Here is a 224,493-nt window from a genome sequence, read left to right on the forward strand (position 1 = left end):
TGCATCGGGCTGAGTGGCGGGAAGCGCACTCTGGGGGGGGGGACAGCATCGGGCCGAGTGGCGAGAAGCGCACTCTCGGGGGGGGGGGAACAGCATCGGGCCGAGTGGCGGGAAGCGCACTCTGGGGGGGGGAACAGCATCAGGCCGAGTAGCAGGAAGCGCACTCTCCCGGGGGGGGACAGCATCGGGCCGAGTGGCGGGAAGCGCACTCTGGGGGGGGGGGACAGCATCGGGTCCGAGTGGCGAGAAGCGCACTCTTTTGGGGGGGACAGCATCGGCCGAGTGGCGGGAAGCGCACTCTGCGGGGGGAACAGCATCAGGCCGAGTTGCAGGAAGCGCACTCTGGGGGGGGGAACAGCATCGGGCCGAGTGGCGGGAAGCGCACTCTGGGGGGGGGAACAGCATCAGGCCGAGTAGCAGGAAGCGCACTCTCCCGGGGGGGGACAGCATCGGGCCGAATGGTGGGTAATGCACGCACCGGGGGATGGGGTGGGGGGACACACAGCATCGGGCCGAGTGGCGGGAAGCGCACTCTCCAGCTGCACTTTCACACGATGCTCCCTCCAACATCAATCTGCTTTGCTTTTCGCCCATAATAAGGGGGAGGGGGGGGAATGCTGGAGTCCAGCAGAGTTGACAATAAAATGTCATGAAGGAATAGCAGAAACTGCTAATCATACTTGTATCCTTTCCAGAATTGATGTTGAAGAAGGTTAGTTCTGAATTTGCTGCATGTGTGTTGTGCAAGCTATGCTAACCAGCGACGAACCATTATTAGTCTGTAATAGTTGCAGGAAGAATGGAGCATGTGAGTTATACAATCAGAAGCATTAGGTTAGGGTCTGTGTATTCCTCTTCCATTAGCCCTGCCATAACTGCGAAAAACCTTTTCCCATCAATGATCTCTCTATTGATGTCAACGGTGATTGCCAATTTATAGGATTATACACATGACGGACATTTATTTCAGAAAATAGATTATGGTCTGAGGCATGAGTCTTTGCATCCCATGGTTATGAGGTCATGACTTTCAGATCTGCCACTGATCCTCCGTGCAATCAATCCAATGGGGGATGTTCCTAACCAATTTGGTGAATAAATAAAGAGGACAAGTGCTTCATTAGAAACACCATGACCTGAGACCTTTCCAATTTCACTATTTCAGCCCCTGAGACTTTATCGGATGAGGAAGCTTTAGAGAGGGTGCAGAGGAGATTTACTAGGATGTTGCCTGGATTGGAGAACGTGTCTTATGAGACCATAACACCATAAGATGTAGGAGCTGAAACAGACCGCTCGGCCTAAGGGGTGCTTCACTTTGGAACAAAGAAGGATGAGAGGTGACAATAGAGATCTATAAGATTACGAGGCATTGCAATGAAGTGGACACCAAGCACTTTTTATTCCAGGGCAAGAGTAGCAACACCAAGGATATCTGTACAAGGTGAGGGGAGTTTCAGGGAGACATCAGGGGTATTTTTTTTACACAGAGAGTAGTTGTGGTGGGGCTGGTACCATGTGGACATTTAAAACACTCTCCGGCTGGCACATGGATACAAGAAAAATAGAGGGGTATGGGTGTAAAATAGGGAAGGTTAAGTGGGTTTCTATTGTACAGCACAACATCATAGGTCAAAAGGGCCTGTACTATGCTGTACTGTTCTGTTCTATGAATGCCACTGAAATGTAGATCATACTTCAAAAGCAGAACAATTATCCCATATAGGAAATGTCCTACTGAATTCACTGTGAGTGGGGACTTATCAGATGAAATGATAATGACAACAGTCCTCTATTTCTTATTGCAGCCATTTCTTCCAGTCAACCAATCAAAATCTCTCTAACATCAGCAATGGAAAGGTAAGGATCTGTTTACAATGCAGTGGTTAACTTCAACAGGATGTCCAGCTTCAATGAGTACACATGTGTCCAAAGTACAAACAGTGGTGCAGTGCTAATCTTGCAGGACAAAAACGAGGACAAGGACAAGGAGGTGCCAGAGCTGCCTCCTGAGGTGCTGGAGCAACTCTCCTGTGAGCTCCCTGAGACAAATAAGAAATGCTTCAACTTCCATAGGATTTGTATTCATCAATTGAAGGTCCTATGGGCCACTTTAGCTCTACCTTGAGAATCTGTAAGTTGAGTTTTTACTTCCTGGGAGGCCTATCCAAGCATTCTAGCTCATTGCATAAGCATATTCATGCCACGGGCAGCCATGAGTGCAATTAAAAAAAGAAATGAATTTTAACATAACATATTTTTTCTTATGCCAAACCATATTTTCATTGAACTTTTACATTCACCTGCCTTTGCCTCTCTCACGATATTGAAAACTAATTGTCAGAACTTTTCCCACGATTAAATGCTTCTCCACATTTAAACGAGTTTTCATTATGCTGTTGCCATTTAGATTGAAAATGATGGTGGCTCTGGAGCATCAAGAAATATAACATTGAAATAGGATCAAACTATTCTGCTGTTGAAAGGACAGTTTCAACTTTAAGATTGCCAAGCCATATTTCTGGACCTCATTCAATTTATGAGTTTCTTTTCAAAGTTTAAAAATATTCAATCATCATACATTTTCAAATGCTTCCAGTTTTCTTGTTAATCTTGATTAGTCTAATCATCTATGAACAAATTGCTTAACATTGAACTCCAAGATATTTCAATGCCATTTTCTTGCATAGTTGTTGAGTTTCCTAAGTGTGTGAATTCAGACTTTGGTTATGATGCATCTTTTTATAAAGGCAAATTTTTATTGATGCTGGAAATCTGAAGTAAAAGTGAAAATGATGGAAATGCATAGAGTCAAGGTTGAAAAATCTTCGATAGAACAGATGCTGAGTATTCACATCATGTTTGATCCATCATTATGCTTCTTGCATACCTTACCCATTAAAATTTTCCAAGGTTCCAAGGAGTCAGGGGCTTTGAGTGATATGGATCATGTTTAGCACCAGAGATTTATTTAAATTTGGGCATCATGTTCGGTGCTGTAAACATGGGCAAAGACTTCCATTAATGTAATTTGTTTTCTGAAATATACCATTATCCAAAAAAAAGTTTCAGAGCCGAACAGACATCACTTCCAGGTCCAAATTTGGATAACTGTGGATTTCAGATAATAGGAGATTGACCAAAAATGTGAACTGTAAAAAATGTAGAGGTGGATCATAAAGGAATGACTCACCCAAATGTTTCACAAATAGAAGCTCTAAATTGTAGGGCTAATATTTCCCCTGTGCTTATCAATTATATACCGGGCTAGGAATGAAAGAATCCAAATAATTTAATGAATGACAACAGGATAGAATTTATTTTTCCAAGATGATATATTTTTACTTGACTTGGGAGATTACTGTAATATAATAATTGCCATGTGTATAGTCGTCTCTCCCTCTTCCCACGTTTGGAGATTAACCTCAGATTTTCACTGCCAATCCACTGACAGATAAAGTGACACACAACTTTTTATATTTGATCAGGCCGTCCTTCTCATTAAAAGCTGTCCTATACTAGTCAACTCATCCAACACGTATTGGTGATTGACCAGCTTATTCCTTGACAATCACAGTATATTTGAGAAACTTTATTTTAAGGTAAAACTTTCCTAGTGATTAACATTCATCTCCCTATGCCACCCTTTGATCTCCAACTAGATTTCCTCTACGCTCTTCTCTTGGCTTTTAATATTCAGCTATTCAGCTCAAACTTACATTTACCCCATACAGCTTCAAAAGATTAAAGATCCACAACTGAGTTACGGATCAAGTGGAAAAACACATTAGGTGATTTGAATGCCAATTTTATTGACACTGATTATGCCATTTTCTTGCATAGTTGTTGAGTTGTTGGAAGCAGTGGCCATCTCTACTTTGTTTGCTTCACAAAGTCTTAGAAACAGGCCCTTAAGCCCAACTTGTCTGTGATCAGAATCAGAATTTATTGTCATGAAGTAAAAACACAATGCTGGAGAAACTCAGCAGGTCAAACAATGGCCTTTATGTATAAAGCAAAGATAAAAATACATACTGACATTTTGGCTTAAACATGCTCTAATCATCAGTTATGCATTTTTATGTTTGACCTGATGAGTTTCTCCAACATTGAGTTTTTACTTCAACCACAGGGTCTGCTGACTTGTATGGTTTACTTTAATGTCATGAACATGTGTCACAAAATTTGTTGTTTTGTGGCAACACCACGGGTGCAAAAATTGCTAGAATTTACGTTGTTAAAAATTAATAAATTAGTGCAAAAGAAGAGAAAAAGTGAGGTAATGTCTGTGGTTCATTATCCATTCAGAAATCTAATGGTGGAGGGAGATCTAATGCTGGAATATCTTTGGGTGTTTGTCTTCCGGCTCATGTATCTCCTTCCTGATGGTAGCAGTGAGAAGAGGGCATGGCCTGGGGTGGTGAGGGTCCTCAGAGGCTGCTTCTTCCTCTTGTAGATATCCTTAATGGAGTGAAGACTAATAACTACAATGGGGCTGGCTGAGTTCACAACTCTCTGTAGCCTCTCCCTATCCTGTGCAATGGCACCTCCATACCAGATAGTGATACAACCAGTCAGAACCCTCTCCAAGGTATACAGGTAGAAATTTTCAAGTGACTTTGGTCACATGTCAAATGTCTTCAAACTTCTAACAAAGTATAGCTGTTGGCAAATCTTTTTTTTTTGTGATTGCTTCGACATGAATGCCCAGGATAGATCTTCAGAGATGTTTACATCCAGAAATTTGAAGATTTTTATATTTTCCACTTCTGAATCCTCGATGAGGACAGGTTCAAGTTCTCCTTGATTCCCCTTCCTGAAGCCCACAATCTGTTCCTTAGTTTTGGTAACATTGAATGCAAGGTTGTTGTTGTGACACCACTCAACTAGCTGATCTATCTCACTCCTATACGCTTCCTCATTGCCATTTGTGGTTCTGCTGACGGCCGTGGTGTCATTAGCAAATTTGTAGATGGAATTTGAATTGTCTCTAGCCACACAGTCATGGGTGTAGAGAGAGAAGAGCAGTGAGTAAGCACACAAATAAGGTGCGTCTGTTTTGATTGTCAGTGGGGAGAAGACGTTGATACCAATTTGCATTGACTGTGGTATTCCAATGAGGAAGTTAAAGATCCAGTTGCAGGAGTTACAGAGGCCTAGGTTCTGGAGCTTGCTGACCCATACTGAGGGGATGGTGGTGTTGAAAACTGAGCAGTTATCGATAAGAAGCAGCCTGATATATGTCTTTCTGTTGTCTAGGAGATCCAAAGCTGAGTGGCGAGCCAGTGAGATTGCATCTGCCATGAAGCGATTGTGGCAGTGGGCGAATTGCAGTGATCCAGATCTTTACTTGGGTACAAGTTAGTTCTGGACATGACCAACCTCTCAAAGCATTTCATCACAGTAGATGTGAGTGCTACTGGGCGACAGTCATTAAGGTAGCTCACTTTGCTCTTCTGGGGCACCAGGATGATTGATGCCCTTTTGAAGCAGGTGGAAATGGGTGCTCACCAAGCTAGTCCCTTACTGTCCATATCTTTCTAAATTTTTCCTATCCATACACTAGTCTTTTGAACATTTCTGCCTCTTCATCTTCCTCTGACAGATCATTCCATAAACTTGGGGTGGCCAAACTGTGGCTCACGAGCCATATGCAGCTCTTTGACATGTAATGTGGAGCTCATGAAAATATGTTGGCTGGTGGAGATACCAGTGCTCCCAAAGCTGCCTCAGGATACTCTGAATCCCTGCAGCCAGACTGTGGAGTCTTGGAATGGTCACAGACTGACCTGCATGACAAGGAGAGGGAAGAGGGAGTGGGCACTGGGGGAATAGCCCACTGGGGGAACAGAAGAGCGGAGCGAGGATTTCACGCCAGAGTCAAATTCTTCTCTTTTGGGCTGGGCAACACCACAGAAGAGTGCCACTAACATGGGGTGTGCAGTTCGAGGGTCGGACAAAGCTAAGAGTTAGGGTTAGTGCAGGGAAGAGCCGTAGAGGTCAGGAGCTGGGCTTTCACAGAAGAGCTCTGATGAGGCATGGCTTGTCCCAGAAAGTCTGTCCAAGGAAGGCACTCTTGCAGAGGGGTCCAAGGTGATGGAGATGGGGAGGAAATACTTGAGGGGGGGGCCCAATGAAGACATCATCCAGGTGCCAAACCACGACAGAGCTGGAAGCAGTGGCCATGGGGAAGCCCTTGCTACACCAGATGGAGAGTCAACACCTGGCTGCGCAGAGGTCAGACCACTCCATATCTCAGTTTCAGCTCACGGGTAGCTGGTTCTCTCCATCCCACTGGTGACTGGGAAGAGGGGAGTGGTTTGTGGGACATGGAGGAGCAGAGCTGTGAGTCCCCTGGCCTCACTCTGTGGCAGGAGTCAGCTTTGAAGTGGTTGCTCTTATGACATGACAAAAATTGCTTAAGTATAAATATGCCTTCGAGCACACATGTCAAACTCAGGCCCGCGGGCCAAATTTGGCCCGTAATATAATTATATTTGGCCCACAAGATCATATCAAATATGTATTAGAGCTGGCTCACCGGCCGCCGCGCCAGTATAGCGCATGCACAGCTAATACTACAAATCCCAGAATGCTTTGCAAATGCATTGGCGCCGGCCCGTCAGCCCGCTAATCGCCCCCACCTCCTCTCTTTACTTTCATTAGCATCTGTGACCTGTCGCCCAACTCACATGTAATAAACCCCTTACGAAAAATGGCCAAACGAAAGACAGAAAACAGGACCTTTCAAGACAGGTGGGAGGCAAACTCTGACCCCAGAGTTTGATGAACTTGCATCTAAGAAGAGATGCCAAGTATCTGGTTTAGACCCAGGTGCATCAGAGTAAATCACAGTGTAGCAAGCTAAGCTTGGATTCATATTTTCTTTGGTTAACATTGGACTGTTCATAATTGAAAGATTGGATTTTCATTGAAGCAAGTTGTTATTTTTTTGACTTGTTGGCTTGTGAAAAAAATACATTAAAAAGGAGCTTAAAGGCTATAGAGAAATATTATTTATTGAATATTTTAGTTCTCATTTGTTAATGCTTCTTCTGGAAAGAGTTTAACCAAAACTATTATTAAACATTTATTTTAATAAGAAAAAGTTTAACATTACATATGTTGAAAGAAGAGAAAACATGCAGATGTTGTTGAAATTTTTCAATAAATATTTAGTTTGGCCCACGATTTAGTCCAAGTTTTTAATTTTGGCCCTCTGTGAATTTGAGTTTGACACCCCTGCCTTAGAGGAACAAGAGGAAGAGCAGGAGGACCAGTTAAGGAGGGAAGAGGAGGATCAGCTAAGTAGGAAAAAAGGAGGCAGCTAAGGAGGGAGAAAAGAGCAGCTGGAGCTGGATGCAAACATTGCTGCTAATATGGGCAAGGCGAGGGTGCCAGGAGCCTCAAAGGGATCCGGCATTTGAAGTAACTTAGCTGAAGTGACTCATGGTTCAGAATCATATTTTGAGAAAGGACAACAGGAAAAGAAAACATTTAATGTTAAGGCAGATCCTTTTGTACCACAGTTACAAGATACACATACACATGGACAAATCTTCCCAAAGCATGGTGTAACCAATCCACAAACACCAATTATAGACAGAGCTGTAGCTCAATTCCAATCTTTCACCACAGCTCCCTTGACGACCCTCCAGTCAATCAGAAATCCAGGTGAACATGCACATGTGGCATCTTCAGCTACATTACCTGCTACAAGCAACAGTGAACAGTGCAACTAATTCTCAGTCATGGAAAGGCAAAATGAAATCTCTGCATTATTTATCCAGCTCCATGACGAAGAAGAAGATTCAAGTTTCTGATGGTGACCTATTTCAGAACCAAGTGTTCATTAATCCTTTGAAAGTAAGAACAAAAACCCCAAAGATTGTCTCTATTATCTGGAACAGTACACAAAGGAACAGCAAAGGGAACTTGTAAGGCATTGCTGACATATGGACTTGCACAGAGATCCAGGAGAGCTAGTCTTCATTACAGGAGCATTTGGGCAATGAGGATAACATTTCTACAGCTTGTATGGAGAAGGCTCTTTCATGATCATCAATAAAACCGAAGGACATAAAAGCTCTACAAGCATACACCCTCTTCCTAGGAAGATCTTGTATTGCCATGGAAAATATGAGCTTGACATGCCTGCTAATATGAATTAGGGAGTTACCCTACCGGCTAAAGGATTTCCTGTGATTTCCAGGAAAAACACAATTTCCATGAAAGGCAAGTGAGGATTGCAACAGATCCAATATTTGGAGATAGCAAAGAGACTCCCAACAGTGAGCATTGAATTATCTTTGCCACTACTGTGTGACAGTGCAGATGAGGAAAATGATAAAGGAACTAAGGAAAAGGAGAATTTGACTGCTCTGAAGAGCTATTTGTTCTGTGGAGGTGGACATGCTTTGGAGAAAATGGAGAATGCCTTGGCACATCAGCAAAAACTTCAGAAAGTGGCTCAGCTGCAACATATGTGGTTTAAAGCATTCCAGAATGCTGCATAGCCACCAAAAGAGAAGGAAGTGGAAAAGGAGCAAGCAGAAATAAAGGAAGCAGCTGAAAACAGTGCTATAGCCTCTGTTCTGACAAATGGTCTTACTGGGGCCGGGGAAGGTAACTACAGCCTCTTAATAGTGCCTGGATGTCACGGCCACGAAAGGGAATGCAACAGTGCAAACTTGTGCATTTCTTGACCCAGGGAGCACTGCATCATTTTGCACAATGAGGCTAATGAATAAGCTTAATCTTCAGGGAAGAGGGTCAAGGATTCTATTGAGAACTTTGGTTAAAGGAAGTTCATTGAAACCAGCAATTTTTCAGGCTGAGGGACTAGACAGCAGCGATTTTTGTGAACTCCCAGGCATATACACCTGGAAGACTATGCCTGTTCATAAAGGAAACATGCCACATCAAAATGACCGGTGGACTCATCTAAGGAATGTTCATCTACCTGAAACTGGCTCTGAGATAGAGTTGTCCGATTGGCTCAGATGTACTAACGGCTCTGGAGCCAATAGATGTAATACAGAGTATGGGAAACGGATCTTACGCTGTCAAGACCGTGCTTGGTTGGACGATTAATGAAGCATCAGGAGTAAAAAGATAATAATGCTCAGGAGCTGACAGCGACAGGCGTCAAGATATCAGTTGTGAAACAATGAGCTGTGGGAACAGCAGTTCAGGACTGACTTTCTTGAGTGCCTCAGTGAAGACAAGCAGTTCTTGGATTTAGTCTCAAAATCTGCCAAGCTAGTGGATGCCCATGATTTCATTCGATTACATTTAAAGGAAAGTCCTATGAAGGTGTTGGTTAATCCCTTGGATGCAAAGTCTGATCTGGAAGTTCTAATAACTAGGAGTATTATGGATCTTGAAGCTGGATCTGTTCTTCCGCACCCTAATCATGAAATGGTGGACGTGGCTTCTTTAATCCCTGATGCGCAATCTATTCTCCTTGATCCAATAGTCGGTTTTGCATCTACTGTTCCTGCTGAAGGTGCTGTTGTTGAAGTTTTAAAATACAATGTGAGCTGTAAAACAAGAGTTTGCAGTCCAGGAAGCTGTCACTTTGGAATGGAAACAGAAGAAAACAAAAACCTTGCATAAAGTGCAGAGATGAAATGAATTGTTGATATATATACTAAAATTGGTTTTCAAATGATGGAGGCCTATGACAAAAGGAATGAAGAGACCGAGGCAGAGCTGGAGATAGTAACAAACATAAAAGGCAAGTGGTAAAGGAGATGAAACATCATTTTCTGAGTTGTTCAAACGATTTGAGAAACAAAAAGAAGTACAAGAATGGATGTGTTGGATTCAGGATCTTCATAAACTGGAAGACTTTAAGGTTGGCGGATGCTTCAAACCCACAAAGCTAGGAATGGTGACATTCTGCTCAACTGAATCATTTTGCTAATGCGTATGAGGATGATTATGGAACTGTTGATCACCGGTTACTGCATAATAACCATGGTCAGAAAATAAGCAAACATAAGAACAATTACCTTGATCCAATTCATATTGTTAACACCTATGGTGCAGGTGCATTGAAGCTGTTCTTTATTAATTCCCCTGTTGTAAGAGCAGAACATTTATTGTTTAAAGAAGCAGGAGTGAGAGATGTTCTCAAAGATGTCTTCCTACCTTGGTACAATGCATAGAGATTCCTTACTCAAAATGTTCAGAGATTGCAGAAGAAAGAAGGTTTTCAATTTCTTTTCAATGAAAATTCATTTGAGGACGGTGACAACATTGTGGATAAATGGATACAACTCCTAATCCAATTTTTCAAAGCAGAAATACAAGCATCCAGACTCTACATTCTGGTGCCCAGACAAGTCAAATGTGTGGACATGCTCACGGTCTGGTACGTGCAAATGCAGCAGAGAAGGTTAAAGAGTAAAAATGATACTGAGAATTGTGAAAGTTTGTTTGCTGTTTTATTCAACACATGCTGGCTGATGGCACCCTTTACACCATTTATCATTGAACTCATGTACCAGAACATAAGGCACTTGGTTGATCCATCCTCTGGAGAAAGTAAGGATACACAAACCATTCACTACCTCACGGTCCCACAAGTAAGGGAACCTGTTATTGATAAATGTCGCCCAAATGCAGCCAGTTATTGAGCTTGGAAGAGTGATATGAAACAGAAAGCTGCTTCCAGTTAAGCACTCTTTGAAATAAGTCATGGTTATTTTACTAGGATTCAGAAGCACAGAAAGGCAGTTGGATTACAGAGGACTTGGAATTAGTGTTCTGGAAATGAGCCATAGATCAGCAGACTTCACCAAAATCATCAACACTGCAGAAAATGACCTGCAAGAACTACCACAAATTCCTGAAAAACTACAAAGTGTTCTTTCTCCAGGGAGCTGGAACTGGGCAGATCAGTGCTGTACCTTTAAATCTTATTAGATTAAAAGAAGAGAGGAGTGCAGATTATGTTTACTATTGTGCCAGTGAGACTGTTCATGGTGTGGAATTCTCCTTTATCCCAGATATATAGGGAATTATGAGATGTTCTCAAGTTTTCTCTCAAAGTTAGTGGATGTAACCAGGGGAGTTGGAGTTCAACATATAACACTCCAGCAACCTACATTACTTACATTATGGGATAGGTCTAGCAATGGATCAAAAATTCTGGGGGAGCTGAAGCAATGGGCCAGAACAGCACTGTGAAATCAAAGCTGATTTATGATTTAATTGATGGATCAAATGGATTCTAAGTGTGTCTGGCTGCATCAACCTTCAGAAGCGCAATACACATTGGGATCCAAATGGAGACAGTGTTCTCAAAACAGAGTTTCTTGACAAAGCTACTAAAAATAACAGGATATTGTTAAAGCATCATGGGGTCTGTCTGTGGAATTCGAATTTCCTTATATAATGCTGTGACAATGGAAGAAACCCAAAAAACGACATTATTTTGTTGTTTTTGGACTTTGTCCCTTGCCCACTACACAGACTACAGACTTTACTGCTCAAGAGTGGTGGTAAAGATCACTCTTTTCAAAACTATGTGCTTGTACCCTCTGGTAGAAAGAAGATCTACATGATATTGGAATCTACTGTATTTGATTGTTATTTATAATTGTGTAATAATTATTTGAAACCTAATAATTAGAGGCCAATTAAGAGCCTAAGACTCATTGCTTACCATTGTCAATTTGGCTGTAGGTGTCGGCAGCGTCTTGGGTCCAGAAGCTGTGCACATTTGGTATCTTCCAGGGCTCATGCAATATGAATTTAGGGTTGGCGCATGTGTGGGGGTTTGGCGGGCTTGGAGAATCGTTAACCTGCATTGACTGTATTGGTGGAATAGAATGTGGGTGAGTGAGGCTCCAATAATTTTTGTTGACCGTTACGGAGGAGACTGAATGTTATTTTACCACAGACTCATGGTCATTAGACATTGACTGTTTTTGTAGCCAAGATTAGGAATGTTACCATGGACGTTATGAGTCTTTTGGCTTAATTAATAAACCATTATTATTATTATTATTATCACAGAACCCTCTGGTTCTTGAAGATCTGCTGGGATATATTGTTTGATTAAATGTGGGCCACAGATCTGGAATTTTGGACTTTTTCACATGGATACAGTTAATTGTGCAGTTACTGTAGGGATGGCTCTCTGTAAAGGAACTCCAAAATTCTCCCAAGGTTTGAGGTAAATTGCCAAATGATTTCATGAGTTACAGGAACTATGGCAGAGGAAAATTATATTTTTAACTTCAATGGAAAATACAACTATTTGGGTTGTAAAATCACTGGCCAGGCCAAATTATTCAGTTTGCAGGATCTGAATAATCAGTTTGATTGTGGCCACTGGAATCGCAGTGGATACGATGAAATAACCACACAAGGCATTTCTTCAGTGAATCAAACGGATTTACTGTTACTGTGCAACCTTTAAAAAGCCCAAATCACTTGCCCGACATACATGTTGACATCATCATGCACTGATGTCACGTAGCCGGTTTGATGCCTTCTGGGAGTTGTAGTGCCGCCATGGAGCCACTACACGATCAAAATTTTCATTGGAGACTTTAGGATGGTGGTCCCTTTGGGAGGTCTTGTAACAGCAACAAGGCAAAGCTGGGGCTGGAAATAAAATAAGGGATGCAGGAGAACAGAACTAAGAGTAGCAGATGTGTACATTTTATTTGGGAACTGTGAAGCTACCAAATAATGATGTAAAGCTATGAACAATGCTTTTGGTGGTTGTACAACTGACCCAGCAATTCCATAAGTGATGTGGTCAGAAGTGTGTTTGAATTGACTTTTTCATGTCCAATTTATACTGATTAAAGGGACTTTTTGGAATCTAATGGGTAGAACATCACTACAGAAATAAGCTGTTCTGTTAAAATTGCAAATCACCTGTAAGAGAAGTCAATGGGCTTGAAATTATTTTGTATGAACTCCAAATAAGAAACCGTGGTTTCATCCAAGATAAGGCATCTTGTGCACATTTCTTTGTGTCTCTACATCAGTCAGGAAATTAGATTCCTGACATTCCTAAGCATTATTTCCCATCTCCTGTCTCACCATCATTCATGTCAAAAGTTGCGCAACAGTCACAATTCACCTCCAACCTGATTTTCTATCTCACAGGGTCTGAGAATTAGGAATTCCAGAAATACGTAGACTTTGCTGGAAATACTCATCAAGGTATTCTGCCAAGTATTTGTAATATTTTTTTTTTCAGATTTTCATCACCTGGAGAGTTTTGATTTTGACCTATTCTTTACCATTTTTCACCTTTGACCTTGGTATTTAAAAGGTAAAAACCTATTTGAGATTTTGAGACCCTTTCCCCCCCCCCCCACCCCCCCACCCCCCCCCCCCCCCCCGCAATCCCCAATACAATCAGGCATGAATGCCTTGAACTCCTTTGTTCCTGGAACTTGAGGTAATAGCCACTTTAAGTTTCCTAGCCTCAGGATTCATCAAGGCTGAAGATGACCCTTGTCACATTTTGCTGCATCCTACTGCATTGGGATGTCATTTAAAATTCCATACTGAAAGTAGCAAGCAGTGTGGGCACGAACATGCTTTCGCCAAATTATGACTCTCACATCACAGTCTATTAAACATTACAAAATCATTCTTGGTAGTTCCTTGTCAGCCTATAACCAGTAAGTGTGCCAGCTACATCCATGTACAATTAATATGAGCTTCATAAAGGCTGTCCTCACCATTCCATTCAATTTACTCTCACACCCTGGGGATCACTCTGTCACCCTCTTCCATTCATTGAAACAGTTCCTCATTCAGTAATAATACACTGCTGTAGCTGGTAGGATGTTATTTTATTACGGTATATATTTTTAAGTGCTGGGTGCAGTGAGGGGAGGTGAACTGGACTAGGTCAATACAGTGTTTTACAAGGAATTTCCATGGACAGCATTAGTGTGACACGCTGTTTTAACATAATTAAAATGTGGTATTTTTGAGCTAAATCATATAAACGCCATCTAAGCCAACTTCGTGGGACCTAAACTCTATCCCCACTACTTAAAAGTTAAGTTTTTTTTAGCTTAAGTTATTAGCAAAGATAACAAGATGGGAAAATTCCTATTTTAGTTTTCATGGAAAATCTCAAGAGCATCAAATTAGGCATTTGATTTTCTCACATTCCTGGGAAATGTATTTTCTACTTTGGAACATCATTCATGCCTTCTGTTCTACACTTCAATTATACACTTGCTCATTATCAAAGCCTCATGCATGACTTCACTCTTGATCTTAATCTAAAAGGTGCTTTCTTTGAAGTATCTCTCTGGGCCCCAATGGATAAAATACATTTTTTTAAATCTTACTGAGCAAGACATAAAAAGCTTTATCAATAAGTTTCTGTTTTGCCACAATTTACTTTTTCAAAATCTATACAAAGACTTCCAGCACTATCTGGCTTGGATTGATCCCAATTGCTGATCATATTGGGCACTGCAGTTGTACTCTTATTGGTGCTGCCTTTAAAATGTGAACTTGATGAAGTGGGTGCAGGTGAATCATGTATTGTAATCTCAGTGCACACTTTCAAACACTATCTATTTTCTTGCCCTTTCTGTCTCTTTTATCCTCGTTTCTATCCATGTATAGATTGTCTTTCACCTTTTTTCTGTGCTTTCCTTTCTATTACAACATTTTCACTTACCATTGCTGACGTTCCTGGCTGAAACTCGTGAAAGTTGGAATCGGACATTTTGGCAAACGCAGTTTGGCGCCAGATATTTTGACGAAGAAAACAAGACCTTTGTAGCTCTTCTGACATTTTGGCATCCACCATTTTATGCTGGATATTTTGGCACTCGCATTTGGCATTTAATTTATTATATTTTAAAATCAATATAACAAATATAAAATTATTAATTTATTATAATTTAAATTAGGGTGAGGGTTAATTCTAACTTCCCTCTCCCTGTGGTAACATCTACACACTCCCATCTCCTCGCAGTGACATCTTCGTACTCCCCTCTCCCACAGGTGACATCTCCACATTCCTCTCTTCCTGCGGTAACATCTCTACACTCCTGTCTCCCCACGGTGAAATCCACCTAACTGTTAGCACCAAAATATCCAATGCCAAACTATGGAGGCCAAAATGTCTGGTTCAAAATGTTGGCACAAAAATGTCCCAGACCCCATGAAAATATATATACAGGCACTTCTGTGATTCATGAAACTAACTCATCTATGCTGTTATCTTTCTCATGTTTTTCATTTAATCTTTTTTTCAGATGTAATAATTAGTGGCAAGACATTTTATACCACAGCCATAGGGATTTTTAGGTGATGGCAATAGGCCTTTATCTAGGTGCTGAAGCATTTTAAATACTGAAGCATACAACTGAATGGTTAGTTGAATAGAGTTAACTCTATTGTTGTGGTCTTATACGCCTTTGGAAGACTACACAAAAGAGTCTGGAAAAACAACCAACTGAAAAACCTCACAAAGATAAGCGTATACAGAGCCGTTGTCATACCCATACTCCTGTTCGGCTCCGAATCATGGGTCCTCTACCGGCACCACCTACGGCTCCTAGAACGCTTCCACCAGCGTTGTCTCCGCTCCATCCTCAACATCCATTGGAGCGCTTACACCCCTAACGTCGAAGTACTCGAGATGGCAGAGGTCGACAGCATCGAGTCCACGCTGCTGAAGATCCAGCTGCGCTGGATGGGTCACGTCTCCAGAATGGAGGACCATCGCCTTCCCAAGATCGTATTATATGGTGAGCTCTCCACTGGCCACCGTGACAGAGGTGCACCAAAGAAAAGGTACAAGGACTGCCTAAAGAAATCTCTTGGTGCCTGCCACATTGACCACCGCCAGTGGGCTGATAACGCCTCAAACCGTGCATCTTGGCGCCTCACAGTTTGGCGGGCAGCAACCTCCTTTGAAGAAGACCGCAGAGCCCACCTCACTGACAAAAGGCAAAGGAGGAAAAACCCAACACCCAACCCCAACCAACCAATTTTCCCTTGCAACCGCTGCAATCGTGTCTGCCTGTCCCGCATCGGACTTGTCAGCCACAAACGAGCCTGCAGCTGACGTGGACTTTTTACCCCCTCCATAAATCTTCGTCCGCGAAGCCAAGCCAAAGATTGTTGTGGTACTGATGATTCATGTAGGCTGGGGTAGATGAAGATAAGGTTTCCACCTCCAGGCTATTTCATTCATCATAAAGTTGTTGGACTCACACCTGCTTCATCCTATCATTAGCCCCCTTTTCCACTGGAATCCCAGTTAATTGACTGTACAGTGTCTTGGGACAGGAAGCACTTTGTGCTGTTTCCACTGGGACACTAATTTCTTTTCCATTGAATACAACTCATCCCCAGGGATCAGAGAATTCAACCTTCAACTGGAAATGGTGACTTCTTGCTGTCCCTTTTCCACTGGTTTGATCAGCACGCTGGTATCAGCAAACGCCGAGGATACGAGTAGGGGTAGAAGTGGTTAATCCCTGGTGTGAAATGCCGTCATTTGATGCCGGCATTCGGACAGCGTTCCTTTTCCATTAGACCCTGTCCCAGTAAATTTCCAATTAATTCTTGGGACAGGGTGCCAGTGGAAAAGGGACTATTGACAAAGCATTCTTCCTTGCTTTTGCAATCATTAAACTTTGCTATCCCAATGCAGTTTTAGAATGCATCCTTCATTCTATTCCCTATAAACTTGAGACTTGAGACAAACATCTGCTGATCATTCTTTAATATACATCAAATTTCCATTCACCCACCACTATTGTAATCATTTGATAAATGACACTGGTTTGCATTTAGGGAATGACTCAATTTTAAAACTCCCACATTTAGTTTTAAATGCTTTCATTGTACCACCCTTTGCTATTTTTGCAATCTCTACTTGTCCTCTATCTGATACAGTTATCTGTACACATTCAAATTAGGCAGCTTGATTATTCTGCAATTTAATAGTTACACTGTTGCCTTCAGTGGGCCTTCAGCTCCAACCTTGAAGCCTGGAATTCTGTCACTCAAGTCTTTAGTTCCTGCACCATCAGATGTTTTGCAATTACAATGATGAATGAAAGTAAAATTTGTGTGTTATATCATTTACAAATGGATATTGGTTAGAACAATCTGACAATATTACAATCACTGTTATTGAATTTTGCACTTTGTTGTAAAATTGCCTTTAAATTCTCCAGCTGCCACAGTGAGGTTTAAAATTAAAATTTTAATTTCAAATTAAGGATAATACAGACATGCCCCTGGTGTCAGTATGAAGGCAAATGTTCTTTGTAATATTTAGTAATGATCTAGTCTAAAATACAATGGGGAAGGTTTTTTCACTGTTCCAAAATCACTGCTGGTCCCAAGGCCAAGTACTTCTTCCAGTTTGATCTCATACTGTGTCCTAATATCACCCCTTTAACATGTAAAGATTTCTTTAGCATTCACACACACTTGGGACCTGTCAACATTAAAATTGAAGTTACAAAAAGTAAAAATTATATTCTGTTTTACATTTCAAGCACACACACACACACACACACACACACACACACACACACACACACACACACACACACACACACACACACACACACACACAAGTATGAACAATTAAATAACTATAAAAGCTTTACTTATTTTATTCTGGAGAGCTGTTAACTCCCATTCATTGAATGGGATGGCTATACCTGAGAGCAGAGGAAGCTAGTAGTATAGAAGATTATGGTGACCTATTAGACTTCATGAGGAACCCACCAGTGCAATCCTGGCAACTGCTGGTTTAGGCCTATGCCATAACTAGAAACCGCAGAGAAACACAGATGTCTCTTTACATGAGCACTCATGTGGGTATCGAAAATTTAGCTACATTCAAACAAAGTGGTGCAACTTTAAAAGTATGCAAGCATTTGAAGACAGGGAGGTTAGGGTAGTATAGAATATGTGGGGCCTAATGAGGAGGCAGGATTGTGTCAAAAAAATCTTTGAAGGCAGAAAAATTAGAACAACTCTTTAAAATTCATAATGTATCCTTGACTTTATAAACGCATGCTTAGAATGCAAAAGCAATAAATTTGAAATTTTTTTGTAAATCATTGATTAGGCTCCATTTAGTGTCTTTTTTCAGGACTACACAGTCAAACATGAAGAAGCTGCAGCAGAAATTTACTAGAATTGTTCTGAGGGATTTTGGTTATTACAGATAGATCATTCACATCAGAACTATTAAAGGTTAAAATTAAGGACATTTTAAAGGAATTGAACGTGGGAAATTTGATAGAATAAAGAAATACTAACTTTCTTCTGGAAGGCAGGTTATCATCCAAAGTACAGGTGTTAGGTACTTGGAAAATGAAGAAGAGTAGGCAGGGGTCAAGGAGAACATTATTTATACAATGACTTGCAACGATCCAGAATATACTTCTTGAATATGAGCTGAAAGCAGACATAATGTTATTATTTTTTAAAAAAGAACAAAATGGCATGGAATGGGATTAATTTTGTTTCGCTCTCCTCTACGATGGAAATCCTTGAATTACTAGTCTAATGCTTTGGAGCGCGAGTGCAGCAAATATTATTATCACATTATTGCATTGTGCCCTGTAGTTAGCATTTGCCCTACCTTCTCTGCAACTTAAAACCAATTTATTTTTGTAATTCCAATAAAGGGTTTTCAAAATGAAAGGTTAACTATTTGACTTTCCACTCGTGCTGTCTGATTTTTTTTTATTCTTTCATGCTTCTATCATCCCAATAATTTGACAAAGTATTTTTTAAAAGTGGTATTTTTTACAAGCCTAATTATAGAAATAATGTTTAACATTTTAATGCAATGTGTGGGTAGCGCCTACTCTATCGCAATAGCCCATGTGAATTCCAACTCTGAATCCAGGGGTGAGTGGTTCACAGTGAATCAATCATATTAAGGCCCTTCCTCCATGTTATCTTTAATCCCAGCAGAGTGTGGAGGAGGACACGTTACCTGCAGCCAGAGGATTACCGTACTTCTATAAAGTGCAAGCTTCTCCTGGAATAACTTTTAAAGTAGTATTCACAGTGACCTTATTTACTTACCTCTTTTCTCATGTTGCTGGTTTCAAATGGATGTATCATCACCAAATACAACTTTGTTTCTGAAAGCAGATTTTAAACTTCAGCAGATAGTCTGTTTCCAAAATAAAGACTGTGAGTCTTCAATGGAAAAAAGTCATTTGGACAGTAATATTTTCCATATATTTTATTAATAGCTGTGTTTAAGTGGTAAAGGTAAGTACCGGTTTGATTCAGAGCTGTCTATTGTATTCTAAACTATATTATCCCAAAAACTAGATATCAATTTTCAGCATTGTTTAGGAGAACACCATTAGCATTTGTCGATACTTACGAGTCGATCCTTCTTGATATGATCGATGCGCAGTCCCAGATCTGGTTTACATTTTACATCTTACTTTTACTATAATTTCACTGCATCTGTAGCACATTTATGGTATTAATACTACATGTCTTATTCAATGTAAAAAATACTACACCTATTGATTCTAAGTGAGATAGGTCCTGCAATTATAATCTGTATGGATATTTTATTTCTGTTTTGCAAGAATACTTAAGATGCTTTTCCTTTCTCCCTTAAAGACCTGGAGGAAGTCCAGAGTTTAGATATGGAACACATCTACACAAGATTGTTTTTGGAAGGAAGACCTCTATCAATCTTCTAACTTTCTGCTTCTTGAAAGAACAGACCCATTATACCATTAGTTCCAGTAACTTCATTTTGATTAAGTTCTTTATTGGTAGGGGCTTTTAATGAGACCAAGTGAATCAGAAGCTTAAACAAAGGGTTCATTTTGACCCTTCCTTTCAAATGTTTTTTTTAGTCTAATCTGTGACCAATTTGATATTTGTGTCAGCAAGAGTTGTATCACATTACACATCACACAATTTAATTTCACAGATTTATTTTCCATAAAAAGATCAGAAAATTACTTGGAGGTGATGTCAATGGGTCATTTCAGAATGGTTACCAAGGAAGGAAAGAATACTGTGCCCAAGATTTCCTCTGTGAAGCTCAGGATTTGTGTCCCTGTTTCTGCAATAACCTATATTTACATTAGAAGACCATTTTTATCTGCAGAACAACGGTAGACATTGTTTAACTCTATTCTCCATTAAAATATAGTCATACAACCATAGAACATTTCAGCACAGAAAACAGGCCTTTCAGCCCTTCTAGTCTGTTGAACTGCCTATCCCACTGTCTTGCACCCAGTCCATATTCTTCTATATCCCTCGCATCCATGTTCTGCCCAAATTTTTCCTAAATGTTAAAATTGAGCCCACATTCACCACTTCAGCTGGCAGATCTTAGCCCCCTGGTCTACTCACATTACAACTATTACTGTGTGCCTCAGTATGACAATAACACCATCTACACATTTGCCAACAATACCACAGTTGTGGGTTGTATAAAAAAAAGACAATGAGTCAGCAGACAGGAGGGAGATTGAAGACTTGGCTGAATGGTGCACCAACAACAACATTGCACTCAGTGCCATAAAACCACGGAGCTGATTGTTGACTTCAGGAAGGGAAAACCAGAGGTATATGATCCTGTGATTATTGGGGATCTGAGGTGGTGAGGGTGTGCAAATTTAAGTTCTTGGGAGTCACTATTTCGGAGGATCTTTCCCTGGACCCAACACACAAATGGCGTCATGAAGAAAGCACATCATTGCATCTACTTCCTCAGGAATTTGTGGATGTTAGGGTATGACAAGCCCTGGCAAATTTCTACAGATGTGTGGTGGACAGTGCACTAACCACTGCATCACGGGGCCACCAATGCCCTGAGCATAAAGCCCTCCAAAAGGTAGTGGACGCAGCCTAGGATATCACAGGCGAAACCCTCCCCACTGTCGAGAATATCTACAGAAAACGATGCCAACAGAGAGCAGCAGGAATTATCAAGAAACCACACTACCCAGATCACATTCAGCTCTTTCTGCTACCATCAAGAAGGATGTATAGGTGCCACAAGACTCACAGCACCAGAATAGCTGTTACCAGAATAGCTGCTACCCCTCCTGCACTTTATTAATTGCACAGATGATTTGTTTACATTTTTAAAATCTGTTTGCATTTCTTTATTTGTTTCCATGTGTATTATGGATTGCCAATAAGTGGTAATTCTGTCTTGCACACAAGAAAAAGAATCTCAGGGTTGTATGTGATGTCATGTATGTACTCTGACAATAAATCTGAAAACTAAAATCTGAGATTATTCCACACTCCTACCATTCTCTGTTTGCAGAAATTCCCCTTAATGTTCTCCCTAAACTTTTCCTGTTTCATCCTTAATCCATGTACTCTGGTTTGTAACTCACCTAACCTCACTGGAAAAAGCCTACTTGCATTTACTCCATCTATGCCCATTATAATTTTATATACCTCTATCAAATCTCCCCTCATTCTACTATGCTCCAGGGAATAAATTTAGTGTTTAACCTTTCCATGTAAGTCAATTCCTCAAGTCCTAGCAACATCCTAGTAAATCTCTGCAGTCTTTCTTGCAGGTAGATGATCAAATTTGTACACCATACACCAAATATGGTCTCACCAAAGTCATATACAACTTTACCATAACATCTCAACTCCTATGCACAATGCCTTGATTTATGAAGGCCAAAGTGCTAAATACTCTCTTCCTTCAATCCTCATGAATATTACCAACAACAACTTTATGCCTTTAATGTATTAAACTATCCCAAGACATTTCCCAGGAGAGTTTTCAAGTTAGATTTGGTTCTGATGCACAGAAGGACAGGTTGGGATACATATTGGCACGAGTCCTAAATTGAGTATAAGGTGGAGATGTAAGGGACTCAGGTTTTTATAATAACTGTCAGCATTTTGTTTTCTAGTTTTTTTTTTGCTTGAGCATTAATCTAGAATCTCTAATGCTGCAGATGTTCACATTAAAACAAGGTAAAAACACACAGAAATTCTGGAGGAACTCAGCTCGTCAGAATCAGGATTTATTATCATAAACAGGTCATGAAATTTGGTGTTTTGCAGTGCAAACATACATATTATAACCATCTTATGACAGTAGCATAAAAAATAAAATAATAATAACAATAATATTGCACGAAAAGTAAGGCCGTGTCTTTGGTTTATTGATTATTCAGAAATCTGATGGCAGCAGGGAAGAAGCTGTCCTTGTGCCATTGAGTGGTAGTCTTAAGGCGCCTGTACCTTTTTCCCAGTGGTAGCAGGGTGAAGAGGGGGTCTTTGAGGATAGAGGCTGCTTTTTTTAAGACACCACCTCTTGTAGATGCCCTCCAAAGGCAGCTACGAAGGTTTGTTTATGGAAATCCCCACCTCAGGATTGTTCAATGTATCACATTTAAGAAGCAACCAGTGGCAAGACATCCTCAATAAGGTGATGATGAGATCACTGACATGACTGAAATCCTTACTTGCTCCAGCCAAACAGATAAAGAAAAACTATGATAATAAACTAATTGAATTAAATTAAAAGAGACAATACCAGTAAATAGAAGGATAACAAATAATCACAGTAAAACTACAGACAGCACTTTTATGATGTTGGAGCAGTCTGTGATTAGTGTTCCAAGAAGACGTTCAAGAGACTGATAGATCTTGGAAAGATACTGTTCTTGAGCCTCAAAGTGTTGGTTTATAGGCCCAAAGGTCAAATTTAGAGGAGTTTGTGTCCAATCTTCAGGCAATGCCTCATATGGATGTTTGCAATGGATAGGAGGTCAGAACCTGTGATGTAAAGGTAAAGGGTAAAGGCTTAGAAACAATGAATGATTGCTGACCCCACGAGAACACGTATGGGTTTCTTTGGATGCTGGACCCTGCATGATAGAGTCTGTATCACCATCAATTAGAATTGCTCATGTCATTACTGTGCTGACAAGTTCTCTCCTATTTCCTCTCTTCGTATATGCCAGAAGATTGGACAAATAAGTCAGATGACAGCAAAGTTTAATCATCCTCATTCTTTCAAATACAGTCCTTGAGTGTATCAATGTCTCTAAAATATATGGCACCTTTATGTTCCCTCTTCCATTCCTCATGAAACCAGACCTCTGATACAGTACTAGATTTTAAAAAACCCATTCCTGAAATAGAACATGGAGCATTACAGCACAGTACAGGCCCTTTGGCCCACAATTTTGTGCTGACCTATACATATACATGTTATGTCTGCATTCACAAGTAGCTTAGAAGTACATTTTCATGGTTGCACAATAACTACAACAATGTGAAAGTGAGTAGGAGCTGGGGTGAGGGGCACCTATTGTGATGGAAGTTTAAAACATTTGCTGTTAGGATAGTATTAAGAACCTTCAGCTCATTGTGAGGCACTGGACGTTTTTTTAAAACCCCATGATGATACAACCACTACTACAAGTCATTAAGTGATTTCCTGCTCCTATTTGTTTACCTGCCAACCCTTGACTGTTGTGAACTTGAAGCTCATTCATGATGTAAGAATTGTGTGAAATCCATGAACCCAATTTCAGCATTTATGTCCTCAAACAGGTCCTGAATACTAAGGCCAGACTCTAAAATTGGAAGAGTGTTTGATAAATGTACACAAATTAGTACAATTTTCACGTGCATTTAGGAATCACAAACAATGATCAATTTCTTCAGTTTTGAAATTCTTCAAGAAAATTGTGCAGTACTTTTTGCACAATTGATGAAGTCGAAGAAATGTAACTAAAACTTAAGAAACAGTTAAGGTAACTTACATGCTAAATATAGGTCCATGTTAGTTAAGGCAAAGACTGCCACCTAGCTAACACTGTGAATAGGATTTAATTTGGATCTTTATAGAAATTCAACAAAATATGCACGTGGGCAAGGCAAGAGGTTGATGAAACTGATCCAGACAGGAATTGTGCACAACACAGAAAAAACAAACAAGGTGACCTTGAGGTACTTCTGCTTGTTAGAGTTATAATGTCAATTCTATGGGATTCCATCATGTTTCAAGAGAAGACTCTACCATCAGCATTGATAAGACCCTGCAGATAGCCTTTCAAATTTGAATGGTACTGAAACAATTCCCACAGTTCATTTTCATGTGAATTGTAGTAACAGGCCCAAAACTGTCTTAAAGAGAAAGCCTGCACAAATTCTGGTACCTTGGAAGATGAGAAAGGGAGATTGACATTGAGTAATGAAGAAATGGCCGAGGCATTAAACAAATATTTTGTGTCAGTCTTCACTGTGGAAGACACGTCTAGTATGCCAAAGGGATGTGAAGGGAGGTGAGGGCCTTGATAAAATAATTGTTACAAAAGAGATAGTGATGATCAAACTAATGGGATTGAAAGCAGACAAATCCCCTGGTCCTGATGGGATGCATCCCAGGGTACTGAAAGAAATGGCGGGAGTTATAGTTGATGCGTTGGTAGTCATTTACCAGAATTCTCTGGATCCTGGGCAGGCCCAAGCAGATTGGAAGACAGGAAATGTCATGCCATATTTTAAAAAGGGATGAAGGCAGAAGATGGGTAACTATCAGCCAGTTAGCTTAACGTCTGAAGTTGGGAAAATGCTTGAAGCTGTCATTAAGGATGAAATAGCGAGACATTTAGAATGAAGGGGTTCCATCAGGCAGATGCAGCATGGATTCAGAAAGGATATTTCTTGTTTCTCCAACTTGCTGGAGGTCCTTGAGGATATAATGGATGTGGTTGATAGTGGGGAACAAATTGATGTTGTGTATTTGGATTTCCAGAAGGCGTTTGATAAGGTGCCACACAAGAGACTTATCAAAAAGATACAGATGAATGGAATCAGGGGAAGTATATTGGCATGGTTAACTGACAGAAGGCAGCGAGTCGGATAAATGGGTGTTTTTCTGATTGGCAGACAGTGGTAAGTGGGTGCCGCAGGGGTCTGTGCTGAGCCCGCAGCTGTTCACCATTTACACTGATGACTTGGAAGAGGGGACAGAGTGTAGTGTAGCCAAGTTTGTGGATGATACTAAACTGAGTAGAACAGCAAATTGTACAGAGAGTGTGGAGAAGCTGCAGAAGGATGTAGTTAAGTTAGGTGAGTGGGCAAAGGTCTGGCAGATAGAGTGCAACATTAGTAAATGCGAGGTCATCCACTTTGGTAAGAAAAATAAAAGAGCAGATGATTATTTAAATGGTGACAAAATGCACTATGCTGTAGTGCATAAGGCCTTGGGAGTGCTTGTGCATGAATCACAAAAAGTTGGGTTGCAGGTACAACTGGTTATTAAGTAGGCAAATGGAATGTTGGCCTTCATCGCTAGAGGAATTGAATTCAAGAGCAGGGAGGTCATGATGTAACTATACAAGATACTGGTGAGATGCATCTGGAATACTGTGTGCAGTTCTGGTCTCCATACTTGAGGAAGGATATACTGGCCTTGGAGACAGTCCAGAGGAGGTTCACAAGGTTAATTCCGGAGATGAGGGGGTTGACCTACAAGGAGAGACTAAATTAGAACCAGAACTAGGCGATACAGCCTCAAGATTCAAGGGAGTAGATTTAAGATGGAGAAGAGAAAAAACTGTTTTTCCCATAGAGCAGTGAACCTGTGGAATTCTCTACCCAGGGAAGCTGTTGAGGCTACTTCATTAAACATAATTCAGGTTGAAGTAGGTAGATTTTTATATAAAAATGGATATGGGCAAAAGGCAGGTAGGTGGAGTTGAGTCAATGATAAGGTCACCCATGATCTTATTGAATGGCGGAATAGGCTCGACAAGCCGGATGGCCAACTCCTGCTCCTGTTTCTTTTGTTCTTATGTACCTTTTGAAAGAAGCAACATCGTAGAATTCCATCCTCTTTTTCCTGTCCTTTGCACCTCAGTAAAGGGGATCAAGATTCACGTTTCCTTTATTGTCATGTAATAACAACAGTGCAATATTACACGGAATTTGCTTTTGTCTGGTGTAAGGCAGACAGATTTGCCATTGGCAGAAATTGCCTGAAACGCCTCTTAAAGTCAAAGAAAGAGAAGCAAAAGAGAGTTCCCCCCAGAGTCTCTGAGTGTTTGTAGATTTGCCTCCAGCATCATGGACAATAAAAAAACAGGGGTCCAAGATATTCTATCATTCAGTCCTTTTACATTTTAAGAAGTTGCAAGCATAGCTTAACAGATAAATAAGTAATTAAAGTAAAAATATGCACTTTTAAAAACTATTAGTTAAATTTTATTTTACAAAGAGAGTGATTGATATCTGAAAAGCAGGAGAGAGGGTGGAATCAGACACAGCTACTGCATTTAAGAGACACTTAGGCCCTTAAATGAGCATGGGATTGAGGAAATTTCTCCCCATGCAGGAAAAGGGGATTAGTTCAGGAGTGTAAAAATGAGGCATGGATGATGTGGGCTGAATAACTTATTTCTGCATTGAACATCTCCATGACTCAGAGATCTAAAATGTGGGATATTCATGACATCCCTCAGTAACACTAATTTTACATAACTTTGAAGGTGTGGCAATGAGATTGCCAATGGGCTGCAGGGAGATTATTTACCATCACCAGCAGAACTCGGATAAAGAGAGACAGAAGCGTGAGCCACTGCAGCTGCAGAATTGCCTGTCTGGCCTCAGTTTTACTATCAACAGAACTGCTGTAAATACTGCACTGTTTTATTCTCTTGACTTTTTATTATGACACAAATAGAAAAGGCTGTGTAGTATTTACCATAACTGAGCCGTTGAAGAATTATCTGCCCAAAATATTTCACTAATGATCAAAATTCGGTGTGAGTTTTCTCTGAATTAAGACATTTGTGGCAAGTGCAATGTGGAACAGGAACATGCCCTCGGCCTCCCTTTAGGAATCATTAACATATGGGCGTCTGCTCATGTTTTTCCCTGATAATATTAAAAGTTTGCACTGGGTGCACCTAAACAAGGCATATTTAAATTCATTTAATGAATATTGTCTTGGAAATTGGAAATAATAATGCAGCATTCAAAATATATATTCGTGAGCTAATTTATTTAGCCAATACAAATTATAACAAAAATGTCTTAGGGTCATTAATTCAAAATATTGATCTCTGGTTTCCTCCCAATAGATCCAGCATTTTCTGTTTTCGGTTATAATAAAGGTCGAATTAACAGGGTAAGGAGGGGTTTTTGGATGTATGGATGCTGGGTTTGTCATTGTGACAAGAAAAAGATTGAAAGTTTTTTATTATAGTCAGAAAAGTGTATAAATCCTTTCCTCTAAATGTGTGGCTCACCGCCTGTGAGACTACATAAGATGTTTTTGGGGGGAAGGGATATGTACATCTCATCTGTACATCTCAAAGAGAAATGATGAGCAGGTTTCACTTGTTGAAGCTTTCACAAAAATGCTAGAGACATCAAGTCACGCAGCATTCTTTATATAAAGATTCATAACCAATGATCGGGCTGAGCCCCTCATCAAGGTATGAGCAATAAGCAGGCAGGCACCTGAATAAAATAGTGGGAGGGGGCAGGGGGAGGAACAATAGGTGGATATGGGAGGAAGGGCATGAGAAAAAATATGATGTGATGAGGGAGGGGATAGATCTCTGAATGGAGAGGGAAGGGGATGGAGAGATGGAGGAATGGAGACAGGGATGGGGAAGAGAGGGAGACAGGAGAGTGAAGAGTGGAGAAACTGGAGATGTCGATGTTAATGTTAATGCCCACATGTAATACTGAGTGTAACTCCTCCAATTTATGGGTACCCTCTGCATGGCAGAGCATGAAACCATGGGAGTTGGTGCAGAATTGAAGTGGGAGTCCTTTGCCATTGCTGTGGACAGAGCTCAACGAAATGATATCCCACTCTGCGTCCAGTCTCTCTGATGTAGAGAGGGCCACAAAGGGAGCAACAGATGCATTAATTAACCCGCAGATTCATGTTTGGGATTCCAAATGGTAGTGAGGGAGGAGGTGTGGGCGCAAGTGTAACACTTCCTGCAATCACAGGAATAGGTACCAAGGTTGCAATTTCAACATCTAATTACAACACCTAATATTCCGCCTGGCCACTGGATGGCATTAATATCGGCTTCTCTAGTTTCCATTAGGCCCCTCATTCAGAGAGCTATCCCCTTTCCCCTATCACCTCAGCTTTTTCTCTACTGCTCTCCCAGCCATGTCCACCTATGACCTCTTGTCTGTGGGCCTGTGCTCCTGTCATTGCCCCTTCCTCCACCATTTTAATCAGGCACCATGGTAAACCACTGTTGTGTATAATTGTCTGGCCAGGCACATCTATTGGCTGATTGTACCTGTGGCCCCTCCCCACAGGCTCCTGTATAAATGTGGCTGCTCCACAGCTCCTTCCTCAGTGCAGGACAGTCAAGCAGTATGGATGTGCTGTTGTTCTTAAGTGAATAAAAGCCTATTGATATCTCAACAACAGTCTTTCGAGTAATTGATGATGCATCAGGCATCTACCTGATTTTTGCTAATACCTTGATGAAGGACTCAGGCCCAAAATGTAGGCTATGCATCTTTATCTTTGCGGCATAAAGAATGCTGCCTGATTTGGTGAGTTTGTCCAGCATTTTGTGCAAACTACAATCACAGCATTTGCAGAATTACTTGTTTAACTTCTTTTGCTGAAATATTCTTTACTGAACTGTTGGAAGAAGATCTAGATACAAGCAAGTACTGAAGCCCTTCTCATTATCCATTATGCCCCTCACTGTCCTGAAGGTACTTTTCCAAAGTGTTGCTTTGCTCATCGAAAAGAAGTTGCTAAAAGCATTCAGGCATGAAAACCGCTGCCAGGATATTTAATCTGTCAGGGTTCTGGTGGCAGTATGGAGATGATTGAAGCATAGTAGCAAATGTAACATATGCTATGGGCCCTGCATTTTAAAGGGCCCCTACCTTTATGACTACTATAAATTATGAACTTAAACACTTTTGTTCTGATCTTTGTGCACATAGATAAAGTTAGCAATTTTAGCCTGTTATCACCTTTATTCAGGGTTATGAACACAGACTGTGGGTGTGTTGTATCTCACAGCCGCTGCAAGCTGCACAGTTTGCAAATAATCCTCATCTCAGGCCCTCAGTCAATTGGCTGGTTTCGTTCATTTACATGTTGGCGGAGCTGAGTGCTGCAGATAGCAATGAGATATTGGATGTAATTATACTTCTGGAAGTGCAAAACATAAAAAGAAAAAGAAAGAAGAGACCAACTAGCGATATCAAAAGCATGTAAGTTGATAGAATATCTTGATGTTCATGGTGATGGTGCTGCAATGACTGAAGCTGGAAATATAGGAACAACTAGTACCAGTGCAGCAGAAGGCATACAGCAACAGCCTGCATCCATTGAATGTGAAAGAACAAATTCTCTAATGAGAATGGTGGCTGGCCAAATAATGTAGGTGATTGTGATCGTAAATATTGGATCGCCACGGGAAGAGATGAATGTCAACAGGCTAATAGTGACTTCTTTTCATCAATGTAATTGTATGACAATGAAAAGAAACCTTGGCACTGCCTGCAGATTCATTTCACACATGTTCATATACTTCCTGTTATTTTTCCTAGCAATGGAATTGCAACTAAACATCGCAGAATAATGACAAAATCAGAAGTCTCTTCAGCTTTCACAGTGTCCAAAATGTTGACAACCACAAGTCAATAAGGCCTTTGACATACAGCCCAGTATTTTGTCTGAGAGTTAAGGACCTCCTTAACGTTACTGATAATATCTTCTTCCCAATTTAGACTGTACCATATGACTGTGGTTCTTTAGGATATGGAAAACAGCAAAGTTCCCTATAATATTTGAGGGTTTTATTTGTTGAGCTTTCCTTTCATGACCTAAGCTCTTATCATTTAAGTTGGACAGTTTGTAAGTTTTCCTCAAACACGTTGATCTCAATAATATCTAATTTTAATTTCAAAAGCTGTAATAAAACTGGAGAACAATTTTTTTCCTGAAAATAAAATTGGGGATTATTCAAGCTAAATACAAAGATGATTTCAGATTTGCTGTTTCATGTAAAAATCTGGAGAAACATTAAATTAACTTTTATTGAATTGAGCATGTTTAATCACATAATTATGGCATTAGTTCAACTGACCTAAAAATGTTTTACTACTGATTTTTGTTTGTACTCAGCATCTGATGCCTCTCATGTCAGTGTCTTTACAGCAATAGTTGGCTAATATTGATGGATTCCAGTTGCCCTGATACCTCTTTTCCATGGTCACAATGCTCTGGTGAAACCTTTCACCATGTTCATCACTGACTGCACCAAGGTCAGCAGGGAAGAAGTCCAAGTGCAAATGCAGAAAATATTGCTCTTCATGGTTCATAATCACAAAAATAGGTTATATCTAAAAAACGGTACCTGTAGGAAATTTTTAAGGTGATTTTTGTGATCAGCAGCCCAAAATCCATAAAAATAGAACCAAAAGTGTTCAAGAAGCAAGATGTTTGCTGTCCAGTATAATCATTCAAATTAATCATGGGATTCAAAGAAGCAATGTCGATCTGACCACATTGCAGGTGTTTTTGATGCACTTCCATATGTGGTGGTATGGGCTTTCAATAGCCTTAAAAATGAACAGCTTATCCTGAGGGTTACATAAATATTTTTTCCTTTTGATTCATAAAATGTCTGATGCTATATTTTGTTCTTTTCATGCATCCCTTTGCAGATTTTATGGCTGAGATTCCTCTCCACTGGGATTTAGGATTTCAGCTGTTTCACCATTTACATCCGAAGCCTTGTTTATCAGTGGACATGTTTTTAGAGGTAGCTATCTCCCACATATTGTGTCTCACTCAAAGCATTGATGTCAATGTGTAAGTATCTGTTTGCGCAGCTGATAGCAAAGCAAGTGCAGAGGTCAATGGAGCAGGTAAATGTTGCAGCAATTTACTTCAGGTAATCACATACAAATGCATGTTCACACACACACACACACACACACACACACACACACACAGAGAGAAAAATAATGCTTGAAGATTAAGACGTTGACACCAATGCAAAGACCATGGTCTTCAAGCAGCAATGATCAATGCCCTCCAAAATGCTTCTGTGACATTCGGGACTTCAAACCTCTGGGGAAATTCCACTAATGTTGTCTCTGTAAAATCCTCAAAATTCTTTGGAAGTATAAGTGGGAAAAAATCAGTGCCCTCTTCTAGACCAAAACCCAACTCCAGAAATCCCAATTACACTCAGTTAACTCTGGTTGATGGACCATGGTAATAGACTACATCATTTGCATAGGTGGCAACAAGCTCCAAAACCTGATGTTCAAAGACTCTTTAAAAAGATGCACCGTCTCCACTGATTTGTGGGAATCCCTGGCCCTTGACTGCTCAGAATGGAGCAGACTCTTTACAATGGCACATTCATCAGAGGAAGCCAATATAAAAAGTGGAAAGAGTGCACTACCTTCCAAACCTCGCATGCGACCCTGTATCTCCTGCTTCTCCTGGGCAGAATCCCTCACTGGCCTTATCAGCTTGCTCAAAACTCATGGAACTACAGTGCAAGCAAGTCATCCTCCACTCCGAGGCTCTGCCTAAGAATGAGGGAGAAATAAATATGGTAAAATACAAAAGTCTGTAGACGCTGTGATTTTAGTAAAAACACAACAATTACATGAAGAAGGGTTTAGGCCCAAAACGTTCATTATACATCTTTACTGCCTATGCACACTGCAGGAGCTGCTGAGTTCCTCCAGCATTTTTGTGTTTTTATAAGAAATACTGTAGACGTTAAACCTATATGCAAGGCATACAGGTGGAAAGTTGTTTCTTGAATAACTTTGATTATTTGTTGTTGATGCACCATCAATTACTCAAAAAACTATGGTAGAGAAACCAATGGGCTTTTATTCACTTAAGAACACAAGCACATCCATACTGTTCGACTGTCCTACACTGAGCTGCAGGGGCTGTAGAACATTCACCTTCATATAGGAGTCTTTAGGGAGGGGCCACAAGTACAACCGGCCAATAGCTATGCCTGACCAGACAATTATACATAACAATGGTTTACCACATTCACCCTTTATTTTTAAAAATAGTCCAGCGGGGTGAAGTGGAACTTGCAAGGTTACAATTCAAAGTCACAAATTCAGCATTTCAGATGGTCTGGTCATTTGCTGGGACTGTCGTAGCACCAGTTGTGGCTGCAGTGCTGTGGCAAGGTCCTGGATGGTTTCAGATGCCTGTACATAACCATCAGTGTTCTGCTGGTGGGTAGGCACCAATGAGTCCGGAGTAATCTCTCTTGGGACAGAGGCAGGATTCTAGGGGTCAGATGCATTGTGTGTGTTCCACATGAGTGGAGTGTGGGGGGAACAGCTGTGGTCTCCAGGGCCCCAGAGGGAGTCGTCCCTGACAGAGATGGTGTCTTTGTGCTCATCAGGGTATGCCACGTAGGCATATTGAGGGTTGGCATGGAAGAGATGGACCTTTTCGACCAGAGGATCAGACATACGGATCCTCACAGGCTTCCCGAGTAGGATAGGCCCTGGGTAGTGTGGTTCCAGTCACAGATTTTCTGGGTAAGAAAATCATATGTTCATGAGGTGTGGCATTTGTGGCCATACATAGCAGGGACATGATAGAGTGGAGTGCCTCTGCCTCTTGCCAGATTGGGAGATTGGAAGGCCCTTAGACTGCAAGGCTAGGAGGAGGGCCTTCCAAACTGCAGTGTTCTCCCTCTCCACTTGCCCATTACCCCAAGGATTTAACTCGTGGTCCTGCTTCTGGCAATGCCTCTGGCCAAGAGGTACTGGCGCAGCTCATCACTCATAAAAGATGGCCCCCCAGTCACTGTGGATACAACTGAGAGGCCAAACCGAGTGAAAGGCTGTGCAGGGCCTTGATGACTGTGGCAGCAGTCATGTCAAAGCAGGGGATGGCAAATGGAAAACCGGAGTATTCATTGATGATGTTCAGAAAATAGAATTTGTGGTTAATGGAGGGCAGGGGTCCTTTAAAATCAGTACATCCAAACTGTTCAGTTGTCCTGCACTGAGCTGCAGGGGGCTGTGAAACAGTCACCTTTATACCTTTGTTGGTTGGGGAGGCCACAGGTACAGCCAGTCAATAGGTGTGCTTGACAAATGTGGTGATATGTTTCCTCCATTGTAGATAGTTATCATTGTCGGTTGTGTATATGGAGCTGGCCCATCCACAGATGACTCATACCCTATGACTCCTCCCCAGTGGTCCTGGGCCATAAAGGTCGAGCCATCTTTCCTATCCTGGGATTTGGACCAGCAAGGTTCTTCTGTGTATTAAAGCCTATCGTTTCTTTAGCTTGTCTCTGTGGTTATTGGTAGTGTCGTACAACAAGACAATCATATATAACAATGATTTTCCACAGTTGAACAGTATTTCTAACCTCTGTCTCCAATGCAAGAACCAGCTCTATTCTCCCAACTAAAAGATAGCAGAATGTAAAAGGGCCAGAGGATAAATGGAGTAGATATATATACATATATAGGAATTTTACTCTCATTTACATTGCAATGGGTTTCTGAGACTGATCATCTTCAGTTATGTGTTTAATAAAGACATCACTTTCAAGAATGCAGGAGCAATTGAAGTATTAGCCAAATTAAATTATGTTTCTGGAATCATCTCAGACTCACCTCTGAGACCAAGAATAAGCTCATGAAATAATCTGTCAGGGTAGCCATTTCAGATGCACTACATAGGATGGAATTAAACAAGAAAGTCTGTAGACGTGTGATTGTAGTTTAAACAAAAATGCTGCAGAAACTCAGCCAGTCATGGAGTGTTCTTTATGTGGCAAAAATAAAGTAAGGCGGAATGTTGTTTCAGAAATTAGACTGTGGTTATTCTCAATGTGTATAACACATGTCGGACAGAAGCAGGAGCGAGCAGTAAGTTGTCATCTGTCAAATTCACAATGTCTCTGATCTTCCTCTGTCATTGATTTTTTATTTGCAATTTACATCACGTTCTGATTTCTAACCCCATTTATCTTGAAGTGGATGTTGCAAAACCTCCTCTCACTATCTCCTTATTGGAACAACGTTATGAAAGGTGCTGGAACTTATTAAATCTCTTAGATGTCTGAAAAGTGATCTTTGTAGTGAAAAAATCCAATACTGAGTTATTTTCTGATTGAGGATTGGTTCTGTATAATTAACATTAATATTCTCCATACACTCTGTCTTGGCTCCTTCCTACTCCTCAGGACCTGCTCTACAATATCTTTACAACACAACTTTACATGATACTGTGATCAAATGAGGTTGGACCTTTTGTGTTGAATCTAGGGGCTTAAAATGGAAAGTGCTTCTCTCAAGGTGAACAAGAAATAAATAACCATATATAAGTATATTTACATTTGATCGTTTTTAGAAAATATATTTGACTTAATATGCTTCCAAACTATAACAATTTAAAAGAAGTTTAGTATTTAAATCAAAGGAACAGCTAGTTTCAGGTAAACAGAAAAATACAATCTTTATTCCATGTTAAAAGTACATCAGATATTTGATACGAAGCCAAATCTAATCACAAACATTCCTGGTTTTATTACTCTATTATACCATATGAGATCAGCATATCATTTGCTCACAACAGTTAAGATTGATTACACACCATTAAACATGAATGTAATTAAAACATGCACATTAATGACCAACAATGAGCAGAAAACAGATTTTATTAAGTGCTGGCATCTTTCTAACAATGTGAAAGATTATCCAAGCATTGCCATCACAAAAGAGCATTAAATAATATCTGGACAACATTATTCTAGGAACCTCAACCATTTCAATTTTCAGGCTTATTTGATCTCTGTTAATTTATGGACTACCTTAAAACTCTCACACTAAGCCAAATATATTCCCCAAAGAGTTTAGACTGGACATTCTTAATATGCTGAGAGTAGTAAAGCTTAAAGTAGGCAGGAACTTAAAATGGTAAAGCAATGGAGACAGACCCACTGATAAACAATTGCTTCTGAATTTAACCCTATCAATTTGAAAGAATTAGGATGGTCATTTAAATATGTTAAACACACAGCTAGAATGACTAACTGATGGTTTTGAATGTGACTCCTGGCATACATGTTTCTTGAATTTTTTAAAATTCTCTGGTGAAACCATAGTGGAAACAGAGGTATATGAGATGAGGCTTTGCAATGAGCAGATTAATTTCTTTACATTGTAAAAGTTCTTTTTTTTTTCTTTATAAGACCGGAGAATATTTTAATCATATAGCCTTGTACTGTATAATTTCAGCATGTGTGAATTTGAACAGTATTTACTGCAATTAGCAAGCAATTGCAAAAACTTCAAAATGGCTGCACCTCATGCTGGAATGCTGTAAAGATGAAAAAAAACATGTACAATAACAGGAGGCTCATGGACAGCAGCAAGTTGCTTATTACATCCAAGAGAAAGGCTCATTGCAGAGGTTCCGCTTGATAGGATATACCCAGTGTTACGAGCCCAGAGGAACCCAAAACCGAGCAGCAATAGGTATTCGCCAAGACAAATGGTTACTTAAACAAAAGTTGCTTTTAATTATCTTTAAACATGAAACAGAATCACACTTTAACTTATCATTATTGGCTTAACTAACCTAACTTAACCCCCTTCTAGTTCAAAAAAGTTATTTGGATCACAGTCCAATCTCACTTCTCATTCTTCCAAGTTCACTGGTTGCAGTCAATTCTTATACTGTGCACAGAATTTAACATTTATAAAATTCACCAGGCTTTGGTGCTTGAAAGGTAAATGGTTACCACTCAGGAAAGTTCTTGTCAGTTTTCAGAGAGAGATTTGTTGTTCCAGGACACCCACAACTGATTTACTTCCATCAGCCACTTCAGTGTCTTGCTGATGAAACTTGCCCCTCAGGGTTCTCCAGATGATAACCTCTTTCTTTCAGGTCACCACAGAGTGCCTTTCAGTTTCTCTTATTCCAAGTGAAATATTAGACAGCTCGTCCTCTCCTCTTACATGAACCACAAGGGCTTTGACCAGTCTGAACTGGCACTCACAACCTTTCTTCCAAATGGGGTTTTCCACAAGCTTGCCAGCTTGTCCTGCTCCAGTCCCAGTTCCTGCTGCTGACTGTAAAACTATAGAACTGATCTCTATCTCTGTCTCTCTCTCTCTCTCTCTGTGAGTCAAAGCCTGTTTGACTCTCTCTGCTTGCAAAACAACATGACCCTCCTAGAACAAGTTCCACTCCAGACAAACTGTGGCTCCAACAAGTTCTTTCATCTTTTGCCTTTTTGTAAACAACAATCAATTAGTGAAGTCTCTTGGGCACTCTCCAATGCTTCTGCAAAGGTTCTGGGGCTAACATGTCTAGCATTAGCAGAGCTCCAGTATTTTATAGAAGATCTGTTTGAAAGTGTTTGTATGTGACCTACACTAACAAACCTGCCCCAATTTATCTCCCAAAAACACATCTATATTCTGTCACACCAGCACACAGAGTATGCAGGGAGTGGCTCAGCTTTAGGACATGTTGGGATATCAGAAGGATTAGGCTATCACAGCAGGTGCTGGCAGAGCTTTGTAGCGTCCTTGATGAAGACCCATTGTGCATTAGACCTGGTGGCCAGGTTCTGATAACGACAATTAAACCTTCACGATGCTGGGATTATTCCAGGGCTCTACCAGAAACAAGTGGAAAATTTTGTAGTCAACCATTCAGGAATCTACCTGGCTTATTGGCTGGAAAATGGAAGATTATAAACCGCACAGATGCAACAACACACGGTTTTTATACTAGCCTGGACTATTCTGTTATTCAGAGAACATTAGATTCCATTAAATTTCATCTCACTCGTAACCACAGTAAGATTTAGGAGACTCCAGACCAATGATCCATAGCAGTACCATAACCAGTTCCACCAGAAATAGAGTCAAAGAATCATGTAGCGTAGAAACAGGCTCATAAGCCCATCTTGTTCATTCTGATCATTAAATAGGTTAAATAGCTATCTATAGGTGAACAAACAAACTACCAGAAAGCAGAAAAAAACATGTTTCATAGAGTGTAAACACTCTTGGAAAGCATTGCAGTGTGCATTATCTTGTGCTGGTCAATAGTGCACATCATTATGCTGGAACACACAAGCTGGGAAGCAGGAAGAGGATTTTGTGAGAGCCTCAGCATCCTGCAATATTACCGATTTGTCGAATCCAGGAACATGAACCTCCACCAGTGGGATATATCTTCTGCTAAGTTGCCATCAGCCCAATATAGTATGAAACTGGATGGAGATGGGTGGAAAGGTATAAGGTTCAGGTAGCCTTTGGCAATATGTCCAGATGAAATTTATTTGTATCCTCCTTTGCCACAAACCAATCTTACATCCCTTATCCAATGTCCCTGCAAGGAGTTAGTTTACAGTTCCAAACATCTTTCAAAAAGCAGAACTACTTCAGACCAGATAGAAATGTCTTTTGTTAAAGAATATAAACAATGGAAATCTGAAACTCCTCCATTGTCTAAAGTACCTATGTTAACAAAGTTGTCCAAATACAAAACTTTCCCCTTCCTTTAACTCCACTGCTCTTCATGCTCTTCATTTTGGAGTGCACACCCCACATATTAAAGTCCACTCTATCTTAACTGTGGCGGGGATAACTTGTCCCTTGGGACATTGGACAACATAAAGAGTTCTGACTGAGAAATGGGTTAGGAATCAAGATGCATTGATCATGTCCCCATCTCCATCCATGTAAACACTTCCACATTTCACTTCCAACAATGAGTGCTGAATACTTTATTGCAAGACAGTATGACAATGGGCATTGAAGACTAGGATATCCTAAACAAAAAAGGCTACATAATATTCCAGCCCATGTTGAATATCTCTGGAAAGTCAGATGTAAACAATCCAGTGATCATTGGGGGATCAGAGGTGGAGAGGGTGAACAAATTTAAGTTCCTGGGAGTCACTATCTCGGAGGATTTTTCCTGGACACAACACATTAATAGCATCGTGAAGAAAGCACATCAGTGCTACTATTCTCTCAGAAGTTTGCAGAGGTTTGGTATGACACCAGAAATCCTGGTAAATTCTACAGATGTATGGTGGAAAGTGTGCTAACCAGCTGCACGGTTGGGTATGGGGACACCAATTTCCCTAAGTGTAAATCTCTCCAAAATGTGGTGGAAATGGCCCCGGACAACACAGGCAAAACCGTCCCCACCAATGAAAACATCTACAGGGAGCACTGCTGTCGGAAAGCAGCAACAATCATCAAAGATCCACACCACCCAGCACACACAGCTCTGTATTCACTGCTGCCATTAGGAAAGAGATATTGGTGTCACAAGACTCGCACCACCAGGTTCAGGCACAGCTGCTACCCCTCCACCATCAGAATCCTCAACAACAAACTCAATCAGAGACTCATTTAAGGACTCTTACCTGTGCACTTTATTTTACAAAGAATTCTCTCTGCATTGCACAGTTAGTTTGTTTATATTCGTTATATGTTTACAGTTCTTCGTTTACATGCATATGTTGAGTACAATTTTTTTTGCACTACCAATAAGTGGTATTAGTGATTCTTCCTCGCCCACAGGAAAAAGCATCTCAGGGTGTATGTAATGTCATATGTGTACTCTGACAATAAATCTGAAATCTGAATATCAGTCCATAATTACTTAACTCTTGCAAATGGTCCATATAGGTAAGTAGTTTTTTTTTTAATTGGGGAAAGGCATTATGTCAAACTTCTTTTTTTCTTTGGCTTGGCTTCGCGGACGAAGATTTATGGAGGGGGTAAAAAGTCCACGTCAGCTGCAGGCTCGTTTGTGGCTGACAAGTCCGATGCGGGACAGGCAGACACGATTGCAGCGGTTGCAAGGGAAAATTGGTTGGTTGGGGTTGGGTGTTGGGTTTTTCCTCCTTTGTCTTTTGTCAGTGAGGTGGGCTCTGCGGTCTTCTTCAAAGGAGGTTGCTGCCCGCCAAACTGTGAGGCGCCAAGATGCACGGTTTGAGGCGTTATCAGCCCACTGGCGGTGGTCAATGTGGCAGGCACCAAGAGATTTCTTTAGGCAGTCCTTGTACCTTTTCTTTGGTGCACCTCTGTCACGGTGGCCAGTGGAGAGCTCGCCATATAACACGATCTTGGGAAGGCGATGGTCCTCCATTCTGGAGACGTGACCCATCCAGCGCAGCTGGATCTTCAGCAGCGTGGACTCGATGCTGTCGACCTCTGCCATCTCGAGTACTTCGACGTTAGGGGTGTAAGCGCTCCAATGGATGTTGAGGATGGAGCGGAGACAACGCTGGTGGAAGCGTTCTAGGAGCCGTAGGTGGTGCCGGTAGAGGACCCATGATTCGGAGCCGAACAGGAGTGTGGGTATGACAACGGCTCTGTATACGCTTATCTTTGTGAGGTTTTTCAGTTGGTTGTTTTTCCAGACTCTTTTGTGTAGTCTTCCAAAGGCGCTATTTGCCTTGGCGAGTCTGTTGTCTATCTCATTGTCGATCCTTGCATCTGATGAAATGGTGCAGCCGAGATAGGTAAACTGGTTGACCGTTTTGAGTTTTGTGTGCCCGATGGAGATGTGGGGGGGCTGGTAGTCATGGTGGGGAGCTGGCTGATGGAGGACCTCAGTTTTCTTCAGGCTGACTTCCAGGCCAAACATTTTGGCAGTTTCCGCAAAGCAGGACGTCAAGCGCTGATGAGGTGGCTCTGAATGGGCAACTAAAGCGGCATCATCTGCAAAGAGTAGTTCACGGACAAGTTTCTCTTGTTTCTTGGTGTGAGCTTGCAGGCGCCTCAGATTGAAGAGACTGCCATCCGTGCGGTACCGGATGTAAACAGCGTCTTCATTGTTGGGGTCTTTCATGGCTTGGTTCAGCATCATGCTGAAGAAGATTGAAAAGAGGGTTGGTGCGAGAACACAGCCTTGCTTCACGCCATTGTTAATGGAGAAGGGTTCAGAGAGCTCATTGCTGTATCTGACCCGACCTTGTTGGTTTTCGTGCAGTTGGATAATCATGTTGAGGAACTTTGGGGGACATCCGATGCGCTCTAGTATTTGCCAAAGCCCTTTCCTGCTCACGGTGTCCCCCAAAGTTCCTCAACATGATTATCCAACTGCACGAAAACCAACAAGGTTGGGTCAGATACAGCAATGAGCTCTCTGAACCCTTCTCTATGCCCACCATTTTCTCCTACCCAATTGTGATGTGTGTGTGGTGCTACCACTGTGTATATATATGTATGTATGTACTTTATGGGCTGGCCTGCCCCCTGGACCTGTGACTCCTCCCTCCCAGATATCCCCAGAAAGGTTGTTGCACTCTAACCCCTCCCTCAGTACCTGCCTTTGATCTGGGTCAGCAACATGCAAGCTGTGCTGACACTTTTAAGGTGATTAAAGCTGATTAATCACAATTCAATTCCCTGACTGATTATGGTTGATTGGTACAGTGTGATTCACAGAGTGCAAACTACCTGTTAACGGACACCATCAAAGTGCATATTTCGGAGCTACTGAAAGATAGGCTGGAGTCCTATGACACAGTGCACTCAGGGTGATTGGCCTCCTCTGTAGTCAAAAAACAGTCTCCTCCTGCTGAACATCTTGTGCAATGGGTGAAGGATCTAATTATACCCTTACTCTCCAACTGGAGACTATTTACTCAGAATTGACTCAAATTTCTCAGGACAGTCTTCCAGATTCAGGATTCATGATTATTTTATTGTCATGTAATAAAACAGAAAATATGATATTATACAAATTTCCTTTGGTCTACCTTAAGGCAAACAAATATTTGCTATCAGCAGAAATTCCTCAGCGTTCATTACAATCAGATAAAGAGAAGCAAAAGAGAGTCCCGCCAGAGTCATTGAGTGTCCTTGGATTAACTTCCAGCACTCCTGCAGCCTCCGTAGCACCTAGACTTAAGTCTAACCATCAGCAGCCCGACCTCTGAAATGATCAGGAAGCCTCCAGCACTCTCAACATCCTCTCTTGTCCTGGTTCCAATACCTGGTACCCTTTCAGTCCATCTCCAACAGTCTGTAACCTGGTGTGAGTCCCTTGACTGCAGTCACCTGTAGTCCATACTCTTCAAGTCACCAGTACCTCAAGCCACCTGTGTGTTGTTCAGCCCCTTGCTGGTCCGCTGCTGCGATCACCACCCCGAAGGTCATCTCTGCTTCTCCTTTTCAAACTGGGCGGGGGTGGGGTGGTGGTGGTGGGGGTCTCCCTGTTTTCTGGTGCCCTGTGCCAGTCCTCTGCTTCCCTGGAATCTACAACCCCTTGTAGCTGGATTATAGGGGCTGCAATCTCGGGCCCAGACACCGTGTTTGCAGGATTTAAAAATAAACACCATCGGCTCCTTTAATGGGCCGCTTAATACCTGTACAGAGCCAACAGCAGTCAGACTGGGTGGTTAGACCCCATCAGGGGAACACCGTGTCTCTACCACCCACCCCCCCCCCCGGCCCCGCTCTCCATGTGTTTGCACCAGAGGCAGCGCAGCTCTGGCAATGCTGCCATTTTTTTTCCATTGCCTGTTTTTCTCTTTTTCTTAATAGACAACTTCAGAAACCATTCAACAGCTTGACAATGTCCCTTTAAAACCAAAGGCTAAGTGAGTCCTGCATATTCTTATCAGAGATAATTGGTCATGAAATAAGTCTATTATGTGATAGGGCTGAGGTAAAACCAGCCCCAATAAATGTGATGCTGAAAAATATCAGCTCATCTCTGTTGACCCAGTTTATTCCAAGAGCATCAGTAGGTGAAAATTCAGTCCTTTGTATCAGTTAAAATATGAATAAAAGAGCAGAGGCAATTTGATATTTGATTATCAATCACAGGTCATCTGCAATAAAAATAGAACTTCTCTAAAATACAATTCTCTACAATACCAGTTCAAAGGCAAACAATGAATGACAGATTTAAATAGATGCATTCAGACAGTAATGCAACATGTGGATTTTAGTAAGTGTTTTCAAACAAGAAACTGGTGTTAAAAAGGAGAGGCCCCCCCAATCTCAGTCCCTGTCCCTTCTTTCATGGACTTAATTTTGGAATTTAAATTTGGACACAAGTTCTGAATTTCCACATTTCTTCTCTTGGAGTGCAAGAAGTGTTGCTGCAGTAATGTTGCCCTTTGAGTTCAAAAGCAATCCCTGATAGTAAATACCTGTCTAATGAAATATTATTTTAAAAGAGCATTTACATTTCTCAGGGTTTAAATGGAAATCATTATTGGCAATTTTAAACACACTTGCAAACATCCTTTTTCTCTCTCATTCTAACAAAGCTATTTAAAGAAAGCTATTGTCATTTGAATGAGTAAAAAGAATTTTAAATGGCTATGTTCATCTATGTTGGTTTACAGTAATAACACCTATATGCTGTCATTTGAAATGTATTGCATATTGCAGGTAACAGAAATGAGAAAGAGCTATTTGGGCTAATTTGTAATGATCCATTGAAGAAAATGAACTCTAAAAGGTCGTAGACTCAGATGAATCTCTCATACTTATGATTTTTGCTAGATTTTTTCGAATTGCATCCCAACCTAGATGATGTGAATATTTCTGTGCATCCAGTGCAGGGACTTGTACCTTTGTCCCAACAGTCTCGCTCAGAATTTCTTCAACTCTGCAATAAAAAAAATAGATAACATTTACATTTGAAATTGAAAATGATCAAGTTAAATGCTGTAGTAGATTTTTGGATTACCCAATATACCACTTGTCATCGTCAAAGCCCAGTGATCTTCCAGGAACTCCAGAACGGATTTTTAGAAATACTGGCACTCTTCGCTCAAGAAGTAGTATTGTAGCTGCAATCTAAAAGAAGTGAATTAGCTATTTAAAATTTGATTCATGGGATGTTTTATTCTATAGCAATTGAAGAAATTATCCATGCTAAATCTGCCAAGCAAATTCTGACATGATTTTTCACAATCATTCATTGTAATGTTCTTTAAGAAAAAAAATAGTGGAAATAATCGTGACTTTATTGCAGCTTTCACTGTTATTAAATTTCACTAATGGTAATTTTAATTCAGGTTCTGTTGTGCATCCATGCACAAATAAACCAGTAAGTTACTGTCCAAAATGTCCAGCTTCCACAAAAGTTGAAGTAACATGTTTCATCATGTTTAAAGTGTATTTTGTGGTCTATTAAGTTATGTTACTTACCCACTCTATATCTACAAAAGTTAAGATTTGTCCATTTCCTTATAATTGGATTGTTAATTAAGTAATGAATCTTAACTACTACCAAATAACATGACTGGCCCCTAAAATTAAACTGCAGGTCCAAAATTTCAGAGATTAATTGGAATTGGAATCTATAAGAAAGAAAAATATTTAGTTTTCTTCCCTCTTTCACTTTCTGGGCAAAATTTTGAATTGAAATGTATATTCCCACTTACTTTTACTTGTTTAGTCTCTATGGTCTGAACTTTTAAATTCCAATGTACTGGGGTAAGAGGGAAGGATGCACTGAATCAGATGACAACATTGCACAACTCTCAGTGACGACTTAACCCTACCACTGCATTACCACATCATCTCCCAAGTGATTGGCATTAGAAAAGCATGGATGCACAACAGAACCTGAGTTTAATTATAATCATTTGTTTGGGAAAAGTTGGGAATAGCGGTGGAAGCATAAAGTTTTGGTTCAATAATGTCTCTCTGGTTGACTGCAGCAATGTGAGGAAGAAGTCAAATGGAAAGACTGTGAAAGACATGGTCAGAGTTAGCTAAGAAAGTCAGCAGGCAGTATTGTGCTGCAGCTCTCCTGTATGTGATTAAGGAAGTGGCTCATTGGGCTAAGATAAGAAGGGAAGGCAAGTCCTGTGATAAATCCAACAGCACTTAATGTATAATCACATTCACAGTCTCATGATTAGTGTAAATTATCCTATTGAATTAGGTCACTTCCCTTGTGGGTCTCTATTCTACTTCTTCAATAATTGTTTTATACAGTTCATCAGCTGAATTTTAAAAAGCTTACTTGTACTTTCCACAGTTCCTCTCTTTCATATGCAATTCTCCAGTATGTGTCATCCATCATTGCGATCAACAGATTTAACAGCAGAAGATACACAAAGATCATGTATAAGACATAGCCAACATATATAATGCTGGGAGTTGGCTTGTCATATGGAACTGGAAGATCAATCAAGCCCATCATTAGCTCAACTGTGGTGTACATGGTCATTGAAAAGTCCCTGAAATACGGATAATTTCTTAAATCCAGAGTCTGAAACATAACATAAAATGCTGCAAAATAAAAGAGGAAAAGAGCCATGAGAGATTTGAGTGTTAGTTGTAAATACTACTGCGTTTTCCACGAGTGAAGAAAATGGTCAAAGTTATTGAAATTGGAAGGTGAGGTGTATCTTCATAAATGGAAATGTCGACTTAAATATGCAATTTAGAGTTATCTACATCATTGACTTCTAAAAATAGAAACAATTCAATAGCCTGGAATTTGCTGTTGTAAAGAAAGAAATCCCATTAGTTCTCTTGGCTATTGCTCTCTGAAACTCCAGTAATTTCAGTTCATTTCCTCTTCTCCATGTGTTTATCACCCTCTCGCCCCTCTGACTATATCCCTCACCCCACTGTTCCCATCTCGCCATTCTCTTCCTGCTCCTGAATCTCTCTGCCCTTCCCCTTTGGCTGCTTCTCTCTATCAATCCTTCCTCCATTCCCTCATCTGGTTCAACCATTCTTTACCCCCTCCTCAGTCCATTGATCTCCTCATGACCACTCCCTCTCTATCTGCATTCCGTCTCGTTTCTCAGACATGAAGTGAAGCCTTGGCCAGAAATGTCAACTGTCCATTTCCCTCCATGGATGCGAACTGAACCAAAGAGTTCCTTCAAGGTTTGTTTTTTGCTCTAAATAAACAGAATCAGCTATCTGATCTTCAAGAATTTATACACAATATTCAATGTAAAATGCTGCTGGAATCGAGATGAAAATGATTTTTTTTTTACATTACATTCACACATAATAACTGTGACCATTGTCCTGGCCCCTAATAATTGTACTGTATGTGTAGATGTTCACGTTTGTTTATTATTATCATGCAACTAGACAAAATGGCATTCTTTGGTCCTTGGTGTAAAAACATTTAAACACAAATAAAGATATTGCACCCATATTTACAAGAAATTTATATGCAGTGCATATATAAAAATAAATAAAAATTGTTAAATAATAGTATATTCTCGGAGGGATTGTATGAGCAGTTCATCAGTCATTCACCAGTCTCACTGTCTGTGAGATGAAGTTGTTTCTCAGCCTGGTGTTATCTGGCTCAGGTACTTCTGTATATCTTTCCCGACAGAGCAGTTGAAAGATGCTGTGTGTGGGATGGGTAGGGGTCCTTAAAGATTTTTGAGCCCTCCAGACCACGTTCTGGTAGATCACATCAATGGAGGCGAGACAGACCCCAATGATCCTCTCTGCTGTTCTTATGATTCTATGGATTAACCTTTGATCCAAAGCTCTACAGCAACTGTACCACACAGTGATGTAGCCAGCCTGGTCGCTCTTGATAGAGCTCCTATAGAAAGTAGACAGGATGGTGGCCGATAGCCCTACCTGCCTCAGTCTTCTCAGGAAGTGTGGTTGCTGTTGAGCCTTCCTGACAAATGAGGAAATGCTGTTTGTTCAGGATAGGTCATTACTTAAGTGGGATCCAAGGAACTTGGTGCTCTTTACTCTCTCCACTACAGGATTATTGATGTGTAGTGGAATGTCGCCATCCATAGTCTTCCTGAAATCATCTCCTTTGTCTTATCCACCTTGAGACTCAGGTTGTTATTCTCTCACCATAAAACAAGATTTTCCACCCCTTCTCTCTAGTACAACTCATTGTTATCGCTGATGAGGCCAACTATTGTTGTATCATCTGCAAACTTGATGACTCTGTTGGAGATGGATCTGGCGTTGCAGTCGTGGGTGAGTAGTGTGAACAGGAGTAGGCTGAACGCACAATCCTGAGGTGCGCCAGCGCTCAGTGTGATGGTGCTTGACATTCTGCAACCTATGTTATGTATAGATCTAAAAATAAAAGTTCAAACATTTTGCTTATTCCAATTTGCTTATGAGATTTCAGTTTTTGCTTTATTTCCATATTTGCTTTCTGACAAGTATTTAAAGTGTTTTTCTTTCATTATATGACCCCCCAGATCTCTGTGGAAACTACTAGCTAAAGGTTTAAATTAAGCAAACTTATAGAAGGTTGATGTGTGACAGGCAGACATCAGGTTTTTCTCCGCACCTCATATTAATGTGGCATTTCAAAAGTTTCCAACGTTTATCATCAACATGTACAAACTAATCCTTGCACTTGATTTGCCAACGTGAAACACATACCAGAGGTAAATCCAGTGATACAGATAAGCACCAAGCAGCACCACTGCATAAAATCTCCAAAAATGATCTGTAAAAACATAACAAATCACCAATATAAAAGTTGGAAATAATATTACTAGTTATTCTGCTGTAATTCATAAATAATTAATCTAACATTTTTAAGCAAAACATTTTGAAAAATATATTAATTGAATTAAATTACATTTATTTCTTTGGAATATTTCCAGGATGCTTATTTTGCTATGCCCCAAATCTATATCCTTTGCCACTGGATGACAGGGCCTACAAACTTCATTGCACATGAGCATGGGAACTGAGAGGGAGGGTGATCTAAATGCTTCATTTTATGTGGTTCTACACATCATGTTAAGTTTATGCTTGGGTTCATGCTCTTCACCATTTGTTTAATGCAGGCACAGTACCCCATATCCGAAACGCTTGGGATATTCATTATTCATTTTTTTGCATTTTCTCGGTTTTTGGAATAAAACCAGAAAACCTAAAAACAGTCCAGTAGCATCAGCAACAAACAACGACATGATGCCACAAGTGTAAAATTCACATGAAATAATGTTTCGTACCTACCAGTGTCATCTGCCTCATTAACAATGGTTTCCGTCTTTTGCCGCCGCCTACAGTTCCCATTCCTGCCCAGGAGCCCGATGGCTCCGCGTCCAGTGTTGAGAATAGAGTCTCTGTCTGTGACTCCGGCTGCAGCTGATGCTGAAGACTTGGATCCAGATCTGTTTGGCATCTTCCGGGCCAGAAGCAAAGTTTTTTTTTACTGTTATTGTAAGCAAACTGGCGCCAACAGAGAGTCAGAGCCCCATATGGGTAAGTCAGGTGTTGAACTTTTTCCACTTGTGACATCATGTCAGTGTTAAAATAGAGTTCCATTTTTGGATATTTTTGGTTTTAGGAACTTTGGATATGGGGTACATGACCTGTACTGTAGCTTGAATAAGCACATACTCTATTTGTTTATTCTGCTTCAGAAAAATACACAATAATTTGAGATGTGGTTATCTATAGAAAAATTAAAATCTACCTTAATATTATTTCCTTCAATGAAGCAATGTCTTGTCATTATGGTTGTGAGAGAAACAATGACCTGGTAAGTGCAATACTAAAGGAAGCGAAGAGTAGGGCTTCACTACACATTTTTCACTTCTGAACTCTGTCCCACCTCTATCGGCATAACAAACAGTAAATTATTACACTTTTTCATCTTTCTTTTTCAGTTTCATACTAAAGCCTTGAATCTCTCACTTCATGTGGTGAAATTGTAGAACTACTTCCGACACTCAGAAGCAGCTGATCCGACAAATACTGTGTCAGATTACCACATGTAATCTGGAGTCTAGGTGAAGGGATGGGTATGAGGAGCACAGCTAGGGATGGGTTGTATTGAATGTCATCTTGCCAGCAGTGGGGATTGACAAGGGTGCAGAGCTAATTATTTGGGTGCTGGAGCTCACCAAAGACAGCAACAAGGAGGTGCGGAGCTGCCCCATGAGGTGCCTGGAGTGGCCCCATGAGGTGCCGGGGCAGTGCTCCAGTGAGCTCCGGCAGCACTGCACCCCTGGGGATTGATCATTTTCTGCACAAAACCCAAATCCAGTCTTCATTAGGCTACCAAAGAGGCAGACCATTGCAAATGATCTGTTCACTGTCTATCCTGCTAGGCAACGACTGGGTTCTCAGGGAAAATAAATTCCAGTTTTGAGTGAGCATTTATATGGATCATTTTGTGCCACATGTGCCCAGCAGTTTTCTCAATAAACATAATAGTTGGAACCACCGTGATGAAATTATGCTGTCAACTATGGCATGATTAACTTTGACCCACTCTGTTCCTCATCTACAGTTTGCAACCCAGAGACATTATCTAGAGATGGTCACAGTCCCTTTCAGCTCTATTTCACCATTCCCTCTTTGTTTCCAACACTGTTCTTTCAATTTCCTGTCTTTCTACCATCGCTAAACTTACTTCAGCTGCCCTTGATTTTTTAAAAATCTGATCATTCTTGGAATCACCACATTTTTGTTCTGTTAAACAGTGGGAACATATAATCATTGCTGCCTGACACCTTGAAGCCAATTCCAAAAATGGTGTTTCCACATCACTTCCATCTTTCATCCTGGTTATATATTTCCACGAATGCAAACTGAGCTTTTGCTCCATATACAATCCACTACACAGAAAAGCAACTGTATCTCTGAGATACTATTAAATTTTAGCCTATTTCTTGATCCTCATCCACGCCATTGTCAACTCCCTCAAATACACCAAAAGGTCTCAGACTGACATATCTGTTCTCCATAAACTTAATTTCATGCAAAATATAAGAACCTTCACAAAGTTTGTTACAATTGTGCTCTATGATCTATGGTTTACATTAGGTTATTTTCTACATGAATGGGCCATTAAAATATGACACTATGTCTAAAGCCTTTTTAAAAATCCCTTGATACTAGCCTTCTCTTTCTAGTCACATAATGCCAAATTTAGCTGAGTAGCTAGCAACATTTCTGAATTTGTTAATTAATGCTATGAGAGAAGGTGGAAAGTGATTTGGGAATAAAGTTTACAGGGAGAGCCAGCAATTGAAACTCACAAATGAAAAGACAGCAAATTGGAAACAAAAAAACCCCCAACAATTTTCAATATATTCCAATTTTCCATTATTTTGCACAATTATTTAATTTGGTTTCATACCTTTTGAATCATAATGGAAAATTGCCCAAGCATTTTAAATCCTCGGGCAAAATAGATGGTGTTGCACCAGCCTATGATCAGAGCCAAAGAAATGGGAACTGCTTCTTCAACATTCCCAAGGATTCTCATAATTACTGCCACAGCAATCAAAAGGGAGTAACAGACCCTAGAACAATAGGAAAACCCATCATGGTCTATAAGAGAAAGTGAATTACCGTATGTAAGTATTTTACAGAAACGTTTATTTATTTCAATATAATAATAGTTGAGCAACACATACTTTCAGGGACCTAAATAACTTAAACCTTGATTTGTTTCTGTTTCTGTCTCATTTAAAAGGTAGCATCACTTTCATTTGTGCAGAACTGAGAGCTGTTTAAAGTGTCTTCCATTGTCTTTTCTCTTTTGTATTTTACTGAGGATTTTCTTTGCTTTTTTTTCCAGTTATTTATGTTACATTCTGTGCTGAGGGAAATGAAATATGTTTGAAATGTAAAACAATGACATTTTATTTTGATTGAAGGCTTTTCTTGAACAACTGTTCTAGAAATTGAGTTTGTAATCTGAAACTCAATTTCAATGAAAAGCTGCAATTGTGCTCTAGTGACTGGTCTGAAAACAATTTAATTTAAAAAAAGATCTGAACTTTCCTGATCAAAACACTAAGGCGTTATTTAAACCATCAACCAGAATAAAATTTATGAAAGGGTCTGGGTGTGGGCATGCAGAAAGATGTGCAGGATTATCAATGCATTTTACAACACAAGGTGTAAATTAATTGCAGGATGACGATTTATTCATTTGTTCCATGTCAAATCTGAGGCCACACAAAAAACAATTTTGTTCAAACTGAATTCTTGTGTGAACTGAACTCTTAAGACCAGATGGTCCTCAGAGCTGATAAGCAAGATTTGTAGCTTATGCCTAAGAGGAGTAGTGTGAACTTTAACTGGAAGATCACATCACTGGCATTGAGGGACAAAAATATTGGGGAGATTACTGACAATGCACAGCAGATCTTGGCCTTAAAAGAGCGATTGTTTAGTCCATCAGCTTTGGAATCAGGATGATCAGATCAGTCACCAGAAGACGTTCTTCATCAGACTGAAAGTATATTGACTACAAGTTGGTAGTGAAAATTTGGAGTTAACTTCATTAACATGAGAGAGACAATATCAGAGATTGTACTGTTAACCATGATGCTTTTATTGTAATATCTCAACCCAAGAGAGATTGACAGAGAATGAGAAATTCTGGTATATAATCAGAAATCAAGTCCCAGGATCAAATTTGTGTGTTGTTGGTGATACTCAAAGCCTGTCTGTGTAAATATAGTTGGCTAAGAGGAGATAAAAAGTCTATTTGCTTAATATGTATATAAAACCTGAATAACAACAGAAAAGCATGAATAAATATGACAATAAACCTGCTCAATAATAATTTAGTGTGATTTTTACTTGTGATTTCTAATCTGCAGCTTCCGACACAATCATTTTGAATTGGATTGTAATTTAATTCCTGGACTCACTTAGAACATAAAATGGTAAAATAATACATGAGACTTACAAGAGTAATGGAAAAGGCCCTCCTATTGAAGTATTTCCTAGGTAATTTCTTGGTCCAATCCTGTACAGATAAGGGATCTGCAAATAAAATAAAAGTTGAAGAACTTATTTCTTTAAAAAAGAAACAAGAACTATTAAAAAATCTTTTCAAACCATCAATAGGACCTTTGGCTTTTAATTATACTACTTTAAATCCATCTTTTTTAAAAAACCTGGAAATTACCTATATTTTCTCTCCTCTTTAAAGAGATTTGTAGCAGTAAGACTCGTGACATAGCGCATTGATAGTAAATTTATTGCTTCACAGCGTCAGAACCTGGGCTTAATCCAAACCTTGGAATGTTGCCTGAGTTACTAGGCTTTCCCTGTGACAGAGTGGGTTCCCTCCTGATGCTCTAGTTTCATCCCAGATCTACAAAATACACAGGAAGGTAGGCTAATAGGCCACAATAAATTCCCCCATAAACTCCCCCAATCCACCTTCAAAGTTTTCAACGCTGGATAAAACCCAGCTTTCAAGCACTGTGTAAAAGGGACTTCTGACTCCATGGCTCTGTATATGCCTCAAAATAGTTGGCACTAAAGTAGATGACACCATTTTCTTGTTTATTTTCATTGTGTGATGTCATTGTTTAACGGGTTTAATGTATTGTATATGTTGAATGTTTAGTGGGTGGGGGGGGGAGGAGGGAGGGAAGGGAGGGTGGAAAAGGGGAGAAAATTACACTGTGTATATTCAAGAGGGAAATGTTTGTGTGTATTTTGGTTAATATGGTTCATAGTGTGAAAAATAAAATTAAAAAAAAAATAGTTTGGCACGACTGTCTAAACCTCGAAGGTGCTTATTTAATTACTCACCAGTTGTCAAGTATTGTATGAAACCGAGCAGGCTTATCTGAATATTGCACACAAAGGCCTATTGTCCACTTGTGAAGCAAACAGAGGAATTCAAGTAGGATCCAGGGAGTAGATCAATTGTTGTGGGTGGGGTGGAGCGGCAAAAGTAAAAGATCCAGTATGGGAGAGCTGGAGATCAAGCAGAGGAAAAATAAGGTGGGTGTGGGTAGAACATCGCCATTTAGGTATTGAGGGAGAGATGTTGCATGAGACCAGGTGATGGGTAGCTGATAGGTTGCGATCGAGTGGGCGTTATTCTGACATTTTATACATGCACGAGGTTTTCATGTGCTGCAAGATGTACAAAGTAGTCTGATCGACTAAAGGCAGTGCAAAGGTATGGGTTTAGTGTCAAAGAACATGAGGATATGGCGTTATCTTTAAATAAATCTAACATGAAAACTCCTGAGAAAGCAATCATTCACTTCGATGAGATGGCATGGCCTGTCAGAATTGAGCTGAACAGGCAGAGTGTGAAACCTTTTGCTGTTAAAATGAGGGAGAGGTCACAAACTGCCAGCAATGATTCATTGGACTTTGGAGAATGCTTGGTTGTTCATAAAGATGACCACATCCAGGTTGCCCATCAGTACATAACCTTGTGCATGTGAGTGAAATAGCTTGTTGACTAATCATGGATATGATGCCTGTGCTGAGTTCATCAGTTATTAGAACATAGCAGAATGCAGCACTATACAGGCCCTTTGGCCCTCGATTTTGTGTCGACCTTCCTTCCAAAAAAAATTTCTAAATCCTCCCTACCCATAACTCTCTATTTTCCTTTTATCCATGTGTCTAAGAGTCTCTTAAATTCCCTTAATGTTTCAGCCTCCCACCACCATCCCCGGCAAGGCGTTCCAGGTCCCCACAACTCTGTGTGTAAAAAAACTTACCCCTGATATCTCCCCTAAACTTCCCTCCATTAACTTTGTATATCTATGTATTGCTGATCCTGCCTCGGGAAATAAGCGCTGCTCTCCACACTATCTATAATCTTGTAGACCCCTCTCAAGTCTCCTCTTATCCTTCTATGCTCCAAGGTGAAAAGTTCCAGCTCTGTGTAGCGTGAATAAAAGCTCTCATGACTGGAGGGAGAACATATGCTTTAATTAGCTCATAACTAAGGGTAGGGTCTTACAGTGGTCTTCAGAGGGGCTCAGGGTTTAGGCGGGAAATCAGGGTTATATATGGGTAGATGGGGGCGGAGCCAGCCATCAGTATAACACACCACCAGTGAATCTTAGTTCACTACATTCACCCTTTCTGCAGAATTTAGGGTCTGTGGATGAAGGCAGAGAACATTGATTCAGAATTTAAAAAAAAATTACAGTTATTTACAAATTTAAGCAGTCTGGGGGTCTGGAGATCCTAGTGGAGCACCTAAGCATGGGATGGCCTTGGACTTCTTGGGTCTCCTGGTCCCCTTGTGGGGGAGGAGTGTCTCCAGCTCTACGGTGGAGGGGGGATGCACTTTCCTCCTGAACCGGATTCCCTGAGGCCCTGATTGTGGGTGGTGTGATTGAGCTCCATGGCTCAAAGGGCACTTGAGGCAATGGACCCTCTGTTCTGGCGGGTGCCAGGTCCCTGATGGAGATACTGTCCTCCCTGCCATCCGGGTACTCCACATAGGTGTACATGGGATTTGTGTGGAGTAGTTTCATCCTTTCCACCAGGGGGTCAGTCTTGTTTCTCCTCACATGCTTCCTGAGAAGGACTGGACCAGGAGTGATGAGCCAGATTGGGAGTGTAGTTCCCGATGCTGACCTTCTCTTGAAATTGAATAGGAGCTGTGAGGAGTAGCGATGGTTGCAGTACATAGTAGTGACCAGATGGAATGGACTGCCATAGGAAGGACTTCCTGCCAGCATGAGTCTGGAAGGCCTTTAGACTTCAGGGCCAGTTTGATAACCTTCCAGACTGTGGCATTTTCCTTTTCAACCTGCTCGTTCCCCGGGGGTTGTAGCTAGTAGTCCTGCTGGATGCGATGCCCCTTGCCAGCAGGTACTGATGTAGCTCGTCACTCATAAAGGATGAGCCCCGGTCGGTATGAATATAGCTGGGATACCCGATCAGGGCAAAAGTGAAATCTAAGGCCTTTATGACTGATGAAGTGGATGTGTCTGGTCATGGAATGGGGAATGGGAAGTGGGAGTACTCATCAGTGATAGAGAGGAAGAAAAAGTTCCCGTTTGTGGAGGGGAGGAGTCCCTTAGAATCAACACTGAGCCGTTCAAAGAGCTTGGATGACTTGATCATGTGAGCCTTTGTGGGGTGGTAGAAATGCGTCTTGCACTCTGCAGACCTGGCAAGACCTGGTCATTTCTCTGACAGCTTCCAAGGAGTAGGGCAGATTGCACATCTTGACAAAATGAGCCATGCGGGTAACCCCTGGATGGAAGAGCTCATTATGCAGAGACCGCGGTTGGCCGGTGTGTGCAGAGGCACAGCTTCCTCTGGATAAGGCATCTGGGGGCGGAGGTCACTAAGGGCTCCTAGCCGATAGGCAACGTCATAATTCTAGGTGCAGCGACAAGATGGCCCCCCTCCTCCCTCCTCTGACAATGATGTTACTGAGTTTGAATTTGAGTTGCGGCAAGATGGCCATCGAGCCTTTTCGCCTGTTTCCTCACGGCCACTGCCACCCTCCATCAACGTGTAGTGTAACAAGTGGGTTCAGGTGAATTTGGTGCAGACGGCTTGGGGCTGGAATTGGATCTGGGAGCGGTGCAGGCCGTGAACTTCCCCAGACTTCCCCTTGCATGGCAAATCTTCGCCCAATGACCTTTCTTGCCGCAGCTGGAATACACTGAGTGTTATGCCGAGCAACAAGATCGGGAATGCTGGTTCTTGCTGCAGAAAAAGCACTCCCTAGTGCAGGAGTGCTCCCTAGCAGGGAAAGTGGCAGCCGTTAGGGCTGGGGTAGTGGAATCAGCCAGTCCTTGGAAGGGGTCAACTGGGTGAGCGAACTCGCTGGCTTCGAGGTCATCATTCTCGAGCTTGGCCTGTTCCAACAATTTGGCCAGTTAAATGTGGCTAGCCAGGTGCTTCTTACCCGACTCGAGCAGTCACTGCTTCATGTAACTCGAGTGGACCCCCATAAGTAGAGTGTTCCAAATCTGTTCTTCACAAACATGGACCATAGCTGCTTCATACCTGCACTTCTTGGCAAGTGTCCACAGATGCAGCAGGTAGTCATTGATGGTCTCTCCTGGCCGGTGGCAACGTAGAGCGAGTCGGTGGCTCACTAAGACCTCATTTTGAGACTTCAGGTATTAAGCCTTCAAAGCCTCGATGTCAGCATCATGTGTAGAGCAATCCCTGATGACTGCATACCCTTTCGTTCCTACCCTCGAAATGAGACGTGGACCTCCTGAGTTCATCAGTATGGAAGTCATTTCTGGTTGCATTCAGGTAGGCCTGGAAGTAGTCTAGCCATTACATGAACTCCTCCGCTGTGTCAGGGAACGGAGGGTCTATCAGCAACATACCTGGCTTGAGTAGCACTTCCATCATTTAGGGAATAAGCTAATAAAATTGTAGCATGAATAAAAGCTCTCACAACTGGAGGGAGAATATACGCTTTTATTAGCTTATAACTGAGGGTAGGATCTAATAGTGGTCTTCAGAGGGGCTCAGGGTTTAGGCAGGAAACCAGGGTTACATATGGGTAGATGGAGGTGGAGTATAACACACCTCCAGTGAATCTCAGTTCACTGCACTCTGCTAATCTTGCCTCAAAAGACTTGTTTCCCAATCCAGACAGCATCCTAGTAAATCTCTGCACCCTCTCCAACCCTTCCACATCCTTCCTATAACGAGGTGACCAGAGCTGAACACCAATATTCTAAATGTGGCCTTACCAAAGATTTGTAGATGTTAATGGTAAGAATATAGAACACAATTGTGACTTTTGCAGGCACTGAGAAAGAGGCATCTGAGCAGGGCATTAAAACAGCGTATTCTTCATTGGATTTTTTAAAATCAAGCACAATCTTTGCAAGTTTTGTTATTGGGGATTCTGAGTCACTAGGCAGAGAAGGTTCATGAGAATGTTGACAGGATTTCAGGGTCTGAGTTACAGGGAAAGGTTGTGCAGACTGGGGCTTTTTTCTCTGGAGCATAGAAGATTGAGAGGGGACTTGATAGAGGTGTTTAAGATTTTAAAAGGGACAGACAGAGTAAATGTGGATAGGCTTTTTCAATTAAGAAAGGGGGAGATTCAAACTAGAGGACATGGTTTAAGATTGAAGGGGGAAAATTATAAGGGGAACATGAGGGGAAATTTCTTTACGCAGAGGGTGGTGGGGATGTGGAATGAGCTTCTGGCAGACGTGGTCGAGGCGGGATCATTGGTTACATTTAAGGAAAGACTGGATCGTTACATGGATAGGAGGGGACTAGAGGGGTATGGACCGGGTGCTGGTCAGTGGGACTAGGAGGGTGGGGATTTGCTACGGCATGGACTAGTAGGGCTGAACTGGCCTGTTCTGTGCTGTAAGTGGTTATATGGTTATAGGCTGTGTATCCTAATCTTTTGCACCCTAATTCATAATTGTGACCCTGCGTCCTTCCATTATAACACCATATGAATATGGTCAGTCAAGTAAAATGAACTTTTAAACTATCTTTGCTGCCTTTTGCAGCATTTTGGATGAATGGACTCGAGCGACAGTATTGGATTTTAGTTCTTGTGTAGGATCTGTCATTCTCATAGTATTGATCAATGACTGCTGAGCCTCCTCTGTGTGTCTCTTTCTAAGAGCTGGCGTAACGGAGCAATTCAAGAATGTTTCTCCCCGACGCCTGTCTGCATGCCATAAACCAGCAAGTATATTATTTGAACATGTTATTCCACATCATAAATGACTGTGACTCACCTCACTGATGAGTATCACCAATGCTCCAACGATAGTAATTAATTCACCGACAAGTCTCAGGTAGTCTTCCTTTGTTTGATAGGATTCCTAAAATTAATTTTAAAAACCTCAGTGTCATTATAAAAGAAACCAGTTAATGAATATAAAGATTAAAATTAATTCCCTACCATGCTTAGTAGTATAATATGATGTCGAATTTAGAATTGCACCTGGAATGTCAACCAAGGTTTGCCGTATGTGGTTATTTATTTTTTAATTAAAAGCAATAATTTGAACCTGTCCTTTTTTCCTTATTGTTATGTCAAGTTTAAATGTAGTCAGTAATGCAAAGCTAATGAACGACATCTCCAGAAAAATTCAAAATGGGTGGTTATCCATCACTTTAAAAATCATGGTAATGTTCCACAGCAACAAGGATTGTGCTTGGATCAAGACCCTGATGCAATATTTGGCGCAAACAAATCACTATCCAGATAGCACGTCAAAGTTTATTCAAACTCCCCAAAGGGATCAAAGAAAAATGCCTTCCAATAGTACAGCGTATTTCACGATATCTTGATGGCCATCAACTCTACAGTTAACTAACTCTTCCAGATGTGTAACCTCATTAGTGACATAGAAAATACAGAAACCAATTTCTACACTCCAGGGAATAAAGCCTAAACTGTTTAACCTTTCCCTGCAACTCAGTTCCTGAAGACCAGGCAATATCCTAGTAAATCTGCTCTGCACTTTTTCTATCTTATTGATATCTTTCCTGTAGTTGGGTGACCAAAACTGCACACAATGCTCCAAAATTGGCCTCACCATTGTCTTATATAACTTTACCATAACATCCCAGCTCTTATACTCAATACTTTGATCTATGAAGTCCAATATGCCAAAAGCTTTCTTTATACCTTTGATGCCACTTTCAGGGAATGATGTATCTGTATTCCCACATCCCTATGTTCTGCCAAACTCCTCAGTGCCCCACCATTTACTGTGTATGTCCTTTCAAAATGCAACACCTCACACTTGTCTGTATTAAATTCCATCTGCCATTTTTCTTCCCATTTTTCCAGTTAGACCAGATCCTTCTGCAAGCTTTGAAAACCTTCTTCGCTGTCCACAGCGCCTCCAATCTTAGTGTCATCTGCAAACTTGCTGATCCAATTTACTACATTATCATTCAGATCATTGATATAGATGACAAACAACAATGGTCCCAGCACCAATCCCTGAGACAAACCACTAGCCACAGGCCTCCAATCTGAGAAGCAATCATCCACCTCCATTCTCTGGATTCTTCCGCCCGGCGTTCACTACTTCACTATGAATACCTAGCGTCTGAACCTTCCTGACTAACCTCCCATGTGGGACCCTGTCAAAGGCCTTACTAAAGTCCCATGTAGATAACATCCACAGCCTTTCCTTTGTCAACCTTCCTGGTAATATCCTCAAAAAACTCTATAAGGTTGGTTAAACATGATCTACCACACACAAAGCCATGTTGACTAAACCTTATCAGTTTTTGGCTATCCAAATAATTGTATATCCAATCTCTTAGAACACCTTTCAATAATTTACCTCCTACTGATGTCAAACTTACCGACCTATAATTTCCAGGGTTAATTTTGGAGCCTTTTATAAATAATGGAAAAATATGAGCTACCCTCCAATCCTCCAGCACCATACCCGAGGCTGAGGAAATTTTAAATATTTCTGCCAGAGCCCCTGCAATTTCTACACCTGCCTCCCTCAAAGTGCAAGGGAATATCTCTTCAGGCCCTGGGGATTTATCCACCCTTATTTACTTTAAGACAGCAAGCACTTCCTCCTCTTTAATCTGTGTAGGTTCCATGACCTCATTACTTGTTTTCCTTACTTCCCATGACTCTATGCCCATTTTCTGAGTGAATACCGATGAAAAAAAAACAATTAAAATCTAAAATAGCAGAATCAAAATTTACTCTCCCTTTTCCACACAAATGCTGCTTGACCCACTGAGCTTTGCTTTTACTCCAGATTTCAATATCAGCAGACTCTTACATCTCCAAATAACAGGATATATCTGTATTACAAGATGTTTTTACTTACTGCCAAAGTCTTTTGTGTCCTAATGGTGAGGTTGTCAGATAAACCTGGTGGAATTGGCTTCAAAGGTCGATATAAGCTCGAGACTGTGAATATAATGATGTACATAATATAGGAGAACATCCATATGAGAAAATATTTGTAGCCAAACGAATTCCACTTTTGATGTAATAGCTCTTTCACTGGTTTAGCATCAACAAGCTTGCGCACCTATGAAAACAGGCTTAATTAATGTCTACTAGTTTTTTCATCTGTATGTTTTTCCTTTTTGAAAATCTAATCTGCTATGTCAGCTGAGGTGAGCTGAAACACACATTATAATTTCAAGTTTGTCACTGCCTTTATCAATTCTTGGGTATAAAGATATTCATAATGAAGTGAAACGAGAAATGCAGTACATGAAAATCTAACTTTAAAAACAGTTATGATCCCCTCTTCTTGCTGCATCTTTGATAGCCAATGAATTTAGAATTCATGTTAAGATTGTCGCCGTCACGTACTTACCTTTGTCGGGAACGGTGCCAATCTCGGCTGATAATGCAAGCAATGCGATGCGTCGGAGTAATAGCGTCAGTGTATAGGTGGTGAATCTCAAATGCAGGAGAAGGAGAGTGAGAGAGTCAGGATCACCTGTATGGCCATGAGCCAATGAGAAGGTCAAAGGTGTTTAGCTGGGTGGAGTTTGGGGAGTTGAAGAATGCAAAGTTGTGTCGAGTGAATAATAAAAGAAAGTTGACTTCATGGTGTGGTGAAAGAAATGAGTGAGTGTATTCCCTATTTGTTTGTAAGCTGTGGTAATTTAGTGCCATTACAGGATGCATAACCAACAAAAAAAAAATGCATGCACGAAAGCTGTAAATATATATTGTAAAATGGAGACCTTGAGGACAACACGTAAAAGATGTCAATTATGAATGGCATAATCGACCAATGCAACAAACTCCTGACTGGTTGGATCTTCTGCTTACCTCACTATTCCTGCTTGTTGTTATTATGTCCAAAACTGATTTTTGATCACCCCATGTATCAATATTGGTAAGGTCATAAACACAGTAAGAAATTGTTCCCATTGTCCAGTATATTTTCTTTTGCTTTTGTACCAAATAGTTGAACATCTACAGAAGAAAATGGCCTTAAATAATTGCACTAAATATTAAAAGTTTATTTTGATTCAGATTTACTGCAATCATGTTAAAGATGAGAATGTATTGTCATACACATGTGCAATGTGCAGATAGACTGAAATTCTTGCTTGTTGCATACATTTGTATGCCACCTACATGAACAATGACAGAAGCAACAGATAATAAATATAAATGTATTGATAAAAGGTGTGTATGTGTGAGTGTCTGCGTGCCTCTGTGTGTGACTATGTGTTTTGTTCTTAAATTTACATGAAATAGTCCTCATGTTCCTCTTGATCTGAATTAAAAACAAAGTTTGCACAGGTGGGATGTTTCTGTCCCAGACTTACCTAAAATTGGACAATTGCATTTGAAAATATTTAACTTCATCCTGGGGTAGCAAAATAAACATGTTTACTCCGAGCACTGCATCTAACAAAACTCACTAAAGCTCAAAGTAGCAGAATATTTGCAGGGAAGAAGTGGAGAAGTTGTTTACATACCACAAAGTCCCCCTCAGCTGCAGCAAGCTTCAGTGGTGTGTAGCCATCATTGTTCACAATGTTCTCAACAAACTGATGATGCTTCTCAGACACAAGTGATGTGATGAGATCATACATGGAATATGCCTGCTCTTTCTCTGGTTGTAGGACTAATACATGAAGCACTGTATTACCTGTACAAAAGGAATCTCGTTTCTAGTCATAATCATGAGTATTTTCCCCTCACATCCAGATAAAGCATGTAAACACTAATATGTGTGTAGCTCCTGGTGTGTCAGAGCCTCCCACTTACAACATTAGAAAGTACACATTGCGAGGATTTTGTAAAGTTAACCTAAATAAAAATGAGCATATCCACTAGCTGCTGTGAAATTTCAGAACTAATGACTAATTCACCATGTTCAGTTATTCTATTTATTTCATTTATGTATGTTCATAAGTTTGCATTAAAAGAATGTGTTGTGATAGCTTTTATTAGCTGTTTATGGAAAATGAATCTATGCCAAAGGTTACATCACAAAGAGTTCTCATCTAGAATAAGAGGAAGCAGGAGCCACATTGCTTGAAATTTCATGGTTGTATTTTGGCTAACAGGAATTGATGTGGACCAGACAATTCCCATTGAATTGGGTCATGTAAAGTAAGGGTCAAGCTGTCACCTCCTCAGCATTTCTCATAGCTGCTATCCACACTTTGGCTCTGTGGTGGTACACCACTGGCCTACTGCAGGGGGCATCACCTGTACCTGCAGGAGTGTAAGGGGACAGGACAACACCTGGCCGGCTGTCAATCACCCTCCTGGATATAAGCTTGAGCCGGCCTCCCAAGGCCTCACTCAGAGTTACTGCAGCCACAGCCAGCCTGGCTCTGTGGCAGTCTTTGTGGATTAAAGCCTGTTGTACAGTCTTTACCTTGTGTGTCTTTGATTCTGGCTCGCAGCACACTACAGGCTCCATAAGATTAATTTCTACAAGCTCTTCCTTGCAATTGCTCATCTCTTTTAAGTTCCTCCTGGGAACAGAAATTCCTTCTGGTTTGACAGAAATGTAAATAGTTTGGAAGTTTGGTGATGGATATAAAAACTGCTGGAGTAACAGATAGTGAAGAAATTTGTTGAAGGGTATGGAGAGACAGCTGGACAATTGGTTGGAGTGGTGGAAGATAGAACTGAACCTAGGCAAGTGTGAAGTGACACATTTTGGAATCAAATACTGAAATAACATGTGTAGTAAACAGCAGGAACCATAGAAGTATTGATTTGCAGAGAGACTTTGGGGTGAAAGTTCACAGTTCACTGAAAGTAGTGAAGAAGGTATTTGACATAGGCTGAGGCATTAAGTATGATGTGGCCTGGAATGGAGGGTCTATGATGTGGCCTGGAATGGAGGGTCTGTCTATGATGTGGCCTGGAATGGAGGGTCTATGATGTGGCCTGGAATGGAGGGTCTATGATGTGGCCTGGAATGGAGGGTCTATGATGTGACCTGGAATGAAGGGTCTATGATGTGGCCTGGAATGGAGGGTCTATGATGTGGCCTGGAATGGAGGGTCTATGATGTGACGTGGAATGGAGGGTCTATGATGTGGCCTGGAATGGAGGGTCTATGATGTGACCTGGAATGAAAGGTCTATGATGTGGCCTGGAATGGAGGGTCTATGATGTGGCCTGGAATGGAGGGTCTATGATGTGACCTGGAATGGAGGGTCTATGATGTGGCCTGGAATGGAGGGTCTATGATGTGACCTGGAATGAAGGGTCTATGATGTGGCCTGGAATGGAGGGTCTATGAGGTGGCCTGGAATGGAGGGTCTATGATGTGACCTGGAATGGAGGGTTTAGGTACAACGAGAGATTAGTCAGGCTGGGTTTACTTTCAGTGGCGCATGGGAGGCTCACTGATGACTTCACAGTGGTTAATGAGAGTGTGAATGTGAAGAGAATAGGGAGGGTAGATGGAGTTTTTTTTCCCCCTCAGGAAGGAAGTCATAATTAAAGGACAAAATATTAAGATGAGATTAAGAAATTTGAAGTGTTTTTCACAGAGGGCTGTGGTTATGCCAAACAATCTGCCAGAGTATGTGGTCAAGACAGATGTAATTACAGACATTTGAGCAGAAAAGGAACAGAGCCTGATGAGCCCTAATGCAGACAATATCATAGTCAGCATTTTGAGTTGGGCCAAGGTCTCGGTTTCTATGCTAATACATCTTTATTACTCTATGACCCCTAAATAGTTGAAATTCATCTTTATTTTTGTCACTCACATTCTTGCTGAATTGTTAGGTCCTTGCCGCTAATGAACTAAACACTACATCGCCAACCAAACTTTTTACCCTCTGCAGTGCCTTGGGAGGCCGGCTCAAGCTTATATCCAGGAGGGTGATTGACAGCCGGCCAGGTGTTGTCCTGTCCCCTTACACTCCTGCAGGTACAGGTGATGCCACCACAGAGCCAAAGTTTGGATAGCAGCTATGAGAAATGCTGAGGAGGTGACATCATTATCTTCCCCTCTTAAATACCACAATCAATCTTAAAGCAAGATAGAATCAATCTCTTCAGTCTAGCTTTAGCTCACATCTCCTGGCTCTGTGGCAATATCTTTATTCCTTTTATTTATATTTTTATCTAAAGTGCCTTAAATGTTCCACATTGAATATCCTCCATGATGTTAATTACATATGATGAAGGCTGCAATGTTCTGCACATTATCCCGCAATTATAATAGAAATAATCAGGATTATTCTAGGCTTTGCAAATGCGAAGAGTAGATCTTGTTTGTCTTCTTCACTCTGCACATCATTGCTTCTCATGAGGACTCCAGATCTTTAGGGTTAGTGTCCAGTTTATCCGCCCAGATTACCTTGTCCATGGCGCAAAAATTTAAGGTGATTAAATTGTAGCGCTATTGATATTAGATATGTTGCTGGTCCAGTTCCAAGCCAGGTACTGAGGGAGGAGTTTGGCCTAACAGCTTTTATAGGGATTTCCAGGAGGGAGAAGTCACAAGTTCAGGGGGCAGGCCAGCTCATACAATACAAACAATGCAGTGATTGTGCCACAGTATCACAGTAGAATTGGGGTAGGAGCAATGGAGAATTCATGGTAATACAGGAATAAAAAATGTGATTTGTGGACTGAAGGGCGTGAGTCTATACTGTTTAATTGTATAATAAAATTTTACCAGTACAAATACTTTGGAAGCTAAGAATGTTTTTAATTTTAAAAATAAGGCACAAATTGTTTGGTGTACAAGGCAACTTCTAAAATAATACAAAATTCTCACCTAAGGTGTCCTGTGCCTCCAGTGGAGCACAGTGTTTCATAAGAGTTCGAACAATTTCCTCATTGCCAATGCATGCAGCAAACGACAATAAATATTCACCTGCAAGTCACAAAATAGGACGAAAAAGTGACAGAAATATAAAAGTGAATCAAGAACTGGTCTTTTGAATGTTACAGAACCTTCATGAAGCAAATCTCTCAATTAATTCAAACATTATGTACCTGCAAATAAATTGTTCTGAAAGAATTTCAATAATCCATGCAGAAATCTCAGTACTATTGAAATCTATAATAGGGATTATTCTACATTAGTCATTAGTTGTTAAGTGTCTTTATCTGTCTGTGGTTTTTTTGTGCTTTAAAACCTTTCAGGCTTGGTTATGTTCAGAATTTCAAAGGTAGCTATGAAACAGAAGGAACAGTAATGAGGATCTTATTTCAATTAATACAGCCTGAATGTTCATTTCTGGAATTTTTCAAGAATAACATTGTTCAGCAATATCAAAATACTGTATAGATTAGATTTCAGATTTATTGTCAGAGTACATACATGACATCTTTTTGCTGCAGGTGAGGCAGAATCACCACTCATTGGTGGTGCATAAAATTGTACATGTAAACAAATAAAAACTTGTAAATAGAAGTAAATGGTAAACAAACTGACTCTGCAATAGAGAGGGAATTTAAAAAAATCAATAAAGTGCGCATGCAAGAGTCTTTAAATGAGTCCCTAATTGAGTTTGTGGTTGATGAGTCTGATAGTGGAGGGGTAGCAGGTATTCCTGAACCTGGAGGTGCAAATCTTATGGCACCTCTACCTCTTTCCTGTTGGCAGCAGCAAGAACAGAACTGGGTGATGTGGATCTTTGATCATTGCTTCTACTCTCTAGCGGCAGTGTTTCCTGAGCTGTGTCCACTACCTTTTGGAAGGATTTACACTCAGGAGTATTGGTGTCCCCATACCCGTCTGTGATGCAGCTGGTCATCACATTTTCCATTAAACATCTGTAGAAATTTCCCAGTATTTCTGTTGTCATAACAAGTCTCCACAAACTCCTGAGGAAGTAAAAGTGCTGACATGCTTTCTTCACGATGTTATTAGTGTGATGGGAAAGATTCTCTGAGATAGTGACTCCTAAGAGCTTAAATTTGCTCTCCCTCTCCACCTCTGATCCCCCAATGATCACTGGATTGTATATATCTGGCTTTCCCTTCCTGAAGTCAACAATCAATTTCTTAGTTTTGGTGACAATGAGTCCAAGTTTGAAGTTGGTGTGCCATTCAGCCAAGTTTTCACTCTTCTTCCTGTATGGTGACTCATCACCTTTCTTTAAACAACCATTACCATGGTGTAATTGGCAAATTTGTAAATGGTATTATTGTTGTACCGAGCCACACAGTCATAGGTGTAAAGTGAGCAGAGCAGGGCACTAAGAACACAGCCCTATGGTGATCCAGTACTGATGGAGTTTGTGAAGGAGATGTTCTTATCACTCCTCACTGATTGTGGTCTGGAGGTGAGGAAATCCATGATCCAATTACACAGGGAGGTGTTGAGTCCTAGGTCTTGGTGTTTTCTGATCAGTTTTGAGGGGATGATGGTGTAAATGCCAAACTGTAGTCAATAAAGAACATCCTGATGATTTCATCTTTACTGTCCAGTTGTTCCAGGGCTTTCTGTAGAGCCAGTGAGTGGGATCCACTGTAGACTTGTTACTATGATAGGCAAACTGGAACATATCCATGTCACAGCTCAGACAGGAGCTGATCTGCTTCAGCACCAGCCTTTCAAAACACTTCATCACTGTTGATGCAAGTGCTACTGGTCAAGTCATTTAGGCAGGTTACTCCACTCTTCTTGGGCACTGGTATGATTGACACCTGTTTGAAACAGGTGGGTACCATGCCGTGTTGGAGTGAGATATTGATATCCGTGAATACATTGGTAAGTTGGTCAGCACAGATTTTTAATACTGGCCAGATACTCGATCCGGGCTGAATGCTTTCCTCGGATTCACTTTCCTCAAGGCAGTCTGCACAATGTCCTCGAATACCGAAGGGACGGGATCATCATGGGATGTAGGGGTGTGGAGGGGTGGTTCTTTGCTGTTAATGTTGTCAAATCATGTGTAGAAGGCAGTGAAGTTTTGGGAGTGAAGCTTTGCCATCTGCTACTTCACTGGATTTGGTTTTGAAGTGGATTATGACAGTTAGGCCCTGCCACAGTTGTCGGGTGTCCCTTGTTGTTTCCATTTTCATCTGAAATTTCCACTTTGCCCAGGAGATAACTTTTTGCAGTTCATATCTATTTTAATTTCATATCGGCAGCCCCAGAAAAAAAAACCCTAAATATTTAGGAGCTAATTTTCTCAAAATTTATCAATCTCTTGTGTCAACTTTGGAGAAAGAGTTAAAATTCACAAATTACCTCTCATGTATTTTTTCTGTGCTTCATGGCATTGTGAAGTGTAGTTGATGGTATAATGTAGAAAACAACACAGGCAATTTTCACCACTAATAATCAAACTCAGGGAAATGGGACTCTCTTTCTTTCTTTGCAATTGGACACTTGACTTTCATGTCACCAAAGGTCAGCAATTGTGTCAATGCAACATCATCGGTTCCACACTGAAGTGTCCAGTCTGGATTTTTTTTAAAATTTAGATGTTCTCAAACACACATCCCTTTAAATATGATAATTCAGCAATGTCACCAATGAAGCCACAACTGCTAATGTTAACATCAACACCGCTGACAGGGTTTTCATCAAGATTTTGAACCCCTTCTATCATAATAGAGTAAATGAATGTGAAGTTTTTGTCAGAAATAACCTTCATAGTGAATGCAGTTTCCCAATTAATTCCATAGCCTCTTGTATCTCAAGCACACTCCATTTATTCTGTTACGTAGTTTTAGAGCTTCTTTTATATCTTTTCCAAACTTAATGGCATGCAGCTGACTTGTGCTCCCTGGCAATTAATTATCCAGTTGAACACCACAATTGTAAAATACTAATACTTTGCACGTCAAATGAACAGCACAAAAATCTCAAGGAGAAAAATAGATGGATCTTTCAAAGCAATTCTCAGAGTGGAATCAATTAAAAAACACTGTTTGGCTACTTTATGCTCTCACTGCCTTATTCTCCGATATCTAATTGATTCCAGAATCGATTTTTCAGGGATAGTTTGTTCTGACAAAGGCTCATTGACTTGAAACCTCGACTCTGTTTCTCTTATTGTTGCCTCATCTGTTGAATCCTTCAAGTATTTTCTGGTTTTTTGGATTTCCAACATCTACGGTTTTTTGCTCCAATCGACTTTACATCTGATGGTTGACTTTACCAATGAAATTCATGCCAAGAATTTATACCCATTAAAGCTAGCATGACCAATCAACAATATTATACCAGAACACCATATGTGGTTAGTTCCTATTCAAAACATAGATGTAATGGAAACATTCCCTATCTTAATTCAAAGATATTAGGTCTTACCATAGTAACACTGGCATTCTTCTCCTGGAACAAAGCAGGAACCAGTTGCACGTGCATTCATCACATCAGCACCTCGTTTCAACAGCTCCTTGACCATTTCCACATCTTGTTTCAGAACAGCTATGTGCATAGGTGTTTCCCCTGCAGATTGAGAAAAGGGTTGGAAAGTACAGGTATCTCTTCCCTGTAAAGACCTGAAATTACCTTGAAAATGGTTCACTGTTTAGAAACTTTTCCTGGTACTTTTTAAACTTTGCAAGGTTTATTGAAGCATATTCATGATTGATAATAAATTGGCTGCCTTGAAAGTGAAAGGTTTTCAGTGCTAACATCCCTTATCTCAGGGCCAGATTAACGAAGTACGAAAGTAGCATATGCTACTGGCCCCAGATTTTCAAGAGCCTCTGCGTTTATGTTCTGTGAATTATGAGAAACATTTTTGTTTTCATCTTTGTGCAGTGGCTATGAGATACCACATGGATAGTCTGTTAATAACCCCAATTAAAGGTGATAATTAGCTAAAATTGCTGACCTAAAGGCAGCCGCCACTGCTGTAAGTTTTGCTTTAACAAGATGTGCAAGTTTTTACAGGAGAGGGGCACAATTTTAGTGTAAGTGTCATTTCAGTATGTTTAATTGCAAAATGTGTAAATAAGTTTTAACAGAGGGGAGGGGGCGCAATTTCAGTGCTTGCCATAGGCACTATGTTCCTTAGATACACCACTGGTAATCACTGAATATACAGTGATCTGAGAAAGCTAGCATCATTTTGTTAAGAATAATTAAGACTATTTCAAACTTACCAAAATGGACATGCAGGATCAGTGTCATAAACTATCTCAGGTTGGGGTGGGGGGGGGTGCGCTTCAATCCCATTTCCCTCTCATTGCGCATGCGCCATCTGGCACAGCTTAGGGCCCCTTTAAAATAAATGCTACAGGCCTTACAATACTTTAATATGGCACTGCCTTATCTAGTTGAGAATAAAAACAAAGTTTGTTTCTAAGCTTCTGTGTGTCATGAATACAGAATAGGAATGGAAAGAGTTCAAAAAACTTAGCAATTTATTGTCAGCACTGTTTCTTCAGCATTGTAAAACCCATCCTGGTCCAAATATCCAAGGCATACCCTCCTGAGAGCGAGGAACATGGACCAACTTAGCAGGAGCAAAGAGATAGTCAATGTTTGGTGAAAGCATGACCTCCTTGGCTAGAAATCAGAGGGCACCCTGGATGTGAACACATTTGACTCCGTCTTACAGCAGCATATAAGACATGATATTAACTGATGGGTCTGCCATAGAACCATACCAGCATAAGGCCAGTGTCATACAAGGCTGGATCATTGTCTGACACTATTCTCAATTCCTTTTTCCACAATTTTGCACCTCATTTTCCACAAATTCAATAAACCTCATACTCAGATCAAATGAGAAACTGTTCAGCAAAAACTGTGGTGATATGTAATTACACCACTAGGTCACCAGGGGTCAACCCGGTGACCTTGTATATAAAGCAGTCCAGTGCTACAGTCTAGCCTTCCAGGTTCATCTTGCAGAGAGACAAGACCTCTTAGTGTACATATTAGTTTATTAAATTGTACTGACAATTACCACACCAGCAGTGCAAGTATAAGACAGCTTTAATAAACTTATATGTACACTAAGAGGTCTTGTCTCTCTGCAAGATGAACCTGGAAGGCTAGACTGTAGCTCTGGACTGCTTTATATACAAGGTCACCGGGTTGACCCCTGGTGACCTAGTGGTGTAATTACATATCACCACAAAAACCATCCACACTCTAAGGTTCCCCAAACCTCAGTAATTCAGCTGCACCTACCAGATAACACTTGAGTTTGCAAGTGCTCAGAGGATTGCATCCAAGCCACCGTCAGTGCTACCACTGAACAAATGTAAAGAATGTGCTTACACTCAATATCCATAAGATAAAGGTCAAGTATTTTCCAATGTACAAGACTCCCCTGAAGCAATAAAAGTTCACAGCATCATGCTGGAAAATGTAGATCAAATCTTGGGAGCTAATTCTGGTAAAGGTGAACATAGGTGATGAAACTTACCACCACTTACCATGCCCCAGCCCAGCATTTGGTTCACTGAGGAAAAGAGTATCGAGAACTCTAACAGCACCAAGCTCATAGTCTCTGAGGCAGCAGTGAACCCTGCTCTCCTATGTACTTCTTAAACCTAAAACATTCACTTCAAAACTGCAAAAAAAATCACCCATGCACTCTCCATGAGGTCCTCCAAATTTGCCAGATATAAGTAAACCAAAGTCAGTATCTTCTCCCAAAGCAATATCAACACTATTGAGGCCCTTGTTATATTTCACTCAGCCACATTGAGCAGGCCACATCATTCACATGTCCCTCACCAGACTCCAGAAACTAACACTCTATTCCAAACTCTGCTGAAGTAAGAGATTATCAGGTAGATGGAGAAGATTCATAGATGTGCTTAAAGCTTCCTTGAAGAAATGCAATATTCCCGCAAACTTCTGGCCTATGATGGGTCAAAGTGAATAAAGAACATTCAGGATGGTCTATGTGTCAGGAGCGTGCAGATGTCCTGCAGCAAGAACTCCCCGCATTCCTGAACAAACTGCACCATCTGTTGAGGAATCCACATTTCCCACTTTGGCCTCATTAGCCACACCAGAACCCATGAAACTGGAGTAGAAGGTCAACCTCGATTCAGAGTGTAATGCGCATCGAAAGAACCAAAGACTTGTTGATCCAAACCAAGGCTTTTATTGACTAAAAGACTGGAGCATATCACAAGTAGGTCAACCAGTCCAGAATGACCTGGTCTGGCTAGGAGCAATCCTTTAAGACCTGCCAGTAGGTGTGGCTACACTCTCAGCCAATCACAGTCATCCTACACTACCATCTCTACATAGACACATTGGTGATAGAATCTAGGTGTGGCTACACTCTCAGCCAATCACAGTCATCCTACACTACCATCTGTACATAGACATATTGGTGATAGAATCTAGGTGTGGCTACACTCTCAGCCAATCACAGTCATCCTACACTACCATCTGTACATAGACACATTGGTGATAGAATCTAGGTGTGGCTACACTCTCAGCCAATCACAGTCATCCTACACTACCATCTGTACATAGACATATTGGTGATAGAATCTAGGTGTGGCTACACTCTCAGCCAATCACAGTCATCCTACACTACCATCTGTACATAGACACATTGGTGATAGAATCTAGGTGTGGCTACACTCTCAGCCAATCACAGTCATCCTACACTACCATCTGTACATATGTACATATACACACTGGTGATAGAATCTGTACTATCACACAGAGGAACTGCCCAAGAAGTCCCTCTGGCCGTCCAAGCTGAAGGAATTACACCTCATCTTCCATCTGGACATATTGCAGCCTTCAGGAGTATCAAATGTAACAGTCACATTTCCTTATTTTTTTCTTTCTATAGTTGCTGTGGGTTTCTGGAGACTGGCTAGTGAGAACCAGGTATTGGAACCTGGATTTAAGAGGGTGCTGAGGGCAAGAAAGGCTCCCAAAGGGCCCTGGGCACTGAAGACTTCCTCATAGCGTCGGAGGTTTCAATCTGGGCTCAGCTTGCCAATGGTTTGCGCTGAATTGGAGTCTTGTGTAGCTGTAGGGGTTGCGGGAGCGCTGGAGGAAAACTCATGGACACACAGAGGGGGCCTCTCCTTTGCTTCACTTTGACTGAAAGAGGCACCAGGCAATCTTTGCCTGTTTTATGGCAGATGAAAGGCAATTTCATGTAATATCACATTTCTGTTTTATTATATGACAATAAATAGTATCGGATCTGACCTGATCTTCCAAGTGTTTTGAGTATTTTCTGTTTTAATTGCATTTATATGGTAGGCAACATGTCTTTTTCAAGATGCCTACAGCACTTTACAACCAATAAAATATTTTTAAAATGTGGTAACACTAATACATGTTAAAATATCTTTAAATGTGGTGAATGACAGTAATACATGTTAAAATATCTTTAAATGTGGTGAGTGACAGTAATACATGTTTAAATATCTTTAAATATTTAATTCATGTTTGCTTAGTTAAGTACTTCTAAAGTAGGATTTGAATTTCTAAATGAGAAGCAATTCTGGAATGATAATACCAATTACATTTGTGGAGAGGCTGCAATGTAGTCATAACCATATAAAAAATGAGAATATAAATTTTAAATTATTACCTCGGTACATGTCAGATGTCATTGGCTCATTAATCAGAGATGGCATCATATCCAGAATAAATTCTGCAATTTCTTTATTGCCATTTAACAATGCAGTGTGTAGTATTGTTTCTTCTAAATTCCCTTAAAATGATATTGTTTATTTATTTCAATTTCAGGATAAATGCACAACTGAGCATCAAATACTTTGGAATATTATTTGGAAATATTCACAGTCATTCAAAGCAAATAATTGTTATTAAAACATTAGTAACGTAAGGTTAGATATTATGATATAACTAGGCAATACAGCATATTTTTGTGGCATAAACTGATGTGTGAACCAACATTTATTTCCTGATTGTTCAATAGTGTCTAGTATTACATTAACTGGGAATATAAATTGTTGCCTCTTTTCCTTTGCTTCACAAGAGCTTGATCCCTGTGTGGAAGACAAAATATGAAAGGAAGACTGCTTTTTGTAATCTTGGTCCAGCCCAAATATATTTGGTGCATTAAACATGTGGGTGTAGCGGTAGCTACAACAACTGAAACACACCACAGGTCAGTACAGGTTTCAGTTGAGCTGCTTTATTTGAATCTTCGTTTACGCCCTTTAAGGGCCGGTGTGAGCTCCGCCCTGTGCTGGCGGTGACGTCACCCTGCTGCTTAGAGGCGCTGTTGAACCCCCGACGGCCCCATCTTCACGCAGCTGCTCCGCTAGCGTGGCGTTACACGCGGAGCTGGTTCACCAATGTTCAATGCCACACGGGTAATATTTATTATCTACATAACTCACGGATGATTTTTGCATACTTTAGTTTCACAAAGTGTATCTCCAATCCTATTCGAGGTCTCAGCCTTGAATGATACTGATGATGAGTTTAGAGAAACACACAAGTCTGCGATTGTAGCGAAAACACTGAAATACTGGAGGAACTCAGCAAGCCTTGCAGTGTCCATAGGAAGTAAAGAGATATAACTGACATTTACCATGAGTAAAAAGCAGGAAGGTGCATGAATTAAGTGGCTGGGGAGAAGGAAAGAAAGGTCAGGGGGAGGAGCCCTCACCAACAGACAAAAGTTAATAATTGGACATTGTCCTATCTGTCATCTTTTGTCTGTCAGTCTTTGCTTCACCCCTAACCTTTCTTTCCATCTCCCCAGCCGTTTAATTCAGGCACCTGGTGGCTTTTTACTCACACCTTGAAGAAGCGCTCAGGCCAAAAAAATGTCACATATATCTTTACCTCTTATGGATGCGGTGAGACGTCCTGAGTTCCCCCAATATTTCTGTATTTTCACCTTCATGATGATGTTTATTGTATTTACAATAAGGTCCCCGTAATTGAAGGAAGTTAAAGAGCAAGTTGTTTCTAAAGGAGAATTATGAATTTTATTGAGATAGCATGCTGAAGTATATACTTCCAATTTTCAATATATAAAGTGCCCTTCTATCAGCTAATATCTGAAGGAAAGTTTCAAATCAGATTAATTCAAACTATTGCTTGCCTTCTATTAGCAAGTAAATATAGTTTCTCTGCTTGATTTGTACACAGCATAAGTTTTATAGCTAATAATAGAGTATAAAGTGGGGAGAAGAAAACTGAACTGCAGAAAGTGGCTAAAATGGTGACCGAAGACAAAAGAGAGTGCTGCCACTGAGCTCTAGAACTGAAAGTAGATCTCAGCAAGTCAACCTGCATATGTGGAGGCAAAATGTGCAAGTTAAGGGTTTGGAGCAAGACCCTGCAATTTACTCAGATACAAGTTACCCACCTCGAATCGCAGGATCAAAATCTTTACTTGTTAATAAAGACTTCATACTGACAGTGTCATTTATGTGAGCTGCTTTAAAAAACTCACTTCCATGTCTGTAAAATAGAAAATTCTTCACTAATTCGAACAAAGGATCATTTGAGTTTTTCCAAATTTCCTGTTGATGAAAACTATTCTTTTTTTAAATAAATGACCAAGGATCAATTCCAAATATTTCATTTGAAGCATTTGTATATATATTAATCAAAATGAGGATTGAGAAGACTTTCACAATATTTTACACCATGTTCGAATTTAATTAGTGAGAGAATTTTTTTAACCTTTCTCTATTTATTGGGTTAATTCCATCTTCCTGTTTCTCCTACCCCAATCCCAACACACCCAAAACCAACAAGGGATTCTCCAAACTTTAGTCCAGTTGTTCTTGTGTTCTGATCTGATCTATGTTGTTCTTTCCATCGTTTACATACCTCTTTTCAAATATTTGGTGACCTCAATTTTTTTGGCATCCAGATAAAACAATCAAAAATATATTCATAATTTAAGATATCATTTTGCTTATTTTAAGTTTCTTTGCAGTTGTCAACTAAATTCAAATATTTCAAAAGAATAAGAAAGAGAAGCAGGAGAAGACCATTCAACCCTCTTGCTTGTTCTGCTTTTTAAAAAAGTCGTGACAGATTTTCTAGCTCAATGCCACTATATATTATGTTTCCCCTTCATTTCAAAATATTTAATAATCTCTGCCCTGATTTACAGTGACCAATCATCCACAGATTTTTTGGGTAAAGAATTCTAAAGATTCATATTTTTCTTGACTTTGGTCTGACTGATCCTGATTTTAACTTATTCCTTAGTGTCCAGACTGTGGCAACATCATCCCTGCATGTACCTGATATGAATAAATAATATCACCCCTTATTCTTCTTAATGCAATCAGAATTTATTGTCGTGAATGAGTCATGAAATTCATTAATCCCTCATCATAGTGTTTACCTTTGTAATTGTTTGCTGGAATTGCTAACATTCCATGATATGTTTAGGAGGCCATCAGCTACCTCCGAGCAACAACATCTTTCATTCTCTCACCAATTAAACATTACTTTGTATTTTAAAAAATGATAACCTCACATTTTTTAAGCATGATATTCCATCTATAACTTCCATCTTTTTTCACTTAGCCAGTCCATAGAATTTTGAAATCTCTCTGCATTTTCATTACAGATCATCAGGGTGGATCAGCAAACTTTAAGATATTACAGTTGATCCTCTCGTTCAAATCACTAATATAGATTGTGAACAGTTATGGTCACAACACCAATCCCTCTTCTAATCCATTCATCACAGCCTCCCATCCTAAAAATGACTGACTTTTTCCTATTATTTTTTGTCTGCCCATTCACAAATCCACGAACACTATCGGTATGTAATCCCTAATGCCATGCGCTCAAATAAATAATCTTTCATGGCTTATCAAAGATCTTCTGAAAGTCCAAATATGCCACATCGACTGGTTCCTCCTTTGCTATTCTACTCATTACAACTCAAAGGCATGAATAGATTTGACAAACATTTTTATAAAATCTCGTTGACTCTGGCCAATTATATTCTTTTTTTTATAAATGCTAGCTTCTACTCTACAATCGGTTTGAACATTTTCCCTACTACTAGATTCAGGCTTATTGATCTGTGGATCCCTGCTTTCTTAAATAATGGGGTTATATTTACTACCCCTTACAAAACTTTCTACAAAATTTAAGATATTGTCACTACATATTGTTCTACTTTTATTCTTAATTTTTTTAAGTGGCTACCTTGCTGTATCGTTCATGTTCACCGTGATATACATATGGATTTTTTAATACTTTGAGCAACTTTGGCCCTGGTTGATTCCTTTAAAAAAAAGAGAGAAAAAAATATCTTACAAAAGTTGCTTTTAGAATGGAAACATATTACAACTATTCTCTTGACATACACTCTTTGCATCAGACTGAATATATTTGTAGTAATTATTGGATGACTCAGATATGTCCTTGCAAATTAAAAAAACTGAAATGAAAGAGGTATCCTCAACATTATCTATTAATGTTGACGTGAGGGTTACAGGGCATTGTGTCACACATTTTAACAAGAAAAATATCCTACCTATTTAGCATGCTATAAAATTACTTTAACACTTTTCTAAGCAATATTAGTGAAAAAAAGACTTCAATTTTCACTGGATAACATCTTAATTAATCCTATTAGAATATAATCAGAAAAATTGTAATTTAACATTAATTTTGAAATCCTTTTTGAGGTCTGGAATATAATTCATTAGACAAATGAAAAATAGAAAATTGCTTTTAACATTTGCATCAATTAGATTTCATCATTCAGAATTATTTTTAATATTCTTGATTAAAATTAATCTGATGGTACTTTATTTGAAAATTAATATGCAAATATCTTGTAATAGCATAATTTTCAAATATGAATTGTCATCACCACACACTGTGGATTACTGATTTTGTTAAAATGAATACTAATGTTTGCATTTCTTTGATCAACTGAAGGCACAAATACTAAGTCATCTCTGCTTTACTGTTTTGATTAATCACTTGTTCCTTAATTAAGAAATTAAATACTCTTGTGGAGAGTGACAGGATTTTTTTTATTGTGCAAAGAAGTGGTGTGAAAAATGGTTCCTTACATGAGAAATAAATGCAATATTAAGTGTCAGCTTATGAATATGAATTTGATGTCACTGAGTGAGGTAACACAAAAGTATATCTTGAATTATTGCAGCATCAGTAATGAAATAGCGAATAAAGTTCAAAATATCCTGCTTTACGATGGCCATTTTTATTTCCTATTCACTATGCATTTCAATATCCGAATTGTATTTCTAGGCAGCTTGTTGATATTTAGACCCAATTAATCACTTTTTTGTCAATTTAACAAAAAAAGTTTCTAAATTTTCAATTGAATGCACATTCAGAACTTGCATCTTGTCTGCTCAGAAATTTTTACAGAAGCCATTAATAAGAATTCATATTTTGTTTCTTAGATGTAGTACACAACATCAAATTCAAAGTTTTGTTTTATTGATAATGGTGCTTATTAAATTTTAGTAGGTTATCTTGGTTTATAAAGTAAAGTTTCAAGTTCTTACCTTAGGGACAATGCTTGATCATGCTTCTATAAAATCTTTCAGTCTAATGTGATATTGACTACAGAAACAATCCTTGAAGGAGGGATTTTATCTCCCTAATTGTTTTGAAAACAATCAGGTCAACTACTTGACATGTTTTAATTGTATTGTGGAAGCTTATTTGTGTTGAAGTAACTAACAGTAAACAGGAGGAATGACTTGTAGAAAGGATGTTTAAATAGATTTAACATTATTGCTCACTTGAGCTGCAATAATCATCTTCATTAAAAACACGTTTCAGGAAAACGTTGCAAAAATTGGAGACAGACATTGGGTGTGCAGCACCCTCATTACAAGTATTTTTCAACCATTATTAAGAAATTTGATCAATTATTAACCTGGACCTGGAATAGATTAACTCCATAATAATACCAGGTGAAATGATGCCATTGTGATATGGACCAGATACTTCTGTGTTATTCAGATCAGCCTATTTGACAAATTTCTGGCATTAGATGTCCACCAAGCTCAAGTCAAATCACCTTTATTTATCGTTCATGCCATGCTTGCGTGGTAAAGATGAGATAGCCTTTGCGCAATACCCACTTAAATTAGACAATGAAGCATGATCTAAAAACATCATACAACTGTCATTGCACAATTAGGAGGGCAACACTGACTTTTAACTCTTCTGACATCAAGATATCTCTCTGAGCAACTTACTGCTCAAAGATGCAGTACATCACATTTTTTTTCTACAAGTCACAATGAGTGGTTCCGCTAAGCAATTAGCAGCTAACATCCATTCACTGGGAGTCTCGGTTATGACATTTTTAGCAGCAATACAAAACTTAATGTCTTGCAATGGCAACAACTGACCATTCAAAATAATCAGAAAACAGGAGGCAAAAAAAAAATCCTTTGGGCTTTCTTATTGAGGTCAAGGCCATGCTGCCGTTCAACTTCCTTGTCAGAGAATCTTTTCAAGTAGCTGCAGCAGATTTCAGCAAACCCTCACGATCACCCAGGCATAATGTTCACAAGGATATTTCTTCTGCTTTGAGATCAGTGAAGGAACGGATGGTTTCTTCTGCCAGAGGTTTTTAAAGCCTTGCAAGCTTCCCATGCACATTGGACGCATTTATCTGCACTTGTGCATGATGTTAATTCACAACGAATACTGTACAGCTCGGATCTAAAGCTGCAAGCACCTACATAATGGAAGGATATCACTTGGCGTAATGTGAGCAGTCAAGAACAAGCTTAAAAAATCTGAATACATAATTAAGTGTCTAAAAATGTTTAAAATCATTAAAAGTATGAAAAATAAAAAATATAAAATATAGAAGATAGAACATTACAGCACAGCGCATGATGTTGTACCGACGTCTGGAGACCTACTCCACAACCATTTCATTTTTGCCTAGCTCACACCAATAAAGCTTTTTTTTTAACCTCCATGTGACTATTGTACTAACTTCCACCATCATCTCCAGCAATGCATTCCAGGCACCCACCACTCTCTTACCTCTGACAGCTCCCCTGATGTTCTCTGGTATTTTCTATTGTCGCCAAAGGTGCTAACTGTTCACCCCAGAATAAAGTCCCTCAATCTGATATACCTCTATTAAGTTGCCTCTCTTCCTTCATCACTCCAAAGAGAAAGTCCCTATCTCTTTCAACTTTCTGTCGTATAACATGTTCTCCAAGCCATGCAACATTTTGATAAATCTTCTCTGTAAACATGAAAAAACATTTCTATTTTGATCGTACAATGAAAACAAGGTAATTAATGCAGCAAATGAATAGGAATTTTGCCTGGCATACTGACCCGAGGAACTCATGCAGTGATGTCCTGAGCCCAAGTTGATTGACTTTTGACAACTACAACTTCTTTTCCAAAAGATATGGTTTGCTTGAATTTTTATTTGATGTCCATTGGCATCAGTTTATCAGAGAATTTTCTTGCTCCCATTTGGCCAAATTCTACCATGATGTCAGAGCCTTCACTCTCAACTTAGCATAGGAATTCAGCCCTTTGCTTCATGTTTGAACCAAGGCTGTGATGAGGTCTGGAGCTGCATTTTCCTAGCAGAACACGTGTGAACATTTTTGGTGAATAACTGGTTCTTGATGGTGACAACATCTTTCATCGGTTTGCTGGTGATTTTGCAGCAAGGGTGGATTTGTCTTGAGTTTTGTGAACAGGGCATTCCTGGATAGTTTCTACATTATCAGGTAGATGACAATGTAGTTAATATACTGGAACTGCTTGACTAAGTTCTGAAGATCAGGTCTTCCATGAGACAGCTGAGATATTGTCTGGTCCCACAGCCTTCTAGCTTTCCTAGCTGCTCTAATATCAATGGAATGAGTCAAATTGTCTGAAAATTAGTTTCTCAGTTAGTGAGAATGTCAGGAGGAAGTTGAGACAAATTACTTATTTTCATTTTTGGACTGATTAAAAGTTATTCCACAAATTAGTCTTTATGGGGAAGCTTCTGTAGAATCTGTTTGCCACTTTATCTTTTGAGAAGAAGAGACTTCAGTTCATGCTGATCCTGAGTTTCACTCTTCTTGTAAATTGACAGATGAAAAGATTGTTACACAGTTACCTGGAACACATGTAATTATTTTTTTGAGAGTGCAACAGGTTTTGGTCTTGGCATAGTGTAGAGCTCGTCGAAAGAACCAAAGACTTGTTGATCCAAACCAAGGCTTTTATTAGCAAAAGACCGGAGCTCTTCACAGGTGGCCGACCAGTCCGGAATGATCCGACCTGGCTAGGGACACAACCCTTTAAGGCCCAAACAATAGGTGTGGCTTAGCTCTCAGCCAATCGCTGTAAGCACAGTCTAGATACAGTAACTATATACACTATGTACATTGGTGATAGATCTGTACTATCACACATAGTATCACAGAAATATTTGTTAATCTTGAGTTACACTCATGTAGGATTTCTGCATAAATAAAGGTTCTGTTTAAACCAAAGCTCTCCTTCTTTGTATGGTGCTAAGAAGTAATGATTTCCCACGTTATCAGTTTTAGTAACCACCACCAACTGACAAGCAATCCAATCTGCATCTGAACATCCATCTCATGTGTCTGTCACTTTAGCTTTAGGGAGTTACCAGGTAACAGACCAGGTTGCTCTCTCGCTTTATCTTCCCATGGACAATTTAAATTCATTACACCAGATGCTGATGCTCAGGCAGTTGAGAAACCAACTATAACAGTGTCACAATATGTCAGAAAGGTAAGAACTTTAAGAAAGTATTAGTTTGATAAAAGGCAATATCATATTTGTAAAGACATCTTGATGAGCAGCTGTCAAACATAACTACTGCAACCTTTTCATTTGATGATTAAAATAAAACAACAAACATGAATATATATAGAAATACTAACTGATGCAGAAATAATGATTTATTTTGTAAGAGGTTTTTTTGTATTGTGTTTCACATCTGTGAGTTTGGTTCTGGTTAAATAAACATGTTACCTTCATGATTCAATTACACCTGCTGATGTATCCAGTTTCTATGGTTACTTCATGCAGAGAACTTTAATCATGGGGATTAATTGCAACCTGATCATAGCAATCATTCATAACTTTCCCCTCAAAACCAAATCAAACAGGATGTACAAACCTTTGGATTTTCTTCATACTTTCCCAGTTTCAGAGGGTAAAGTGCATCTCATTTGGGTACGGAAAGTCATGAATATTTCAATTAATACATTTTTGAGTAGGTTCCATCATGCCTTTGAACCACATCATTGGGTTTACACTCATGTTCACAGTTCACCTTTCTGACAATTCTTGACTAATGTAAGTTTCTGCAGTTCTGAAGTCTACTGTAATGTTTATATGAGAATTATCTCCAAATCTCATTAATGCCAGGCAAAAGACAAGGGGTAAGTTGCAGAATGACAGTAGATCAACATTAAGACGAGACTTCTAAACTAAGAGCCAAGAAGAAATAATATGTGAAAATACACTTGAAACTCAGTTACTGAGACCAAACTAACAAATCTCCCATCACCCTCACCCAACATATTACTATTAAAACATAAAGATGGCAGTAAAATGTTGTTATTCATCACTTGTTCTTGAGTAAGACCATGACATCTAATTTCTACTGTTGTGATGTGAATGGGAGTGGCTGGTTAGGTTAATCTGAAGGCACAGGGATGTTGCAGTATCAGTGGATCTTAATTTTTGACATTCTCTTTTTCTTTTTGCTTTCTCCATTCTCACATCCTCATATGAAAGTGCAACACATTAGTTAACCAAAAAGGATGACCCCATATTTCTGATTCCCAGAAGCGTGTCTCAACATGGAAACTCTTCAGGGATGTTTTAAGAGAGTTTTTGAATTTCTCATTCTGTTCACCACATGACTGTTTGCTCTGTCAGTTCTCCATCAAGTAGATGCTTATGTTCTCCACCATTAGACGTTCGAACACAGAACACAGGAACTCACCCTTCCCCCCACGATGTATGAACTGAACACGATTGCAAATTAAACAGAGTTTCTTCATCCTGTACATGATACATACCTTTTCATTTCCTGATGATTGTTTGCCTATCTAATCAATGTGTCTGCCTCTGCTATCTGCTTCCTGTTCCAGGCAGCAACCACTGTCTGTGTAAAGATTTGTCTTGCACATATTCTTGAAATGTCCCCCCTCCCACCTTAGATGCGTGCACTTCTTCTAACATGTTCTGCCCGTCTGATCTTTGATTCTTTCAACCACATTTAAATGGAGTGGACGTTTGCCTGGGATAGAATTTGATGGTCTGGAATCTTGTCTTCCCACTTGTATTCTGTACAGGCAGGTCTTGGGGAAGTGGTTAAACTGTCTGGCATGTCTGCTGTACCCTGTATATGACTTGCAAACATAGAATAAGGTAGATTTGACAACAGCAGAAAACTTCCTCTGATTTGTCTTTTGGCTGATTCTCCTTCCTTCTCACACCTTATTTCTATCATGCAAAACAGAGCTGGATTTTACTATCCTTTTGTTGACTTTAATATCATTGTTGCCTAATCTTGAGGGATTTCTGCCAATATACTGAAATTCTCTGACCATTCAAGGGGGTGCTTGATTCTGTGTGGTTCAGGTTGGTACATAATTTCTGTTTTTTTCATGCTATTTTTGGGGCCAAGGTTTCCTGCATATCAGTTTTTGAGCATGCATTGAATGCAGTTATCAGCAAAAAGGAAGTCCCTTCAGGTAGTTTCTCATACTTTTGTTTTGTTTAAGTCCTGCTGTTAAAGTTGATTCGATCTTCTATATCAGGGTAGGTATCACTCAGCCCTGCAAAGAACATAATAACTAAAAAAGCAGGGGCAAGCTCACAGCTTTGTATTGACAGGATTGGTCACTGGAAATGGGTCTGAGGACTCTGTCATCCATTATTCTGTCCAAGATAACATCATGGAGTTGTCAGACAATTGTGAGAAACTTACTGGAGCAGCCATACTTTGTTGTGGTCTTCAATAGACCTTCACCACAAACAGTGCTGAAAGTGCTAGTGGAAAAGCTGCAGTCTTATAATAGGCACCAACATATAATATTCTTGATTGGTTCAGGCTAGGTCACTGGAGAGTGAGGTAAAATCAATGCTAAAAAATGAAGGCAAAAGCTAAAAATTTTCTGGAATTTAGTTGGAATATTTTGAAGTTTATTCAGAAAGGAGTATTGTGCAATAAATATGACAATGCGTGAACAATAGATGAGACAAAATAGTGAAAAAGTAAAGCAGTATGCCTTTGTGTACTTGTAGTACCAATGCTATGTCTCCAATTATGCCACTGAGGGACAGGATATTGTTCGGAAACAAGAGAATAATGTGATGAATCCTGTCAAAGGCTACAAATGTGTCAAAAGCGCCAAGGAAAGATAGGCATCATATCAAACTTAGAGAGTAACATTTGTGACATTGAGTATAGAAGTGTAAGAGCATGGCATGTAAAGAAACCTGATAGGAGAAGTTTGAGTATAAAGATGAAGGAAGACTAGGCATGTTGTCTGGAACTAATTACATGCTGAGAGAAATTGGAGAAGAAGTAGAGATTGGAAAGTGCTTTACAAGAGCGGTAGAGGGGTAGCTTGGGATGTTAACAAGGACAGAATCAAAACAGAAATGCTGTAAGAACTCTGCCAATCACACTGCATCTGTGGAGAGAGAAACCTCTCAATGCCCTGAGTCAGGGACCATTTCTCAGAACCCTGCTTTATCATTCCAAAGATGCTGTTTGACTGACAAGAGTTATTCCAGCATTTCCTTGTTAGTTCTACATTTATTTGTTTTCCACAAGATAACTGAAGTTTTACTTCAGTAAGAGAATGGCAAACGCAGTTAGGAATAAAGGTTATCAGTTAGTTGGGAACCTTGAACCTTGGGCAAATCAGTTCCAAAAAAAATGGTGTCAAAAAGCTAGAGAAAGGTAAAGCACAAGGATATGGCAGAAAAAATCTTTTGGGAAGGGAGGGGTTGCTTTGTAGAGAGGGAAATTAATAACAGGAAGTTGAAGGGATTGTCCCAGTCTTGCTTTCAAAAAATGTTAATGAACTTTTGTAGAGCACAGTGGACATCAGGGAAAGAAGTATTAGAATGACTGGCAAATGGACAACTGGCAAATGGACAGAGTACAAGTGGAATTAGATAAATCAAAAGCTGTGAAAGAGGTGCTGCAAAGTGGATCAGAATAGGAAACCAGATGTCCATAAAATACTCTTTGCTAAGTTATCCTGGGTTTTGTTTTTTGAGCTTACAGCATAAGGTATGAACAGTGATAAATAACACTTATTTCACTTTAGGTACTTAGATATTTTTTGTGAAATTTCAAAGGAATTATGTTGAATCATTACATAATTGAATCCTCTGTAAAAGTTGTATTTGGATATTGGACTCATAAATTACATTGATTCAAATCCACCCAAATTTTTGAAAAACATATAGTGCTTTAAAAAAAATTCTGTTACATTGTAGTTCTTCAGGGGTCAACACGAACTGTGGTACCATCCCTAAAGCACAACCTTCGCCGTGGTCTAACCTCAGTGCTAGCAGTGTTTCATGGTCAGAACCCTGCAGACGGAAAGAGACATTGCAGCAGAGCTGTGATTCTGGAATATTGTCACCTGTAAGTACTACAAGGTTGTCCTTTTTCAATAAATAAGCAGATGGCAGGAACAATCAAAGAGAATAGAACCAAAAAAAGTCTAATCTTTTGAATGTTTTGCAGAGAATTGTTCACCACTACATATTTATCTTTCTACATAAAAGATCAAATGTTTTCTGGAGCATTGAATGTAAAAATAAGCTGATGTTTCTGTTTGCCCAAGATGCTGTTGGACATTTGTTGGATTGCTGTATTCGCTTCTGGGTATTGTGTCACAGGAAATATAGAGAAAAAAAACTTGGATGGAGGAAATTCAAGGTGGCTCCAAAATGTACAGCCCATGAAATAGGTTTAAAGTTGTAATGTAGAAAAGTTGTTATGTAGAAAATAATCCATGCCAATTTCTCATTAATAAAAATAGGTAATTTGATAATTCAGTGTAAATTTGGTCAGAATTCACAAAGAACTTCTTTAATTTTCTTTGATGTCAGATAATGATTTACCTTTTCTTACTTCATCTCTTCCAGGCACCTTTTTGCTTATCTCATCATCATTTCCTTTCGCCTTACACCTTCATCCTCTTGGTCTATTAACCCCTCCGGATTTTCATCCTAACACAAATCTTCCCGCTGGATATTTTTTCTCTCTATATCAGCATCTTAAAACTTGGAATATTTAATTGACCTGAACTGCCAGACCAGTTGAACATTTGAAGTACTTTACTTAACACAAAAAAAACCATTTTGAGTATTTAACTAAGTGTTTTATACTTCATTGGTCAAGGCAAAGATTGTTGAATGGTGAAATATTTCAGCACAAATTTGTTACAGTGCAGTAATGAATTCATATTCATGTAATAACATCAAAAACAGGAAGGAATGTAATCAAACCTGAACAATTTTAATGAGAAATTTCAAAAGCTATCCCTTCTTTCATGTTCCCATAGATAAACCTTTCCAATCCATAATCCTTCATTTATTTCTCAACCATTACCATTCACCAGTAACTTCAAAACTTCCTGTAATACTAACATTTATTTTTGGGACAAAGTAATTATGATAAAAAATATGTGATAAAGAATAAAGAAACAGTAGAATATTTTAATTAAGACAGGTAGAAAGATTTCAATATAAGGATTTCTGAACACCCAACCATTCTGGTTAATATTGAGTCACAACAATTTATTTTTTGCAATAGAATTAACAAGGAAATAGTATTGATATTGAGCAGAATAATATTATTGACATTGATACATGACTCTTCTGCTTTGGATGTTAAAATCTGCTTCAGTATTCTCATTATTATCATTATTAACCAATACAACAGTTCCATCAATGCATGACACAGAGTCACAACTTACATAGCCAATCCCAAACCAAGATGTGCACAAATGCATATAATTTTTCTTTGCATTTGAAATGTTCTAACGGCTCATTCTGTTAATGCACCAGTTGAGAAATACACTCTTTTAATAGATGCAACCAACTATATCGCAGTTTGTCAAAAGTAACCAATGAAAATTAAGAAATTAGTCATTAAAGTTGATTCAAGATAGAAGAAACATTTATTTCTAATCATAACTTCACTTACAGACAAGTTCATGAACTATATTCTATCAGAATATAGGAATGAGGAGTGACTAGAGATGGCCAAAAACGTAAAGATGAATCAGTTTACTGAACCAAGGAAGCTAATACATGACTAAATGATTTTTTTGTCTGTGATTTTTCCTGTGTTGTTTTGTTTTATTAAAAGCAATTAAGAAGAACCAATAGATGTGTGGAAATGAGCAAATAATGAATGAAGGTCAGCAACTGAGCAAAATAATTTTTATAATAGAACCCCGTGTTTAGAATAATAATCTTGAGAGAACAACAGAATAAACCGAGGTTCAAACTACAAAAAATAATCTTAAAAGGAGAGGTTTAATTTACTATCCATTCCTCTCTGACTCATTTTTAAGAGATGAGGCTTCCTTTGGAAGAAACACTAATACAAACAGGAGAGGTATTGGAGGAGTGCTGAAATAAGAATTAACACTGAACATTTTGAATATTATGATAAGTTGCAGTTCTGAGAAATAAAGTGAGGTAGAGTTAGGTTAATGTTTTATTATGTAGAAGGGAGGTCATGGATCATTTGAAGTGTACAGTTATTTCACTTTTTTAGGATATATATGATGGAGGAAATGAATAAATTAAAACAACATTTATTCTTCTGATGGATTGCCTATTAGAGATGACAGCTGTTCTGACAACTTAAAAACCAACACATAAAATAACTGCTTTCTATAAAAAGACCTCAACATTAGCATATTTCAAAGATTCCTTGGTTTACAAATTAGAAAAACAAATGCTGGTAAACAATTTGTATTCATGTCTAGTTTGAATTTAGTATTGATCATTCTGAACTTAGTGTGATGACAAAGAATAATCCTGATTGATTCAATAAACAAGTTACCAGAAGTGGTATAATAATGAATTTTCAGATCATAGAATGGTTTCTTCTATTGCTTTACAAAATGTGAGCTTACGTCATTGACTGCCCATCCCGAATGAACTCGAGAAAGCTAGCCACCTTAAACTACTGCACAGTCCTTCTGATGAAGTCATTCCCACAAGAGGAAGGGAGTTGAGGAATTTTATCTCAATGACAGAGAGGAAGGTAAAACATATTTCGAGGTCATAGAGGGAAACTTGCTGTCGATGGTGATTCATGTTCCCTTTGCTCTACCAAACAGTAAAGGTTATGGATTAGAGAGGTTAAAGAACGTAAGTCAGGTGACTGGTTCTGACAAAGATTAAATTTAGCCTTGTGCTACAAGAATCTGGCAGGAGTGGGAGCATTGTACTCAATCTACGCAGCACAGCCTCATTGTGTTGGCCACAAACTCTTCCTTACAACCAAAGAAAACTAAACAACATGTGACTAGGTCTAAATCCCACTTTGTTTTTACTCCTGTTAATCGAATAAAATAACCTGAAATAATCCAGCAGTAAATTATGCAATTTGAAATGTCCAATTTAAGGACTTTGAATAGATAGTTCAATTTGGGGAACAGCATGTGTTCAAGATAAATACTGCATTGCTTTGTAAACACAGCAATCATCCCATGGTGTTTTGATGTAATATTTGTAGGAGCACTTGCTTTTAGTATCCTGATGATTATGTATCAAGGAACCCCCCCCCCCCCCCACCCCACACACACTTTATTTCTTTTCTAAGAATCCACTGTTAGTTTACCGCAGTCTCATCATCTGTTTAGATCTGTTAAAATAGTTTATCTAATCTAATTGCATATGAATCATGATCCATGATTCGAATGGAAACGAGAGTACACCAATTTTAAATGCTAGCCTCCAAGTCATTATTGAAAACTGAGTCTGAAAACTACAGATCCATAGAACACTAGCACAGAAATGACCCCTTGGCCCATCTAGCCTGTGCCAAAGTATTTTTCTGCCTAGTCCTATTGACCTGCACCCAGACTATAACTTTCCCTTCTATGTACCTAAACAAATAACATTTTGATATAAATTTATCGAGTGAATTATATTGCTAAACCACATTTTACTGTATGGTTTTTAAAAAAATGTTAGACTGGTGCAATTTGTCAAATTTGTATTTATTGCTGTTTCATGCAGCAATAACCCTAACCCTAACCTTAACCCTAAATATGACAAGCCTTTATTATCATATTGTGTCCCCTGAAGTCAACACTGGTATGTATACTGCATCTCATCACTGTCTGTATGACAAGCCACCAATGCAAAAAGCCTAATCCCAACATTCCTTTTTTCATTTTTTTTCCAAAACAAAAAGCAATTTGTTAATTGGCTTGAATCTTTTCCAGTTATAGACTGAGATAGGAACATAAACATATATTATCATTATTTTTTCAACAGTCTTTAAATCTCCAGAGTCCATAAAACAAAACTAATAATTTCACTGTTTAGATGTTATTATTGTTCCTTTAGGTGTTCAACGTCTTACAGTGAATTTCCATTGATAAATGTAATTTCTCAGTACTTTACAAAATCTTTATATCTGGCCGACCTCTCATCACCACATCTTTGAGTATGGTAATGTTTCATCTCTTTCAATCAATTTTTCATTTGCTGAAGTCTCTTGTCAGTCGGCTTGAGCATCGAAGCTGGGTTCATTTCCTCAATTTCTCTCATCGATTTGCTGTGCTGGCTCATGGTGAAGATCTCACAATCTGTGCCATCTTCAGTGCAGGAGCTGACCTCGAGAAGGTGTCTGCTATGTACATGAGCTTTCCTTGCTTCTACTTCACATCCAAGTTGCACTTCTGTAACTTTAGCAAAATCCTTTGCAGGCATTTGGGTGGTGATGCTGGAGGTTTCATAAAGACGGTCTGTTTCCACAGTGATCTTCTCTTTGCCAAACAGGTACAGTTAAAGTGTTCACATGCAAGTACAATTGCCAGACATTCCTTTTCTATCCGGGCATGGTTTCTCTTTGTGGCTGTTAATGCCCTTGATGCAAATGCAACTGGTTGAGAACGTTGCATAAGAGTTGCTCTGCGGCCATTTTCAATGGCATCGCTCTGTAGCATCGCTTCATCGAGTACAACATAGTACTTCAGCACTGGTGCAGAGGTGTTCAGATGCTTGATGCGGTTGTAGGCTAATTCTTGTTCTGTGTCCCAAAACCATTTCACGTCCTTCTCAGTCAGCTTTCTCAGTGGTTCACACTCTGATGACAAGTTGGGCAACAACTTTGCAAGATAGTTCCCAAAGCCTATGAAGCGCTGAATGGCCTTGACATCTGAGGGTCGTTGCATCTCTAGTACACCTCGGAACTTCTCAGGATCTAGACAAAGTACTTCAGTTGTAAGTACATGGCCTATGTACTTACCTTCAGTCTTCTTGAGCTACATCTTGTTCTTGTTCAGTTTCAGATTCACCTGACATGCTCTCTCTAGCAGTCCGATGAGGTTCTTGTCATAATCAGCAATGGCTTCATCCATTGCATCTTCACATTCATACACCAAGAGGTCATCAACTATAGCCTCAACACCTGGCAGTTCCTGGACTACTTCATGCTGTCTCCATTGTTACTCGTCAAGAAGAGTGGAGATGCCAAATGACATGTACAACCATTTGTAGTGTCTAAATAGTGTCCAAAAAGACATCAAGTAGCTACTGCTCTCATCCAACCTTATCTGCCAGTACCTGTCCTTAGCTTCAAGGATTGTGAACACCTTCACTTTGGTGAGCTGGGGTAGAATTTCTTCCATAGTTGGCATTGGGTAGAGAGTCCTTCTGAGTGACTAATTAAGGTTTTTAGGGTCTAGGCATCCTTTATTGTTCCAGGTTTCCTCACAGCAACCATACAGTAGGACTAGTGACTTTCTGTATCACTCCCTTGTCCTCCAGCTCTTTGATTTTCTCTTTCAGGCTGGTCTTGAGAGTTGCTGGCACTCTTCGAGGAAGGTGCTGAACAGGCTTGACACTTGTCCACCTCCAAATGGTATTCACCAGGGAGACACCCAAGTCCGGTGAATACATACTTGTAATCTCATAGGATTTCATCTCTAGTGAGCGGACATTTCTGCACCTGTTACATCGACCTGTTGTGACTAGTCCAAGACTTTCACTTGCTTGTGCAGATAGCAAAGTAGGGTGACCGGAATCCACCACCTGGAATCTCATCTTGCATTGTGTGCCATTGCAATGTACGTACAAATCCTGCTGCCCTCTAGGTTGTAACAGTTCTCCACCAAATGGCCTCAGCTTGACCTTGGATGACCTTGGATCTTCATTTTGCAACACCTCACACGTCTGCAAAATTCATACACTGCAAGCGGCTCCAATGTCTATCTGACATTTTATTGGTCGATAGTGAGATTTGTCTGCTGTCACATCCGGTTGAACAATCCACGTCTGGCCTTGTGTGCTTTCACTGCGCACAAGCTCCACAGTTTATAACGATTCATCAGTGTCATTGTTGATTTGCTCTTCTGGCACCACAAACTTCACCACTTCTGACTTCTTAGACACTTTCTGGTAAAATTATTGTTCCTTTTTACATTTTGCATCCTGTTTACCCCATGCTGAGCAGGCTTTGCTCTTTTTCTGATGATGTCCACCACAGTATTTATATTCTGACCTGTCTTTTGTGTCCTTCCTCCAACAAGCGAGCTTTGCTCTGCTGTCTTCCACTATACTTCATCATCTTCTTCTGTTCTCCATAATTATTCACTGCATGAACTCTCTCTGCCTTGCTCACTGAGCCCTCTATGCTCTTCAGTTGCTCTTTCGTGACTTCTGCACTCCTGGACATGTCGATTGCTTTCCGCTGTGTAAGCTTATCCTCCCTCAACAAGCGGGACCACCCAGCTGGACCTTTTGTACCGAGCACAATCCTGTCTCTCATTAAATTTTCTTTCAGCGTTCCAAACTCACACGGCTCAGCCAGTTTCTTCAGCACTGTTACATATTGATCTCTGGTTTCATATTCATGCTGATTGTAAGTGGTGAATGTGTACTGCTCATATATGACATTCATAGCAGGTTCCTTTAATTTCTTGAGAATTTCTGTACTTTTCCTTTGTTCTTCACTTGTTATGTCTAATGTAGTGTAAACCCCATAGCACTCTTTCTCCTTGAGAGATAACAAAGTAGCTACTCTAATGTTTTCTGGCTTCTTGTCCAGCTCTGTTGCTATTTCATAGTTCTCATACTGGAACTAGAAAAAAAAACAATTCCCCCTCAAATCTCCTTTCATTTCCATGGGTGTTGGTATCAATCAGACTCCTTTCTCTATGGAAATCTGCAACTATCATCCGTGGGAGCACAGCCTTACCAGGTCACTTTTGTCATCAAAATACACAATTTCAATCTTACAAAACTCTGTCCTTCCACTGAGCAATTGTTCCTCATGTCCTTATCTCCAGCAGAGTCCCAATAACACTTTCAAAACATGGCAACCACCCACTCTTTTGCTCAGCTTTCACTTCTGACACCACGTTTCATGCGGAGTAACCATGACAGGCCTTTATGATCATGAGGTCAATACTGGTATGATGCAACTCATTACAGTGTCTGAATGGCAAGCCACTGGTGCAAAAAGCCTAATCCCAATAATTGCATGGATTATGTTAATGTTATATGAGCATCATGTATATTGATTTGGATTTTGCACATTCTTTGTAGCTGAGAAGACAGATGATAACTTTTAAGACTTAACCCAACATCACTCTGAAACTCACAGAGAAAAGATGACCCTTCAACGTTATCTCCATCCCATTCATCATGGATAGAATGTGGAGAAGAGATACTCACTCTAGTTTTCATGATTTATGAAATGGTTCAAATGTTTTGACCAGTTATTATCTTGAATCTATCCTAGCTTGTAGGATTTAAGCCTGTTTACCTGCACCATAGTTGTATTTCATTTACAATACTGCACAAAGGTTTTAACAATGGTGGATCCTGCAAAATGTGGACATATTCAACTGGAATTTATTATGTTTAATGGCTAAACTGCTGAATAAAAACAAGTCCACTAATCTTCAGTATGATCAGCAGAATTGCTGCTCCTTCCCTTAAATGATATATTGGTACCCAATGAATTAAGTTTAGAGAAGCTGATTATAAATTAGGCCTATGGCCTGGAAAAATCCAAGAAATATGGAAAAAAGAGTTGAAACAGAAACAACTGTTAACATAAAATGGAAAGAACTGTATGGGAATTAATTTTATTTTAACAGCTTCATTTTTTGATCAGACAGTAAAATATAATTCAACCTATTTTTACCAACTCATATTTGATGTATTGTCAAACGTGTATCTAAAGAGTAACGTAAAATAAATATGGCAAGGAAGAAACTTTGAAACATATGTTTGAGTTCCTTGCTCAATCAATGTGAAACATTAAATGACAGTTGGGAATTTATTTTATTGTGATTTCAGGTCTGCATTTGCTCTTTTCATCAGCGGTCAATAATTAATTGAATACTTAAACACAGTTATGATTGTAATCCTATGTATGGGAATGACATTTTCCACTTTAGAGTTGAGCCTTTATTTTGGAAACAGACTATGCGCTTAGATTTCAAAATCTGCTTGTGGAAACAAGGTTGTATTTGATAATAAATTATCACGTGACTGTAACAAGAAGAATTATATAAAAAAAAGGTCACTGAATAATTTAAAATTTTAAATTCAGACATACAGCACGGTAACAAGCCATTTCAGCCTATGAATCCGTGATGCCCAATTTAGGCCCAATTAACCTACACCTCTGGACTCCCAGCACATTTCAAACAGTGGGAGGAAACTGCAGCCCCAGGGGAAAATCCATATAGACACAGAAAAAATGTATAAACTCCTTACAGATGGTTCAGGATTCGAACCCTGCTTCCGATCACTAACACTGTAAAGGCATCGCACTAACTGGTACACCAATGCTTCAATGAATTAGATTAAATGTAAGAGGTAATGGCTGATAATAAGAATGTTTTTGGAAAAGCCTACGTCAACCGATCCACCTAGAGTGGAACAGAAGTGGTGGCTGTGGAGTTTGCCTCCTGCAGAGCCCAGTAAGTACAATGACTAGACAGTGGATGCCACTACTAGATTCCAGTCATTCAGGCAAAATTTGATTTTCTTCTGTTTTCTCTGTACTGCACAGTTTGTTTACATTCATTATCTGTTTACAGCTCTATACACTCTGTGTACAGTTTTTTTTTGCACTACCAATTATTGGTAATTCTGCCGTGCCCACAGGAAAAAGGAATCTCAGGTTTGTCAGTGTGTCAATCAGTCTGACAATAAATCTGATGCAACAAATCTGAAATTACCTTTGTGTTCATCTTGAAGTTGTCGACCATTATCCCCAATTTTATTTCAGGAAGCAAACATTTTGAAAAAAATTTGTTGTCTAGTGTCATTTGGGCTATGAAATAATGAAGAAAGCTGTAACAGTTTGCTAGCCATAACTTTTGGTTTAGCCAGTTGTCTAATAAGTGATTCTGATTAACATTAGATTCAATGACATTGATAAATAGTTGAAAAATCAAATTATGAAGATAGTACTAACTTAATTAAAAGTAATAAAATTGAAAATGATTTAGGTTTTTTAATGTTTTAAAATATTAAAGATTATTATTTTATATTTTTTATTAAATATAAATGTTAAAACAATTAAAATATTTTTAAAATGAACTCTTCATGAAAATATGATCCAAGATGCTCGAGGAGTCCTTTGTTCCTATGCCACCCAATAATGTACAGAGTCAACAGCTTCATGCCCCAAACAAGGTACCAGGCAAACACACCTCACTCATGCTCTGCTGCTGAATTCACTGAGGAGTGCAATGAAGGCATTGAAAGCACTGAATGATCAACAACTCAATGCCTTCTTCACTAAATTTGACCACCATAGTAAGGAAGAACCACTGCACACCACCATGTCCCATAATGACTCTCTACTGTCAGTATCCGAAGATGATGTGCAGGTTGCCTACAAGAGAGTGTGACAGATTATAGATATGCTTTAAAGGAGATAAATTGTGGCAGTTTTTTTTTAGTGTAGGTCACATACAAATACTTCAAAACACATCTCATTTAAAATACAGTGGCTCTGCTCAAGCCAGACAGGCTGGCTCCGAGTGCCTTTGCAAAAGCTTTGGGGAGTGCCTAAGGAGATTTCACAAATGGATTATTGTTTTGGAAAGCAACAGATGAATGAACTCAGAGGATTATGGCAGAGCTGCAGGCTGTCTGAGTGCAGGCTGCTGTTCTAAGAGTGTTGTGTGGTTTTGCAAGCAGAGAGAGGAAAACAGGCTTTTCTCAGAGAGAGAATTCAGTTCTATACTAGGAGCTGTGACTGGAACAGGACAAGCTGGAAAGCTTGTGGAAACCCCCATTTTGTAGATGGGTTATGAGTTCTTAGTTCAGCCTGGTCCATACAAGAGGAGAGATAAGAAATAAGAGAAACAGAAAGGAACTCTGTAATGAAAGAAAGAGGTTATTATTTGGAAAATCCTGATTGGGCAAGTTTCTTTGGCAAGACACTGATGTGGTTGATTAGAATGAATTGGTTTTGGTCCAGTGAACAACAAATCTCTCACTGAAAACTGACAACTACCTTCCTGAGTGGAAACCATTTACCCTTCAAGCACCAAAGCCTGGTGAAATTCTAAATGTTAAATTCTGTGCACAATATAAGAATCTCTTGCAACCAGTGAACTTGGAGGAGTGAGAAGTGAGATTGGATTGTGAATTAAATAACTTTTTTGAACTTATATACACATTACATACATGTGCGCTTAGAATTAGAAGGGTGTTATGTTAGGTTAAGTTAAGTTAATAGTAATAAGATAGAGTTTGATCCTGTTTTCATGTTTAAAGATAATTAAAAGTAACTTTTATTTAAGTAATCATTTGTCTTGGTGAATATCTATTGCTGTGGGGTTTTGGGGACTTCTGGGCTCATAACAAGAGTGAATCCAAGGAAAGCATTTGGTTCAGACAGAGTACCCAGCTGAGTACTGAAAACCTGTGCTATTCAACTGGCCAATGTATTCACGGATATCTTTATCAGCTCACTCTGACAAGGCATAGTACCCATCTGTTTCAAACAACCTTAATAGTACTGATGCCCAAGAAGAATTCAGTAACGTGCCTAATTGACTACTGACCAGAGGCACTTACATCCACAGTAATGAAGTGTTTGGAGAGGCTGATGTTGAAGTGTATCAGCTCCAGTCTAGGCAGTGACATGGATCCATTCCAATATGCCTACCAGACCAACAGGTCACCTTACTGGCTCTACACAAAGACCTGGTACACCTAGACAGCAAAGATGCATACATCAGGATACACTTTATCAACTATAGTTCGACATTCATCGCCATCATCTCCTCAAAACTGATCAGCAAACTCCAATACCTGAGCTTCAATACACAAGTGTGTAATCGGATCCTAGATTCCTTCACCTCCAAACACCAATCAGTGCACATTGGCAAGAACATCTCCTTTACAATCTCCATCAGCATAAGGGCTGCGTACTTAGATCCCTGCTCTACTAGCTTTGCACCTATGACTGTGGCTCCATACAACAATAACACCATCTACAAATCTGCTGACAATTCCACAGTTGTGGGTTGTATAAAAGGTGGCACTGAGTCAGCATACAGGAGGGAGATTGAAAACCTGGCTGAATGCTGCACTGACAACATTCAATGTCACCAAAACCAAGGAGATGATTGTGGTCTTTCGGAGGGAAAAGCCAGAAGTGTATGATCCAGTGATTATTGGGGCTTCAAAGCTGGAGAGGTGGGCAAATTTAAATTCCTGTAAGTCACTATCTAGGAGGAACATTCCAAGACCTTATATATGGATGTCATTATGAAAAAAGCATATTAACGCCTCTCCTTCCTCAGGAGTTTACAGAGGTGCGGTATGACATTGGAAACCTTGGCAAACTTATACACATATGTAGTGGAAAATGTGCTGACCAGCTGTATCACAGCCCGGTATGAGTGCACCAGAATGGAAGCCCTGCAATTGGTGGTGGACACAGCCCAGTACATCACAGGCATAACTCACCCCACCATCAAGAAAATATACATGGAACGCTGCCGTTGGAGAGAAATCAAGCATCCACATCACTCAGGACATGTTCTGTTCTCACTAACGCCATCAGGAAAGAGGTATAGGTGCTCCACCTTATACCACCAGTTTCAGGAACAGTTGCTACCCCTCCACCATCAGACTTCTCAACAACAAACTGAGTCAAGGACTCATTTAAGGATTCATACTTCGCACATTATTTATTACTGAATTTTTTTCTGTATTGCAGTTTGTTAACATTTCTTTTATCGTTTACATTTCTCTCTTCTTCCATCTCATTCTTTGCCTTCTTCCTCCACCCCCAAGTTAATTCCGACTAGATCACCCATGGCTGCAAACAATGAAAATCTGCCCCTCAGCACTTGGAATAAATTTTCAGAATAAGAAATGCAATCATTTGAAATTATATATCAAAGCCTAAAATTATTGCATGATTCCAGACTTTAAAATCATATGTGTTTATCATGACACAAAATCTTTACAAGTAGCAATAAATTAAAATACACGATTTAATCTTTTCTATAACATATGTACAACCTGGGCACCAACAAAGAAGCCAATCCAATGTGGAATGCTGTTCTGGCTTGCAATATGCCTGTCATTGGATACCTGCATGATTGTTTAACACCAGAAACACAATGAGATTCATCTGATTTTTCGTCCATGAACTCATACTAATTAGCTGTGGTATCTGCATAAGACAAATGCACAGATGATGGATTAATGTGTTATACATTGGCTATAAATTCACATGTTTCCCAAAGAGCAAAAACAAATAAACAATGAAAAATTAAACACACAAATTAAAGCCCAGCCGGAGCTAAAGAGTTGCTAAAAAGTGAATCATAGGTTGTTTATCCTACCAATTTTCCACCAATTTAGTATAAAAAGTCTGGTTTTCTTATTGCTCATCTTCTTTAATCTATTGGACAAATACAGAAGAATCTGAGAAGGGAAAGAATTTCAAGGGTAATAGTTTTTCCATTCTGCAAATTTATGAAAAACTGAAAAAGAAAATGTTGAAAATACAGAGCGGTCAGGAAACATTCTCGGAGAAGGAAACATATCAAGTTCATTGTAATTGAGAACAGATATGCCAAGAAAACCAGTTGCTTACTGACATGTTTTGTGCACCATATAGTCCACAATTTAATGTAAAATTAGTTGTAATTGAAATTCAAAGATATTATGCAGGCTGTGTAGCAGTTGTCATTTTCTTTTCATATCCTTTATTCATCTGATCTCCTTATGTACACAGGGTCCTAGACATACACAATAGCATCTAATCACATGCAGTGGACATGTGAAGGCTGCTTCTTTGAATTTTAATTAGTGCTACATTGATGCCTTGGAAGAAGAAGTAGGCTTTCTCAGTGCTTGTGGGGCCTGCCTTAGTATAACTTCAGGTGGAGATGGCCAGAAGATCCCAGAATGACTCTGAGATTCTGATTCAATCAGGACTCCTTTAAGCTGGTATTTATGTTGCTCTCCTTTGGAACACCCCTCCCTCTCCACCACCATTACCTACCCTTTCTCTCTCTGCTTAAAAACTGGACCTTTGCAAAGCACTCATTAACATACCCCTTGAATTCAATTGAGCCCACCCAATTCTGATAGCCTACTGATGAAATCAACCTTCATTCTTTCTTGCAATATGGTTATTGTTGGAAAGTTTTTGATTTACTGCTCATATTAATTGGCCTGCTAACTTGAGAAGGTAGTGATAAGGCTTTTGAAAGCGCAGTTCTCGTCAAAATATCGTGACGAAAAATTTGGAATTTTGATGCAGGGTCCATAAGTCACGGTGATCAATGCACACAAAAATAAGGAATATTTGTGTTGTTATTTTCCTGCTACACTTGTCCTTCTGGATGGTGAATATTATGGCTGTTACAGTTGTTTTTGCAGTGCAGTACTTTCATGGCCAAATGTGTAAATCAGAGGTGAAGTATTTATTGCATTGCTCCCAATCTCAGAGAGTACTAAATCTTTCAAGTAATATTGCAGCTCCAGTGATCCAAGCAAGTGGAAACTCTTGGGCCACATTCCTGATAATGATAATAGAGCGGCTTTGGGGAACCTGGTGTTTCATCATTCATAGCAATGGTCTAAGCACTTTACACACCATTTCCAATCTCAGTTCTAATGGTTCTTTGAAATATATCATGACATATCAATGATTGTAAATCTAGTTAGAAAAGTTTTGCTCAAAGATAAAAATAATTCATATCTCCAAATGATATAGCAGGAAAAAGATTGTTATTTTTCTGTATTGATTTAGACATTAATATCGGATAATTTGATGCACTTTAAAACATCTCAGGGCTAGATCACAGAAATGTTTTTTGATTAACAGCAAAATGCTACCTAATAAAAGCTTTTGTTTTTCTTCATTAATTTTTCTAAGTTACCATCTGATAAATTCAAGTTTAAAGTCTGGCATGAAGTTGAAGGAAATGACATCAAAGGCACTCGGCTTCATTCTCCAAGAGTCAGAAAAGGTACATCAATATTAACAAAAAAATGAAAATTATAAAATGATAAGTTGAACATGTTTATTGGTAGCATTTAAATCCATTAAATGTCATTTTCTTAATTTTGTAAGGCGACACTTTGGTAAGATGAATATTGCATGATAATGCATGTTTTTCAGGCACAACATGAACACATAATATCTTCAAATAGCATGTTGGAAATAGGTAAGGATTGACAAGAGTCGCCCTTCCAATATGCCACTACATTGGCTTGGTTCAAGGTAAACCACAATTAATAAACATTTGGCTATCAATGGTGTTTCTGATCTTAAAATCCAGCATCCCACTTAATAATCCTAACAGCAAGAAGAATCACCTTACTGCTCTCACCTCCCTCGCTATTCCTCCAAACTCACCTATCACCCCTCTTTTCTCTACCAGGTCCACCTAATACCCCTTTGCTTTCAAAATGGCTCTGACATTTTAAACGGCACAATCCCACATTGAACACCTCCGTCAAACACTCTACACATTTGGTTAATTCCACACTGCTGCATAAATGTCATGAATTCAAAGGTTTTCTACGAGGGGGAACATTAAACTACCCCATTAATATAGAGAAATAAAGCTCTGCTGACTGCTCAAAAATGGTTTTATAATAATCACATCAATAGATAATGAAAATATTGGTTTATTTTACAGATGGAATGTTGTATCTTTAATAATGAACACTTTGCTTCAATACAAAAATAGCTGTCTATGCAAAAATTAAACAGAAGATGAAATTGCTCTGCAGTGGAACAAAAAATGGGTTAAAAGTTACTGGCAACTTGTCTTGCACCTTGTCTGATTTTCTTTTTCATTGAAGTTTATTTCCAAAGGCTATCAGTCTCCCCTTGCTATATTGATCACAAAGAGGCCCGTCTGCAATAATGTAATGCTATTGTTTTCTTACACAATGGTAACTAAATATCTATTACAGTAAAACTCATGGTATTCGGCACCTATGGGGATTGGTAGATGCTGGATAAGTGAATGTTCCGGATGCTTGAGATGGCATGTTGTGTGACTGGCAGAATGATGGCAAAGTGCGCCACTTTTAAACTAGTATTTTTTACCTAGTTATTATCCACAATTTCTTTGCCAGTTATTTGAATTCTGGATAAAAGGGGTCTTACTGTATTTTCTCCTTTTAATTTAATGTATACTATAGTGTTGTTTTTTAAAAACGAAGTGCCCGTTTGGATGCAGCCAGTAGGGTATTGTACAATAAACTCATTATCACCTGATCACTGGACAGAAATAAAACCAACCACTGATCCATCACTATCACCAAACTCCAATGTTAACTACAGATATTTTATATCTGGTTCATTGTTCAAGGGCCTTAAAATCTGCATCTCAACAATTACATTTTGGTCTTCAAATATTAGAATAAATTAAAGAGGATTATACTATTTTTAAAATAGGACTTCATGAGCCTACACTAAAGTGGATATTTCAAAACTTTCCCTCATGAACTGATGACCAGTGGAGACAAAACACACCAATTATTCTAAAACACATAGTGAATAAAGACATAAGAATCCAAAAACTCGTCTTCAAAGTTTATTAGTATACATTGTAATTCAATAAAATCTCTATAATAGGTCCTCCTACCGAGGAGGTGTTTTTCAAAGATGGAGGAAGTGTTTCACCTACGAATAAGGAAAGACAGAATGAAGATGCATTGAAACGAAGAGCACTCGAAAACTGGGAGAATTGTAGGGTGAGATCTAGCAATAAAACAATTCACTTTATGCATTCAAATGCCATATGACATCAAAGTAGTCACAATGGTGGAGATTCCACTTGAAGTATTTCTCACCATGGGTCAAAGGTGCATTGGAATCCCTTTAGTTAGTAACCCTCATACAGCCACTGTGTGACCTGATGAGTCTCTCCTGCACATTTGTGCATTGTGCTACAATCACAGCATCTCCAGGCTTTTCTATTTAACTCCTGGTTGTGTTTCTGAGAGGTGCCATTAACCAGATTGCCCTGGCTATCCCTCATTGCCTGGCAGCTGAACCTCAATATATGCTACAATAAACTCATATTACATAAATGCCAGAAGTTGCTTCAGCAAAAGTTACGGATGAATGCAAAAGTTAATGGTTTAAAGTTGGTTTACAAATGTAATGACAAATTGGTGTTAATTACTTGATCTGCTGAAAAGCTCACAATCATCCACATTAAAAGCAGGACCAGTCTGTGTAATTATTTCTTTACAAGATCAACAATCCATAACCCAAATGTACATTTTATGAAGTTTCTGAATAAATGATCTTATTACATTACACACAGAACAACAAGTAGTTATAATCAAAATGCCAAAACCTTAGATTGAATGTTCGTATCAATATTAAGTAACAAGATAGGTCTATAAAATATATATTCTGTTGGCTCTTACCTTTTTTGTAAGAATAAGGGAGATACATGCCTCATTAAATAATAAAGGAAGCTTCTCTTCTTTAAACGAGTCATCCAATACCAAGCTTAAGGGGGTACAAGCTGTTTGGAGAAAGATTTATAAAATTCTACAGGAAAACCATCAGATCCTGGAGATTTACCAACTGTAATGAGGAAATAGCCATAGATATATCCTCCTGCAAAATAGGTTTCTCCAAACCTCCATGCCAGGCTTGGGGAAATCAGGTAAATTCAACCAATCTAGGAATTAATGGCATTGAAGAATAATCATTATTAAATTCAGAGATATAAATGTTTGAGTAAAATTCTCTAAAGGTCACATTTATTTTAAAATAATCTGTTGTTATATTACCATCACTGATATGAATCTTTTTTATTTGTTTTTTTTATAAATCAAAAATATCTTTTAACTGTCCGTCTAGTAACTTACTAGATTTTGCCCCATGACCATTAAAAAAGACTTCTATTTCTTAACAGTTGCTGTTCAATTGGATAAGTAGAGAGAAGATCAAATTTAGTTTTAAGTTCTACTCTTCTCTTATATAATTCTGGACTTTTATTTTGAGCAAATTGTAAATCAATTAGCTTAATGTGATTAATTAAATCTGACTATTCCTTGGTACTCAATTTGATTTGATCAAGGAAATTAATTGATTGTCAATTAAAAAATAATCAATCCTCATATAAGAATGATGCATATTAGATAGAAAAGCGTATTTTCTACTAGTAGGATTTAAAATGCACAAAACATCCATAATAACAAAATTACACCTGCAGATTTTGAAAGGGATTCAACTCTAGAAGGTGTATGGTCTAGAACTGTATCCAAACAACAGTTAAAATCACCTGCCAAAATCAATGAATATTGATTTACATCTAGTAAAACTGAAAAGAATTTTCCAAAAAAAATGCTGGTTCATCTTTTTGTGGGCAAAATCATTTGGCTAAAACTACCAGTCTATTATATAATTTGCCTGCTAAAATAATGAAATGTTTATCTAAAATACTGTTATGAAGAACAAATAGAATACTTTAATTTATTAATATTGAGATTCCTCTAATTTTAGCCTCAGATCAAGAATGAAAATATTGCCCTTTCCATCTGAACATCCTTATCAGAGTTCCCTATATGAGTTTCTTGAAAAAAGATAATATCTGCTTTTAACTGTCTAAGATGTGCCATTACTCTGTGCCACGTAATTGATTTGTTCAATCTTTTTACATTATATGAAACTAAGTTAACTGGAGTCATCTTCTGATTAATAAATTAATTTATATAAAAGAGCAAATGTTCTGGCCATCCCGACCAGCTCTGGGGGCCACCACTAACAATGAATAGTTATAGACTCAGTCCAAACTGCTTTTATTAAAAATTATTATTTTTACTATAATATACATTGATTAACTCATATTTTAATATCTACCCTCCACTCCATCGACAAAATGCATTTTCTCATTAGATGCTGAAAATGCGTTTGATCGGGTGGAATTGGAGTATCCATTTGCTATATTTTGGTCCAGTTTTTAAGTGGATTAAATTATTGTATTTATGGTTTATGGCATCAATTTGCTGCAACATGCAGCAATCAAAAAGGTTTAGTCTTAATAGAGGAATACGGCAGGTTTGCTTTTTGATATAGTACTGGAAACATTAGCTGTTGCTTTCTGACTGTGTAGAGAATTTAAAGGTATAATTAGAAGAGATACTGAACATAAAGTATCACTTTATGCAGATGACTTACTGCTTTTTATTTCAAATCCTGAAGATTCTATACCAAAAATATTAATTTTGTTTGATCAATTTAGCCAGTTTTCAGGTTATAAATTAATTTTTACAGTAGCATAATCAGATTTTACAATTGAATGATTTTTCTTCCAATTAGCAAAACAAGTAACTTCATTTTTTGAAATAAAATTATTGTGGTGCGATAGCTCTGACATTGATTCGCTCAATTACTTGACAGAAAATTAGTATTTTGTACTGGGCTGTGCGTAATCATCAAATGTCATATGAAAATGTTCCATATTGAGCAGGATTGAATTAAAATATTGCAGCTTTTATTTCATTACGGAACATCTTCCAACCTTTTACATCTTTGGTGATAAAACATGCTTTATTTTTGGAAAAAAAATTTGCTCTGTGATGAATCTTTCATTTTCATCAAATAGGAAGTAAACCTGTCTTCTCAAGGTCTTGGTGATCCCTATCAATGGGAAAACTTTCATAAGCTTCTCCGCAGATTGATTCGAGTGGAAAAGCTTCAACTGGTGGACAATTTTCTGACAGACCTCAGTTCAGTCAGGCTGCCAAGGTAAAGAGCAACATTCTTCACAACTAATATGCGACTCCATAGATGCAGTTTGCATGTTTATTAGGTTGAGCATTTTGCAGAAATATGTATTGTAAAATGGTGGCTACAAGCTACACATTTCTCATACATGAAGGGAGTGCTCCTAAATTTCTCCACAGGTTTGCCTCTACATTTTACTCTCACTGCCCAGAACGAGATCTTCAGATGAACTCATGAGAGCTTCAGTTCCTGGTGAAAGAATGAAATCTACCATCACCAACCCCATTCCAACTACATTTTCTGATTATAATTTTGGCCATGGAATATCATCATATCTGGATTATTTTAAGTTTATCACAACTGCTCAACACAGTCATCCATTTTTTCAGATATGGAAGATTTGTACTTATCCTTGGGTTTGGCCTCAATTAATCTGTATTTGCTTCCCACTTTAACCACTCTGACAGAATCTCAAAAATATCTATATGATTGCAGCTAACTGCTCTGTTATGGTGTACTATCCATAAATGACACATGGACAACTAATTAGCTTTAGTAATGATTTTTGAATATGTCCAATTGCCCAGTCTACCTTCTTCACAAGCACATTTATTTCTCTTCTGAATCACTGGTAATCTGTGCCTGAAGTTGCTGAGTGTAAAATCAGCTATTCTTGTTTCAATAAAGAGTTCTTGTCTTAATTATTAATATTTAATTCCCTTTCTTCAGGTACCTGATTTTATTCCCTTACTATTGAGAATTTTGTGCAAATACTGCTTTATTTTAATGAATTGACATAAAATTTAGCTGTCTTAACACATTCTAACTTTTACTTGCAGATGTAAAGAACTGAACCTTAACAAAAATCATTTGACATCCTTTAAACAACTGCCGAAAATTCCCCAAATTGAGCATTTATTACTCAATGAAAACAATATAAAGAATTTAGGAGGACTTCATGAACTTGGATCATCTCCAATAGAATCACTTGCATTAAGATGGAATCCTTGTGAATTCCAGGATAAGTATAGACACAAGTAAGTGCACATCAACTGTGCTGAGAAAATCTAAATTATATGGGGAGAAGGGGTAATTTAAATGCTTAAGTGTGAATCCTACTTCATAATTGTTTGTGGATTGACCATTATTGGTGATTGAAGACAATTAAAGACAATATATAACTATTAGGGAAAATCCTTTCTTCTTAAATGTAATAATTCTGCACATGACATGAAGCAAATAAAAATAACCATGTCCTAAAAGCTTCTTTCCATAGTATGATATTTAGGAGCTCAGAAAAGCCATACAAAATTTATGGGTTAGAATTGAAGCCATTCAGAATTAAAGTCCAAAACAGTGCGTGACTCCAGGATCTGGAATTAGAAATGTGTGATTGTACTGTGATTACGTCCCAGGGCCTTTCAGTAGAAACAAACAGAAGTCAAATGGAGGACAGAAATAAAACTGTAATTTTGACATCATCGCTTGGAATGACATGACCATATAAAAACAGAATGGCTGCAATATTCTTATGGAGCAAGGTGTAAAGCGTGTATTCCTCCTGTTTTCTCTGCATAGATGTCTCTGGATATATGCACAGTTCATCGTTTCTTCCTTTTCAAAAGGGATAGATTACTGGAAAATGCTTTGTTAAGTAAACTTTCATAACTGAAAAGGCTGGGAAAAAAATGTGTGGTGGGTATTTTGATTCAGTGCATTCCACTGAGTACAGACTGGCATGGTATTTGTTGCAAAAATTCAAAGACACATGTTCCAATCTGTAAATTTTTTCATTTTATTTACAAGAAGGAAGAAGTAGATTCAGGCCATTTAAACTCATGACACTCAAATCAACCTAATCCCATATATCTTGGAGGCTGAGAGGAGACCAGGGAAAACCCTTGCAGACACAGGGAGAACATAAAAACTCCTTACAGACAGCATGATTCAAACTTGGGTCACTGGTGCTGTAATGTATCATGATAACTGCTATGCTATCGATGCTGTTACATAAATACAAAAATGGGCATTATAGCAGAAAAAAGTCAAATCTTCATAAGCCAGTTTATTGAAAAGGGCAGGTCAGGTAACCAGAGGCACAGAGTGCAAGATCAATACAGTCATGATGAACCTTTATAAAATATTGATAAGATTTGTTTTTCGGCCTCATCTAGCTTCTTATGTTCAATTCTAGGTGTGAAACTTCAGAAATTACACAGAAGAGATTTACTAAATTGGTTGTAGAGAAGAGGGACATTAATTCTATGGATAAATCAAAGAAAGTGTGATGTTCACCTGAGACATGAGAAGGATATGAGGGAACTTAGCAAATATACTTAAAATCATAAAGAGTAAGGAAAGAGAGAAACCATTCCCATCAGCAGAAGTTGTTCCAGGGGACACATGAAGATAGTACTGCAATCCAGGTACAGCAGCTGCAGGGGAGGAAGGAATAGGTGATGATTCAGGTCAAGTGCGGAAAGTTTTAAAAGGGACTGGAGGGGTAAATCAGAGTAGTGGGTATGTGGAACAAGATGCCCAAGGAAGTACCATACAATTACTACATTTAAAAGACATTTAAACAGGTTCATAGATAGGAAAGATTTGGATGACCAGCAGCATGCAAGAAGCAAAAACTGAAATTGACCGCTCCTGCCTTGAATCATTCCTTTCCATTCTGATCTACTCCTTTGTCCCAATTTAACTTGAGCCTCGTGTTTGCTGAGATTCATCACTGTCAGGAACACTGCTCTCAAGAGAGCTGGAGAGCTCCCAGATTTCTGGTCATGTCCTGTGGGTACTGGAGGAAAATTTTTGGTTGAACTTGCCTCATTTAAACTTGGGGTACAAACTCTTTTGTGCTTTTTGTTCTCTTTTTATAAGCAAACAATTGGTAATCACATCCTGCAAGTTTCAAAGATAAGAAAATGCTAGCCATTAGAGCATTAGGGAGCTGGTTTCGGAGTGGTTGGTTAAAATGCTGTGGAGTTACACTGAACAAAAAAAAAACCTGAAAGTTTATCTTTTTAAATTGCATGTTTCTTTATTTTTAGAGTTTTCTCTTCTTTGCCAAACCTGAAGACCTTAGATGGTATTCCTAAATTGCCATCTGATTATGGACCAGCAAAAATTCCTCTGAACTCCAAAATGTGCACAATTTCATGATGACATGAACATTGGTGAAGAGCTACCTTTATTGATCCCTTAACTGTTTTAATTGCAAGGCAATGTAAAATGTTTTAATACTCACATGGAGAAATAAAGAGTTTTGAATATTTTTGCATTACTTTATTATGCATTTTTAATAAACTACTTTTAACCCAGAAATACACTATATTTACATTACTCACATGTGCCTACAAAATAAAATTAAATATCCAACACTTAAGTCATGCTCCTCTCCAGTTAGGCCCTAAACTCCCTTCATTTCAGCGGCAAATTGGTTCTTAAGGCGCAGCCAAAATTTGCTCCAACTGTGGTGATCTTGCTCTCACCATCAGATTTGGTCAAGATTCCATGAGCTATGGCCACAGCATTCAATTACATTTTCTTCCCATTCAATGTACTGTTCTGTGCACACATTTTAGCAGTTTATTGCCTTTACTGTTTGCAATGGTGCCCGTTGAGCATCATTGCAAGGACTATATGGTGTTACAGTTACGTTTCCGGACCAGCAATTCAAGGTTGATTATTCACTTATTTAGAAGTCCAGTAATGTTTCAAATCCCATTTGAGAACTCAAATTCTATTTTAAAGATATCAGAAAATGAAACTAAGTATAACTATTTAAAGCCTCAAACTATTAATAAAGAAACACAACTGTTCCAATCTTATAACTAAAATTGTTGACTTTCAGCTACCTTTAAATTAATTCAAACCCTTTTCTGCAGTTCATGAGGAAACACACTATTTCCTTCAAGCACCTACTGATACACAATAAATTGACAATATATTGAGATTCAATTCTTCAAAAGCATTGACTCCAAAATGTTTTTCCTGATGGATCTTAATCTAATGGAGTAGTTCACCTCATTTTTTACAGTATTGTAAAAATACATTTTATCTATTATTTTTCTGCCTGAATGCTTATGTTGTAATTTTTGAGTTTGGATTTAATTACTACAAAATACTGTAGTATCAACAGAAGCACAGAACTTTGCTGTTTAATGCAAAATTGGTATAAGTATTCATTATTTCAAGCACAATTTTTGTCAACTTTGTATGACAAAAGCTGGTACCTAAATATAAACAAAAAGTTTCAAGTGGTTCCTCTGTTTTCATACTTCTAAGAAAATGTGCAGGTGGAATCAATCATTTGACTTTATGCAGTCCGCCTGAAAGATTGCATTTCATGTGACCTGTAGTGAACAACCTTGAACAGAGGCGAATAACAAAAGTCAATTGTTCATTACAGGTCACTGGGATGCAAATTGCACTAAAATTGATTTTTAAAAATCCCTGAAGTTCCAACTGAGTCTAGGAAATGCAGTGTAGAACTTGGCAATCAGCATAGATAGAATAAAGTATTTGTGAAGAGTATTGGCCGTAAATTGCACATCTTGCATAATTTTCCTTTCTATTAAGAGGCATCTGGCCAGTTCTGCCATTATCATAGCTCCAAAACCACCTTGGCAGAAACCTGCTTGCACAGATTCATGTGATGATCTGAGGAATTTACATTTGAAAAGAGACTTCAGGTAGGCAAGCCCAATAGGTAGGAAGAAGCGTGAAAAGAAGATGTTAACCTCTAGAACCATAGAGCACTACAACACAGAAACAGGCCCCTTTTGCCCTTCTAGTCTGTGCAAAATCAATTTTTTTGCCTCGTCCCACTGACCTGCTCTCAGTCCATAGCCCTCCATACCATTTCCTTCTGTGTACCTGTCCAAATTCTTCTTAAATGTTAAAAATGAGCCCGCATTCATCACCTCAGCTGGCAGCTCATTCCACTTTCCTACCACTCTCTGTGTGAAGAAGTTCCCCCTAAACTTTTCCCCTTTCCTTGTGTCTACTTAATCATTTAGCAACTGCAGTATAGAATTATACATTTTACAATGTTACACAGATAAAATTGTTCTCATCTTTGTCTTTGATCTTTTATATTGAGACCATGTCCAAGGGTCTATGACCCCTTTTGGCCACCATTTGGATTTTGTGTTTCAATTAATCATAAGAACATAAGAAATAAGAGCAGAAATAGGCAACCCATCCTGTCAATGAGATCATGGCTGATCTGATGATGGGCTCATCTCCACCTACCTGCCTTTTCCCCTGTTCCATTAATTCCCTTACTTTGTAGAAATCTATTCATCCTTGTCTTAAATATATTTACTCCTCTGCTTCAATGATCAGCAAATTCCACAGATTCACCACCCTCTGGGAAAAGCAGTCACTCCTCATCTCCGTCCTAAATCTTGAGGCCATGTCCCCTTGTTCTGGTCTCCTCCACCAATGGAAACAATATACCTACCTTATTCTTATCTATGCCTTTCATAATTTTGTTTCTATAAGATCCCCTCTCATTCTTCTAAAATTCCAGCATGTACAGTCCCAGACGATTCAATCTCTCCTCATCGGCCAACCCCTTCATCTCTGGAACCAACCTGCTGAACTTCCTTTGCACTGAGTCCAAAGCCAGTACGTCCTTCCTTAAGTAAGGAAACCAGAGCTGCATAGAGTACTCCAGATGTGGTCTTACTAATATTTTGTACAGTCGCAAAGTATCTTCCCTGCTCTTAAATTCCATCCCTCAAGCAATGAAGGCCAACATTTGCCTTCTTGATAGCCTGCAAACCAACCTTTTGCGATTCATGCACAAGCACTCCCAAGTCCTTCTGCATGTCAGCATGCTGCAGTCACTTTCCATTTAAATAATAATGTGATCTTCCATTTTCCCTTCCAAAATGGATAACCTCACACTTGCCAACATTGTATTCCATCTGCTAGACCCTTGCCCACTCACTTAACTAATCTATATCTCTCTGCAGATTCTGCCCAATTTGTTTTTCCACTCAATTTAGTGTCATCAGCAAATTTAGATACACTACACTTTGTCGACTCTGTGAACAATCAATGCTTATTTTTCTATATATCAGATAGAATAGACACATTTTGACCCTTATTTTCCAAATAAAGCAACTCCATTATCACAAGAATTAATCCAGTATAATTGACAAATTCAATAGGATTGATGCAAAGAAAGACTTGGAAGAGGTTATACTGAGATATTGAAACTTCAATTTAATCTCGGCAAACATTATTAACAAATCATTTACATACATATATTTTCAGAAATATTTTTGTTCATTGTTCTACAGTTCCTTCTCTACAAAGATTAAATATATAAAATAGCCAAAAATAAATCATAAAAGCACATAAGTGTGAAGAAACTGCATCCACATTTAGTATTAAATTTCACTGAAACAAAGAAAAGTTTGTTTTCTGAATATTTTAAATTCATTTTAACATATAAATGATTCTAGATTTTGCTGTTGATTGATCCCTGAAATTGGCTCAAGTGGCTGAAATGTTCAATGATTTATTCTATGTATGCTATTCTACTTTAATCAATTATGAATGGAATTCCAGTTTAAATAAACAATTGTACCAAAGTTTACACTGCAACATTAAAAGCAGCTAATATTTTGATTGCTGGTTGCAAGAACAATGCAGGATTTGTAATAATTTCAAATAGAAAGTATGACCTTCACTGTAGATTGGAGTTCAGATATCGTTTAATTTCTCTATGGATAACTGGTGGCTTATCAGCTGAAGTAGTGACAATTGTAGAATCAAAGTAGTTGTAGAAAATACTTTCCTAACTTTACTGTTTCCCTACTACTGACCAGTTGCTGTTGTGTAGGGGTACTTTATATCAAAAGGACAAACAATGGTTAATTGCTATTTTCAGCTTGAGATCAGGTATCAGAGAGAATTAAAAAACAAAAAGTTCCAACATAAAGATTTGGGAGATTGATAATCTTAACAAATTAAGGAATTTCCACTATTTTATTATGAAAAGCAAACTTTCAGAGTAACCCTGTAGGTTAAGAAGCATCTGTGGAGACAAAGAGACGATCAACCTTCTGGGTTGAGGCCCTGCTTCAGGACTGCCAAAATATCAACCATCACTTTGCCTTCTTAGGTGCTTCTTAGGCATTCTGTTCTTCCAGCAGTTTGCTTTATTACTCCAGATTTCTGCATTTGCACACTTCTGTCACCACAAATTTTTAAATGGTCCAACTAAGATAATGCAAGAACACAAGAAATAGGAGCAGGAGTCAAATTTGCTCCATTATTCAATAGGATCATAGCTGATCTGACCTTGGACTCAGCTCCACCTACCTGCCATTTCTTCAAAACCCTTAATTCCCATCCTTTGCAAAAATCTACCTAAATATGTATTTAATGAAATAGCATTTACTGGTTCCTTAGAGAATTCCACAGATTCATTACTGTCTGGAAAAAGTAGTTAATTCTTAACTCTGTCATAAATCTACACCTCCAAATGTTGAGGCTGTCCTGTAAGTCTAGTCCCATGTACCAGTGGAAACAACTTCCCTGCCTCTACTTTATCCATTCCTTTTAATGCTTTGTATGTTTCTGGCAATGTGTAGTGCTAGGTGACTCAATCTCTCCCATTCTTTGTGTTTAAGGAACGATACAATATTTTCAGGTGATTTTTTTAAGTGTTTTTTAAATCTCTTATGATCTTTGAAAATAACAAAAAAAATTGTAATTTTAAAGATAGAGCATAGTTCAAGAGTTGCAAAGTATTCAACATTGATGATACTCATAATCTGGTGGATTCATCAGAATTTTTCATGTTTATGATTTTGCCAAGATTTTTTCTAACTTTTTCCCACTTTATACTTTTTGGTTTTGCTTGAGTGTTCGTGGTTTGTTCTTCTGTCTCAGGAAGCATCTCTTCAACCCTGCATTAAAAATGTTTAGATGAAAGATATACACTTAAAACTCATTAAGAATTTTTAAAATATTGAAATGTAATTTTCTGAATACCCAATATACCACTTGTCGTCATCAAAGCCCAATGACGATCCTGGAACTCCAGAACGAACTTTCAGAAATGCTGGGATTCGCTGCTCGAGAAGCAGTATGACGGCTGCAAACTGATGATGATAAATAATTAATTTAACAATTGGTCCTCATATGCATATTAAATTCTTCACCTTGGAGATTCTCTACCAACCTTGACATCAGTAGTTGGAAAAATAATAAAGGTTGTGATGTCAGGACTTAAAAATTAATATGATTGTGCAGTCAATAAGAATTTATGGAGGAAATCATCGTTCACTAACCAATTGGTTTCCTTTAGTTTTCATCCTGTAGCATACACTCTGGTTGGGAAGCATTTGATTTTCAGTGGGCTTTTGAAAAGGTGCCACATAGGAGTGAAAATAAATAATTTTGAACATATTGACTTGGGGGACATATATTAATGTAGATTCAGAGTTGGTCAATTAAAAGAGAACAAAGAGATGGAATAAATGTGTCCTTTTTAGTTTAGATTATCCTGGACCCACAACACCTGCTCATGAATCAAGAAGGTAAGGCTACTAGTCCCCATCTTGACAAGTTTTATAAGAGCACAGTGGAGAGTGTGTTGTCTAGTTGCATAATTGTATTGTATGGTAACTGCAAAGCATTGGATCGGGGGTAAATACAGAGGGTCATCAAAATGACCGAGAAGATTACTGGGGTCTAACATTTCCTCTATTGACAACATTTCTTCTCCGAGGCTATGAGATTGATGAACAGTATCTTATAATCATCCCAAAGTACAGTATCCAGGATTGGTAGATTTAAGGTAAGTGAATTTTCCAGTTGCTAACCAGTGTGGTGTGGGACTGGTGAACTAATGGTGTGGCATGCCAATTTTAAACTTCCATATTTTTTACCTATTTATTTTCTGCAATTTTTTTCTTTGGTTGCTTGAATTCCAGATAACAGGAGTTTTACTGTACTTAGATACATTTAAGATATGCATTACATCTTTACATATATATGTTTATGTACTGTGAATGTATGTGTGCACACTGTGGTCTGGAGAAACATTGTATCATCGGGTTGTCATGTACAGTCAGGTGATAATAACCCTGAACTTGGTAGGCTGTAACTAGTAAGGTGTCACAGGGATCCTTGCTTGGATTCCTACTATTGGGACCTCATCAAATTAATTAAGGGGATGGAGTAGAAATGTGATGGATATATCCAGAGATGCGAGTGAGTGTGCAAGAACATGACAGGTGGAGTGAAATGTACATGTGTAAGCATTCCAAAAGTAAAACATTGTGTTTATTTTGGTCTTTTTTATTTTTACTATTTCATGGGATAAGGAGGTTTCTGGAAATGTATTATCCAACCCTAATTCTTTTATTTGTTATCCATCCCAATTTGGAGAGTCACTTAAAGGTCAACCACTTTAGTGGATCAGGACTCATAAAAAGATCAGCCCTGACAAGCGTGGAATGTTTCTTCAAATGTGGTATGTTAATGAACCAAATGGGTGTCTACATCAATATCACCATGCTTTCATGATTACCGTTGTTGAGAATTGCTGTCCTTTTAATTCTAGATTTAGTTAATCGCTTGAATTTAAATTCCTTAGTGACCATTCACTCAGCTGCATGAAATGTTGGCTAGGCCACACTTTGGAGTATTATGTGGAGTTCTGATCACAATATGGAAAAGATGTGGAGGGTTTGGGAAGGGCGCAAGTTCACCAGGATTTGCCTGGATTGGAGCATCATGAATTACAAGAGAGAGGGTGGACAAACTTCAATTTTTTCCCCCCTCTGGTCTGTTGCTGAGTGGTAACCTGATAGAGGTATATACAATAATGAGAGGCATAGATAGGGTAGACAGAGTGTATTACCCCAGGTTGGAAATGTTAAGTATTGAGCACATATATTTAAAGTGAAAGGGGAACATTTAAAGGAGATTTGCAAGGACATGTATTTAAAAACACAGAGAATGGTCAGTGCCAGCAAGGTGGTAGAGGCAGATAAAATAGCAACTTTTAAGAGACATTTAGTCAGATACATAAACCAGTAGAAATAGAGGGATAAGGCAGAAATCATGGTTGCCATAGCCATAATGGACCAATGGGTCAATTCCCATGCAGTGGGATCTAAATTCAAGTTAGTGGTCATGTCTGCTATTTTCTACTGACTGCTAGTCCAGTAATGTTTGTGTTAGCCTGTTCATGAATATTTCTTTCTACAGGTAAATACAAGATTGGCACCAGAATGTTCAGCAGTGGGGGGGGGGGTTGCTAACAGGGACATACCTGTAAACCGAGGGGGGGGGAGGGTGCTGGCAGGGAACAACCTGTTGACCATGGAGGGAGGGGGGGGGTTTCCTACCTGTCATTAAAGCCATCAACCCCTCCAATATGTGGGATACGAGGATGCTCTCTTTATTGCATCTTTATTGCATTCATATTCATGAACAGGCTAACACAAACATTACTGGACTAGCAGTCAGTAGAAAATAGCAGACATGACCACTGACTTGAATTTAGATCCCACTGCATGGGAATTGACCCATTTGTCCATTATGGCTATGGCAACCATGATTTCTGCCTTATCCCTCTATTTCTACTGGCAGCTCGTCTCACACCCCCACCACTCTCTGAGTGAAGAAGCTCCCCTAAATGTTCCCCCTAAACCTTTCCCCTTTCACCCTAAAGCCATGTCCTCTCACATTTATCTCTCCTAATTTAAGTGGAAAAAAGCCTACTCAATTTACTCTGTACCCCTCATCATTTTAGTTTAATCTTTCCCTGTAACTCAAATCTTGAAGACCTGGCAACATTCTAGAAAATCTTCTCTGCACTTTTTCAATCTTACTGATACCTTCCTGAAGTTAGGTGACCAGAACTGCACACAATTCTCCAAATTTGCCTCACCAATGTCTTATACAACCTTACCATTATATCCCAACTCCTGTACACAACACATGGATTTATGAAGGCCAAGATGCCAGAAACTTTCTTTACAACCCTCTCTACCTGTGACGTCACTTTCAGGGAATTATGTATCTGCATTCCCAGATTCCTTTGTTCCTCCATACCCTCAGTTACTGTGTATGTCCTACCTTGGTTTGTCCTTCCAAAATACAATACCTCACACTTGTCTACATTAAATTCCACCTGCCATATTCTGGCCAATTTTTCCAGTTGGTCCAGATCCCTCTGCAAACTTTGAAAGCCTTCTTTACTGTCCACCACTCCTCTAATCTTGGTGTCACCACCAAACTTACTGATCCAATTGACAACATTATCATCCAGATCACTGAAACAGATGAGAAACAACAATGGTCCCAGGACCGATCCCTGAGCCACACCATTAATCACAGGCCTCCAGTCTGCGAAGCAATCATCCACTACGACTCTTTGTCTTCTCCCATTCAATCAATTTCAAATCCAGTTTACAACCTCACCATGGATACCTAGTGTCTGAATCTTCTAAATTAACCTCCCATCTCGTGAACCTCCATGCATAGATGAACACTCTGATCTTCTAGGGAATCAATTATGTCCCTTACTCTTTTTTTTTCTTTTAACAGGCATGTAGAAATCCTTTAGCTTTACCTTCACATTATCTGTCAAAGCAATGTCATGACTTTTTGCCTTCCTGATTTTTTTCTTCTAAAGTATTTTCTAACATTTTCTACACTCTTCTCATACATCATTTGCTCCTTGTTGCCTTTATCTGCTAAACACCTCTCTCTTCTTCTTAACCAGATTGCTAATATCCCTTGAAAACCAAGGTTCCCTACACCTGGTAACTTCGCCTTTAATCCTGACGAGAACATGCAAACTCTGCCCTCTCAAAATTTCACTTTTGAAGGCCTTCCACTTACTAGACACATCCTTGCCAGACAACAACTTATCTAAACCCACTCTTTCTGGATCCTTTCTCATTTCCACAAAATTGGAAATCTCACCTCGAGGACCAGACCTATCCTTATCCATAATTAACTTGAAACTAATGACATTATGGTCACTGGACCCAAAATATTCACCTACACATACATATGTTACCTGATCTGCCCGGTTCCCTAATAGGAGATCAAATGTTGAATCCTCTCTCATTGGTACCTCCAAATATTGATTTAGAAAACTTTCCTGAACACATTTCACAAATTCCAAGCCATCCAGTGCTTTTACAATATGAGAGTCATTAATCTTGGTGTCATTAATAATGGAAAATTAAAATCTCTTACCATTACAACTTTCTCTTTTTTAGAATCTCACCTCAAGGACCAGACCTATCTTTATCCATAATTAACTTGAAACTAATGACATTATGGTCACTGGACCCAAAATATTCACCTACACATACAAATGTTACCTGATCTGCCTGGTTCCCTAATAGGAGATCAAATGTTGAATCCTCTCTCATTGGTACCTCCAAATATTGATTTAGAAAACTTTCCTGAACACATTTCACAAATTCCAAGCCATCCAGTGCTTTTACAATATGAGAGTCATTAATCTTGGTGTCATTAATAATGGAAAATTAAAATCTCTTACCATTACAACTTTCTGTTTCTTACATCGATCTGTTATCTCTCTACAGATTTGCTCCTCCAATTCTCTCCGACTATTGGTCAGTCTAATATTACAACCCTATCAGTGTAGTCACACCTTTTCCATTCCTCAGCTCCTCCCATATGGTCTCTGTAGATGAGCCCTTTGGCTTGTCCTGTTTAAGCATAGCTGTGATATTTTCTCTGACTAGCAATGCCATTCCTCCCCCTTTCATCCCTCTCCCTCTATCACTTATGAAACAACAGAACCCCGAAACATTGAGCTGCTAGTCCTGCCCCTCCTGCAACCAAGTCTCACTAATAGCAATAATGTCATAATTCCACAGTCCAATCTTAAGATAGTCTGTATTTCCAAAAATACTCCTTGTATTGGAATAAATGCACCTGAGGACATTTCCATCACGTACAAATCTTTGATTTCTGTCTATTCGTGCAGTCCTCGCATGACCTTTATCCTCTTCCACCTCACCATCCAGTCTGACACTCTGGTTCCCGTCGCCCTACCAATCTAGTTTAAAACCCTCCGGAGCAGCACTAGCAAACCTACACACAAGCATGTTAGTCCCCCTCCAGTTCAGGTGGGGGACTACCATCGGAACAGGACCCACCTTCCCCGGAACAGAGCCCAATTGTCCAGAAGCATGAAGCCCTCCCTCCTGCACCATCTCTTTATTTAACTGCATTAACTTCCTATTTCTATCCTCATTGGCACATGGCATGGGTAGCACTTCTGAGATCGCAACCCTGAAGGACCTGTCCTTCAACTCTGCACCTTACTCCCTAAACTTTCTTTGCAGGACCTCCTCACCCTTCCTACCCACGTCATTGGTTCCTACATGGACCACAACATCTGACTGTTCACTCCTGAGAATTCAATCTGGGATATCGTGGACCCTGGCACCAGGGAGGCAACAGGCCATTTGGGATTCTCGATCTCTCCCACAGAACTCTTATCTGTTCCAATAACTATCAAATCCCCTATCCCTACTGCTCTCTTTTTTTCCCTCCTTCTTTTCTGAACAGAGAGTCCAGTCTCAGTGCCAGAAAGTTGACCACTACAACTTGTCCCTGGTAGGTCATCCCCACCAACCATGTCCAAAACGGAATATTGTTAAACTGCCAAATCCTACAGAGACAAGTGGTGTTAGGTCTCGTTATGTATTACTTAACTGCTCTGATTAATTAACTCTTGCCAACTGCTCTATTTTATTAGCTGGGTCTCAGAAACAACAAAAAAAAAATTACCTGCACTTTCCACAGCAGTTCTGTTTCTGGTACTACTCTCCAATATGTATCGTCCATCATGGCAATCAGTAAATTTAACAGCAGAAGATATACAAAGAGCATATACATTGCATAAGCGATGTATATATTGGTTGGTGTTGGTTTACGATAAGGAAGTGGAATATCCAACAATCCCATCATCAGTTCAAATGTGGTGCGCAATGTCATTGAAAAAGATTTAAAATATGGATAATCTGTCAAATCCAGAGTATGAAACAGAATATAAAAAGCTGTAAGAAAGAATGAAAGCATACGTTTTAATTTGATAAAATATAGAGATTTAAATTACAATATACATTCTTACGTCCTGGCTGACTAGTTTACTTTTAACTCTCAGCTTAATTTATTGATAAAAATGTTTACAGATGATGAACACAAAGTTGAAGTTTATAAATCTTCTATGCTACACATCACATGAGAAATAAAGCTGAGTCCAGCAGTATTTGGGGAGCACGGTTAGCAAAGAGGTTAGTGCAATGCTGTTACAGCGCCAGCGATCAGGACCAGGGTTCAAATCCCAGCCAGTCATTCTCCCCATATCCACATGGATTTTCCCTGGGGCCTCCGGTTTCCTCCCACCATTCAAAACATACCGGGGTTTGTAGGTCAATTGGGTGTAATTGGACGGCACAGGCTCATGGCCCAAAAGGGCCTGTTACTGTGCTTTATATCTAAATTTAAATTTTAAAATGAAATTTGTTAATAAATACTATACAGGTAGACCAGAAAATAAAATACATTTCAAAGTTCCTAAAGCACTGACAATAATAATTAATATCACATTCTATATACTGTAATGTTTTGAGAATCATATGACAGATTCTAAAAAATTAGTCCAAATATAAAAAAGAATATATTAAATTATAAAACTGAATTTATAAATAATGTCATGTAGTGAAATAGAAATATGAAAACATATTAATTTCACCTGCCATTCTGGCACTTACAGTGGCTGTACAGAGAAAATACCTATGAATTCCTGAAATCAGAGCCATTTTTCAAAGCATTTTAAAGAACAGAAGATTGACGAGGGAATAATTTCACATCTATCCTACTCTAAAGTTTCTAGATTTACTCTAGCAACAGGATAATCTTGCAAGGCGCAATTTTATCACAATTATTTCAAAACTAGCTACTTGTCTATTCAATGAACTACATACCAAAGGTAAATCCAATGATGCAGATAAATACCAAGCAGCACCAATGCATAAAATCTCCAAATATTAGCTGTGAGGAAATGAAAATCCATAAATGTGATGCTCAGGTATAATTATACAATGGTACAAATATAATTTTATGCTTCTCTCAGTATTTAAGATGATGTAATAGATAATGATAAAGGGTGAGTACGTTAACTGACTTTCAAGTACTTTATCCAAATTTCATAATTTTGTTTTACAACAGAATAAAACACTCAAAATTCCAAGTTCAAATTTAATTGCCAATGGTAACAACAAGTGAAACAGTCAGCCCTATCTTACATCTGATTTTCTGAGTAGCACGTCAACAGCCATTGTGTGATCATCATATTTTAAATCAAAAGGACACTTTAAGATGTGTCATCTCCCTAGAAAAATTAAACTTCATTTTGATTTGGAATTTTCAGTCTCTCCAACATAAAAGCAGCAGTGGGAATAGCAGCAGTGGGAATAGCCAACGGTTGCAGATACACTATTGGATTTTATTTCTTTTAATGTTAATCCTATTTTATGCAAAGAAGCAAATTAAAATTGTACCACAATAGGTCTGAAAAAATAGGTGATAGACTGTTTATTTTACTGTGATAGTTTCTCCCACTGGGGATCAATGAAATATTAGGTAAATTAATTATATTACCATACATTAAAAGGATTAATAGAACATTCCAAATTGATCTCATACGTTTTGGATTGGAAACTTAGTGTTTCAACAATAAATACATTAATTGAACATTTGGATGCTTTCTTGCAGAGAAATGTTACATCTGATTACTACTCAAGTTTGTGATATTTCAAAATTCTTCTGGCATTTAAGTTTATTTTTAGTGATAAAGGAAAGCATTGTTCTATGCCAGATGATTGCTTGAGCAAACTATGATCTTGCCTTGCTTTCATGTTTGACAGATGTTCTTAGACACCATAATTGTCCATGCTTGACAACTGATGGGATAATAAGACATTCTCACTTGTGTAAATTTTTAGATCTAACGTTGAAACAAGATTTTGCATTTCTTGCTAGGTAAATATAAATGACCCTGAGGCATTTTAAAATGAGCAAGTTCTCATAATGAATAGATACCTTCATAACTAATAGTATTGGCATATAGATCATCTTGTTAATAATTTTCTGTATGTGAAATAAAATTAATGTTTTATTTGTCATGAACAACAGTGACTGTGGTTGAGATTTATTTGATAGTTATAAAATGCTTTTGGCTATCCAGCTCTGCATTCAATCAAATCCACCTACTCCCAAGATCTACAAATCCCCAGTACTCTATTGATCTCCACATTGAATATACTCACAGCTAAATATTTGTGGTCCTTTAGGGTAGAGAATTCTAAAGATTTGTAGCACTTGCCAGAGAAGTACTTTCCCTTTGTCTCAGATTTCAATGGCCAATCCCTTGTTCTAATACCATGAAGCCTTCCATTTATGCATTCAAGACAAGGAGAATGCCGACCTTTCTACTAAACGTGATCTGTTCTCCTCTTCCTTGAGATCACACTTGTTGCATTTGCTTCAAAGGAAGCTTATTCTAAACCTTGCAAAAAAAAAGGCTAACAAACTAATTGCTTTCCAAATTGCTTTATCTGTTTATACGTTAGCTTTCATTTCATTATAAAATTTCACAAATCATGATCACTTTTCGTGCAAGGCACAAGAGACCAGGTCTAATTGCATTTGGAAAGGGAAGGGATGATTAGGGATAGTCAGGATAGCTTTGTGCATGGGAAATCTTGTCTGATGAATTTGAATGTTTGAAGGGGTGACTTAGAGGATTGACAAGGATAGGGCATCACATGCAAGACTTTTCACCAGGTGGATTGATCTTGAAGTTAAGACCTCATGAGATCATGGTGAGCTAACTAACTGGATAGAAATTGGCTTGGTGGAAGTCAGATGGTGGGAGTGGAGAGTTGTTTATAGATTGGAGGACTGTAACCAGTGGTGTGCTACAGAGATCTGTGTTGGGTCCAATATACTGACAAATTTGGATAAATACAAGTTCCCCTGCAACTTTCCAGTAATAAGGGATGCACAGTGCTGCTGCTGGTAAATCTGTTGCCTCAATGCACCAGACATCAGGTTCAATCCTGACTTCAGTTGATGTCTGAGTGGAGTTTGCGCAGTCTCCCCAGGACTTTGTGGGTTTTCTCCAATGCTCTGCTTTCCTCCCATACCCCAGGGAGGTTAATTGTCCCATTTAAATTGTCCCAGCATGTATATGAGTGGTAAATTCTGAGAGGAGTTGATGAGAATGTGGGAAGAATTTAAAAAAATGGGATTAATGTAAGATTTATACAAATGGGAGGCAGAAAATCTGCAGAAGCTCAGTGAGCCAAAAGGCCCAACACCACTCTATATGTCCCCATGATTCTATGAGTAAATCACAATGAATGAGAATCCACAGCCAGTTAATTTTCAATTGCAGAAGAGTGAATTGGCACTGTTGTCATTCTCCTGGACTTAATGAGAAAGCAGACCCACGAGAAAAATGTGAAAGCCTGCAGATACCGTGATTGAAGTAAAAACATAATGCTGGAGAAACTCAGCAGGTCATACAGTGTACTTTATAGAGCAAAGATAAAGATACCTAGCCAATGTTTTGGGCTTTAGCCCTTTATCAAGGTTTTTTAAAAAAGCAGACTCATGCCTGGTACATACTTGGATGGGACCACAACCAACTCCCACTGCTTGGGAAACATGATTAATCAGCATCGATAGTTCATATCCAAAGCAGAATCTTACTTGTGTTGGGAATACTATTAAAAAGGGAAAGATAGTGCCCAGATCGGTAATTAGGATTTACCTTACCTTTTTTTAAGAAAAAAAAAGATATTTTAGATTAAAGTGAACCAAATGGAATTATTTGTAGTGTCTCTACTCTGTATACCAGCCAGGCCAAATAATCAAATGGTATTTAATAATATGAATAGTGAGCCACCAATGAAGTGCTTGGAACCAAATGGAGACTACTGCAATAGGGAGATTTTTATGTCCATGCAAGCATCTGCCCTCACCCAAAGGTATATAATTGGTAAATTGGTAATGCCGAGAATCAATAATACTTAGAAGAAATGAAATAAGAAGGGGTCAGAGAAGGCAAATAGCACTGAGATAAAAGATCAGCCATGGTCTTTTTTAAATGGCAGAGCAGAAACGAAAGGTACATGCTCTGCTCTATTGTTTTTATCTCCATTATTTTTAAAGGAATTTCCAACCATTATGTTCTCAGTCTTGTTAATAATCAAAGACTATTTTCTTACCTTTTGAATCAAAATAGAAAATTTCCCAAATGTTTTAAAACCCCTGGCAAAATAGATGGTATTGCACCACCCAATGATCAGAGCAAAGGAGATTGGAACTGCTTCCCCGTCATCAGCACAAAGTCTCATGACAACTGCAGTAAGAATCAAAAGTGAATAACAGATCCTAGAACAATAAAAAATGTAATTAAGATCTGTTAAATGTTAAATGTGTACATATAACTGATCTACTAGTCCTGCCAGATACACCTTTAATAAAAATATGGAATTAGACAATATATCAAGAGACATAATGAAAAGGTTATTATTTTTCTGCATTCACTCATTCGTAGAAATTTCGAATGAATCAAAGGGTTGTGGAATAAATTTCATTCCAGTGCAAACTTGAAGGAGTAGTGCACTTCTGAAGATACTTGCACAGCAATTCAGATCAGGTCAGTTAAATTAATTGGAAGATGTAGCAGTGACCACGTATTCAACTCTTTATACATATATATATATTTAGGGTGCCATGATTAGCGTAGCGGTTAGTGCATGGGTGTTACAGGGCCAGTGACGAGTTCTCCCCGTGTCTGTGTGGGTTTCCTCTGGGTGCTCTGGTTTCCTCCAATCATTTAAAATACAATAGTACCGGTGTTAAAGTTAATTGGGGTATTTTGGTGGCATGGGCTCGTGGGCCAAAAGGGCCTGTTATTGTGCTGTCTAAAATTTTTTAATTAAAAGATTTGTAGTGATTAAAGATGTTATATAAATGCAGGTTATTTTAGTCTTTTCCCTGTTACTTGTACAATATCAAGCCATCTGGAGGGCCTTCCATTAAATGCATCAGCAGTTATGGTGGAGGGGTTATTAAGTGTGGGAAGTTATCACCATGGTGAAAAGGCAGGGTGGGTGGGTGGGGAGAGGTGGTGGTGCAGGGTAAAGGGTAAAAACAGAAATATAGAACTTGTAGTGTCCTGGTCCAGCACTGCACGACAATTATCTGGCTTTTGTGGGAGTATTCAATGTTGGCAGTTCCTGCAGAAAATGTGGTTTAATATCCCCTATTCTACAGGTGTGATTGTCATCATCAAAGCATCCAATCTATTTCCTGAATTGAATTGAAATTATTCAGAAATTGTCACCATGGCTGCATCAATTTTTGAAACTGTGATTTTTGATTTAATTTCTCAGCTCATGATTTGTCAGACGTCAAAACATTGCTTCCTTTACTCTGCCACATCTGTACTCTTTGGATAGGAAGTTGGCCAACAATTTATATCAATAATGAGAGTAAAGGCTCACAGAAAATCCAGCCTCAGTTTGGATCCAGATGTGGAATCCAGTATTTTTCCAGATTCTATTCAGTGTTCAACACCATTATCAAATTAAGAAATGTACCTAATTTTAAATTCCCTTTTCTGGAAAAGAATTTGTGGTCAATGAACATGATAATATAGTAGGCCTTTACACACATGCTATATAGTTACTGTCGATGTCGGTGCTGCGCAATTGCTCATCAAAAGGAGGTGTAACTAAGGTGCTTCTTCTGTACAATAGCCTACAGCTCACTCTTCAGTAAGGAGTAGTATCTGTGTAGCTTCCCATTCAGGGTCACGTGAAGCCATGGATTGCAGATGATGGATGATTTTTACAAGCAGATTCTACAAATTAGAATTCATGGTTTAAAACTAAAAATGCCCGACAGATGAATCTGCTGATCAATGGTCAGGGTTAGCTGTCCAGTATGGACACTGCAACTGAAGAAGGCAACGGGAAACCACTTCAGTATTTTTCCTTTGTATAATCATGAACTCAATATCTACTATGGTCTCAACTCAAAGATGGAGAACAGGGGAGGCGACAGAGACCGTGACGGATGGAGTGACTTGATCGCCCATGCCGAATGGCTAGGCACCTGAATGATATAGTTGCTGCAAGATTCAGTTCATATAGAGAAAATCTAATGCGCTGAGTACTCTGAATGGATTGCTTCTTGACAGTAACCTATACTTCAGTTCACTCGACCGGATCACTGATCCAGCAGTTTGGCATCAGGATCTTAAAGACATTAAGTCTCTTATTAAGATATTCAAGGATTTAGTCTGACAGGGTTGTGCATTCGAAAAAGTGAATGATCCTAATTAGTACTTTTTAAAACAGTATTTTCCCATAAGTCAATGCAAACAGGAAAGGGACTAAAAGAATGATAATGATCTTACATTAATAATGGAAAAGGTCCTCCAATGGATGTATTCCCAAAATAACTTTTCGGTCCTATCTTATGCAGGTAAGTCAGCTAAAACACAAATGATACATGCATTTAAAATACATTCTTTTAACCAATGGAAAGAAATGGAATTCTGCAATGGCTTCACAACGTACCTCACTGATGAGTATTACCAGAGCTCCAACAATAGTTACTAGTTCACCCAAAAGTCTCAGGTAGTCTTCCTTTGTTTGATAGGATTCCTAAAATGTAAACTTTTTTTAACAAATGATCATGGTTTATGAAAATATTTTCCATAATAATGTACAAACATAAAAGAGCAGCATGAATTGGAAATTGCATAACATAAATTTTAAGCCACAGAGAAACACAGTAGAAAAATGAATGACAATTTCAATTTAAAATGGAAACTCCACCACACTAAGTTCTCATATAATATACATTAACTGATGGTGTAACAAAAATATTTCGGTAATCTTCAGTTATAGTTTTAATTTGTTCACAGAAATATATTTGAATTAAAATACCATTTTCTCTTTATTTCATGTGCATTGTCAAGAGATCCTCCTTGCCTATTTAATATTTTTAGTCTCTTAAATTGTTTCCTGCAGGTTTTGAGTTTTGAGGCTATTATCATATTATCAATAAACGACAGTATCCATCTCATTACCACTTAATTCAGAGAGTCTATGTAGTGAGCAATACTTGCACTGTTTTGTTCACCACAAAGGCATAAGCAAAAGAAAAGGAAATAAGTTAAATTAAAAAAAACCTAGCTTAACCAATTAAAATAACTATAGCTCAAATCATGGACAAGATGAAGGTCAGGCAGTTAGTTGGGGTAATTAATGCTTCATCTTATGACCATGCAGTGGTCCCTGCAGTCAAATCGTGGATCAACTTGATTGTAAAACCACATTCAGAACACTTAACTGGACAAATGGAATCAAAAGTCACAATAGTGGATATAACTCCTGCAATTAGAAAAGAAAATGATCTGATCATCTTGATGACTGCCAAGTTCTTGAGAAGAAAATCTCTCACACACGTGCCTAAACCTTCACTGACATGTTTTTTTTATTTTTGCCTTATCAAGGATAGCAATTAGTTTAATTTATTTTTTGGTAATAAGCAGCCAATTAGTTATTAATTTTAAAATGCTTCAGTAAACATGACTGAGGCCTTCTTATGAAATAAGTGTGTGTGATAAATGAATTTTTTTATTCACTTCAATCTGTTCTTTTATTGAGCTAATCCTTTAGGTGTAATCAAGCATGCTTGTATATAAATCATTTTTATGGCAATCCTCTTGGTCCTTTTCATGTAAATTGCTAATACTAATTAGGCTTTTTCCAGTTCAGATGGAATATCTCATTCTATTTTTTTCTAACCAGATGTGCAGTTTTTGAATGTTTCATTAATTTAAAAGGTTTCATAATAATTTAACCAATATTTTTTCTGTATTGTACAGAAAAAGTGTTTACCAAGGCAGATAGTCTTAAAACACATTTGTTCTGGATATTGTTTGAACCATATGATACGTACTGCCAATGTCTTCTGTATTTTAATGACATATTCACCAAATTGACCAGGTGGGACTGGTTTCAATGGTCGGTACAAGCTTGAGATGGTGAAAACTGTAATGTAAAGACTATAGGAAACCATCCATATAAGGAAATATTTGTATGCAAATGAAATCCATTTCTGTTGCACTAATTCTTTCACTGGTTTAGCATCAATGAACTGATGAACCTGCAAAAAAGAAAGACAACAAACTGCTCACATCTATAAGGAAGATAAAATAAAATTCTCAGAGATTTCAAGGGCTTATCATGAATCACAAATGAAAGATTCATGTACCAGGAGTGACGCAGACCAGATGGCCAATTGTACCTTCACTACTTGTGATGGTTAAGTTGGATTCACACATAGATTGAAATCACATACCATAGGCGGCAGCACACTTTTGGAGAAAATGGAAGTGTCATCCATTATTTTTCATGACACTTATTCTAAAGGATCTTTGACCTTTTCTCACCCCATTGTCATGGTTGAATTGTTCAAATATTTAACTAGAAAAATCTGGTAATACATAAAGTCTAGGCTAGTGGAGTTTATACTTTTGTTAGGATATTTAATATAACTCAGGATTGAAGTAATCATCTTTAGTATACAAAATCGTATTTCTCTGTTGCGATTACAAGCGCTTAAACTATTTTTTTTCCAGAGTAGTTATTGCAAAGAAAGTGGTTGAGTAATTAAGAGTGATTGTTGAAATGCCTGTCACCAAATTTCTAGACGTTAAAAGTTTCGAGAGGTAACAACCAGCCTTAAAACATTTCAAAAATATTATTTTTATTATGTTCTGTGAAATAATTTTACATTTCTAATCTTTGGATGAGAAGCAAAAGCATTTTTAAGAATTTGGAGAAAGCTATGTCCAATCTACTGAAACAAGGAATTACTACCATTAAAGGAACAAACACTTTAAGAGTGAAAAATACTTGTTAAAGAAACTAGCATAAATTGCCAAAGAATAATTTCTTATGTTACCTTATTATTTCTGCTTTTTGTTATGATATCTAAAACTGATGTTTGATCACCCCACGTATCAATGTAGGTGAGGTCATAGGTATAGTAGGAAATTGTTCCCATGGTCCAGTATATTTTCTTCTGTTTTTGAACTAAATGGTTGAACATCTATAAATAAGATCAGTTAATGATAAACAAAGAGTATTACATTAAATAAATACTTCTAAAGAAATATTGGACTTAATCCTCCGTCAAATATGCCATTGAAGCATCAAAAACTATTGATCGTGAATGGCTGCCTAATCTGAATACAATGCAATTTACATTAAATATTAAAAAGTTCAGTGGCTATAGACATGCAGGTAATTATTCTGAATGTTATGTAACAGATGGCACCAAATGGCACAGCAATAGATAAATTGGATACAGAAAGGGTCCTCTTCCACTTTTGTAACTGAGGAAGGATCATTCTTAATTATATACAGGCAGTCACCGGGTTAAAAATGAATTCAGTTACCTCGGTCTATCTTTAATTCGAATTTGTATGCAAGTCTGAACAGGTACATACAGTCCTTATTTAGCATGTTAGTCAAATGTTTATCTTACACATAGTATATATTTAACCTTTATTAGCATATAAAAAACACTTCCCAAAACATCTTAAACATAATAATACAGTACTGTATGCAATAATAAACATAACTACATATGGTCATAAGATCATGATTAAAAGTTAACATTTACAGCAGAAGATGATGGAGAGATCACTCCCCCTTCGCTCCCTCCTCAGTAGTGCAATCACACCTTAAGGCCAGGCCGCCATTTTGGGGGGCGGAGTGGCGGCCCCAGGCTGAGCTGTGATGGGTCTGGAGGTGTCAAGATGGCACACCCTGCTGCTTCTTCTTCTCCCTCCTTCCCCTCCACTGGGCTGCTCATACCCTCATCCACCCGCTGTTTTGCCCAGGCCAAGTGCAGCATAGCCTAGAAGCGGATGTGTGTCACTGGCCACCTGACGATTGATCTTTCTCCAGCTTCTAACTCCTGCTATAGTCCAATGAGGGAAGCTGACTACCACTGAATTGAGCAACATATCTGTTTTACTCTAAATAATATACTATATTACTATAATATAACATTACTATATCACTTGCTGTGAGCCAATGGAAAGCAAGCTCCACTCAAACCGGAAGTCGGTTCGTCACTACGGGTTGTTCGTAAATCGGGCATTTTCAACCCGGGGACTGTCTGTGTGTATTGCATATAAAATTAAGAATTAATAATATATATTTATTTATATATATTTTTTTACCTCCAATTGCCCCTCAGCTACTGCGAGTTTCAATGGTGTGTAGCCATCATTATTTTCTATTTCTTCAAGACTTGGCTGCTGGTTCTCTATCACAAGGTCTGTGATGAGATCATACATTGTATAAACCTGGGTTTTATACTCTTGCAGAACCAACATGTGAAGAACTGTATTGCCTGTTTAAAATAAATGCAAGTTCCAGTCAAATAAAAACGGTCTGTTTGCTGAAGAAAAACTGATCATTGGTATTTTTCTTACATCTCCTGACAATGTTTTTAAATCTATGCCATCTGGACTTTGACCCCCCCCCTCCCTCCCCCTTCACTCAAAGGAACAATCCTTTATCTACCCAATAAGGAGATGAAAGATTTTGTCCATCTTCATCAGATCTCTCAACCATAGAGAATCTAACTGCATTCCTGGAAAATAATTTTCTGCAGTTTCCAAGAACTGAAAATAAAGACTTTTAAAGGTTGGAAGTTAACAGTGGGCTGTAATGCATCTGTGGAGAGAGGAATAATGTTATTTTTCAGATCAATCCCTAGATCCATATTGTATAATCTTAAGTCAAATTGTATTTTCTATCTGTCATCGCCATCCTACATCTATTGAAATCTATCCTCCTCGTTATTTACCACACTTCCAAAGTTTGTATCAATTATATATTTAGAAATTTTACCCATCCCACCGGTGTCTAGATTATTAGTATACCTAGGGAATACCACTCTCTGTCATCATCTGGCCTGATCATGTTTATAATGGCAATTTGCTTCCTATCCATGAACTAACTTTTTATCCATGCTGCCAATAACCTTTTTATTCCAAGGGCTTCAAGTCTGCTAACCATTCTTTGATAATGGTCCACAAATATCTCCAAACATCTACACATCTTTTACCTTTGTTAACCTTCCTTAATGCCTTACAATATATTTAAAAATGAAGGTTGCCACCAGAACATTGATCAAATAGGCAGGGTAGTCTCAACAATAGGGAGAGTGGTAATTCACCATTTTTTTGTATCCATTATATATATTTTGCTCAAAATTGTTTAAAAAAATAAGGGTCTTAATAGGACCAGCTACCGTTTCTTCAAGGCACAGTTAGAAGCTGAAAAAAAGCCTCCTTTCATGGTGAAGAAGCAGCAGTTGGAATGGTATTGTGCCCAGACACTGAAACCACACAGAACCTTGGTGTAAGCAGAAGGAATGCACAAACTACCCACTCACCTGTCCCATCAAGCAGCTGCTGTCCTAGTTGTGGAGGAGGCTGTGGTTTTCCCCCCAAATTGGCTTCATCAGCCATCTCAGAACTCAAAAACTGAATTGGAATAAAATTATCCGAGAACCCAAGGAACTGCCCAGGAAGAAATAAGGTCTTCTGTTTTAGAAGTGTGCTCAGCAGTGTTATTCCTTATTTTTACAGTAAATCCATTTCATCACTGCATATAATAGCTAAAGTATTGAAATAGTGCATTGCTGCTCCTCGGACGGCTACACTTGCACACTATAAGCAGGCCATTTTCAACCACAGGGAATGCAGTAAAGAACTCATTTGTCACCTGCAATTCATTGCAGGATGCATTTAATCATAAGCAACAACATAACTGGTTGCCTCCTGTCAAGCGGATGGGTGCATAATCAAGACACACATGAAGGTATTCGCACCATCCCTTATATTTTATTAAGATAAGAAAGTGCACAAAATCAATAAGAACACTAACTTCTTCTGAAATATTGTGACATTGAACTGAAAGCAAAATAATATTTCTTGAACTTCCAGGCCAAACATTTTGGCAGTTTCTGCAAAACAGGACGTCAAGCGCTGAAGAGCTGACTCTGAATGGGCAACTAAAGCGGCATCGTCTGCAAAGAGTAGTTCACGGACAAGTTGCTCTTGTATCTTGGTGTGAGCTTGCAGGCACCTCAGATTGAAGAGACTGCCATCCGTGCGGTACCGGATGTAAACAACGTCTTCATTGTTGAGGTCTTTCATGGCTTGTTTCAGCATCATGCTGAAGAAGATAGTAAAGAGGGTTGGTGCGAGGACGCAGCCTTGCTTCACGCCGTTGTCAATGGAGAAGGGTTCGGAGAGCTCATTGCTGTATCTAACCCGACCTTGTTGGTTTTCGTGCACTTGGATAACCATGTTGAGGAACTTGGGGGGGGCATCCAAGGCGCTCTAGTATTTGCCAAAGCCCTTTCCTGCTCACGGTGTCAAAGGCTTTGGTGAGGTCAACAAAGGTGATGTAGAGTCCTTTGTTTTGTTCTCTGCACTTTTCTTGGAGCTGTCTGAGGGCAAAGACCATGTCAGTAGTTCCTCTGTTTGCGCGAAAGCCACACTGTGATTCTGGGAGGACATTTTCGGTGACACTAGGTATTAGTCTATTAAGGAGAATCCTAGCGAAGATTTTGCCTGCAATGGAGAGCAGAGTGATTCCCCTGTAGTTTGAGCAGTCTGATTTCTCGCCTTTGTTTTTGTACAGGGAGATGATGATGGCATCACAAAGGTCCTGAGGCAGCTTTCCTTGGTCCCAGCAGAGCATGAAAAACTCATGCAGTTTGGTATGCAGAGTTTTGCCGCCAGACCTCTGGGGGGATTCCATCCATACCTGCTGCTTTGCCACATTTCAGTTGTTCAATTGCCTTATACAGCCAGCTCCCCACCATGACTACCAGCCCCCCCACATCTCCATCGGGCACACAAAACTCAAAAAGGTCAACCAGTTACCTACCTCACCTGCACCATTTCATCTGATGCAAGGATCGACAAAGAGATAGATAACAGACTCGCCAAGGCAAATAGTGCCTTTGGAAGACTACACAGAGTCTGGAAAAACAATCACCTGAAGAAACACACAAAGATCAGCGTGTAGCCGTTGTCATACCTACGCTCCTGTTCAGCTCCGAATCATGGCATCACCTACGGCTCCTAGAACGCTTCCATCAGCGCTGTCTCCGCTCCATCCTCAACATTCGTTGGAATGACTTCATCACCAACATCGAAGTACTTGAGCTGGCAGAGTCCGCAAGCATCGAATCCACACTGCTGAAGACCCAACTGCGCTGGGTGGGTCACGTCTCCAGAATGGAGGACCATCGCCTTCCCAAGATCCTGTTATATGGCGAGCTCTTCACTGGCACCAAAGAAGAGGTACAAGGACTGCTTAAAGAAACCTCTTGGTGCCTGCCACATTGACCACCGCCAGTGGGCTGATATCACCTCCAACCATGCATCTTGGCGCCTCACAGTTCGGCGGGCTGCAACCTCCTTTGAAGAAGACCGCAGAGCCCACCTCACTGAGAAAAGACAAAGGATGAAAAACCCAACCCCAACCAACCAATTTTCCCTTGCAACCGCTGCAACCGTGCCTGCCTGTCCCGCATCGGACTTGTCAGTCACCAACAAGCCTGCAGCAGACGTGGACATACCCTTCCATAAATCTTCGTCCGCGAAGCGAAGCCAAAGAAGAAAGAAAGAAGAAAAGATTTCTTGAAAAAAGTGCTGGAAATTGGATAAAATAAAATGCCTCATCTCCAACCATCAAAGTTTGCTGACAGGATTCTGCTAAATTCATTGGAACTATCTAATAGTCCAATTGACATGCAGTGCCAATTTGCAGTTAGTTAATCCCAGATACCAGATGAAAATCTGGTGTTTCAGTATTCAGTCATTTCTAAATCTAGCAGTGTTATAAATGTACCTGCCGTTTAAAAATGATCACTATACTTACAATCCAACTTGTCGGTCATGATTGTATATAAGCTTGTTTTATGTAGAATATGATTCTTATGGCAGATGTTCATCACATTACTGGATGTGCATGTCCCACCATTTTAAGAAAATAATGAAATCTGTACTTCAGCTAATCCGAAAAGAGGAGTGTCCAATGAATGCTAAAGCTAATTCAATGTATTTTTAACTAAATTGAATTATTTTACTTCTATTATGGAGAAGTTACCAAGGTTGCCATTTTTTTTAACTGTAAACAAATTAAATAAAACTTTGATGACCCACTTTCAAACTATTGAATATTTAATAGATCAATTAAATATTCAGAAATCCCAGTGATTCAGCATGAGGCACCCCAGGTGATATTTGATGAGCTCACCTTTCATATACATGGAGCCTGGTTCCCACACTCCCTTTGAATTCACTTGGTTCTGCTTATCATTTTCCATTGAAACTTACCTACACTCCCTTTAAACTTACTGGATCCACTGGAAAATGTATGACATGTGTGACATGGGAAGGAAAAAACAAATGAAGGAGCATAAATAGAATAACATCTAATAGTCTGGAATCTATGCTAGTCTGGTACCATCAACATCTGGGCATACCAGATAAAATCAGTTTTGCTATAATTGTTTAAAGCAAAATGAACATATCAAGCCTATTTATTCACTACAGTCACATAATGTTACCACAAAACAGCAAATTTCATGGAAATATTATGTACTTGATAATAATTATGCACAAATCAAAAAATAATTACCTATTGATAGATGGAAAATGAAATACTTACCCAACGAATCCTGTGCATCTAATGGAGCATTGTGCTTAACAAGAGTTCTAACAATCTCTTCACTGCCGATGCATGCAGCAAAAGACAACACATATTCACCTGCAGGTAATAAAAATATGGAGAAAATTGTTATTTTCAATTTAAAAGAAATAGACATCAAAACCAATTCTCGTGTTAAACTGTTCTAATCTTGTTGATGTAACTGTACAACCTTGCTATAACTTACTCATGATATACAATTCCAGTCAACATTTCTTTGCAACGAGTGGAACATTTAATGCGGGTCATTCGCATATCAATCATGGCTCTTGGGAAAACAATGATGAATATCACAGAAGGGTTATTGTTCATAAGTCACATATTTACACTGCAGTTCACAGTTGACAAGCAACTGTTAATCAGCCTTGCACTAAGATCTCATTTTTCAATTTTGAAGTATGAATCATTAAATAATGTCTCGAAGATTAAAAAAATGAAGAGAAATGTAAAATTCAGGCACTTTTAAGCATATTTTGTTGATTTAGATTTCATTCTGCACAAGGTGTAAATCCAAAACAATGAATTTAGAATTTTGATCAGTCCCAATTATCAATCTAATTAATGAGTTACATAATGACTTTGGCAAAAATTAACTGGAGATCACTTCTAAACAAAATATGATAACATTGATGAAACAGACTTACCCTAAAACTATCCTTCAAACCTAAAATTATCTGTAGTTCACTGTTCAAAGAAAACAGTTCAGTATTTCACAGGATCTTGTCTAATGCTACTGTCATTCCCTTTATGTTCCTGATAAATTCTAGTTTACTGAAGAACTCGAATTAAATGGGTAAACATCATGTAACATTTGAGACAATTTATTAACAGACTTTAAAGGTTAAAGGAAACTAGTTACAAACATTTAATTGCATTAGAATTGCAGACTATCATTATAAAACAATTCAGGCTAAAAAATGCTGGAAGCACATAACAGATCAAGAAGCATCAGAAATCAATATTTCACAACATAAGGTGTTGTCAAAGGTGTTTCAGCACAATGCATTAAATTGCAGAGAGGATGATGGAGACAGCTGTTTGTAATAGATGCCAATTGAAGTTGGCAAAGTCATAATTACCAGCAGTTGGAAACAAAAGAAACAGATTGAAAAAGAAAGGTAGAACCATATCTGTGGAAAGAGAAATAAAACAAAATTATATAGCTATTAAATACTATTAAATTTAATAGCAAGTTTCAAGGGCTTCAGGTACCCCAGGAAATATGAGGCCTTCCATCTTGAGTTTATATTGGAACACTGCTGGAAGTCAATCACCGAGGCCAGAAGGGAAGTGAGCTAGAGATGTAAGGTGCTAGGCTACTGGAACATCAGGATCATCCTTTCTGACTTCATGGGGTGTTCCACAAAACAGTTATCAAATCATTTGTTTTCTTGAGTGTACAAGTGTTCTCAAGAGTTGTAATGCAAATAGGTACAATAGTAGTGATTAAGAGGCTTCTAGATACACACCTGAATACACAGAGAATAGATAGATATGCAAGCCACAGCATTTTAGTTTAATTTGAGGTTCATGTTGGGCGCAGACATCGTGGGTTCAGGGGTTGTGACTGTGCCGCACTATTTATGTTTGTTCACTGTATGCAGTTCTGGATGCCCATTAAATCGCAGAAATTGACGAGAATGTTACCGGAACTAGAGGGCTGAGTTATATGGAGAGGATGGTAATCTGGGGCTTTATTCTGTGGAACATAGGAGGGTCAAGGATGGCCTAATGGAGGTAATCAAAAACATGAGGGTTAGATACGGAGAAGGGGCCTAGTTGTTTTTTTCCCCAGAGTAGGAGAAATCAAAACCACTGGGAAAAGATTTAAGGAAAATTTTAAAGTGAATCTGCAGTTGGTGGTGGGAATGTAAAGTGAACTGCCTGAGGAAGTAGTAGAGGCAGGTACAATTACAACATTGAAAAAGACACTCAGATTTGTACTTGAATGGGAAAGGTTTAGAGAGATGTGGATAAGATGCCAATAAGATTAGCTCATATAGGCCACTTGGTTGGCAAGAATGAGTTGCATCGAAGGACATGTTCCATGTTGTATAACTCTATGAAGGGGAGAAAAGATCAATGGAATATAAAAATATGCAAGTCAATTGCTGCTTCACACGAAGGGACTGTTGAGTGGATGGTGGGAAGAGGTAAAGAGACAAATGTTGCATTACTCAGTGCTTTATGGGAAGATGGTGTGAAAGAATGGACTGGATTTCTAAACCCTAGGAACTCTGAGAAGAAAGGGAAAGGGAAGTTAATCTGTTGGCGGAATCCTATGGAGTCTGGATCTACCGTTGATTTATTTATATTTTGGAACAGATTTGGCAACTATACTTTAATGAGGATATGTTGAAACAACCATTGTGTTACTGATACTTAAAGCCTTCATCTCGCAATGTTGCAGAATAGTATTCAATAATCCATGTTACTTGAATTCTCAGTACAGAATTTAAACCTCACCATAGTAACATTGACAATCATCTCCAGGGACAAAACAGCAACCAGTTGCACGTGAATTGACCAGATCAGCACCTCGTTTCAACAATTCATTAACCATTTCCAGATCTTGTTTCAAAACAGCAATATGCAAAGGTGTTTCACCTAAAAGTTAAAAATTCATGTATAAACAGAGTAAGGACACAATAAAAAAAAAATTACAGCATTAGTTAAGTTTTCCACTAAATATACCTGATCTTAAAATCTCCTCCCCTCCATTTTGTGCAGAATTTCAAGAATGATTCTTGTCATTTGGGAAAATAACTCAATCCTGCTCACAGGACTGATCAAAGGTTACTGATGTTAAGTTTTGGATGATGTAGCAGAATACTATGGTTGGTAGATCACTAACTAATTCTCAAATTAAATTCACAGAAATTGGCTTATGTGCGGCCAGGAGATGAATAGCTGCATCCCACTTGAAAAGGTCGCATCCAATCTCAGGAAGGGATACAACACCTTCCAAAAAATATGGCAGCCTTATTAGAGCATAGGGATACCTTACTGTCACCAATATAAGGTTATGATCACTACTAGATATCCAGTAGACCTCTGCAAAGATTTTAACACTGTGGGTATTATCATGTCTCCATGTTTTACTGTACACACTGACAATGGGATGCTCTTTGTCTTCACTCGTTCTCAGTTTAATAGGATTTATAGGGGAGGGGATGGAGGAAAGGGTTCTCCTGATGTTTTGTATTTGGTATGATTGTTGATTGTTAAATATATTTAAAATGATAAATAAAATCTTACAAAAAAGAATACTGTAAAGATTGTCCCAGTTAATGTCCTTGCAGTATCCTAATCTAAGTGAATATCACTAACCCCAGAGTTCAAATAGTACATTAACACTTGAAAATTGAATGCTCTGGGATTCTCATTAGTGGGCGACCATATCCTCGTGGTTTCACATTTTTGTAATTAATCTTTAAATGGTTGAAGATGCCATTTTATTACTTACCGATAATTATTGTTCAGGCTTTCAAATATGCTACTTTGGGCAAATACAGGATAATGGACAGAGTCATAAATTACAAATGTAAACATTGTCAAGATTGGTGTTGGTCACAGTCATCAGTGTGACCATTTAAGTGCACAAAAGTTTAATCACATTCAAGGCAGATGATTTCAGTACAAAGGTGGTTGCAAAATGCTGGCATTAACTTTTATGCGTGATGTTGCCTCAGGTGAAATTTTACAATATTTCCTATTTTCAGTAGTAATGTAAATATACATTTACAAAATTAGGTAGGGTTTCCTCACTGATTATTGTAAACCTATTAGATAATTGGCAATTACCTTTGTACATGTCAGATGTCATTGGTTCATTGATCAGTCCTGGTACCCAATCCAGAATAAATTCTGCAATTTCTTTATTGCCACTGAAGAGTGCTGTATGTAGTATTGTTTCTTCTAAATCTCCTTTAAAAATATTGTTGAATGTTAGTTTCATAGCAACTATAACATCATCTCAATTAAAGCCAAAGATGTTGACATTCTTTGACAGCTTTCTTCTTGTGTCATCTCCATACAGTATTTCATTTCTCTGTTGAATCCACAGCTATACCAAACATGACAACAAATGTTTAACGTAAAAGGTGTAATTGTTTCCACTTTAAATCTTCAATCTGGGAAAGCAATCCATGTTCCAACAACTGCCTGAATAAAGAGATGTTGACAAAGCTACCACTCTAATAAAAATTTCATATTGATGGTTCTCTTGTCAGTAACTACAAACACTCATCTTTCATGTAACCTTTATTAAGCTTGAAAGGACATATGTTGAGTCCTCTTTAATTTTTTGGCATATAGCAATTAAATCAAACTGCACGGTTCTGCCAAGCTATGTTATGTCAATTACTTTTAAAAAGGTATTCTCAAAATATAGATATTAATATCTATTCATCCCCACGCCCCACTTTTATATCCTTGTAAGCTGCATTCCTGAACCACTTCAGTCCATGTGATGAAGAATTTGCAACATGATATTCATTATAGATTTCTGGGATGTTCCCACAATGACAATCACAGAAGGATGTTGAAGTCAGGGTAATGTAAATTGGTGAGAAGCTTAGAGATGGTGTTTGTTTATTCAAAATGCTCTTCAAGATGATGGGGAAAACTGAAGATTTGCTACAGTAAGTCTTGAAGATAGTATGTACTCTAACCATTCTGCACTGAAGATGTTCAGGATTCTATGTGGGTTTCCAGTAAAGCAGACTGCTTTCTCCTGGATGGAGTTAAGTCCCTTCACTTTTGCTGCAGCTTTAATAGGATCGAAGTCACTTGTTATAGAACACCAAGTTGGGTTTATTCAGGATGTTGCTCCTAGGTGATATGGTGACATTACAAGCATTGCATCTCATGGAGTTCTGGTTAGGCTCTTGTGCAAGATGAAAACTTCTTACTAGGAAGGGAGATGCAAAATGTTGATCATTTATACAATTTAGCAGTTATGTCTGAAAACTCTCTGAGGTGTTTGAGATTTGACTGTGGTTTGAAAGTGAATTGGAAAATCTGTACAGGCTTAACCTACACCAATAAAAATGTCATCCCTCTGTAGATCTGCACTAATCCTGTGCTCATCTGAGATTACAAATTTGTTTTCCTCAGCCATCAATTGGAAGCTACAGTTATCATTGATTGACCTCTGTTAATTTAAATGGAATGCAAGCGCCAGGAACAGATTTTTTTTTTTGGAGCAGCAGCTTGGAGAGTTTATTTTATGTTAAGTTTTTCCGTCAGTGACTTCTCACTATTTTCCTCAATATTCCTCAGTATTTTCCTCAAAAATTGCAACCTAGAAGATTGTAACTTTTGAGTACTGAAGATGCATCATCGCAGAGTTTACCCTTGTTTTTCTTTTACTTTTGTTCAGGCTACCAAATGCAAAGATCAAAATTCAGGAGTATTCCATGTTGAATGCAATCCAACTAACCCAATTATTAAATCATTTAAAATGCAATACAAATAAATTAAAGGAATGAAGAAGAGTTTGAGCCATGCAAGATGTATGAAATAATGTGATGGGATGATTTTTACTATATTTACTTATCAGCTGTAATCTAAGTTGAAACTTCAAGCTAAAGTTTCAGAATTGATGCATTTTTCAGGACAGAACTAAACAATTACTCAAGACTCTGTTAACTATATACTTATGCATGAGTCATGAAGCAATAATAGAAAGCCACTGGAAGATCTCTACAGTTTTTTGATCAGTAAATGGTGAGGGAAAGAAAAATTAATGCTAAAAGCCAAGAGAAATGCAATTTCTTTACTGCATAAATACCTCGAACATAAGGGTCAAAATCTTTACTCTTCAATAAAGCTTTCATGCCGTTGATGTCATTTGAGTGAGCAGCCTTAAAAAAGTCATTTTCGGGTCTGTAAAAATTACATTGTTTCATTTATTCAAAAGATAAACCAACATTTTCAAGCTCCTTGCTTTTTTTTTTGGTTAGGTTATGTTGCAAAGCAAAATCCGCACTGTGTCTCTTCTCAAGCTCCATTGAAGTCATTGCTTTAGACTGAGGACCAGCAATATTTTAGACCTTTGATTATGACAGGAGCTCAAATCCCTTGAATATCAAACTTATGCTTAGATTTTCAGTAAGGTTTTTATACCATTTAAATTGGATCGAAGTCACATTGAATATTCAATGCCTCTGTCACATATGAATCATTTTGTTGCTTTGCAAACACCAATTGATGTCCATACTCCCTGAAAGGTATTAGTTCTCATTAATATTGAGCATATACTATCCCTCTTTTTCTTATTAAGGACGAATCAAAATGAAAGTTGCAAATTTACTCAGTGTTTAATGCATCATGAAGAGTCCCTTCCCTTTGAAAGATGATAAAAGCAGGTGACAGTGAGGAACCAATATACATCCTTCGTCATAAATATTTCTGGTTTTCAATCAAAATCAAAAATGGCTTGACCAAAGGCCTCTCTGTTCCTCAGTGGATTAGAATTGTTGGAAATGCCTGGGTTATGAGGAACCAAATTCCTGGTGATATCTACCTTCTGCTGGGAAGCAGGCTTGAATATAGTTCCATTGAGTAAATTTGGATACCTATCTGAGTTCTGAACAAAGGAAAGTATGTCAGCTATGGATCTTACCTAAAGGAAATCAAATATCTGGGTCTACATTGAATGAACAATGTAATAACAATTTTAGATCACTACATTTGTAGTTAGAATTTATCTGGGTCTACATTGAATGAACAATGTAATAACAATTTTAGATCACTACATTTGTAGTTAGAATTTATCTGGGTCTACATTGAATGAACAATGTAATAACAATTTTAGATCACTACATTTGTAGTTAGAATTTTCTAACCTTCTTCCTATGTTCAAAAATAGACAACACTTTTTATAGACTGAAAAATTCTCTTCAAGATGTGCTTTTTTAACTGAATTGTTTTTTAATGCTATTGATATTTAGGTAAGTTACCTGGTCTCGCTCATATCCATTGTGACATGCATGTGGACTTCGTCAAATGCCTTAGGCGATTGAAATTCCAGAGAAACTCTTTAAACCACTGAAAAATCACATACAAGTATGTTTGAGGCTAAAAGAATTATTACCAAATATTTGATTATTCTCATTCTGCAAATGATGCCAACACAAGTTTAAACATGATCCTCCATTGGTGCAAAGTCAGCAAAAAGTTCATTTTTAATGATTTTATTTTGAAATAGATTAACTAACTCATAAAACGATGTTAAATCACGAGGATTGGATGCATCTATTATTTTGAAACCTGTTGTCTACACCCAGATTAATCTTTTTAAAATGTGAACAAGAGTGCTTTGTCTGTTTAATAATTCGACTGATTGAAATGAAGCAAAGTTCAGGAGCTTGATACTAGGAATTCATTACTTTAGAGCAAAATCTAAATATAGCGAATAGAGAAAACTTTTATTTTCTTTTATGTCTTCTCAGAAAATAATGCATGAAAAATACAAATTGTATGCTCTTGCATTCATCTTCTATCTTTAAACATTGGTTGGTCTCCGGCTTCCATCCTCAATTTTTTCCTGCTCAATCTCATTCCATTCACCATCTACTACAAGGGTCAGAAAAATCTTTTATGCCAATAGTTTCCATTTGTTTACTTGGTGTATAAATATGTTCTTACCTTGCTCTCTCATTGATCATTTCCGTAAAAGCTCCAACACCACTGGGCAGGATCAGGTCAGGGACGTTCTGGGCGGCAAATTATAAGCGACAAATTGTTTTGGCAACATGCTGGCCACTTCTTTTCCATGTTTACTCGGTGTTGTGGGAAAGGTGCAGGTTGTTTCAGTAATTAACAGGAAACTGTTCTATCATAATAATTCCCTCACGCTTAAACAGAATCCACAAAGAAGAAATTAATCAGCAAATGAAAATGGAACAATATTTTACCTGTTCTTGTTTAAACTTCATGATCGATCCTCAGATGAATTGGTGCGGGCATGATCACCTACCGTAGGTTGACAAATTAAAAGCTTAAAGTGCTTGACTGATTTTTTTTAAAAACAGCTGCTAAATGCTGAACTAGCAGGAAAGGAGATCTTGCAGCTACATTTATTGACACGTCAGGAATATGCTTAAAACTTCTAGTTTGTGAATTGACTGAGTAACATGAATTAATTTGCTGTTTTATTTTCAAGGATTTTGAGAATCTAATTGTTCTGCTGAGTTCATTGGTAGTGAAAACAGAGCGAAAATATTTTGCTATAGTGAACTCGATGTGGGTGATTTCCAATCTGTTCTTGTGTGGTTGGAGGTGGGGTAGAGGGTTACCTTACTTCTTTAATGGATAACTGAGGCCCAATTTCACTACCCTCGGTAATTTATGAGCTACACAGATCTAGCCATTCTCATGTTAGCATCCATTACAGAATAAAAATATAAGTTCCTCGACAAACTTATCATGAGGATGAGAAAGTAAATGTATCCTTTAGTCATGAAACCATCCTTTCCAACCACAAGAGAGATTAAATGAAGGATGGAAATGTAATGGGAAAAAGTTCAGGCGGTGAGATACATTTTTTCATGGTTAGACATGACAAGGAGTTAACTGTTTACTCTTAAGTTTCAAAGAGAGGTGACTTGACCAAATTCACTAAGATCCAGAGAGCTCTGAAAGAATGAATGTGGAGGGGACATATTCTCTTGTTAGAGAACCTAGATGTAGGAGTCATTTTTAAAAAATAAGGGGTGCCCCATCCAAAACGTAGATGTGGTGATTTTTTTTTCCTCAGGTATTGTGACTCATTGAAAATTAATTTACTGTCATGAAATAAAATTTGCTTGACTGATTTACCATCGGCAGAAATTGCCACGTGTCTCTTACAGTCAGAGAAAAATCAAGAGTGTCACTGAGTGTCCACGGCTTCACCTCCACCACTTCTGCAGCCTCACAGACTTCAGTCCAAACCATCAGCATCCTGAGCTCCAGATCCAAACCTCCGACATGATCAGGAAACCTTCAGCGCCATTGGCACCCTCTTGTATCATATTTCCAAAACCTGCTATCCCTTCAGCCAGTCTCCAACAGACCACAGTCTAATGTGGATCTTCTGACTGCAGTCTCCAGCAGCCTGTTTGGATTCCGCACTTCGAGTCACCAACAGCCCCGCTACCAGTGACACTCTCTTCCTCAAAGAATAGTCAAAGCAGGATGTTTGAATATTTTTATGATACAATTACAGAACTTCTTGATGAACAAAGGAATTGGGGATTGGTGAGAGTTGAGGTTACAATTAAATTAGCATTTATTTAATTGAATGTCACGGAGCCTCAAGGCACTGAGTGACCTGCTCTTGTCCTCACTTCATAAGTATGTGCTTTGACAGTTGTGTTTTTCCATAGGTATTGGTTAAATATTAGCCTTTTATACCAAGTAGGAGAGCTGATCTTCACATCTATTTTCAGTCGTAAAGGACTATCTTCTAATTTACCAGGTGAAAAAAATAGAGTTAAAGGTCACATAGTACTACATTTAGAAGATAGCATACATGGAATTCTTTAACTTTTGTCTACCGTAAGGCAGACAGAGTCACCAGTTTGTACAGCGCCCCTCACAGAAACCTACAGCACTGGTATTCCTCGCAGACTCCCCTCCAAGGACTGACCAGGCCTGAGCCTGCTTTGCATCCAAGATCAGACAATCTCAGGAGTATTCAGGCTATTCCACAGACTTTGCACCTATAACTGCAGTTAAATTACATCAGGTCACAAGGATATGCCATTTGATAATTTAATGAAATCATGGCTAATCCTTTACCTCTGTAGCACTTTCAGGCACTGACCCTGAATCCCTTAATTTGCTGTGTACATGAAAACCTCTGCCTAGCAACTGAACTTTCATCACACACTCTGGAAGCAAATTCCAAAGATCTGCCATTCCCTCAGCAAAGAAAACTTCATATCTTTGTTTTGGATAGCCAAACCCTTATTTTCCCTACAATCCCAAACAGGATTATCTGCAGACACCCTGTCAACTCCTGTAACTTCTTAACATTATTACCATGTCACAAACAAATGATCAGAAAATTGAGCAGTCAGTGCTAATCGCTGACTATGAAGAAAGAATGCCTTTTGTAATTATCAAGGACTATTTTGTTATACAGACATATTTGTCTCATATTATGTAAGAAAATAGACTACACAAGATTAAAAAAAAGTGTTCTCAAGATTTATGCAAATATAAAATATACACATAATACAGATCAGAGGTCAATGACCCAGTTTAATGATGACCAAAATTTTAACATGATCACTTAATTTTCTTTATAAATCTTACCATTTTACCATATACACTTCCATTTTTTTGTTCATCAGCATAAATATTTACAGAATATACACTTTACACTGACATAAAATTCAGGAAGCAGGTGCTCTTATAGGTACCTGGCTACAAGAAAGTTACTGATAACAAAACCTGACAAAAATCTATTTGAAAAGTTCTTGGTATAATTGCACCTAATCCTCCTCCAACCCACTCTTCCCCAAAAAATAAAATATAAAAAGCAACATATGAACATGCACCTATGCCTCAGTTTGGTTTGGTTACACACTAAGATAGACAAATGATTTAGTTACATGATTATCACGCTACATCTACTGTTATTAATAAAAATGAGTTGGAATTATTGAAATAATACAGACATCTACCAAAACTAAATACATAGAAAAAATTATGTTAAATTTTAATTTACAACAGAACAATATCTGCCCTATTGAGCATTTAAAACAAAATAACATCTCAAAAAAATAGCCAGTTTCATTTAATTATTCCAAATGATCATAAATTAGTAAATTTCTTTCACAATTTAAAATTTGTTTGACATAAAAACTGTTCTTGTAAAAAGGGACATCTTATCATTTGGAGCATGAAATTGATGATTCAAAGACATAATAAACACCTTGCAATTTAATAAGATGCAGATTAATCAGCACACATTTTCAAAAGGGAAGGTTATTCTTAAGTAAACTTATTGAATTATATGAAGAAGATTAAATAGTAATATGTTTAATCTTCCAGAGTGTCGTCATTAAGGAAAGGTTGAAGGACATTCGCTTAGAAATGTGTAGGCATTTCCTCAGCCAGAGACTGGTGAATCTGTGGAATTTGTTGCCACAGGCACTTGTGGAGGCCATTTAGCGTATTTAAGACACACATTGATAGGTTCTCAATTAGCCACGGCATCAAAGGTCATGGGGATAAGGCTGGCAGTGGGGCTGTGGGAAAATGGATCAGCTCATGGCAAGGCAGATGATGGGCTGAATAGCCTATTTCTGCTCCTGGGCCTTATACCACACAATGCATTAATGAATGTCAGAATATGTGGATTCAAGGGACAAATGGCTGAAAGAATGTTGCATGGGCTGCAGAACAGGAGTAGGGGTGAAATAATGATGATTATTCAGACTGGAAATAAAGGTACCTGTTAGGATATTACAAAAATCAGTAAATAATTTGAATCTAGTTTCTAAATTTGTGTGTTGCATTGGGGGGGATGTAATTTGTTCAAATGAGGATTGTAGAGACCGTGCGGACTCGAAAGGCCAACATGGCCTGTTTCCACTCCGTAAATGGTTATATGGTTATGGTATGGTAGCAAAATACAAGGCGGCATTAATAAACTTGCTGAATGAGTAATATTGGCAAATAAATTTGAAAACAAGTATTCAGAAGGTCATTAATGCAGGTAAGCATTAGTGATATGATTTGTTAAGTGAAGTCTTTGGACAAATGGAGATCAAATTGGGTGGAAGTGCAAATGAATGTTGATGCACAGATAAAAAAAAAATAACTAAAGTAGAAGCAGGTTAAAAAAGCCAAGAACATATGGGGTCACATGTTGAGGTAATAACAAAAAGGTCACATTAAACTTATCTGTGACCTTGATTATTTCATACTTGGGAGTGGGAGAGTAGGTGGCCTGAACATGTTGTACAGCAGAGACCAAATATTCACTTTCTTCCATCAATGTGAAGCAAGTAAAGGTTTTACAGGGGGGGGGGGCAAAATAATCAGGTGAGTAGATTGGGTGGGTATAGAGGCATCAACAGGAGTAAAAGGAGCATTGCAGGCAGCGAATGATTGGTGGCAAGATAGAAAAGGATGAGGTCATTCAGGTTTGGAGACATATTGCAGATGTTGGGAACTGAGGCAAGATGCCAATTTGCTGGAGGAACTCGCAGGATCAAGCAACTTCAGTGGGGGAAAAAGAGAACTGTTGATGTTTCAGGCTGAAACTCTCCATCAAGATTAAAATATTTGTTGATTCAAGGTACCTTATTAAAACCTCTCAATGTTCATTGAAATCCCATGAGGTAAATCCAATCCTCTAACTTTAGAGAAATTTTACCATGTTGATTTTGAAAGGCATAATTTTACATCTTAATTTTAAGTTTCCAATTTCAATTAATCATGATTATTTGAATATCAGCAACATACTATGTATTGTGAATTACTACATTTCAAGGTTTAGTGTCTTAGATACAATATTTCTATTCTGTTGACTTATAAATGTAACATTGCATTTAACACACACCAATTTATTCCGAAAAATGAAGGTTCAGGGTATCAATAGAACACCCAAAATAATAATTTGCTTTCAATTTATATTTTAGAGCTCTTTTATTTGATTGATTGTCATTTCAATTTAATTAGGTATCAAAATATGTTTTTTTAAATGCAACATACTTTATTTTGCAATGTAAAACATAAACGGTAATTCATTGAGCATAAATAAATATTTTTCTCATGTTTCCTTGTACGTTGATCAATCTTGTTCACTATTCATTGATCAGAATGAATACTAAAAGAATGAATTGGAATATGAATGGAGAAATCACTCACTGCAGAATATGATCCATGTAAAGAATAAGCCTGTATGAAATTCATATTGTACGTCTGCTCATAAAAAGTCATCATCCACTTTACCTTTAACAGGCAATTAAAAATACAATGGCACATATTTTTATTTTCTGTAAAATGTTGAAATTAATGATCATGAACCAATATTTTACATATTTCTAAATTATAAACTTAAATAACTATTGGAAATAATAATTAAGAAGTATAAAAGAATAATTCCCTACCCACTGTGTGCAATGTAGAAGATGTCTCTTCAATTCAACTGTATACAAATTAACATTTGAAATATCAGATAAGGTGAAAATAGGTTTGGATGAAATTTAGAAGATTTCAATCACTGCTTAAGTTACAATTGGTTCTGCTTCAAAATAATCAATCGCTCAAGCTTCACATATGATCCAACTTTTCAATATTTAAAAAAAAGCTTACCATGGACCTCTTGTGAACTATCCTTTCACATTGAAGCATAATTATAAATTATATCTAATCTGAATGTCATGACTTTATAACATTAAAAGGCTTTAATACATTACCTTTAAATATCACCAAACTTAAATTAACCTGAAAGAACACCTTATTTAAATACATTTGCATGAGAGAATATATAACAGATTGATTTGTTCAACTTAAATTGAGTAATGAAACAAAAACAATTTTAGTCAATTATAAAGTTGTCACATTTCTGCCCGCTGATTATTCCTTTCAGCAAATGCTTCCCTGTCCTCTTCTTCCTCCTCTTCTTCATAATTTTCATTCTCTTTCTCCTCTCCCTGGTTGGTATCTTCAGCTATAGGCTCTTCTTCCTGCTCATTCGCCTCCCTTTCCTTTTCATCACCCTGAATTACAGTCAAAGCAAATATGGTAACACTGTGAGAAGAGGTACATATGATATGACACAACTTGAACAAAGGCTTAATAGAGATACATGTGATTTTTTTTATGACTTATAGCACAGATGATGGGAAGTAATTCCACTGTTAAAGTCCTGGATTTATAACTTCTTAATTTTGTAAGCAACATATCCAGAACCTGAATTTATTTATCAGTCAGGACTACATTCAAAGCTATTTTACCCAGACTAGTGACTATGGTGCCTTGGATCTTTCTCCAAATAATTAACTAATGAGTGATTTCCTCATGAAAAAAAATTAAAGAATTTCCTCCAGCTGAGGAATATATAAAATCATGTGGTTTTGTTGTAAAACTGCTCTTGGTTTCAATGGAAATCACAGACTAGAAATCAGATTGCACTGCACTATTTGAGTTCAACACAATTGAAAAACTATTCATTACAGTGTGAAATATAGTAACAACTATTTTTAAATCATTTTGCAGCACTCACTAGTTTGTCTTGGCATCAAATTATGTCCTCCCTTGTGAACACATGGGTAAATTAGAGGTAAATTGGGGGGGGGGGGGGAGGTGATCACCACTGGGCAGTCTCAGTAGAACCATGTCTTTCCACTGCAGTGTTGGAAGTAGGAACTCAAAAATGTAAGGCATTTATTTGCTCCTATCCAAACAACGATCTTGGCCTTCTTCCCCACCCCAAGATTTCTCCACCAACAACTTGATCAAGATCAGTGAGTTAGGAGGGACTCAAAGACTCTGTGCCTCTTAACCCACCTATCTCCCAGTGACCCTCCAGACATTCTAAGCCCCCAGTGGAGGTTCTGATCTCCACTCCTCTGCACCAGTCAGTTACTACCAGAGGTGGAGGTGGATCCAACTATAATGTTTAAAAGGCATTTATACAGGTAACTGAATAGGAACTGTTGAGAGGGATATGGGCCAAATGTTGGCAAAGGTTGACAGAATGGTCATCATAGATAAGTTGGGCTAAACAGCCTGTTTCCATGCTATAAGACTCTGTATCACACTCAAAAGGTAAATGAAAATCAAAACCACTGCAACTACCATAAACCTGAAAAGGGAAGAGAGTCAATATTTCAAGTCAATCACTTTTCTGATGTTTCTTGCACTAAAAGTCCTGTCTGACCTGCTTTAAATTTCTTCTTTTACACCAAAATAAATCACCTGAGACTACAGTAGAGCACATATTCTATTGTGGGCTATAAAACAAAACTGGGCAGAATAGCAGGTAATAGCACACCCCTTCCCAACAAGCTCGAAACATTCTGTGCTTACTTAAAGCAGGAGGCCAATGAACCAGTAGCCCACACCACATCCACCTGCAGCCATGGTTACTGCTGCAGACATCAGATTGGCTTTCTTGGGAGTGAACTCACAGAGCAGCTGGCCCATATCCTGAGAGCCTGCACAGACCAACTGGCTGGAATCTTCAACCCCTTCCTGCTACAAGAAGAATTGCCGCCTGCTTTAACAGGGTCACGATCATCCCAGTGCTGAAGAAAAACATAACAACGGGACTAAATGACTCCTGCTCAGAGGCTCCGACATCCACCATCATGAAGTGATTCGAGAGGCTGGTGATGGCTCACATCAACTCCACCCCCCCAGCCAGTCTTGATTCATTTCAATTCACCTACCACTATAACTGGTCCATGGCAGACACATCTCCCTGGCCCTACATCAGCCCTGGAAAATCTGGATAATAGATCACTTCTGTTCATTGCTACGACATCAGAGAGCTAAATAAACTCATCCCCATCCTATGAGACCTTGGCCTCAGCATCCCCCTCTACAACTGGATCCACAACTTTCTGTCTTGCAGACTTCAATCAGTGATGATTGGTAACAAGTTCACCAATATAGAAGGTAGATAAAAAGAAATCTGGCTTGATTCCAAGATAACATCTTCCTTAATGTGAACAACTCTAGAGAATGGTCACAGACTTCCAGAAGATGGGCGGAGCTCACTCCCTGATCTGCAACAACAGTGCTGAGGTGGAGATAGTAGACAGATTTAAGTACCAAGGAGTAAAATTTCCTATGATCTGTCTTGGCTTGACCACCAACACAATGGCCAAGAAAGAGGACCACCACCTCTCCTGCAGAAGCCTGAAGAACTTCAGAATGTCACCTGCTTCCCTCAACTACTTCAACAGATTTACCTTTGCAAGTGCCCCATCAGGGCACATCACCTTGTGGTATGGGAACTGCTCCATTCTAGTCAGCTTGAAGCTGCAGGGAGTTGTGAACACAGTTCAGGCCATGATATAAACCCTCCTTCCCTCCACTGACTCTATCTACAGTTTGTGCTGCCTTGAAAAAGCCAACAACATATTAAAAAACTCATTCCACACTGGCCACACTCTCCCCTACCTCTTCCTAACGGGAAAATTATTTGTGACTATGAGAATACACACCCACCAGATTGAAAGACAGTTTCTTTTCCACCATTATCAGACTCCTGAACGAACCTCACATTAGTAAGAAATGTTGCCTTTACTCTGTTCTAACTAATTGTTTGACCAGCTAGATTGCTCGCTAAACAAACTTCCACAATTTACCTCAAAACATGTGGCAATACACAAACTTTAAATTAAAATGGGCTTTTTTAGTCGGGGGATTAAGTTCAAGAGTCAAGATGTCATGCTGCAACTCAATAAATCTCTGGTGAGACCACAATTAGAGCATTGTGTTCAATTCTGGTCACCACATTATCGGAAAGCTGTGGAAGCTATGGAGAGGGTGCAGAGGAGATTTACCAGGATGTCGCCTGGACTGGAAAATAAGTCTTATGAGGCAAGGTAAGCAGAGTGAGGAGTTTACTCTTTGGAGTGAAGAACAATGAGAGGTGACTAAATAGAGGTCTACAAGAGCCATAGATAAGGTAGACAGCCTGCGCCTTTTTCCCAGGGTGGGAGTAGCGAACACCAGAGGACAGAGGAATGTTTAGGGGAGACATCAAGGGTTGTTTGTTTTTTTTTTTACACACAGAGAGTTGTGGGTGCCTAGAATGTCTTGCCAGGGGAGGTAGTGGAGGCTGAAACATTAAAGGCATTTAAGAGACTCTTCGACAGGCATATGGATGAAAGAAAAATGTTTAAAAAATTAGGAATATGTCAGAACAACACTGAGGGCTGAAGGGTCTGTACTGTGTTGCAATGTTCCATGTCCTAAAATCAGTTACTTTGCCAAGACAGCATATTATCCTCATTAAATATAACATTTATAAATCCATACTGACATGTACTTGGACTCCAACATTTATTATTTGCTATCACATTAATGTGATGGTCTTTCTTTAGCTCTTTGCTTGTGAGGGGATTAATCAGCTGGGTGTCTCTGATGCTTATCACACTTGGATTTAACATCTCTTGAGTTAAGTTCAAGTCACCTCATTACAAGGATTTGGAGGCACTAGAGGGGGTCCAGAAGATTTATGAGAATGGTTCCAGTGACAAGTGATCAGAATTCTGATGAATGATAGATGGGGAGGCTGTGGCCGGTGTTTTTGAAGAAGGCTGAAAGGAGTTCTGATAGAAACAATTAACAGAGTCAATTATGAGAAGCACTGAGGGAGGAAATCAAGGACCTGTGGTTGCAAGTATAAAGTAAAGAGGGATAGAATTGATATTTAAGTGAGTTTTTTTTTACATACAGATCACGTAGCTGGAATCTGAACTGCTCTGTCTGCAGAAAGGGTTCTCTCAGTGAGAATTGGCTTCACATATAGTGAGAAAAAAGATTTGGAGGGTAATAAAAGAGGATGGTGGGTGGAACAAGCACACAGCTGGCACAGAGACGATGGGCTGAATGAGCACCTTCTGTGCTGTAACTATTCTAGGATCCAAAGTGTTTTGTTGATGTCTTTGCTGAACTAGAAGCAGGGTGGACTAAGAAGAGTTAAATCCAATAGTGACCTTGGCTGTCATTGATGTAAATCTTGTTGTGCAGATCAATTGCAGGTGGCAGATGGCTAGCTTACCAACTGCCTTCTCATCAGGCCAACTATAATTCCATCCTTGTGGAACACTGCTGCTCTCAGGAGGCTAGGGTCATATCTTTAACCAATTGGAGAAGAATATTTGTCGAAGATTACTTGGTGCTTTGAAGTCCGCTGCCAATTTCTTACAGCAAATACCTACTTTTTGCATTTAATGGCAATGAGCATGGAGCATTCTCCTCTAATTACTTTCATTATACAAATGACGGTAAAAGATCAGAAGATGACAACAAATTAACAGCACTCATTTTCTCGGTCATACAAAATTAAATTACCTTTTGTACCTCAATACAATATGAGCAACTTGTTCATTTGAAAGAATCGGGACTCATTACGTGAGTCAGCTAAATGAAACAGATATAAAATGAAACAGATATAAAATCAGATTCAGACAAGCAAAAAATTACAACATCCAAATTCAAAGGATTTCTTTGGTAAACAGTGTAAAGTAATGAAGCCAGGAAACATCTGTTCATAATTGGATAAATAAATAATATTTCGAGTGATATTCTGAGGATATTTAGCTTCTAGCACCTAACAATTCATTTTGGATACTAATTATGCAGTCCTTCTTTCTTTGGCTTGGCTTCGCGGACGAAGATTCATGGAGGGGTAATGTCCACGTCTGCTGCAGGCTCGTTGGTGACTGACAAGTCCGATGCAGGACAGGCAGGCATGGCTGCAGCGGTTGCAAGGGAAAATTGGTGGGTTGGGGTTGGGTTTTTCCTCCTTTGTAATTTGTCAGTGAGGTGGGCTCTGCGGTCTTCTTCAAACGAGGTTGCTGCCCGCCGAACTGTGAGGCGCCAAGATGCACGGTTGGAGGCGATATCAGCCCACTGGCGGTGGTCAATGTGGCAGGCACCAAGAGATTTCTTTAAGCAGTAATTATGCCTAGTCATTCATTACTATTTAAAGTAACCACTCTCCATGGTTTGTTTTCTCCATTAAATTAATCAGCATCATTTATACAGTTTAAAAGCAAAGTTAAAGAAATTTTAAAAATGGAATTTGAACAGAACAGACAGCAAGACAAGGTAAGAGAGGGGAAAATAAAAACAAAGCCACAGACTGGGGAATGAATGTGGAATTTAAAAAGCAAAGGGAGGCTAAAATGGAGGAATATACATGCGTTTGTAAACACGTATCTCCAGACTAAAGGATAGTTTCTTTCCTGTACTCTTGAACGAACCTCCCACTGGTTAGCTATACATTTTCTCTTGAACACTATACCCAGTACTTTTGTTTCACGTGACACCATGCTTTTATTCTTGCATGACCTGCTGTATTATGTAAATGTTGACTTGCCTGGATAAACACGCAAAACAAAGTTTTACACTTTACTTGGTACATACGACAATAAACAATTCAGTTCAATACAATGAATGGGATGTTCATATTGAGAAACATGCAGAAATACGAATGAATGGAAAGTTGAAAATAATCTGTGTGTGCTACTCAAAAACAGATTTAAAGCAAAGCAGGTTTCAGATGGAATAAGATGAATTAGAAGTGCAGGAAAGGGGAAAACTAAAATTATTCCCAGTTTCAATTGAATAAAGTGCTGTGGTTTATGCTTCATCTTCTACAGACCAATCCAGGTCATATTCTAAAAATCTGCCACAACATCCATTGTAGGCTGCTGGACAAAAACTGATGGTTCCAATTAATACGGAACTTGTTCCATACTATTGCTGAATAGGCCATGAACCTGGCATCATTAAAGATGAGTCAAGCTACTCATCTGAAGTGAAAATTTTAGAACCGTTGCCCATGGGACATTCCAACAACATGAAAAATATCAAGTCACAGCTGATCTTTTTTCTAAGCTGACATCTGATTTTATAATAAAAACACAGGCACTGCTTAATGTAAATTCAAACAAGGATTTATAAAAACAAAGATGAAAGCTGAAACAAAATTAGTTGTGTTTTGTGGGAATAACAAACTGAAAAACATGGAAAACTGAAACCTTTTCTGCACCAATAACTCTCTCATTTCAATCATCCATCTTCATCCTGAAGCCTCATAACTAAATCTTGGCCCATTTCGCCAAAATCTAACCTACCAAGCACCCAATCTCTGCTACCCACTCTTTTCATGGAAGCCACAGATACCTGACAGCTGTGGCAGGGCCTAAAACCAAATCTGATGCAGTAGGAGATGGCAAAGCTTCCCTCCCAGATGAATTCAATGCCTTCTATGCCTGAGTCAACCTCAAGAACAAGGAAGAACCAGCGATACGTACCACTATATCCGCTCATGTCCATGCTACCTTCAGAAGAGAGAAACCGAGGAAAGCATCCGGTCCGGATGGAGTACCCAGCCAAGTATTAAAAATCTGTGCTGACTAACTTACCAATGTATTCAAGGATATCGTCAACATCTTACTCTGACAGGGCATGTTACCACCACACCCTCCCACCCGCCCCTCTCCCCCACTGCCCTGTTTCAAATAGGCATTAATCATACCGGTGCCCAAGAAGAGTGCAGTAACCTGCCTAAATTGTTACATAATTCAGATTATGAAGTGCATTGGTTGGCGTGGTGCATTGATAAATTACACCTTGTGAAGTATTGTATCTCAAATATTATAAGGTTATTTTGATGACATAACTCAAGTTTTACTTAACAAGGTGTCTATTTCATTTAAGTAAGATAATATTGAACTCACAGAATATTAAAGAAATAAATAGACAAAAAGTAAAAAAAAAAATCTGTAAATGTTGGAAAGTTGAAATTAATTATTTACATTTAGACATACAGTACCGTAACAGGCTATTTCAGCCTTCAGTCTCGGGCTGCCCAATTATGCGCAATTGACTTACAACCCCTGGAATGTTTTGAATGGAGGGAGGAAACTGGAGCCCCCAGAACACACGCAGACACGGAGAGATGAACAAACTCCTTACACACAGCGCAAGAATTGAACCCCAGTCCTGATTGCTGGTAACTGAAATCACGTTACCTTAATGGACAGAAATTTCATGCAGCTTTAGTGTAATGATAAGACCCCCTATTTAAGAAATATTACATGTACTAAGAAACAGAAATAAAAAGAGAAAATGGGGAAATTATCTGGTTGGGCAGCATTTATAGACCAAAGGAGGAAGCACTGATGGCCCATACAGTTGACCTTTCACTAGTCAGAGGTATTACGTAAATACCATGTAACATTAGCAACTTCTCCAACCTGTCAACAGGTGGCAGCTGACCAATTTACAGTCAAACCAATAATCAGTCATCTGACTGGAAAGACTTTAGGTCCAGCACCTGGTTCAGCAAGGAATGTTGGCCACACTCCCATTACACAGACCAGGGTCCTGGCTCCTGCCCTTCCTATCCACTGATTCAAACCCCAAATCTATGCCTGCTTTCCACTCAGTTTCCACACTCCACTTCTACTTGTTAGGCTCCCTTTAAATTTACTTGGATCATTGGGAAATTTTAGATGTGTAACATCTTAAAAAGTGAATTAAAAGAGGGTTGACTTATTAATAATGCAATCTAATAGTTTGGAAAATCTGTCAATCTGGCACCATTGTACCAGATTATGAGCTTTACAGTATTTTAAATCAGTTCACTCTCTTGCACAAAAAAGTAAAGCATGTGAATCTTGAATACACTTCACTGTATCAATAACTGATACTTTCAAAGTAACGTTAGAAATGAATACACATATTGTTATCAAATTTTTTGAAAAAAATCAACATTCTAATACTTCGAGGCTACTGACAATCTTTCAATGAGTAACATTCCCATACCAGTCAGCACTAACTGTAATGCATTTCCCTACCTCTTCCTCTCGCTCATCCCGGTACTGTTCCTCTAGATTATCCTCCTGTTGATCAGGATTTTCATCAATCTGTAAATATCAAAATGCAGAGTTTACACTGCTTGTTCCAGAAAAGCAAACAAACCTGCTCAGTTAAAGTGAATTAAAATGTTGCCATCAAATACAAATTTCAAGATCAAATGACGTATTACAAACTATTCAACCTTCACTCTCTATAAAGTTTAGTTTGTGGAAGGTAAATTTAGACTGTGACCAGCAGCACATTTGCACTGGCCACTGGTAAAGTCTGTTGATCAAACTTAACATCATTTCCGGAGAGAGAAACCTCCTCACATCCACAGGTGGTACTTCACTGTCACAAAATACTCTCAGTGCTTTGAAAAACCATTACAGTGCGGTGCTGTGGGACTGGAAGGAAATGAAGCATAGTAAACCTTTGAACCCAGTCATTCTGGGCTGATCTCACAAACTTCTGAATTATGGCTTAAATTCAGCACAGACATATGTAGGGGGACAGGTTGTAAATACATCCCATCAGCTGGATAATGAAATAGGAAGTGGATGTAGAAGTATGGAAAATTATTGCACAAATAAGAATGCTGGTGGCTTGGGCATTGGACTTGACTATTTTTGCCAGTGCATAGTCTCATGAAAGAAGGCAGCTTCCAGTTCCAATCCATCTCCTTCAACACACGGCTGACTGCACTGACAGGCAAGGAGGTCCCACCCTCAGGCCACAGAGACTACTGCTTAAAGTGAATAGTCGCAATTATCTCCTGCATTCGTATAACTTCAACATTATACAAAACCTGATCAAATATATTAAAATGACTGAACACATGCAATCAACACAGGCGCATTTTAAAACATTTAAACTAACTTAATTAATGCAAATAAAAAGCTCCAAGCATCTTTCCCCAGTTAGCAATTTCTCTCATTTACTTCTGTGCAGGTTCAGCAGGTGGATTCCGCAGTCTGAGAATGGGAAATTTGAAAGGTATGTGCCCCTCTATCAGATCCCAGAATAGGCTCCATCAGTGCAGAACTGTTGAGTAGCTGCAATTCAGGAATATAATTTCTTATCAACACTTCTAAAGTTAGCTTGCAATGGTTACATAAATGCAGTTTATTATCTAGCTCACTAACTAGTCCTCCATCTCATGGTTGGTCATTATTTGCTAACGACTAGTTCTGTCCTGTGAATGTTCCTTTTACTCCTCAAGCTCATCTTCACCCTGATTATGAAGATCATCAGTTTGAACAAGGTATTTCATAGGGGTCAGGGCCAACACAGATATTAATCTTCATATTGGTTTTTGCTAATACTACTTCTCTGGGATGAAGATGATCTAGTGCAGGAAATCTATTGATTTTCAGACCCATTCATTTCCCCAGCACTATTTTTCCCCCTTTATGGAAGTAAGTTGAGCCTTCATTTAGAACTCTGCCTACTGCATGGACTATAAATATCTTACAGCAACTCTCAGAAGCAGTAAATATTCATCTATCCTACAACAGCTGGTTTAGTCTAACACTCGTCAGTTCAGAAAGAAGTTCAATTTTTCCTCCTTATATTATGGAGTTATATTACAAGAAGATTGTTTTTTCAGGCAGGCCATTAAGGTCAGGCAAATATATTACAGGTCGAGTACACCTGATCCAAAAAACAAAACTTTTTGAATGCCGACATGACGCCACAAGTGGAAAATTCCACACCTGACCTCACTTGCCCACGTGGGGCTCTGATACTCTGTTGGTGCCAGTTTCTTATCAACCATTGTCACTGCCAGATCTATGTGCATTACTCACTGTGATGACTTTGGAGAAAAGATTTAAAGAAGCCATTCAGCAGAATTCTAGTATTTGGTGCTGCATTTATCTTCTTTTGTAAGCAGAGATCATTTTTCTTATGTGAAATCTGAAATTTATCTCCACCTAAAATGCCATGTTTGAGTGTAACATGACCAGTAACATTATTGCATTGAAAAAAGTGTACTGTAACCTTTTGACTGAAAGCCTGCTGTTGTTTGTTGTTGCTGTTTAACAGCTGATACAGGTTTTCTGCTGTTGCTACTGTGTTACCCTAAACACATTATTCCAAAATCCAAAAAAATCCCAAATCTGAAACACTTCTGGTCCCACGCATTTTAGATAAGGGGTACTTAACCTGTATTAAGCAATCAAAGAACAAACGAGCAACAGATGAGGACGTCATCTCAGGTGTCACAACCATTTTTAATTATCTAATAAATACCAGGTTCAAGATTTCTGTAACAATTAAAAAAAAATCACTGAAATGTGTAATATTTGAATGAACATTATATTTACCAGTAAAAGGCCTAAAGAAATCTCTCTTGGTGCCTGCCACATTGACCACCGCCAGTGGGCTGATATCACCTCAAACCGTGCATCTTGGCGCCTCACAGTTTGGCGGGCAGCAACCTCCTTTGAAGAAGACCGCAGAGCCCACCTCACTGACAAAAGGCAAAGGAGGAAAAACCCAACACCCAACCCCAACCAACCAATTTTCCCCTGCAACCGCTGCAACCGTGTCTGCCTTGTCAGCCACAAACGAGCCTGCAGTTGACGTGGACATTTACCCCCTCCATAAATCTTCGTCCGCGAAGCCAAGCCAAAGAAGAAGAAAAGGCAACGTAGAAGTTAGAGAGTACATTTCTACTGGGGCTGAGAAAAACAAAAAAAAAATGTGCAGCATGCTAAATCAGATAAGAATGAAGATCAAATGTCAGGGAAGAAATTTAGCACCTGGGGAAAATGCTCTGGAATAAATCTGATGGCAGTGTGCTGCCTGCAGCTTGCTTGCTTCCTCAATATCAGAAATGTAAACAGAAAACGATGGGGTGGCGGGGGGTGAAATTTGACCTCAAAAGGAAAGTCTGATGGAAGTAAAGCAACTGATCCACTGTTCCCATTTTATGTCAAAAAAATTGTATATGTAAAATTTGTTTGGATGGACAAATTAAAAGGAAATGCCAAAATTTAATATTTAGGGATATCCAAAGCTATTAATGAGGCTCAAAAATACTAATTCCCAGTTTTTGCCAAGGCAGAGGAGAAATGAGACTACAAAGGGTCAGATTAAGTGTGTGGGTCAGTGAATCCTACACATTATCCTTTCTCTCATGAACTTGAGTGCTCTCTTCTGAACTAAGCAGAGTATCACAGTGGTATTGTGGCAGAACTAATAAGGTGGTTGAGCCAAGTGGTTGTTACAACTCAATGCACGGGCATCACAGTTGCATTCCATTTCCGCAATTGCTGCCACAATTGTGTCCACAGCATCTTGCTGGCTGCTCATGTGCTGTTGCCCATCTATACCTTGGAAAACCATCAAATGCAAATGTTCAGATTTATACTTATCCTCCATATGAATATCTACATCTCCTCCTACTTGATATCACTCCATTTTCATCCTGCTGATGCAATTATCTAACATGCTCCTAAATGTGACTCTATTTTCTGTCGTTTCTGGAGAACTTGCACAAAAATTACAGTGAATGATCATGCAAACAACTGATAACATCAGCACTCCTGTCCAGATGGTGGACAATACAGCACATTTACTGAATTATCTAAAGACAATTCAGGCTCTTCAATGCATCATGCAAAGAAATCTTCACATCAATTATACTAAATTGATAACTTGCTGTGGAAAGGACCGACATATGTGAAAGCACAAGTAGTTCAATTGAATTAAGTTTCATTTGGTTTCATTTACTGGGAAAATGCTATAACTAATTACCTTTTGTGATGCATCAAAATGCTTTTGGACCTTTGTTCTTTTTCAAAGATGATTAAACATGGGATATTCTGTGAATCTTTAAAGCTGTGAAACTTTATCATAAATGTTAGGATACCTGCACACATAAACCTCACTTTCTGTCTCACAGGTAGATAGAAGAGATTTGTAGATTGGAAAAGGACTTGTGAATGAATGCACAAACATCAAGATTTCACAGTAAGATTGCCTGATCTGAAAGCTTCCCGATATCTGCTCAAAGTGAGTGACAGTGAGGATGAAATAACAAAAGAAACAAATACTAAAATGGACAAAAAAATTCAAAGACACAAACAGGTAGTTTAAATAAATGACTTACAATTTTTGGGGTCCCCACAGCGTAAGGCAATCTCAAAGCTTTAAGTACTTATGAATTGAAATCACTAGTGAAATACAGTAAATGCAGCAGTCAACTGTGAACAGGATGCTCTAAAATAAGCAGTAGAACAACCAAATGTTTTTTTAATATGATCGCAATTAAGGTGTAAATATTAGATAGAACACCAAGGATAATACCCATGCTCTTCTTTGAGATAGTGTCATGGAATATTTTACATCTACCCAAAGGCAGGTAGTGCCTTCATTTAATGTCTCATCCAAAAAGGTAGAAGTCCTAACCAAGTAGCACTCCCTCCACATTTCACCAAAGTGTCAGAGCAGATTTGTGTGCTTGAAGAGAAGACCCATAAGCAAGACAGATAAAGAAGGACATACTCAATAAACGTATGAAAGACAAACTAAATGTACCACATAGTGAAATTGGCTTCATTTTAAAGAGATGATGGAACAAGCAGTATGAGCATGATGCTTGTAGTAATGGCTGAATTAGTTGCTTGAGGCAGGCTTTGTAGTTTCAATGCCAGAGAACAAAAGATCATTTTATCAATATTTGTGTTTTAAAAATAAGAACACAAAATTGATGACATAGTATTTTTTAAAATGCAATCAGTAAAAGGAATGGGAGTGACACTGCAACAGGTAAAGTATTGCATTTCCTCATCACAATCAATCAAAAATCCATCCATTGCATTTAACATAGCACAAAGTGAAGCTGCTTTAATCTGTCCAATACTTCACCTTGGTTTCTCACTTCACTGCAGGATTTTCCCTTAAACCACATCAATGACCCACATCCTTGTTCAACATTGAGTTGAGCTGCAAGCCCCACATCCAATCAGAAAAACACTTACTTCAACCTTCCTTCTGCCCCAAATTTCCTTCTGCCCCAAATTTCCTTCTGCCCCAAATTTCCTTCTTCCCCAAGTGTACTCACATTTTTAGATTCACCAACACTTTTTCTTCACTACTGATCCCTAAGCTCCAGCAATGACTTAAGTTGACGTATTCCCCCTAAATTCCTCCCTCATGTCACTCTCATCCCACAAACTGGCTCTTCTCTCAATTCTGCCACTACATGACATCCATTTCTCTTCTGTGAACGTGATAGGGTGACTAAAGGAGCTACACAAATAAAATGTTGTTGGTAATATAAATGCAGAGGTGCAGATATTCATGCTTAGCTAAATGTGACTAATGAGCAATGAACTGACATTCATTCATGGTGAGTTGCTGCAAAAATCATTTTGAGGAGTGTGCACCATTGATCTTTGCTGGAGTATACGATTTCAATCAGCTTGTTGTGATTGATCTGATGCCAGTCTGGCCATTTTGGAGTTCAACCCTTGATGTTGGAAGCAGAGTACAAAGCACACATGCACAACAAGAGCGCATTTAGTCCAAGCAACTAAGGACAGATTACTACAATAGTTTATTTTAAGTAGCACAAAAAAATAAATTCTACTTCATGCATACAATAAAAATCAAATTATTGTTCAATCACAGTAAATGTCGTTTTCTGATAAGGTAATGAATGGTCATATACAGCAGTAGACTAGTATTATAACAGTGAAGTCACTTAACAGCACTGACCAGTGGCAAACTCTCTACTCAGCTATTGATCTGTAATCTGATTCCAGTAAAGGACAACACATAAATGATGCCTGTTACTTGTGCTGCAGAAATTCAAACCATCAAACGATGAATAAATCTGTACTGAGTACATGAAACAAGCTTCTTGAAACAAATTATAAATCATTTTGTAGAGGTCTTCACCTGCTGATTGATAGCTTCATGTTCCGTTTGATGTTCCTCATTTGCGATTTCTGGGTCCTGGTCTTCAGCTTCCTCATGTGGATTGTTCTCCTCTTCAACTAAAATGCAACCAATGGAAAACTTTGCTACTCACATTCATTCATCCATTCTATTAATAGTCTAAACTCCCTTTTAACATTTGTGCAGTCAACCCTATTTACAAAATTCATTTGGAAATATGCTCATCACCATTTACCAGGGTCATGTTAAATTACAGCAACACATCTGAATTATGCACAACTTGAAATCATACCACGAAGATTAAAAGTTGATTTTCTACTGCTTTTTCTACTTTATTTGTCTGCGTGCAGACAGAGCAAGTAATTTACGGGGAAACAAAGTTTGGATTAGCAGCAAGCAACTTCACCTTTACTCCAACGACATATGCACTGGGGGACATTCATTCATGGTGAGTTGCTGCAAAAATCATTTTGAGGAGTGTGCACCATTGATCTTTGCTGGAGTATACGATTTCAATCAGCTTGTTGTGACTGATCTGATGCCAGTCTGGCCATTTTGGAGTTCAACCCTTGACAGCTGATGCAGGAAGGATCTTTCCCATCCACTGACGTGGGAACTATTTAATAAGAACTGTAACTTCCTGGGCAGATGTTGATCGATTTTTGCAAAACCCCAAAGAAAGAAGGAAGAAACAGGAGATTTAAACCATCAAAAACACCATAAACCACCATAGATCAAAGCAACCACCACCACCATGAGCTCCAGGGAATTCAACATTTTAGACCCATATAATCCACACTCCACATTTTAGAAAAAAAAAGATAATTATCACTTAAATTGTACGTTTTTTTTTCATTGGAATACATGAGCTCAATTCCATATGCCATCTCTGTAATCCCAAATCGATCTCATTTTTCCAAGTAATAGCAATACACTTTCTTGCTACAGCCATTGCCAACCTTGATATTTAGTCAACCTCAAAGTCAAACTCAGCATTTTAACATAAAAATAATGTTGAATCCATTGGAAATTGAATCTTTAAAACTTTCTCTGAAAATTCCTCAAGTCGTATCCAAAAAAATTTAACCTTATCACATAGCCAAGTCAAAAGTAAAAAGAGAACCTACTTCTTTCACACATCTAAAACATAAATCTGAAGAAATTAAATTATATTTCTTCAATTTCTGAGGAGTTAAATACTATTGATGTAAAAAATTATAATGAACTAACCTATATCGAACTTTAATAATCTTCATCATACTATTCTTAGATATAGATCTCCAAGCATCTTGATCAATTGTAATTCCCAAATATTTTTCCCATTTTAATCTCAATTTATGAATATCTAATTTAGGCATCTCACTTTGTAATAATTTATACATTTCAGAAATAATTTTTTAAACTACCTTCTGTAAGAAAAAATTCAAATTTTGATTGTCTTGGTAATCTTAAAGTACGTCCAAAATTATCCAATAATAAAGCTTTAACTTGATAAAAACAAAAAAAAGTATTATTTGGAATTTCATATTTTTCTTTCATTCTTTGAAAAGAAATAAATTAACCAGCTTCATAATAATCTGGAACTGTTTTAACTCCTTTCTGACTCCATATTTTCAAAAACTGATTTTTAAGAGTAAAAGGAAAAAGTTTTTTCCAATAATAAAGGTGTTTTACTTGAAATTTTCCCCTGTGTATCTATCTCGTCATTTGTCCTATTCCATAGTTCAATTAAATGTCTCAAAATATGTGGATCATTATTAATTAATAACAGCATTCCATTTACAAATAAATTGTGCCATATTTTTCTTGCCAATATTAGTTAACTCAATATTAGCCCATATTAATGGATTATCCAAATCAAACATTCTATTAATAAACCTCAAATGTACTGTTTTATAATAATTTTGAAAATTTTGGAGTGTAAACCTCCCAATTCATATTTCTAAGTTAATTTTTGTAAAGGTACTAACCATTTTACATTTCCACAAAAACTTACTAATTATAGAATTCAAATCTTTTTTAAAAATTTGAGGAACTTTACAAAGAATAGATTGAAAAAGATACTGAATTCTAGGAAAAAATTCATCTTGATACAATTAACACTACTTAATAATGTTATAGGCAAATCTTTCCAACTATTTAAGTCATCTTTAATTTTATTACAGGTAAATAATTTAATTTATATAAATTTACTAAATCATTATCAATTTTAATACCTAAATATTTAATTTGATCTGACCATTTAAACAGCAATTTTCTTACATTGAGTATAATTACCAGCAACTAATGGCAAAAATCTCACTTTTATCCCAATTAATTTTAAAACCTGATATTTGTCCATATTGTTTCAATCTCTCATATAATAAACTTAATGAATTTTGTGGTTCTGTTAAATAAATCAAAACATCAGCAGCAAATAAATTAATCTTAAATTCTTAAGAATCAACTCTAATACACTTAATATTACCATCCTGTCTTATCAATTGTGCTAAAAGTTCAATTGCTAATACAAACAATGCTGGGGACAAAGGGTACCCTTGTCTAGTAGATCTCTTTAATAAAAAAAGGTGAGGATACTTGGCCATTTGTCACCACTCTGGCAGAAGGGTTTTTATATAAAGATTTAATCCAACTAATAAAGATTGGTCCAAACCTAAATTTTTCCAATACTTCAAATAAAAAAACTCCATTCTAACCTATCAAATGCCTTTTCAGCATCTAATGATAAGACCATTGGTAAGTTGGATTTCCTCTGAGAAATATTAATCAAACTAATTAATTTTGCAATATTATCTGCAGAATAAGTTTTTTAATAAATCCAGAGATGTTATTACTTTCTATGAAACAGCCAACATCTATACTGAAGGCCAGAGAAGGTACTGGAGGATTTTTTTTTGTACTGAATTAAAGCTCCTGCATAAAACTCCCAGTTGATCTAAGGCATGAGTGCACAAATTGGATTCCTCTATGGTGAGCAGCCTGACTGGAAGAATCCTGAAGGCACATGGAGCTGGGCAAACTGCTGGAATGGATGGGAGAAAGGCTTTAATTCAGGGGTTATGGTTTTTGCATCCAAATCTCATCATGAAATGTGTGAGATGTCTGTGTTCCAATAAAGAGTGCTTCAATGAAATCTGCCAATCCTGACAGTTGTAATCTCGGAATAGAATAAGAATCATATTGCTCCCCTAAGATGATCCTCCATTTCCTCTGATATCCATTCACCTTTCCAGCGCTTTACCAAGCAACATAGGAGATCCCAGACCTCCCCTTTTGCCTTCTCCTTTCCTATTGTCCAGTAACCCTATCCCTCTTCCAAATGAAGCAATGAATTACTTGTACAGTAAAACCCATGGTATCTGGCACCTATGGGGATTGGTATATGCTGGATAAGTAAGTCTTCAGGCTGCTTGAGTTTGCATGTTGCATGAATGGCAAACTAATGGCGAGGTGCGTCAATTTTAAACTTGCCAATTTTTACCTATTTATTTTCAGCAATCTTTTTGCTGTTTGCTTGAGGCTGATGGTTGCTTGAATTCCCGATAATAAGGGCTTTACTGTACTTCTTTCCAATTTGGTGAACTGCACTCGGTGCTGACAACATGGTCAACTCTATGTTGGGAAAAACAAATGCGAATGGAGTGATAGGTTTGCAAAGCATCTCCTTTCACATTATCTGCATGACATTGAGCTTCTGTTATTTTAATTCTTTATGCCTTTCTCACTCTGGCCCCTCTGCTACAGACTGCATTTTTGTTGATCTGAAGATTAATACTGATTTCTTTGGTCTGTACTTCTCATAATCCCTCACCACAACATAGCTAGACTGTTCTATGATCTTCCCGCAGGGATCCTTAAAAACCAGAAGAGAAAATGAGTTCCAAATATAAACCCATTGACACTTAAATTAAAGACACATTTCAACGGCTCAAACAAAATTCAAGATGCCACAGCATGTATACAGATTAAAAAGAATGTTTTAAGCATTTTTTTTAAACCTCAGATTTATTTTGCCATGCTCATCAGCCATTTTAATAAAACATATTGTATACGAAATCTTTCAATTTTATTGATTCTGCACTGCACTCAGGTGGTATCCAACTTAATCATTCTTACATTCAGACTCACCCTCTTCCCCCTCTTCACGCACATCTTGGTCATCCTCAGCTTCAGTCACAGCATCGCGATTATGGAAATCCGACTGCTGCCTGTGATATTACACACTTAAAGTTAACAATGAATGACTCGAAACATCGAGCAATAATCATAAAGCATCTTGCAGAACAATGTGGAGACGGTACTTGACAAGGAATAAAATGTCACGGGCAGAAAAAAATAAATGAGGTTCTGCAGATGAATTTTAAGACTTCAGGAGAGAGATTAAGAAGTAAGACCCCAAAGGTAACATTTTATTTTCTGTACTCAATGGTACATGGGACAGATAATAATAAACCATAGAGTAAGTACAGAAGCAGACATTAAGCACAATAGGGAGGGAGGGCCTCACATTCATGGGACATGGGGGTGAGCTCTGGTGCTGCTCCTGGTGATCCCTCTGCAATCCTCAATGAACTGCGGGTGATCCCCGGCTTTATATTCATGGTATGTGTTAGGGATATACGTGGAGATGTAACAGTGTGGTAGAATGCAGTGATAGTGTACATATCCCAGATGGACAACATTCTGAACATTGTCATAGCACCTTTCCTCACCTGGAATCTATTCAAGGTTGTTGTCAGCAAGTGGCCCATAAACCATCCTCATGAAACAGGGCACTTCCGGAAGAGATATGACGGGTCTGGTGAACTGCAAGTACTGAATGAGCTCATCAGTTGGTATGGGTGAGGAATTTCAATGACATGTACTTAGAGTTAAGAGCACAGAAACATCCTTTGATGCCTGAAAATTGCATGCAGGCCTTGCAAAAGGCATAGCAGCTCAATGGCAAATTCAAGGAAGGTCAGTGGCAAAAGGAATTCACCTTAACTGTTCTTGCCGCAGCAATTCTCTCTTGTGTTCTGCCTCTTGCTGAAGCCGTTGCTGCCGATCCATGTACTCCCGTAGTCTCTGCTGGTGCAAAGCATCCTGCATTTCCCTCAGTTTACGTGCCTCTTCTGCCTGAAGTTCAGCCAGATGCTGCTGTTCCAACTGCTCCTCATACGGTGACTTGTAGGTCTTCTATTCCAAAAAAAGAAACCAGAGCAATTAAATACCAGACATGAGATGTTAAAAAGTGTACAAGAGTTTACTTTTAAAATATACTGGTATTAGGAAGATAAATATTATCCTACAAACACTTTGATTTACCGCAATAAATCATGAATTATGCAGTATAATCTAATTACTCAATCGTAAAAGCATATCTTAGTCCTCTAATAAGCATTACTAAGTTGGTCCTTGTTCATCAATTGGCCCCTATTATTCATGGAAAGAGCAACATTCTTTGCATTTTGTCTTTGCACCTAATTTATTCATACTCTCTTCATCTCTCCACAGTAAGTTTGCAACATTTCATCTTTAAAGATAAGAGCACCATACTACTCTCATCCATGCCATTATATAATCATTGGAAAGCCACTACCCCAGTGCTCAAATCAGAATTCTTAAAATGTCCTCATTTTTTGATGATCTCTGTAATTTTAGGGCTGTGAAGAGACTCAAAGCAAATTAAAATTTTTAAATTTAGACATACAGCACGGTAACAAGCCATTTCGGCCCACGATCCCGTGCCGCTCGATTACATCCAGTTAACCTACAACCCCAGTATGTTCCAAATGGTGGGAGGAAACTGGAGCCCCCAGAGGAAAACCACACAGACACGAGGAGAATATACAGACAACGCGGGATTTGAACCCCAGTCCTCATCGCTGGCGCTGCAAAGGCATTGTGCTAATCGCTACACCAACCATGCCATGTCTAATTTCTGACAGGGAGCACAAAACCTATTGACTGACCAGGTGATGGCTTAAAAAATTTACTGCCTGGACAGAGACTGAAATGTGGATCATTCTAAAGTTACATGGTGAAGAACAGTAGACATGACACTAGGCTCATTGGACAGCATCATCAAGGAGGCCACACACTGGCAGCAGTGATGCTGTTTTGTGGAAGCCTACCTGATGTGACATTTGAGACTAAGACAACACTTAGTTGTTTTATTTCATATTCATGTTTCCTTACAATATAGAAAGACGACATTTTGATCCACTGACGGGTCCGCATTACCTAACTAATTATTTCTGTAAGCTTTTCTCCTCATAATCCCATCAACTTGTCCCAGATTCTACCACCCAGTTTCACAGTGGGCAATTGAAATAAGGGAGGAAACCAGAGAGCCCAATGTGGTCATGGGGGAAGGTAAAAACTCCACGCAGTCAGGACTTCAGATCAGAACTGAAGCTGTGAGAAAGCAGAACTAGCATTTGTGCCAATCTCACAACCCTCTGTGAAGCTATTTTTTTCAATTAAATGGGGGGAACATTTCTTTCCTAGAAAATTATAATCCGGAGCTTCCCATCTACAAGAAGTCCTCATTTTTGTTGCTTGTGAGTAGAGTCTCCTTGTACACAGGGATTCTCTTGCCAACCTTTGTAAAGCATTTGTGGGTAAGTGTCACATCAGCACCTGCAACGTGACCAACCCGACAGCATCAGCTACAACAATGTATGTTGTCTAGTGGCGAGTCTGTATGGTGGTGACCACAGCCTCAATTAATGAAACACATAAAAATGATATTGACCTGAAAAGCTCGCTCTCAGACGCTATTCAATTTATTTTTAAGTTTCTATCTATTGAGAAATATTAACACCATGCTCTTAAATTATATCAATGTATCCTCATAAACCCCCCACAGCCCCTGGGTAATCCTGTGCTCCCAGTCACCGAGGTCAACAGAAAAAGAACCCTCAAGAGGAACGCTTGGAAAGCGCCTGGCCATAAATATATCTGGCAAGGTCTTTAAAACCTGCGTGGACTATCTGGCTGGAGTTTTTGCAGACATTTTCAACCTCTCAATGGTACAATCTGAGGTCCCCATCTGCTTCAAAAGGACATCCATCATACCGGTGTCCAAGAAGACCAAGGTAACCTGCTTCAACAACTCACTCATGTCCATCGCGATGAAGTGCTTTGAGAGATTGTTCATGACACAAATCAACTCCTGCTTCAAAGAGGAACTGGACCCACATCAATTCGTCTACCACCACTAAAGGTTAACAGCAGCTGCCATCTCGCTGACCCTCCACTTTGCGTTGGATTACCTGGACCAAAAGAACACCTACATCAGGATGGTGTTCACTGACTAAAGCTCTGTAATTAGCATGAAAAATTATGATCAAATTCAGGGATATAAAACTTTGTTCCTCACTTTCCTTGGTTTCCTCATTGGCAGACTCCCAATTGGTGCAGATTGGCATCATCACCTTCTCCTTGCTGACCATCAACACAAGACTATGTATTTTCTTGATTCTCACAACTGAGTAGCCAAGTTTGACTCTAACACAATCTACAAATTTACTGATGACTTGGCCAAATAATGGGTAATGATGAGCCAGATTGCAGGATGGAGATTAAGAATCTGGTTGTGTGGTGTCAGAACAACAACCTTGCTCTCAACATCAGCAAGACCCAGGAGAGTGAGGAGTGGAGACACAACATTGCTCCGCAGGATCGTACCTCCCAGTCCTAATGCCAATGGCTGCATACAAGTTTTAAAAGGCCTGTTAAATTAGCCAATGGAGTTTTTTCTAAATAAAGATCCTGCAACCATGGGGTCTGAATCCAAGATGGCATCACCTATGCTGGGAAGCATACCGCTAAAGATTGCAAACTTTGGGATAGCAACAGACCAATGCAGGTGGTGAGATGACTCCCCCCACCATGGAGAAGGAAAAGCATAGGAGATTATCCTACAGGACAGTGACCATGGTAGCGGAGCAGTGAGGGGCTTAGCAGCTGAAGGATGCAGGCTGTTGACTCACAAAGGTTGTGTGCTGCTACGATTTGCAGTTGGGACCAGATGGGCTGCAGGATGCTGGAGACTGGCTCATGGAAACCAAGTATCAGAACTGGGATTCAAGAGGGTGCTGAAAGCAAGAAGGGTTCCCGAAGGGCCATGGGCACTGAAGACTTCCCCATCATACTGGAGGTTTGGATCTGGAGCTTGGGTTGCCGATGGTTCGAACTGGAGTGTGTGTAACTGCAGAATTGCTGGAGGTGAACACTCAATGCCTCTGAAGGGACTCTTTAGCTTCTTTTTCTCCTCTTGTTAGTGGTGCTGGGCAATGCTCATTCCAACTCTTTGCCTTACGGCAGACAAAAGTTGAAGTATATCATGTATATTACATTTTTAATGTATTATTATGTGAAAATAAAAGGAACACTTGAACCTTTGTTTGCCAACTATAGGAAGGAGAAGCTGAGGGGCAATACACCTGCCTTCATCAGCAGTTTGAAGACGAAGAGAATTCGTACCTTGAAGTTCCTGGGCATCTACAAATCATAGGACTTGTCCATGACAGCAAATCAAGGCAACCATTAAAAAAGCAGACCAAACGCATCTACTTTCAGAGGAGGTTGTGGAGATTCGGCATGTCACTGAATAGATCAAACTTCTTCAGGGGTAATGTGAAAGTATGCTGACTTGTTGGCTCACAGCCTGGTTGGAAATTCAAATGGCTAGGAATGCAGAAGGCTGCAGGAAGTGGCAAACATATCAAATCCAGCACAAAAACTGACCTCCCGTCCATTGAAGACAGCATCATGAAAGACTCCCATCACCTTGGCCATGCTTTCTTCTTTAGGTAGGCCATACAGAAGCCTGAAGCTTTTCCAACAGCTTTTGAATCTTCCAATACAACCCTAATAAGAATACTTCTGTTGATAGAACTCACTTTTTGCATTACCGGTCAAAAGTGAATATTTATTATTTATTCTCTTCCCTTTTCTTTCCAAATTTTATTGTCTTTATGGTGTCTAAATTATATTTAATTTGTGTTGGAATGTTTTATGTAAACAGAATCTGTAGCATGAAAAGCTTTCATTTCATCTGCACATTGTACTTATGTACTGTATATTATCAATTATGTATACAGGTACTCCCCGACTTGCAACCTTTGCAATTTATGAACATCTGCACATACGACCTAAAATTTGTTAAAAAAATATAAAATTTACGTGGTTTATGTTGTATTTGACAAACTATAACTATAGGGCATGTAAGACCCTGGGGTCCATTGGCTGGGCATGACCATCTTGATTCCTGTGTGCATACGAGAGGCTTCAGTTGGCGCATGAACGGTTCACATATCGAAGCTCGGATGGTCCATGTGCAAAGAGTTAAGGGCGGAAATTCAATATCGTTAGGGCACTTAACTCTCACACATGTGCTAACCGAACTCCAGTACAGGAACCCACCGTGTATGCGCCAATCGAAGTCTCGTGCATGTGCACAGGAATCAAGATGGCTGTGCCCAGCCTATGGACCCAGGGACGCCAACTAACAAGGTAAGTATGCAATTCCAACATACATTCATTCTGAGATATGACCAATCCTTTGGTCCGAGTTACAGTCGTAAGTCGGGGAGGACCTGTACGTATAATTGGTAATTAGATTGGTACTATTCAAGTTTCTCCTATCTTAAATATTAATGTTGCCTTTGCTGCTTTCTTACATGTCAATTGAAAGAGAATCAAAGAAATTTGGGGATATAATCACTCATGCATCCATCATTTCTGTAGCCATTATCTTTGGGGGTTTCTGGGTCCACCCAAATTTTCAGTTTCCAGCTTCTGAAATGTCTTTTGTACTTTGTGATCCACTTGAAATAACAAGTAAAATGTTTGATATTTGACAGTCCCACCTATTTCGTTTCATCCACAAACATGGAAACATTTCATTCACTTGTTAAATCGTCAGTGTAGATTTTAAATAGCCAAGGGCCAAATGTCAATCTCACTCATCATAGCCTGCAGTTAAAACTGTGTCTTAACGATGACAACGTTTATGCAAACTCAATTAGCTTAACAAAAATGTTGTTCCTACCCAGGTCCCTTGTAGCTGCTTTTCTCCATTAAAATGTAATGACTTGATGATGAACCAAACTGATCTTACCATGCATAAAAGACCATAAGATGTAGGCTATTGGCCTATCGAGTCTGCACCGCCATTCTTTCATGCCCCACATCCATGCCTTCTCTCAATAACCTTTGATACCCTGACTATTTGGATACCTATCAATTCTTGCCTTAAATACACTCAGTGATTTGACCTCCACAGCCGGCATTCGTAGCAAATTCAAGAGCTTCATCACTCTCTGGTTAAAGAAATACCTCTGCATGGAATAAAACACAAAAGTCGGCAGACACAGTGAATGAAATAAAAACACAAAGCTGGAGAAACTCAGCAGGTCAAAAAAAAAGCAGACTTTATAGAGCAATGTTTTGGGCCTGAGCGCTTCATAAAGGTATGAGCAAAATGTAGGCAGGTGCCTCCCTACATTTTGCTCATAGATTGATAAGCATATCTTTCCTGTAATTCCATGGGCTCTTTTTGTTAAGCAGTCTCATATGCAGCACCATGTCAAAGCCTTTGAAAATCCAAATATACAACATTAACTGCATCTCCTTTATCTAGCCTGCTTGCGGTTTCCTCAAAATGTTGCAGAAGGTTGGTCAGGCAAGATTTTCCCTTCAGGAAATCATGCTGACTTTGGCCTATCTTGTCATGCATCTCCAGGTACTCCGTAACCTCATCCTTGATAATCGCCTCAAATATCTTCCCAATCACCAATGTTAGACTAACAGGTCCATAATTTCCTTGCTACTGACTCCCTCCCTTTTTAAATAACAAGGTTACCTTTGCAATTTTCCAGTCTTCTGGAACTGTGTCAGAATCAATATATTCTTGAAAGATCATTACTAATGCCGCCACAATCTCCATGGGTACTTCCTCAGAACCCCAAAGGTGTATTCCATTTGATCCAGGAGACTTATCCACACTTAGACCATTCAGCTTCCTAAACACCTTTTCTCTGGTAATGCTGACTCTTTTCACCTCTCTTCCCTTGAAAGTCAGATATACTGCTAATGTCTTCCACAATGAAGTCTAATGTAAAATACTCATTCAGTTCCTTTGCCACCTCTCTCATCATCTTCTACAATTTCTCCAGCATTATTTTCTAACGGTCTTGTATCTACTCTTGCCTCTTTTTTACTCCTAATGTATATATAAAAAGCTTTCGCATCCTTTTTGATATTATTTGCGTTTCCTTTTAAAGTTCACTTTTTCCTTCCTAATGACATTCTCAGTTGCCTTCTATAAGCTTTTAAAAGGTTCCCAGTCCTGTTATCTTCCCACTAATTTTTGCTTCCTTGTATGCCCTTTCTTTTCTTTTTATGTTGGCTTAGACTTCTCTTGTCATCCACAGTTGTGTCATTTTTCCATTTCAATATTTCTTCTTCTTTGGAATATACGTGTTCTGCACCTTCTTATTTCTCAAAGAACTCTAATCCTGAATTGCAATTTCTCTGATCCACTGAGCAAGAAGCTGTTCTGAAGGCATGCAATAAATTCCTTCTCTTGGGATCCAGCACCAACCCAATTTTCCCAATCAACATGCATATTGAAGTCCCCCATGACTACTGTAATTGCCCTTTTTACATGCCTTTTCTTTCTCCCTCCGTAGTTTGCACGCCACATCCTGGCTACTGGTTTGGAATCCTGCATACAACTCATCAGGATCTTTTTACCCTTACAGTTTCTTAATTCTACCCAAGGGATTCTATATCTTCTGATCAAATGTCTCCTCTCTCCAAAGATTTAATTGATTTTTAACCAGCAGAACAATCTCACCCCCTCTCCGTACGTTTCTGTCCTTCTGATACACTATGTATCCACAGATATTTAGTTCCTAGCTGTGGTCTTCTTTCAGCCATAGCCACAATGTCATAGCTGCGCTACTAGATAATTAACCTTATTTCTTATACTGTAGCCAATTAAATACAAGTCCTTCAGTGCTGCATTCATCAACCTTTTCAATTTTTATTTCCAAAGAACACCAAGTTAAATGCTTAATTGTAAGCTTGCAAATTTTCCCCAATGAATGCCTATCCTTCCTTACAATCTTGCTACGTGATTTAACTGCCCTATTCACTGCCCTCTCATGGTGGCTCTCATCTCCCTGTCAAACTAGTTTAAACCCTCCTCAACAACTCTAGCAAGCCTGTCTGCCAAGATATTAGTTCCCTTCCTGTTCAGGTACAATCCATCACTTTAGTACAGGTCAGACCTTCCCAAAAGAGATCCCAATAATCCATGAATCTGTACCCCTGCCCCCTGCATTAACTCTTCAGCTATGCATTCATCTACCATAACTTCCTATTCCTGCCTTCACTTGTATGTAGCACAGGCAGCAATGCAGAGATTATCAGCCTTGAGATCCTGCATTTTTAGCTTCTTTAACTCCTTATATTCCCTCTTCAGGACTTCATCCCTTTTCCTATCTATGTCATTGGTACCGACATGGACCATGACCTCTGGCTGCTCACTGGCCTGTTTGAGAATAGGGTGGACTCAAACTGAGATGTCCCTGAGTCTGGCACCTGGGAGAGAAGAACCATATGGGAGTCTCAATCTTTTTCACAGAACCTCCTGTCCATTCCCCTATCAAATCCTCAATCACTATAACTTTCCTCTTCTCCCCCTTAACCTTCTGAGCCCAAAGGACAGAATGTGTGCCAGAGAACTGACAACTATGACTTGTCCCTGGTAGATCATCCCCCCTCCCAATAGTATCCAAACAGTATACTTATTGTTAAGAGGAAGGGAGGAAGGGTTACAGGGTGCTCTGTGCTGACTGCCTATTATCCTTCCCTCTCCAAACAGCCATCCACCTGCATTTTGCCTCATGGGTGTGACTGTCTCCTTGTTGCTTCTGTCTATTACCCACTCTGTTTCCTGAGTTCATCCAGTTCCAGTTCTAGTTCTCTAACCAAGTCTGTAAGGAGCTGCAGTTGGATGCACCTCTTGCAGGTGTAGTCATCAGGGAATTCAAGTAGATAATGAGTTAAGAGAGAGCAAAGAAAATGGTCAAATTGGATTTCAAAAAATGGGAGTATGCGGCCAGATAGGATGAAAGAAATGAAAGAGGCAATAGATGATGTCAGACACAAAGGAGTCCATGAGCTGCAACGTCATATTTAGTATTGGGGAGAGTAGTGGGAACAAAGAAGAGCGACTCAAAAAGATAACTACAGGAGAAATAACAATTTGGGTTACTTTTGAATTCTAGTTGTGTTCCTGGAATAAAATAACTGAAGAAAAGTTAAAGAGAGAATCTACATCTCAATTTATCCATGTATTACCTCACGAGGGGTCTTTGTTGTAAGATTTTGTTCTTCTGTATTGTCAATCCCATTCTCGTCATCTTTATTCAGATGATCTTCAGTATCTTCTTCCTCTTGATTCTGTCGATAGGTTTCTGCCTGCACCACCGTATGATCTTCTTTTCCTTCCTGATCCCACTCATGTTGATGCTCCTGTTCTTCATCTTCATCCTGGTCCACATCTGAACGTCCTGGCTGTGGATTCCTATGCCAGTTTTCATGCTGAGGATATTGCTTCTCCAGAGTATCTTGATGATCTTCTCTTGTTTTAGAGACATCATTCTCTTCTACCATTGGTTTAAAATGTGACAAGCCACCTTTCCTCTGAAACACATATATATATATATGTAACATTATTCATTGTAGTGACTCTGCCCTACTGTCCCTCTTCAAAACCTATTGTTCTTTTGTGATCAAAATCTACTGATGATTTGAGATTTCTTGTCAAAATACATGCATGACATCACATACAACCCTGAGATTCTTTTTCCTGGAGGCAAGGCAAAATTACCAGTTATTGGTAAAGCAAAGAAAATCTGTACACAACATACACGTAAACAAATAAAAAAGTAAACAAATAAAAAAGTAAACCAACTGAATGTCCAATAGAGAGAATTAAAAAAATCAATGAAGTGCAAAAGTGAGAGTTCCTAAATGAGCTTCTGATTGAGTTTGTTGTTGAGGAGTCTGAAAGTGGAGGGGTAGCAGCTGTTCCTGAACTTGTTGGTGTGAGTCTTGCAGCAACTGTATCTCTTTCCTGATGGTAGCAGTGACAACAGAGCGTGTGCTGGGTGGTGTAGATTCTTGATTATTGCTGCTGCTCTCAGATAATTTTAGACTCCGAAAGGAACAGAAACATGCAGCACAGAAACAGGCTTTTCTGCCCATTGAGTCTACACCGACCATCAGGAACTTATTTACACTAAATCTAGCTTCATTAGAGTGAAACTATGCAGACACATCCAAAGACAGGGAACAACACTGGTACCCAGTGCTGTAAATAAATGGCTGTACATGCAAAGCCACTGTGCCATTCTTCAATATAATCATCCCTCATTCTTCTAAACTCCAAGGAATGTAAATCAAAATTCTTAAAGGGGTGAGTAGGATAACACTCTCTTATCCATACTTAGCCAAATGACTTTTTAATTACCACCAAAGCCTGTAAACATTTATTAAATGAATAAGCCAAAACTGTGCACAGTAATCTAGGTGTAGCCTCATCATTTCCAAATACAATTGTAACAGTACTTCCCTGTTTTTAAACTCCATTGTAATAAAGATTAACATCCCTTCATGCCAACAAACCTCTTGTAATTTGGGCACAAGAAAACCTGATCGCTGTACTCAGCTCACCTGCAATCTTTCTCATTTAAATAATAGTTGCACAACCTCATACTTTCCTGCACTATTTACCAAGTTTTCACCAACACACACAAGCTATCTATCCCACCCCAGAATCCAAACTTCCTCATTGCAGCACTCCTCTATCTTTGTGTGATTGGCAAACACAGATACCTTACCCCCTGCCTATTCCTCCAAGCCTTTAACAAAAATGGTAAATAATTAAGAGCCAAGAACTGATTTGCGGTGCGCTCCACCAGTTATATCCTTCGAGGTTTAAAAAAAAAACGGTTAGTTCTGACCCTCTGACACCAAGGAAATCTTCCTTAAGTATCAGGGAATGTCCACTATGAAATGCAGCATTTATCTGTCTTACGTGATTGATATTGTATGGAAGAACTTTTGTTAAATTAAATTGAAGACTAACAGTTATAAGAAAAATATATGTTGGGAATATTCTATATGTTGAGTATTCAGCTTGTTAAATATTATAGCATCTCCTATTTTACTTAAGGCTTACATCATTTAGAGTACAATATTTTATTTTTACTTGATGATCAAGCATGCTGTAATTTTTTTTTCCAAGACATTGATATATGGGACAAGTCACACAGAGGAATCTGAAAAATTGCCATTTGTCTACAAAGTGCATTACAAATCTGGATATTACTTCCAGTATTTCCAACGATGCACCTCTCGTAATTGGTGGATTGGAAAGTTCAGTTTTGGAACATTTGGAGCTAACTTAAGAAAGGTCTATAATAACACAGACTTAATCGCCTCAGTGACTCATCATTGAGTCCTTAACCCATTCACTCTAGTTCCAACTCTTAAACTCCAACTGTGTTCTCTGATTTGGTGACAGACTAAAATCCCTGTCCCCTCCACTGACTGATATCCTGGCCATTCTGCAAGGCCTCTCTCCTCAATGATGTTCCCCACTGCAAAAGTGTAGCACATGAAAGAGTGGACTTTGAGCACATTAAACGTGCATGGATTTGCCCATCAGACACGGCGATATGATCCTTACAAAGGCTCACTGAACACTGCACATATAACATATCTCTTCAGGTACTTCTAAGAGTTTACAAGTTCTGATATCTTAATCTGATCTTAATACATTTTCAAGACCTAATTATGCTTATTGACAACTGAAAAATACTTGTAGATGACTCAAATCTTTATGATTAAGTTATAAAGTATGAGCATAAACATCCAATACTGTTTTTGATATTCTTGAAAAATAAAATTTCTACATAATGTGGATGATCAAGGCTGCAATAGTATTTGCAGGTTCGTGAATTAAATGAGGACAGAAATCCATCAGGCCCTGAAAGAGAAAAACTTTGTGAGATTAACCTCTATGTTGAGTCATGGAAAAATTTCTATTCATAGAATTAAATAATCTTTTTTCACAACTGTTGTGAATTTTGTTATTTAATGTAATTCTAACAAGTTTTCTTGCTTATCCACAGGATTAAAAATCTAAACAAGAGCAAAAGAAAGTTGCATTTAATTCTGCTCACCATCTTGGACACACTTTGACCTACCTCATCAGGCTGTTTATCTTCAGCCCTGTATGGAACCTGATCATGTGCTTCCTGCCCTTGCTGATGTTGCAAGGACTCAGCCACATCTTGATGCAATTTCCCTGCCTTTTGTTCGGTTTGTCTCAAGCTCGGCATTTTGTTTAGGGTTTCTCTCAACTGTTTGTATTCTTCAACTTGAGCCTATAATTCAAAAAGAAAATCATAATGTGGTTATTGGTGATAATCACATGAATAAATCAAACAATATCCTCCTTTCTCATAACTGAGGGCTGCAAATGCCCCTTCTTTTAATATTTCAGTTTGAGAATTTTCAATCAACATGCAGCCAAAACGAAGAACAACCAAAAAGAAAAACCAATATTCATAATATCAACAAAATAATACAAATGTCGATCCACATGGACAATATTAAAGAAAGTGAGAAAAAATTCAACATGTGATTCGATTATTATAAAGAAAGAAAAATTACAATAATACTGCAAAAATGCAAATTCAACATCCATGTTGAACCAAAAGGAGAAAAAGATAAAGATAATAGAGAGAAAGAAGAAGAAAATAAGAGGAATCCTTCTACCCTCCAGAAGACAAGAAGAAAAAGTAAGAAAAGAGAAAGAATAAGAAAGAGAAAAGACTGGCTTCACCTAGGATAAACCGCATTCCCATCAAGGGACAAATAACCTGACTTATCTAGGGTCCTCTGCACTGTAAGCACCAGGGGGAAGAGACAGGAGGGGGTATCATTAAAGATTTATCCCTACAAACATTAAGCATGAATTCCATATTCTCAAAAATATATCATATGGCCTCTTTCCCTCTAGTTCATAGCATTTCTGTTTAGATCTTGTTTCTGAGGTTATAGGGAATCTTCTCCAGGGGAACACAATTATGCATTTCAATCTTCCAGTGGGCTAAACCTAGTTGGGAATCAGATTTCCAAGTAACTGCTATATATTTCCTGGCCACCACTAAAACAAACTTAACAAATTTTAATTGATATTTCGACAGATGAAATCTTACTTCATCTAAATTCCCCAATAAAAATAATTCAGTATCGAATTCCAGTAATTTTATTTCCAGGAGATTACCCAAATCTTCCCAGAAAGGCCTCACTTTAAGCCAAGAATGAATGAAAGCACCTATTTCTTGACCACATTGAAAACATTGGTCTGATATTTCTGATTTCAATTTATGTCATTTTTGTGGAGTAAGGTATACCTGATGCAAGAAGCTGTATTGCACAAGCTGATACCTTACATTAAGCATGTTAATAATGCTGTCCCGACACAAGTTGGACCAGCAAAATGGATTAATTTCTATACCCAAATCTGATTCCTACCTTTTTCTTGATTTATCAAGCCCTTGTTTAGGGGTTTCCGGTTTGAAGCAAGGAATACATTTCTGAAATCAAATTTTTTGTGGTCCCCTTTCGAACCAGAGTCTCTATTTCACTGTACTGAAGTAAGGTTAATGCTGGACCTAATTTGTTCCTTGAATAAGATCTTAACTGAAGATAACAGAAAAAAATATGTATTTAAAACTCCATATTTATTCCTAATTTGCTCAAATGTCATAAATTGTCCCTGCTCATAACAATCTTCAATACACGACCCCTCTCTAGGACAAAATGTCCAGGATTTATTATCAATCTTTAATGGAATTAACATATTTTGAGCCAGGGGTGTTTTAATTGAAAGAGCCCCCTTCTCTCCAATTTGACCATTGATTTTATTCCATATTGTAATTGTATCGAAGTGAAGTCGCTTTTATTTGTCATTCCTAAACACTGCAGTGTACAGTGAAAATGAGATAGCATTCCTTCGGACTATGGAGCTGGTTATTGACATGGATAAATTATATCAGGAACTTTTTTATAAATAATATATCACATAAATATACATTAATAGACGGATTCCTTTAGAGCCAGATAATAATTTAGAATTCCACAAGGTTTTCTGCTATCCTCTCACCAACCTTATGCAACTCCAATTTTACTCAGGAAGACTGGTCTCCTATGTCGAAGCTGGGGGTGGGGGGGTGACAAACTTCATTTGGGTTGCCCCAAAATATTTTTTGAAATCCAGAAGCATTCATCCTCCCAATTCATAATTCCAAGTTAATTTATCAATAAAGACTCTGAAAAGCTTACATTTCCACAGAAACTTCCAGATGCTTTTATTAAGGTTTTGAAACAATCTCTGAGGTATAGGAACTGGCAAACTTTGGAAAGAAAATTGTACTCTAGGCAGCACATTCATTTTAATACAGTTGACTCTTCCAAACAAAGTTATTGGGAGGGTCACACATTTACAGTATTAAGATCATCCTCAATTTTATGAATCAAGGGAAGATCATTCAATTCATATAAATTCTGCAGGTTGTTATCTACCTAAATATTTAATCCCATTGAGTGGCCACTTAAATTGAGAATTTCTCTTAATGTGTTCATAATTCCCACCCATAAGTGGCATAACTTCACTGTTCCCCCAATTGACTTTGTAACGCGATATAATCCCAAAATCTTCCAATTTAGACTGCAATTTTTGTAATGAGTTAACTGGTTCTGTCAGATATATCAGAACATCACCAGCAAATAAATTGATTTTATTTTCTTCCTGATTGATCCCATAATCTTTTATGTCTGGATCTAGACAAATAGATTCCGCAAGCTGTTCAATAGCCAGGAGGAAAGGAGCTGGAGACAATGGACAACCTTGTCTACTCGATCTGGACAGTTGCAATGCTGATGAAATTTGACCATTAGTTATTACTTTAGCTTTAAGCTCAGAACATAGAGCTCTAACTCAATTAATAAATATTTGTCCTAGTCCAAATTTTTCCAGCACTTTAAATAAAAAGTCCCACTCCAGTCTGTAAAATACTTTCTCCATATCTAGAGCTACGGCAACATTCAAGTCATCTCATATTTGTGCTAGATGTATAATACTGAGCAATCTACATACATTATCTGCTGATTGCCTCCCTTGCACAAAGCCAGTTTGATCAGTGTTTATTAATTTAGGAAAATAAGTTGCCAATCTATTTGCCAAGGCTTTGGAAATAATCTTATAGTCCGTATAAAAACATGACATGTGTCTATAAGAAAATAGTTTCTACAGATCCCTATCTTTTTTGGGAATCATCGTAATAACTACTGCTGAAAAGGACTGTGGGAGAGTTTTGGTCACCACTGCCTGATCTAATACCTCCATACACAGGAATTAATAAATCTTTAAATTCTTTATAAAATTCTGGTGGAAATCCCCCACCAATTGAGATTTATATAAATTAACATAAAATTGCTTGAAAGCTTCAATTTACATCCTCCAGTTTGTAAGAGATCCTGTCCGAGTCTAGCTTAATCACATTTATTATTCTGGAGGCTTGTTGTTTTCAACTGTTAGCAGAGGACCATATGGCCTCTTTCCCTCTAGTTCATAGTATTTCTGTTTAGATCTTGCTATTTAAAAAAAGATTATATGTATCTATATATAATACTTGAGCTTTTTATTAATCATCTGTTTAACCTCAGAGCCCATTCATTGAAAGTCCTTTTCCAAAACTCTAATCTCCTTGTATACTCTTTTTAATCCTAATTATTTGACCTCTCAAATATGCTTTCAATGTGTCCCATAGAAGAAATTTATCCACTGTGGAATTACAGTTGATCTCACAGAACATAGTTATTTGGGATGGAATAAAGTTACAAAAATATGGCCTTTTTAACAGCAATGTATTAAGGCTCCATCTATAGGCTGTCTCCTTCTTATCTGGCATATCAATAGTCAATACAAGAGGTGAGTGTTCTGATAAGAGACTCGCCTTACATTCAATTTCCATGATCCTACCCTGTAAATGGCCTGAAACCAAAAATAAATCTATCCTTGAGTTGCCTTGAATAGAAGGAATAGTCCCTCTCTCTCTAGGGTGAAGCTTTCTCCACATATCGATTAAGTTCAGCTCCTTAATTAGCCCCAGAAAATGCCCTTTTTTCAGGTGAAAAAGCAATTTTCTTTCATTCATTGCAACTTAATTCAGTAAAGTGCATTCACTGTTCTCATTATGGTCTCTTCAATGTAAATTGGATGCTGACTTTGAGAACCATCTCCATTTAACTTACAATGTTTCCAGCCACCTTATACTTTCATTCACCATCTCACTTCCAATCTGAGTTTTGTTGACCTTCTACAGTATTTGATGAACTGAGCACCAGTTGAGAAAATTTCTCCACATTCAACTTGACACATTACACACTTCCTCATTGAAACTATGCAAAATTCAAATGAATATTCTACTGTTGTCACTTGCTCCCTTGACCCACACTCCTTTATCCATGAACCATTCTTTAATTTATTTTGTTTTCTACTTGGTAATCTAGATATTGAACGTCAGCCAGTTCTGGACACTATACTTAAGAAAATTATAAAGGATTAGAAGCGATGGGAGATTTGCCCTCTGGATAGTCTCAATGAAGAGTTCTGACCTGAAAGGTTGTCAATCCTTTCCTCTCACTGGTGCTCTCTTCACCTAGCAGAAGGTTTTGAGCAGAAGGTTTTTAACAGCAGAGAAAAATGACTTCTTATCAGTATTTGATTTTGTCCATTTCTGTTTTCCATAATGTGAAGCTTCCTGAAAGATTATGTATTGGAGATTGAGAGCAGGAAACAGATTATCATGCCCTTCCACAGCACCAGGTCTTTGAAATCAATTTGCTTCTAGTAAGACCCGGTGGGACAGATAGTGAGCAATTCCTGACAAGAATAATACAAGCTGCACCAGAAATGGCTAAAACAAGCTATGCTTTGAGATGAGTGCTTATTATCATTAGATAAACACAATGTACAGATGCATCACAATTTTTACTGCTACAGTCAGATATACAAGATACACCATCTACAAACGAACAAATTAAATTACCACAATATGCCAAGACAGATGACCAAGAATAGATGAATAAATATTCACTGTTGTAGTTAGTACAAAAAAAAGGACATTTTAATGCTGCACACAAATCTCTTGGTGTCCCCAGAGCAGTGGATGATTTTTGTTTGGATAATATGGGGAGGTTTAAGCCTGATAGATGTTGGAAGAAACACTGTTCCTAAACCTGGAGGGCTGGAGTTCAGGCTCCTGTGCCTTCTGCCTGGAAGCTGCAGCAATTGATTTTATTTGCTATTTCTTAGTTCCATGATAACTTTCTACTTCAGTTGTTTTCCCTGAAATAATTCTTAGAGAATATGAGCATTCCTAATTGGGCTAGCATTTATTATCTAGTTTTTATTGTCTTTGAGAAGTTGGCGGTGAGTCAGATACCTTCTTTTACCAATGTCTCTGCAGTAAAAATGCACCTAGTGAGCTGTTGGGCAGTAAGCTCCAAACTGAGACCCAGTAATAATTGAGGCGCAGTGATCTACTTCAACACTGGACCTTAACATTGTTGAGTGGGCTGGGAGGTTGATCTTGTAGTTGCAGATGTCTGTATGTACCACCTACTTTTGTCCTTTCAGGTGGTGGAGGCAGTTTGTAAGGCGTTCAAGAGCAACAATAGGTCAAAACCAGCAATGTCTTTAAAAAGAACTATCACGATAAAATAAGCAGAGTTTCCTAATATACAAGTAACATAGTAATTAACTCAAATTCTGGCAACATTTTCTTTTAAAGCACAGAGAAATCTCACTCATTTCCAATCAGAAATGGACAACTATGAAAGCAACCTCATTAGGAGGACAGGGATCTTTCTGGCATCCTATTCTGATGTATAGATGTTAAAACAAGTTTTAGTGTTAGGCGGGCATGTAGAATTTCAATAAAGAGACAATTCATAAATTGCATAGTGCATTTTAAGTAGAGTACAAATTTCTATCTGAATAATTACACACGTTTTCATTTCATTAAAAGAGTGATAGCTGATCAAATGTCACCTGGGCAACTGAGAGCGAGTTCTTGTGGTCTTCCAAAGTCACCTGGAGCTGGTCATGCTGTAATAATAAGTTCTTATTCAATTGCTGTAAAAACAAAAGTCAAACAATTTGTGAGATAGACTAATTTTTTTTTTAAATTTATTAAAAGGTTATAAAGATTTTTTTTTCCCCATTTTTACTTTTCTTTTTGATTATACTTGGTGTTAAGGGGAAACTCAGTGCTAGAAACATTATACTTTATGTCTCAGTTGAGCTACAACCAGGACCACCTGCTGATTGAAGCTACTTCCATTGGCTTAATGTTTCTAGTTCTAAAGTTAAAACAAAAATCTCTTCTTTTATCACAAGGATGTTGTTGCTGCAGTGAAAAGAAATGCAGATCACGCTCACTGCTCTACTGGTGGTAACATTCAGGTGTCCAATTATTTTCTCACTTTCATCTCAATTCAATTTTGTCTGCAAATATTTCATTCATTTATAGAGGATAGAAGCCTCCCATGGAGTGCGGCTAGGGATCTTTTTAAAGGGAGAGGAATGGACAGGGTACTTCAGTGAAAAAACAATGTGTTGAAGTTGGAATTTGCCCTGCAGTTAGAGAGGCAGAAACTAAAATCAAAGGTGTCAGTATATCAGTGATAAAGGGAGAATGAGAGATTGAACTCGCCAGTTGATTGGAAAGACACACTAGCAGGGAGGACAGCAGGGAGTACAGAATCAGATTTTATTGTCGTGAACATGTCACAAAATTTGTTGTTTAGTGTCAGCATCACAGTTTGTATAAATTTGTATAAATCACATTATAAAATAAATACAAATTGTGCAAGAGAAAGAAAAACACCATATAAGGTAGTACCAATGGTTCATTGTTCATTCAGAAGTCTGATGGCAAGAGGCCACGGAGTATTCATCTTCAGGCTTCTGTACCTTTTCCCAATGGTAGCAGAGTGAAGAGGGCATGGCCTGGATGGTGGGGGTCCTTGAGGATAGAGGCTGCTTTCTTAAGGCACCTCTTCTGGGTGTCGTCGATGGAGTGAAGACTGATGCTCTTGATGTTGACAGACCTCTAGAGTTTTTTTCTTATTCTGAACAAACCAGGCAGTGATGGAACCAACAAGAATACTCTCCACAGTACACATGTAGAAGTTTTCAAGAGTTTTCAGTGACATACTAAATCTCCTCAAAAAATTTAGTCACGGGCGAGCCTTCTTCATGATCGCATCATCATGGAGGCTCTGGGTCAGATCCTCAGAGATGTTAACACACAGGAATTTTAAGTTCTTGATGCCCTCCACTGCTGGCCCCTCAATGAAGACAAGTTCATGTTCTCCTGATTTCCTCCTGAAATTCTCCTTGGTTTTGCTAATATTAAGTGCAAAGTTATTGCTGTGACACCACTCCAACCAGCTGATCTATCTCACTCCTATACGCTTCCTCATTGCTGTCTGTAATTCTGCTGACAACCATGGTGTCATTAGCAAATTTGCAGATAGCATTTGAATTGTGCCTGGCCACACAGTCATGGGTGTAGAGTGAGTAGAGCAGTGAGCTAAGCACACATCCTTGTGGTGCGCCGGTGTTGACTCTCAGTGAAGAGGAGATGTTGTTTCCAATTCATATTGATTGCAATCTTCCGATGAGGAAGTCAAGGATCCTGTGGCAAAGGGGGGTGCAAAAGCTCAGGGTTTGGAGCTTGTTGACCAGCACTGAAGGAATAATGGTGTTGAAGGCTGAGCTGTAGATGAAGAAGAGTAGCTGGATGTCTGTGCTGCTATTGTCTAGGTGATCTAGAGTTGAGTGGAGAGCCAGAGATATTGTGTCTACCGTGGAGCATTTATGATCGGTGAATTGCAATGGATCAAGTCCTTTGCTTTGGTACATGTTAATTCTAGCCATGATCAACCTCTCAAAGCATTTTATCACAACAGATATGAGTGCTACTGGGCGATTAGTTGTTGAGGCAGTTCACTCTGCTTGTCCTAGGCACTAGGATAATTGATGCCCTCTTTTTTTAATATACTGAGTTTAATATATAAACTTACATACAAAATTTTAAGAAAAACACATAACAAGGCATCTCATATAGATTCAATCACACAAAAGAAAGGATGGAACTACATTAAACATGTGAAGCAAGTTATGAAATAATCTATGATAATCATGTTAAACCCCTATTTACTAAATTAATCCAAATAAAAAAATTGATGAAAATAAAAAAAAAGAATGAAACCTAAAACTAAATCTAATCTACCCCCTCCCGCTAATAAAGGTAACATTGTAAAAGAAGGGGGACCTATGGAATAGATAGTGACCACCAGACGTCAAACAGAATCTTCGGATCATTCAAAATTCTTCCAATTATGGTAGCATTCTATGAACAGGACACACATCTTTACAAATTGAATCGTTCTATCTTTAATATTGTATCTAATTTTCTCCAAGTTTAAATAGGACATTACATCATATAACTACTGAGTATGGGTAGGTGAAGAGTCATCTTTCCATTTCAATAAAATTGCTCATCCGGCTTAAAGCAGGGTAAAGCTAACATTTTCTTTTGAGTTGCAGACAGAAGTTGATGCCCTTTTGAAGTAGGTGGGAATGTCCAACTGCAGCAGTGAGAGGTTGAAAATATTCGTGAACACTCAGAGTACACCATCAGGGCCTGACGCCTTGCAAGGGAGGGTTCGCCCTCTTGAATGGTGTTCTGATGATGACCTCAGAGACAGATATCACAGGGTCCTCATCCCTTGCAAGGATTCTCCTAGGCACTATTGAGTTTTCCTTCTCAATAGAAGGTGTTCAGCTCATCGGGTAGTGAGGCACCAAAGCCATTTATGGCGCTCAACCTCACTTTGTAGGATGTAATGGCCTGGAATCCCTGCTATTGCTTGCGAGTATCTGTCTGTCTCTAGCTTCCTCCAGAATTGCTTCTTTGTTGCTGAGATAGCCTTCTGCAGGTCGTACCTGGACTTCTTGTAGAGACCAAGATCACGAGACTTAAATGCCCTGGATATCACCTTCAGCAGGTTGCAGATCTTCTGTTTCATCCAAGGCTTCTGGTTGGGGAACTCCCGGTACATTCACGTGGGCACATACTCATCCACGCAGGTCTTGATGAAGTTGGTGACATGTTGCATATTCATTCAGGTCTAAGGATGAGTCCCTGAACATGATGCAGTCCACCGACTCAAAGCAATCCTTCAGGCACTCCTCCACCTCCCTTAACCATATTTTCACCGTCTTCACCACTGCAAGAAACATGCAAGATGCAGGACAGGTATATTCCAAAAAAGAAATATTTAAATAGAAATTGACATAACTGTGGCTGACAAGAGACGTCAAAGCCAAAGGAAAACAAAAGAGAGAGTTTGCAAGGAAGCAAAAATGATGGGAAGACAGAGGTCTGGGAAGCTTTTCAAAGCTTACAGAAGGAGACTAAGAAGATCATTAGGAAGGAAAAGAATTTTGAAATGATGCCAAAAAAATATCAAAAAAGATATAACAAGCTTTTTTGAGTATATAAAGAGTAAAAAGTGAGAGTAGATACAAGACCGATAGAACATGATGCTGGAGAAATTCTAATGGGAGACAAGGAGGGGGCAGAGGAAATGAATGAGTATTTTGCTCCACGCTTCATAGAAGACACCAGCAGTATACCTGACTTTCAAGAGTGTCCAGGAAGAGAAGTGAGTGTCCAGAGAGAAGGTGCGTGGGAAGCTGACTGGTTTAAGGGTAGGTAAGACTCCTGGACTAGATGGAATGCACAACTGGTTCTGAAAGAAGTAGCTATAGAGATTGTGGAGGCATTAAGAATGATCTTCCAAGAATCAATGGATTCAGGCATGGTTCCAGAGGACGGGAAAATTGCAAAGGTCACTTGGCAATTTAAAAAGGGAGGGAGGCAGCAGAAAGGAAATTATAGACCTGTTAGCCTACATTAATGGTTAGGAAGTTGGCACCAATTATCAAGGATGAGGTTACAGAGTTCCTGGAGGAAACAGAGTACCTGCATAACGACTGGCCAAAGTCAGTATGGTTTCCTTCAGGAAAATTATTGCCTGTCAAACCTACTGCAACTTTTTGGGGAAACCACAAGCAGGTTAAACAACTGAGATGCAGTGGATTCTGCATATTTGTATTTTCAAAAGGCGTTCGTCAAGGTACAGCATGAGGCTGCTTAACAAGATGTCATGAAAGACACTTGCAGGAGCAGGAAACAGGAAGATGGAATAAAGGTATCTGATTCTGGTTGGCTACCGGTTACCAGTGATGTAATGTGGGGCCATTTAAAAAAAAAGTTTTATGTTAATGATTTTGATTGCTGAATAAATTACTTTGTGAAATGGTGGCCCTGACAGAGCTGCTGTAACGGCAAAGATGCCACTGGTGCAGACCCAGGGAGAGTGGGGAGTGCTCTTCCAAAGTATCCTTCTGCTCAGTCCAGCTGCCGATGGCTCCATATAGGCTTTAAATGGCCTGTTAAACGAGCTGACAGTATTTATTTAAAATCTGATCACGGGGTCTGGGCTCAAGACAGTGGCTGTGGCCAACATGGGCTGCAGACTCCGGGAGCTTAGTGGACTGGTGCAGTTGAAGGACACACACAGGCAGCGAACTGTTGCAACCTGCATATTAAGAACTCACACAGGAGGCAGGCTGCTGGTGACCAGAGTCAAGTGACTCATGCCAGGCTTCCGGAAACTGGCTCGTAAGAACCAGGTATTGGAATCAGGATTCAAGAGGGTGCTGAAAGCAAGAAGGGATGACAGATGAGGTCTGTGGGTGGATTGGTAAATCTGAAGTTGCTCTGACGTTGAGAGGAACTCTCATAGAAGTTGTTAAAATCATGAACTGTATAGCTAGAGTAGATGGGAGAAAAATGGTTCTGACTGTGAGAAAATTAAAAACTAAGCCCAATAAAGAAAAAAGTGACTTATGCATTATATGGCTAGGTTCTGGAATGTTATCCTGCAGTAATTTTGGAAGCAGATTCAACCACAGCATTCAAAAATTAGCTGGATAAACATCTTAAAGCAAAGAACTTCCAAACCTCTGTGGAAAGCACAAGAAAGTGGAACTAGATTAAATGTTTTACATAGGCTCTGTTTAGATTCAATGGGCTAAATGGCCTCTATGCTGCAAATATTCTATGATCCTTTGATTATAAATCAACTTGGTTAACTTTGTTCACGCTAGGTCAAAAGAAGCAGGCAAGTAACAAGTAAAACTGATGAATAGAACGGAATTTTACCTTCACGTCCTGGAGCTGAACATGAACATCCTGATGGGCCTTCCTCAACTTTTTGTTTTCTTCGAGCAGATTATAAATATTCTCTGTGAACAAAAGTACGATCACTTTGATGAAAGCAGGAGGAAGGTGAGCAGACACGTGGGAGGAAGGAAAGATTAAAAACATCTGTATGAAAATTAAGCTGCAATGTAAATGATACTACTGAGGTCATTTATTTTATCATAATATTTTTGGAGCAATGTACCCTGACTCCACAACGGGAATGGCCATTGATGGTGCCTATAGCGAATTAAAATCCATTCTATCAGATACTTCCCCACATGATGAAGGCAATGGTTACAGACACTAAATTCCCATTGTTACCTTTCATTTTAGCAATTTCCTGTTCCTTTGTTTGCTGTAAATTCAAATACCTCCGACTGTGCTCATTCATTGCTCTACTGTGGTCTTCTCCAAGTCTTAGATGTTCCCCATGAAGGCCAGTATATTGCTTCCTCAAATCTTCATGCTGACTCTGTATGAACATACAGCTTTCTGAGAAAGGCAAGCTCAAAAACTCAGAAAATCCAATAGGTTTATGCCAGTGCCCAGCTATAATATAACATGCCGCTTAACGTCCACAATACGTTCTGTGAAACACCATATTACTGTATATATCCAATACGTAGCAAGACTAAATGGGAAACTGAGATAAATTAAACTGTTAACATTTTTTTTCATTTTTTAAAACTTTTATGTAAAAACTTTGTTAGTCTACATCACACACAATTCAACAGAGGATCAGGAACATCCACATCACTGTTCTCAACTTCCTCGTTGTCTTCCACTGGAAGAGTTTCAGGTCAAATAACCTCCAGTGATGAACTGTCACTCTGCAATGCCTGAAGGACTTTGCTGAGGTGTCGACTTCTTCAGGAATATGTCCAGGTTGTTTGCACAGTTTGCTTTTTTCTTTTCTTCATAAATTTCTTTCAGCAAACACTACTTGAGCATTCCTCTCTATCAGTGAAAAGTGTTCAGTGTTTGGGTCCATCTCTTCAGCAAGCTGTTAAGGTCAGCATAGAATTTGGCCAACCCCTTAACAGTGAACCTCTTCTGCACCTGTTCTTCTCCTTCTGCAGTTTGCTTTTCCCTTGCCTCTTGTTCAGTTGCAGATACGTCAACTATCTCTCGTTCTTGTGTTCCCCGATCGGGATTTCTGATTGAACTCCGTTATAACCCTATTTGACCATGGACGTATATCCGGTTGGACAATGAGCGGCATACACCTGTACTGCAAAATGGCAGTGATGTTTGACGTTGAAATAGAAAAGCAATGCTGTAGAAATTCAGCAGATCAAACAGTGTAATGTAGTTGAGCCTAGTTTACAATCAAAAGTAAGGCTTTCAAATATGCCCAGTTAAGGGAGAGGCCTCTCTCAGCCTTGCTCAAGAATGTTCCCTTATCCCTTATCTAAAAGTCTTCACTTCATGTGGACTATTGGGAACTGTTAGTACACAATATGCAATGAAGTGGCTAAAGTGGGTCCCATTAAGGGATCTTTAACAAAATAGGAATCGTCTTATGCCTTCTGAATGAATACCTAATAGGACTGAATTTCAGAAATTTTCTTTATTGAATACTAGATCCATTTCTCTGTCCTTTCCATAGTTTTTTTAATCAATACAAACTCTTACAAGGCAAGCAATTCCACTTCACAACATTAACATAAATCTATGAAAACCTTTGTAACTTAAGTTCAATACAGCTACATTCATAGCAGGATCTTCTCACTTTTGCATTTTGCAAAGTCTCTATGATAGCTGACAGTTATCTGATTTTCATATTGATTTCAATCGGAACAACTACTGCAAGAGAATCTGTTTCTCAACTGGCCTTGACAGGGTTCATTTTCTTAAAACTCAGTAAATTAAACTCATTTCTGTTGGGTACTTCTATATTACTGGATGCATGCTGAACTACTTTAAACTTGTACACTACTAAATATTGCAGCATAATTCTTATCTAGGGAATAACCACTTACATGAATATTTCTAACAAGATTTATATAGAGAGAAAGAGAGAAAGAGTTGATGATCAGGGTACAATTGAATGATTTGCTATACATTTTACAATGGGCATATAAAATAAAATTTGAGGGTACACATGTAGAGCACCAGTTACTTTTCCTTCATTTCTATCAATAGGTTCAGGGACTCCTTCTCTGTATTTATATCTGTGTTAAAAATAAAACCTGCATCCTACTTCTTGATAACTTCACTCCTCCTCTTTGCAGTCACAGATGAGAGTTTCGGATAACACTGAAAAGTCTACTGAGCAGGACTACTGGTAATTTTTAAAAAAATCTCAACGCTGGAATCTGAATTAAAAACAGAAAATACTGGAAAAATCAGCAGGTCTGACAGTGTATGCGGACAGAGAAACAGGTCTGGGGCCATTCATCAGGAACACTGTAAATAATGGCAAACTTCAGCTCATAAAATTTGTAACGCGGATGCGTTAAACTAATATGAGACACTAGGATTAATTTGGAAAATTAATATTGGAGCTTGAGATGGACTTCATTCAACTTTGCATGACATGCAAATAATTACCAAAGTACAAGAGACAGGCAATATTTGGTTTTGAATGCATTAAAAATAAATTATTTCATGCCTCCATTCATCAAATAATTTATTGTTTTCAGTTGGAAAGCAAAATTTCAGGGCAGTGTATCTATTTTAGAAGACATTTTATTAAGTTCATACATAACGATTAAAATTTAAGTTTGAAATGGTGACCTTTTTTGTTACAAGATTGTATATAATCTATTTTTAATCACCTATTGTGTTAGTCCATAGCAGAACAAATCAACATTCATTTCTTGAATGGAAGGCAGTCTCAGCATTATATATAGTCAGCTCATGTAATGCTGAGAATGCCTTCCATCTTCCATTCAAGAAGTGAATGTTGATTTGTTCTGCTATGGACTAAATATATATATATATATATATATACACACACAAACAAAATTCATTGGGGATTGCTCACATTAGGCTTGGCTCAGTTGAAGCAGGCACGCCTTTCTGGGAGGTTAAAGAGTCAAGCCCCGTGGTAGAAACGTAATACAAATTGATGCATCCAATTGGAGGCTAATTATAGTTGCCAGTGATTTTAAAAGGAATGCAGCAGTTCTAGCATTTCTGAATTATCTTCCCATTTTCAAGTGTGAAGTCTTCACCTTCAGCTCTAATTATATAGGTGGTTTCATCAAGCTCTAATTATATAGATGGTTTCATCATATTCTAATCACAGTCAAAGATATCATATTGGTTATGCTACTTAATTCATAACTAATGTTGAGATTAATTATTTTCTATTTCTGGTATGGCAATCAGTGGTGAGCGGGGTACCCCAGGGTCGATGCTGGGTCTGCAACTGCTCACGATATATACATTATTGATCTAAAAGAGGGGACTGATGGCACAAAATTTAGTGGAAAAGCAAATTGTCCAGAGAGGTATAAATAGGTTAAGTGAGTGGGCAAGGGTCTGGCATATGGAGTATAAGATTGGCAAATGTGAAGTTAACCACTTTGGAAGGAAGAATGGAAGATCAGATTATTATTTAAATAACAAGTGATTACAGTGTGCTGCTGTACAGAAGAACTGGGGAGGGCTTGTGTAATGAATCACAAAAGGTTACTTTGCTGTTGCAGCAGGATGTCAAGAAGGCAAATGGAATGTTGGCTTTCATAGCTAGAGGGATGAAATTTAAGAGCAGGGAGATTATGCTACAACTGTCTGTACAAGAAACTGGTGAGGCTGCACCTGGTGCACTGCATACAATTCTGGTCTCCTTACTTGAGGAAGGGTGTACTGGTTTTGGAGACGGTGCAGAGGAGGTTCACTAGGCTGATTCCAGAGATGAGGGGATTAGTTTATGAGGAGAGATGTACTCACTGGAATTTAGAAGAATGAGAGGGGATCTTATAGAAATGTATAAAATTACGAAAGGTAGACAGATAGAGGTTGGTAAGTTGTTTCCATTGATGAGGAGACTATAACTGGGGACATAGCCTCAAGATTCAGGGTAGCAGATTTAGAACTGAGATAAGGAGGAACTGCTTTTCCCAGTGGGCAGTGAATCTATGGAATTCGCTGCCCATTCAAGCAGTGGAAGCTACCTCAGTAAATAAATTTAAGACAAGGTTGGATAGATTTTTACATAGTAAGGAAATTAAGGGATATGGGGAAAAGGGAGGTAGGTGGAGATGAGCCTTTCATCAGATCAGCCATTGAATGGTGGAGCAGATTCAATAGGCCGGATGGCCGAATCCTTCTCTAATTTCTTCCGTTCTTATGTTCTTATTCAAAGTATCTGACCGTCATTGGTAAGGTCAGTTTGCACCGCCCATCCCCAATTTGCCCTTGATGAGATAGGGGTGACTCAGCTTCTTGAATCACAGCAATTCTCAGCTTGCTAACCCTTGACTTCACAGTGTATTGTTTCAATTTAATAGAAATTATATATATTATTGATTATCTGGAGCATTACTCTGGAATGGTTCCATTTGTAATGTTGAATAAAGTCATTCACAATGAATCTATATACACATAAAAATCCTCTTAAATTCTCTGCATATTAAGTGTAATTAGGTATTTTTACAATCATAATTTGCTGCAAAGATATGAAGTTATACTTACATTATATGCTATAAATTATTGGGAAATCAGTGAAGAGATTTTCGTGATATTTGAACAAGCTTATTTTATTGAATGTCCAATTGATATAAAGACAACAGACCCACCTTCAGCATTTTGTGCTGTACACTGAGAGCACTGTATCGGTTATTGGAATCCTGCTGCAAAAAAAAAGTTTGGCTTGTCAGTTTGTTAGGATTTGACTGCATGTTCATGGTTTAATTTCAACAAGAAACAGTAAAGGGCCAAAATACAAGCATAGTAGAAGGAAAAATACAGGTTTTTTTCAACAGGATGTCAAGTTCAGAAATTTATGGTTGCTGGGGGAGCAGTTAGCCTTGAACAATGACAAGAGCGACGTTAATCCTTGGAATACCAGGACTATAATCTGTCAGGGAATTGAATCCTGGAAAAATAACTTGCCTCACTGATATGTAAAGACAAACTGCAACAAGTTCAATGGACAAGTTGAAAATTAAATGCAGGTCATCGGAAGAAACACTGGATTTGGACATTCACTAAGGTAGCCCCCAAGATGTATCTGCCATTCACTTAAATTTTAAAAAAGGTTTCGAATCCTTGTTTATTTAAACTTTTGTATTTAGGGATACAGCATGGTAACAATTTCTTCCAGCCCATAAGCCCTTGCTGCCCAAATATGCCAATTAACTTACAAACCCCAAATGTTTTTGGAAGGTGGAGGAAAAGTGGAGCACCAGCAGGAAACCCACAAAGACATGGGGAAAACGTACAAACTCCTTACAGACAGCACCGGATTCAAACCATAGTCAACGGCGCTGTAATAGTGTTGTGCTTAACTGCCTCTCTAATCATGCAACTCTAATATCACACAGTATTAAACTGTTACTTCTGGATGAATTCACTACCAAAGATCTCAACACTACTGATTGCTGATGAAGTTCTGTAAATATAGAGGAAAATATCTGACAGCCTAATTTTTGACTGGGCAGCCAGCAACATGTTGCCCATACCTAACGTAGCTGAAAATAGGTGAATGATAGGTACATGGTAAAGATGTAAAACATTTGTACCTTAAATAACCAAAGATTATGATATAATTTGATTCAGGTGTTTAGAGAAATAGAACTGCTTATCTCAGGAGTGGAAGGAGGACCTTTGGCTCACCGTGTCCCACATCCTGCCTTTCCTCTCACATTCCATCAACTTCCCCCACCTTGTAGCCACACTTTGGCCATTTACAGTTCCAAATGAAATGACCAACCAGCACATCTTTGGGATCACAGGAAAAGGGAACTCGCCCCATCAAGTCTGCTCTGCAACTCCACCCTGAGCTAAACCATTCTCATATCTAGTCCCAATTTCCGGCCTTTTCCCTATATCCTTTGATATCCTGACTAATTAGAAACCTATCAATTTCTTCCTTAAACTCCCCCAATAAGCGGGCCTGTATATGGCAATGACCCAAATCCACGACCCTCTGGCTAAAGAAATTTCTCCTCATCTCTGTTTTAAATGGATACCTTCTAATTCTTAGATTCAGCCACCAAGGGAAACATCTTATTTACATCTATTCTGTCCAGTCCTTTCAGTATTCAAAATGTTTCTAAGAGATCCCCTCTCATTCTTCTATACTCCCATGAATACAGTCCAAGAGCTGATAAACATTCCTCATATTTTAGCCCATGCATTCCAGGAATCATCCTGATAAATCTTCTCTGTACTCTTTCCAACATTATTACATCCCTACTAAGATATGGGGCCCACACCTGCACCCAGTATTCCAAATGTGGTCTCACCAGTGCCCCATAGAGCCTCATCAACACCTCTTTATGCTCATACACTATTCATTTTGAAATGAATGCCAACATAGCATTCACTTTCTTTACTGCCGATCTAACCTAGTGGTTAACCTTTATGTTATCCTGCACGAGGAGCCCCCCCAAGTCCCTTTGCACTTCCGAATTTTGAATTTTCTTCCCATCCAAATAATAATCTTCCAATTTATTTCCTATTCTAAAATATCCAACCATATATTTTTCAACATTGTAGCTCATCTGTCATTTCTTTTCCCACTCTCCTAAGCTGTCTAAGTCTCTCTGCAACCTTTCAATTTCTTCAGCACTTCCTACTCAACCACTTATCTTGGTGTCATCTGCAAACTTCGCCACAAAACTATTCAATCCATAATCTAAATCATCAATATGCATTGTAAAAAGAAGCGGCCCCAACACCAACCCCTGCGGTGCACCACTAGTAACTGGCAACCAACCAGAACAGGATCCCTTTATTCCCATCCTTTGCTTTCTGCCCACCAGCCAATGCTCCACCCAATCTAATATCTTCCCTGTAATTCCATAGGCTCTCATCTTATTAAGCATTTTCTTATGTGGCACCTTATCGATGGCCTTTTGAAAATCCAAATAGACCATATCCACAGCCTCTCTCTTGAACATTCTACTCAAGATTCCAATAAGTTGGTCAGGTAGGATTTTCCCTTCATGAAACCATCATGTCATGCACCTCGGGGTATTTCATCACCTCGTCCTTGAGGATCGATTTCAATATCTTTCCAATCACCGGCGTCAAACTAATAGGCCTAGAATTTCCTTTTTTTGGCCTCCCTCCTTTCTTAAACAGTGGAACTATATTTGAGACCTTCCAATTCTCCGGAACCATGCCAAAATCTATTGATTTCTGGAAAATCATTTCCAATGCCTCCACAATCTCCAAAGTCACCTCCTTCAGAGCCCATGGGGGACTTAACTATCTTTAGTCCATTTAGCTTATTGAGCACTATCTCTCTCGTAATCTTGCCTGTACTTAATTCTATTCCCTGAGACCTCTCAGATAATATTGATGAAAAATACTCATTTAGTTCCTCTACCATCTCTTTGTTACCCATTATAATTTCTCCAGCATCATTTTCAATTCAAGATGAAAGTGGAGTACCTGGAGGAAACCCACAATCAAAGAGAGAATGTGATTCCAGGGTCCAGATCAAGTCCCCCAGTAATGTATCTGAAAAGGATTTTTCCAGTTACACCACATCAAACTCAACCCCTCCACAATCACTGCCAGCTTTCTAAATTATTTATTCTCCTCCTTCTCCTAGAAACTATCTGACTCTGGGTGAGTGAGGTCTTTGCCTCCTAAAGCATAAAAGCATCGCAATTACATAAGACAGTCTGGATGGACCAATAGTTCTCTTCCTAGCCATTGTTTTTACATATGCTCTGAAATAATTTTGCTCAAAACCATTTTTCCAATTTAAATAACAAAGAAATCACGGTGCTCATAACTTGAGTAAAACAAATCTCATGCACTTTCTCACTACATGGCAAAAAAAAAAAGAACCTGGGTTATTCCACTTTGTATTGGGTCAACAAACTAAATGGAATTTTGCATTTACATTATACCATGACAAATTTATTCAAGTCAGCAACAATTAAAGTTGTATTTGGAAACGTTTCATTAAAGTGCACAAAGTAAGTGGATTTTGCATTCAAGTGCAAAGCTTAAACATAATATTATGCCTACTGGTCCTCAGCAACTCATTACTAACCTTTTCTTTGTTCAATGCTTCTTGTGCTTCTAACTTATAAACCAAATAATCTAAAAGTAGAAATAAATAGAAAGTTAATATTCAGGTTGATTGAATTGAGAAAGTTGTAAACCATCAGTTATAATGACAAGTAAATAAAACTGTACAGACAAGAAATGTTAAACTTTGTCCTTTGCTAATGTCCTGACTCAGTAACAAAGGCAGGTGGAGGCCATGAATCGCTAAGCAAGAAAGAGGAAATAAAAGTAATTTTATTGCTTTCAGGGTCATCATACAGCAATAGCAATGGACCTAACTAATTAAGGTGATCCCTAAACTTATGAAAAACTATACTTTAGTAAAACGTGCAACCACAGATTTTAAAAAAATAAGATTAGTGATCTTGAAAAAAGACTAACCAGTTACATAATGGGCACTTCTGTAAACATAACTTTACATATCCCCACACCAAGTAGCAGGTTTAATTGCTGCCTAGTTAGTCAGCTCCACTCTTACAATGCTAGAGAATAATTATTTAAGACTGGCTTAATTCCAGCAATTCTTTTTACTTCACACTTACAGAAACTTTTAGAATCTGTAGCTCCCACTTTTCCAAGCATTCAGCTGCAATTAAACCTTTACTACCTTCTCCAAGACAATGGTAACACTATCAGTTCAATGTCTCATGATGTTAACCCTATCACAGTTACAGGTTGAGTACCCCTTATCCGAAGTTCCAAAATCCTCTAAAATCTGAAACTTTTTTCATCTATGGTCCCGTAATAGAGTTCAGAAATCCCGATCGGAGAACGGGACATAGCGGATGCAAGTATTGCATTATAGTGTAGATTTTTCAATATTTATCTACTTCAGTTAATTTGTGCATATATAAATTTTTGTAATGCAGTGTAAATGCATGTATCTTTAAGTCTGAGTGAATGAGTGCATTTTTTAAAAGGTGTTCCAAAATCCAAAACATTTCTGGTCACATGCTTTTTGGATAAGGGGTACTCAACCTGCATCCCCTTTGTTCTCTCCACTCTTCTCCCCTCTGCAATTTAAACATGTTTCCAAGGACTTGTCAATTAAAAAAAATATTTTATTTAAAATTTTATCTATACATGTAATCATAAAAATACAAAATATAGTAATCAAATATTGATATCAGTTCAATTATTAATGATGGTAGAAACCCCCAAACCCCCTCCCCTACAGTAAATCCCCATATAGTAAGAAAGAAAAAGGAAGCAAAGAAAGAAGATAAAGAAAGACAGAAAAGAGAAAAAGACTTGATTGCCAAGTCTGCGCACCTCACAGTTCTAACCATTTACATTTTTAATTCTTCCAAGGAGGTTAATGAGGTTCTCAAAGCTTAGGGAAAATACCTATAAATTAATACCAACAGTTTGTAAATAGAGGTGCCAAGTTTTCAAAAATACATCATATTTATTTCTTAAATTGTAAGTAATCTCTCATGGGGGATGCAGCTATGCATTTCTCCATTCCATCGCTCCATTCCCAGATAAGAATCCCATTTCCAAGTTACTGCTATACATTTTCCTGTTACTGCTAATGCAATTTTTACAAATTATTTTTGATATATGGTTAACTTCAGTTTTGATCTTAACCCTACAATATTACTTAATAAAAACAATATTGGATTTTGTGGAAATTTAATTCCTGTAACCTGTTCTAAAAAAGTTCCCAAATTTATCCAAAAAGATCTCACTTTCGGACAGGACCAAGTAGAGTGTAAAAAAAAAAGTACTTATCTCCTGGCCACATCGAAAACATTTGATCTGATAAATCTGACATCAATCTATTTTATTTCCAGCAGTGATAAATATAGTTGATGTAGAAAATTATATTGAACTAATCTATACCTAATATTTGCTGTATTTTTCATACTGTCTCTACATAGTTCGGACCAATTTTGTTCATCAATATTAATATTTAAATCTACCTCCTATCTCTGTCTGGGTCTATGTATCCCCTGCTTAGGAGTTCCAATTTGCAATAAATTGTACATGGCTGAAGTAATTTTTTTAATATTTCTATTATGAATCAACATCTCCACATCACTACATTTCGGAAGTGACATCAATAGACCCAATTGACCTCTTAAATATGCTCTTAGTTGGTAATAACAAAAAAGTTTATTATTTTATATCCTGAACATATTTTTTAATTGCTAAAATGACATTAAATTCCCTCCTTCGTAGCAATCTTCTATAGATCTAATTCCTTTATGAGACCAAATATTTAAAAATTGATTATCCATTGTAAATGGAATAAATCTATTTTGAGTCAGAGGCATTTTACATAACACAATTCCCCTTGTTCTAATTTCAGCATTTATCTTATTCCAAATATTCATCAAATGTTTCAATAAAGGAGTTTCTCTCTCATCAGATATCAATTTCAGTTCCCATTTGCATATGAAATCTTCTTGTATTTTATAAATTTCTATATTAATCCATGCTGACCTCTCCTTCAAAAAAAGAAGCAAGAAATCTCACTTGAGCTGCCTCGAAATAATTTTTAAAATTTGGGCTGTAGACTTCCCAATTCAAATTTCCATGTTAATTTATCTAAATAAACCCTCGACCTCTTTCCATTCCAAAGAAAATTTCTTATATATTTACTTAATTCTCAAAAAGACTTCTGTGGTAATGGTACAGGTAATGCTTGAAATAGATACTGTACTCTAGGAAATATGTTAATTTTAACACAATTAACTCTGCCCAATATTGTCATTAACAAAGGTGAGTGATCAGATAAAATTCTTGGTTTGTAATCAACGTGGTAAATTCTATCGCGCTTGTCAATTTCTGATGCAAGACCATCAACCTGAAACCTTAATTTGGTAGTTTATCTTCCACAGACTCTGCATGATTTGCTAAGTATTCACGGCATTTTTGCTTTGGTTTTGTAAATCAAGCATTTTTCAGTTTAATCAGTGAAGAAAGGAGTGGCAATCTTTGGAAACTTAGAGCAGAAAGCATGGTAGGGAAAGAAAAGTTGCTGATCAGCAACTTATCCAAGAAGGGAAGTCTAAAATGTTGTGTTACTTTCAATGTAATGACATGTTATACAAAAATTAAAATTCACTGTAAAGATTATGTTCATTTACATATTCTATTTGCATAAGTCATTATGTCAATCGATAATTTTTTTTCATACAAAATTCTAGTATTCTTCATAGGATGAGTGCAGTGTCCACACCATCATATGACTAGATATTATGAAGTGAGTGTCATATTCGGATTAGAAAGGATGAAAATCTGAGGGACGCACAAGAACAGTGCAGATTCAACATTTGTATCAGCTATGCACATGCTATACAAATATCCTCAGTCAGTAATGCCCAATATGAACAACCCAGTGCGAGATGCAACAACTGAAAAGAGGATGATTGGTCAATAAGAAATATTTATGAAGAAAAAGTACCTTTTAAACTGCACCATCTCCTTTACCACATTCAAAGGGCCTAATACCTAGGAAAAACACGAGAGATTGCAGATGCTAGAATATGGAGAAAATAACAAAAAACTGGCTGAAGCTCAGCAGGTCGAGCAGAAAAAGAATGGTCCATGTGTCAGGTCAAAATCCTTCAAGACTGAGCATGCAGAGTGGAGTCAACCTTTTCGTCCAGAAGCGTTCTGACTTGAAATGTTGACTATTCTTTTTCTACCACTATTGCTGTTCAACCCACTGACTCCTCCAGCAAATTGTTTTGAACAGCCTAATCTACTGTGGCCTGGCACCAAAATACTTGGGCCTTGTGAATTTGTTATAGGCCATTCTCCAAGTACGTTCATGTATTGCTGCATGTATTATTTCATAAATGCAGGCCTACCGCACACCAATTTGCACTCAAATCTTACTGAAATGCTCGAGCGACTCCTGGTGGACAAGAACAATGCATTTGTAATAATCGTATTTCTGAATTGTTTATTGGGAGATGCTGTACCAAACAACATGGAAAATACTCCTGCCATAGAAATCATCGAGAACTGAGTGTGTAGGCCTTAAAGTATTTTCAAATGTGGCCAGCAAGGAAAATCCTAACTAAATCAATCATACTATTCTGTATGAAGAAACGAACAAACTCAAAACTACATCAGGACAGAATTTACTGGCATTTGATAAAGAATGGGCTTATCATGACTTTGTGTGGGACAGATCACATCTTAAGGACTAAGTTTTCTGAAGAGGCAATGAAGATAACTGATGAGGGAAGGCAGTGATGTTATCTGCATGGACCTTGGTAAATCATCTATTTTGTAAGGTCTCTCATTGTTGAATAATCCAGAAGTTTAAACATTTGGAATGCATGGAGGCTTCATCGATTGGATTCAAAATTGGTTTGGCACATTAGTAAATTTGCAAATGACACGAAATTTGTGGAGCTGTAAACAGCAAAGAAGATTGTTAAAGAACAGAGTAGGATATAGATCAGTTGGAGATATGGACAGAGGAATGGAAGAGATTTTGGAGAGGGTGCAGAAGGGCTTCATCAGGATATTTCCTGGATTAGACTATTAGTTTTAAGGGAGGTTAGACAAATGTGGATTGTTTTCTCTAGCACTTTAGAGGCTGAGAAATTACCTGAAAGAACTATATAAAATTATGGGAGTGATAGTGAGCACAGATAGTCAGAATCTTATTCCCAGGGATAGAAAATTGAAATATGAGAGTCCATGGCTTAAGGTGAGAGGGAAAGTTTAATGATGTGCTAGACAAGTGTTTTTTTTTATATACACAGAGTGGTCAGTGTCTGCAATGCACTGCCAGGGGAAGCAGATATTGCGATTGTAATGTTTCTTTTATTACAATAAAGAAACTTTTGTTCTTTTTAACCAAGTAGATTTATTAACTACCATCACTAAGAACAGAACATATACAGGCAGGTACTCTTGTGGAGACAGCCACATGAATCTGCCCAAGATGCAACAGCGTTTTCCAGATGCCACACACTCCGTCTCCAACTTCTCCTGATGGTAGCACTCGATCACTACAATGATGGAACTTAAGAAGTATTTACACAGGCACAGATCACGCAAGGAATGAGGGATATGGATCATGTACAGGGAGATACGATTAATTTAATATAACATCATGATTCCCATTGACATTATGGCCAAATAACTTGTTCTTGCACTGAACTGTTGTGTCTTGAAGTAATTTATGGTGGAATAAAAAAACACAATAGCAAGTTTGGTAGATTTCTGTTGAGCATGCATAGTTAAATAATTGCTGGTGATTGGAAGTTCCACAAAACTCCATATAACCATATACACCACAGTTTGGCCCTACTAGTCCATGCCGGAACAAATCCCCACCCTCCTAGTCCCTTGGACCATTGCTAATTTCCTTGTAAAAGCAGGATTGGTGGTGCATTTTAATAAAAATTCACCAAGAGATTGTTACTATTATTTGTGTGTGTGTGTGTGTGTGTGTGTGAGTGTGTGTGTGTGAGTGTGTGTGTGTGAGTGTGTGTGTGAGTGTGTGTGTGTGTGTGTGTGAGTGTGTGTGTGTGAGTGTGTGTGTGTGTGTGAGAGTGTGTGTGTGTGTGAGTGTGTGTGTGTGTGTGTGAGAGTGTGTGTGTGTGTGTGTGTGTGAGAGTGTGTGTGTGTGTGTGTGTGTGAGTGTGAGTGTGTGTGTGAGTGAGTGAGTGAGAGGCCAGAAGTTATCACAAAGGAAGTGAGAGAGGCTAAGTGATCAGACTGCTGCAAACTCATTAATCCTTGTCAAATTGCTTCCTGAGATATGTCCTTTCATACGAATGCTTGTCACAACTCCCCTCTTCCATGCGTAGGGCAAAAACGTGCGACTTCCATGATGCTTCCAAAACCCAGGCATAGGTCAGATGAAATGAACTTCACAATGGTCATGATCCAATGAAGCAATTCTCCTGCTTCCTTTACCCAGATATGGGTCAATCAAAATGACCATTACAACGGTCATGATAGTTCAATAATTTCCCCGACAAGGAGAATCAGCAGAATTGTCTATTTCACACAAAGTCATTCCATCTCTGTGTTTATCAGATGGCTGGCTGATCAAAACTAAAACCTGTTTCTTTAAGTGTCCCAATCACATGACTCAATCACATGACTCTCTCTCTCTCTCTCACCATCTGTTTTTCCTGAATAAACAACCATTGTCCTTTTTTTCTTCCAGAGTATCAACTTTTGTTTATAGTTAATACTTAACGGTGCCACTTCGTCTCGCCACAAGTGTGAATGGATGAAACTTGCATTAATCCTTAAAATGACAGTCACTAAATGAAATGTGAGCTTGTAATAAGAGTAACCCTTTTATAACACTGCAAGGCATAAAGGTGGTCCCCATATTTCCACAAATCCATAGGGCCCTCAGGCCCCCATGTTGTATTCTGCTTGCCTACCTGCACATCCAAGAATCAGTTAAAGTTGGCAATTTGAAGCAGATCCACATTTGTTTTCAGACAGAATGGAGTGTGTTTGCCGCTGGTGCCACAGTAGATGCTCAGGTGGATGTCGATGTATACACCAACTTTGTTATTGAGTATATAAATAGGTGTGCGGACAGAGTAAAATCACAGAAAAAAAATTAAAATATTCGCAAACCAGGGTTGGCTGTTTGTTCAAAGATAGAGATTCAGCCTTCAGATCTGGAGACCAGGAGTTATATGGATTAGCCAGGACCAACTTAAAGAGGGGAATCTCTCGGGCTAAACATATACTAACAGAAGATCGAAGAGCACCTCGTATCCTCTGACTCACGGTGCATGCGGCAGGGAATACAGATCATCACGGATTATAAATCATCTGGTATAGTGCCTGTTTCTAGCTGCGACCCCCTAAAATTCCCCGAGGAGCTTAATTATTTTTATGCTTGTTTTGATTGAGTGAATAAGAAAGTCCCTTTCAAGGTGGATCTTTTACCGAATGAATTACCTCTCTTAATTTCCATTACAGATGTATGGGCCATCCTGAGTAAGGTGAATGTACAGAAGGCAGCTGGACTGGATGGCATATCTGGTCTTGTGCTTAGAGCCTGCACAAATCAGTTGGCTGGAGCCTTTACAGACATTTTCAATCTGTCCCTGGCCAAAAGCTGTTGTTCCAACAAGCTTTAAAACTGCTACAATCATGCCAGTGCCAAAGTGCACTACTGCCAAGAGTCAAAATGACTACCATCCAGTTCCACTTACTCCCTTCATCGCAAAGTATTTTGAAAGGCAGGTTCCGTCTCACTTAAGATTTTGTTTTCCTGCCACTATGGATCAACGTCAATTTACCCATCGTACTAACAGGTCAACAGAGGATGCCATTTCAACAGTGCTACACTCTACTTTGACTCATCTTGATGGACCTAACTCTTACGTTAGAATGTTATTCATCGATTACAGTTCAGCTTTCAACACTGTTGTACCATCACAGCTGATAACCAAACTTTGTTTGTATGGTATCAGCCCTTCCCTTTGTAACTGGATTCTGGATTTCCTTACTAACATCTCAATCTGTTAGGTTGGGCAATATTTTTTTCCTCCAATCTCACCTTGAAAACCAGAATGTCCTAGGGTTGTGTGATGAACCCCCTTTTGTATTCCATCTTTACCTCTGACTGTGTTCCTATGTATAGATGTTCAAAACTAAAACACAGTGTAACTAATTAGGATTTAACAGGGAAGCTATTAGGAGGGATGTGATTAAACATGGAAAAACGATCTCCTATTTTGATGGTGCACTTTGATTTCAACACTGCCATTGTATTTCCAAAAGGAACACATTAAATGACTCTCAAACCCAATTTGCTGATTGTTGCACAATCAGTGGGCTTAATATTCTTTCCTCAAGTAAGTCAAGTCCAATAAGAGTACATGTGCTAACTTGAGGGGAGGTCAGAGAACAAATGAAAATCTGTTTTTTTTTAAAATGGCAGAATTTCAGATCCTAAAAATTAATGCCAGAAGCCTGTTAGATCAGGGTTTTCAATATTTTCACACAAAAGTGGTAAACTGACCAAATTCAATGTTTTGTAGGTACCTATGGAGTTCCTTGTACAATAATCTACTACATTCATCCAAAGCAAAGAGGTGGCCAATGCATACAAGAAGAAAATTCAACCTCCACACAGATTAAATGTATCGAGTGCAAGCGGGCAAATATCCAATCAATGGATTCATTTTCAATTGGTTGTTCTTTCCCCAACCAAAAAAAAATTTAAGGGCCAAGTAAAATATCGGCAGTAAACCACAAAACCTATGTCTGGGAAAAAATCATAATGGAAATGTCTTCAGAAAAGAAATTCCATGTTCATTTACAAATCAGAGTGCAAAATTGGGCATAAAGAATTATTTGCTTCTATTTTCCAGCTGATGCAGTTGAGCTACTTTATGTGACATAGAATTTTGAGGATGGATGTCAGGACTTCATTTATTTCCCCAAGGAAAAATTCAAGCTAATTCAATTCACTCCCCAATTATCTCCTGCAAATGGATGGGAAACTAATGGACATTGGTAACTTTTACAATTGCAGAGCAGGTAAAAGTTACAATATTCTCTGACCAGCCTGAGTCTTTCCAATTGTACACAGCAAGATAACAAGTTTCAGTAGTTGCACTTCTACATCTCATAGATCTTGTTGTCCTCCTCCTCCACCAACCACCATTCATGCAGTCGAAAATTCTGGCATTATTGCTATTCTCCCACTACTAAACCTTATACTTACAATTATCTTAAGGTCAGAAACTAATTTCTCCAAATGTCAATTATTCTATGCTCTTTGTAGCTCAACAATTCTAAAATCACTTTATTCTCCCTAAAAAGGTTTTTGATGCAATAATGATAATGACAAAGTCTTGCAATTATATTAAATCTTTAATGTTAAAATATCTTAAAGAATGTAGAATTACTCCTATAAATTAGGAAATGTAGGATGCAGAAGAATCCAAGATCAAAAGAGTAGAGTGTTAAAAGCTTGAAATGAAGTACCATTGGGGAAAAAAAATCACTACTTTCAATGTTATCTGTGCTGTTAGAGTGAAACTCCAAAAATCCAGACTGCTCGAGCTTTGGGTCAGTCCGGATTTTCTGGATTCTCAGTCAATACTTTTAAAATTCAAATTTAAGAAGGAATTTAAAAAATAGTACAAGTAAATTTTTATAGTTTATTCATTAGGAAATAGAGCAAGCTTCATTTATCAAAACGAGCAGTTTTAAAGAAAAATAAATACCCTGCTATGCATCTGTGGTGTGTGCACGTACGCAAAAGCCCACTAAATATTAAACGTTTGAGAGTTTTCACAAAGTCCATATTCATGGTTGGATCAAATTTTCTTGCATCAAGATTTTTGGACTTTTGGACTGTCATATTTTGTGGGGTAGATGAGCAAGTCAAAATTAGTGAACACAATGAAAAAAGACAAATAACTTAACAGTAATTTTACCTTCTTTAGTCTTTTTGTGTTCATTTCTTTCTTTCTGTAATGATTTTTCTAATCTTGATCTATGTTCATAAACAACTGTAAAAATAATAAGCAGATGGTTAACTGATATGGTTAAAAATTTATCTTGCATTTCTACTTTACTCTTTGACCTATTTAGACATCATTTCAGACCAAAATGCTTTTAACTGTAACAAAACTGGAATCTATAAATGGTGAAAATACCATCATTCTTTATTAATCTTTGCTCTTATTTAAAAGCACGTGTTGGATCCCTTGCAAATGTAAAATGTAGAACATGCTTTGTGAAATAAAAACCGAAAATGCTAGAAATAATTAGATTAGGCAACAACAGTTTCATGTTTCTGATCATTTATTGGGAGAACTGAGGGGGAAAAAAAAACAAGAGATAAAACAAGTAGGAGTGTTGTTGCTTGGCACAATAACCTTTGTTCTAACCACAGATCAAATCTTTAACAGGGACTCCTAATTTCCCCAATCTATGAGCACATCCTTAAATATCCAGTCACTGTTTTCCACAGTTAACATCATTTCCTCTGGAATTATTTACTCAATGGCCTCCAACTTTATAGTCCCACAATCACATGCAGTCTATTTCTACCTCCTCCTTGATATCCACAAGAGAACCTCACTATTATTTACATTATTGAACCCCTGCTTGCCTTATAGTAATTAGTTCTTTCCTTGTCAATATTTATCTGTGGCTCATTATATCTGAAATTCTTCCCTTTCCTTCCACTTCTGCCTTTGAGCTCTCTCAGATCATCATCTCTTCAGCATCTCCATCCTCTACCAGGATGGCTCTTGTTGTTGTACTGTACAACCTTTCATTTGATTCATTTTATCTCTCCCAATAAAGGGCTTTATCATAGAAAAAGCTATGGTTAATAGTAATGCCTGGCTTTTCAGAGCACATGTTAATACGACACTTCCTGTTGAAGTGCTATTTTGGTTCACCTCTTCACCTTTCCTGAGCATTGGTTCAATGCTCCTTTCTACTTTTATCACATTTTTTTTCAGTTCCTATCCTCTCACCTTTGTAAGGTTCAGCTTCAAGTGTTCCTTTTCCTTTCTCAACTTCCTCAGCTCCATCTTTGCTGCTCAATAACTGTTGGATGCTCATCGACAGCCACAACTACACTCACTTTGTTTCCTTTATTCCATTCCATCCCATTCTCGTTTCTCCATCTCCATTACATCTATCCTGATAATACCAGCGTGCCCTTCCAATCTCTTATCCCAACAAAAATTCCCTTCAGCAAGACAAGGTCCTTGACCTTCTCTGTTCCATCTCCCACAAATCTCTTTCATCCCTTCTCTGCCAAAGGTACCATGGGAAGGAGAGGCCACGTGAGTGATGATTGCAGACTGGGTGAAGGCAGTTCAGAGAAATCAATCCCTACAGACTGCTGGTAGATGAAGGGAGGACATTTTGGTTGTGACAAATCGCTGCTACAAATGGTAGCAGACATAATTTTGAATGTGAGGTTTGTTGGAAGGAAAGAGATCTTGACATGGTTCTGGGAAAGATGGAAGGAGATGAGAATAAAAGCACCAGCAAACCTTCCAACGAGGATGTTCAGATGCAAACTGCCCCACTGGTACAGGTGCCACCCTGGAAGAAAGGCCCAATGATGCAAAATTTTGAAGCCTTCCCTCCTGCACCATCACATTAGCCAAATAATGAACTGTATTATCCTTCTGGTTCACTAGTACATGGCATGGAGAGCAATTCTGAGATCATAACCCCTGGATATCCCTTAATTTAGCACACTCCCTGACTCACTTTGCAGGGCCTAGTCACCCTTACAACTGCAACTACAAAATTTGATTTATTAAATTAATAAGATGGTAATTCGGAATATCACATCATTTACGTTTCTTTGAAGATGACATGTTTTGAAATTGGGAAATATTAGAAGGTGTCATCTATACCCTGAGTTGTTCAGGAATCCAAGCCAAGTTCGTTCTGAGAATGATGGGCTCACTTTAGTGTCTTTGCCTAAAAGCAATTTCAAATCAAAATAAATTAACAAATTGGCAAATGCAGAGACGATAGGAATCAGGAGCATGGATCTAGTGCTCATTTTCCACAGGTTTTGCTCAGGAAAATGGTTTAATTAACAGCTCTATGAACAGATATTTTTTATCAACTTAACAGTTCTTCCTATTCTAATGTATTGTCGTCATAATATAATGCTGAGCGTGCAAAGCATTATTGGGTTAAGAATATATGGACAAGTCCAAGGTCAGAACTATTAGGGCAATTTTGAACAATTTATTGGGAGAACTTATTATTGGGAGATTTTATTATTTTTCAAGGAATTAATACGATAATCTAGAATCTAATGCCCCAATATTTTTAATATTTCTTAATGTATATTTTCGATAGACCTAATTTGTAGATCAGGGTCTATGTTTTAAAGAATACTGACATAATATTTGATACATTAATTGAAGCAAAAGGAAAATCCAAGGTTTACGACACTACCAGCAAATAATGATGACTATTGTTTGACTCCCACAATAAGAATAAAGCATTCTCATCCAATCCTTTGCATGATCAGTCCAAGAAACCTTTAGCAGAAACATGCAATATGTAGAACACTATAATTTCTTTCAGAGATAATTTGCAGCTGTTAAGTTGCTTCTAATTTGAAATTCAAATAAATTTATTGATGGTCAGCAAGACATACTTCACTAAGATATTGAATCTGGACTTCAATGCAAGCAGGTTGACAATTCCCAGATAAATAACCTGCAGAAAAGTTCACTATAATGACTAGGATGAATCCCACTGGATATATCATTCCTTGCACATCCACACTAGTACCCTCAAAACATGATCTATTTCAGTGGAGTTGCCAGATAATGCTGAAGCAGGATTCCTAATCAATTCTTGTCATCAATCTTAACATTTAATAAATATAAAGCATCCTAAAGATATCAGTCTTAATAAACCATCACTCCAGCACTTACACATCAAAACCAGCCAGTCTGTAATATCTATTTTTTTTTCTGCCAACATCGACATATCTATCTAAATGACAGTCTTTTGTGGTAAATTTTTTGATGACATGGTCATTGTTTATAGAACTTGTACTAATAAGATTGTGCTGCCACACATTTGTTAACTGATGGTTTGTCAGACAAAAAGATCTTTTAGAATCATCCTCATTTGAAAGTGTGGCTTGAGGCGGTATGCCATTAGGCAGGCAAACTGGCCAAAATGGCGCTATCGGGGGTTTCCTCCCGACCTCGGCACCGGGCTCAAAAGCCCGCGCTTGCCGACCCATGTGACACCCCGGTGACATCGGGGGCCCCCAGCGCGTTTCTCAGCCAGGTCTGGGCTGGGAGTATAAGACCAGCCAGGCAGCCTGCAATAAATCAATTTTTTCTCACTGAACACAACCCGTCTGGTTGTGCGATCCTCCAGTTAGCAGAGTAGCCTCTGCTACAATTGGTGACCCTGACAGGTTCGAACGTCTTTGAACCCGACATGAAAGACCCTTCGATCAACGCTATAGCCATCAAGCTTCCTGACTTCTGGGTTCAGGAGCCGGAGACCTGGTTCAGCCACGCAGAGGCTCAGTTTCATCTCTGCCAGATTTCATCGGATTTGACCAAGTTTTACCATGGGATCGCCAGCCTGGACCAGGGCACCGCCAAACAAGTGCTGCATCTCGTTCAGCACCCACCTGCGGAAGATAAGTACGGGACCATCAAGCTGGTGCTCACCGGCTCCCTCGGCCTCTCCAGGCGCCAGCGTGCCACTCAGATGCTGCGCCTCAACGCCTTGGGGGACAGATGTCCAATCAAGTCGATGAACGAGATGCTCACGCTAATGGGCAGATACACCAACTGCCCACTCTTCGAGCGCATCTGCCTGAAGACATCCGGCCGTTACTGTCCCAGGAGAGCTTCGTCAACCATAGGAAGGTCCTCAAAAGGCTCAGGAGCTATGGCTTGAATAGTTCCCAGAAGGCTCACCAGTCCAGCAGGTTACAAGTCACGGGCATGAACACACCAAACCTTTCTCTAGCTCTGCGGTGGAATACCTGGCCCCTGCAGGGGCCTCAAAGAGCATAGCCATCCACTTCAGGCCTCTGCTTCTTCCACCAGAGCTGGGGAGCCAAGTCTCGTAAGTGTCGTCAGCCCCGCTCATTCCAGAGAAACGAGCAGGCCAGCCGCTATTAATGATTGTGGCGGCTGGCTAAGAACACAGCCTTCTCTACCTGCGAGATTCAGTCAGCGGCCAACCCTTCCTCGTCGACACCGGGGCCAGATCGGCGTCATCCCGGCCACAGCCATCGAGTCCCAGAACCGGCCTCGAGGACCTCCCCTCCGTGCAGCCAATTCGACGGAGATCCGAACATATGGAGACAAGACCGTCCACTTCCAGATTGGCCAGCGGAAGTTCTCGTGGAGGTTCATCGTTTCGTCCCTTCCCACCGCCATCCTGGGTATCGATTTCCTCCTCGCCCACAGACTCCTGGATGACATTCAAGGTAGGCGACTGGTAGATGCCCGTACCTTCCAATCCATTCCCCTCAACGCCTCCCACAGAGCAGCCACAGATGGCCACGGTCAGCATGCCCAAGGATGAGTTTCAGCATATCCTGGATGAGTTCCCATCCCTCCTAAAGCCGCAGTTCTCCAGCGCCTCACCACATGTTTCATTACATCCCCACCCAAGGCCCACAAGTCCAAGCCAAGGCACGCCAGCTTCTGCCAGATAAGCTCCAGATAGCAAAGGAAGAGTTCTCACATCTGCAGGAACTGGGGATCATTTGACGCTCCGACAGTCCTTGGGCCTCACAACTCCACCTGGTCCCAAAGTCCTCCGGCGGCTGGCGCCCCGCGGAGATTATCAATGGCTTAACGACGAGACAGTACCTGACTGTTACCCGATCCCTCACATCCAGGTCTTTACGGCCAATCTGCATGGCATGAGGGTATTCTCCAAGGTCGACCTGGTGCGCGGGTATCACCAAATACCGGTGCACCCCAAGAACATACCGAAAACGGCCATCATCACCCCCTTCAGCTTGTTAGAGTTCCTATGCATGCTTTTCAGGCTCAAGAACGCTGCCCAGATCTTCCAGCGCCTTATGGACACAGTGGGCAGGGATTTGAATTTCATTCATTTACCTGGACAACATCCTTTTCGCCAGCAGAGACCAGGCTCAACACAAGTCTCTCCTGCACACCCTCTTCTCCCAACTGACCGACTTCAACCTAACGGTCAATCCGGCCAAGTGCCAGTTCGGGAAAGAATTCATGCAGTACCTGGGCCATACCATCACGGCCGAAGGAGCCACCCCTCCGCTACGAAGGTCGCTGCAATCAGGGAGTTCCCACGCCCGGACAACCTCAAGGGGCTACAGGAGTTCGCGGATATGGTCACTTTCTATAACCGCTTCATTCCAGGCACTTCTTGCATCATGAGTCGCTCTTCGCCCTCATCGCGGCCAAAGACAAGACACTCGCCTAGACTCCAGAGGCCAGCAGGGCATTCGAAGCCACGAAAGATGCCCTCACGAAGGCTACCCTGCTCATCCACCCACGCACCAACCTTCATATGGAGCTCTCCATCGATGCCTCTGCCACAGCCGTCAGCGCCATCCTGTCGCAGCAGGTGAATGGACTGTGGAAGCCACTGGCATTCTTTAGCTGACTTCTTTGCCCGCCAGAGCGCAAGTATAGCGCATTCAATCGTGAGTTGCTGGGCATGTATCTGGCACTGCGTCATTTCCACTATTTCTTGGAGGGGAGGCCTTTCACCATTTTTACCGACCACAAACCCCTCACTCAGGTGCTCGCTATGGCAAGAAATCCCTGGTCGGCCCGCCAACAGTGTCACCTCTCCTTCGTGTTGGGAATTCACCACCGACATTCGGCACAAGGCAGGAGAAAGACAACGTGGTCGCCGACACACTCTCATGACCGGTCATTTGCACGCTGACACCTGGCCTTGACTTCAACCAGCTAGCCTAGGACCAGATATCCGACGAGGAGATGTGGGCCTTCAGGACTGCCATCTTGGGCCTGCAGTTCAAGGACCACCAGACTCCTCACAGTGAGGGCACCGTCCTGTGCAATGTCTCCATGAGAACCCAGTGACCAGTGGTTCCCCAGCAGTGGCGCAGGCAAGTCTTCCACCATATCCATGACCTTTCCCACCCTTCCATCTGGTTCATGGTCCGTATGATGGCAGAACATTTCTTCTGGCACAGGTTTCGGATCAGATTGCGGACTGGGCCAGAACCTGCACCCATTGCCAGCTTTCCAAGGTACACAGGCACACCAGAACACCCGTACAAGATTTCAAACATGTCCAGGAACGGTTCAGCCACATACATGTGGACATCGTCAGACCCTTTCCCGTTTCCCGAGGTAACTATGACCTTTTCACAGTGGTAGACCGCACCACTCATTGGCCCAAGGCGATCCGATGCCAGATGCCTCCACAGATGCCTGATCCCGAGTGCTTTTGAAAGGTTGGGTTGCCCGGTTCGTCGTCACAAACCACCTCACCAGTGATTGGGGAGCCCAGTTCACCTCTGTGCTCTGGGCGCAGCACACCAACAGGCTGGGGATCGAGCTATATCACACCACGGCCTATCACCCACAGGCCAATGGGGTAGTCGAGCAATTGCACCGCCACCTTAAGTTGGAACTTAAGGCCTGCCTCACTGGTTCCGACTGGGTGGACGAGCTGCCTTGGGTGCTCCTGGGCATTCGCTCGACACCCAAAGAAGACCTTCAGGTGTCATCAGCCAAGCTGATCGATGATGCACCCGGTGAGTTCGTCAACGCACCTCACAAACCCCAGCAGTCACCGCATGGTCTACTTCCCTGCCTCCGGGCCCAGATGGACTCTTTCACTCCCCCACTGCCGCCCAGACATGGCACACGGGCCTCTTATGTTCCCAGCGAGCTGTACTCCGCAGAGTATGTTTTTATCAGGTGGGGCCCGTCCACAGCACCTCTACAAAGACCATTCGAAGGGCTGTACAAAGTTGTCCAAAGTTCAGGATCCACTTTCATACTGGACATCGGTGGTAAGAGGGAACTGTTTAAGTGGACAGGTTAAAACCAGCTCACCTCGACCCCACCGAACCAGTAGTTGTGGCCCAACCCAAGAAGCGAGGCCACCCGGCAAAAAAGGACAGTTCTGGGGGGGGGGGGGGGGTGGGCTGTGTGGCGGTATGCCATTAGTCAGGTGAACCATCCCAGCTTGTCACGCACGCGGCGCGGCAGCCGGCCAAAATGGCGCCAACGAGGGTTTCCTCCTAACCTCAGAACCAGGCTCAGAAGCCCGCGTTTGGCGACCCAAGTGACGCCCCGGTGACGCCAGGGCCCCCCCAGCGCGATTCTCAGCCAGGTCCAGGCAGGGAGTATAAGACCAGCCAGGCAGCCTGCAATACATCAGTTTTGCTCACTGAACTCAACCCGTCTGGTTGTGCAATCCTTCAGTTAGCAGGGTAGCCACCGCTACAGGCTTTAATTTAAAAATACTTGACCTGAACTTTTGATTATTCATTTATTTACTCAAATAACACCAATTTTAAATAGAATTCAGCAAACAAAAGGGCTAATATCCAAAATACAGGGTAAAATGATGACAATATTTTGGATCATTCAGTTTAAAACCTAAAAATGTTTAAAACAGAACAAAGATCATTTGCAAAATCTGGAGGTCAGGCTGCATTGGCTCTTCAAGTAAGTTTGACCCACCCCAATAATGAAAACCTGAAGCAATTTTAAAACGAGGAGATTTGAGAGGATCAGTTACCAAAAACTATCTCAATATCACAGACAAGTTTTCCTTTATAAACATTTGAACAATATAATCCATTATCTACATTTTTTTGTTTTTAATGATGGTTTTGAAAACAGGTTAAAAATATCAGGGCTCAAAAATATGCCAGTATAATGAGGACAACTCAAGATGTGAAAGGGATTTATGTCCTTATCTGCTGACAGATGATGCCAGCAAAGAATAAAACACTTATTCTATACACCTAGGACAACCTCAAACAGAGTGGTGAGATGGCACTCGATGATAGCAGGGCAGATGAAGCTAGCATGAATACTGCTGATATAACACTGCTGTCACTTGATGGTCTACCTCAACAACATAAATTATACTGCTACCAGCCTTTCAGACACGTTTAATATTTCCAGTTAAAAAATCATCATCCTGAGATGTGGATTTTGTTTCTTGCTTCATTGATGTTGTCTAGCCTTCTGAGTATTTCAAATATTTTCTCTTTTATTTCAGACTTTTAATGCACAATGTTTTCAGATGAGTTCTCATACTGAGGCATACAAATCTACACTGCCACATGCATTTTGGCAGAACAGATCCCAGGAAGTTAAGGTTCTATGTCATCCAGACCTCAACCTTCAATAAATATTGCTTTAGTTGTTCGGGGAACCTGTTTGTTTGGGTCAAATTCCCACTTAACCAAGTAGTAACTATCTTTTTTCTCCAAGGTGGTTAATACTCATTTCTATATTGCAGTTGGGAAAATGCCAGTCAAATGGCTTGAGTAAACGATGATTTGGAACAGATACTTGTTCATAAACTCATCACTTCCGGTCACCTCCCTGGCACGACCTCCAACCCTATTGTTTCCCAGCCTCGTACCACCCATTTCTACCTCTTACCCCAGATCTACAAATCCAGTTGTCCCACAGACCCATCATGTCTGGTCCTCCTGTCCCACTGAATTGCTCTCTGCTTACTTCCCATCTCCTATTCTCTCCGTATTCCACAGGGACCACTCCCTCAATGATTTCCTTGTCCACTCCTTCCTCCCCAACAATTGTCCCCTTGGGAGCTACCTCCGTGACCGCAGGATATGCTCCACTTGCACCCACATCTCCAACCTCATCACTATTCAGGGGACGAATCAGTCCTTCCAAGTAAAACAACATTTCACTTGTGAATCTGCAGGAGTCATCTACTACATCTGGTCCTTCTGTTGTGGTCTCCTCTACATCGGAGGGACTGGACGTCCCTCTGTCCACCACAATAGTGTCGATCTTCCAGTAGCAACCTATTTCAATTCTCCATCCCATTCCTTTGCACTCATGTCTGCCTATGGTCTTATGCACTGCCAAACTGAGACCACTTGTAAATTGGAGGAGCAACACCTCATCTTCCGACTGGGCACCCTCCAACCAGATAGCATTTATATCAACTTCTCTGGCTTTCGTTTAACACCACCCCTCCTTTCCCTATCTGTCTCTCCTTTCGCACAAACACAATAAATTCTTACCTTATCCCTTATCATATCCAATTAGCCCCTTTTGTTGGTTTGGATTCCTTCCCCACTGTTTGAATTCTGAGAATTTCTGAGATTTCCTGCTTCTAGCTTATTCTGATTTTTCCTTGAAGAAGGGCTCGGGCCTGAAACATCGGCAATATATCTTTGTCTCCTATAGATGCTGAAAAGACCGGCTGAGTTCCTCCAGCATTTTGGTGTGCTTTTACTAAAATCATAGTGTCTGCAAACTTTTGCGCTTCACTCATTCATAAATCAGACAAGTTGTAGAAAGCTCATCCCAAATTAAAGATCAAAAACTCCATAATGCTGAAAATCTGAAATAAAAGCAGGAAATACTGGAAAGATTCGGCAGGTCAGACAACATCTGTGGAGAGAGAAACTAGTAATGCTTCAACTCCCAGACCCTTCTTCAGGGTTGTTGGCTCATTCCCAAGAGCATTCCATAATTTTATCAGATTCAGGAAATTGTTCCTGCTGCATACTATTCAATTTTCCATTGAAATCCCTGTTGAAGTTAAAATGAATTCTAATGGCTAGTCAAATTTTTGTTGGATCTTCTGATTGGACACCAGCTTATGTCTCCTGCGAGCAACATGCCTTGCTCACAATCAAACTGCTAAATTTCTCATCGAGTTTGACAAACCTATTCTGCATTGAGTTCACTCACGTGAAATTAATGAGAATTCACAAATGCCATCTCTCAGCTGTGTACATTCTTTGGGAAAGGGAATGGTTTCATACCATTTACATTCTCAAAAAATAGAAATACATGTTTAAAGAAAAAAATATTGCAGGGTTCAAGGACAAAAAAGCAGTGGGAGCTTTTTATTAAATGCAAGTAGGAGTAGGGATATCATAAGATCACAAAATATAAGAGCAGAAGTAGGCCCATTGGCCCATCGAGTCTGCTCTGCAATTCTAATCATGAGCTGATCCATCCTTCCACTCAACCCCATTGCCCAGCTTTCTTTCAGTAATCCTTAATGCCCTGACTAATCAAACACCTGTAAATTTCTACTTTACATACACCCAACGACCTCACTTCCACATCCTCCTGTGGCAACAGATTCCACAGACTCTTTCGAAAGAAATTTTTCCACATCTTTGTTTTAAATGATGCCCTCTTATTCTAGAACCCTCTACCATGGGAAACATCCTAGCTACATCTACTCTGTCCAAGCCTTTCAGCTTTCAGAATGCCTCTATGAGGCCCCCCTCATCCTTCTGTACTCCAATGAATACAGTCCAAGAGCCGACAATCATTTCCCATATACTAACTCTTTCATTCCTGGCATCATTCTAGTAAATCTACTCTGAACCCTCTCCAATGCCAGCACATCTTTTATCAAACACGGGGCAAAAAACTGTACGCAATACTCCAAGTGAGATCTCACCAGTGCTTTATAGAGTCTCAACATTACATCCCTGCTCTTGTATGCTATCCCTCTAGAAATGAATGCCAACACTGCATTCACCTTCTTCACCACTGACTCAACCTGGAGGTCAATCTTTAGGGTGTCTTGCATGAGGACTCCCAAGTCCCTCAGAATTTTGAATGTTCTCCCAGTCTATTTCTTCTACCAAAGTGTATGAGCGTACACATTCCAACACTGTATTTCATCTGTGACCTCTTTTCCCATTCTCCTAATCTATCCAAGTCTCTCTGCAGCCTTTCAGTATCCTCAGTACCACCTCCTATATTTTGGTATCTGCAAATTTAGACACCTATTCCACAATCCAAATCATTTATATACAATGCAAATAAAAAAGTGTCCTTGATACCGACCAGTGCAGAACACCACTGATAACTAGTACCAACTAGAATAGGATCTCTAATCTTCCTCTGTTTCCTGCCAACCAGCCAATGATCTACCTATGACATTATCCTTCCTGTAATTCCGTGGGCTCTCATCTTATTCAGCAGCCTTCTGTGTGGCACCTTGTTGAAGGCCTTTTGAATGTCCAAACACACGTCACGGGCAGCTCAGTTAGTGCAAAGCTTTTACAGTGCCAGCGATTGGGTCTGGGGTTCCAATACATGCTGTTTGTAAGGAGTTTGTACGTTCTCCCAATGACTGCGAGGATTTTCCCCAGGGGCTAGTTTCCTCCCACCATTCAAAACGCACTGGAGGTGTAGGTTAATTGGGTGTAAATCGGGCGGCACAGACTCGTGGACTGAGATGGCCTGTTACCGTGCTGCATGCCTAAATTTAAAATAAAAAAAACTTCCATTGCATCTCCAGTCTATCCTATTTGCGATCTCTTCAAAATATTGCAGCAGGTTTGTCAGGCATGATTTTCTTTTAAGGAAACCTGCTGACTTGGGCTCATCTTTTCACACAACTCCAGGTCCAGGTAAACCCCACTTTATGAAACTAGAGTGTTCCTACGGAACCTTTTGTATGACAAAATGAGTAAAATGAAGAAGCGATGACTGTTGATTTCTATGGGAAAATTTTTTGAGCATTCCCAGACGCAAAGATAATCTACCAAATCAAATCCAATAACACATAAAACCTAAAATAACACTAGCATTTATTAAAAGCAGTCTGTAATATACAGTCTGTAAAGTAGAAATAATGTATAAACAATATAGTTAGGCTGAGTCTTTGGAGGTTGGGGTGGTGGGAGATACAGGAGCCTGGGGTGTAGGAGGAAGAGGAATAGAGTCATCTTTTGACATTTCATCTTCATCTGAATCCATCAGGTCACTAACAACTACACCTTCCTCTATGTCTGCCTGCCTTGATGTCGAAGGCCGAGGTTCGTCATCTGATGTGGAAGGCTCGAAATATGACAATATGCTTGACTGCTTAGCCTAGTGTTTATCTATCATATCGTTCTTCGTAAGCACTCAAAGCATCCAGCAACTTTGCCCTAAACCTACGTGCTCTTTCAAAATTAAAGTCAAACGTTTCTGCAATCAATGCAGCACTGTCAATTGTGGCGAAAATCCAAATTCCCTCAGGTTCCAGTATTTGATGTTGTTAACAGAATGAAACAAGTGTCTCTACCAGTGATAAATGTCCACTGTCCTTATAAACTGCATGATAAAAGTTCAAATTCTGACAAGTACAAGACATAAAGTGAATGATCTGTGAATTTCTTAAAGCTCTTTGTTGTCTGAGACTCCAAATAGGAGTTTACAGTTCTAGATATTATTAACAAAAACTAACCACAGGCAACATTCATGTTCCATGTTGGTCATGCAACTAGAAACAAGACCATATTGCAATTTTCTGTAAAGCATCACAAAATGCTAGATAAAAAAAACATGTTGATCTATTTACTTTTTTCAAATAAATTTTGAGAGAGAAAATTTTATTCCATATCTCATATTTTTGAGTAGGTATTTGCGAATTCTGTGTGAGTGAATTTCTGTTACCTGAATGGCCACAACATGGGAGTCAGATGCATATGATTCACAGATTATGTGTTGGTCAATTTTTGATGATCATTGATATGCCCACTACTTAAATGGTATTCTCTTGTAAACAAGACACCTGGGTTCAATGATTAGTTTCTATCAGGGTAAAATATGAAGTCATGGTATTGCATAGTCTTTTCTCTTTCAAGGTCAAAGAGATACATGATCATAAGTTACAAACTAGTTTTCAATAGTTTCAATATGCAGACGGATGGCACATTTGGAAAATAGTCAATATAACCCAAGACCCATTTCATTTTTCGGCAATGATATTCAAATGGATACGATTGATTAATCATCAATCAAGTCTGGTAACTACAATGCTGTAAGCAAGCAACATTGGATTGAAACATTAGGAATTATCTTCCACTTTTCTAGCAAAATCACTCTGCTCTTTGGGTAGACTACATTCAAAGTAAGTTGATATTTTTTGCTGTATAATACTGTTTTGACTATGGACCACATCCAATGCATTGGCTGATGCTGGATTGTGAATAATTTTGTTTAATTATAATTTTGGAAAACAAAACTTTAAAATTAAGCTGCAATAAAAATGATGGCTCTAGTACACTGCAATACATGCACACTCTTTAAAATGTATTCAAGTGTTTTAAACCCATTAACTCCACTAATAATTTCCAAAGGGAATATCCAGGAAACACCTTTTCAGGTTGTGGGCTCTTTAATAAGACTCAAGACCATACTGGCTAACAGCAGCTAGCTTCCATCCATGGAATATTAAATTAGAGGCAATTTTTGAACAATCTCCTAACTTTTATTGCCAACTTTTCACAGAGACAATAACTCCAGATCTTTAAAACTGATATGATGGCATTTGAAGTTAGTCCTCAGGATTACTAGAAACATTGCAACAATTACACGAGTGCACACTCTTCTAGTGTAACCAGTTTTCAGAAAAATATCAAGGCAGTCAATTATTGATTTCTACTCAATGTAACTACTTTGAAGAGTGGTGAACACTGGTAAACAGGTTGAACATATCAATACAGACCACAGAATGGAATTAAGCTGTACACTTTGTGGTTAGGAATGCTGTCAAAACTCAATAATCAGGCCAACCTGGACATTAAAGTTTTAATTCAGTTTTAAAATGTCTAGATTTTCTCTAAACTGAAACCGCATGGGATAAACCCTCTACAGGATGCTGCATTCCAATAAAAAAGGCTTTTCATTCTAAGGGGATTTGAAGTTTCCAATAATTTAAAATTCATGAACTGTTTGTTTTATAAAATACTTCCTCACAGACTCTTCAGGGTTGAAGTACATTTTATACAAACTCGGGCTTGTGTGAAACTACAAGGGTCTCACGTTATAGGAATAGTTTAAGTTGTATTGTTTTCTCAGTTCTCTAACAATCCCCAGTATCTGAATGCAGAAGAGTTTTATCACGTGGCTATGGACCTCACTGCTAGACCAAGTCTTATTAAAGAGCCCACAACCTGAAAAGGTGTTTCCTGGATATTCCCTTTGGAAATTATTAGTGGAGTTAATGGGTTTATTTGAATGGTGGCAGATTAAAATATGTTAAATGAAGCTGGAGAGAAAAATCTCACCCTGCTGAACCCTGGCCATTTGATAAGAACTCCATGTGGCCTGATTTTTTTTTTTAAAAAACGGACCAGGAAGATCATAGATACCATCAGCAAATTTGTCAATGCACAGGTGATGAAAGAAGCAAGCTGATGCAAGATCAACAACCCAAAATCATAACATTGTTTCTCCACAGATCTTGCCTGAACTACTGAGTATTTACAATATTCTCTCATTTCTTCCAGATTTTTAGTTCTGCAGCAACTTGAATGGATATTAAATTGTTTAAAGGAGGGTAACGTGAATTATAAGCAGGTTGGTGAATTGGGTGGATAGGACAGGGAAGATAAAATGTCGTCCCAGGAGATGTGGTCTATTTTGATGGGAAGAATGACAAAAAGAAATATAAAAGGCAGAATAGTAAAAGGAGAATAAGGACCAATCCCAGGTCAATGTCTGAGCTTTATTGAAAGTGACAGGACCATTTGAAAGAGAGTTAGAAAAACAAGTCAGATCCTGGGCTTTATAAATGGAGGCATGGAGTCCATCAGTGAGGAAATCACGATGAATCTTTATAAAATACTAGTTTGGCCTCTATGAAGAGCCCAAAAAAGTCGATGCAGGTATCAGTCAACAGGACTCTCAGCCATTCAATATGATCATGGCTGATCTCCGCTGGTCTCAGCTCATTGGAGTCAACTCAGTTGGATCCCTCAATGGTCTTATGAGTGAAACACTTTCAAACTGAGATAAAGAGAAGATGCTGAGGGATTTGATTGAAATTGCTCCAAGAATGAGGACCTTTGTGTGGACAGGGTGGAAGAGCTGGGGTTGGTCTTTTTCCAACCAAGGGGTTGGAAAAATAAGTTACTGGAATTGTAAGTTGTGAAGACAGAGTACACAAAAAGCGATTGTTTCCATTGGTGGAAGGGTTAGGAGCTCGAGAACACTGAAGGAAGGCGATTGGCAAAAGACTAACATGCAGAAAATCTTTTTTTAAATAGCAAGTGGTCAGGATCAAGAATGCAGAGCCAGCCTGAAGTGACAGGCTCGACGGTAGAGATTGTTTTTAAAAACCTGGAAAGGTAGTTAAAGGAAAGAATTTATAGGGCATGGGAGAGGGTAAAAGATTGAATGTTTACTTCGAGCCTCCTTCCGCTGTGTAAGTCTGAGACTCGTAGTCCTGGGCTTTATAAACGCTGGTGCTCCCTCACCCAAACCCCTCTCTCCGAACACTGCGAAAGCCTGGTTTTTCGACCTAGTTTCGATGGAGGGAGGGAGAGAGTCAAATCAATTGGGCGCTGCTCCCCTTCCCACATCTTCCTGCATGTTTATCTCAAGCTTGGCAAGCTACACCCTTCACGGTGCGGCCGATCCTGTTCGGATAAAGCAGGGCTGCAGGATCAGTCAGTGATACCCTCGGAGAGGGAACAGCGAGGCTTTCTTTGCAGGACAGTTGGTGCAGAGTTGAGAAGCCGAGTCAGACGGCAGGCTCCAGCAACAGTGTTTTCACATGCAAAAAACAGACTGTGGCTTTCTGTCATACACGTAAACGCCGTCTCCTTCCTTTTAACTCGGCCTGAATTGGAATGGACAGATTGAGCCACAAAAGCAACGTGCAAGTTTGAGGATCTGGGTGCGTGGAGACATCACAAGGCACCCACACGGGAGCGGTCAACACTTTACCTTGCAGCTGTGCGGATAAACCCTCCTGGTGTTGCTGGTACTTCAGCGACAGACTTTCCGCCTTCTTTAACTGATTGTGCATTTCATAATAAAGTAGAAGACCATAAAGAAACCCAAAAACTATTGTAAGGAAGAACAAAGTTTGAAAAATCTTTTTCTGCCTCCTGGAACACATGCTATTTCCCATTTTCCGTCCTCGTGTGCTTTCTCCTCTCCAAAACGGACACTTTTGGAAGATTCCGGGGTCCCCCCCACTATCCAGTTCACGGTTTATTTTCAATGAGGCTATCAATTGCGGAGAGGGATTCCTGGCACTTCAGCGGCTTCCTGACGCGGTGACTCCCGTCCCCCTTTCCCCAAGTTGCCCAAGTCCAAGCGCACAAAAAAGACAAGGCTCCGCTCCAGGTTTGGGCACGAAGCCGGAGGTGACACCCCTTGAGCCCCTTGATTTGCACAAGCTCGAGGCTCACTGGCGTGGGATGGCGCCCGACAGAAAAGTTGCACGGCCTTTCCCCAAGCTCCCATCCGACGTGTCACTTCCACTCCACTCCAGCTTCACATCGGACAGGAAATCCCACCCTTCCCACGCCGATTGGTCGCATTCCCATCCTGCCCGTTATTATTGGCCGAGTCCCCGCGTGTCCCGAACTCTTCGCTTGACTCGATGAGGGTAAGTGCTTGAGGGCAGTGCTGAGTGTTCGCGTTACATCGAGGTGCCGGAGTGGGTGTTCCCCGCCCCCAACCTGTGAGCATTGCCAGTTTCCGAATGATCTCAGAGCAAGAAACTTCAGTTTGCATTATGAAATCGAAGGCTGGAAGAAGAAGAAGCCTTCTTACTAAAGATAGTTAGCGAAGCGTGGCTGCACAGTGAGTTCTTCCACTGAAGAAAGCAAAACCCCATTTCCCACTTCCCTTTCACGTCAAGAAGGACAGTCGTTTCCATCCTCCATTTCAACTATTGCATTTTTCATAGTGCAATTATAAATATGGCTCACAGCAAAAAAAAAAGTAGGATGGGAATTTGGTGAAGGTACTGACCAGCAACTCGAATTCTAGACCATTGGTCTAGTGTCAAGAGTCCAATCCCATTATGACTGGGAAATTAATTAGGCATATTAAAGAAGCACAAAACTCGTGGACTGCTGTTTCAAAGGAAAGGAAACCTGGTCTGACCTTGTTAAAATTGTACAGAGCAATTCAGAATGGAAAGAAACCTCCCTATCCTATAAATCAATAAAAGTGAAATATCCCAAGCATCCCACAGAAACATTATCAGACATGATTTAATAAATGGTCAGAGGTAGGAAGACAGCACATGACTTCAGAGTCCAGGCCCTTCATCCCACAAATCATTATGATCAGTTGAAGAAGTCATTAGACGTGGATATGTATGGCTGCAGCCATGCAAATAATTCAGTAATTTTAACAGAGCTTTAATAACATTTTATTAATAATTAGCCCAAACAATTTTAAGCTAACAAGAAACCACAAAGGCTTGGGACCTGTTGCTACTTAGCTTTGCTTTTAAATTAAATATACATGTATATAAAATCATTCAGCAAAACTTTGTCACACATCACTAAAACTTCTCAAATGATTAAAATGTCATCCTACTCCACCACAAACTCATTTTCACTCCCTCACACCCATGACCCTTTATTTTGATTACATTCACATGCCCATGTTAGATCTAGGAAACAGGAAGGGCTCATGAGAAATGTAGGGTTGCCAGGGAAGAGTTTAAGAAAGGACTTAGAAGATCTCAAAGAGGTCAGGAGAAGACTTTGGCATGTAGGGTTACAGAGAATTCCAAGGCGTTCTATGCGTATGTGAAGTACAGAAGGATGACGAGAATGAAGGTCTGGTGAGACCATGCTTAAAATATAGTGTTCAGTTTTGGTCACCTCATTATAGGAAGGATGGGGAAGCCATGGAGAGGGTGCAGAGGAGTTTTCCTAGGATGTGGCCTGGAATGGATGCTTTGAATGCCTTGTCTGGGATGGTGGTGGAGGCTGAAAATTAGGGGCATTTAAGAGAATCTTAGACTGACACATGGATGAAGGAAAAATAGAGGTTTAAGGGGTAGGGTGGGTTTAGTACTTTTTTAAAAGGGATATATGGGCCAGCACAACATCGAGGACTGAAGGGCCTATACTGTAGTGTTCTATGTTCTATCTAGAGTCTTTTGAATGTCTCTATTGTATCAGCCTTCAATATCATCCTTGGCAATGTATTCCAGACACCACCACACTCTTAACCACCCTATCAACATGTTCAGTAATCTTGACGAATCTATAGCCTGGAGCCCTGTTCCTTCGTATTTTAAGGAATCCTGGCATTGACCTTGTAGTCCGCCTTGGTTTAACCTTCACTTCTCACTTATCCAGATTCAACTCCATCTTCCACTTCTCAACTCGACCCTGCATCCTGCCTATATCCTGTTTTAAAGAGCATCTTGAAGAGAGCAGGATCTTTGAAGGAGATTCTGGTTGTTGAAAGTTCAGCTGCCAAAGTTAATATGACTCTAATCAGGGATTAAAATATCATAGAGAGAAATAAAGGAGGATAAGATCACAGAATAGGAAGGAATGAGATTTGAGATGAATTTGAAAACAGGGATGAGAATTTAAAAATGTAAGACAGGACTGACTGATGCAGTGAGGTCATAAAAAAGGCTGGGACCTATCAGCCATTGCAAAGCTAGGTTCAGTGTTACCATCAGAAACTGTTTATACATGTTATGCTATTAGTTTCTTCCAAAAGAGACAAACATTTTTTTTTAGTTTTGATTTTAATGTAAGAGCTCCATTATTTCCAAAGTTCATATGAACATTAGCAGGATGTGGTCTGTGAATGTATAATCCTACTGTATTTTGAAATTTGAACTGGATAAATGAAATAAAAAAGGTGACAGCAATGTGAGACATGGCACATCACCCCTCTACAATTTGCTGTAGAGAAGCTGAAATGTGGGTTTCAAATTCCATTAGTAGTTCCTAAAATGTTGACTTTGAATGTTAAGAATCCACTGATGCAGCATTTAACTGCCTCTTAGGGAAAAAAAATTAACATTTAATTGATGGTCAGAAGGAAAATATGTTTCTATATATGATGGAATTTATCAGCAATGCAAACCTCAATTTAATCATTTATGAAGTTTTAGTGATGAGTGAAAAAGTTTTGCTAAAAGATTTCATATGCATGTATATTTAATTAAAAACAAAGATAGGTAGCAATAGGTCCCAAGCCTTTGTAGTTTCTTGTTATCTTAAAAATTGTTTGGGCTAATCATTAATAAAATGTTATTCATTGCATTACAGCTCCATTAAAATTACTGAATTATTTGCATTGCTGTGGTCATACAGATCCACGTCAAATTACTTCTACAACTGATCACATAACAAAGGAATGTGTTGACCTCAATATGCATTTTCAACTTGAATTTTGCACTGAGTATTTTATCAGCGATGCAAAGGAAGCATTTCGCCAGGTACATATTTTATATTTAGAATTCAGCAACATGAATACATTTGACGTGGATCATAGAGCAAGTAAAACTATTTTTAATCTACTTGTTAATCATTTGTCAATCTGTTGTAATTCTTGGTACACTGTCGGGCTTCCCAATCTGTGGGCCATGACCACAAATGGAGTTGCAATATTAGTTGTGACCTGCAACCTCTGGCCTAACCTACTGCTTCAAACATCAAATCATTATCTCCCCACTATCGGATGACCCTTAGCCACACCCACAGTATTAATAGGTCCATGATAACCTCATGGTTTAAAAGAGAAGGTCTGTCTACTCTTACATTACAATCAATATTTGCAGGTCACGGTGATCTAGCTATCCTGTAATGCCAACAGAAAGTGACCCCATGAGAAAGAAAGCGAATGTGAGGATTGAAAGAGATAGTGTATGAAGGGTGTAAGTAATTTTACCTCTATCATAAGGCATCATGGGAAAGGGAATGAAAGGGGCAATTCGACAGACACATATACGGTCAAGAGGAAGACAGTGACTACCTACCTACAGGCTTGCTCTGCTGTGCAGACTCTCCATGGAGAGACAGTGAAAGAGTCTGAGAGAGAGAGAGAGAGAGAGAGAGAGAGAGAGAAGACAACCAGGCAGGGAGCAAAAGCATTCCTAGCCAATCCTATCTATAATCAAGGGAGGAAGGAGAGAGAGGTAAAGGAGGGTGTAGGGAGCAAGAGATATAAGAAGAAGGATATGAGGACAAAGAGGATATGAAAGTCCACCCAGCTGCAGCAGGAGACAGAGAGATTTAGAGTGCGAGAGAGAAACACACATCAGGAACCGAGGAGAGGGAAGCAGGCAATCTTTCAAAAGAAAGCGTGCTTCTGTGCTTCTTCCACCAGGAACCCATTATCCAGGAGCCAAAGTCCTCTGGCAGACAGAGAGATTCATTGCCACAAATTCTAATCTACAGCTCTGCAAGAATCCCTGAGCTTGCAGCTCCTGGGGTCAGCCTGATGCAATGTTACCAAGGGTATCTCAGTGAGTTGGCGGTCCACTCACTGTCTCAGAAACTCGGTCACTGTTGCTATTAAGCTTGATTCCAGAGATTTCAGCAAATAAATTCAGTTTGATGCCAGGGAAGGCTGCACTCCTTGAGGTAGCATCTCTAAGCCGATATTCAGCTTCCTCCCTCAGGCAGATGTAACAGATCCCAAGGCTTTATATAATGAATACTGGGGAGTCCTTTAAAATATTGTAACTAATATTTAGACATCACTTTAATAAATTATCTGATCATGTGCATTGAATTCGCCCATCGTTATTGAATGAAGATCTACCAGGACCAATGCCTGAAGGGGGCGCACAAAATCAGTGAACCGGTGCAGACTTGAAAGGCCAACATGGCCTGTTTCCGCTCCGTAAATGGTTATATGGTTATATGGTTATGGTTATGTTATATTAGTATTTGTGGTCTTTCTCTGCATCATATTTTATGC

At 38.9% G+C, this 224,493-nt stretch overlaps 3 protein-coding genes and 3 long non-coding RNA genes across 12 annotated transcripts; 3 read left to right on the top strand and 3 right to left on the bottom strand.

The window, feature by feature from the left end:
- Nucleotides 1–398: 398 nt before the first annotated feature.
- On the top strand, nt 399–45,139 carry LOC138742449 (uncharacterized). Of its 3 annotated transcripts, XR_011344189.1 has the most exons (5): nt 527–712; nt 1,809–1,860; nt 27,111–27,157; nt 30,700–30,797; nt 44,042–45,139. It is a non-coding gene; the product is annotated as an uncharacterized lncRNA (long non-coding RNA). The 3 variants fall into 3 exon arrangements; XR_011344188.1 differs by lacking the exons at nt 527–712; nt 27,111–27,157 and adding an exon at nt 399–461; XR_011344187.1 differs by lacking the exon at nt 27,111–27,157 and having other exon boundaries at nt 531–712.
- Nucleotides 41,499–73,024, bottom strand: LOC138742448 (transient receptor potential cation channel subfamily V member 6-like). The gene is made up of 14 exons (XM_069896865.1): nt 72,934–73,024; nt 71,176–71,298; nt 66,945–67,085; nt 63,450–63,548; nt 60,166–60,338; nt 59,507–59,653; nt 58,542–58,748; nt 56,463–56,549; nt 50,690–50,766; nt 49,124–49,289; nt 46,405–46,471; nt 44,027–44,295; nt 42,740–42,849; nt 41,499–42,658 (listed from the first exon to the last, which is right to left on the bottom strand). The coding sequence occupies exons 1-14, from the start codon at nt 72,977–72,979 to the stop codon at nt 42,502–42,504; spliced, it is 1,869 nt and encodes a 622-aa protein (XP_069752966.1). The 5' UTR covers nt 72,980–73,024; the 3' UTR covers nt 41,499–42,501.
- Nucleotides 73,025–97,216: 24,192 nt separating this feature from the next.
- Nucleotides 97,217–99,035, top strand: LOC138743029 (uncharacterized). Its single transcript, XR_011344608.1, has 3 exons — nt 97,217–97,303; nt 97,456–97,501; nt 98,926–99,035. It is a non-coding gene; the product is annotated as an uncharacterized lncRNA (long non-coding RNA).
- Nucleotides 99,036–101,928: 2,893 nt separating this feature from the next.
- Nucleotides 101,929–105,240, top strand: LOC138743030 (uncharacterized). The gene is made up of 3 exons (XR_011344609.1): nt 101,929–102,060; nt 102,879–103,076; nt 105,093–105,240. It is a non-coding gene; the product is annotated as an uncharacterized lncRNA (long non-coding RNA).
- Nucleotides 105,241–108,354: 3,114 nt separating this feature from the next.
- LOC138743031 (transient receptor potential cation channel subfamily V member 6-like) lies at nt 108,355–138,705 on the bottom strand. The gene is made up of 16 exons (XM_069897872.1): nt 138,630–138,705; nt 137,942–138,029; nt 136,771–136,865; nt 134,781–134,903; nt 133,443–133,583; nt 130,938–131,036; nt 126,419–126,591; nt 125,131–125,277; nt 124,123–124,329; nt 122,733–122,819; nt 122,570–122,646; nt 120,369–120,534; nt 117,060–117,126; nt 115,861–116,129; nt 110,059–110,168; nt 108,355–109,973 (listed from the first exon to the last, which is right to left on the bottom strand). Exons 2-16 carry the CDS (start codon nt 137,971–137,973, stop codon nt 109,832–109,834), a joined length of 1,935 nt encoding a protein of 644 aa, XP_069753973.1. The 5' UTR covers nt 137,974–138,029; nt 138,630–138,705; the 3' UTR covers nt 108,355–109,831.
- Nucleotides 138,706–141,204: 2,499 nt separating this feature from the next.
- golim4a (golgi integral membrane protein 4a) lies at nt 141,205–220,068 on the bottom strand. Of its 5 annotated transcripts, XM_069896870.1 has the most exons (15): nt 219,517–220,068; nt 203,536–203,610; nt 194,118–194,167; nt 190,681–190,734; nt 186,254–186,404; nt 185,891–185,973; nt 180,640–180,723; nt 174,722–174,901; nt 171,807–172,151; nt 163,426–163,622; nt 162,561–162,652; nt 158,445–158,542; nt 152,534–152,602; nt 149,016–149,084; nt 144,619–144,703 (listed from the first exon to the last, which is right to left on the bottom strand). In XM_069896870.1, exons 1-14 carry the CDS (start codon nt 219,701–219,703, stop codon nt 149,049–149,051), a joined length of 1,701 nt encoding a protein of 566 aa, XP_069752971.1. In that variant the 5' UTR covers nt 219,704–220,068; the 3' UTR covers nt 144,619–144,703; nt 149,016–149,048. The 5 variants fall into 5 exon arrangements, with proteins under 5 accessions (XP_069752969.1, XP_069752970.1, XP_069752968.1 ...); XM_069896868.1 differs by lacking the exon at nt 149,016–149,084 and having other exon boundaries at nt 141,205–144,703; nt 190,681–190,731; XM_069896869.1 differs by lacking the exon at nt 149,016–149,084 and having other exon boundaries at nt 141,205–144,703; nt 162,573–162,652.
- Between the last annotated feature and the right edge of the window lie 4,425 nt (nt 220,069–224,493).

Source organism: Narcine bancroftii, chromosome 9, assembly GCF_036971445.1.
Source record: "Narcine bancroftii isolate sNarBan1 chromosome 9, sNarBan1.hap1, whole genome shotgun sequence".
In the NCBI taxonomy this organism is placed as follows: domain Eukaryota; kingdom Metazoa; phylum Chordata; class Chondrichthyes; order Torpediniformes; family Narcinidae; genus Narcine; species Narcine bancroftii.

Excerpts from the sequence above, each read along its gene's own strand:
- golim4a (XM_069896867.1), bottom strand. The coding sequence starts at position 219,703 with ATGGGAAATAGCATGTGTTCCAGGAGGCAGAAAAAGATTTTTCAAACT. Across the intron at positions 180,724-185,890 it reads TTCAGCTCCAGGACGTGAAG|CAATTGAATAAGAACTTATT; the intron begins GTAAAATTCCGT and ends TTGTTTTTACAG. Across the intron at positions 152,603-158,444 it reads ATGAAGCTATCAATCAGCAG|ATTGATGAAAATCCTGATCA; the intron begins GTGAAGACCTCT and ends TGATATTTACAG.
- LOC138742448 (XM_069896865.1), bottom strand. The coding sequence starts at position 72,979 with ATGAAGTCTTTATTAACAAGTAAAGATTTTGATCCTGCGATTCGAG. Across the intron at positions 60,339-63,449 it reads GGAGGCACAGGACACCTTAG|GTAATACAGTGCTTCATGTA; the intron begins GTGAGAATTTTG and ends CCTTTTGTACAG. Across the intron at positions 49,290-50,689 it reads GGGCCTTTTCCATTACTCTT|GGTCTGTTACTCCCTTTTGA; the intron begins GTAAGTCTCATG and ends CTATTGTTCTAG.
- LOC138743031 (XM_069897872.1), bottom strand. The coding sequence starts at position 137,973 with ATGCATGTCACAATGGATATGAGCGAGACCAG. Across the intron at positions 133,584-134,780 it reads GACATCTGACATGTACAAAG|GTGAAACACCTTTGCATATT; the intron begins GTAATTGCCAAT and ends TTTAACTTTTAG. Across the intron at positions 120,535-122,569 it reads GGACCTTTTCCATTATTAAT|GATCTGTTATTCACTTTTGA; the intron begins GTAAGATCATTA and ends TTATTGTTCTAG.